At 33.2% G+C, this 239,426-nt stretch overlaps 2 protein-coding genes, 1 long non-coding RNA gene and 1 pseudogene across 3 annotated transcripts; 2 read left to right on the forward strand and 2 right to left on the reverse strand.

Moving 5' to 3' along the window:
• Window positions 1-8,813: 8,813 nt before the first annotated feature.
• Window positions 8,814-9,822, reverse strand: LOC126855703 (histone-lysine N-methyltransferase SETMAR-like). Its single transcript, XM_050603571.1, has 2 exons — window positions 9,761-9,822; window positions 8,814-9,645 (listed from the first exon to the last, which is right to left on the reverse strand). Exons 1-2 carry the CDS (start codon window positions 9,820-9,822, stop codon window positions 8,814-8,816), a joined length of 894 nt encoding a protein of 297 aa, XP_050459528.1.
• Window positions 9,823-10,916: 1,094 nt separating this feature from the next.
• Window positions 10,917-211,569, reverse strand: LOC126855578 (intraflagellar transport protein 80 homolog). Its single transcript, XM_050603381.1, has 16 exons — window positions 211,473-211,569; window positions 210,872-211,041; window positions 208,562-208,672; window positions 208,310-208,488; window positions 184,138-184,224; window positions 165,511-165,651; window positions 120,133-120,257; window positions 103,188-103,436; window positions 95,085-95,248; window positions 57,157-57,357; window positions 48,016-48,166; window positions 44,943-45,114; window positions 30,323-30,445; window positions 30,078-30,217; window positions 11,063-11,213; window positions 10,917-10,998 (listed from the first exon to the last, which is right to left on the reverse strand). The coding sequence occupies exons 1-16, from the start codon at window positions 211,565-211,567 to the stop codon at window positions 10,957-10,959; spliced, it is 2,301 nt and encodes a 766-aa protein (XP_050459338.1). The 5' UTR covers window positions 211,568-211,569; the 3' UTR covers window positions 10,917-10,956.
• A 13,990-nt stretch (window positions 211,570-225,559) lies between these two features.
• Window positions 225,560-226,707, forward strand: LOC126855633 (uncharacterized). Its single transcript, XR_007688275.1, has 3 exons — window positions 225,560-225,685; window positions 226,060-226,240; window positions 226,441-226,707. It is a non-coding gene; the product is annotated as an uncharacterized LOC126855633 (long non-coding RNA).
• A 7,026-nt stretch (window positions 226,708-233,733) lies between these two features.
• LOC126855704 (uncharacterized) lies at window positions 233,734-234,763 on the forward strand (annotated as a pseudogene).
• The last annotated feature ends 4,663 nt before the right edge of the window (window positions 234,764-239,426 follow it).

Consider the following 239,426-nt stretch of genomic DNA (forward strand, 5'->3'; position numbering starts at 1 on the left):
CGTGTATGCTTTGCGGATTGTAGAGTGAGAAAGTGAAGAGTGGAAGAGGAGTGAGTGTGATAGTGTGGAAGCGTGAGTGAAAGAGAGTGTGGAGAGGTGAAGGGTGAAAGTGGAGACAAGGCCTAAGAGCGAATATAAGGTTATAAAGGGAGGTGTGGGATAATGACAGTTAGACCATAAAGTATAGATAGCAGAGAGCGTTAGAACGGGTTAAGCGGGGAGCACACACTTTTGCATAAGCGCATAACAATAAGCATAAGGAAATTGATTGGTTCATTTTCTTATGCATACATTTGTGGACCAATCAATTTCTTTATGTTTATGGTTATGCGCTTATGCAAAAGTGTGTGCTCCCCGCTTTAGTGAATAGCGACAGGAGTCTTCATAGAGGGCGCGGGAGAACAAGATGGTGCAGTTCGCCATGAAAGAAGGGAAAAAAAGAAGAGGTAGTTACGGAAATGTGGAGGAGCTACTGAAAAGAAAAAGGGAGGAGCCGGGGTTGGGAAAGGGAGAAGAGGATATGTATAGAGGTAGGAAAAAATCGGGATTAATGAAAGATGCGGAGTTAGGACGGTTAGAGGGAGAAGGGGAGTTACAGCGTATGATAAAAAGCTGGAAATTAAAAATTGAGGAGTTAATGAATGAAATGAGAGGCATAAAGAGGTGATGGAGGGAAGAAATTAGAAAAATGAAAGAGGAGGTTAAGGAGGAAATCAAGGAGAAGGAAATGGAGATGGAAGAGAAGGAAGGAGAGAGGAAAGAAATGGAAGGAAGAAAGAGAAGAGAAGGATATAAGGAAGGAAGGAAGGAAGATGGAATGGAAGGGAGAAGGAAGGAGAGAGAATGGAATGGAATGGATAAAGGAAGGAATGGAAAGGAGGAGAAAGGAATGGAAGGAAGGAGGAGGAAGGATGGAAGGAATGGATGGAAGGTGGAGATGGAAAGAAGTGGAGGAATGGAGATGGAATAGGAAGAAACTGGAAAGGAAGGAAGGAAAGAATTGGAGAATTGGACATGGAAGGAAAGAAGAATGAGATAGAGATTGGAAGGTATAGCAAGGGAGGAGGAGAAGAAAGGAAGGAAAGTTTGGATAGGGTATGGAAGAATAAGAATAGATGAGAAATGGTGGAAGTGGGATGAGGAGAAAGAAGTGCTGAAGGATGGGAATGGAAACTGGAAAGAAGTGGTGGAAGGATGGAATGGAATAGAATGGAAGGAATGGAGGATGGATGGTGGATGGAATGGAAGGGATGGATGGAAGGAGGATGGATAGGATGGATGGAATGGAATGGAAGGAGGAAGAATAAGAAGGGGAAGGCAATGGGAAGATATTGATAGGAATAAGAAAGGAATTGGTAGAGGAAGTGAAGATAAAAAAGATGGAGGGATAGTGGAATGGAGGGATAGGAGAGAAATGGAGAGGGGATATGGAGGAGAATGGAATGGAATGGAATGGAATGGAGAAAAGGAAGGAATGGAGGAATGGAGGAAAGGAGGAGAGAAGGAAGAGGAGGGAGGGAAGAAGATCGAAGGACAAAGAATAAGGAGGGAAAGGAGATGGATAGAAAATGGATGGAAAATGGATGAATGAAGGAGATGAGGGGGAATGGATGGAATGGAGGGAATGGAATGGAATGGAATGGATGATGGATGGATGGAATGGATCTGGATCACCATCCAATCATATTTTGGATAAAAGGAGGGGGGGGGGAGAAGGTAGATGAGGTGTGGGAAAATATGAGAGATAAGATAAAGGAGGTGATGATAGGTAGGAATGAAGAAAGGAAGAGGAGAGGATGGAAGAAGGAAAGATGGAAGAGAAGGGAGAGAGAATGAGAAGAAGAGGGAAAGAAGGAAGAGGGGGAAGGAAGAGGAAAGATGGAATGGAGGAATGGATGGATGGAATGGAAGATAGGAATGGAGGGATGGAAGGAGAATGGATGGATGGAATGGAAGGAAGGATGGAGTGAAGAGCAGGAATGGAATGGAAATAACGATTGGAAGACAGAAGGATGATAAAGCGATAGAGATAGATGGAATTCCGGCGGAGGTGGAAGTACGGAAGGGAGAACTTGGAGGAATGGGTATGGAGAATATGTAATAATAGGGTTTGGAAAGGGGAGGGATGGATAGATGAGTGGAGGAAGGGTGATTGTACCGATATTAAAGAAGGGTGAGGGGATAGAAGAGTATAGGGGGGTGTCGCTGACACCGACGCTTTATAAGGTGTACGCTTTGGTGCTGGCAAGTAGATTAAGCGATGAGGTGGGGAAAAAGGGATTGGTGCCGCAGAATCAGACTGCATTCAGGAAGGGGTTAGGGACAATGGACATATTTGTACTGAATTATTTAGTGAATAGAGTTGGGTAAGAAGAAAAGAAAATTATTGGCGTTTTTTATAGATCTGAAAGCAGCGTTTGATTCGGTAGATCAGAGGAAATTGACGGAAGCAATGAGAGAGAGGGGGATGAGGGAAGGGCTGGTTAGAAGGAGTGAGGATATTTTGAGTGAAACTAGAAACAAGGTGAGCAGGGGGGAAAATTTGGGAGCAGCGTTTTGAACTAGAAGGGGAGTAAGGCAGGGGAACCCATTGAGTCCTCACTTATTTAATTTGGTGACGGCGAATATGGAGGAGGTAATGAGTAGAGGAGGATAGGGAGGAGTTAAATTAGGGGAGATGAGGATTTATACCTTGGAATACGCGGATGATGTGGTTTTGATTGCGGAGGAGGAGTATAGAATGAGGAGTATGATTGAAAGGGTAGAGGGCTATCTGGAAAAGAAGATGTTGGAGTTAAATGTGGAAGTCGAAAATCTTAAGGTTCAGGAAAAGAGGAGGAAAAGAAAGGAATGTAAGTTAGAGATTGAAAGGGAAGGTGATAAAGGAGATAAAAGGATTTACTTATTTGGGTTACGTAATGCAGAAGAACGGAAGACAGGAAGCACAGATAAGAGAGAGGGTAAGGAAAGGTGTTGGCTGTAATGGGTCAGGTGTGGGGAATTGGCAAAAGGAAATTTAAGAATGATTGGGGAAGAAGATTATGGCTCTTCGATAAACTGGTGTGGACGATGGTGGGGTATGGAGTGGAAATTTGGGGCTGGAGAGAGAGGAAGGAGCTGGAGAGGCTACAGGAAAGATATCTAAGATGGGGATTGGAATCGAGGAACGCCAGGCTATAAGTAGAAGGAGAAAGAGGAAAGGTGATCATGGAGAAGGGTGTGGGGTTCGAAAAGGATGGAAGAAAGTAGAGGTAAGGATGCAGATGTCGGAGATCAGAGAAGAGTCTCGAGTAAAGGCATGAAGTCGAGGCGAAGATCGTTGAAGATAGAATCGGACGTAGTGGAAGTAAAGGCAAAGGTCGGAAGGTACTGGAACCAGTTATTTGAAGAAGGATCCAGGCGTCGGAGATCGGAAAGATCAGAATCAAAGTCTGGAAATCAGGAATCGAGGTCGAATCAGTCGAAAGATGCAGTCGAGAAACGTCATCGTAGGTGAAATGAAAGAGACTCGGCGTCAGATCATCGGCGAAAGTAGGATATTCGGAGAGATGTCGGAATGGATGGAAGAAAGCGGCAAAGAGATGTTAGCAAAGATGAAGAGAGGGTGGGAATGAGAATCGGAGAGAAGTAAGGAAATGCGATCGAGAATGATAAAGATAAGATTCAGAGAAGAGATAGAAGGCAGAAAGAGAGAGAGATAGAGAGAGTGGGCAAGAGAGAGGAGATTGATGTGGGATGTGTGAATGAAGGTGTGTGAAAGGATGGAAACATGATAAGAGCCGGAAGCGGAGGTCCCAAGTTAGGGTAGGATTGTAAGAGATTGTAACCCTAAGGGGAATCAATAAATCGTATATCTATCTATCTATTAAGTATTATATTTCAGTTATATTGCTATCATAGTGTTATAACAAGTAATGTAATCAGTTAATAACAGCTATAAAACAGATTTAAAACACAGTTATATTATGGCTATAAAAGAAATTTATGTATTTTCAATGTAAACGTATTGTGTAACATACATTATATTATATGTTACTTTTATGGCATGTTTTTTCCATATTTTTTGTATAACAGTTATATTCTATTTCTTGATACTATATCGGTTTGTATAGAATTGAATTGTAAGAAAACATTAAATTAAAAATTAAATTATTTTCTCAAAATGTTAATGTATTAGACCAATTCGTTTAATAAGATAATTTTTTGTATTTCAAAAAATTTAAAAACCTTCAAAAAACATTCAAAATTTTTTTATAATTTATTGCATGGCCTTACTTCTTAAATTAAAAGCGATTTAATTCAAGTATTACCATTTTAATAATTATTTTATTATTATCATTTTTTAATAATTTTGCAGATTCTTAATCATTTTTCCTATCATTATTAATATATATTTTTTTAATTTTAAGAGATATTTTTAATTTTAAAAGATATTTTTATTCTAGAAAAATTGTTTTTAATATTATTCTCAGAAAAATTTAAAATTAATTCTATATAATTGTATATTAAATATTATATTGTATATTAAAATTGTATATTAAATATTATATAATAAATGTGTATTTCATATAAATTCCATATAAATTTAATATACAATTTTAATATACAATATAATATTTAATATAATTATGTAGAATTAATTCTAAATTTTCTGAGAAGAATATTAAAAACAATTCTAGAAGAACAAAAATATTATATATATATGTATATATATATATATATATATATATATATATATATATATATATATATATACAGGGTGTCCGATAATTCGCGGATTACCCTTTACGGGAAGGTAGAGGATGTTATTCTGAATAGAAAAGTCCTGTACCATTTTATGATTTTCTCAATATTTAAGAAAATATTAATTTTAAAGATCAGCCAACGAAGTGCCGCGAAAGCTCTTGGCGCAAAATGCCTCCCACTGTCAATTGATACTCGGTCCGCGGCGAAGCAATGGGAGGAGCAGTTTGCGAGCATGCTTCGCTATGGCAACCAAAAGAAATACACACATAATGCGCGCTCCGTTTTATGTATGTGATCTTTTCATTATGTGTGTATTTTTTTCAGTTGCCATAGCGAAGCATGCTCGCAAACTGCTCCTCCCATTGCTTCGCCGCGGACCGAGTATCAATTGACAGTGGGAGGCATTTTCGCGCCACGAGCTTTTCGCGGCACTTCGTTGGCTGATCTTTTAAAATTAATATTTTCTTAAATATTGAGAAAATCACAAAATGGTACAGGACTTTTCTATTCAGAATAACATCCTCTACCTTCCCTTAAAGGGTAATCCGCGAATTATCGGACACCCTGTATATATGATGAAAAAAATGTTTAAAGGGGAAACTTAATGGGGACAATGTTAAGCGCAGCATACGATCTTTTAAGTTTCATAACTCAAAAGTACTTCATAAAAAAATATTTTATTATAGTATTTTGAAAAGGTGACACCAGCTACAAGAATATGATATGAGAAATTGTTTCATTAAAAGAAATTAAATTGAAATAGATTTGATTCCAAGATCAGGGTCAAGGTCACTATTAGATGTCCCTCTCTGAACTCTACAACTTTTGTATAAAACATTTTTTTCCATTTTGCTTACTTTACGAGATATTTGCGTATATTGATTAAAATTACTCACCCTATATATATAGAGGATGTCCGACAAGTAAGAGACCAAACGAAAGATGCAAGTAGATTGGATAAAATTAACAAGGGGAAGATGTATGTCCCGGGAAACGGATTTTAATGAAACTTTATGATATAGTTATAGTACTTCCCTAAGACTTCAATTCTGTAAAGAAGTAGGGCACACTTCTCAAGCGTTTTTGGAAAAAAATGCATTTAAAAATTACAAGTGTATACCGGTAAGTTTTATGTTTATTCACTGAAGCCGGCGTGATCAAATGGACAGCGTGCCGAGCTTAGTAGGCTGGAGATCTAGATTCGGTCCCCGGCAATATGCATTAATTTTTTTAAATCTGATTGAATTAAAAAAATGTTATTTTTAGCAAAACCTGTTATTAATTATTTTATTTATTTATTTTAAAATTTTTGTCTAGAAAAATGATGGATTTTTTTCAAAGAAGAATTTATTATTTTTTAAATTAATATATTTGGCACTAATAATTATTGTATTTGATCCTAACATTTATTATCGAAAATTGTTTTATAATGTATATTAAAATAAAATCATATATAAAAATAATTTAACATTTTACAATACTTTTCATGCACATTCACTCTTTATTCATTATCATCATTGTCACTGTATTCTGACAATGAACTTTTTTTTACAATTTTTTATATAATAAAAATGTCATAGAAACATTTAAAACACAATTATACCTCACACCCAAGCACACTTTATGAAAGAAGCATGTTTACAGAGGCAATATACATTTACAAAACAATTTTTGATAATAAATGTTTGGATCAATTGTACCAAATATAATAATTTAAAAAATTGTAACGGGTCACCTTTCCCAGCGCCGCGAATCAGACTTGCCGGTTCCAGGATTCGGGAGAAGGGGAAAACTCAAATTCGCTCTTCCAATATATAGATAAATTTATTAAATACAGCGGGTACAAGAAATAAATCAAGCGCTGTGTATTATAAAGCGGACGTGATGGTAGCGCGAGATAGCGAGCATTAATAAGCGCGAAATGGTGCAAATCGTGCAAGCGTGATAAAGCCTTAAATACTAGTTAAGATATGATAATAAATCAAGCGCGGTATGTACAAGAGCGGTCAGTCGCTGTAATGAAATAACCCGGAGAAACGCGTATTTACAAGTAATGATAGTATAAATATAGTCTAGCTAAGCGCATATTTACAAATGGTCGGTACAATAACTCGGAAAAGCGCGTACTATTAAGGAGCGCGTATATTATAAGGAACAGTCGGTAAATCACAAAGCCGGAGAAGAACAATATTTACAAACGGTCGGTCGGAACAGTACAATAATCCGGAGAAACGCATCTACGGAGCGCGTCTCTATTACGAGAACGGTCAGTCGGTATATTAGATAAGCGAGTACATCCACGAGACATCCACGTTATCTTATAGCGCCGTCTCAGTAACCGCGGAATCCGGATAATCCATGGATAATCCATGGCCTGGTATAGCGATATCGCTGGAGATGCCGTTCCAGCAACTGGGTAGCCCGGCCTAACCATGAGTAGTCTGTGGCCTGGTTTAATGGAGTCACATGATGTGCCGTCCCAGCAACCAGGAAGCACGGCCTAACCATGGGTAACCCGTTGCCTGGTTTCTGCGAACTCGGTTTTGGATTTGGTGAGTTGTGCGAGACTCAAGATCAGGAACTGATGATGAAGCGCTCGCCGGGCTGCCTTATATACTCAGCGAAGCACCCCAACCAGTCTTCTACAGTTCTCACACAATTTGGCGCGTGATAGGGCGGCCCCCACGGTCGCATCATAAGTGTGGGCGTTTAATAGGTGCACCATAAGCCCCGAGCTTCTTAATGCGGGCGATTGTTCGTCCAAAATAATAAATGCTTCTTTGAAAAAAATCCCTTATTTTTTTCGACAAAAGTTTTAAATTAAATTAATTAAATATATATTAATTAAATATGTATTAATTAAAAAATTATTAACACAAATTAATAACAGGTTTCGCTGAAAATAATATTTTTTTAAATTTGTAATCAGATTTAAAAAAATAAATAAAAAAAAAGAAACAGCATCCTGTCAGAGATCGAACCTAGATTGCCAATCTACTAGGGCATGCTCGGCATGCTATTCACTTGAACATGCCGACTTCATTGAACGAGCGAAAACGTTACCCGTTACGCTTGTAATTTTCAAAAGCATGTTTTTCGAAAACGCTTGAGAAATGTGCCTTATGACTTTGCAGAACTGAAGTCTTAGGGGAATACTACAATGTCACATAGTTTCATATTAAAATCCGTTTCCCGGAACACGTGTCCCCCCCTTGTGAGTCGAAAAGTCCTGAACTATTTTTTTTGTATAACGTTTATACAAATAAAGAAATTATTATTGAGTAAAATTAAATTTTTGAATAAAATTATTGAGTAAAATTAAATCATCGCCGACCTTTAGCCAGACACACGTCGGTGAGCTATGTGCTTGGTAGGTTGCGTGAGTATTTATTGTCAGCTGTTGCAGCGGCGCACCACTAACAAATATAGGCTTTTAATGAGTAAATTAATCAAATAAATCAAGTTTATATCAATTTTGATATAAACTTGATTTGATTGCAATTACCTTACGTCAGATATCCTGTGTATACATATACCGCTATGAGAAGAGTACACGCGAGACCAAACTTTCCGTTGCGACACAGCGAAGCTCGCTGCTGGCACGCCTAGAACGTACGTCCCATGATCTAGCCACACGAAACGCATACTCATGCGTCAATCTTTTTTAATTAATATTTTAATAATTATTGAAAATTGCAAAGTAGTAAAGAATTTTTCTATTTAGTTTACTATGCTTGTAATCATGAACGTTGACACAATCTTTACCGGACAAGTTTGACATTTCGATTTTTCTCTTTCTACTTTTTAATTATAACTTTCACTTGATAAGGACCAAAACCATATGGTCGAAACGTCGTGATATATTAGGTTGTCCCATAAGTTTCTTCCCTTTTTTGATGCGAAATGAATACACGATATTTGTTGTTTGAGGTTGATTTATTGTGTTATATATGAACCGTTCTGTTCTATAACCTTCTTCCATCTCTCAGGAAGCCTCATTATGCCCTCTTTCCAAAATTGTTGAGGCTTACTTGCAAAATATTCATCTGTGTGCGTTTTTATTTCGCTTATGGATTTGAAAGATTTACCACGGAGAGAATTTTTAAGGAGAGGAACAAGTAATAATCGGAAGGAGCAAGGTCTGGGGAGTACGGAGGATGAGGTAGAACGTCCCAATCGAACTGTAATAATTTTTGTCTCACGACCATTGCAACATGCGGTCTTGCGTTGTCGTGATGGAAAACGACTCCTCGTCGGTTCACTAGTTCTGGCCGTTTCTCTGCTATGGCGGCTTTCAGTTGATCAAGTTGATTACAATATTTGTCAGCATTGATCGTTTCACCTTGAGGAAGGAGCTCGTAGTACACTACACCTTTCCAGTCCCACCAAATGGATAAAAGAACCTTCTTCGGATGAAGTCCAGGCTTCGCAACAGTTGAAGGTCTATTTTCCTTGGACCAAGTGCATTTTCGAGACACATTTTGATACAAAATCCAAGTCTCGTCTCCAGTGACAAGACTCTTTAAGAAAGGATTTCTTTCATGTCGCTGAAGAAGCAAATCGCACGTAGAGACGCGGTTCATAAGGCCGGTCTCCGTCAATAGGTGTGGAACCCAAACTTCATACCGATTTGCATATCCCATTTTGATCAAATGCTTATGTACCGTTGTCTTGGGAATGTTAGTGTCATCCACTATCTCGCGCACACTATATCGCGGATTTTCAGCGAGCACAGTCTTGATAAGGTCCGCATCCGTCGTTACTGGGCGGCCGCTGCGGTCTTCATCTTGCAAATCGAAATTGCCGGCTCTAAATTTCTTAAACCAATTGCGGACGGTCCTAATGGTCGTAGTACCACTCCCGTAAACGGTGCAAATCTCGTCTGCAGTGTCCTTTGCACTATTGCCTTTTTAAAGCAATGAAGCATAACATGCCGTAAATGCTTCTTTTGGTTCTCCATATTGAACAGGGCAGAAAAAATTTTAAAAGAGACTTTGTCACAAACGAAACGTACTTTGAAAGAGCTCTGGGACGACTGAAACCGATGCCATAAACGGCTAAGAGATAAGCCTGCATGTTTATATAAACATAGCCAGTCAGACTCATTCATAGCGTGGCGCGGAAGAAACTTATGGGACACCCTAATAATAATCAAACAATAAATTGCCAGTTTGGTCGTATAAACACTTGTTTATTAATTTATTTACTGGCGACATTTTTAAAATTAAACATAATATTACATAATTATATTTACACGTACCGATATTAGGCGTATCGATATCATCTTATTGATTTTTTGAGATAGTATCGATTTTTACTGCATGTTTACTAATGTTATCGTTTTCTATGTTCTATGTGTATAATAATAGTAATAATACCTATAATTATTTTTATTAATATTTGTATTAATAAGATAATATAATTTTGTTAATATTAATTAATATTTAATAATTAATATTATTATATAATAATTAATATTATTAATAGTTAATATTAATTAATTTTATTATTATTAATATATTTATTATTAATAATTAATAATTATTTAATTATTTAAATGTTTAATTAAATTATTCAGGAATAAAATGTTTTCTGTATAAGATTTATAATCTGTTAATATTAGCGTACCGCTATAATGTACGATGTAGGCGTAATACATAGAAAACGACAAAATAAAATCAACTATGCAATAAAAATCAATATCAATTGACTTGAAAAAATCAAAAACAGATGACAGATCGATGTGCATGTAAGTGCAGTTACAGGCCTGAACGTGCGTGTTTTACGTGATATTATTGATAAACATTGATCGTTTATAACTCAAAAACTATTCAGCTTCAAAATTTTTGTATTAAAATTTTTGATTTTATTTTTACTTTTAGAACACGCTAATAAAGTATTGTACAGAAGTTGTGAGACATCTCATATATAAATCTATATTATATCTATAATAGCTTATTATAGAGCAATAAAGAGCTTATAACTAAAACTGAAAACGTAATTAATCTATAAATTATATATAGCTGAGATAAAACTTTTTTAAATTAAAATAATTCCTGAAATATATTCTAATAAAATTTGTGCATTAATTAAGCTGTAAAATACGTTGTACATGATCAATATTATCTACAAATAATATTCTAAAATAATTATTTTTTTTTAATTTGAATTATATTCTTAAAGTTGCATTTTGTGATTTAATAGTGTAATTTATTCAACATCATTTTTAGCATAAATCTTCTTTTCATTTTCCTGAAATAAAAATATTCTTTAATAACATAAAATCATTAATAGATATTTTAATAAAATTACTTACTTTATTCGTCAATTGTGGCATTGAAATATTTTCTGCATGTGTAAGAAAACTTTGATTTGTTTCATTTTTGTTAATAGTGCGTAAATATTTTGCTCTTGCATTTAAAACCTCTTCAAGTTGCTTTTTATGTCTTAGTGCTAATTCCAAAGCCCTAATTAAAAATATAAACAATTATTAATAATTAATTTCTTATTAAATATAAAAATAAGTTAAAAATATAAACATTATTACTATACATAATAATCATAATATATGTAATAATCATAATACAAAAATTATAAAACTCTTAAATATTTTATTCTTATTTAAATTGTTGCTATATTATAGAGTAATACGTAAAGACCGCCCATTAAGTACATTCGTTATTCCTTACCAAAAAATGAGTCGAAAAATCCAACTATCTTTTTCTATAACGCTTAATAATGGAGTTATTATTGAGTAAAGTTGGGCCGTAAAGTCAGCACCAATCTAGCTGGATACATTAATGAACTACGCGCTTGATAGTGTGTGTGAGTGATCTGCCGCTACGGCGCTATGCCTTCGCGCACGCTTCTAAAATTATTATTATTAAATTAAATTATTATTATTACATGCAATATTCTTACGTATAACATGCTTTACGTTTTTTTAAGCATAAAATTGTTTAAATATATAATTGTTGTAAGAAATTCTTCTTAAGAAACTTATACTTTTAAGAAACTGGACAAAACCACTCGTAGGAAAATTCAATAAGTGATTCGTCTTAAGATTCAGATGCTCACATAAAGATTTTGCTAAAAAAGCAGATTGTTTAAAAAATAATTTTTGTAAAACACAGAGAAGAACTCTTCCTTGTATTTGTCAATATTTTCTTCTCTATGTTGAGAATGCTACGTCTTTGCAATTCTGTCCGTTATCAAAATTTTCTGTAAGATTTATTAAGAAACAGGTGGAATATGACTTTTAGTAAAAAATTATTTTTTTTATGATGCGTTAAGAATATTGCAGCCTCTAGCAAAGGCATAGTCCTACCACGCGGTCATAACGGCAGAGTGTTCACACACCAAGCGCCCAGCTCACTGACATGCTAAAGGTCGGCGTTAATTGGTATCGATTTTACTCAATAATAATTCCTTTATTAAGTATTATAGAAAAAATGGTTCAAAACTTTTCGACTCAGTTTTTGATAAAAAAAATAAAGCTACGTACTTAATGAGCAGTCTTTATGTATCACTTTGTATATGCACACATATATGTATATAAGATCAACAAATATGTCCCACCAAAAGTAGCTCTTTTATCTTTCAAAAGAGATAGCAAATATATATATCAAAATAAATAGTTTAAACCTATTTCAATTCTATTATGAACGTAGTAGTTGCTTACAAAAACTATCTGGGTAAATATTCACATTAGGTCAATCCTTTGAAAAGTCAATAACCTTGATATATGTTATTATGACTTTGTAACATTTAAGAAGTTTTAGTGTCGTTCGTTGTTTGTTGAAAAGTTAAATTATTCAATAAGAACAAGTGTTAAATGCGAAAATTTAAACCTATCCAATTAAAAAGAAAAACATGAATTGTATATTTAAGTATATATGTAAATGCGTATGCGGCTCTGTCCGTCTCTCTGCGCTTTGGCTTTCCAATAAACCAACTAAATCCAAACCTAATTTTTATCTTAAAAATCCGCCGCCTATGCATTCACTTTACAATGACTATACAGACAATAATTTGATATTAATATTTATCACGGATATGTATGTGTTATTGGTATAATTAAATATGACAAATATATATCAAAAAAGCAATGAATATAATATTATCATGGTTGTAAAAAGAATCAAAAAACCTTTACAATAATGTGCTATTTGTCTTTTATTGCGATTTAAGGGTTCTGAAGGAGTATTTACTCTGATGAAAAAGATAAAGCAATTCCATTGCATATCATACTTATACATTCCCCACGAAAACAAAATTAATCTCTTTTGATATTTTTCTCACAAATTAGTTGAGCACAAAATAGAGAAAACTTTTCAAATGAACATCTTTAATATACAAGATATTTCATTTTAATTAATATAATTAAATATCTAAAAATCAAAGGATTTCGGAAAAAAAATGTTTTAGACAAAAATTGTTTGATTTGAAGGAGGAAATGATAAGAATATTGGTTTTACTTAGGATATAGATACTAAAGTCATGTAAAAAAATAATTTAGTGTTTTTAAATAGAATTATCTCAATTTGTTTATACATAGGGTGTCCGGTAATTTTTGAGATAGCTGAAATGTGAAGGTAGAATAAATCAAACTGAAAAGAAAAGTCCTGTACTATTTTTTTTTTATAATGTTCATTAAGTTATTATTGAGTAAAGTCTGACCAATGAGCGCCGACTTTTAGCCGGACACATGTTAGTGAGCCGTGCGCCTGATAAATGCGCTGTCATAACGGCGGAGCCATAAACATCCTAGTATATCCTAGACCGAGCGTTTGCCTTTATTTAACGAGTGCGAGTAAAGATCACATAGAAGAAGATAAACTCTTTTTTTGCCCCTTGCGTTTTCTCTCGCTCACACGTAGCACAGCGCTTTTTTTTGCTATGTTACACGCGAGCGAAAGAAAACGCAAAGGGCACAAAAAAAGAGTTTATCCTTTTTTATGTGTACCTTTATTCTCACTCCTCAACACTCGGTCGATTTATTATGTTTATAGACGGAGCACTCTTGCACACTACCAAGCGCGCAGTTCATCAACATGCATCCAGCTAAAGATCGACGATGATTGGTTAGACTTTATTCCATAATAACATCTTTATTAAGCGTTATAGAAAAAAATAGGGCAGGACTTTTCTTTTCAGTTTGATCCAATCTACTTATATACTTCGAATGTGTCAAAAATTACTGGAACCTGTATAATTACTCTATATAATTCGATTTCTTGTAATGAAAAAGACTAATTCAATTAAACTATTCAATTTTTGACCTTCCTACATATGGAAGTGATGTTGTGCGCTATTTCAAAATTTCATTATATTGCGATGTCTCGGTATTTTTGGTTTTCAAAAACTATAAATGCTATTTTTGGTTTATAAAAATTATTAAAATAGGCTATCTTGTATAATGATAAAAAATGAAACTATAAAGATGTGATGACCTTCCCTTCGACATTTTGACTGACAAAAATTCGTTTCCCAGTGATTTCAATATGCTTATTAACATATAGTGAGGAGACTTTTGAATATTTTATAATATACAAAATGTTTTAAAACTATCGGATTTCCTCTTAATGGCAGAATTCCTTTCTTTGGCAGAATATTTCAAGACAAAAATCCTAATACAAAAATATCAAGGTTATTATCATTTTTAAACCGAAAGCGATATTTTACGAATGAAAGGACTGAAATTTCGTGCTCTCAGACACGGCGAAATAACAAGTGGAAAAAATGCTTTATGAATGGGGCGCTCTTTTCATGATTATCATATAAATTTATAATAGCATTGTCATTAAGTTTTCCCGCTTCTCTATGTATTGCATTACTACATTCTTTTTGCGAATAAAGAATACGAGAAAAGACATCTAAAAAATGATTCAAGTAAAAATTTGCGACATGTTTCAACTTCAGCTATCAAAGTAATCGATCAATATTGCCATAAAGGTGTCTACTATGATATCCTATGCGAGACAAATAAATTGTAATAGAATTATCTTTGACATTTATTTATTTTGCATTTTGCAATATTTTAAAATCTTTGTAATAAAAAACAAATTGTAACCGTTTTAGAAAATAATTAAATATTAAATAGGTAATTAAAAATCAATTATATTTAACAAATTTTAATTGTAAAATAAATCAACTAAATTACAATAAATATTCAAAATAACCATTATTGTGATAAACTTTTTGTTACATTGATGATCATTTTTGGCATTATTATAGAGATTGCTTCAATAATATTTTTTCCAATTCTTTACGATTATTAATTTATCGTTTGTAAACGTGTTTTTTTATATAATAAAAAATAATCTGGTGTCAAATATAAGAGACGTCATCTCTAAATAATTCTTCAGAGATTTCTTCGTTTCTATCATGTTTTGCAGAAAATCGCAGAAAAAGAAACAATTCTGGTACAACGTTATCCAAAAAGTTATTATAAGTGTTAGCATTAAATCTTATAGACATTTCAAACAATCTAATCTGTAATTTAATATTGAAGATATTACATCATTTGTTACATAAGCTATAATAAATACATACAGATAATAAACAAACCAGAGATATCCATAATGTATAACATTTATTTATCATTAAATTATTCCGCATATCGGCACAGATTTGTATTAAAACGGTATTGATAATTTCAAATATAGTATTCATGTGGATTCTCTTTGCTTCAGATGTGAAAAATCATACATATTGACTGAACATGAAATGCAAAATTCATCCGTAAATTAAGTTATTAGACTAAAACCCAGAATTAATTTTTGTATATTATTCTTGTGCCAATAACCATATACAAAATTGATAATTATTTACATTATCGGACACCTCGCTGATAACCTTGACCTTGCCATATGTTGTCAAGTACACGATCTTGAATAACTTTTCCTTATAACTTAATCAGCGGCCTCTTATAGATATTTAATGTTAAAATTTGATTTGAAACAAAAATAATATATAATGTTTAGGGGAGGTAGCCCTAATGACCTCGACTTTGACATATGATGTCAAGGTCATGATCCTGAGTAACCACCAGGAGGTTTTAGCCGTCGCTCGTTTTTTATTAAAAAGTTATTAACAATCAAATTATACGAAAAGAATAAGTACATGCATGGACAGGAAGCATGCGCACGCGCGCGCGCGCACACACACACACACACACACACGGGAGGGTGGGGGGTGCAAGGGGGATCTTCGACTCCTCTCCCGTACTCACCCCGCAGCTAGGCAGGATGGATCTTGCTTTACAATGTAGCATGTACTTTGTAAGTTGTAAAGCGAGGTCTACCTTGCCTACCGGCAGGGGTGGATGCAGAAGGGGGGCCAACCCCGTGTGTGTGTGTGTGTGTGTGCGCGCGCGTGCGTGCTTCCTGTCCATGCATGTGCTTTTATATATTTCAAACTTTTCTTGTTAATAACTTTTTTTTATCTCCTCTGATTAAAAATTGTTATTTACATTATTCTCTAAGTATAAAAATTATCAAAAAAATTTGCAGGTGGAGCCGTGACTCTGAAATTACCATAACTTTTTAATAAACAATGAACGACAGCTAAAACCTTACTTAGGATCATGATCTTAACAACATATGTCAAGATCAAGGTCATTGGGACCGTTTTCCCTAAATAGGATTTTACCCATTTTTGTTTCAAATCAATCTTTAACATTAAATATCTCAAAAACTATAAGAAACCGCTGATTAAGTTATAAGGAAAAGTTACTCAGAATCATGTACTTACTTGACAACATATACTTGATAACATATGTCAAGGTCAGGGTCATTGGCGGTGTCCGTTAATGTAAATAATTACCCAAAAATTAATTCTGCGTAAATAATCTTGTGGTAATAAATTGTGAACTTTTGTAAACTAATAAGCATGCATTTTGTTTTAAGATGAGTTTTATTATTGTGTACTCTTGCGCGGCAACAGTCGTATTTTCAACGCATTTGCAAAGTACAGCAAAGCACAAGCAAACTAAAAAAGAAAATAAATATTTTACACATTAACAAAATAGTTTTTCAACTTTCTTAGCTTTTTTATTTTTTTTTTGTTAATAGTAATTTTTAAAAAAATTACATTTCTCCTTAACTAGGAATTAATATTTTTTAACAAAATTAAAATGAAATATACTCCTAACAAATATATAAAGATTGTGATATGCTAATAATTTATGGTAAATGTTATGAAAATGAGACTGATGCGGAGCAAGAGTACGCAATATGTTTTCCAGAGTATAAAGCTCCAACTAAAAACGTAATTTCGCAGGTGATAAATGGAGTACGACAAACAGGATCTATATTATTCATACACAAAAATATAATGCCAAAAGTGAAAAATATGCTCGGACGAATGAAAATAAAGCAGCAGTTTTGTTAATGAAGAAGATTCATCCAAATATTCGTAAAATGAGTCAAAAATTACATATTTCTAAGAACTCAGTACAATACATCTTCAAAGATAACAAAACATGATTATTATTTTACAAAAGTTCACAATTTATTACTGCGGATTTAATTTTTGTACATTATTGATGCAAGAACCGGATTTTATTTGAACAATTTTATTTACGGATGAATCCTGTTTTACACGCAAAAGTTCATTCAATACACAGTTCCCATTTGGAGTAATGATAATCCACACAAATATCATCGAATTCGAAATTATCAACACCGTTTTAGTATAAATCTGTGAGGCGGTACATACAGAATAATTGGATGGATACTTCCTGAATGACTCCTGCTTCCGATCGATCTGAAATTTTAAATATTAAGTTGTTTTTAATGTGAAGAATGATCCCAACTTCGGGAAATAATTTTTTTTTATGACAGCATTTATCTGCTAAAATTGATTCTATATAATATATACAACATATACATATAATATACAGGGTGTCCCAAAAATTTTGATACACCTGAAGTGTGAAGGTAGGTTGGGCCAAACTGAGTCGAAAAGTCCTGTACCATTTTCCTCTATAATGCTTCAAAAAGAAGTTATTATTGAATAAAGTCTGGCTAATCAGCGCCGATCTTTAGCCGGATACACGTCAGTGAGCCGCTCGCCTGGTGGTGCGCCGCTGTAACAGCTGAACACTCACGCACACTATCAGGCATATGGCTCCCCAACGTGCGTTTGACTAAAGATCGGCGATGATTCGCCAGACTTTACTCAATAATAATAACTTCTTTCTGAAGCGTTATAGAGGAAAATAGTACAGAACTTTTCGATTCAGTTTGGCCCAATCTACACTTCGGATGTGTCAAAATTTTTGGGACACCCTATAAAATATATGTAGTAGTTCTGTCTAATGTAAGAAATCTGCAGTAGACATTGCTTTGAGCGGAAAGTTGCAAATTCACTTTTTACGCAAAGCAAGGTCTACTCTCTACAGCCTGACACAAAATTAAGTCTATAATTATATCGTTTCACATGTATTTGTGACATTCTGCGCAAAGGAAGGTTGAACCCAATATGTCTAGTTTTATGATAATGGAACTCTCCTGCAGGAGAGTGGAACATATTGCCTCTACGCATATACTTTTTAATGCAAAGTGAGGTACCATATGAGTTTACAACTTTCCACGCGAAGCGAGGTTTCATATGGGTACAATTTTTGTAAAGCGAGATTTAACTCAAATCTTTGTATAAGTGTTATCTTATATACATTTTTTTTTATTTCCCGAAATTGGAATCACGCGCAATTTATTTCTCACATTAAATAGAATTTATGTATAAAATTATAGGTTAATCAGAAGCAAGATTTACTTGGAAATATATCTTAGAATCGATTTTAGTCGATAAATGCTGTCTTAAAAAAAAAAATTTATTTCCTAAAATTGAGATCACGCGCTTTTTTCTCACATCAAAAACAACTTATATGTAAAATTTCAGGTCAATTGGAAGTAGGGATCAGTCGGAAGTAAATCTATGTTTTTGTATTCATAATAAAAGTCTTGATTATTTTGCTTGTATGAACATGTTTTTCCTTTCCTTAATTATTAATTAATTATCTAATAAATATTGCATTATTGAATTTTTTGAATATAGAAAATTACTTCAAAATATTTCTACATTGCAGTGCACGTGACACGTAAAAAATCGAAATGCAACGATATAAATCTATCGTGTTTTATATTTTGCGTTGTATATTTATATCACATATTATTTATTTATGCACAATTCTAATGCAAAATAGTTACGTTGTACTGCAACGTGATAATGTTTTGAAATAAGTTTCCTTATTTATAAAATAATTATATAAGGAAGATGCAAATAAAATAATATAAATAAAATTATAAGACTTTACATAAATCGAAAATATTGCGCGTAGTTTTAATATAAAGTGTGACCAATAAGTTTAATGATTCATTTAAACGTAAGATGGTCAGAATTTTAATTTTCGGAAAAAGTGTCTGTAGCTTTTTTTAAGCAAAATGTAAATTCTGCAAATGTTCTTAATATGTTTCATTCCAAATTTCAAATATTTCATAAACACAAGTAAATGATAAAGAAATCGAATTACATGATACTATAAAGGATATTATACAAAACTCAATGGGTATCATTTGCAATGCGCACTGATACTACAAGAATTATTGAGACTCAATTATTCAAAGAACAATTTGCAGCAATTGATGAAATAGAAGAACTTGAAGAAAATGATGAAAATGAGGGAAAAGTTAATTATACATTGAAAGAAAGCGAAATTATAATTATATTCAAAAAAATGCTCAATCCTGAGAAAGTAGAAAAAAGGGTCGCGTTATATTGTTAAATTATGATATCATACAATTTATATTTGAGAAATAATATCATCAAATTATAATCCTTAACACATATAAAACTATTCTCTCCACAATTCCATATTCTTTTCAAATACGCTTCTCAAATACGCTTTAAAATTGATTATCTCGAAGAATGGCCATCACATTTTAAAAACCCGGTGGATTTTTGTTTTTCTGGAAAAGATATAGAAGAAATTTCACGTTGTTTTATATGTGATGCATTTATATAATACTGCTCTAATACATTGCTCTTGGTGCACTTGCTATAATACGTTGCTCTTGATACAAGAAATATTTTGTATGCATTGAGGAATATCATAAATACTATAAAATATAAAGTAAATATCCATAAAAGGTCACATTTCATAGATTTAATCACCACTTATTATATAGGGTATCCACACCTCTTTTCTTTAAAAAACTAAGCATTTTAGAGAAAAACGTTTTGAACAAAAATTGTATGGTTTTGAGGGGAACATAAAATGGTGTCATTGTTTGACCTTGGATGGCATCGTTAAGGTCAAATCAAGGACACCTTTAATTTCTTAAACGGAAACCTCCATTTTTATTGCATATTCTTGTAGCTTATCTCGAGTGTTTTTCAAAACACTATAATAAAATATTTTTTATTAAGAATTATTTGATTTATTTTGTATCTTAATCTGACATATTTTAGTATAAAATGTAAAATATCTCGAAAATTATTTAGTGTTCGATAATTGTATCGTAATACTATAATATACAGAATAATAAAATGAATCAAATGGTGTACAGAAAATAATTGTTTTGTAAAAAAAGTATGCAATTATTTGCAATATTTTTTTATAGTAATTATTTATTTTTTCTTTACACCATTTGATTCATCTTATTATTCTGTACATAAAAGTACTATACGATACAAAAGTACATTACGATTAAAATGTTTAGTTTAGTGAAAGAAAAGCAGTGTACTAGGAGTGATCTAGGATACCCTGTATATACTAGACAAGAAGTGTCCTAAGTTATTACTCGCAAGAATCAAATGGCGATCGACATTAGTTTAGAAGATATAACAAATCAAAGTTTCAATTTTAATGCTTTTTTTATTATAAAATAAGGAAAAATAAAATTTGTTTACATTGTGTTTGCGTAGATCAGACGTGATCTGACGACGCGTAGGTCTGTTTACAGGGACGAAGCTCCTCTTATTTCTAATTTAAAATTAAAATTTTATTTGGGTTAGGTCATATCTTTGGAAAGTGAAGTCGGTAGGATTACAATTGAGAGTTCTAACTCCAGTCCTCTGAGGGGGGTGCGGGTTGAGGGGAAGCCGCGCGGGGAACTTTGTTGGCGCGGGGGAAATGTCGCGTGGGCAGGGGATGCTTATCGCGGGAGCAGACATATTTCAAAGACGAGAGCCGATGTCCGGCTGCTATATTTATTGTAAACAAATAACATCTATTACACGTACGGTATGAAGGGAACTTTTTTCTCCGAAGAGACGCTTATTGCGGGAGCGGACATATTTATAACCGGTGTGTATATACAAAGACGAACATGTTTAAACCGGTGCATATATACAAAGGCGAGGGCCGGTGTCCGGCTGCTTTATAAACATAAACAAATAGCGTATATTGCACCTGCGGTCTGAATGTTGAGAATTTTTTTCTAGGAATAACCGTTTATTGGCGCAGGTATAAAAGACGAGAAAAAGAAAGAAGGAGATGTAGAAATAATTAATACTTTTTTAATATTAATACAACTTTTCACATGCATGCAATCATTAGCGCTATCCCTCTTTAACACACCGTCTTACGAACGTCTCGCGCTATCCCTCTTTATCGCACTGCTTTACGAACGCCTCGCGCTAGTCTACCGGACGCGCCGCAGTTATATATCTATCTTATATGCAAGGAAGGGAAGCAAAAAAAAATAGATAAGTATTTTTAATATATAAATGTTTATTAATAAGTATATGTATATTTTTCATTTATTACAAATACATCGTAAAGTATATCATTTATAACGCACGTTAATAATTCACAATCTATGAGAGATTCGGTGTCAAATATATCATTTTCATGTATCGCTTTTACAGCATCGCTCGCATTATGAATATTATTACATTGTAAAACTCTATTATAACAAATTATTTAAATTTTTTGTTCACAATATGCGTATTTTCGCACAACCAATACTACATATGTTCTATACATTTTTCAAAGTCGACTAAATGTATTAGAGTGGATGGATTCATATATAAAGAATTATTATACAAAGTTATTTTTATAATATCCGAATCAGATATTTTAACAACTTTGATTGTCAAATCTCGAATCTGCAATGGAGGTTGAGACGTCTGTAGAAGCCGTTCAATGTCCGCACGTTTCTGCATCAGCAATTTCCACGTTTCAAAAGACAATAAAGAGAATTTGATTGCCTTGGTTATCGCCAAGAACTAATTGCACGTAAGACAGCCTCAACGCTTATTCCAATTTCCAGATATTTGTAAAATGTTGGGGTTAAGGCGTATCTTCTGCCAAGTATACGAACTGCGCGACAAAGCTCGAATGAAACACTATAAAAAAAACAATATTTTAATAAATTTATTTAAGAAAAATATAAAATGTTTTAAGTTAATCAAAATTTACTTGTCACATTTCTTCTTACACGGCGGAATTTTAACGCTCTCAATCGGAACAATAATTCATATTGCTTCCTTCAGTAGAGAGTACATTTCTCTAGGTTATGAGAAGTAGAGCGGTTGACACTGATCGTATAAAACAAAGAATACGTGACGCTTATTTTTTAAAAGTATGATGTGGTGGGGAGATTAATGCTTTGAAATTTAGGAAGGGAGAGGCAGCTAATTTAAAACAATTCTTACAAACGACTCGCAAGGAAAAGAGAGTGGGGAGAATAAGAGATAAAACATATTAATAATGTTTACATATTTTTATTTTTAAAAATATTGCAATTCCTTTTGACGTTGCGACCATCAGTTAAATATTTTTAATACATTCTGTAATGCGCAATTCTTAACATGTTTTCCACATTTTATCGTATTAGCAACATCTAGATTATTTAAAAAATTAATATCTTCATAATCAGCATCCAAAGTTTCGATAATCAGATTTTCTCTCGCATAATTTTCAAGCAAATCCACCAGTCATTCTAGTTTCTGACATCTTTTGACGTACACAAGAGTCGGCGTCTCGTCATCCTCTTCTGTACCAAAGCACAGCCGATGTAATCAAACATTTAGCCATGTTGTATGGTACGTTTCTGTCTTCCCATCGTAATCCATGATTCGCAATCAGCCAGGAAGCACATGATTTGTGAGAAGAATTCCATAGTATGGGGTATGTAAATATGTAATGAGCCAAAATGGTCCCCTTTCTCAACACCGCCACCTCCTTTACGACAAATTTCATCCCGACAAAGAATCCTTGCATGTCCACGAACGTTGGTACAGACATAACATTTTTATATCAGCATGTTGAGAAGAAAACTGCGATTGATCCTGATGCATTATAAGTTTTATATTGTCTCATCCCTCACTTAGATGATTTTGCACCACATTGGTCAACGGATTGTATTGAATCACGCGATCGTGTATGATGAGACAGTTCGCAATAGTATTCATCGACACGTTCTCCTTACATTCAAATTCCAATCTCACATCCACGGTTGCGCTCTTGATCGATTCGTTTTGTCGAGAGCAATCGATGATCACGGACCGTTGCGTAGAAACTGCGTGACGGTGAGACTCGGCTCGAGATACTTGTATCCGTAATAATTTTTGCAGAAACGCTGGTATGTGTCGTACAGAATCGACCATCTGTTTTTATCGAAATCCAAGTTCATATCGTCGTACGGATAACATTCCGAGTTCAGATAAAGTTTCATGTTATTCAATTTGCAGTCATCGAATCGACTTGTCCTCCTCGGACATGATGTCCTTCCGGCCTGTCTGCAGAGCGAAGACAACGTATCGCGGTTTCTCCAGCTGAGTCGCGACACCGCATAAATCATAATGATTGGATGCTCCACTGGATAAACCGCCGATAACCTCTACACCGTCCGCAACAACAAGTCCGCAACAATCGTACCTACGATGCCTGAATTACTTGCTCGCGAGTATGTTTTCGAAACTACAGACAACTCGCTCGTAACGTTCGTTCGAAATCAATTGCAAACGCCGGAAGGTCAAGAAATGTTGCGAGATCAGTTAGGTCCACTGGGCCAAAAGTACATCTGACCTGTCCTGAGCGGTGATCAAAATAGCGGTATAGGCAACGTGTTTGGTGTTTATCTCGGTCATGAAGGAATGATGTTCGGTAATAAACATTTTGACGTGGACAACGCGGATAACATAATTATTGACGGTGTACGCCGACACACCTGGTCTTTACGAGTTGATCTTCAAGAGAACCCCTGATGACGTCATCTATATAGATGATGAAAAGCAAACGTACAAGAGCATGCTGTTGACAACGAGAGCGCATAAAGACAATCACGATGCGCACGGTCGATACGATTGAATCGTTTGACGACCAATACGTTGGTCGTCAAACGATTCAATCGTATACTGAAAAACGATATGTGGAAGATGTTTACGCTCAACGGATCTTACAAATGGGTGGATGAGTTGCCGCGACTTGTGTCGGATTACAACGCGCGCAAGCACTGAACGATCGGTATGCGACGTTACTCCCGCGATCGCCGAAAAACTCTTGGCTACGGTATACAGCGCGATAAATATAGCGGGTCCAGCAAAGTTCAAAATAGGTGACTCGGTACGCGTTAGCAAATACAAAACGATTTTCGAGAAAGGTTATACACCGAATTGGACCACCGAGGTGTTTAAGATCGTTAAAGTGCAGCGTATTAATCCCGTAACCTATCTACTCGAGGACTATCGCGGAAAATCTATCGCTAGAGCAATCTACGACTACGAATTGCATCGCGCGAATTATCCGGATGTGTACCTCGTGAAGAAAGTACTGCGCTGGAGGGGTGATGAGGTTGTGAAATAGCTGGGATTCGATGGATCGCACAATTCTTGGATACATAAGGACAACGTCGTTTAATTAATACAAACTGTATTTATTTTTACATATGAAAAATATGAAATACATATAAAATATCTAAAATATATAAAAATATAATATAATATATCTATATGTAAGATGGCATATAAAATACAAAAGAGAAAAAATAGATATATATATTTCTTGTTTTCCTATCTTTAAGTTGATACATACACACATTCACACATACATACATGCATTATAATACGTTACATTACGCTACATTGTATTACATTTTATAAAAATATTCGATAATGTCTCCATGGTAACGTATCGGTCGTTTCGGGTACGATATACCGCTTGTCATCGTATGGACTCAGAGCAATTTTTGTGGCGGATGGTATACACTTCATGTAATTTTGACCTTATAAACGATTGTTGACGTGTCATTTCAATTTCTTCGTTCAAACATCGCGTGTACTCGTCAAACGTTATTATTCTCGCAACGACGTTACTCTTGATGCCTTTAACTTTTTTCGTATCCTTTTTACCATCTACTCGCAACGCGTACATTTTTGCTGTAAGTCCCACGAATTCGGTCATGATTGCGCCATTATTTTCATCTTTCATTAAACCCGGTACTTTCTTGTTCTTGAGCGATATATTGTACACGTTGTTAGCCGAATAATCGCTCGTATCGAATCTATCGATATTTTATATTCTCATATATATTATCGCATTTAATGTAATAAATTAAACTATCTGTATCGGTGTACATGACTTTAAAATTGTTGCGATATAACGGTAACATGTATTCATGGTGAAATTCGTACAAACACACTTTCGATATATCAAGTATGCACATACCGACGTAGATCGGTTTATTGAATTTTACCTCAAGTTTGCGCAGTTCAATTTTACCTCAGTTTGTATCGATCAGATTCTCAGAAAACACGCTTCTACTATGAAAATTTGGTTTTGCGATCATTGCCTCTGCACCGTATCGTCTCACTTTGTTAATAATTTTACATCAACGTGATTGCGCACGTTTTCCATAGTTTTACCGAATACCGCATTATTCATTATTTTGTACAAATTTTTTTCGAAATCATTTCTCGCGAGTGTTCGAAATTTTGTATTGAGTTCGATATAATCGCGAAGCCATGCGGATTGAGCAAATTGCAATACGCAACATATTTTTGTGACGCAAAGACCATGACACGTACACTGCTGCAGGTTGCGATAGTGTATCACATGATGCTTCTTATCGTATAATGTCGCAAGGAGCTTGTCTTCCCGCTTTATCGCGTATTGGGCAAAACGATAGGTCAGCATGCGCATCATGAAGATGTTGTGGATACTCCAGATCGACCTCAAGAATATAACCTGTAGGCGAATCCAAAGCGATCGCGCTAATGTTAAAATCAGAAATGTCATCGACCCATCGAAATTTGCCGTAAGGTAACGGTTGACATATTGCCCAACCGTATAAGTTGTTTACATTGAAATACATCAAATACGATGAAGATTTCGATAGATCGTACGACTGCATATACTTGTTATTAGCATGCGCGTATCTGCCGGAACATTGACTCAAACCGCCGCGTATCCCCCGTTCGATAAACATAACCATGTCGATATCAGTAAATTCGAACGTAATATTTGTATCAACATGGCATCCCACGTGTAACCGGGGAGAGTAAAGTAATACGCGAGATCGAGGCCATAACTTTTAATGCAACTTTCGCGGAAATTTTTAAAAATATTTGCTAATAATAAGACATCTGTTTTTAAATATAGATCGCTGTATTCGCCTAGCGTTCGAATGGAGAACCTCTTCCAGACAGTCTCGGCGTGCGCGTAATCGCTCTCGGATACAGGGTCACCGGTCAAAGAACTGTGAAATAAATCGCGCGGTGGTAAGCACGTATCTTCCAGCCTGTCGACGCAGTCAATATATTTGTACTGAAAGACGCCCTTCCGTTAATAAATTGAAATTGTCCTTTAGCACATTTTGAAATTTTGATTTTAAAATTTTGAGTTTGTCTTTATTTTAAAAAGATGCCAATTTGTTAACACTGGCTGAAAGAAAATTATATGAATTTATAAAACGCAATTTGATATGATTTTTTGATTCCTCTTCTGCAAGTTTAACATTTTTTGTTAAATATTAAAAGATAAATATTTTTCTTTCGTTATCGGTAATACGTTGATTCTCTCTTTGAACACTGTAGCTATATTCCTATAGCTATTTCCTTGTTAATAAAACATGAATCGTAACCGGATAAATTATGAAAAACTATTGGAATGTAAACAGAGTCCTTATAATTTAATATGCAATTTGAATGCGTGGGAAATCGGTACGGCCCGGTCAGATGACAATGATCGCGTACTTGTGTAACGTCTGGCGCGAATGGTTTCTCGCATGTGGCAATGCGTCGCGGTGCGAAATATCTCCCACTGTTCGTGCGAGAGAGTTACCATAGGGACATTCGTGGATATTATATTTTTTACGCGGTGCGCTAATTTTTCGAGTTCGTCGGCGAACCATGCGGTACAATCGGCGCCCCGATAAGAGCGATACGCAGATGTTTCGTTATACGAACAATGCATGTAGTATCCAACGCTAAATACCTCATGATGTTAAAATATGTACATAGATGTCGTCGGCTCACTGTTGGTCTTCTTTAGCACTCCAAATCAGCGTAAACAATGAATGGAAGCCGCTCCTTTCTGTTATAATTGCCGAAGCTGAGCCATTTATCCTTCTCGCTCGGTAAATAGATGGCGTACTCGTTCATTTCTCGACAGTACACCGTATCGCATCAATCGCAAATGTATTTTTGATCATTATGTTGCTTAATTGCGAGCTCACGAGCCGGGATAAATTCTTGATCCACGCAAAATGTCTGACGTTGTCGTCCCGTGGATCTTGCACGTAAAGTAATTTGACGTGTTTATCTCTCTTTAGCTCACTCAGTCAAATCGGGACAATGTTCTTTTCCTCGAGGCAATATACATTTATAGAGATATTGGCACGTTCAAATTTTTTAATTTGATTAACGGTCACTAGAAACTCAATGTTCTGGAGATTCAGTACTATCGTATAATGTGGATACGATGATTCTCGATCCACTTTCAATTTAGCTGATGTAGAGCAGCAACCACTGACCATGCGAAACACGCATTGTCATTAGACTGCACGTTTATCACCGTTCTCTTCTTCATTATTTCTTGGGGTAATTTTACATGACATCCTGCGCGCATTGGATTATACTTGTTTATGTTTATAGTTAAAGCAAGTATTCGCGACAAAGCCCACCCATTGTAGCGTTCTTGAAATTCTTTGAGCGATGCTAGAGTGAATTCGATAACGCGCCGCTCGTATCATTCGCATAAATCTGATGTGCGAAATAGTTCATAATTTTTCGTATTTATGCTTTTATTTGCGCGCTGTCACCTGTCATAAACTCGCCGTTGAACACATTATTTATTTTCACATTAAAGTGTTTTTTTTATCACGTTTGCACGTGTTCGAGCACAATGTCTTTGACGTCCTCGAGAACGCGGTTCGATATAGTTTGTGTTAACCGCACCGGTCAATACGCGGTTTTCGAACTTGGTATCGATCTCTCGCCAAACGAGTCTTTCCGCATTATTGTTACCACTATAATTACCACCACTAGGTATAAATTGTCTCTGTAATCGAGTCTTTACCTTCGAGTCGCGCGAATCTGGCCACTAAAGATTGTCGAACTCCGATCGAAAGTCGTGGACGCTTGATACGACTACTTTCTTCAAGTTGTTTGATAAATTCTTCGCACCGCTGCGCTCACGCGGAAAATTCACCTAAGGTAGCGACTTGGTGCGACAGCTCCAACAGGTCGCGTTCAGTTTGCTCTAGATGTTTCATGTCTATATTAAACACTTGGCGCACAACACAGTATCCGCTATACTTTTTTCGACCGATGTATACCGTCTCAAATCGTATACTGCGGTTTTGACGTCCTTCGTTCTTCGTTATATGTTCCATTCGGCTACAGATCATCTGTGAATGCGTCGTTCTTCTCCTTATCTTTTGTTTAGAAATTCCTAAGTCTGCTGTGTAGACCTTAGAGATCGAATATCCGATCTATCTGTTTATCTTCGCGTCCACGCGATTTTAGAAGTTTCTAACGTTCGAAAGTTCGTAAAGATGAAACGTTTATTTTGTTTATTTATAAATTATAGCAGCCGGACATCGGCGTTCGTCTTTGTATACATGCGCTGGTTTAAACTTATTTGTACGTCTCCTTCTTTCCTTTTCTCGTCTTTTGTTTATATCTGCGCCAATAAAGTTCTTTTTAGGAAAAAAATTTTCAACGTCCAGACCGCACGTGCAATATACGCTATTTGTTTATAATGCTTATAAAGCAGCCGGACATCGGCGCTCGCCTTTGTATATATGCGCCTGTTTAAACATGTCCCGCTCCCACGATAAGTGTCTCTTCGGCTCTTCCTAGAAAAAAATTCCCTTTATACCGCACGTGTAATAGATGCTATTTGTTTACAATAAATATAGCAGCTGGACATCGGCACTCGTCTTTGAAATATGTCCGCTCCTGCGATAAGCGCCTCTGCCCGCGATAAGTGTCCCCTGCCTGCGCGACGTCATATCCCTCGCGCCCACAAGTTCCCCGCGCGGTTTCCCTTCGACCCGCACCCCTCTCAGAGGACCATAGTTAGAACTCTCATAGTATTCCTACTACGTAGGTATCCTTGTAATTTAGATTGCAACTCGAATGCGCGGGACCTCTGTATCGCCCGGTTAGGATATATAGTATAATAATTTTATAATATTTAAAGAAAAACATAACACATTATGTGCGGAAATGTGTGTGTTTGCGTTTTAAATAATTGTACAATAAAATCTCGAAATAGTACTTTTTGATATAGGAAATAGCATTTTTTTATACGCACTAGGCCATTCCTGGGGTTAATGGATCCAAGCATATAGATCTATGGACGCAATGTTTTCTCTTGGCGACGTACTTAAAAAAAATGTATTTGTGCATGTTTCACGCGGTTTTGAATTTAACTTATGTGAAGTTAGCTCCGTACTTTTTAAATTTTGTATTTTTGTTAATTGTACTGCATTGTGCTACGTTTATAAATTCACAATTGTTTAAATAATTTGTTATTTCATAGTTTCAATAATTGAAACTATATTTAAAAAAAAAACGAGATTTGTATCAAGCCCGCATTTTTCGAGTTTTTAATTTATTGTGCTGTATTGTGCTATGTTTGTATGATAAGTTGCAGTTACTTAAAGCATATTTGAGAAGATTTAAGAAATACAATTTTTACTAGCTCCGCACTTTGTCGCAATCGAGCTTATCTTTTTTGAAAATTGACACAAATTTGCATGGATTTAACGATAATGAGGATTTAACTGCGCCGCAGTAGACCAGAGTCTTGTATAGTATATTATTTCAAGGTTCCATTGTAAATCGCATATTTTATTTTGCAGTCTTTAACATACCTATTCCAATTATAAACTTCAAGGTTAATATGTATAGCTTCTTTAATCAGGCTGCTCTGTAATAATATACCTTCTGCTGCCAACAAATCTCCTGCCAGTAGTGCCATTTCTGCATATCTTTCCGTAGTATTAGGCAAATTCTGCAAATTTCATGCAATTTAATTATTTGGAGTTCATTTTAATAAATTTGACAAAATAATGCAAATATAAAAGCGAATAATATAAAAACAGTTATTTTATTTTACCTTAATGTATTTGATATAATCTACTGTATCAAATCTACCTATCGCTGCGTAAGCTTCTTCCGCAGCATGAAGTTCTTTATTATCAATTGCCATGATAGCCATACAAGTCCACAATATTTCATTCTGATAACAATATATTATTTATAAAATTATTTTATGTAATTTGATTAGATAATTTTTAAATATATATTAAAATTTTATTAGGAAATATTAACGTGCACTAAATAAAAAAAAAATGATATGAAATCATATAAAACACAGACATACACAATTTTTCTTACTTTTACAAAAATTTTTTAAAGTAATAAAAAATATCAATTATTTATAAATATTAAAACTATATACAGTGTTATTAATTCATTACAATTCATTACTAATGGCACATAAAATATATATATATATATATATATATATATATATATATATATATATATATATATATATATTGTTACGTCCGTCTCTGTGTATTTTGTCCCTGCGAGTCATTTGTGGCAACTAATCTTGAAATTGTTGTATTCGTTTCTGGGAGATCATCCTCTAACACGCCGTTAAGAGATTTGTTTAGAAAACAGCCGACATCTTAATCTCGTGACGATCGTGATTCCGAGCAGACGTATTGATTATTTGTTATTAACAAAATAATCTGTTGTGTGTTCTGTGTTCTGTGCTGATATTATAATTTTTTGTTTTATTTTAATAAAATGTTCTTATATTACGACGCAGAGCGCGAGTGCCATTTGTGTTGTTCTTTTATTACAATGCAAATCACGAGTGCCGGTTGTGTCATGCGCGTTTTGATAAATATCGAAGTCATCACGTGAACGTAACATTTAGGAGGCTTGAATAGAATAAGCCGGGATAGAAAACGCACAACGAGCTATGGCTACATTTGAACAGCAAGATTTAGCTGGATTGTCAACACGCAAAAGATTTCGAGCTGCGACACCGCTCCGTATCGCAGGGCTAGAAATAGATGAGGATACCACAAGCTGCGGCATTAAGACCAACTTTGGAAACTGTAACTCTTCAGTTTGCGAAAGATGTGACAACTTCGCGAGAAGCGTCTGCAAGAGTGAGCTCAGTTTGAAACGCAACTGCAGCAGCGGAATGAGATACTTCGCAGAATGGAAGAGAGGATGCATCAGATGGATGCTAACATCCTAAGGAGCTAAGTCATTCCAATAAAAAAAGTAGTTCTAGAGAGACGCATTTAGATATTTGTCGTTTTGAGATCGAATAAGAAAGTTGTTTTTTTCAATAGAAGAGATTGGTTTACATCCGAAGCCCAATTTAAATTTAATTATTTCTTGTTATTTGTTTAAATTTTTATTTCTTAAAGAATTTAATGAAGAAGATGCCGTGTAAAATATGTAGAGTTTGATTGGAAGAAATTGGATGAAACATGTGGAATTTAGATCGATCTTATTTCTTTGAAAACTGCCTTACCCGCGATTTTTGAGCGATGGTTTTCCCATCAGGTCTTTGGGCGAATCGCATCATCGATCGTGTGCAGATAGAGCAGGTAAAACTGAAGAGAAAAGTCTCGTACCACTTTGCTATTTTTGCAATAATTTTCGAGAAATTAATTAAAAAAGATCAACCAATTCGCGTGATTATAAGCGCGTGGCGAGAAAAGACAGCCCAAAGACAACCCAAAAGTTTATGGTCGTTAGGCGCTCGACAAAATTTTGGGAGGAACTCTCTACAAATGACAACGGTTACATACGAGCGATATATAACAATGAATTCTCGCGTCCTAGTAACCACACATCAATAGATTGTGCCTTTTTATTGCGCGCTTATACTCACGCGAATTGGTCGATCTTTTTTAATTAATTTTTCGAAAATTATTGCAAAAATAGCAAAGTGGTACGGGACTTTTCTTTTCAGTTTTACCTGCTCTATCTGAACACTATCGGTGATGCGATTGACGCCGGACACTCTGTATATATATATATACAGGGTGTCCTGCAAAGATTGTGTCAAAGCTCGTGAGTGGGTAAAGCACAGTAAACTGGACAGAAAAGTCCTTAACCATTTTGTCCTATAACGTTTAATAAAGGAGTTATTATTGAGTAAAGTCTGGTCAATCATCGCCGATCTTTAGCCGGGCGCATGTCGGTGAGCCGCGCCGTGACAGCTGAACATTCACGCACACTACCAGGCGCGCGGCTCACTGACGTACGCCTGGCTAAAGATCGGCGATGATTGATCAGATTTTATTTAATAATAACTTTTTTATTAAGCGTTACAGGACAAAATGGTAAAGGACTTTTCTATTCAGTTTATTATGCTCCACCCGCTCACGAGCACAATCTTTGCAGGACATCCTGTATATATACATATATACAGGGTGTCTCATTGTCAGATTAATGGAGACAAAACTCGTGTGCAGATAGAGCGGATCAAACTGAATTGAAAAGTCCTTTACCATTTTATCCTATAACGCTTAATAAAAGAGATTATTATTGAAAAGAGATTATTATTGAATAAAATCTAGTCAATCATCGCCGCGATTTTTAGCCAGATGCATGTTGATGAGCCACACGCCTGATAGCACAGATTAATAGACAGATAACCAACGGCCCGGGTTAATGCGAGACCGGCATTTCTCACTGGTTTCAGCAGCATACCGTGGTTAGCGGCCAATACAGTAACTACGTTTTCAATCATTACTTAGCAAATTTGCAGCAAAGTATTTAATAATATTATATTTATTTAAAATATTTATTTAAAATACTTTATTTTAAATAAAGTATTTTTAGATATATTCGCATGTCAGATGTGCAATGGAATAAATTTTCTAAAATAAATTTTTCTTAGTCTTAATTGAATATAATGTAGAAAATATCTGCAATAAATTACTTTTACTTTTTTTCTTATTCTTAGAACAAAAATATCAAGTATTTAAACAATCATGCATTTTAATTAAATTATGCTTTTAATTTATAGCTTTTTATTATTAATTTATTTTTACTAATTATTAATTTAATTAATTTTTTAATTTATAAATTTGTTTGGATGCCCTAGTACGCACCTAAGCATATTAAAGACTGTTACATACAAATTTACATAAGTAATACAATAAAATAATTAATAATACTACAATAATACTATAAGTCTTTAGAAAATAAACATATATAACAATAGATGCGCTCTACTTGAGCTATTTACTCTACTACGCTATTTTCGTTTCGAAGACCAAGATTCTTCGCCCTGATTGCTCCATTAAACGTTTCGAAGTGCATTTTTTCTAAAAAAAAAAAAAAATGATGTGATTGCTCTTACTTCATCAAATTTTGAAATATCGGGCTAAACATTTTTACATTAATAAAGTATCATTATGTAATGGATATTTATGAAAATCATGCGAAACAAAAACAGCATACATTTTATTGGAGAGCTGTGATCTTAGAATCTCGCAAAAAATGTAATCCCGTAGAGACGTATTTGTATGATTATTTTTAATATTATCTGTTCAGTGTTTTATGTATAGTTTAGTTTTGTATTATAATTGTAATATAATTATTGATATTATCTGTTCAATGTTTTACGTATAGTTTAGTTTTGTGTTATTATTAAAGTTATTGTTGTTCCTTTTAAAAGAGTGTTTATTATTTACATGGTACACAAATGATAGTTGTGTTACATGCGTACGAGATATTTAAAGATAGACCCATGAACACAACATTTTATGTTGTGAAGCTGAAGGAAAATTTTAAGGCGAAGAAAAAGCTTAATTATTAAGTCAACGACAAGATCCTTTCCCTTTATAATCCGAAACATAAAAGAGAATAATTTTTTTTTAAATACGACGGACTGTATCTTGTTGGAAAACTATTTTAGAGTCTCGGAAAGTGATATCATTTCGATTTGTAATTACGATTACTGATATTATAAAAAAAAAGGAAATAAAATTATGAGGAAGCAATGTGCAAGTTTTTAATTTGCACAATTTTTTACTTGTTTCACATTTTATCCATTTAAAAAAAAATTTAATGGATTAACCAGATTTTTGCGATTAAAATAACATCAAACATGACATAAATCGGATAATTTTTAATTAAATATGTAATCAAAATTTTAATTATCTGTCTAATTATCCGATTTATGTGATGTTATTGTCATAACATGCTCTGTTATCTGAGTTGAAAAAGGGAATTAAAACTCCTAAATAGATAAATATGCAAAGGCGTAACTGCCGGGCTCGCAAGGCCCGCAATGCGGGGTGGCCCGCGATTTAGAGGGGCCTGCTGGCCGGGAAAAAAAAAATAAACACTATGTTTGCAGCTATTACAAAAAGTAACAAGTTTTGATAGTGTTATTTAGCATTCATATATAATTAAATTCAGATTAGATTGTTTAATTTATAAAGAACGCATTTTATAATTAGTTCTTAAATTATAATCTTGAAACATTATTCTTCTATTACATATAGCCGTCATTTGATAGTTTTACCTAGATAGTTTTCCGGGATTTTTGATATTTACCAGTTTTATAGATTTCGAGGTGCTCTTTTAGAATTTTAATTTTGCCACCTCGTATCTTCGCCGCTATATTGGAAAAATGGCGCTCAAAAATAGTTTTTCGACAACATCTCCTTTCCGGTTCATTTTCCGATAAAAATAATTATGTAATAAATTACTAAAAAACTAGAAGAAATTTCCTACAATTTGTCTGTATAATCAAATGATGTACAGAAAATAATAGTTTTAAAAAAAAAGTATACAGTTATTTGCAATATCTTTTTTTATAACAATTATTTATTTTTTCTTTACACCATTTGATTCATCTTATTATTCTGTAAAAGTATTACGATACAATTATCAAACATTAAATAATTTTTGAGATATTTTATATTTTATACTAAAATATATCAGATTAAGATACAAAATAACTCAAAAAATTATTAATGAAAAAATATTTTTTTATAGTGTTTTGAAAAGTACTCGAGATAAGCTACAAGAATATGCAATAAAAATGGGGGTTTCCGTTTAAGAAATTAAAGGTGTCCTTGACTTGATCTTAACGATGCCATCCAAGATCAAACCAATCTTATTTTTATTATTATATTATTATATTATTATAACCAATCTAAGTTCCCAAGAATACCATCTTATGTTCCCCTCAAAACCATACAATTTTTGTTCAAAATGTTTTTCTTTAAAATGCTTAGTTTTTGAAAGAAAAGAGGTGTACGGGTGGTCGAGGACACCCTGTATATATATACAGGGTATCCCAGATTTATACACACACACATATATATATATATATATATATATATATATATATATATATATTGAAATATATTATTAACATCAGGCAGTTCAACCGATTTATTATGCTTAACAGATAATGAAAATTTACTTAAGTGGTCCCCAGCATCAATTCAGAAAGCAGAATTATGCGCAGATCACTTTAATAAAGAAGATTTTATAAGTCGTACGAAGTTGCATATTGGAAGAAACCCTATACCATGGATCCTTAAGGATACTGAGATAATTTCTCCTATCGAAGATAATAATAATATTGCAGAAAAAGCCAGAACGATTGAAGAAGTTGTACAAGAAAATGTTGACTACTCAGATAATCAAGATTACACTCCGATGGAAATCGATACTTACACAGAGTTTCAAGTAGATGCGGAAGACATTGCGGAGATCAACAAGAACGACACAAATGAACGAAGAAGTCACAATGACGAAACGTAAGAAGTGTTATCCTTCTGGAAATGACCTTTTCTGCAATTTCGGAGATAACTTTGCAGAATGATGAAATGGTGAATGGCTCAATAAAAGAAATCCATTTCCACTATTTCTTGATAATTGCTCTCAGGCAGAAGTAGGAATGAAAGTGAACATGCTGAAAAAGCAAAAAGAAAACCAGCAAAAGAAGTCTGCCTCCAAAAAAATAATTAATAAAGATGAATTGTCCGAAATCGAAAAATTAAAGAAAGAAAATTTGAGAGTAAAAAAGCTTCTTATACAAAGAAAAAGGAAACAAAAAAATGCCATTGTTATGTTGCAACATCACTGAATACTGAAGATCGAAAAAAGAGCGTTTGCAAACACAGTGTGGATGAATTTTTGGATGGAAAGAATTGTTGAAAACCATTTGCGAGAACCATAGTAAAACTTCAACTACACAAGGGGACATTAGAATATACAAAAGAAGAAAAAATCTTGCAAAACACATGTTTTATTATTCCGCAAGTGAATATTCGCAAATGAGAAAGGTTGGATTAAATCTTCCATCAGAATCTTCTATCAGAAATTGAATTTCTGAAACAGAAATTCGACCAGAATTCTGCGAGAAAATATTTTCTAAAATTTAAGAAAATTTGTCCAAACCATCTTCTCAAACAGTTTGTTGTTTGAAATTTGATGAGATGTCAATAAAAAAATTTGAGGAATGTAGCCGAAAATATAATGTTATTGAAGAATTAGTAGATCTCGGATCCTTGAGACGAAGCAATGAACCAGCGGAACATGTTTTACTATTTTGCCTTGATAATATTAATGTGGAAAATCCTTGGCGGCAAATAGTGGCATACTTTTTGACCGGAAAACATTCAACGCATAATGAGATTGTTCAATTCACCGAAATATATTTAGAAAAACTAAAAAATGTAGGGGCAAATGTACAATTGATTACATGTGACTAAGATGGACCAAACAGAAAAGTTTTCAATAATTGGAAAATTTCACCACATGAGCCATTTTTCTCATTGAACAATAAAGCTTATTTTACTTCTTTTGATTAGCCTCATCTTATCAAGCGGTTGATTAGCCAATGAGATCGTAAAAGCATTGACGTGAATGGAGATGTAATTATGTCTTTTTACGACTTATTTGCAACGTGACAATTTGACAGAAAGGTAAGTACTTTAAATTTATTGGGTCACATTACTTATGCGCACTTTTATCCAAATAATTTTGAAGCCATGAATGTCAAAAGTGCCTTTCAAATGTTAAGTGCAAGATTTGCTGCACCAATATCGACAGCAGGCCAAAGTAATGTATTGAAAGGTACTTCATGGAAAGCATCTGTGGATTTTGTTTACAAAATGAATAAAATAATAGATACTATGAATGTATACTATTTGAATCATTGGAAAGGAGAAAAGAGACCATTATCAGATATTAACACAATGGCTGAAGAGTAACATCTTTTATTGAATGGTGTTCAAAGTGGAGTATTTCTTCCAATAAGACGTCGAGATCTCTGTGCTTTAATGGAATGATTACGACTGTGCAAGCAATTTTATCAATCATTTTTGTATCGTTCCATCAAACAATATTATCCAGACTTCAAGCTCGCCACTGCACTATGTAACCAGGATTCCGTAGAGCACACATTCGCAAAATTAGAGGACGAGGAGGATTCAACCGTAATCCCATCTCGAAAATGATACGGTTAACGTTGCGCCATATTTTATCAAGTGGAGTATTTACAGAAGCGGTAGAAGCAACGTAACTTGTCCAGAAGCGTCTTCGTTAACGGATAGGTCAGTTAAAGGATACATCGGTAGTCCGTGAAATGGAAACTAATAACAATGTTCCATTACAAGAAGAACTCACTTTTCCAATTGAAATGGATAATGACGACTGTGATGATGCTCTCATTGCGACAGCTTTTGAAAAAATGATTAGATATTCAGAACAGATCTATTCAGACAATTTAGTAATAAATATTACCAACAACAACAACTTCAATTCACTAGAGACATATGAAGGAAATGCTATTGCATATTTAGCAGGGTATATTGCTCACAACAGTTACGAAAGTATTAAATGCGACAGCTGCCGTGAAACAAATATGAAACCGATGGAAGGATCAAACGATAATGAGATTTATATTCAGTGATACGTGAATATGAACATGAAGACGAAGATGGACCTGAAGTTGAATGGCTATCAAAGCCAAGATATATTTTTGAATATTGTTGCTCTTGAATTTCAAGCATTGAACTTATGCTACAAGAATTGCATTTATTAACATTTTAAAGATGTGAAGAAAAAGTTTCTTGAGATTTGTGTGAAACACGTTCAGCATGCAGCTGAACATTGGTTTGACCAGAACAACGAGTGTTATCCACATAGAATCCAAATGTTGGACTTTATGTTAAGAGTGAAAATATATGCAATTAGAAAAAAATATAACAATGAAAGGAGAGAAGTATCTGGAGGATCAAGAGAAATAAAGACAAAATGAGGAATATATTGAGGAATATAAAACACATATAAAAAAAAGAAAGATAGAGATAGAAAACAGCAAGATATCTCAAAAGGTCAAAAGATAAGAGAAAAAAAAATTTTAATACAAAATACAGAATGCGCTAATGGAAAGAAGTAATGGAAAGAATAGGCAAGAAAGAAAAAGAAGAAAGAAGAATAAAAATAGAGGAGTCTAAATACAATGAAATATATAAAAACATAATGACGGAGGAATTACCAGCATATTTAAGAGGAAGAAGAGGAAAGAAAGAAGTCTGATAGCAAGATTTAGATGTGGTAACGAAATGAGGAGAAATCAACACTGGAGAGAGAAGGAAGAAAAGAAATGTAGAGTATGAAGAATAGGATGCAGAATATAAGAATATGTATACAGAATAGGAATAGAAAATATGATAGATGTGCTGAGAGAATGTGCACGAAAAATAAAATGCCAATAGAACAACTTTTGAAGGGAGATGGAAAAAGCTGTGTAATGAAAAAGATAGATAGAATTAGGAAGGAGAAGGAAAAAGAGAGGGAGAATGGAGAGAAGACCAACGTGGAAGAAAAAATAATATAAAGAAAGCAAAATATAAGGAAAATATATAAAGATAGTTAAAGTATACAAAAGTGAATGAATTGCTAAAGAAAGAATAAGAAAAGAAAGCCAAAAAGAAATGAAGTAACGATTAGTTAACATGAAGAATATATCAAACAATTTTGATAATTTCGATAATCTTGATAATCCCGATAGTTTGGAAAAATTAGATAAACTGAACATCTGTTACACAATCGGCACTAGTTAATTGTATTTTGTCAGTTTAGTTTTGTATTTGGTTAGTTTTTAGTTTCTTTAAACTGCAGGATATTAACAATTGAAAGTTATTTGTTATTTGTATTGTATATTTTATTTGATTTTATTTTATTTCATATTTTTTATTGTTTATTTTATGTCATATTTTATTTTCTTCTATTGTATCTCAATTTCAGTTTAATTTAATTCGAATTTCAATTTAAGGGTCAATTTAATTTAGAGTAATGTTTAATGACTTAATGAAAAATTTTAATTTATATTAAGCTGTATTAATTTTTGAATTTTGAATTTAGTTGAAATTTAATTGGAGTTTAATTGTACTTTTAAGTTTAAATTTAATTTTAATTTTAATTTTAATTTCGATGTTAATTTTAAATCTCAATTTATTGTTTATTGTGAAATCACAGAATAAAACACAACACAAAACAACATACATACATTCATATCATACAAAAACAAGTAATAATTGTAAAAACTGGAAGCCATCCAAAGCCGCAAGGCACGGATTAAATAAAAATAATAATAATAAAAATATAATAAATAATTATATAACATATAATAAATAATATTTATACTTTTATTTATTGGTTAATATTAATATCGATTTTAAATTGTACACGATAATAATGGATGACATATTTGGATGACACACACTTGTGCTTTATAGTAAATATATACTTGCAAATTTTTGATCTAGTCTATAAAAAAATGGCTGTTGTTGGTTTGTATACGATATGATCGTGAATTTAAAAAAACTGGTTTCTGATTTCTATAATATTGAGTTTGTCGTAAATTCCCCTTCACACTATCATTATATGCTACTTGTATGTATACATAATTTAATTTGATATAATAAATAGCATTAATTTTTATTTGTGCATATTTTTATTCAGGAATATTGAGTTTTATATATATATATATATATATATATATATATATATATATATATATATATATATCTTTATCATTGAGAAAAATTCTGAAGATTGTAATGGAATTTATATATTTTTGCTAATTTGTTTTAGTAATATCTTAATATGTTCGTGTAATTGATGTTACAAGAATGTATATTTATTGTTAATTATATACATATAATCAATCACTTTCATGCTTTGTGAACAAATATGCATGCGCAACGAAAATATATATTTTCTTCTCTGGAACTTGTTTAGACAATAATTTAAAACAATAAATTATATTACATATATATGTGTTTTGTCATCGTCTAAATTATCTAAAAAATTCAATCTTATTTTTTAAAGTATATATTTGTGTCACAAAGCAAACGTCAGAACTTTTTGAGACTCTTCTCATTTCATATATGATCCTTTAATAAAACAAGTAACATTTTTTTTTAACTTTCACCACATTTTTTGTTAAAATATGTTTAGAATTATGTTTAGTTTTGGAAAGATATAAAACAATTTTCCATTTCAATTTTTGTTATTTTTCCTGTTATTCGAATATATACAGGGTGTCTGATAATAGTCGCAGCCGCGCTGTGACAGTGAACGCACATTACCAAGCGCGCGTTTCACCGACGTGTGTCCGGCTAAAGATCAGCGATAATTGACTTTACTCAATAATAATTCTTTTATTAAGCGTTATACAAAAAAAATGGTAAATGACTTTCCTGCTCAATTTAATCCGCCCTATCTACACATTATGGGTGGGACAATTATTATCAGACACCCTATATATGTATATATAATATATTCCCGCACCCAGCCGCCAGTAGGCACGGTGGACCTTGCTTTGTGTGCAATGTAACATGTACTTTGTAAGTTGTAAAGCGAGATCCACCCTGCCTACTGGCGGAATGGGTGTGGGAGGAGGGCTGAAGAAGGCCCCCTTTGCACCACCCCGTGTGTGTGTGCGCGTGTACTTTCTGTCCATGCATGTACTTTTGTGTACTTCAAACTTTAAATAATTAATTAAAATTTAATTATAAACTAACATAAATAAATTCACTATAATCATCTACAAACGAAATACAATCGATTTCACATTTATTTTTGTAATTTTATAGTACATATCGGCTAGTTTCATGGTCTACAATTAAATAATTAATTAAAAATTAATTATGAACTAACAAACAAAAATAAATGCACTACAATCATCTACAAACAAAATACAATTTATTTCACACATAATTATTTAAAAAAAGTGTTAGACGTTGACTAACATCATACGAATTGTTAATTTTTGATAAAAAATGTAGTAAATCATAAAAATAATAATGGAGCAATATGAAGTAATTAAGGAGCAATCGTTTTATGCTTAATATAGTTGTAAAAAACTATTGAAAATATGTTTTTGAGTAAAAATGATTAAAATATTATAAAGAATTAATTATACAAGTGGAGTGATCTTGAATTTCATAATCGAGCAAGAAAGGAGCAATTATTTTATCAAAAAATCAATAAGAAATGTTGATTAAAGTTTTTGAGATGTTTGAATATTCTCGCCGTTGGCTGAGCCTTGTAGTTGAGATAGACAGCCGATAGGTGGTGGCGGCGTCGCTTCGGAAATGATTAATTTGTTAATTTTTGATAAAAAATGCAATAAATCATGAAAATAATGATGGAGCAATATGGAGAAATTAAGGAGCAATCGTTTTATGCTGGATGTAATTGCAAAAAACTATTGAAAATATATTTTTGAGTAAAAATAATTTATTTTACGTTTTTTGTAAATATTTAAAAAAATATTAATTTTAAAATGGGAGCAATTGTGAATTCTGACGGAGCAATTAGGGAGCAATCGTTTGAACTATTAATTATTAAAAAATATGAACTTCCAGCGCTAACTTATTTCCGGTCCGGACTTACCAATTTCTACGGTTAAGTTAACCGACGGTTAAAATCAGCAGGGTGGCAACTGAAATGATAAGAATGCTTGGTTTTCCTTCACCTCTATTTTCTGTTGCCACACTGCCGATTTTAACTGTTGGTTAACTTAACCAAAGGTGATGAAATTGGCCCTTAGGAACAAAGTCTGTCAATAAAATCGGATATATTAGTCTGAATTCGCACCTAAAGTTTGTCAATAAGGGGCAAAGTGTGTCGAGAATTAGAGCACGGAAATGTCGGTCTCGCCTTAACCCGGGTTCTTGGCTATTTGTCTATTAATCTGTACTGATAGTGTGCGTGAGCGTTCAACTGTTACAGCGCGGCTCACCGACATGCATCCGGCTAAAGATCGGCGATGATTGACTAAACTTTACTCAATAATAATTTCTTTATTAAGCGTTATAGGACAAAATAGTAAAGCATTATAGGACAAAATAGTAAAAAAACTTTTTTGTTCAATTTACTGTGCTCTACCCACTCACGAGCGTTGACACAATCTTTGCAGAACACCCTGCGACATTATACTACTTTCAAAAAATTTCGAGAAATTCTAATTTAAACTGCCGCTTTAACCTTATCGGCAAATTTTTTTTTATAGATTGATAGGACTGTCTCTGATATTTATTTCATGGCAAATTTCATGTTATTACGTTGAACCGTTCATAAATAAACGCTGTTTGTGTAGGTCAAAAAATATTTGTCTAGCGATTTTTAAAATGCCAACACATATTGAGCAAAGAATTTGCATTAAATTTTGTATTTGGAACAAATTTTCATGTGCCCAAACTGTGGAAATAATGCGGAAATGTTTTGGCGATGACTGCTTGTTATAAGCAAGAATTTACAATTGGTTTAAAATGTTCAAAAAAGGCAGAAAATCTGTTGAAGATGACCCACGTTCTGAAAGATCTTTCTTCGATTACCGTGGTATGGTGCATTATGAATTTCTTCTTACAGGCCAAACAAATGAATAAAGAATATTATTTGAATGTTATGCATCGTTTGCGTGAAGAAGTTCGTAAAAAACGACCAGAATTATGGAATAACAATTCATTTTGCACAACGATAATCATCACCATCTCATACGCGTTCTGAAGACTATTCCGGAAATAGACTACAACAGGTGTTATGACGATTGGAAAAAACGTTGGCATAAGTGTATTGCTGTAGAAGGGGACTATTTTGAAGAAGACACAATTTGGACAATTGAAAGATATCTTGTGTTTTATTTAAAATTTCTCGAAACTTTTTGAACATAGTAGTATATATATTATGTATTAACATATATATAATATATATTAATATATGTATTATATAAATATATAAATATATATATATATATATATATATATATATACATATATAAAATTATAAACTTTAAGGTTAATATATATAGCTTCTTTAATCAAGCCGCTTTGTAATAATATACCTTCTGCTGCCAACAAATCTCCTGCCAGTATTGACATTTCTGCACATCTTTCCATGTATATATAATATAATATATATATATATATATATATATATATATATATATATATATATAATGTGCCATTAGTAATGAATTAGAAATAATTATAAAAAATATTATACTTTTATTTTAAATCAGAAATTTAAAAACATCACAAACAATGTAAAATTATATAGAAATGTGTTTGCAATATATATAAGAATAGATTAAAAAGCATTATGCAAATTAATATATATATATATATATATATATACATATATAATGTGTATATATGTATAATGTACATATAATATATAATATATACAAATATATATATATATATATATATATATATATATATATATAAGTATATTATTTAAACTTGTTTTTTACAGAAGTAATGATATGAAAAAACTGGCAATTTAGAATAAAAAAAAAAACTTCATCAAGAGATATGATAGCATTCCGCGACGAGTATTAAGAGATACGATATGATTCAAATATATATGTAATTACTTATAATTCGCGACCATAATTTTAATAATATATTTTTGAGTTTATAAGATAAGAATTTTAAAAATAAAAATATCGATGTTATACTATTTCTAAATGGAAAGCATTTAGACTAATTAGGTAATCCAAAGATAAAAAGATTGTCAATAAAGAGACGATTCAAAGATAGATGTTCCCTTAGCTTCTTTTCTTAAGAGATATATAAAGTGAGAATTAAAATTTAATCTTATGAGAGTAAATAAGTTATTCCTACATAAAACCACGCTTAACCACGTTATGGATTACTGATAGCTCTAACCGCTCTTATGCCAAAAATTGTAATAATATATAAAAAAAATGACAATATCAATGACCATAACAAATCTTAAAAAAAAGATTCAACACACACACATTTTTACATCATAATATCTTTATTAGGACATACAGAAATAAAGACACTTTTATTATATAAGAAGTCTCAAGCTCTATGAATTAAGCTATTAAGAACTTTATCGATCTAGTCGTTATTAAAAGCTGATAATTTAAAATACTTTCAATTGAGTATCAGTTGAATGTACAATCCCCGTATACAACCCTCGTACAATCCCCGTATAAAACCCTTGTACAATCCCCTTTGCTGTTGCTATACATGATTTATTGTTAGCGAAAGATACAATTATGCCTCTTGATGAATTATTGTATATTTATTATGTTCTTCATTATAATATGTATAATATAAATGTATAATAAATACATAAATTAATATTATAATAATATTATATTATTTCGAGGATATTACCTGAGCTATACGACAAATAGAAAGCGCTTCTTTTAATCTTTTGTTTGATATATGTTCATATAAATTTTTAAATAAATTATAAAATGAAGTAGCCACTATAGCACCATCTCCACGTCTTACCATGACCATACCATTACGAACATTGACAATGCTGGGCTGTTTTCCAAATTCACTGCGTTACAAAAAGAATATATATTTATAAGAATATTTAAAATGCGGAAATAAAAACCGGAAATAAGATTGAATTAGAAGATAAAATTAAATGTAATGCATAAGATTTTATATGCTATACAAGAAGAACATAGATTGTCAGTCTTGGTTTGATAAAATAAATAACAGAAATTGTATATATCATATCATTACTATACTATTTTATAATATTTTTTCACTACGAGTTTTTTAAGCAACTTGAAATTAATTTTTTCTTAATAAAATTGTAGAAATATCTACAATTGTAGTTATAACAATTAATAATATAATGTAATTATAATAATTAATAATATAATTAATATAATAATAATATAATTTTGTATAAATTTAAATTTAGCAAAGAAAATATAAATCAACAGATAATATTTCATAAACAAAATTTTAAGTAAATCTATATTACATAATATAGAAAAAGATTTCAATTAAAAAATACAGTAGAATTTTAATTAAAAATATATACAGGATGAGTCATTTTAATCAATACGCAAATATCTCGTAAAGTAAGCAAGATGGAAAAAAATGTTTTATACAAAAATTGTAGGGTTCAGAGAGGAACACCTGATGATGACCTTGAGCCTGACCTTGGAATCAAATTTAGGGGTCATTTTAAGGTCAACTTGATTTTCTTAAATGGAATCACCAATTTCTCATATGTAACACGGTAACATTTTTAATTCTATTTCTACTTTTAACGCTACTCAGGAACAACGGCATGGACATAGTAGTTTTCTATTCATTTTAGCGTGCTTGATCCCGTTGCTGGCGCCTCACGTCTGCTGTTATTCGCAGTATATGATTTTTCAAGTCTCATAACTCAAAAAAATAACCAATGTTCTTTTAAGCATAAAGTCAACAAATGATTTCTTGATTAAAGAAACAGGGTCTTGCTAGTTTAACAGGTCAAAAAAATCAAATTTTTTTTTCTATTTTTTATACAATTTGATATCTCGAAAAACACAATCCCAAAGATAAATTCGAATATTTAGTAATTGGAAGTCTGTGAACGCATCCGTAAAAATCGAAGTATTCACACTTGCTTGAAGATCGAAACTAAGTTTTTCATTTATGTAAATGCTATTTTTCAGTTATAATTTTTTTACGAGAAAGAAAAAGGCTGACTCTGTGGCCCTGGAATAACTGATTAGCTGTAGATATTGTTACGTCCGCCCCTGTATATTTCGTCTCTGCGTATCGTCTATGGCAGTTTGCTGTATCTGTTTCTAGGAGATGATTTCCTAACATATCGCTAAGGGAATTGTTTTAGAAACAACAGTCCATCTTGTGCTTAGCCGCCATCTTAGTCTCGCGACAGATTTGATTCTGCGTGAACGTGTTCGCTATTTATTAAAAGCAATATTATCTGTTCTGTATTCTGTGTTATAGTAAAGTTCTTATTCTTTTATAATTATGTGTTATTATTTACGACGCGGAGCGTAAGTGCCAGTTATGTCGTGCGCGATTCGATTTATCTCGAAGTCGTCGCGCGGACGCAACAATATAATTTTTTGCTTCTGATATTCTCTAAAATAGTACCTTTAAATGTATTTTTCTTAAAATGGCATTTTTTTTAATTAGAAATATATTTTAGATGTTATTTAATAAACATATATAGTTTGTGGAAATATGTTATATTTAATACTTTTATATTTTTCTTTAAAAAAATTTCCAAAAATAGCATTATTTCAGAGTATCAAACTAGCAAGATTCCTTAATGACTCTAAAACTATTCTAGAATTATGTAAAAGGTTTTGCATGGTATGCATGGTAATTTGATGCATGGTAAAAATGCACAGAAGATCATAGCTCATCAATTTAATCGTAACTTATGTTGTAGGGAAGATTATTCTAACATAAGTAATTCAAATGGGAGCGGCATTGCCTTAGGAGATATAAAAAATTAAAATTTGACATTAAAGTTGGTGTATTGACATAATCTGTTATTTTTTGACTAAAAAAGTATGTTTACAACTGTCGCATATGAGCGGAGAAAAAATAGATTCCTTCTCTTACATTCCCAATCCAAAAAAATTTTAACCTGATTTTATCTTTTTCCAAGAAATGAAGCATTATTCGTAAGAGTAATAAGTCGATCTTTTTCAAACTTGTTTCCCAATTTTAGCTTCATCTATTTTTACTATATTTCTATTCTTAATTTCATTATTGTCTTATATTCAATCAAGACAAAGTTGAAAAAGAATTTTTAAATTTTAAAAACAAAACAAAAAGTTTACATTGCAAGTAGAAATATAATAAAAAATACTTTACGATAAAAATTTGATCAATTGACAATAGTGTGAACTTGAATATTAAGCTCCTGTTTGAAGAATGCATATCGAGGAATATCATTAAAAAATATTAAAAAGTAATTATATAAATATTTAAATCTACATTTTGTATGCTCAAATGAGAGTGCGAGAACCACCTATTATGAAGTGGACTTATTGTAAAATTATATAATATTTTTTGTCGTGTTTTATGTCTGCATTATTCGTATTTTACAGCGTGACACATGAAAATTATACGCTCACGATTTAAATCAACATGAACATTTAATTCTTTAAGTAATGTAAATTTTTTTAAGTAATGTAAGCTTTTTCTAGTTGAAATGTCAGTACCATGCATAAACTTCACTGTTTGTAATAAAAAAAACATTAAAATTGTCAAATTTTAATTTGTTACCTTGATTTGTTAATTTGATTTTTGTGTGAAATTTTTACTTAGAATGATCTTTCCTACAACATATCTAAGTAACGATTAAATCCGTAAGGTGTGACCTTTTATGTATTTTTACACTAGCAATACTCTAACAATAATCAATTTGTTATAAATGTTAAAATAATATATTATTTAAATCATGAAGTACCTGCTTTCTTTATCAATTCGCGTTCGCCGTATCACTTTGCGGTCACTATAATGAACACAATTAGGACATAGCCATACCGACAAATTAGTAGTTAACATTGCAGCTAATACATTTGCATCAGTTGCCCATACAATATTTTGCGCCATTGCAGCTGAAATACACATATGTGTTTTAATCTAAAATCTAAAATTTCTAAAATCTCTAAAATCATTAATAAACTATTATATCTTATTAATTTTATATTGATATTTGAAATTATATTAGTAATAATATACTTCAATATACACATAACATATATATATATATATATATATATATATATATATATATATATACATACATATGTATGTGTGTGTGTGTGTGTGTGTGTGTGTGTGTGTGTAATAACATATATATATATATATATATATATATATATATATTGTTACGTCCAGACCCTTAAGAGTCAGAGTCAGCGGGAGGGCGTAACCCACTTAACTCCGCTAGACAAACGCTAGACAACGAGTGTCTCGGAGTCGAACGAATTGACCTGGGCCTGTGACAGGTCAACGACCGGAAGGGTCGCTTTTACTCGGTCAGTAGGCCGTTCGTTCGATGGTCCCCTTTTCGGTAAAGGAACTAAATCCTTATTACCCGGACGAGACCTTGTGCGATCTCGGGATATGAGAGAGGAAAAGGGATTAAGCAAAGAAAAAGAGTATTATTGTTTACATATCAAATTTTGCATTTATTGCATAATAAAAGAAAAATTAGAGCAAATAAGTGAGCAAAGAATGAGAACAAATTATTAAGTTTATCTTGTTAAACATTTAGTATATATATATATATATCGCTTATTAACTATTATTTAATATTTATGTGTCTTTGTGTGTATATGTGTGTGTGTGTGTGTTACGAGATCTCCTCTAGGATACAGGGGAATTGTCTCCAGAGGACTTCTATGGGAACAGCGACAGGATAGTGAGACCCCGGGACGAACCACGGGATTACGGTGTCTGGTGGGGCCTTGGTCAGTGCAGTCAGGAATTCCTCGCGGTCCACCGGACCGGGCCCGATGCAAATGGCTCCGTCCGGAAGAGGGTCGTATATCGGGGAACTGGGCCAATGTCCGGAAGTAGAGGTAATCCTCAGAAAAGTCTGGCCAGTGAGATGACGGCTCCCGTTCGGACCGAGACGAGTCTTCGGTCTCTGTAGATACTATCTCTGGTTCGCTGTCAGTATCCCGTAGTTCGAGGGGGTCTTGTTGGTGAGGGGAATGATGAGGGGAAGAATAGGGGGAGTCACCTAAAATAATGATCGAGGGGGTGGGCGACTCCGATCTTGAATGGGTAGAGAGGGGTGGAGGAGAAGTAACGGGGTTGGGGAGCGAGGAGTGTCGGTAGTGACTACGTCTGTGTCGATATCAATGTTAACATTGCCTAAGGTACTAGTTTCCGCCTGAGCCCGAGCCAACCTCTTCCTAAGCCGTCTATTTCGACGGTTACGCGCACGCTTTACCGACGCACGGGAGGATCGTTTCCTATTTGCTCCTTCCACTGAAGGAGGATATAATAATAAATAAAAATAAAAAAACGGTTTGGGGATATATATATATATATATATATATATATATATATAACAAAAAAATAAATCCGCAATAATTCTTGGAGGTTTGCAACAAACTTGGTAGTTAATAGAAAGAGAGAGTGAGAGAGCGAGAGAGTCACGGGTAGCTCCGCAAAACGCGGACGACCCAGAGTAACTGAATAATGAGAGAGAGATATTATAAAAGAGTCACGGGTAGCTCCGCAAAACGCGGACGACCCTTGGTAACTAAATAATAAGAGAGAGATAATAAGAGAGTCACGGGTAGCTCCGCAAAACGCGGACGACCCTGAGTAACTGTATAAAAGAGAGTGAGAGGGAGAGAATCACGGGTAGCTCCGCAAAATGCGGACGACCCTTGGTGATGGATAAAGAGAGTGAGAGAGTCAGAGAGAGAAAGAGTGAGAGAATCACGGGTAGCTCCGCAAAACGCGGACGACCCTTAGTGATGGATAAAGAGAATGAGTGAGAGAGTAAGAGAATCACGGGTAGCTCCGCAAAATGCGGACGACCCTAGGTGACTTATAAAGAGAGTGAGAAAGTAAGAGAATCACGGGTAGCTCCGCAAAACGCGGACGACCCTTAGTGATGGATAAAGAGAATGAGTGAGAGAGTAAGAGAATCACGGGTAGCTCCGCAAAAAGCGGACGACCCTAGGTGACTTATAAAGAGTTTCGGAAGTATGGGAAGGAAATGTAATAACAATAATTTACTTTTAATAAATAATTCTAAATTGTTAATGGTAAATATAACAGGATTTTGAATAAAGTTTAGTCGGGTGGTTAACCAAGAATTATTTGGATTAATTAGTTGAAGAATTTAAGCACTTACTACTTGTTGAGTGCGATGATAAAATAACGTGATCGACCCTGTAGATTTTGGCTCTCGAGCTCGTCGGGTGGAGGTTGACTGCCTCAGTGTTCACAATAAGGTTGATTGGTTCGGACAGTCTTGGTAACACTAAACGCACTATAAGATCTTAACGCGAATTTCACTGAGGGCAGGAATCGGTTCACGATAAAGTCTTGAGTGCTTAAGGTACGTCACAAAGTCTTTTTCGCGAGGACACGGCACTCTTGGCGCTATATTCTCGACCGAGTATAAGGAGACTGCCCGAAAGACTGAACTTTTGGAACGTTAGAGAGAGCGTCCCGTGGTCTTGTCCGACGTTTATTAAACCCTTTTGCTCCTCCTCTCCATTGGTTTGTTAATCTATTTTAACGAATAGTTGTTTCTAATCACGCCCTCCGATTTTTCCTAGGGCGTTGCTCTAGATTCTTAGATCATAGGTATTGGTTGAGTTTGACCAATGGAGAGTAGTTGCTATCGGGCGAGGGTGAGGCTTTCGTTTTACGGATTGAGTCATGCTCAGTTCGCAGTAATCACCTAAGTTGACATTTTACTTGGAATTTATGATAAACATATAACATGAGCGGGTGGTCTGGCGATCGAGCTCGCGGCGTCGAGTGTCGCGAGTCTCAACTCCGGATCATCAATGGATCATTATTTTTGTGCTCTGTTTATTATTTTTTCAGTTTAAAATTCTTAGGTCTGATATCCGAACTCGAGCTCGAGTATCTCGCTGTCTGTTTGTCATGGTTTAAAATTTCTAGTGCTTGACTATCTGTATTTTTTGTTTAAAAATTCCGAGCCTTTAGAGTGAGTTATAATGTTTAAATTTATGGATCTGTTTTTATATTTGACTTTCGACAACGAGATTACACAGTCTCGCTTTTCAAACTTCGCCTGTTTATTCTTTCTGTCGGACGTAGATCATTTCTTAGAACGTAATTTATGTCACTAACAAATCTTATGTCATTAACGAATTTTCGATGAAAGAAAACAATCATGCAGTCTCTTGGACGCAATAATTTATATATTAGTATATATAAAAAAAGGAACATTCGTGAAGTCTACCGGACGTAACAATATATTAAGAATTAGATTTCCTATAATATATGTATATATATATATATTTTTTTTTTGAGCTCAACAATCTCTGAAATCATGATTATTTTACACATTTTTCCAAATATCATAGAAAATGTGCGTCTTTAAATAAAAAGTACCGAAACAAAAGTTGTAGAAAATTAAATTATCTTTTAAATGAGATTAAAATGATTGTAGTACGTTCCATAAATTTTGAAATAACCAGTTTCAAATGTACAAAAATAATTTTTTTTGCTGTCAACATAGCTTTTTGAAGATACTCTCTTTTTAAAAAATATTTCAGTGCTATTTTAATTTAAAGAAAAGAATTACTTTATTTTTATGAAAGAAAAAGATTTTTGTTTTTTATTTTTATTGATTTTTCTCCAAGAAATTTATTAAGTTTCATCTTCTTTTTATTTTATTTCTCAAAACTTATGGAACGTACTACAATCATTTTGATCTCATTTAAAAGATAATTTAATTCTCTACAAGTTTTGTTTCAATACTTTTTATTAATAAACGCATACTTTCCCTGATATTTGTAAAAACATAAAATAATCGTGATTTCGGAGGTTTTTGGGTGCTAACTGTTGGGAAGCATTTTTCGACCCATGTTTATAGGAAATTTTTTGTTCAGAATTAAATTTCCTATAAGATCTCAAAGTTTGGCTGGAACGTTCGGGGCCACCCTGTATATCAGGTTATTTCACCAAAATTGGCCCCTTTTATCTTCTAAATTAAAAGAAATAGATCATAATAAATATATATCAAATTAATTGGTTCAAACTGAACTCTATTGCGAACATAGTGGTTGCGTCTAAAAATTATCTATGTTAAAGAACGGAGATGAATTGATGCATAATTTTTTTATAATAATGCAATTTTTTTATAGGAAAAAAATTGTAGCACGGTTTAAAACGAATACAACGATGTATGATAAAATGTAAATATTTTACATATTATACGAGTTTTATCAACTTGAAATATCGGGGGCGATGTCTACCTTTTCATTTTTAGCCCTGTGGTATGGTTAACTTCGGATTGAATATTATGATTAAATAACAACATGATATATGTCAATTTTTAAAACACAAGTTAGAAGTTGGCCTTAGAACAAAAGTAAAAAGGTAGATATCGCCAGTGATATTTCAAGTCGATAAAACTTGTATAATTTGTAAAATATTTACATTAATTATATATTATTGTATTTGTTTCAAACAACGCCACAACTTTTATTATATCAAAATATTCACATTATTATAAAAAAATTACACATATCTCTTTGTTCGTTACAACACAGATAGCTTTTAGAAGCAACCACTATGCTCACGATAGAGTTCAGTTTGAACCATTTAATTTGATATATATTTGTAATAGTCTTTTCTTTAGTTTAAAAGAGGGGTGACCACTTTTGGTGGGACACCTTGTATTTGTATATACATGTACAAGATAAGGCATCTAAAACAGGCCACCCGAATAACTCCCAGAGTTATTTTGGAGATAGGAGAAAATGTTTGAAATAAAAGTGGTTTGGTATCGAGGGGAAAATTTTGCGGAGGTAAACATTTTTTTTAGGTGGAGGTCATCTTCATTTTTTTAATAGAACCACTCTAATTTTTTCAGACAAACCGATTTCTCGCAATATTTGGCACAAAAAGTTATAAGTAAGATGACCAAATAGTGTATAGTTTACGAAATATTTCGTACTTTATTTTGATATAATTTTACATAAACTATAAAATATTTCGTAAAATATTCACTTTTTGACCATTTTACCCTTATAACTTTTTGTGCCAAATATTGCGAGGAATTCTAATTATTGTATCAAACGTTTGATATAAAAGTTTCTTATTTTTTCACGTACAATTCGAATCTGTAATAAAAAGTACTATGTTCCTCTCAAAAAATTCAACTTCCGGCGTATTTCTGGTCAGAATCAAAAGTTGAAAATATCACCATTTGATAAAGCATACTCCATTTATTTAAAAAATGTACGCGATTTATGATAAAAGCCATTTATTTTCTTTTTAAAAGAGGTGTACGGTTTAAGAATGATGTGGGACACCCTGTATATATATATATACACATAAGATATAGCTCGGTGGTCTGGGCGGCGGAAGGAGGTTAATTATAAATGTGTTCGAGGATAAAAAGCTTGGAAGGCAGGTGCAAGGAGGAAGGCAAGGGATTAAAAGAGAGGAGAAGGAAGAGCGGAGAAGGGAGATCAGACGAGAATGAAGTAAGACGGACAGGAGATGAAGAAATTGGAAAGAGTGCAAGATACATTGGCAGTTGAAGGTTAGGATGGAAAGAAATGATGAGAGAGAGAGAGAGAGGAAAGATGTTGGCAAGAGAGAAGACGTTTGGAGTAAATAGAGCACAGCCTTGGGAAGGACAAATAAAGATGAGGCGGGAAATAGAGGTGACAACAAAGATAAGAGAGAAAATTGAGCCTAGAGATCGTGGAGATGGATCGCAGGATGGTGAACTGGATAGGAATCGAGCATCAGGAAATGGATGGGAATAGAGTGATTACGGAAGCGAGGTGAGCAAGTCGTAGTTGGACATGGAGGAAGGCAGATAGAGGGTGGTGAAGGAAGAGTGGAGTGGAGAGAAGAGGAGGTGGAGCGATAAAAGAGAGAGAGCAAAGCAAGTAGGAGAAGGAGTAGAATGAGAAGGAAGTGGCAAGGGAAGGAAAAGAGACGGGCAGAGGCGAACAGAAGGGATGGAGAGGAGAATATGGACGGAAGAGCTGGTGAAGGAGTTGAGGAGCATAAGAAAGAAGATGAAAGGGTTAAAAAGATAGATGAAAAGATGGAGGAGAGAAAACATAGGAGGGACAGCGAGAGGATAAAGGTGGACAGGAAGGAAGGAGGAATGAGGGAATGGAGAGTCATGGAGAGAGTGGATACAAGATGATCAAGAAAGGAGAGCGAGAAGGAAGCGAGGATGGGGAAGAAGGAGAGCGAAGAGGAAGGAGAAGGAAGATGAAGGGAGCGAAGGAGGAAGGAAGAGAGGAAAGAAGGGACAAGAAGATGGAAGGGAATGAGAAAGGAATGGAAAGGAATGGAGGGAGTAAGGAGGAAATGGAAGTGGAGTATGGAAGGAGAAATGGAGAAGATTTGCGGTGAGGAATAGGAAGAAAAGGATAGAAAGAAGCGAGATGGAGAAGAAAGAAGAGATAAGTAGGAAGGAAGGAGAAAGAGGAGATTTAGGGGAAAAGGAGAAAGGAAGAGGGGAAAAGGCGAATGCAAAAGAGGAGGAAGAGGAGAAACTAAGGGAGAAGGAGAGCAGTTGGTATGAAGAGATTGAGGAGCGCACGGGACAAGGAAAAGAGGAAGGAAAGGAGGAATTGAAAAGGATACCCGAGAAGAAAGCGGAGGAACCAAAGGAGAAGGGGAGTAGGAACATCAGAGAAGAGGGTAAGGGAGTGATGGACGACGTAAACTTGCGGAGATTGAGCATGGACAAAGGGAAAAAGGAGAGAGGGGAGAAAAAGAAGTATGAGGAAGAGGAGCGGAGCACAGAAGAAATGAGTGGAGAAGGAAAGGACGCGGAGAGAGAGGGAAGGGAAGGAAAAAAGTGAGAGTAAGTGAAGGGTCAGAGGAAGAATGGAGATTGGTGAAGAAGAGAAGGGAAAACGGTGAACGGGATAGAAAGGACAGGAGAAGGAGAATATGGAGAGGTGAGGATGAAGAAAGGAAGGAAGAATGGATGATGGACAGGAAGATGGACAGGATAATGGAAAGAGAGAGGAAATGGAGAGACAGAGGAAGAGAGGAAGGAGGAAATGGAGGGAATGGATGATGGAGGAATGGAAAGGAAGGGAAGAAAGGAGGAAAGGAAGGAGTATGCTGGTGGGTAACAGGAGGCTGTAGATCGACGGGAAGGAATGGAAGTGGGACGAGTAGAGGAAAGTGGTGGGAGAAGAAGGTTAAGCATTGAAAGAAGAAAGGAGCAGAAGGGAGAAGATAAAGAAAGGAGTAAAGAAGGGAGAAGGACGAGAGACAAAGAAGGGGAGGGGGAAATAGAATGCGAGGCCACGAGCCAGGTTGGGATGTGGAGGAAGGAGATATATAAAAGTATAGATGTTGTAACATTGAAACCCTTAAGGAAACAATAAAGATTCATACATATATATATATATATATATATATATATATAAAGGGTGAGTTTTTTAACTTGAGACTGCAAAATATCTGTTAAAATTTAACCGCCTACCGCCCTTCCTGGAGATGGGGCTGGAGGTAACTTTGAAATCTTAAATGGGAACCTCTACTTTTTATTGGAGATTCGGATTGTATGTCCAAAAACACGTAAATTTTGTCTAAATCTTTCTTTTTCTTCAAGTCTTGATAGATAGTGCTGCATTCGGCGAAAATTATAAATCTCTTTGGGGTGCTTGTTTATTGTGAGTCCCATTGTCTCTCACATTCCCCTTAAAGAAAACAAAGCTTAACCAATTTTCACCGAATGTAGCACCATTTATCAGGAATCGAAGAAAAAGGTTTAAACAAAATTTACATGTTTTTGAACGTATAATTCGAATCTGCAATAAAAAGTAGGGTTTCCAATTTACGATTTCAAAGTTACCGCCAGCTCCATCATCAGAGGGGGAAGGGGGACGATAGACGGCTAATTTTTACGGGATGAAATTGTCCCTTCGAAAATATTGAGTTTATTCTATATATATATATATATATATATATATTATATGTGTGGGTATGTGTGTGTGTGTGCGTGCGTGTACAAGTACATGTGCATACAGAAATAAAAACTTTGTTCATCTGGAATATCTCCGCTATTTTTAGAGATATGAAAATAAGTTATTTTATTAAGTAACGCACAATGTGAGAATGCCGCGGATTAAATGATGAAATGAAAATTTTTGGACAGTTGTAATGGAGGAAGAAGCGATACGTGGTTTAAAGTAACTTTCATAGTGCGTTTATTGTGAATTGACAAGTGTTAGAAATTGTTTCAGGTACTGTGACACATGAAGATCAGCGATCCTACATCAAGATTGATATTTTACATGTCAAAAAATCCAATAGACATTCACAATGCTTTGCGTGAAGTTTGTGATGATCGGACAGTATTCCGTATTTTGATGAACAATTTGCAGAAAAGAAAAATTTTGGCCCAATGGGTCTCTTACTATTTGACTATCACATAGAAACAGATTTGTTTAAACAATGCAACTTCGCTTTAAACTTCACGCAAAACACCATGAATGTCCGTTGGATTTTTGGTCATGTAAAGTTTCAATCTTGATATACAATTATTGATCTTTACGCGTCATAGTATCTGCGGCAGTCATTTTATAATACTCGTCAATTCACAATAAACACACACTATGAAAGTTTTTAAATCACGTATTGCTTTCTCAAATCCTCCACTGTCCAAAAATTTCGTTGGAATTACAACATCCAATTCGCGGCATTATCACATTGTGCATTATTCGAAATTACCCGTATTTTAATTAGAAAAGGTACGGCATCAATAGGATTACAATATATAATAATTTTTCTGCGCTTCGAAGATAATCAGATCACATATATATATATATATATATATATATATATATATATATATATATATATATGTCTATATATTTATTCATACCTATTTTGCAAACTCTCTCGAAACCTGTAGTCCTTATTGCAATTAAAAACAGATCTTTGTTGACATCTATTAATGCTAACTGTGCGTGTCGATCCTTTACGCTAATATAACTTAATGCCACTTGCATCACACCTTGCAGATGTGAATATGATTGACTTTCTACTATCGGCTTGTTATAAGATATCTCCATAATATGCAGTACTGAAAAAATAAATAAAAATCTTGTAAAAATTCTTATTTCTAAATAATATTTTTTAAATATTACTATGTGAACATCATAATTCTTCTTTTTTCGTTTCGACGCATATGCGGTTTTTAAAACATAAACGTCACAAATGCATTAACCAAAATATATGGGGCGATTTAGAAAATATCAGTTTAAATATTTGGACATCATAAAATAGTAAGATAAAATATTAAGATTTCGGATTGCAACATCCGGTTATATTTAATATTCATATTTGTTAATATTGACTAGGACAGCGGAGTTTAAGAAAGACAAAATTAATGTTTTTTACTACAAAGATCTTCATAAAATCTAAAAAAGACATCAATAAAATAAAAGACTATGGAGAAAAAACCAAAGTAGTCAGTGAAACGCGACGAAAGTCGCCCACATAAGCAACATATGCATTATCATAGTCTCAAGAAGATATTAAAAATCAAGCTCCTTATTTTTAGCAAATGCAGTAGTTAAAATATAACGTGTGCAAAAACGTTACCGCTGATGCTTAGAATCATAGGCCTTTCCATTTTTGAAAAATGCTCTTTTATTATTATATATTTGCAAACAAATAAATTTCAATAAAATCATTCGTTACATTTTTCTAATTATTCAATAAAGAAAGTAAGAAAGAGTCCTGACAAAATTTAACAAGAATTTTTATTTGTTGAATTTTTTTACGACTTAACGGAGGGCGTAAACTAAAATCGGGATATAAGCAAGAGTCTTTAGTGAAAAATCAGTCAAAAAGAAAAAAAAAGAAAAACAGCGCGAATACTTCCGCTCGAATGTTGTATTAGTATAGACTATATAGTAAAGAAAAATCGCGATTCAAGTCATGAAAACAACTTGCGTAGAGTAAAAAAACATTTGCAAAGATCGCAATTTGGAGCTTAAGGATTACCCGCCGAGATATCAATAAGAGCAACATCCACGTTATTGAAACCTTATGCATCCAAAGTCTAGTACATACATATTTGCGCATATTTAGCAAGTACTAAATCTAGTTATTCTTCTTCTTCTTCTTCCTGTTGAATTAGGCTTAGAGCCTGTTTTTTCCGATCATTTTGCCTCGCGAGGCACAATTATCGGTCCTGTGAGCGTCAAATGCTTTTTATCGGGGGTACGTTGCTGGCCTTGTCCCCGAACCCTTCTTTTTTAACCCGGGCTTGGGACCGGCTGCGTTAGATAGTGAATTAATTCATCCACCATCCGTTGCAGGCAAGATACTCTCAGTGGCGATCGTGGCGCAAAGAGATGTGTGTTTACTTTCCTCTATGCCAAAGATCTCAAGTTCAAATCCAGCCCGAGCTTAAAAATATCGTAGGATTTCACGATTGCCACCTCTCGGCAGGCAATGACAAAAACCTGCTGAGAGTATCTTGCCTGCAACGGATGGTGGATGAATTAATTCACTATCTAACGCAGCGGATCTAGTTATTATTATGTTTAATTTTAAAAATGTCGCCAGTAAATAAATTAATAAACAAGTGTTTATACGACCAAACTGGCAATTTATTGTTTGATTATTATATCACGACGTTTCGACCATATGGTTTTGGTCCTTATCAAGTGAAACTAAAATAACAATACAATAAATAATGATAGTATGTTACAATGGAATAAATAGAATTAAGCACTTACGTTATAATTAAAAAGTAGAAAGAGAAAAATCGAAATGTCAAACTGACATTGTGTCAACCACTATGTTTGGAATACTGAGATCAACTAAACCTTTATTAATTTATCGTATATGTTGTTTAAATTCTCTGTATCTTTTTGGGAATTAATAGTGTTGTCAAATTTTTTAATAAAAAACATTTCAGCTATTTCTCTCTTTCTTACATGTTTTTCGTTATGTAGAATATCAGGCGCTGACCAATCGAAGTCATGATCAAATTTTAATTTGTGTTTGCTAATTACGGATAGATTACTTTCGTGCATTTTTATATTATTACAATGTTCCTTGACGAAACGTCGTGATATAATAATCAAACAATAAATTGCCAGTTTGGTCGTATAAACACTTGTTTATAAATCTAGTTATATCTTCTTTTCTTTTTGCATTGATTTTTTCTTCAAAAGAAACAGTTTTAAATCTTTTCTTTACTATTAAATTTAATGTAAATTTATAAATATGTATTAACTTTAAATTTCTTAATTATACATCTTTCTCCTTTTTTTTTCATTATGAATTAGTAAGTGTGATTAGTATCAAAACCCTCATTTAATATGAGAGTTAGCAGTGATAGTTAGAACTTTAGATTCTATAATGTAAAACATAACATCTTATAGCTATGGCAGCTCCATGGATTAATAGAATGATCGGAAGAATTAACAAAATTCTGTAAAGTATATCTTCATACTATCATATACATTTTCCTATATTGCGCAGCAGTATCTCATTGCCTATTGGTAGTCAATTCAATAACAGCACTTTCATTTTAGGTTGATTTAGCAACCTAAGTTTATTTGTTCGTTGCCTTGCAACTGGTTATCAAAGGTGAGAATTACCAAACTTTACTCAATAATAACACCTTTATTATTAACTCCGTTATAGAAAAAAATAGTAAAGGACCTTTTACATACACACAATATATATATATATATATATATATATATATATATATATATATATATATATACAGGGTGTCCTAGACCACACGTACCCCCCTTTTCTTTCAAAAACTAAGCATTTTAGAAAAAAACGTTTTGGACAAAAATTGTATGATTTTGAGTACTTTTATGTACAGAATAATAAGATGAATCAAATGGTGTATAGAAAATAATTGTTTTAAAAAAAAAGTATGCAATTATTTGCAATATATTTTTTTATAAAAATTATTTATTTTTTTTTACACCATTTGATTCATCTTATTATTCTGTATATAAAAGTATTACGATACAATTATCGAACACTAAATAATTTTCAAGATATTTTATATTTTATACTAAAATGTCAGATTAAGATACAAAATATCTCAAAAAATTCCTCCTGAAAATATACTTTATTATAGTGTTTTGGAAAACTCTCGACATAAGCTATAAGAATATGTAATAAAATGTAGGGGCTTCCATTTAAAAAATTAAAGGTATCCTTGACTTGACCTTAATGATGCCATCCAAGGTCAAACCAATAACACCCTCTTATGTTCCCCTTAAAACCATATAAGTTTTGGTCAAAACGTTTTTCTCTAAAATGCTTAGTTTTTGAAAGAAAAGGGGTGTACGTGTTGTCTAGGACACCCTGTATATATATATATATATATATATATATATATATATATATATATATATGGTTGATTTTTTTAAATTAATTTCTCAATAATTATTACGAAAATTGCAAAATGATACAGAACTTTTTTATTCAATTTAATCCCTTTTATTTGCACGATGGGTGATGCGATTGATTCCCAACAACCTGTATATATATATATATATATATATATATATATATATATATATATATATATATATATTATTGAGAAATTAATTTAAAAAAATCAACCAATTCTCGTGTGAGTATAAGCGTGCAGTAAAAAAACAATCTATTAATGTGTAGTTACTAGGACGCGAGAATCCATCATTATGTATCGATCGTATGTAACCATTGTCATTTGTAAAGCACTTCTCCCAATGTTTCGTCGTCGAGCGATACTTTTGGGCCTTTCCCGTCGGGCGCTTATATTTACACGAATTGGTCCATCTTTTTTAATTAATTTTTCAATAATCATTGCAAAAATCGCAATGGTAAGGACTTTTTTACTTAGTTTAACCTGCTCTATCTGCAACGGGTAGTGCGATTAATTCCAGACATCCAGACCCTATATATATATATATATATTGTAGTCATGTATCGTGTATTAAATCTTAAGTATTACGTTCTCTTTAAGTTAGTGAGTTCATTCAATTAATTCCATATTATGTATTGTTTTATTTAATTATAAACATTATCCTTATCAAATATAATGCTATTTTATGTTCGTTTGAGTTAATTACATATTTTAAATAGTTTATACTTTCAAATAGTGAGCGAATTACGGGAGGAGTACAAAAGGTAAGCAGGGGCGGCGCAACTCACCATCCGATGCAGGCGCTTACGAAAGGCGCTCGCTATAGCTGATCGAGCGGTACAGCGTACTCGTAATTCGCTCACTATTTTCTTTTATAATTTAAAAACTAAGTTTTAGGCAAAATTTTTGTAAAAGAAAAATCGTCTTAGTCAAGTCATTTGATAGTTTTACCTGGAAAGTTTTCTGGGAGTTTTGATATTTATTAGTTTTATAGATATTGAGGTGCTCTTTTCGAATTTTCATTTTGGCTCGTATCTTCGCCGCCATATTGGAAAATTGGCACTCAAAAACGGTTTTTCGACTATATCTCTTTTTCGGTTTATTTTTCAATATAAATTATTATGTAATAAATTAAACTAGAAGAAATTTTCTACAATTTAGATTTGTATAATTTTTTTTGTAAAATAAATAGTTTTGGCGTACGAGCGCCGCAATGTCTACTCCAATACGTGTATTGGCAAAAAAACTCATTTCCACACCATTCTGTAGTATCCCTAATAGATCTAATTCACTAAAGCACTAATAATGTTTTACTGTATGCACTAATAATTTCTCGTACAATAAAATTATTTAAAATTTTGGAGAATCGGAAATTGATCTGTTTGCGTCAAAGGGAAAATACAAAACGTAAAATTTTTTTGTGCTTGGAACAAAGATCCAGAGGCGTTGCTATCGATGCTTTCATGATTTCATGAAAGAAATACTTTTTCTTTGTCTTTGCGCCATTCTCAGTAATACACAGAGTATTGAATAAAATTAGTTTAGAATAAGCCGAAGGAATTGTGGTGGTTCCATTATGGACTTCTCAACTATGGTTTCCTATATTTAATTCTCTATTAATAAGTAACCTTATAAAATTTAAACCTTCAAACCATTACTCTTATCTCCTTGCAGAACACAACAGCACGAATTATGTCACTTGCTTACCCTGGTTGCAAGTCTGCTATCAGAGAAGCATATCGAAGACGAAACTCGCGGAACAGACATTAAAAATTCTTATAGCTTCTTTGGCTAATGGAATTATTAAGCAATATAATGTCGCATTGAAGAATTGGTGGAAGCTCTACAACAAACGGAACTATAATCCGTATAAATCAAATACAAACATTGTTTTTTCAATTGTATGCCAATTGCTTCAAAATTTTAACACTGTTGAAATGTCCCAGATTTTATTATATTTAGGACGACAGGGTCGCGAAATTATTAATGCATACACTAAAACATTATTAGTGCATTAGTGGATTAGGCCTACTGCGGATACCAAAGAAAAAAAACGCGCTACATACTCTACCTCATGGTGATGTGGAAATGAGTTTTCTTGCCAATATATGTATTGGAGTAAACTTTGAGGCGCTCATACGCCAAACTATTTATTTTACAAAAAAATTATACAGACATAAATTGTAGGACATTTTTTCTAGTTTAATTTATTACATAACTATTTTTATCGAAAAATGAACCAAAAAAGAGATATTGTCGAAAAACCGTTTTTGAGTGCCATTTTTCCAATATGGCGACGCGAGCGGCAAAGATACAAGGTGGCAAAATGAAAATTCGAAAAGAGTACCTCAAAATCTATAAAATTGGTAAATATCAAAACTCCCGGAAAACTTTCCAGGTAAAGCTCTTTTTCGGTACCAAATGACTGGACTATAGAAATTATTCAGGAATGCGATTTATTAAGGACAAACGGTTGTTTTGAATCATTAGAGTGCTACAGTGCTCGATCAGCTGTTTGTTAATATACGTTCGCGGTCCGCGATCGGCAGTTGACAGTGCTAGTACCAACATAATCTGTTTCTTGTCGTCGCGCAATTTCCGCGTCAAGTCACATACGTTGTGTACTTAATGCGTTTCTTTAAATGATGAAATAATCGGTAATAATCAATTATGAATAATCGGTGCTGATCGATTGCGATCGTTATAATTGTTAATAATTGTCTAATTCATCGATTAAGTGCGTGAGTTTAAAAGTGTAAAAGTGTCGATACAAAATTGATACAAGTGTCAATAAAAAACATTTCGCGTGCTATCTACGACCGTGCAGCAATTATTTGTGTAAACATTTTGTTTATGAAGAATCGAATCTCTACAAACTTTTTAAATTAAAATCGTCTTAGAATTAATTTAGGAATATGACCTTTTAAGGTCACTATATTTGTTCTGAATCATTCTGTATATTCTATTTAACATTAATAATATGCTGGTTAACAAATATATCAAAAAATAGAATCCGTGAGATTCCCTCTATTTTTAATTATTAATAACACAACTTTTCAGAACTTTGAAATTTTCCGGGAAACTAAAAGCCAGACGAGGTGGTAGTGCATCAATTTCATAGAAAATAATTCTTGTATGGAACTGATTGTGCACAGGGCACGAAATTTTCTTTGTCCTATATCAAGAATAATTATATCTCAATTCAAGATTTATAATAATCTTTTTTTACCTACCTGAAAAGGCAAAGGCGAGAAAAATCATAAATAAATGTAACTTTTATCATTATAACCATTATGTCTACATTTTCAAATTTACTTTATTAATTTTTTATTTTATTTTCATTTGACTCATTTTCTATGTAAGCATTGGATGTATAAAGAATAATGTCCCGCTTGTCATAAAAGGCGATTAAAAAGGGGTGTACCCCACGTAACGGTTGGACACGTATTATTGGACACGTTTTATTGAACACTGCACGATTGGACACCGCACGATTGGATACCGCACGATTGCACACCGCACGATTGGACACCATACGTTTAGATACCGCACGATTGGACACCGTACGATTGAACATTGTACTTGTAGGTTAGGAAATGAGGTTTTAACATAGATTTTACAACTTTCCATGCGAAGTGAGATTTCACATAGGTTTACAATTTTCCACGCAAAGCGAGGTTCAAGGCAAACCTATGTGTCTAATTTTAATGGTAGTTGAGCTTCCCCCGTAAGGGAGGAACGTACTGTCTCTTCGCATATACTTTTCAATGCGAAATGAGGTTCCACATAGATTTACAACTTTATTCATTGTGCGGTGTCCAGTCGATATCCAAACGTGTAGTGTCCGATCGTGCCGTGTCCAATCGGGAAATATGTGTGTCCAATCGTGCGGTGTCCAATTGAGCGGTGTCCAATCAAGCAGTGTCCAATAAAACGTGTCCAATAATGTGTGTCCAATTGGGCGGTATCCAATCGTTACGTGTCCAAATGGAGGTCACCCTTAAAAAGACACTAAACAAGCAACAGTGATACGTAACTGTATATTGAGAATTAGTTAACCCATAATTATGTGGTTATGGGATCGTGGTCTTGTGGTCTTGTGGGATCCGAAATGTTAACTTGGCTATCCGAATTACGAGAAAGAAAATCTCTATAAAATAATGATCTTAATTCCAAACCGCGCTAAGGAGATGCATAGCTAGTGGATTAATCAATCAATAGCGACTGACCTTGATGGGCAATTTGTCGTACTCAGCCTTCTCATGAGAATGGGTGTCACCTCATGAGCGATCGATTATTCAATCTCACTTATGGGAACAATATGGAACCAAACAAGCTAATTACTAACCAACTTTTCATGAAACTATGTACATCACCATTCCGCGATGAAGAAGTAATTCATTGAATCAACACATCAATATCAATTTAAGAAGACAACTATTAGATTACGACTAGTTTAAGATGGGCTATCAAAGCAGAATCATCCATGCCGATGTATTCAATTCATCGTGAGTGACTTTTCATGATAGATTCACTTTAGAGACATATTGCAGATATCTTGATTATGTCATCCATAGCAATCGGCACTGCATCCATTGAGCGAAATTTCAACATCGCTTTGGAGTCGTATAAACTGTGTTAAAGTATCATAAGGTGTAAGGAGACTGAATAGCTTAGTGGTAAGAGCAATTGTCCGGGAAGCGAAAAACTCGATTCCTAATTCAACCACTCGTATCTTGCATATTTTTTTTTTAAATCATAAATATTATTTTTTAATGATTAGTTAGTGGCTAAAAAGATGTGTAAATGCTCTACATAGATACGACAGTGCCGCTGCCATGGAAGGGATGGTTACCCTATACGTGCCTCTGCCGCTTTAAATCCTTCCTATTTCAGTCTTCATTAACTAGCCAAACACTAGATTGCAACACAAGTATAAACAAAAAAAATTGATAAATATATTTGATAAACCTCAATATAAAAGAAAACGAAGCAAACACAATTCACAAAATATAAATAACCAAATCAAACAATCTAAACAAATCTCATATTAGTTATCAAAAAATTTCATTTTTCACAAAAAAATTGGTTAGTTTTGTAAGGTGCAAAATTTGAATTTTGCAAATATTGATTTAATTCTAGTTCACACAATAACAAGACATCTACTGAATATATCTAATCAAAGTTCAAATAAATCAGTTGATTGATTTTTGAGATATCATGTTCGCTAGTTGGAAAAATGTCATTTTGAGAAAAATGCGTTTAAAATTCCAGGTACTATTTTAGAGTATATAAAAAACAAGAAATTACACTGACAATTAATTACAATTATTAGAGAGCCATATAATTATTCGAGAGCCCCTTCCTCTTCTGCGTTAAAAAAATAATGAAGAAGTAAAGTTTACACAAATAAAAAGCTTACAATTAGTTTCGATTGCCAAGCGAGTTCGAATGCTCCGATTTCTGACTGGTGCGCAGCTACGTTCACAGGCTTCCAGTATTACCAAATATTTGAATTCATCTATAATATTTTGAAAATATGTTTTCGAAATATCAAACTGTATAAAAAAAAATTCAATTTTTTTGCCCCGTTAATTAACAAAACCTCTTAACGGCTCTCATTTGAATTTAAACAAAAATTGCTCGAATACTTGATATTCCTTACTATATCAGTACCAAATTTATTTACTTGAAAATTAATACAGTTTGAATGAAAATAGTAAAATATTGTTACGTCTGCTCTTGTATAATTCTCTGCGTGTCGTCTATGTCAGTTTGCTGTACCGTCTCTAAGAGATGATTCTCTAACACGTCGCTAAGGGAGTTGTGTTGATAAACAACGGCATCTTGTGTTTTGAACCGCCATCTTAGTCTTGTGACGGATGTCAATCCGCGCGAACGTATTTGTGATTTAAAGCTTTATTATTTGTTCTCTATTCCTGTTCTCAGTTTATATTGTTCTGTGTTGTATTAAAGTTTATTAAAGTCCTTTTGCTATAAATAATAAGTGTTATTATTTATCGACGCGGAGCGTGAGTGCCGGTTGTGCCGTGCGCGATTCGATTTATCGATTTTGACCCGCGGACGCAACATTTTGGGGGCTCGTCCGGGATTGAACTAGCAACGTAACATTGGATTTATAACAAACTATGCAGACGAGAACTGAGCAATGAGATCTTATATCTGGAGTTATGACGCGGCAAAGATTCCGAGCTGTACTTCAGATTCGGAAGTTGCAGCATCAGGGCCGACATTAAAGGCGATCACAGAATACGACAGCTGGATTATATCAATAACCAGCTAAATCATTCTTATAATAGAGAGAAGCATACTGAGCGCGGAAATTTTAATAGTGAAAATAATGCGTTCTGAGCGCGGAAATTTAAATTTTAATGAGTAATATTTAAATATTAGTATATGTGTCTTTATATGTGTTATTACATGTGTGTAATTATAATATTTTTGTTATGATGATAAGTATGTTATTTGGTTTTGTGTTTGTTTAATTGATTAAGATTGAATTTCATGAAAAATTTCGAGTTGAAAGGATTTGAACATCTTATTTTTGAAAACTGCCTCACCCGCAGTTTTTGAGCCGTGTTTTTCCCGTCTTAGGGCGAATGCCGAGGCAGGGGCTTAGGAAAATATCAGATCCACGGTAGATACTCCCACCCCCCTTTGTCCGAAGATTTTCTCCCTTATGAAGTGGCAGCTTCATGGGGTATTATGGGTATTATGGAGTACTATGGGATATTACCACAAGCCAGACGAGAAACAGAGGAAAAATTTTGGAGTAACAAGATTTATTGGAGTCGATTGGAACCTGAATATTGATGCTCAGTAACAGTAGCTCAGGGTAGAACAAGAAACCAGTTTGGTGTCCTGGAGTCGACGCTGGATGATATTCTTTTACGAAAATGAAGAGAGTTCGACGGCAGTATTCTGCGGATTCCTAGATGGCGTGGGGCCTGCAAATATGTGTTCGGTAACCTACAGCGACAGCTCAGGGTAGAGCAGTAAGCCTTTGGGGTACCTTGGAGTCTAGGCTTTGGAAGAAGAGGTCAACCCATGAACTGGTCTATTTTTGATTGTCGGGACAACAATCTTGAAGAAGGGGAGCAGTGTTACGTCCATTCCTGTATATTTCGTCTCTGAATGTCATCTATGGCAATTTTCTGTACCGTCTCGAGGAGATGATTCCCTAACACGTCGCTAAGGGAGTCGTGTTGATAAAAATCGGCAGACATCTTATATTTCGAGTTGCCATCTTAGTCTTGTGACGGATGTCAATCCGCGCGGATTTGTGATTTAAAGCTTTATTATTTGCTCTCTATTCCTGTTTTCAGTTTATATTGTTCTATGTTGTATTTAAGTTCTTTTTGCTATAAATAATAAGTGTTATTATTTTTCGACGCGGAGTGTGAGTGCCGGTTGCGATTCGATTTGTCGATTTCGATCGCGGACGCAACAACATAGCAAAAATTACGAGCCCCATCTAAGAATTTTCTTAACCCAATGAACACTCGCTTCAGAAGACTAAAGAGATCAAATATTCTCAACGTTGCTCACCGTTTCTGAACTCCGAAAGGAAACACGTAGAAGAAGGACTTAATGGAATTCTAACCATTAACAACCCACTTTAACAGAACAAAAGTTTAGACATCTATGCTGCTTATTGTCGAAGGACAGATGGCAGTTGTGCAAGTGAGAAAGAAAAAAAAGTTTGATCATGACTAAAAAATTAATCGGTTTAATCAACAGCTTGACTTTGTATTATAAAAAGTATTTTAAAAATAATAAAGTATAATTATTAATTGGCAATTGGAACCATATGTAGAGCAAATGAATCAATCAATATTGTAAAATAATATTGTAAAAATATATTTATAAAAGAAGTGTTTTTATTTCAACTCTACATGTTCTATAAACAATATATAGTTATTAATGTAATATTATAAAGTTTTAATCAACAAAAGCTCTGCTTTTGAATAGAATATATGATAAGAATATATGATAAATAAAAATCAAATATATTAAAATAAAGTGAGGATAAATTAGATGAAGATTAAGCGATGAAGAACCTGATTCGCAACAGTTCATATTTGATATCAAAAAGCAGAATGTGTGATTATAATCAATATAAACAATATGAAAATAAATATAATGAAAAATAAATATAATGCGTAAAAAAAAGGTTTTTATTTTCCAGTGCGTATTAAAATATTATTATAATTAAAATATTAATTTAATGTATAAGAAAACTGCATATAAGTAAAAGAGCATATAAGTAAAGAGCATATAAAGTAAAAATATGTTGCGTAGAAAAAAATTGGCATTAATAATCCAATATGTAGAAATTATTGTAAAATACCTTGGTGCATATGAAAATAACATATAGCTATTAATGCAAAATAGTACTCTAGTGCGTAAAAAAACATTTTAATTTAAAATATTCTAGTACGTTGAAAAAAACAGACATTATATTCAATATTTCAAATTTAATATAAAATACTCCACTACGTAAAAAAGACAGATTATAGAAAATAACATATTATATAAAATAACTCAATGTTAAAAAAAAAATTAAATCTTGTATTACATACTTTGGAAAACATATGTAATGCATATAAAATATTAAAAGCTTAATGAGAAAGAATATTACTTATACTATTAAAATATTAAAGCATGGTTGCACTAATGTTATTTTGATTTTAAGCAAGACGTTTTAAGCGCCGTAATTTATTGAAATTTTTACACCAATCCTCAAAGACATTCTACATAATGACACTAGTAAATTCTTATGTATTTCAATTTGTTCTCGATAATCATAATAATCTAATTTTGTCCAAACATTGATTAGAAGAAATTACTTTTTTACTATTCTGCGATACTCTTATCATCTTACCTTAATTATTTTATCACTTTTCTTTTTGTTGTATTATTCTGCGATACTCTTACAAAATGCGTTCCGCCGTTGCGGCGTGTGATTTTTGCTTCTCGTGACTTGACGCATAATACTATCATGTCTCTTGACATTCTTCCTTGCACTATCCCGCGATACTCTTATAAGTATCTCTTTTATGATTAAATAATGTACTTTTGCATTGCAAACTTATTTTAACCTATACTTGTCAAAAGCAATACAGATACCAGTAATAATATCACGAAGTGCCGTTAATGCAATCTTATAGCGAATACTCCATCCAACTTTTTGTACCAGTGCATTAAAGATTTGGAGCGACGATGATGACGTATTAAATAAAATTTTATACATTTCGACTTTTGCATCATATTATCTTCGTTCACAATACATGTAGAGAAAAATAAAGACATTTTCATTATATAATTCAAACTCAAGTTATCGATTAAGTCTATTAAAAATACAATTGGTTCAGCCGTTATTAATGTCCAATAATCTAAATAATCCAATAATCAATAATCTACTCGCAATTAGTCGACTCACGTATAGCTACCCGGAGTACCTCGCTGTTTCACATGAACTTGGGGCAAGACAATACCACAACTCTTGAATGATGTCACAAGCGTTTCAGACTTGGTTTCGAAAATTTCATCCATATATATGGAGACGATTTTTCGTACAATATTTGATTTGGTTCAACATTTTTTATCGAAATAGAAGTAACAACATTCGATAATTGTTTCATTTGCTTACGTTTCGATTGATTCAAAGTAGAAGTTATTAACGAATCATTTAATGATAATATATTCGACCGTGTTCGCTTTGTTCCATATTTTGACTCTTTTTTCTTATGCTTCTCTTCGGGCATACTCAATGGTTCAATTTTTGCTTCATTAGATTCCACATTGGTTGTATTTTCGACAAGTTGTTTTAGAGGTTTGATAATTTATTTATGTATTTTCAATGTGACGTCTTCCTCCATTTCATCAATTTTGAAAGAGTGATGATTTATAGATTAATTTATTCGTTTTCGCAATCTCTCTCGCAATCTTCTCACGATCATTACTGTCAATTGTCGTTGTCAAGTTGCGCTGCGCTCGAATTTTTAGATATTGCTCGATCGATGTATCAATGGTCACATTTACAGTATTGCAAAATCGTTAAAGCCTTTTCTATCGTTCATTAGTCTGTGAATGAACTGTTTTTATCTACTACAAATCCATACTTGTATTACTAAAATTTCTGACAGAATGTGCGAAAATCATCGTTAGACATGTCAGTATTTACATGATCGTTGTATATATGTTTCAAGTTTGTACTATCTTGTTTAAATAAAATCAATAAGTTTGCACTGTCTACAGTATAAGATGCTTGGGTATCTTGACTTACGTTTGACAAAAATAGAAATGACGACTCATTGCAAATTATTCTTTTATCGTATGCGCACAAGTGAACTATTGAAAAATTAAGGTGCCGGCATGTCTCTGGGCCTACCGCTCGTCACTCGGCGGACTGGCACGGAAAAAGGAGGCCCATCGTTATCCACGGGTACCAGAATTAAAACTGATAACCGGTAAGACAGACGTCGTAGTTTTAAAAAAACCGTCGATTTCGTGTCTTTCAAGGGGAGGATGCGTGCCCCGGAAAACGGATTTTCCAATTTTGTGACATTGTAGTACTCTCCTAAGACTACCATTCTGCAAAGCAACAGGGCACACTTCTCAAGCGTTTTCGAAAAAAACGCATTTGAAAATTACGTGACAAGCGTAACCTGTAACTTTTTTGTTTATTTACTGAAATCGGTGTGAATAGTGCTGGGCTAGTAGGTTGGAGGTCTAGATTCGGTCCACGGCAAGATGCTTTTCCTTTTTTTTTAGTTAATTTTACCATTTTGGTAAAAGTTACGTTTAGGGGAGGCAGCCCCGATGACCTTGACCTTGACATATGTTGTTAAGGTTATTTTTTAAAAATCTGATTGCAAATTTAGAAAAATATTATTTTTAGCAAAACTTGTTATTAATTAATTTGTGTTACTAATTAATTTAAAATTTTTGTTGAGAAAAAGGATTTTTTTCAAAGAAGCATTTATTATTTTGTAACGATTCCGTTATCAGACTCGTGGGCCGAACAACTATCCGCATTAAGAAGCTCGACGCTTATGGCGCCCCTAAACGCCCGCACCTATGATGCAATCCCCATCTACCCTACCACGCGTCGAACTGCGTGAATGGGAGATGGCCGAAGCGTTTCGCTGGGTATATAAGGCGGCTCGGCGAGCGCTTCGGCATTCCAAATCCTGAGCAGAGATGCCAATTCGACTCTGCCACCAGCCACAGCGTGTGGAGGGGATACGAGGACACGCACACGCGGAAAGAATCGTGTACGTGTGCTCTCGGCGTTCGACCAGCTTCGGACAGTAGAAGAGCGCAGACATATAATCCGCTATCTCTTTCTTTTCTGAGCTATAGCTAAGGCCTCGAAAATCATACATTTAGCGGCTTGACTCGTTTATTAGCTCTCGCATAAAAGAATATAATATACATATAACATACACATAATTAATAAAAACAAATTAATATTAAAATATAATAATTATTATAATTATTATATTATATTAATATTATATTAACTATTATATTAATTATTTATTATTATATTAATTATTTATTATTATATTAATTATTTATTATTATATTAATTATTTATTATTATATTAATTATTATTTATTATATTAACTATTTATACTATTATATTTAATAGATTTAATAAACATATATTATATTTACTATTATATTAATATATATTAATATGGAGGGAAGTAAATCAACAACCGAATTTCGAGGAGCGCATAACGCGCGAGGCGTGAAAGGACGAGGGGATCCTCGCGCCAGAATACAGGAACGTGCAGAGTTGTCTCCCCGAAGAATCAAGGAAGCTCCGTCGAAGAAAAGAGATCGGCGAAGGCTATAGCCCTGTTCCCGTTGAAGACACTCAATCGAGGCCTTCCGAGGATTCTTTATAACGGACCTAAAATAATCGATCGCGATTCCGGGGGTGCGTGCGCGCCCGGTACGATCATGAGCGTGCCGCCTGGCGACTATCTAGCATGTTATCATCGATTGGTCGCGATAACACGCACTCGGTTGCGCATCCCTGGCCCGGAGTTACCAATTCTAGATCGCGTAGATTCCGGAACAGAACTGGTGTGAACCAATCTGTGGTGGTCCAATCTAACCAGATGTATTTTTGTGAGAGATTATTGTGTCGAGCGTGAGCGAGCGAGCGAGTGGCGAGAGATCCCGGCGATCCACGAAGGAAGGAGGATTCTGTGTGGGCTCCGAGAACGAGAGCGGACGGCATCAACCCTCCCGGACGAGAGGCACGTTACCGGTGAAGATATCCCAGCATATTAGTTACGCGTGATCGCGATCGGAGTCGGCCGTTCTACCGTCGTGACTGTGCTTTTGGAGTCAATTAGCGTTCGAGCCGAGTTCGAAACTTTGGCATCTTTCGCGACGGAAATAAAGTAATTTCGGTTGCGTCCCAGTCATGTCGGCAAGCGATTCGAGCTCCGAAACGTCTCGAGTATTGGTTTCCGCTAATCGAATCGTATTGCATGTCTTATAAAGCATGTACCTCCTCTCTGGAGATTCTGGATTATAAATACAGCGCAATTCGGTGTTCGCGTAGTTTCTGTATATATATATGTAAATTAATAGAAATAAATCTTATTTTATAATTTATTTTGTACATAAAGAATATAAAAAATAATAAAAAATAAAAAATAGAAAAAATAATAGAAGCTCAATTTTAGTTAATATATAAGCTTTTTTCTCAAAGAATTATATTAATATTATTTAAAAAATATATATTATTTATTAGAAAAACTTTTATTGTTGGCACAAGAAACATAAAATAAAAAATTAAATTATATATTATTTTAAACAAATTATTTTAATAGTATAGTTTTTATATTTTGCTATGCTAATAATAAGTATAAATATTAAAATAGACAGAGAAAAAAATTAAGTAATTAAAAATAAGGTTGATTAAAGTCTGGACACTTTGATTTGATATTTAAAGCTTAAAAATTATGTTTTTATATTATTATATTATTATATTTTCTTATACCTATCTAAATAGGTATTACTATATTATAATATCAATAATATTATAACATCACATTGTTTTGGTTCACTCCGGATCCTTTTCAATGATGACAAAGAAAAAAATAAAAAATAAGAGAATAATAAGATAATAGAGAATCATTGTGAGATGAAATATAATAATATAATCGGTGGTAAATATAAAAACACAACGCAATAAAATTATAAATTATATTATAATGCATTCTTATCTTATTATATTTACTATCGATTGCTTCGTCTCACAATAATTTTCTATGTATTTACGTTATTTTGATTTTTTATCTTGTCATTATCAAGAAAAACCCGAAGTGAGCAAAAACGTTCGATACTTCAATATATATTATTAATGCCTATATTTAAAAAAATATAACATGGTTTTATGTCTGTGTGTGCATTCAAGTTCTAATTGGATTTCCTTTTTTCCATCATTTCATTTTTAACATTTGAATTGCACATTGTTGGACATTTTCAATTTATGCTTTATTTTAAAAGAAGAATTATTTTGCAATAAGATAAAGTATTTTAATATATATAATTTTTGTAAATGATCAACGTAAATATTGTTGCTTAATGGAAACCATGAAAAGATAGTGATCTTTTTTATAAAAAAAGTTCTTTTTAAAATAATATATCAGATATAATAATTATGTATAATAATATAATATTTATATAAAATAATTTTATATAATATTAAAGAAAACACACTTTTTACATTACAATATAGAATGTAGAAAAAATAAGAAATAGATAGAAAAGGTAGATATAAAATAAATACCACTAAAAAAAAGTCTCACAAAAGTAAAAAACATACGTCAAATACATAAAAAATATCTTAACTTGTACACAACAAAAAGTTTAAAAGATATTTACCTTTAAAAAATAGCTTATAAAAATATTTGGTAAATCTTCAGTATTGGGGCGACCACACAAAATATTTTTAAACTCACATATTTTATATATTTTGAGTAGGAAATGAATTCGTTGAAAAAAAATTGTCGTCCTTATTCCATTTTTTATTTCTTTATTAAACATAGTAATTTTATGCATGCGTGTACATTGTGCATTGTACATTGATATATAATTTTCGGAAGACATCGAGTACGAACGTGTTTTCGAGCGCTCTGGCTCCTACTTTTCCTGAGTTTTTCGTGAAATTCTGTTTTGCGAACTTTGTCGCGTGTAGCATTCTATAATTCTATCACGATCTGCGAGAGTGCAATTTTCTTATTTTCCCACGCCTCAGTCTCAGTGCAGTTTGCATGCATTTCCAATCTGCATTCTTCCATATATCTTCCGTATCTCTACATTCTCAACATTAGCAGTCTACTTTCAAATTTGCAACCGTCTCTCCTGTTTGTGCTTAATTACCTGTGCCTACCCTTGAAAACAAAATAAACACAATGAGTCAAGCAAAACAGGAGAAACGATGGCCTAAAGAGACAGAATGCCAGTTGACTTACGTAAAGTGTAAACGCTTTTTGCCGAAGAATCGGATTTGTACTTTCTGCAAAACCAACAACAATGCATCGCTGCCGCCTGCAGCCACTGCATTTCAGTTGACTTCTCTGCAAATATATATCACTTCAAAATTGAAGAAATTTGTATCGGTGATGCTTCACATAGGAGGGGCGACGCTTTCCCTCCGCACATGTCGCAGTTCATACCTCCTCTGCTTCCGCTCCATCACCAACTATCTTCTCGGATGTCACGAGTGTCCTTTCCGACCTTAAGAATATGCTTGCTCCAGTTTCATACAAGGTATCTGTGGTTGAATCCAGGCACAGTGACATGAACATCAAAATTCAGTCAGTCGAAACCTTAAGTAACAAGATTTCCTCGACGCTAGAATGCAGAATTTCGAAGTGGCCCTACAGCAGTGTTATGTTGTCTGCACCATTATCGACCAGCTGGCTACCACCATGGAAAATATCTCCACAAATCACTCTGTCATCACAATCAACTCTCTCCTCTCTAGACTCTCTGCCCTTGAAAGTCATTGCGCGGTCATCGAGAATTCTATTGCGTTAATGCTTTACCGCACTCCGTCGGGCCGAGCATCATACAAGGCTTTGAGAGCCGCATCAAGAACTTCGAGGCTTTTCAGTGTGACCATGAGCTGATTATTTTTGGCGTATTTCCGTCCACCGAGGCTATACACTTTATGGAGATCTTATCTGCGCTTGCTACTAAGCTCCAGATATCTATTTCTCTGTCGCAAACGCGATGCGTATTAGGGATAGCGCAGCCTCCTCCCGCCTTCTTGTTGTGAGGTTTGTTTCTGTTGCTAAGCGCAACGAATGGTTAGTGGCTGCTCGACGCAGACATGGCTTCACCGCGCGCGACTTAGATGCCTAGCCTCTAATTTTTATTAACATCTACGAGCATTCTACTCCGAACGACGCACATTGGCCGAAGCTAAAAGGCTTGCCAAGAACCACGACATAAAGCACGTCTGAATGCTCCGCGGCGTTACATATTTTAAACGAACAACTGACTTCTCACCACAGCGCTATACATCTCCTGACTCTTTCTTATCAGGCGAGGATCGAAATCTTCAGTCTTGCGATCCTCTATCCGCGTATAATTTACCGAGTCCCTCACTTAGAAGTTGACCGCGTCAAAATTTTTGTTCTCCTTCTCCAAATTTATACGTCAATACATCGCATTTTAATTTTAATCACATTTCATCCTCTAATCTTATTCCCCCGTACTACTCGCCTTTTTCTACTCTTTACTCATCATTTTCATCCACATCCCCAACCTCAACCTCAGCCCCTTCTTTCCAACCCTCTATTTCCTATTCACCAATCTCCCCCATCTCAAATCCTACTTATCCTCCGTCATTTATTTTGGTAATCAAAAACTCATTCTGTGTTGTGCATGCTAACGTTAGGTCATCCCGTATTTGGCGTCGATTAAAGATCTGATCTCATTTCCAAACATTCTTGAACTCAATGAAACGTGACTGCGCGAGAAGGACACCTCTAGCGGAATTTCCATTCTGGATTTCTATCTTGTTCGATCTGATCGGCGTACTGGTGCTCGAGGGAGAAGGGGGGAGGGACGTTATATGTAAATGAATCTCTATGCTTCTCAGTCATTGATCTCAGCATCCTTCTCGCACATCCATAAACATTGTTAGTATCACCGTCTTTCTAAAAAAAACCTTTTTTGCGATATATCGCCCGCTTCACTTTCCCATCTCCGAGATACACGCTAGGTATCGAGTTCTGTTTGTGTACTATTACTCACAGTGTTGATGCTATCGTTTGTCTCGGCAATTTAAATGTCAATATGTTAAATCCCAGCGATCCATACGTGCGTTCTATTCAAAATATTATGTCTTTCTTCTCTTTCAATTAATTATGACACCAACGCGTATCACTTCAATCTCTACATCACTGTTATATTTAATATTTCTTTCATCTAATATTAATATAATTGATTCCGGAGCTTGAAATGCCATCGATATCAGTGACTATCTTGCCGTACATGCACGTTTAGATATTGCGAGACCTTGTCGTCGAGTTTACTCGTCTCTCATGCGAAATCTTAGGACTATACCTGACGATATTTTCTCTTATGAAATTAACCAGATCGACTGGAAGCAATTCTATATTGACGCCTGATATCGACGACAAGGTCTCCTTCTTTACGTCATCACTTACTGCTTTATTCAACAGACACGCCCCGCTCACATACAAATGTGTAACGTACACTATCTCCGCCTTGACTCACAGCTCCAGTGCGTAAACTGATACAACAAAAAGATCGTGCTCTAAACAAGTTCAGCAATTCCCAATCCTCTAACGATTGGCGGCGCTACAAAAATTTGCGTAACATGATTGTCACTGCAATTCGACGTGAGAAACGATCTTTCATAAACTCTTCGTCCCGTAGGCACTTTTCCTGGCAGTTCTGGAGGCGTTTATCCTCTTTTGGCGGCCGATCTTTCTCTTCCTCCAATATACCCGACTATCTCATGAACCTCTTTTGAATGATCATTTTATTGATTCTCTCCCTCCCACTCCTTCCCTATCCTCCTCTATCTCTCAACTCCTTTCCTCCGCTCCTATGACTCCTAATACATTCAATTTTATTCCTATTAATCAAGCCGATTTCTATCATATTATGAAGCTCACTGCTTCAGGCCCTTTTGATCTATGATCTCTGGTCGTTTTGCTCACATTCTGCTTTTTTTGGTGCCTTGACTCTCTTATTCACATACTTAATATCTGTTTAGAAAGAGGCATCTTTCCTTTCGCGTGGAAACGATCAATTGTTTACCCTCTTCCAAAATCCTCAAATCCTTCCTCTCCCTCTTTCTTTCGATTTCTATTTCTTTTCCGCCATTTCTCTTTAAAATCCTTGAGCGCATATATTTCAATCAACTGAATCATTTTCTCTCCAACAATAACATAATTCCTAATTTTCAATCTGGTTTTCGTAAAAAATACAGTACTACTACCTCTCTTCTCCATATTTCAGACTCGATCTTGCGATCCTTTAATAAAGGATCCGTATTACTGTTAGTGACGCTTGATTTCTAAAATAATCGATACAGTCAATCATGATCTACTTCTAGCCAAACTATTCTACTATAGTATGTTCCTGTCAATTCTTTCATTGCTTCGCTCGTTCCTATCATCACGTTTCCAACAAATCCTTCACAAACCGTTCACAAACTGTTGAAGCAGATTAATAAATAGGGGTCAAGCAGGATAGATGTCCGAAAAAAGAATAATTTCTATCTTCTTGTAGCATAGACTATATACGTTTATTTCATTTTCTCTATACATCGACCAACCGATCTCGACTTGCTCAGAAAAGCGATTGACCGTTGAGTTGTTTGTCTTCGCGATATTTGCCTATGTCACGTGACTCGAGTGTGAACGGAACAAACCGATCCGTGGTTCGGCAAGATCGCGTGCTTATAGCTCGTCACTTACCATACAATTCGATCCATAAATAAATCGACGTACAGTCAACGCGATAAATATTCTCTTTCTCAACACAAACCCTTCCCTGTTTTTTCTTCCTCCCTCTGTCCCCTCTGGCGTTTCGCAGGATTTCATCCTCGGCCCTCTTCTGTTCAATGTCTTTGTTGCAGATTTACTATCTCTACAATTAAACGCTCACATATATGTATATGTATGCAGATGATGTTTTTCTCTTAAAATCCTTCAAGTCTTATGACACTCAATTTACTTCTTCCTCTATTAATTCTAATTTACAGCTGATTGCAGATTGGTCTATTATAAATGGTCTCCATCTTAAATCCTTCAAATTATTCTCGTTAATCGTCGGCTCACCTCTCATTGTATCACGCCTGTACTCTTTCAATATTCTTCTCCATAATGTTCCCATTACCTGTCAGAATAACATTAAAATTCTCGATGTGCATGTGGATTCGTCCTAATCTTTTGATCGTCATATCTCCGTAAAATGTCAAGCTACCTACTTTTGTCTTCTTATACTATATCCCCTTCGACATTCTTTCCCTACCTCAAAAACTTCTTACATTACGCAGTCTCTCTTCCTATCACTGTTCGACTACGTTAATATTGTTTTTGTTTCATGTCTCAACCAACGTCTACTCCACCGTGTACAGAAGGTACTAAACTCTTTTCTTCGTTTCTGCTACGGGACCAGAAAAATTGATCACATGACTCCTATATTCCGCCGTTCTGGATGGCTCACATCAGCGATTCATCTTACACTTGTGCTGTCTCTCTTACAACGTCATTCACTCTGGCACCCCATCCTACTTTTGCAATCTATTGCACTTCAATCTCGATTTTCATAGCGGGTCTGATTTAATCACTTGCTCTTAATCCCAACTCGTCTTCCCTTCTTATCGCACATTCAAATTTAAAAATTCTTTCTCCTACTTAACAGTGAAATATTTTAATTCTCTTGCTTCCTCCATCCGCTCCTCGCCCTCTCTTTCTTCCTTCAGGTCTGCTATGTCCATTTACATTAGCCAAAATCTCACATAACTCAGCGCGACTTTGATTTTGCAGGTTTTCAGTATCGAAACTTGATTTTTCTGCGGTCAATCCTCGTCCCATCTTTATATTTCAGCTGCTCTAATGTCATTGTTACATATTATCACTCACTCATTGTATATACTACCATGTACTTCATCAAATATATTATTTCTCATTTTTTGATGCATTAAATATTCATAAATTAACATAATTCGCACGCCTTACGCATTTATGCATCGGTTACACTTTACACATATTATGCTCACATCTCATATGTACACTTATTTTTGATCATATTTCTTGTTTATTTGTGAATATTTTCGGGTTGGACATAATTTGTCGGCTGTCGCTTCGCCCATTGTTGCAACAAACCTTTTCTTACATCTTATATTACTTTCTCTGTAAATTTGATCTTTTACTGTACAATAATGAATATAATAATATAATAATTGTTTGATTGATACATAAAAAATAACCTTTCTTATTATGATATTTATTATGTATTTTTGTATCAAACAGTTGATACAACTGTTTTTACTTTCACATTTGCTTTATTATTGCACTAACAAATACATGTACAAAGTAAACATTTAATATGAAATTGCTTGAATTTCTAGAAATAGTTAGTAAAAAAGAATGTTTAATAGAATTTAGTGAAATACAATGTTATAAATAATATAACATGTAATTTATATGGTAATAATATAAATCTAAATGTGAATTAATGTTCCGATGTTTAAACGTATAATATGTGAAACACCAACATAAAAAACGAAATTTACATGCAACTTTAAACAAAGTGCACATAAAGATACGATGATTTAACCGTAGCAAATTAACAATAGAAAAGATATGTAGATTTGTAGCATATTTTATCATATTGAAACTACAGCGACACGAATTTTTAAGGAACGAATTAGAAATGTCTCATTATACTATTGTTGATTGGCAAAGCTTTTGTAGAGAAGTATGCAAATATAATGTATAATAATTTATCCTACATTTCTATTATCTTTTAATTTAACAAAAAAATTATAATATAATGATAAAATAAATATACTAGGTATACATATATATTGGGTTGATAAACATTCGAAAAAGATTGGTGACGATGTAAGAGTAGAAATAGACGAGGCAAAAATTGGGAAAAGGGAATATAATAGAGGACGTTTAATAGATGGTAATTAGATTTTTGGACGAAAGAAACAGTCAAAGATTTTTTTATTGTACCTGTGCCTAATAGAACAAAAGAAACATTATTAGACGTGATAAAACAATAGATATTACCTGTAACTACAATAATAACAGATTGTTGGAAAGCATACAATTGTTTAGAAGAGGAAAAGCTACTGTGTCCACGCATATACTTTATAAAGCAAAGCGAGGTTCAATCCACAATTGTGGGCTGCAGGGATAGAGCTCCACCGTAGGAGGGAGGGGGCGGAACTCACTGCATCCACGCATATACTTTCCTACCTAAGATATGTCAAGGTCAAAGTCATCATGAAATTGCATACATTAACAAAAAAGGAATATCCACTATCCCCACATCGTCCTATTTTATCAATATAAAAAAAATAAGGGAACGAGAGCGACAATTTTTTCCAACGAATTCTATGCGTTTTCTATGCTTCAAAATACATAAAATATGTGAAAAAATTTTGTGAGGTCACTCCTATATCAAATATTGAGAAACCTTCACTTGCGCACAGTACAATTGGACACGCAATTGCACACTGTGTTATTAGAAAGAACAACGTGTCTAATTAAACAGTGCGCAAATGAAATGTGTCCAAACGAATTGTGCGCAATTGAAATGTGTCCAATCATACGGTGCGCAACTTTATGTGTCTAATATCACAGTGCGCAATTGCAACGTGTCCAATTGTACTGTGCGCAATTGAGCCGCTCCCCCGAAGATTTATTAAATATTTTTGCCTAAAGTATAAAAAAACCTAAAAAATTAAAAATTACAATTAAATATAAAATCAATAATTAACTAGCCAAATATTTAGAATTCTGTTTGTGACGATTTGTAATTTGAAATAATATTTGTTATAAAATTAGTCTTGCATTTATAAAAATATGATAGATTCTCTCGAGAAAGTTAAAATGCATTTTATTTTTATAAAAAAATTACACTTTTGTATTTTAATTAAATATTTTATATAATATATAAAATTGCACTATTACAAATTTTGTTACAAATCGTAAATCATACAACTACTTAATCTTTATTGTAATAACGTCGATCACATTGATCACCAATTTCGAATTTAAAAGTGCCATTGTGCCAAACTGATCGAATTTTAAAATTAATCATAAGATTTATCAAAGGCCTGAAACGAATAAGATTAAAATTAAACATGGCATACAAAAATTTGACATACATGAGTCGTATTATAAGTCATACATTTTTATAATATATTTATAATGATTTGTGATAATCTTTTGCAAATTTTTATTCCAGATCAGGTATACAAATTTTTGTATGTGATGTTTAATTTTAACCATTTTCGGGTCTCTGATAAAGCCCATAATTAATTTCAAAAATCGATCAGTTTGGCACGGAGCATTCTTAAATTTCAAATTGATGATCGACGTTCTTATAATAAAAGTTAAGTAATTTTATGATTTATTATTTGTAATAAAATCCGCAATATGGTAATGCTATTTTATATGTTATACAAAGTATTTATTTGAAACATAAAAGTTTTTAATAAAAATAAAATGCATTTTAATTTTCCTGTCTACAATATTTTTATAAATGCAAGATTGCTTTTATAACAAATATTATTTTATGGCAAATTATAAATCCACAAACTGAATTATTTCAAAATACTTAGTTAATTTTTAATTTCACATTTTAGTTCTGAGTTCTTATTTTTCAGGGATTTTCTATTTCTTAAAAATTTTTTATAAGCGAAAATTTATAAGCAAAAATATTTTTATAAGCTATTTTTTAGAGGTAAATATCTTTTAAACTTTTTATTACGTAATAAGATATTTTTATGTACACTGTTTTATGTATTACTGTTGTATGTATATTTTTTACCTTTAGGCTATTGTGTATGTGTTTTTAAAAGGAATTAATTCTTTAATAGAATTTTATTGATTCATACGATCATTTGACACTAAAAAAAGTTAAAAATGCTATTAAATAAAATATCAGCCTTCGGAGATAACAAAAAATGTCACTTTTCGTTGTTTTTGAAATATCTCGAAAACGACGCAAAATACGGAAATAGATACAAGAGATCTTTTTTGTAGAAAAGAAAATTTACCATCGAATAGGCGTGTAAAAAAAGTTTTTGCAATATTGGAAACCCAAGAAATAAGATAAAAAGGGAATGGAAAAATAGCGAAAATTTAGGGAAAAAATTTTTTTTTACATTTTTGCATATAACTTTTTTTTATAAGTCTAAGCGATTTTTTCGTTCTGAGATAAAAAAAATATATTCTAACAAACAAAATGTGGGATCGAAAAAATTTTTACGACCTATAGTGACCGAGATATTGTTTACATAAGTTGAATGATCTTAGTCGGTTTTTCAATGTGTTTTGCTTTTATTTTTATTTAATGTTATTTAAACTGTTCTTTTTACAATCATCAATAAAAATAAAAATATATAATTCAATGCAAGAACTGCAAGAAGAGGTGAAATACTGTGGGACGGGGAACAAGATAATAAAAGAGATTCGAAGGATAATATATCAAACAGACAGGGCTATGATCTGTTGAGGATGATGGACAAAATTGGCTTGGGCATGTTAAACGGAAACAAAGAAGGAAATGAAACAGATGAATGGACATTTATGGGCGCAGCAGGCAGTTCTATAATAGATTAAGCAATCCGCATCGCTGAATCCTGGGAGAAAGTAGAAAAATTTAAGATAAGAGAAAGAATAGAATCAGACCATCAGCCACTTGAAATATATCTCAAGAGACACATATTAGAGAAGGAAGCAAAAGTGGAAACAGAGAAAATGGTAAAGGTAGAAGACTGGACAGAAGCAGGAGTAAAAATATATCAAGAGAAATTAAAGGAATGGTAAGAAGAGAAAGAAAATCTGCAGGAGAAATGGAAAGAACTGGGAGAAGGTATCCGAAATTCAGTGTGCAAGAAGAGTATCAAGATAAAACAATGGTCGATAGAGAAAAAATCCTAGGGATAAAGAATACAGAATCAGTAAAGCCAAGCTAAATAAACTGCTCAGAAGATGGCGGAAAGCGAAGGAATTACATAAAAGAGAAACAGAAACACCATAAGTTATGCGGAAGGACGGCAAAAGAAGAAAGAGAAAAAAAACAACAGAAAATAGCGCAAATAAAAAATGAAACAGATATATGGAAATACATCAAGAAGGAAAAAGGGAGGCGCGTTAAGTCAGAAGAAGGCAATGAACAACAGTGGAAAAAACACTTTATGGACCTCCTGGAAGAGAAAAGGCAGCGACACCATCCAGATCGAAGAAGAAAGAGGCGTGCAGGACATAGAGAATTCAAAAGCGGAGATAGAAGATGAAGAAGAGGAAATTTTGAAAGAAGAACTGGAGCAGGCTATTAAGAAATTGAAGAAAAAAAAGACAGCGGGGGAAGATGGGCTCAAGAACAAAGTTACACGCAGAAAAAAAAAACAAAAGATAAATTGAAGAAAATCCTACAAAAAATCTGGGAGAGAGAAAAGATTTCAAAAGGATGGAAGGAGGGCGTTATATTTCCAATTTATAAAAAAGGAGACAGAAAAGAAGCCAGGAATTATAAAGGAATCACGCTACTGAACACAGCATACAAAATATACGCGACAATATTAGAGAAAAAGCTGAGGAAAGAGGTTGAAGAGGCTGAAGATTCTACCAAAGAACCAAGCAGGCTTTAGGAGAGATAGAAGCTGTATAAATAACATCTTCGCGCTGAAGGTAGCAGCAGAGATAGCATTAGAAAGGTACACTATATGTTTTCTTTGCGGATTTAAAGACGGCCTTCGACAAAGTTAACAGAAAGAAGCTATGGAGAATAATGGAAAAATACAGAATTAACAGTAGAATAATCAACAGACATCTACAAGGAAACTATAAGTAGAGTAATAATAGGAGATAAACATACGGATAGATTCTGGACAGAAAGAGAGCTGAGACAAGGATGCCCACTCTTGTTCATTGTCTTTATGGCAGAAGAATTTCTAAAGGAAAGACAGAACGGAGGGATGATGGGAGGGATGATAATAGAAACAAAAAGGATATACACCCTAAGCATACGCCGATGATCTAGCGATACTCTAGAAACAGAAAATGAAATGAAAAAAATGATGAAGACTACAGAGAGAGAGAGAGAGTGAGAGATGATGTAAATGTGAGAAATAAAATGTCATGTAGAGAGAGGCTCAAAGAACAAGCATGACAGTGGAAGAACAAATATATTGAAGAGGTGAGGGAGTTTAAATACCTTGGATTTACTTTTAAGAAGAACAATACAGACGAGGCACATATAAAGGACGTACTGAAAAGAGCAGCAGCAGCCATGGCTTAAATTTAGGGGATAGGAGAAAGGAAGTTTGGAGGAGACTTTGATAGAAGAGTGATGATGTTCAACATGGTTAAAAGCATTCTTTTATACGGTGTAGAGATATAAGGCTGGAAAGAATGGAAAGAAATAGAGGCGTTACAAGAAAGATACATGAGATGGATTCTAAGATTGGAGAGATGCACACCAGGCTGTATAGTCAGAGCGAAAACAAAAATAGACCAGATTAAGTATAAAGGCAGAAAACAGAGCGCTGAGATTCCAGAAAAAAAATTAAGAGAGTGACGGAAAATAAAATTTTGAAGGAATGCAGAAGAGAAATTGATAGCACGGAATGAACGAAAATGCAATGGAGCAAAAGGATTCAGAAGTTATATAAAGAAGGAGAATCTGACCAGTAGACTATGGAAATAAAGGACGACCAAGGAATAAACGTTATAGAAAAGTTAACGGACAAATATAGAGAACGGAAACTAAAAGAAAGGAAAAAGAAATTGGAAAAGTCAAAGTCTGCGACGGAATACAGAAGATGGGCAATAACAGAGAGGGCAAAGTACCTGGAAGAAAAAGGCAGGGACACCAAGATCAAAACCATAGCAAAATTTAAAACTATACAAAATTTAGATGTGGAAATGAATGGGAAGGAAACAGATATTGGGAGGAAGAAGACAGAAAGTTATGCAGATTATGCGGAGAGAAGGAAGAATCGTGGCAACACAATTCGAAAGAATGCAAAGAATCCAAGACAGAGAATATCAGCGAGGAAGTTCTGATGGCAGAAGATGGCAGAAGCTTTGAATGGATGTTAAAAGTCAATGAAAGAAGGAACGAGACGGACAAACAAGCAAAGCTGGAAGAAGAAAGCAAAAAGAAAATATGACATATATATTGTGAATACTGAGTTCGATTGTAGACAAAATTGAAATTATGCAAAGCAGAGCCTCATGTATCTCGAGAAAAGAAGCATTATCATAAAAAAAAATAAATAAATAAAAATAAATAACTTTTGTATTATAAATGGATATTTTACTGAATTATATTTTGATTAATTGTTTTTACTTAATTTTATCAACTTACTTTACTTTATTATAACAACAGCTGACATTTTGATGTTTTGAGCCGCCATCTTAGTCTCGCGGCGGATTTGATTCCGTTACTGATCCTGCTTTCTTTATAAACGAGATTATCGGTTTCGCGTTGTTATTCTGTGTATTGTGTTATGTTAAAGTTTCTTTTATTATTTATAATTAGTGTTGTTATTATTCACAACGCGAAGCGTGTGTACGGATTGTGTCGTGCGCGATTCGATAAAATTCGAAGTCGACGCGCGGACATAACATTTTGAGGATTCGTCCGGCAAACAACAAGTAATAAATCAAATTTAAATTGGGTCTCGGATGTATCACTGATTAACAGCAATTTGATTAGAATGCCTCGGCGAATTCCTCTCGATCGATTTTTTCGAATTACATATCCGACGGGGGAAAAAGTCGAATTTAAGATCATTGTAATGATTAGAATAGAGGAATGTTGTGTAGAGCTTCCAGTTTTTGTAGCTGAAATGGCAGAAGATTACTTGCTAGGGGCTGATTTTCTCTCGAAAGTGAATTTGGAAAATGTTTTTGGGTCGGTTTTTGGAAATCCTTTTTTAAGAAATTCAGGAAAGGAAAAAATGTTTGTTCGCGCATAGCAAATTATAAACATGAAATTCCTCAATTTCTTCGAGCATTTTGAAAGGGAAATAGGACTTACACAGAATCTGAAGGATCTTTTTACTCGTTTTCTAGTGGATTTTCAGGATGTATTTTCGGAGGAAGCATAGTTGGGAATTGTGACGTCGTAAAACATGCTATTAATGTTAATGATTCAAATCTTATTAAACATGCTTCCCGTCGAATTCCTTTAAAGATGCGAGGAGAGGTCGATAAAATCATTGAAAATATGAGACGTCAGGGAGTAATAGAAGAGTCACAAAGTCCATGAGTTTCACCCGCCGTTATGGTTAGGGAAAAAGACGGATCGATTAGATTCAGTGTTGATTACAGGAAGTTGAATGCGTTTACGGTAAAAAATTCCTATCCAATACCTTGGATTGATGATATTTTCAATTAAGTGGGAGCTCTTAATTCTCGACTTTGGACCTTAAAAGCGGTTATTGGCAAATAAAAATTCGTCAAGAGGACAAAGAGAAGACAGCATTCTCGATTGGGAATGGTTTGTGGCAGTGTTCACTGTTATGCCTTTTGGACTCTGCAATGCTCTCGCCACTTTCGAACGATTAATGGAGAAAGTTTTAAAGGAACTGTTAATTAATATTTGCTTGGTGTATTTGGACGATGTGATTATTTTCGGTAAAAGTTTTGAAGATATACTCAGTCGTTTAAAACAAGTCTTCTTTCGATTACTGTTAATTCAAGTTCTGTTAATTTGAAGTTAAATCCAAAGAAATTTTCCTTTTTTCAAACGGGAAATAAAGTATTTAGGACATGTGATTTCTCAGCAGGGTGTTACCACTGGGAGCGGCGCACTTGGACACAGTACAATTGGACACTGTGCAAATGGACACGTTACAAATGGACACGAGATTTTGCACACGGTTCAATTGAACACAATAATTTTGGACACAGTTTTTGTACACGTAGGAAAATACTCATCGTTTACTTGGATACCGCTCACTTAGACACTGTTCATTTGGACATCGTTTATTTGGACACCGTTTGTTTGGACACAGAAAAACGCGCACCGTTCATTTGGACACCGTTCATTTGCCCACTGTTTGTTTGGACACCGTTCATTTGGACACTGTTCATTTGCCCATCGTTCATTTGGACACTGTTCGCTTGCCCACCGTTCATTTGGACACCGTTAATTTGCCCACCGTTCGTTTAGACACCGTTTATTTGACACACACAATGTAGCATGTACTTTGTAAGTTGTTAAGGGATTCACCTTGCTTACTGGGGCGGGTGTAGCAGGGGGGCCGAAGGCCTCCCTTTCTCTCCCCCCCGTGTGTGTGTGTGTGTGTATGTGTGCGTGCGTACCTGCATAGGAGTGGTGTCCAAACGAACGGTGGACAAATGAACGGTAGGCAAATGAACGGTGTCCAAATGAACTGTGTCCAAGTAAACGATGCGCGTCTTTCTGTGTCCAAACGAACGGTGTTCAAATGAACTGTATCCAAGTAAGCGGTGTCCAAGTAAACGATGCGTATTTTTTTACGTGTCCAAAAACTACTGTGTCCAAAAGCACTGTGTCCAATTGAACCGTGTGCAAATTCCCGTGTCCATTTGAGACGTGTCCATTTGCACCGTGTCTAATTGTACTGTGTCCAAGTGAAGATCACTCTTACCACTGACCCTAAGAATTTTTCCACTGTTGAGGATTTGGTCCAGTTCCTCGGACCAAAAAGTAAGTTCGTAGTTTCCTAGGTTTTTTCTTATTATAGGAAATTCGTGAAGGGATTTTTGTTGATAGCGAAGCCATTGTTCGCGTTAACTGAAAATCTGACGAAATTTGTGTGGACTGTGCAGTGCGAGATAGCTTTTGTAGAATTGAAGAAGCGTTTAGTCATCTCTTATTTTATCATTTCCAAGGGATGAAGGACAATTTATTCTTGACACTGACGCATCTAATCATGGAATCGGTGCGATTTTATCTCAGGTTCAAGATGGAGTAGAGAGGGTGATAGCATATTATAGTCGTGTGTTAAATAAATCAGAAAGGAATTATTGTGTTACGCGTCGGAAATTGTTAGCCATAGTTAATTCGTTGAAATTGTTCCATCATTATTTGTATAGATGTAAATTCGTAATTAGGTCCGATCATATTTCTTTGATCGGCTGATGTCATTGGCTGATGTTGTTTAAGAATTTAGAAGGCCAGATGGCGCGTTGGCTGGAGCGGATTCAACAATATAATTTAAAAATCATTCATCGGAAAGCGAAGCTTCACAGTAACGCCGACGGTTTATCAAGGCGTCCTTGTGAAGAAACAAATTGTAATTATTGTAACAAATTATATACAAGGGAAAAAGAGTTAGTTGGAAGGATGATTTTCAGGGAAAATAATTGTGAGGGTTGGAAAAAAGATGATTTAGAGGATTCGGCAATCGTAAAGATTTTTTGTAGAAAGGAAAAAGGTTAGCGTCCTTCCTAGCAGAAAATTGTTTCGGAAAGTTCTTCCGCTAAAATTTATTGGTCACAATGAGATTCTCTGGAGTTGAGAGATGGTTTTCTGTTTAGGAAATGGGAATCTCCGAATTTGAAGAGTTGTGTTTTTCAGATCATAGTTCCGCAAAAGAGAGTTAAAGAAATCTTAGAAGAAGCTCATGATTCTCCTTCAAGTGGCCATTTCGGGGTAAATAAAACTCTTGAAAAAATTTGGAAGGAATTTTACTGGGCCACTTGTAAACAAGATGTGGAGAATTGATATAAATCCTGCCGGATTTTCATAGCTAAGAAGGAACCTTCTGATAAAGGAAGATCTGAAATGTAATTTTACAATGCCGGAGTTCCTTTTGAAAGGGTTCAGATAGATATTGTAGGTCCATTCCCTCGTCTTCTTCTGGGAATAAATATTTGCTGGTTATTACGGATTGTTTTACTAAGTGGGTAGAAGCATTTCCATTAAAAAATGTTAAAGCGAAAACTGTTGCGGAGACTTTTGTAAATCAGGTAATTTCTAGGAGTTCCGTCGGAAGTACATACAGATCAGGGAAGGAATTTTGATTCGCGGATGTTTGAGGAGTTGTCGCATTTCTTAGACATTAAGAAGACAAGAGCAATTCCGTTTCATCCTCAATCAAATGGTTTAGTCGAACGGCAACACCAGACAATAGTTAATTATTTAGCAAAGTTTGTTGCAGATAATCAATGAGATTGGGATAAATGAATAGATACGTGTTTATTAGCGTATAGATCTGCTAAACATGAGACCACAGGGATCTCTCCTGATGAGTCATGTTTCGGTCGAGATTTGAAGTTACCTTTGGATCTGCTTTGCGGTATTCCAGAGAATGAAGCTAATTTGTCGGAAAAAAGTTTTGTTTCAAAATTGAGAGAGAAATTGAAATTCATGATGGGTTTAGACAACGTTTGAATATGAAGTCTTTGAGATCGAAGGCTTTTTATGATCGAAAGGCTCGTCAATTGCGTTTTGAACCAAGAAACAAAGTTTGGTTGTACAATCCTCGACGAATTGTAGGAAGAACTCCCAAATTACAGAGTAATTGGAAAGGCCCTTATGAGATAGTTAAAAGATTAAACGACATGATATATTGTATTTAGAAGTCCAAGAAGCATAAGAATAAAATAGTTCATTTAGATAGACTAAGATAACCTTTCATCATGAGAGACATATTTAGATATTTCTTGTTACATCCGAGACCCAATTCGAATTTGATTTATTACTTGTTGTTTACATAAATTTCTTTTATTTCGAAGGGATTCAATGGTGAGGATGTGATATGAGACGTCGTACGCTGAAAGAGACTATGGTGTGAAAAGTGCAGAGGAGTGCATCATTTATTGTTGAAGACTGCCTCATCCGCGGTTTTTGAGCCGTGGTTTTTTCCGTCGGGTCTTAGGGCGAATGCCGGCAGGGATTTGGGGAGTCCTCTTTGAGAATGCCGGATCCACGGAAGATCCCCCCCCTCCCCTTGTCCGAAGATTTCTTTATGAAGCGACATAACAAGTTTTTATCACAAGCAAAGCGAGGAGCAGAGAACAAGAGAAAAAGGAGAGGGTTCGGCAGGACTCTTCACGTTCTTGGAAGGCGTATGATTGGAACCGGTGATGGTGCTCGGTAACCTGTTGCAGAAGCACAGGGTAGATCAGGGAGCCATTAAGGTATCCTGGAATCAACGTTTTGGAAGAAGAGAAGAACGGTAAACCTTTGAACCTATTTTAGATTATCGTCCCGACATTATAGAAGAGAGGGGCAGTGTTACGTCCGCCTTCTGTTCATACGTCCCTGCGTGTCATCTGTGCTGTACTGTCTTCAGGAGATGATTCCCTAACGTGTCGCTAAGGGAGATGTTATTATAACAACAGCTGACATTTTAATGTTTTGAGCCGCCATCTTAGTCTCGCGGCGGATTTGATTCCGCTACTGATCCTGCTTTCTTTATAAACGAGATTATCGGTTTCGCCTTGTTATTCTGTGTACTATATTATATTAAAGTTTCTTTTGTTATTTATAACTAGTATTGTTATTATTCATGACGCGGAGTGTGTGCGCGGATTGTGTCGTGCGCGATTCGATAAAACTCGAAGTCGACGTGCGGACGTAACAATATGTTATACCATAAAATTGATATTTTTGCTGTGTAAATACTAACAATAAAAATAAAAATAAAGAAAAATGATGAATCATAATGCAGTTTCTAATTTTGTTATAATTATAAAATAAAATTTGTGCAAGATCGTTTGCACTGAGAAAAAAGAAACGCCACGCTAAGCCAAACACTTCGGCTATTTTATTTTTAATTAATTATTCTTTTTATTTTTATTTTTATTCTATTTTATTTTATTTTACTTTTTAAAATTTTATTTTTAAAAGACTTTTTAGAAAATTAAATTTTAATTTCAATGTTTATTTAATTTCTAAAATATATTTTTTTTATGTAAAAATACATATTTTTTATGTAAAAATACATATGTTTTTATTGATGATTGTAAAAAAGTTTAAATAACATTAAATAAAAATAAAGCAAAGGTGAAGGACCGATTAAAACTATTCAACTTGCGTGAACGATATCTCGGTCACTATTGGTCGTAAAAATTTTTTCGAACCTGCATTTTGTTCGTTAGAATGTCTATTTTTTTATCTTACAACAAAAAAATTGTTTAGACTTATAAAAAAAGTTATACGCAAAAATGTCAAAAAATTTTTTTTTCCCAAATTTTTGCTACTTTTCCATTCCGTTTTTATTTTATTTTTTGGGTTTTCGATATTGCAAAAACTTTTTTTATACCTCTTTTATACCCCTATCTGATAGCAGATTTTCTTTCCTACAAAAAAGATCTCTTGTACTTTTTCCGTATTTTGCGTCGTTTTCGAGATATTTCAAAACAATGAAAAGTGACATTTTTGTTAATATCTCCGAAGGCCGACATTTTATTTAATAAAATTTTTAGTTTTATCTTAGTCAGCTTACACAACCGTTGCCATCCCGCACACCAAGAGTAAAAGAACGGCGCAAAGCGGATGAGGACCACGCTGACGTCCTACGAGATAGCAACAACAACAGTTGGAGGGTGCCACAGGTACTTCCCGTGGAAGCTGCAGCCAATAACACTCTCTCCTGCACGCTACACACGGCCTCCGAGGAGCTTCCTGGCCACATGGGACATCCGGCTCCGGCGCTACACTTCGCCGTCATTTCCGGGCGCTGTCCCCACGCTTCTATCACCGCTGGCACACACACCTCCTAGGAGGGATACGCAGAGGGAGCAACAGGAACAGGCCACGCGCAACCCTACATTCGCATACATCGAGGCATGCAACACCACGCTTCAGACAGAATAAAGCAGGCCATACCATCTTCCGACTCCGACTGGGAGAAAACTACCCGGAGCGCTGCAACTCAGACGGAGGCAACGAGCAAATTTCCGAAGGCAGAGAGGAGGAAACGAAAGACCACCAAGGCGAAATCTCCACGGCAGTGGACCAAAATCAGGCCTAGTATCTCGTGGCGGGAATCGGCCCGCCATTAGAGTAACTGCCAGGAACGGCGCAATCGGTCCTTCTCAGAGCCACATAAATCTTGTAGTTGTACAGATAATACTAGAATATATTTATTGTTGAACGTAGCTACTGTACAGTCATTTTGACATCCTTCCAACGAACACTTACAACCAAACATCCACAGTAACATTTATTATTTTCACTCAAAAACATATTTTCAATAGTTTTCTGCAACTGTATCCAGCATAAAACAATTGCTCCTTAATTACTTCATATATTTAAGATCGTCATAGTGTGGTCTTGGGTCGTCATTACTCATTCGTCGTTGTTCATTGCCATCCTAAAGACTCTCGCACAATGCGAAGCAATAAGGGAAAAGCGATAGCGATAGCCAACGCTACTTTTTCGTAAAAACAGATCTTTCATTGGATATCGTTTATCGCTATCGCTATTCTCTTATTCATATCGCTATCACCTTGCATTATGCAAAGGCCTTTACAAAAAAAATACGATTTTTTTTCCTTTTAAGGCCCATATTCATAGTCCGTTCTTATATGTAAGATCGTCTTAAATCTGGTCTTGGGTTGACTTAAGACTCCATTCAATCAAAAAAATGGCCGCATAGAATCTCAAAGGCCGTATTATACTATGAGTTGCGGGTTCGGTTGCGGTTGAAATTTGATATTAATATATCATTAAAAATTAATTATACAGGTGGAGCGATTACGATATCATAATAGAGCAAGCGAAGAGGAATTATTCTACCAAAAGATCAATTAGCCCCTATCAGATGCATTGAAGATTGAGATTGAAGATTGAAGATTGAAATTTAACCAATCAGGACAAAGAAATTTTAATTTTTTTTGTTATGATTTGTCAAATTCCAATCTCCAATCTTCAATTTTCTATGCGTAATAATATGGGCGGTAGAAAATGTTGATTAAATTCTTTGAGATGTTTGAATATCATCGTTGGCGAAATCACGTCGTTGGCTATTGAACCATGTAGTTCAGATAGGCGACCGATAAATGGCAGCGGCATCGCTTGGAAAATGATTTGATAATTTTCGATAAAAAATGTAATAAATCATGAAAATTATGATGGAGCAATATGAACCAATTAAGAAGCAATCGTTTTATATTGTATATACTTGTAGATTACAAAAAATACGTTTTTTTTTTCAAGAAAATAATAGGTTTTTATATATTTTTGCATCCCTTTGAATTATGCCCATCTTCGACAGATCGTCTCCAAGCGCGTTGCCAGGGAGTTTGTTGATAAACAACGGCAGACATCTTGTGTTTTGAGCCATCTTATTCTTGTGACGGATGTCAATCCGCGCGGACGTATTTGAGATTAAAGCAATATTCTCTGTTCTCAATTTATATAGTTCTGTTGATATTAAAGTTCTTGTTTGTTATAATTAAATGTTCTTTACTTTCGTGGAACGCGAGTGCCGGATGTGTCGTGCGCGATTTGATTTATCTCGAAATCGTCGCGCGGATGTAACAATATCATAAAAAATTAATTATACACGTATTTTTGTTTTATATTGAATATACAGTAGACTATGGAAAATATGTTTCTTCAAGAAAATGATTGATTTTTTACTAATATATCATAAAACAATAATTATACAAACGATTGCGAATATCATAATAGAGCAAGCGAGGAGCAATTTTATCAAAAAATCAGAAAGAAATGTTGCTTAAACTCTATGTTCGAATATTTTCGCCGTTGGCTGCTGAGCCATGTAGGTGACCGATAGGTGGCGGCGGCGTCACTTGGAAAATAATTAATTTATTAATTTTCGATAAAAAATGCAATAAATCATAAAAATAATGATGGAGCAATATGAACCAATTATGGAGTAATCGTTTTATATTGAATATTTACAGTAGACTATGGAAAATATGTTTTTCTCTGTACTATCTTTGTTAAAATACATTTTGTGAAAAATCACAAATCTTTTATTTAATGCATAGATTCTAATCTTTTAAATATAAACAAATTGTTTAAAAGCCTTGACATAATCGTACATATTGACAACACTAACTATTCCTGATAAATATTTAAATGTGAAGAGTAAGTTTAGTCGTGGAAAAAATTAGTTTAAAAACTGATTAATAAGAAAATAGCTTACATTTTTCATTACTTTGATTCCTTATGACCAAGGTATCTGCAGATAATGATAAACAAGGAGTATATAGTGGTTCTTCAGTAAATCCTTTCCATCTTGGAGTACCCAATAAACGGCCTTGGTAATTGTACAATGACATAGTATTAAATTCCACAATTAGAAAATGCCTAGAAAATTATATGTAATTAATGATGAGATAATTTATATATGTGTAATAGTATATTATAAATTGCATTATTTATCTATAATAATATAATTTATGTGTAATATGATATGTTATATAGCCTAAATATACATTATTATCAAAAGATAAAAAATAGTACTCTAAACACATAAAAAATATCTCAATTTGTACGCAACAAAAAGTTTAAAAAGATATTTATCTGAAATTTAACTTATAAAAATATAAAAAATCCCTAAAAATAAATACTAAATATGAAATTAATAGTTAATTAGTACATGAAATAAAACCTCGCGAACCCAAAAATTCTGATTTTGATAAAACTTTACAGATATTTAGGGGGAGGGGATCAATAGATGAAATTAGAAATTTTTAGTTGCTGCCCAAAAACGGTTTCTAAAAGTAATCCTCATAAATAGAATGGCTTTTTGCTTTTTTCGATATTTTCTCGAAAATTATTTGAAATATCGAAAAATGATTTATACAATAGTTTTATGGCAAAGCAGTTCTACTTTACAATTATAATAAAAATTTGAAAATAAAATTTTATTTTTAAATTTCTAAAAAATTTTTAAATTATTTTTTCAAATTTTTATTAATGCAATTAAATAGAGATGTTTTTACTATGAAATTTTTATGTGAAACATTTTTTAATATTTTAAATATTTTTTAATAGTTTTTGAAATATCTCAAGAAAAAGTCAAGAACACATAAGAAATGATTTCACTTTTCAAAATTTGATTTTGATCGGCAAGTGAAAGTTTTTGAATTTATACAGGATGTATCAGAACCGGTGAAAAATTTTTAATGAGAGATTCTTCATGAAATTCTGAGCCGAAAAGCTCTTTACAAAAAAGTGATTCGATGAATAGATTGAATGGTGAGGCATTGAAGTTGATGGGAGCGCATGAATTTGTCGGTCAAAATTCGCACGAACAAATTCGACTCATGATTCATGATTCGCGTACTGCAGCGATGTTTCTTATTACTCTACATTATTCTGCTATTAGTAATATGAATTAATTAGTAATTAATTTTATTAATAATGATATTAATAATGATATTAATTAATAATTATTTGTGCACTTTATTTCCGTACTAGGTGCATAGTCCTTAAACATAGGATATGTAAAATATTAATTAGATTAACTTAACAAAGGACAAATATAAAGTAAATAATTAATAAGTAACAAATTGATCATAATTTTATCAAACAATTGATTAATAATTATTCAAATAACTTAAATTAGTTTCTCATATTTTCCAGTGTTTAAGGATTAAACAACTAGTTCATAATAGAGAATAAATCAATAATGAATAAATAATGAATAATTAAGTAATTGTGTAAGTAACATAAAAATAAGATTTGAGTAGAATATGAAAAATTTCAAATACATATTTTTGATGAAATATCGGGTGTAATGTTTTTCGATTAATATGAATAGAATTACAATTGCTTTCTGCATGTTACAAAATAAACAAATTACAGCAAGTATTCAAAATGTCCACCACCCATTGCAAGGTATAAACAAATTAATAAATAAATAATTATCAGATAATCTCTGATATTACTAACTCATAAATTGCAGCTGAATTTGGTTTTAAAATCTCTTTTGCTAATTACGTGAAGATCTTTTTTCCCAAAAATGATAATTATAATAAATTTGATAAAAATGATAATTATATTGAATACTGAATATTTCTTCTTTTTTAAAATTTGATTCATCCGTGAATAGTATTTTATTTGGAAAATTATTGTTATTTTTTTTTTTTATTATTGAATAATTAGCCACGATGAAATTCGAAGTAGGCATATCATTAATCTTTTTTTTTATTTTAACCAATCACAACATCGATGTAAAACAATTAAAATATTATAAATTTCTTTGTTAATCTTCTCACAAGGCTTTACAAGAGCAAGATTTTCATAAAAAATGGTGTTCTCAAACGAAGAGTACTGTGACATATTATTAATGTACGGTGAATTAGGACAAAAAGCAAATGCTGCTGCTCTGGAATATGAAATTCGTTTTCTTCATCATAATCGGCCGATTGTAAATGTATTTTTAAGATGCTTAATCGAGCGAGACAAATGGTCAATTGTCATTGAATGGACAGAATTGATGGCATTGATCGTATTGCCCTAAACGAACGAAATGAGGAAATTATTCTTCAAGCATTTAAAGATAATCCTCTAAAAAGAATACAAATTGCAGCACATAAATTTAATTTATCTGCAAGTAGCATTAATAGAAGTTTGAAAAACAATAAAATGTATGCTTATCATTACACTCATGTGCAAGATCTTCTACCCAGAGACTACGTTGCTAGAATCGAATTTTGTACGTGGCTACTTGAACAAGGAGAAAATAATAACAATTTTGTAAATAAAATGCTATTCACGGATGAATCAAATTTTTGAAGAGAAGGAACATTCAACATTCATAATTATCATTTTTGGGATGAAGAAAATTCTCACGTCATTAGCAGAAGTGTTTCCAAACTAAATTCAGCCGCAATTTATGGTTTGGTATTACCGGAAACTCTCTGGTAATACCAAACCTCTGTAATTATTTATTTATTTATTTATTTATTCTTTTATTCATTTATCTATTTACTTATTTATATTAACGATTTACATTACACGACGTAAATAATTCGTAAATTTTAGCGAAACCTATGAAATTATTAAAATTAAATTATAAATTATTAAACTTCTGTTGTTTATAATTTTTATAAATTATTCATAATGGAGTAATAGAATAGAGTTCTAAATATTTTTAAAATTAAACCATTCGAGTTGCTTCCACGTTTAAAACGGGAAACTTATGTGAATTTTTTGAAGTGATTTACCCGAACTATTGGAAGATGTTCCATTAAGATGTTTGACGAGATATGCTTTTTCAGCATGATGGTGCTCCCGTGCACTCTTTTCTTTTAGAGTGAGACGGATTTTAAATGACAAATACTCAAATGCTTGGCTAGGTCGTGGTGGACCAATAAACCTAGCCAAGATTCGTCAGATTTGAATCCTTTAGATTTCTTTCTGTGCAGTCACATAAAAAAGCGCTTGTATAGCGTTAACCCATCGATAATGATGTAGAGCTGGAGGGAAAGATGTTGACATCTTTAGGTTACATCACGGCAGACATGATCGAAAAGGCGTGTCAAAATGTAATAAAACGTACATATTTATGCATTGCAGTAAGTAGTGAACATTTTAAACACTTGCTGTAATATGTTTATTTTGTAACGTGCATAAAGCAATTGTAATTTTTTCAGAGTAATTGAAAAACATAACACCCGATATTTTATCAAATATACGTATTTAAAATTTTTTATTCTTCTGAAACTTTATTTCTTATATTTCTTTATATTATTTACACAATTATTTAATTATTCAATACTTATTTAATATTAATTTATTTTCTATTACGTACTAGTTGCTTAATCCTTAAACATGGGAAAATATGGAAAATTAATTTAAGTTATTTGAGTAATTAATTAATTGATTGATAAAATTATGATCAATTTGTTATATATTAATTATTTATTTTACATTTGTCATTTGTTAACTTAATCTAATCAATATCCCGCATATCCCATGTTTAAGGACTATGCAACTAGTATGTAAATAAAGTACATAAATAACAGGACATACAATTTTTTCCGAATTGCGATAGTACGTTTCCTGAAATTTTTTTTGTACTGAACACAATGCCGTTATCTGAATTTACCTAGCACGTCAGGATTTAGAGTAAATTGGAATGAAAAAGACCAAAAATGGCGTTTTTTAACATTTATTTGCAGAAAAACTGATTTCTAAAACTTAATGACATCTGAAAGTATAATTCAAAAGCTTTCAAAAAAATTTTGGTTCATGAACGTACAACGTTTTTTCATCAAGTTATGGCTGTTTGAATTTTAAACATTCTGTAATTACATAATTTATAAGAAAGGTAAATATATACTTATGTATACAACAGTAAATAAAAAAGTAATTAAAATATAAATTTACTTGCAAAGAAAAAATCATGTATAAACTTTGAGTACTTAATTGTCAATTCAAAATGGCGGAATAACAATAAGGCACCAAGTATAAACTTTGAATACACATGCTATTACATTTAATTGTCAATTCAAAATGGAATTATACTTGATCTATTCTTTGCAAATAAATTTATAATACAATTACTTTTTTAATTTGTTGCTATAAATAAGTATGTATTGACCTTTCTTGTAAATTATATTGTAAGGATGGTCTGTTAATTGAAGCAGTTATCGCTGAAATTATCAGGAACTTGAGAGCACAAAGAAATTTGCTAGATTCTGGTCTTTGTTTTAATAAAATTGTATTTCAACAATATTCAATTGAATATTACACTTTTAATAACGGACTTCGAATACAAATACTCAAACAAGAGCTATTTGCGAAGAAGAACGTTCGGAGAATTGAGTAACCGGTCTTTACTCTGCGACGGCCCGAACACGAGTCATCTCTTGATTCCTTCTTTTGTAAAACGATCTTGCATTTTCGGTTACATGGCAACGATCAAATAAACCTGGATTGCTAGATCATAAAATGTGAGTGCTGTTATCGAGTAGACTATCGGTCGGTAATGAGATTACGGCTGCGCGCGCAATATGGCAAATACATATGGCGGCGTAAGTTATGCCTTACAATATAGAATATCTAAAATTCAAACAGCTATAATTTGATGAAAAAAAGTCGTACAAACATAACTTTGAATTCGTTTGAAAGCTCTCGATTATATTTTCAGATCCCATTAGGTTTATTAGAAATCAATTTTCTTTTTGCAGCAAAAAATTCTTAAAAATGGTTAAAAACTACATTTTTTATCCTTTTTATTTTAATTTACTCTAAATCCTGACGCGCTAGGTAAATTCGGATAATGGCATCATATTCAGCGCTGAAAAAATCTTCGGAAAACGTATACTATCGCACTTCGAAGAGAAAGAAAAAGTGATTTTTTGTCCTACTGTTTAATTATTAATTAATAAAAATAAATATTATTATTAATAAGATTAATTATTAATTAATTCATGTTACTAATAGCAGAATAATGTAGAGTGAGAAACACGCATCACCGCGGTATATACACGAGTCATGAGTCAAACTTGGTCGTGCTGATTCTAACCGCACGAATTTTATGCGCTCCCATATGTCAACTTTAATGCCTCCATTCAAATTTTATTCATCAGATCACTTTTTTGTGAAGTGCTTTTCGGCTTAGAATTTTATGAAGAATCTGTCATTAAAAACTTTTTCGCCAATTCTGATACACCCAGTATATTTACAACTTCTACATTTGTGTAAAGTCTCATAAAATTAAAGCATAAAGTGGGCAATCATGGATGATCTTGAGCTTGATATATTTCAAGATCATGATTCTGAGTAATCCAAGAGGTTTTAGCCGTAGATTATTAAAAACTAATTAACAATTAAGTTGTACAATAAAAATAAGTATCAAATGCGATAATCTGAACTTTTTAATTATACAGAAAAAGGGTAACCTCATATATGACCTTGACATTGTCAAGGTCATCAACCTGAGTGATCTTAACCTTGAAAAAAGTAACGGTCATGATCTGTTCAAAAGTTATAAAGCATTAATATATAAGCATATGTATATAAGCATAAACAAAAGCATAAATTTTAGTTTTCAATAAAAAATAAGTTTGAGTTAGGTTATATTTTTCGGAAGTGAAAACCCCTCAGGAAAGAACGGGGCGTCCACACATACACTTTCCCATTCACACAACAATTGTGGGATGGATCTCGCTTCGCGTTGTAATGTATATGTGTGAGCAGAATGGGTTATCCTACGGAGGGCACCACTTCCGAAAGATATAATCTAAGTCAAATCTATTTCTGATTTAAAACTAAAATTTATGCTTTTGCTTATGCTTATATTAATGCTTCATGACTTTTGAATAGGATCGTAACCGCCACTTTTTTTTAAAGTCAAGTTCAATCAGAACGATGATCTTGAACATATGTAATCCAGTAAACAAGAAATATTAAATCAATATTTTGAAAGATTAATTTTATGTAAATTTTTGCAACGTTTTGACATAATGTTCTATAAATATTTTAAATTATTATATTATAATATGATTTTTTGAATATCATAAAAACGTTTTCAAAATATTATTTTTAATATTATTTTTAATGTTATTTAAACACATTTATTAGCAGCAAGTTCAACATAGCTGCAATATTTATAACTTATTACAAATTTTGTTTGTAGAATAACGTTATAGCAATAAAGATTTTGCATTATTATAATGTTTTCTTTTTATGTTATTCTAAAAGTTATAAATTATAAGATAGAAATATACAGGGTGTTCCCGGGTTAAATGAAACCCCAAACTTGAAATATGAATTTAGGATCTTAAAACAAGAAAAAATTTTCCTCTAGAAGTATGCTCGCAAACGCTCCGTTCAAGAGATACTGACTTCTGAAGTTTAAAACTATAGGAACGAATAATTTTGAAATGTTTCTTTTTATTTTTGTTTTAAATTAATTTAAAAAATTAAATTCATTTATTAAACGCGGCAAGGATAGTTTGCCTATTAGCAATAGAACGGAGGTTGTTTACAAAATAAATTGTAAGAATTGTAGCGCTTCGTATATTGGCCAGACAAAAAGACACTTAAGCACCCGAGTCAAGGAACATTGTAATAATATAAAAATGCACGAAAGTAATTTATCCGTAATTAGCAAACACAAATTAAAATTTGATCATGACTTCGATTGGTCAGCGCCTGATATTCTACATAACGAAAAACATGTAAGAAAGAGAGAAATAGCTGAAATGTTTTTTATTAAAAAATTTGACAACACTATTAATTCCCAAAAAGATACAGAGAATTTAAACAATATATACGATAAATTAATAAAGGTCGTTTAGTTGATCTCAGTATTCCAAACATAGTGGTTGACACAATGTCAGTTTGACATTTCGATTTTTCTCTTTCTACTTTTTAATTATAACGTAAGTTGCTTAATCCTACTTTTTTTTTTCTTTGTAACATGACTATCATTATTTATTGTATTGTAATTTTAGTTTCACTTGATAAGGACCAAAACCATATGGTCGAAACGTCGTGATATAATAATCAAACAATAAATTGCCAGTTTGGTCGTATAAACACTTGTTTATTAAAAAGTTACCCTACTTAAATAAATATTTATACTACATATATACAGGGTGTCCGATAATAATCGCCCCACCGGAAATATGCAGGTAGAGTGAATTAAATTGAGTAGAAAAGTCCTGTACCATTTTGCGATTTTCGCAATAATTATTGAGAAATTAATTAAAAAAGATCGGCCAATGCACGCGAATATTTAGCGCGCTACGAGAAAAGACGGCCCTCGCATCATCGCGGTTACTATTTTGCGATGCTTGTATGTAGATATCCGCTCCTCTCGCCCCTCCTTCACGGCGCGATTAGTAACCGCGATATCGCGAGGGCCGTCCTTTCTCGCAACGTGCTAAATATTCGCGTGCATTGGTCGATCTTTTTTATTTAATTTCTCAATAATTATTGTGAAAATCTCAAAATGGTACAGGACTTTTCTACTCAGTTTAATTCACTCTACCTGCACATTTCCAGTGGGACGATTATTATCGGGCACCCTGTATATATCGCGAAAAGTCAAATTAAAATTTTAAATACTAGGATAACTTAAACAACCTAGAAAAGATATTAGATTATAAAATTTCTAAATGATTAAATCATTATGTTCGAGATTATACCATCGAGCAATAAATAAACATTTTACAATAATTATGGCTATCCGATTAAATCCGAGACACGAAAGATATTATAGAATATTTTTGCGAATGTCAATTTAGTACCTTTTTAAAAATGGATTACACATTTAATTACTTACTTTTCTACAAGAAGTACAGCAGAAATAATGCTTCTTTTCAAGTTAAATATTGCCGGTGTATTCCAATTCGTCACAGAATAAACGTGGCATTGTGCAGGCGTAATAACGACTAAATGATCAAAGCCAAATTCGAGGTGCACAACACGATCGGAGATTTCTAATATTTCATGAATTTCGTTGCCAACATCTTTAACTTCAATCACTTTTCTTCTTATCAACGTGGCTTCATAATTATCCCATTCCAATCTCCTATAAAATTTATTAATGTTAGTTTATATTATATAATTAAAAGACACAGAATATGCAGAACATAAAAAATGCAAATTTTACTCTGTATAATATTAACAAGGAACACTAATCAAATGTCTCTTTCTAATTTCGATAAGCTTTAAATTAATTGTAATTTAAGTTATAATAAGAGATATATTTCTTTATTTATTCTCTGATTCTCATTTTCTATGGTGCTTTACATTCCAGTCATCCCCGATTAATTTAAACATGTTCTCGCGTAATTTCTACGTAATCTCTACGAGATTATCTTAAAGGAGGAATCTGAATTACAAAGTCCAAAAAAATCGTTTTTTTATCAAGTATGATCTTCTTAGAACGTTTACAGTTTCAGGATTAGGCTAAGGTTAGTTGCATTGTTGTTGTTGGCATCTACAGCAGTTTCCGTGTCGTCGATATTCAAGAACTTTCTCATTAGCTTGATCTCTGTCAATAGTTCAGTGTATTTCATGATTTTTTCGCTGGTTGTCTTTTCATTGTTGGTATTTGCGATTGCAACGTCAATGTATATTGTCGATGTGTATCGTCTTTGCCCACTCAATCAGCATTATGTCTGTTGGCTGCAATTGTCTTGTTCGTCAGGATGGTTCTGTCGAAATACAGCTTGTGCTTTTAATTCTTCAGGACAGTTTTTGGAGTGTACTTATAATACGGCTGCGAGATGGATATTATACCGTGCTTTAGAGCCAATTTTTGGTGAATTATATTGGTGACTATGTTACGCCTATGGAAATAGTTCGACTGACAGAGCAGTCTGCATCCTAACGTGATATGTTGAATAGTGTCATATAGCACGGTCGATTTGTCATCCCGCACATTCAGATCTTTGATGATGTGTTTCCGATAATTTTTAGTGCCGATGACTTGGTTCTAAATAGATCATGAAACCTTCGGTCTTTAGGTACACATCACTTTGACTCAACCATTTGTTTGACGCTTCTTTGTCAACATAATCTTGATTAAGGTAGTGTCTCCCATAAAATTTTGTTCTGACCCATACCTGCAAATTACAGCGCTGTCTATCGTTCGTTATGGGATTCATCATTCCGTAGATTGAATGGTCTGGTTTTGATCAGCCAGCACGACAATTCTGTGCATTCCTAATATTTGTTGCTTCTAGTGGAAAAATCTCAGAATAAGATTACTTGTTTTGCGTGGAGGTTAAGACGTTGTCACTTAGCCCTCTTCCTCCTTCGGACCATGATAGGATCAATCTGTCTATAGCTGATTTCGGATGATGACAGTTATTCACCGTGAGATTGATCCTGATCAGACGTTGGAGGTTATCCAAATCAGTTGTCGTTCACCTTTACTTTGAAAGAATAATTTAGTAGATAGATATAAATTTATTGAATCCCCTTGAGGTTACAAACTCTTACATAAAAAAACTTACAACTATCTTACTCTATCTTACAACTAACTTAATTCTAACTTATCTTACTTAACCTCTAACTATCTCTAATCTACCTACACACACACACACAACGCTATTCGCCCTACTCTAACTTGGGACCTTCGCTTCCAGCTCATATCATTTTTCCAATCCTTTCACACATCCCATAACAAACATTTCTCTCTCGCCCACTTTCTCCCTCTCTCTCTCTCTCTCTCTCTCTCTCTCTTTCTCTCTCTCTCTCTCTCTCCTCCTCTTGAATCTTATCCTTTACCTAGATCCCTCTTTGACTATTTCTCCCCTCTTCATTCTCTCTCCCGCATCTTAATTCCTCTAATTCCCTCAGCCACCCCTCTCCCTCACCCTTTTTCCCCAACACCTTTCCCAACATCTCTTGCCAGTCCTTCTCCACCCCCCAATTCACACATCTTTCTCAAACATGCTCCCATGTTTCCTCCTCCCTTCCACATAACCTACAGCTTTTGCTCTCTTCATCCTTCCAGTACCAATTCCCCCTCATTCCGTTTCCCAACCTATATCTTGCCAACCTTTGCCATCTGCTTTCCCAGTCACTCTTCAGGTACTCTGGAATCCCAATCCAAGAATAATTTAGTATTGGGATGGCATAACCGTTGATAGCCTTGACAAAGTGTCTCGACGTCAACTTGCTCCTACAGATCCGGTTTAGCTGAGTTGTGAACTTGTTGGTCAATCCATTCTTGATTCGCGTTGATCGATCAATTTGGTCTGCAATATTCTAAGGTACTTATAAGCCTCATCCTCTTCCATGGCTCTGATAATTTCGTCGTAAGGGTAAAGTCATGGCCAAAAATTTTTCCTTTCTCGATGTGCATGTCTTGCATTTATCTAGTGAATTCCATCCGAATGTCCCGAGAGAGGGTAGTTGTAATTCCCAGGAGATATTGGAGTTGCGACTCACTCGCCGCATACAATTTAAGATCATCCATATACAGCAGATGCGATATGGTATATCCATTTTTTACGTCCAATTTGATGTTGAATCCAAACTTTGAGCTGTTCAGTTCGCGTGACAATGAGTTCAGAGCAAGGCAAAACCATAACCTCAGGGCATCTTCTTGAAAGATACCTCGTCAAATTTGGATCTCTTCTGTGGTTACTTGGTCTTCCTCCGTCAACAAATGTAATGTCGTGCGCCATTGCTGCATGACCTGTGTCTAGAAATGTATAATGGTTGGATGTATTTTGTACATTTGGAACATTTCAAACGTCCAGGAATGTAGGACGCTGTCGTAGGCTTTCTTATAGTCGATGTAAGCCATGTGTAGATTCCGATTGTGCATATGAGCTTGTCTCAGCACTGAGTCGATGAGCTGTTCTTTATACCCCATGTGCTCTTTCGATATCCTTTTTGTTGCTCTGCTAACACTTTATTGCTTTCAATGTGAGCGTAAATCTTGTTTGCTAGGCAGGTGATCAGAAGTTGGCAAACAGATAATAGATTGATACTGTGCTAGATCACGCGTGTTGTCACTTTTCGACAATATGTAAGTGATTCAGTTGTGAAGAATTTGGGGGTTTTTTCCGAGTGTCTCAAGAGATCTGTAAAATCCTGTGCTAAACTTCCATGCAGACAGCTGAACTATTTAAACCAAAAATTGTGAATGCTAACTACTCCGGACGCTTTCCAGTTGAGGGTGTTCTTGATGACGATTTTCAATACTTCTACTACCAATCCCCTCGTAAGTCATCAGCTGTATGCCAGTCGCGCATTCTCGTTCTTTTCGTATAAAACTGGCTTGGTTCTTATGCTAGCCTGGTGCTGCCCAGATTGCCGACCAGTAGCCTTTGAGTTTTTTTTTACTTGGGGTACCGTTTTTCTTGGTCTTTGGTCTCGATGTTCAGGTGTCAGTAGAATGCTTCTCGTTGTTAAAGAATATCACGTTCTGAAGTTTCCGTATCTGCAATGTTTTGTACCGCCGAAGTCGTTTCTTTTCAGTTCTTTTCTTCCTGCACTTGGCCCCGCCAACCTTTGCCGCAGTTATCGCAGTAGCGAAGATGATAATATGCAACTCCATACTATCGTGCGCGCACATGGTGCAAGCAACAAGACCATTAATTTCTGAACAATTAATTTTTTTTGTATTCAATACTTTGAGGACAAAACTTGTAACGATGCATTCCCCCCATCGTTCCCGATATGTCGCCCGTCGGAAGTCTACCGCCCGACGAACACCAGCCGGGCAGAGGCAGAGGCGCTAAGCGCCCTATTTTTAACAAAACGTGTATGCGACCGTTATACGGCAATACGACCGCCGAGAGTCACAAACTAAAAATCCCATCGTTTCCCCCTCCTCGAGGGACGTTAAACGATGCGGGTACCGTTACGCGACAGGTATAAAAAGCTCGACAAACTTTTACGTACATAGATGCTACACAAAGTTTGAGGCGCTTTTTCTTGAAATTGGCGGCCCGTGGGGTCCTAAAAAGCTTTAGCATGGTATGAATTTCGGGCACTACTATTACCACACGAAGTCTCATCCCGAACTTCATTTCCCAACCCGTGGGTTCCCCTTGTAAGTTTTGGACAAAACTTTGCAAGAGGAAAAATCGTCTTAAAATTCGCTAAAAAATATGACATTTGAAAGACATTAGGTTATTTTGAATCATCCTATTTATTCGATAGAATTCCCAAGGTTTATTTTGTTACAATAACATAAACACGCAACTCATTGCTTAGCTATTTGTAAGTCGTTCTGAAAATATTAATTATACATTAATTACGTTTATATATATAAATAAACAAATCACATCTCCAGAACCAAAAATTGCGAATAATTCCAGATCCGTAAAATATTTGTGGATACCAGTGGATGCAGAAGTGCTTCAATATGATTTTATAGTTTCATTATTGTATATAAAGCCAATTAACAAAAATGTGTATTCAATGCTATTGTTTTATAATATTTTTGCTAGAATTTTTATAAAGTTGTAGAATCAAGATAATCAAGACTACTAGTATTCGAAAGAGGATGGATTTATTTTTCACAAAAGAGTTATTTAATTAATATTTTTGATTAACGACTTTTACTTCTATATTTACGCGACACCGATAACTGACTTTCTTTTTTCTCTTGCTTTACTGTCCTTTGTCTCCTACTTCATTCTATCTCTCTCTTACACGTTACATTTTTTCTCTCACACACACGCCACGCTACTCTCTCTCTCTCTCTCTCTCTCTCCCTCTCTCCCTCTCTCCCTCTCTCCCTCTCTTCCTCTCTCCCTCTCTCTCTCAATCACCAAGGATCGTTTGCATTCCCCAAGAGAGATCCCCAATTTAATTTAATCTCTTTTTGGGCTCTAACTCACATAATTATTTATATAAAACCCAAATGCATATATAATAAATTAATATAGATCACTAATATTTTTACTATTTTTCCCATGTTTCTCATCAAAAATACCTTCAGAAATGACCCTTCAAATAGGCCTGTAGTTATTGTAACCGTGCCAAAGAATCATCTAAGTAATCATTTATGACAAATAATTTTGTTATATTTATAAAATTAATAAAAATTTAGTTTTTTGGGGGGAATATATTGATTCAAACTTCATATGTGATTAGATAGTAGTAACAGATGTGAATCATAATAAGGACATTTGCTTATGTTAATGTTGTAATTAATAAACCACAATATATAAATTTTCAATTTTACAATTGTATAAAAATTATGTAGTATTATTTAAGTATGTAAGTATGGAAATGTAGTACATATAATGTGAACTTTTAAAACGATGGCGAAGGACTGACTGCCTGCTCGCTGCTACTCGTCCTTTTATTGACAGGTTCAAAAACCGATTAAACCGGACAGGTTAAAACCGCCGAAGCGGTAGGCTTATCTCTTCGGTGGTAGTTTCCGTTTGATCAAGCCGTAATACGTCGCAATCGAAAGTACGCACGCAATAATGATCTCTCTAGGCGACGGTCCGCTAAAGGATTCGGCTTTTATGATTTAGAGTCAATACAACGTCGACGAAATACAATACAATTCAATATTATACAAGTCGGCACATCAAATGTGCTTTTAATACACACTTAAATCTTACATTTCGGCCGTTCTGTAAGACATTCGTCTTCAAATGTCAATTATGATTTTCGCTCTCTGTTTCTTCTTCATCTTCGCTTTCAAGCTCATCTGTATCAAAATGTAACCGAGGTTTCATATAATCAGCGGTGTAGAAGTTTTTTGCGGTCCTTCATGTTTACCTACTTTTGTAACTGTATATCGATTATTACGCATTGCTTTAGTTACGGTCTTAAAAATTTATTACGTAATTTAAATCCTGAACCATATTGGGTTCTCTTAATTGCGACAAGATCATCGTCTGTATATTTTAATGCTACTTTTCGCTTTTTGTTAAAAGTCTTTAAATTTTCTCTTTGGATTTTGGGTATTTTTTCTTTGGCATTCTGTTGAATATCATCGCGTTCTTCTTCGAACATTCGCGCCCATTTACTTTCGATCATTTCGCGTATTGGTGAGTTTTCTTTTAATTGCATGTGAATGCCAAACATTAATTGAAACGGTGTCCGGCCCGTGCTTCTGTTTGGTGTAGTATTTAAATATCTCTGAACAATATCGATAAATTTAAACCATTCTTCTGGTTTCGGGACCGACAATTTATTTAACAGCAGTGTAAGGGTATGATTTACCCTTTCGACTTGCTCGTTACCTCTAGGTACTCCCGTGATAATAAGAAGATGCTGGATTTTTTCCTCAGTATTCTCTCACAATATTCTTTAAACGCACTTGATGTAAATGCTGTTCCGCGATCTGATATAATTCTATGCGGGTTCCCGAATACAACAGATTGTTTACGTAAACGATCGATTACCTCGGCAGTATCGGTTGATTTCGTAGCATATAACCATACGAATTTACTAAACGCGTCGACTATAACGAAAATATGACGGTAATTCTTTTTTGTACTCGGCATTGGACCTAAGTGATCCACATGATATGTAACGGAACATCTTCTTTATCAATTACATTCAAGAATCCTTCTTGTTTACCCTGTTTTCGTTCTGCTAGAATACAATTTATACAGTTCGTTATAACCTTTTCGATTTTTGATCGCATATTTTTAAACCAATAATCTCTTCGTACAAGTATTTGCGTTTTATTAACGCCAAAATGACCTTGCTTGTGTGCTTGCCTAATTATTGAATTTTGTAACGTCTTAGGTATTACTAATAATAATTCGCCACCATTGTCTCGATACAGTAAATTATTTCTTACTATATAACCATTGATTTTATTAAGTGTCGCTAGTTTAAAGATTTTTTGCAGATCTTAATCAGTACTCTGAACTTTTCTGAATCTAGCAATTAAACTATCATTACTTTCATGAACATACAAAATTTCTGGAAGGAGATTTCGACTTAATGCGTCGACATGCATCATATTTTTTCCTGTGTTGAATTTCGTAGTCATATTCCTTTAATGCAAGAGCCCATCTCAAGGGCCACGCGGACGCATAAATCTCGTTTGTTCATTGTTAAAGTAAATGCCTTACAATCAGTAACAATTTTAAAATGAATACCTAATAAATATACTCTAAATTTTTTCAATGCTTTGACAATTGCAAGTACTTCCAATTCGTAACTAGTATATTTTTCTTTAGCTGGAGTAGTTTTTCCGCTTGCACAATAAACTGAATGAAAAGCGTTGTCTGAATAATCTTTTTGCAATAATATCGCATCGTAACCAAATTTTGAAGCATCTGTGTGTAATTCCGTTTCAGATCCGCTCTTGTATAATTTTAAAACAGGCTTATTGCTCAATGCAAGTTTTAGACTTCGAAATGCTTGCTCTTCGTCTTTTCCAAACCAAAATTTCACATTATTTTTTAAAAAATTAGTTAGCGATCGTGCTATCATCGAATATTGATAAATAAATTTACAGAAATAGTCTGTGAGGCCGATAAAACTTTGTCATCATCTTTGACGCATTTGAGAGCTGGAAATTTCATAATAGCTTTAGTTTTGTATTCCGCGGGTTTTATAATTCCGTTTGTTACAATATGTCCCAAATATATAATTTCTGTTTGAATAAATTTACATTTTTTCCAATTTATATGTAAACCAGCTTGACTTGACATTTGTAATACACGTTTCAAACTAACAATTACTTGCTCAATATTCTGCGAAGGAATAATTAAATCGTCGAGATAAATTAATACAATGCTCTCAGAAATTAAATCTTTAAATATAGCATTTATAAACTTTTGAAATATAGCTGGAGAATTGCAAAACCCGAATGGCATCCTTATAAATTCATATTGACCTGATTGGAATAATGAAAGAAGTATACTTACTACTTTCTTCAGCCACCTCGACATAGAAAAATCCATTTTTTAAGTCGATAGTACTAAAAATTTTCGCGCCTTGCAATCGATCTAACTGATCTTCAATTAGTGGTAACGTGTAATGATCTTTTATGATTTTCTTATTTAATTTTTGAAAGTCGACACAGATTCTTGTATCACCAGTCTTTTTTTTTAACAAGTACGATAGGACTTGTGTATTCGGGATTAGAAGGTCTTATAATACCGTCATCTATCCACATTTTTAATTGTTAATCGATTTCTTCTTTTTCCGACGGAGACAATCTGCGCGATCTTTGATAAACTGGGACATCATCTTTCAAAATTAACGTCATTTTAATAATATAAACACCAGTTTCACGTATTTTAGGTTCATAATTTCTTGCAATAACTTCTATTTCTCGTTGTACGTCTTTATTAGAAATATATGAAAAATCAAATGGATCTACATTTTCTATTACATCGATCTTTAACACCTCAGGTAACTCTGTATTATTTGCATGAATTAATTTTTCAGGAATTTTTCTTATAGCTACTTGACCTTTTATCGAATGTAATTCAATTAAATTCAGAAAGTCAGCACCAATCAAAATTGCATGTTTCATTATTTCATTATCAACAACATGAAATATAATTTTATATGTTTCGCCGTCAATAACAATATCTATTGTAAAAGAACCATAGGCACTATTATTTAATAATAGCCTAAACCGTCAAAATTTATTTTATTGTTTAATTTTGGACGACCTATCTTTTCGTAACAATCTCGATTCATTAGACTCAAATCGCTACCCGTATCTACAATACTAACAAAACATTGATTCGCAACTTCTACTTGCTTTATCTGTTTTTGTTGTATATTCTTAACAATTACGCACGCGGCTTCTTTTTGTACGCTTACTGTTCCCTTACACAATTTAGCTATATGTCCGTATTAATTACACTTGAAACACTTGGTTTTTCATCGGGCACACTTTATCCAAATGATCTCTGCTACCACAGTTGAAACATCTTTTAGTCGTCGTTGTATTCGTGTCTCCTGGAGTCATCTTCTTGTTTTCCTCTGGTTTCGATTGCTTCGTCTTTAATTTTCTTTCCTTTCTTATGGCTTCATATTGCGTGAATTTTTCTTTTAATTCACATATCATCTTTGCTCCGTGTAACACTGTTTTATTAACTGCATCATCTTATATGCCCTCGATAATATATCGAATTATTGATGGTGTATCGACGTCGGCTTGCGCAACAATGTCAAGCATTATATATATATATATATATGCTTGATATGATTCGTCAGGTAATTTCTTACATCGTAATAACTCTTGATGTAACGTATGACTATCTACGACATTAGCAAATTCTTCTTTTAATGCACGCCGTAACTTCTTCCATGTCTTCGCGCATTTTTCATATTTAACAAACAGTTTTGCTGATCCACGAAGAAGACGTTTTGCATATGCTACTTTTTGAATATCGGACCACTTGCACAAGGCAGCCATTTCCTCGAAATCTTTAATCCACACTTTTACGACTTTATCATCTCCGTTGAATGTCTCTAAGGATTCTTCAACATCTCTGAAGGTTAGCTAGTTTCCTCGGGTTTTTCCTGTGTTTTGTCTTCTTTCAGCAATTGCCACTTTATCTTCGTCGCTCAGATTTACGTCACTTTCGCTGTTGTCTTCTTGCTCTCTGCTTGCAACTTCATCATTTTTATGCCTGACTTCGTCATGCTATTCTGTTTCACGTTCCCGTTCGAGTTACATAAACGGTAGCAGTCTGTGAATGAGGTCCTTTTTCGGTCTTGTCGTCTTTAACTTTCATTTCTTCAGTTCTTGTTTTAATTGAATTATCGTCATGTCCGTCAGCTTTGCATTCAGATCATCATTTACTGCACTGACACTTGGTTCCGTCATTATATATTTAAATTAAAAAAACTCGTCTCAGAAAACTTCTTTGGCACTTCTTATAATTGTCTTCTAGCACTACACTCTAGACTATGATCCCGGCTGAGCCCTCAATTATTGTATTATTTAAGGATATAAGTATAGAAATGTAGTACATATAATGTGAACTCTTAAAACGATGGTGAAGGACTGACTGCCCGCTCGGTGCTGCTCGTCCTCTTATTGACAGGATCAAATAAACCGCCGAAGCGCTAAGCTTATATCTCTTCGGTGGTAGCTACCGTTTGATCAAGCCGCAATACGTCGCGATCGAAAGTACGCACGCAATAACAATCTCTCTAGGCGGTGGTCCGCTAAAGGATTCGGCTCTTATGATTTAGCGTCAATACATCGTCGACGAAATACAATACAATTCAATATTATACAAGTCGGCACATCAAATGTGCTTATAGTACGCACTTAAATCCTGCAATTATATGCAGTAAGATAATAACAAATAAGAAACAACATAAATAGCTCGCGCGCGATAATCTAATTCTTTTTTAAAAAAGGCATGCAAAGTCGAATCTCGAATATATCGCAGTCATTGTTGCCTCTTTTCTGCGATGCTTATTGATTGTCTCGTTCGTGCGCTTGCTTCACTCATTCGCGTGATTTACTTCACTTCATTCACGTCGTTTGACAGATTGACAGTTCATCATTTGACAGTTCATTAAAAAACTAAATTAAAGAAAATAAAGAAGAAACAAAGAGAAAGAAGTAATGATGAATAAAGAAAATTATATATATATTACATAGGTATATGTGTATTATATTGTATGAAAGTTCGGTACAAAAGATAGACTATTCTTTTTTATTCTATATAAATTTATATTTTAATGTATATTGCGTATGATTAACATAAATATAAATGTTTTATTTAAAGTCAGAGAAGAGACGAATAATTGGCGAGAAAGAGAAACAGAGAAAAAGAGGGAAAGAAAAAGAGAGAGAGAGAGAGAGACAGAGGGTGGAAAAGAAAAAAATAGAAGGTTGCTATTTAAAAAAAAAAAGGAAAAATAGCAAAAGAGAGAGAGAGAGAGAGAGAAACAAGAAAAGAAAGAGAGAGTAAAAGAAAAATAGAAGGAATATTAGATAATAATATTTTCGATATTATTAAATACTAGCTTTGACGCCTGCGCAGGGTTGTGTATGTGTGTGTGTGGTGGTGCAGGTGTGCGGGTGTGCGGTTGTGCGGGTGTGTGTGCGGGTGTGCGGGTGTGCGGGTGTGTGGGCATGCGGGCGTGCGGGTGTACGGGTGTGTGTGCGGTGTGCGGGTGCGCGGGTGTGCGGGTGGCGGGCGCGCGGGCGCGCGCGCGCGCTCCTGTGTGTGTGTGTGTGTGTGTGTATGTGTGTGTGATAGTCTATGTTCATTCACGATTGTGATAGTCTATTCATGTTCATTCACGATTGTGATAGTCTATTCATGTTCATTCACGATTGTGATAGTCTATTCATGTTCATTCACGATTGTGATAGTCTATTCATGTTCATTCACGATTGTGATAGTCTATTCATGTTCATTCACGATTGTGATAGTCTGTTCATGTCTATTCATGCCACAACTAAGAGAGAGATTTAAAAAAATGCGTGTGCGTGCTCGGAAATGTTGTGTGTGTTTGTATGTATTTGTGTGTGTGTTCGGAAGTATTTGTGTATTTATGTGTGTATTTGGATATGTTCAGTGTTTTCGGATGTGTTCGGGTATATTTGGATGTATTCGGATGCCTATATATGTGTTTGTGTGTGCATGGGTCCGTGTTTAAGTACGTGAGTAGTGATGTAAAATTAAAAAAAACCACATAATAATCATCTTCGAAAAATTAGCAAAATTTTGGTAATTTAAAGAAAATCGATCCATAAATGTGGAAGTAATTCACGGTCCAACAGACAGACAGACAGATAGACAGGTACTTATATTTAGTATAGATAGTATTATAACCTAAAAAATAGCTATAATCGAAATATTATTTTTATTTCAAATATTAAAGTAAATATTTTAAAGAAATAATTTTTACATCTTTCGACTATAAAGCGATATCGCAAAAGGCGTATGTTACAAGCGCGAAATGCTGACGAAGCGAGCCATGCGCCGAGGTTATGCGATTGCGAAAAGGAACGAAATATCGGAAATGCAAGGAATTTCGATCGAACCATCTTAGCTTGTATTATGGCCTAATTATTTGAAATGAGCGACACAACCATATATGATCATGTCGCTAAAAAATCCCCTCCAGAAACCAATCGATAAGGACGTTGTTCGAAGCGACGCGAAACGAGCGCGACGACACACAGAACTCGCACAAGGGAGACAGCACACGAAAAAAGATCATGCACGTATAATAACAAAAAATAACTTTAATTATAATAAACAGTTATCACAATTGATTTTACACTGTTCAATTAGTTAAGCAAAGCATAGTCCGAAAAGGAAAGCGTTCGTGTTATAATCGAATGTACAGAAAGAAAGCGGTCGTTGTTTGCGGTTTTAGAACAAAGTATAGCAGTCGTATAATGCGGTAGTAAACAAGGAAAGAAAAAGGCCTGACAAGGAGGAAGCATTAATATGAGCATTTTTGTAAGATAGGAAAATAAGAGTCGTCAAGGAGAGTGATATCCTCCTGTAAATTGATGTCGTTGTTTTTTTGTTGTTTGGTGTGTAGCATTTCAGAAATGCATCTTTTCGCATAGGAGGGTTCTTTGTTCAAAATACGAATGTTGTTCCAATCAAATTCATGTCCCGAAAACCGGTGTGGGAAGTTGTCGTTCTGTTGATATTAGAACGATGCTCTTTTATTCACGTAGATAATTGTCTACCCATTTGACCCCCATACAAAGCACCGTAATTTTGGCAGTAAATTTTACAGACATTGCAATAATTCTCCGAAGGAAGAGGGTCTTTGTGTGTTTTGATATATCTGATAAGCTTGTTGGGACAAACATAGGCCATGGACTTAATCCCTCTAATTGGGGACAATTTTTCCGTGACGCCTCTTATGAAAGGAATAGTGATATATGAGAGAAAGGAAGGAGGAGGACCGGGAAAGGAAAAGGAGGGAATGTTATTTGAAGGAGTGATTTTGAAATTAGAAACTTTATTCTATTATGTATCAAAGTGTATTATTCTATTAGGTATCGAAAATAAACCTCAAAGGGTATTCGTTATTTAAAAGGATGCTGATAATTAGGTTCAGGTTTTTTTCATGATAGGTGGGGTGCAATAATCTAAAAACCCAGTCAACAAGTCCAATAATAACCCCCCTCTTGTGATAAATGGGGTGTTGGGAGTAATAATTGAGGAACCAACCCGAAAATGTTTTTTGATACCAATCGCAAACAATTTTCCCTTTGATTAAATTAATGGAAAGATCTAAGTAGTTGATGTTATTATTATTACTCGCTTCTAATGTAAACTGTAGTCTCTTGTAAAGAGAATTAAATAAGGATAGGATGGTAGGAAAAAAAGAGGTAAGAACGGTAAAAAGGACATTATCCACGTATCTGAAATATAGAGGCACTTTTATGGGGAGCATAGAGATGGCCTTCTCCTCCAAATCCTGAAGGACAATGTCCGCCAAGACCGAAGACAGGGGAGAACCCCTGGAGAGTAGAGAGGCCATAGGAGAGCCAAACGTTTGCCTATAAATTCTTCCATTGAATTTAAAAAAAGTTGAGTTAAGAACCAACCGAACGCCCGCCAAAAATTCTTTGTAAAAGATAGAGATATTTTTTCGATGAAATGCCACCTCTTTCCAATGTCCCTGATTGCCAGGTTATTTGGAACGTTTGTGAAAAGAGAAATTACATCATTCATTTTCAATGGAAGAATTTATAGGCAAACGTTTGGCTCTCCTATGGGTTTTCCTCTGTCTCCGATCTTGACGGACATTGTCCTTCAAGATTTGGAAGAGAATGTCATCTCTATGCTCCCCATAAAAGTGTCTGTATATTTTAGATATGTGGATGATATCCTTTTTGCCGCTCCTACCTCCTTTTTTTCTACCATCCTATCCTCATTTAATTCTCTTTACAAAAGATTACAGTTTACATTAGAAGCTAGTAATAATAACATCAACTTAGATCTTTTCATTAATTTAATCAAAGGGAAAATTATTTGCGATTGGTATCGAAAACCGACATTTTTGGGGAGGTTCCTCAATTATTACTCCCAACACCCCATTTGTCACAAGAGGGGGGTTATTATTGGTCTTGTTGACCGGGTTTTTGGATTATCGCACCCCACCTATCATGAAAAAAACCTGAATCTAATTATCAGCATCCTTTTAAATAATGATTATCCCCTGAGGTTTATTTTCGATACTATACATAATAGAATAAAGTTTCTAATTTCAAAACCAAAAAAAACTCCTTCAAATAACATTCCTTCCTTTTCCTCTCCCGGCCCTCCTCCTTCCTCTCTCTCATATTTCACTATTCCTTTTATAATAGTCACGGAAAAATTGTCCCCATTAATTAGAAGGATTAATAAGTCCATGGCTTATGTTTGTCCCATCAAGCTTATCTGATATATCAAAACACACAAAGACCCTCTCCTTCGGAGAATTATTGCAATGTCTATAAAATTTACTGCCAAAATTACGATGCTTCGTATGGGGGACAAACGGGTAGACAATTATCTACGCGAATAAAAGAGCATCGTTCTAATATCAACAAAACGACAACTTCCCACTCAGTCATTACTGACCACCGGTTTTCGGGACATGAATTTGATTGGAACAACATTCGTATTTTGGACAAAGAACCCTCCTATGCGAAAAAATGCATTTCTGAAATGCTACACATCAAACAACAAAAAAACGGCATCAATTTACAGGAGGATACCACTCTCCTTGACAGCTCTTATTTTCCTATCTTACAAAAATGCTCGCATTAATGCTTCCTCCTTGTCAGGCCTTTTTCTTTTCTTGTTTACAATCCCCAGTTTATCTATATCTGCTCTCCTTGTTCCCCTCTAATTTTTGCTCCTCTCCTGCCGTTGTTTTTGTCTTGTTATTCCATCCATATTTGTCTCTTTGTTTTCCTTGCTCCTCTCCTAATTTTTGTTTGTCTCATTTGCCATCGGATCGACTTATCGATACAACAACCTTCCGTGCACTTAAAATTTTAAAAGAAATTTTTTCATAACAGATTTTATCTTTTGATTATTTAATAGTTTATTTAACTGTCTTTTATTTCTTTTAACGGTGATATGTTCGATTTAATTTATTTTATTCCAGTGTTTTATCCTCTTATGTAAATATTCCACATCTCCATCCTTTGCTTTCATGTGTTTACGTTATTTGCTCTTGACATAATTTCCTCTTATTCTCTTTGATAGACGGACTTTACGCTCGATCGGACTCTCGGTTTTCTAATTCTTTGAGTACGATTCCAGAGTTTCACCATCCCAAATGCGACATGCACTCATACGGATGCTTCAATTTACAAAAATCATTGAGGATTCCTTCTCTCACGTGTGGAATTCGCTTACCTTTGACACAGATGTTGCGGTTTGTCATCCTCGCATACATATCTTAGCGTATTATGTAAATGAAATAACTTTGTAGCGCCGAGTTATTCATCCATTTTGCGTTGCGACGGTTGACTTAAATTGTCATTGCGAATTTCATTTTCATTACTATTATAATTTTTGCGTCCACTGAAGGGGACCCTAAGAGGGTCGAAACGTTACTATTTAATATGTTACCATTAAATTTGCAATGTAATTGAATTGTAATATTTAATTTTTTTAATTTTTTTAAATTTAAATTTAATTTTTCTACGCACTAATTACCGTGTCTGGGCTCCAATTGCCTCCTTTTATTCAAAGTGATATTATCTTTAGAGTCTTTCCATACTCCATCTCTTAGTTATTTTTTCTTATTATTATTCTCTAGTTTTCTATTTTTTATGAAAAAAATCATTTTTCAAAGAAAATTTTTTTAAAAGTTATTTTTTATTTTTATTTTTTTAAGGATAAATGTTAAACTTTTCGTTGCGTACAAGATGGGATTCTTTATATACTTAGCGTGTTTTTTTTTACCTTTGCGAGGTTTTTTTTGAGATGGATATTTCATATATGGAAAACACACATATAATAATGTGAAAAACACTACCAGTTGGCTTACGAGTCCCGATTACATACATTACAGATCGGACACAACAATATTTTCCAATCAGACACAGGTCTAATCGGACACAGACCCGATCGGATACAGGCTCGATCGGACACAGGCCCAGTCGTTTTGGATGTGAGAAATAAATTGCGCATGAACCCAACTTCGGGAAATAAAAAAAAAGTTCATATAACACAGCACTTATCAATACATAAATTTGAATTGAACCTCGCTGCGTGGAAAGGTGTAAACCCATGTGAAACCTCGCTTCGTGTGAAAAATTGTAAACCTATGTTAAAATCTCCCTTCGCATTAAAGTATTTGTGGAGGTAGTGTGTTCCGCTCCTGCTTGCAGAGGGACTCCACTAGACATAGAAAACTAGATAGGTTTGAGTTCAACCATTGGCCTGAGTCCGATCAGGTCGGTGTCCAATTGCAATCATATGTGTCCAATCGAAACTCTGTTCGATCAGGACTGTGTCTGATCGGGTCTGTGTCCAATCTGTAATGTACGCAAACGGGACAATCCTACGACTTACTGACGTGCGCCTCGTTAAAGATTGGCACTGATTGGTCTGTTTTTATTCAATAATTACTCCTTTATTAAATGTTATAGAAAAAATTATTCAGGACTTTTCGACTCATTTTTTGATGAAGAATAACGCTATGTACTTAGTGGGAGATCTTTAAGTGACACTTTGTATAAATAAAATTCACAAAATAAAATTCAATTACTTTATTATAACAATAGAAAAATAAAGAAAAAGAAACGAACACTTACCAGTTTTATATATCAGTACTTAAATTCTTACACGAACAATTTATTTATTAAAACTTACCTGTCTATAATGTGTCCAGTCAAAAGTTTTCCATTACCGCATGCCATAGCCACTTGTGTACTATCGTTAGACCAAGCAATACTGTAAATGCTTCCGGTGTTCACTTTTTCCATAGAATGCAGCCACTAAAATATAAAGATAGTATATCGTTAATTATATAGGCAAACAAATTTTACCTTCTTCTCGTTATCTCGGGTTGGACAGGATGGCTTAGAAAGATTTTTGACGCTTTAAAACAAAATCCATTAATAAAATTGTTCCATCACGTCAGATTCTTGAAATAGACTGACAGAGATGAGCAGCGAAAGGTATAAAAAAAATCGCATTTTTTGTATTTTTCAATCAGCTATATTTTTGGAACATTAATGAGGTCACGAACTTTAAAGAAGTTCCAAATTGAAGCTTGAGATGCTTTTAATCTATGTACAAAATTTTTGAAGTCCCAAACCAAAAATATTTGTTCTGATAAAACCATCCAAAAGTGCAAAAAAAAAATATTTTTCTCAATTATTGATCAGTTATATTTCTAATTAAAAGCGGATTGCAGTGACTGTGCAAATTGAAGCTCAAGATTTCGAATTTTTATCTCCATTGAAAATGGATAAGTTCTGTAAAGAAATGGTACCTCCACGTGATACAGAATGGCTAAAACCATTTCAAAAGTAAAAATTGTATATATAATAAATGTTGCTTCATTTCAGTTATGCTCAATTAAACATCTTCAAAGTTTCAATGAATTTGTAATCCATTTCTATCCAGAGAATCAACTAACGAAATGCGAAATATGGGTTTTTAAAATTTTTTTCAGACTTATGACAGAATTTACTGTGAAAAATATTTTTGGTTTGAGACTTTTAAGATTTTCTACATAGAATAGAAGTCTCAAGCAATTTGAGACCTTATTAAAGTTTATGACACGTTCTTATCTAGAGATATAGCCGATCAAAAAGTAAAAAATGCGATTTAACTTTTACTGCATCTATCTCAAGTACGTGACGTAATGGATTAAATTTTTCAACGGATTTGGTTTTAGGAGCGCGGAAAATTCTTCGGGATCATCCTATCCAGTCTGAGATAGAGAGAATGTGTCGGCTTATGTTAATAAATGAATCTATAGTATGATGAAAGAAAGGTAATATAAAAAGATAAAATATTCATCACTCACGATTAATATAAAATATTAGGCACAAATATGCTACTTAATACATAAAATACATCTCTCATAATAATATCTACTTGATCATCATAAGGAAATTAGTTTTGACTTTAATTTGAATTTTTTAATCAAAAATTTTTATATCTTTTCCGCCATATAATAAATTTACTTACTAATGTGATTGACACATAAAATAACAAATTTTTGTAACACTACAAAATACGTATTTTAAGTATTGTACACAAGTACACAAGTACACTTATCCTAAATGTTCACATTATTCTGAGCCTCTAGAAAAAAAAAAGATTTAATATTTATCTTTTTATCTTATCTTCATAAAATTCCAGTTTTTATTTTAAAATATGTTAACAATATTAAATAAAACAAATATTAATACAAACATTAATAGAACTATAAATTGGAAATCTTGAAATAGCGCACAAAATCCCTTCCATATATATTAGATGCATTTGAGTAACGTGAATGGGGGTAGTGGTATATCCGCGCAACAATGTGTATCTAATTTTTACAATGTTTGCTTGTTAAATTTTTCATACATATGCAATGGATGCAACGTCAATAAAGTATTCAATATTCGTAGAAAATGATACGTCACTGGTAGCTCATAAAAAATTGTATCAGATTTTTATTCCAAACACAAAAAATTAAAAGATGTCTTTTATAAATTGTCTTTTCGGCAAAGCGAAAAGACGACAAAAAAATATCTTTTCAGCTGAAAGTTCATTTACTTACCGCTATGCAACGCGCTATGCGGATCTATCTCGTATTTGTTTGTCATGAAAATTATATAAAACCTGCAAAGCGTGGTTAATAAAATCGTATTAACTATTTTTATCAGTTTAATATCTGACAAAGTTTTCATACAGATATTGATTTGATTTTTGCAAAATCGGACAAGTAAATGCCCAATTTTTATTTATTCGGACAGAAATTGTCTAAATAAGTGAAAATCATTTGTTATTATCTACTTCAGTATAAAATATAAAATTAATTTTTATATAAATAAAATCTTTAGTTTTATAAATTAAATTGTAATGATCCATCCCATCGTTACCCAGCTGTCGTTCGCTGGAAGGCCGTTGACCCTCTATCGGACGGCAGTAGCGCTTTGCGCTCTTTTAAACAAACAAAACAAACCGAGAAGCGATTAACGGCTGTCAATATTTTCTCGCACCGAAATTCCGAAGACACCTGAGAAACGCTGAACGCCGATCTTCTCGACTGCACTATCGAACTAATTAAACGGGAAACAATTGGCACAGGATATAAAAATTTGTTGCTTCATTAGAATTCGAGAAAGATTCATCTATCTGCTTTCCTAGCAACTAGAGCTAGTACAGCCTAGCAGTCCGAATTCTTGAAACCGATTGTATACGCTCCATTTTGTCGACGATTAGGTATTACTACCGCATGATAAAGATGAATATATGACCAGGAAACTGAAAGAAGAGTACGAAAGATGAGGTCAGGAGGTAAATAAAAATAAAACTAAATATGTGTTGGAGGAGATGCGAAAGATCTCATATTAGAAAATAATAAATTTATAGAAGGTTGTGAAAAATACAAATATTTTGAGATAAAAATAGTCAACAACGGAAGATCCGAAAGAGAGGTAGAGGATAGGAAAAAGAAAGGCAGAATAAAGATTGAAGCCTTAAATCCCCGATCCTTTGGTCCAGAAATATCTCCAAAAATTGAGAACACTTAATCTACAACTCTATAATGAAAAGTATAATGTTCTATGGCTCTGAAAAGTGGCAATTGAGCGAACAAGAGAAAGAGAAATTAAGGGCCACGAAAATGGACTTCTGGAGAAGATCAGCCAGAATTTTGAGAAGAGATAAGGAATAGAATAATGAATGAGATAATTTGAAAAACCATGAACATACAAATGGATATTATAGAGGAAATACAACAAAAACAACTATGCTGGTATGGAGACGTAAAATGGATGAGTGGAGAAAGCAAGTAATGGAGTAGACATCTTCGGACAGACGTAGACGGGATAGACGAAAATGTACTTGGGGGCAAGGAATCAAAAAAGCCATGTCTGAAAAAAATCTCCCGGGAGACTGGAACGATAAAAGAAGGTGCCGTTTGAGAGCTGGAGGGAGCATCGAAGAATGCTTTGAAATCGGACAGATAGATAGATATTATAGATGTTATTGATAGAAAATACTTGTACTATTTAAATGAAAATATTTAATATATAATAATATAATATAAATATATAATTATAAATGAAAATATGCAAATAAAATTATAAATTTCCAAAAAACGAATATCTCTCCTAAAGGGTAAAACCTCATAAAGGTAAAAAAATATGCCAAATACATAAAAAAATCCAATTTGTACGCAACAAAAAATCTAATATATATCTTTAAAAATAAAAATATTTTTTAAAAATATTTATCCTTGAAAAATATTTTTTTAATAAAAAATAAAGTAAAAAATAATTTTTTTATAAAAAAAAACTCTAAAAAATAAAAAACCCCAAAACAAAAAATTTGAACTAAATATAAAATGAATACTTAACTACCAAAATACATAGACAGTTCAGTTTGTAAGGATTTATAATTTAATTTAAAATTATATTTGACTATACTGAATCAGGTTTCTGTTAATAAAAATGAAATAGATTTTAATTTCACGTAGAGAATCTGTCTATAACATTTCTATACATACAATATTGGTTTAATGACAAATACCTTCAAATTATAAATCCTTACAAACTGAATTGCTTCTAAATATTTGGCTAGTTAACTATTGATTTTATATTTAATTTTTATACTTTTTATATCTTAGGGGTTTAAAATACATTGTAATTTTCTCGAGAGAGTCTATAATATTTCTATAAATATAAGAATGATTTTATGACAAATACTATTTTAAATTCTACAAATCCTTATAAATTGAACTGTCTATGTATTTGGGTAGTTAACTATTGATTTCATATTTAGTTTTGATTTTTTGTTTTAGAGTTTTTTATTTTTTAAAGTTATTTTTTATGAGAAAATTTTTATATTTTTTTATTTTTTATAAAAAAATTATTTTTCAAGGGAAAATATTTTTCAAAGTTATTCTTTAGGAATAAATATTTAACTTTTTGTTGTGTACAAATTGGTTTTTGGTTTTCTATAAAAATTATTATATTTTTTTTGCAAAATTTAAATAATTTTTTTGGGATAAATATTAAACATTTTGTTAGATATAAATTGGGATTTTTTTATAAACTTGGCTTATTCTTTTTATCTTTGTAAGGATTTTGGAGGGATAATAGTATATTAATATATCACACGAAATTAATATGACCAAAATTATTATCTGCTTCGATAAATAGCATTTGCTTATGAATCGTTAAGTATTAATTGTAATAAAGATTAAAATGTAGACATCTTTTAAAAACTTTTGTGATCGTAATGAGGTATATAGTACATACTATGACGAGAACTTTGCCTACTCGCTCTCACTGTATGAATGATAACAAAGTGAGACATTCTATATAAACAATAGCGCTATATATAAACAATAGCTGCATACCGACACACAAATTTGTTTATACATTTGGCGGTATCTCAATGCGGCGTAGTAGGATATACATGTACTCTCTCTCCTGCTCTCGCTTTTTCTCTTTCTCTCTCTCTCTCTCTCTCTCTCTCTCTCTCTCTCTCTCTCTTATTTCTCTGTAAATGCGTCATGAGAGATAAAATCGCTTTGCGTATGTGCGTGCGAGCATACGTACGTGAGTCTGAAAGTTGGAAAAAATAATGTCGCAATTTTGGTATTTCGCTCGATATATTATCATATTTCAGGATTGACTGCATCACTCTTATTCAAATTGATAGCAATCGAAAGCTTGCATCCACATTATATTATAAAAATTAGATTTTTGATTACGGCTTTAGTTCATGAGGTATTTTAATCGAAAGTTTATTAAGAGTAAAAACTCCGGATAAGCTACTTGGTAGCGTCGCAGCTCCTGTACATAGGCAAACCGTTGACAAGTCAGTAAGAATTTTTCTCATGTACTTGGCGTCTTTTTTTATGAACTTAGCGTCGCGACGCTACCGCGTCACTTGATATCCGACAAGAATGGATTAAGGCAACGGGCAAACAAATTTTTGTTTCTACTGCAACTAGTGTTTTATGCAGCCAGCATTTTAAAAGTGACTGTTTACATTATTCTGTTGGAAGACCTCTGAAAAACAACTACTCGTGGAAGAGTTGCGTGCTCCTGCGAGAAAAAATTTTCCACGAAGCGTGTATAGTACGCGGATACGACGATCTATGGCAGGCCGATGTAGTCGAGATGCGTCCATGCACGATTCAACAAAGGCTACAATTATATACTCACAGTTATCGATGTGTGGCGATCGTGGCGCAAAGAGATGTGTGTTTACTTTCTTCTATGCCAAAGATCTCAAGTTCAAATCCAGCCCGAGCTTAAAAATATCGTAGGATTTTTCACGGTCGCCACCTCTCGGCAGGCAATGACAAAAACCTGCTGAGAGTATCTTGCCTGCAACGGATGGTGGATGAATTAATTCACTATCTAACGCAGCCGGTCCCAAGCCCGGGCTAAAAAAGAAGGGTTCGGGGACAAGGCCAGCAACCTACCCCCGATAAAAAGCATTTGACGCTCACAGGACCGATAATTGCGCCTCGCAAGGCGAAATGATCGGAAAAAACAGGCTCTAAGCCTAATTCAAGAGGAAGAAGTAGAAGAAGAAGTTATCGATGTGTTGAGCAAGTATGCGTGGGCTGTATCGCTCAAGAGTAAGAGTGGAAACGAAATGTCGAAAACGATCTCAAAGATAATTCGAGATGATGGAAGATGTCCGAAAAATTTCCAAAACAATAGAGGAAAAGAATTTTACAATGCAAATGTGCAAAAAGTTATGATGAAACATAATATTAATCATTATTCGACGTATTCTGTTATGAAAGCCTCAGTCGTGGAACGATTCAATCGAACGTCAAAGAACAATATGTGGAAAATGTTTACGCTTAATAGAAGTTACAAATGGATCGACGCATTATCATAGCTCGTTGGAGAATACAATGCGCGAAAACATCGCACTATCAGTATGAAACCTATCGATATAACTCCCGCGATCGCCGATAAACTTTTAAATACAGTAATATAGCAATGTAAAGATTGCGGTTCCTGCAAGATTTAAAATAGGCAATTTAGTACGTGAGTAAATTCAAGATCGTCTTTGACAAACGTTACACACCAAATTGGATCATCGAAGTGTTTAAGATTGTCAAAGTACAGAAAACTAATCCAGTAACTTATATTCTCAAAGATTCGCGGAAATTCCGTCGCTGGAGGATTTTATGAATACGAGTTACATCGCGTTGCTAATCTCGACGTACATTTCGTGGCAAAGGTGATACGCAAAAAAGATGATGAGATTTATGTGAAATGGTTGGGATTTGATGCGACACACAACTCTTGGATACATAAATATAATATATTATAAACATATTTATAATAATATTATAGATATTTTATACAAATAATATTAGGTAAAAATATTCTAATTCTAAATATACAATGTATACTTAACAAAAAATATAAATTTTATTTACAATAAATATAATTTTATTTACAATAAATATACATAATTTTTATTTACAATGGTTTTTTTGTAATGTTCCCACGGACATTGCAAAATAGCGTATCGGTGATTTCGGGTATGATATATCGCTTGTCATCGTACGAACTTAGAGCAATTTTTGTCTCGTGAATAGTGTATACTTTGTGCAAATACAATAGATCTTATACAAGACTGCTGACGCGTCATTTCAATCTCTTCGTTCAAACACCGCGTGTAATCGTCGAATGTTATCGTCCTCGCGACGACGTTACTCTTGACGCCTTTCATCTTTTTCGTGTCCTTCTTGCCACGCGTACATTTTTGCCCTAAGCCCGACGAATTCGTCATGATGGCTCTATTATTTCCATCCTTCATTAACCCGGTACCTTTTTATTCACGAGCGGTATACCGTACGCATTGTCCACTGCATAATCGCTCGTATCGAATTTGTCGATTTTATATTCTCATATACATCTTCACACTCTATGTGATATATGAGACTATCGGTGTCGGTATACATGGCTTTACATTTCTCTCGATAAAATGATACCATGTAATCGTGGTGAAACTCGTACAAACATATCTAGAATATATCGAGGATGCACATGCCGATGTAGATTGGTTTATTAAATTTCACCTTGAGATTGCGCAATTCAACGACGACCAAATTTTCCGAAAACACGCTTCTACTGTGAAAATGTGGTTTTGCGATCATTGCCTCCGCGCCATTTTTCGTCCCAATGTGTCACGAGCTTAATATTAATATGATTGCGCACATTTTTCATCGTTTTGCCAAATACCGCGTCATTAATTTGTATAAATTTTTTTCAAAATTATTTTTTGCGAGTGTTCGGAATTGTATATTAAGTTCGATATAACTGCGAAGCCATGGAGATTGTGAAAACTGTAATATTCGATGTATTTTTGTAAAGTGAAGTCCGTGTCGCGTACATTGCTGCAAGTTGCGGTAATGTATTATGTAACGCTTCTTATCGTATAAGGTAGCGAGCAGCTTATCCTGGCGCTTATCAAGTAGTCTGTCGCGTGTCGGCAAAACGGTAGGTCAGTGTGCGCATCGTGAACATGTTGCGGATACTCGAGATCAACTTCGAAGATATAGCCTATAGGTGAATCGAGCGCGATCGATGATGTATCAAAACTGGATATGTCGTCGACCCATCGAAAATCTGCATGGGGCAAAAGTTGACACATTGCCCATCCGTATAAATTATTTACATCAAAGTACATTAGATACGATGAAGCTTTCGATGAAGTGACTGTATCTACTTGTTATTAGCATGCGCGTATCTGTTGGAACATTAACTCAAACCGCCGCGTATTCCTCGTTCGATAAATAAAACCATGTCGATATCTGTAAGTAATTCGAATGTAATATTTATATGTTTCAACATGGCGTTCCACGTGTATCCGGGAAGAATATAGTAATACGCGGGGTCGAGCCCATAACTTTTGATACAACTTTCACGGAAATTTTCAAAAATATCTGCTAATAACAAGACATCCGTTTTTATATACAGATCGCTGTATTCGCCCAGCGTTTGAATGGAGAACCGCCTCCAGAAGTTCTCGGCGTGCGCGTAATCGCTCTCGGATACTGTGTCACCGGTCAAGGAACTGTAAAATGAATCGCACAGTGGTAAACACGTATCTTCTAACTTGTTGATGCAGTCAATATATTCGTACGGAAAGACACCCTTCCGTGTTAATTGAAATCATGATAGGATAATGTAAAAAATTTGGAACGTAAAATTTTGAGTTTGTCTTTATTCAAAAAAGATGCCAATTTGTTGAAACTGGTTGTAAGAAATTTATATAAATCGATAAAACGCAATTTAATATGATTTTTCTCTTCTGCATGTTTAACATTTCGTAAATGATATATATTTTTCTTTTGTTATCGGAAATATTTTAATTTCACCTTTGAATGCTGTAGCTATTTCCTTGATAATGAAATGTGAGTCGTAACCAGATAAATTATGAAAAACTATTGGAATGCAAAAAGAGTTTGTAAGGCATGTGTTAGATATAAGAGTTAGTTATTAAGATATTTATGTTTATTGTTCGAGAAGATTAGTTTCTTATCTTATATGTGTTCATATCTTTTGTTTGCGTTTATCTAAAGTGATATAGATTTAAGTTAATACTAAGTTTATATTCGCGCGCATAAGTACTGCTACTGTTATTTTTGAATGTTGCGCGTGCGTGAAAAGCGATCTTGGGCGCTGGAGACAGAACAATGGAATGGAAAATGACTACGCCTCGTATAATAAAGCAAGACATTGTTTTTCACCCTAATTGAGTGTTTTCTTAATTCTTTTAGTTAAGTTGCTCGTGACTATCCTTACAGATTCAGAAGTGGGATTCGGGCGAACTGTGAAAATATTATAACGTGTCTTCTAGAAAACGTTTTCAATTGAAAAAGAGACGGTCCTAACCTATAAACCGGCTACATGGATCTTAACGATTTCACCGTCGTGCAATTAAAGGTGGCTTTGCGTTACTTCAAATTATCAGTCTCCGGAAGCAAAGCAGAAATGATCACTAGATTGCGATTGAGAGATCCTGAAGGAGAACAAACGAGGAAAATTATTGAAGAAGAAGAAGATACGACCACCGTATCTGAAGAAGAATTCAACAAAGAATCGGGGGAACAGAATATGCCTCAAAATTTAATAAATGAAGAATTATTGCGGAGAGAAAGAGAATTAGATAAAAAGGAGCTTGAATTAATACGACGAGAAAATGAAATTCTTAAAAATATGTCCTTTGCTACAACAATAGCACCTGAACAACCTAGTATGCTTGTCAAAATAATAAGTGATTTGCTTGATGAATTTGATGGAACTAATAATACTTATCCTATATGGGAAAAACAAATTAGATTGCTACGTAATACTTATAATCTAAACGATAATTCAATGCGAATTCTTATTGGGACAAAATTAAAAGGCCGAGCGTTACGATGGTTCCATTCAAGGGCCGAACATATTGAAATGCATTGTGAGGAACTATTACATGAGTTAAAAAATATGTTTGATCATCGCTCAAGTCGACTATCTTTAAGAAAAGCATTTGAAAACAGGACATGGAAAGCAGGAGAAACATTCAGTGATTACTATCATGAAAAAGTTATAATGGCTAATCAGGTACCTATTATAAAAGAAGAATTAATTGATTACTTGCTAGAAGGAATACCTGATGTCAGATTACGTGATCAAGCCAGAATGCAACAATTTGAATCAGTCTCATCATTATTAGAAGCTTTTAGAAATATTAATTTGAAATCCGATACAAAGAAAATTACGAATACTCAAACTAAAACCGAAATGCCAGTTAGTACAACACTCAAGCCAATTCGATGCTACAACTGTAATTTAGAAGGACACATATCTTCTGCTTGCCCTAACCCAAAAAGAGAGAAGGGTTCCTGTTTTACTTGCGGATCTTTGGACCATTTGTATCAAAACTGCCCACATAAACAATCTGTCATTCCGAAAACTATTAATAACCAGTCAAAATCAGTTAATGAAACAACAACAGCTTTAATAGAATCACCAGAAAAAAAATTGACATCCAAAATACGAACCAGCAATTCCAGTAATGAACAGCTTATTCCTACGGACTTTAAACCATTGGACAAAACTATTAAAGACAATTGCGTTTTAGTAACAAAAGCAAGTGAAAATCAGTATTATGTCGAAGCTCTCATAGATTCAGGTAGCGCAATTAATCTTATGACTGAGGGTACGTATCTTAAATTTTTTAATAATTGTAATCTTTTAAAAGAAGCAGGTAACACTAATTATGGCGGAATTAATAAATCTCCTTTAATTATTTATGGTTATATCACTCCTAACATACGATTGAAACTATTACCTAATCACATATTTATTACTAGATTTGCTGTAGTATCTAATAGCACAATGACTTATGATATGTTACTGGGCCGTGAATTTATAAACCAACCTGGGATGACTGTTGTGTTAAATAAAACGATTGAATTAAAGTATGATGAAATAACCATGAACAACATTCTGCATATAGAACCTATGGAAAACGATCATTTAGATATGGTACGTGATAGTTTGGACGCATCAATTCCTTTTGAAATTAGAAACAACTTACTCACATTATTGAACAATTATATTAATGCTGAGAATGAAAGTCATGACATCGATTATAAATTTAATATTCAATTAATAGAAGGTAGTAAACCATTTTATTATACGCCTAAACGATTATCATGGTCTGAGAAAGGTGAAGTTCGACGAATTATTAATGATTTGCTAGAAAGAAAAATCATCAAACCAAGTGCTTCAAATTTTAGTAGTCCTATAATTCTAACAAAAAAGAAAAATGGTACTTTTAGATTATGCGTTGACTATAGATCTTTAAATAAAATTACTATAAAAGATAGATATCCTTTACCTTTAATAGATGATCAAATTGATCGACTAGCAAACAGTTGTTATTTCACTAGCCTAGATCTCCGAGATGGATTTCATCAAATAACAGTTGACGAAAATTCAACTAAATTTACTTCTTTTGTCACACCGGAAGGACAATACGAATATTTAAAGATGCCATTCGGATTAGCTAATGCCCCAGCAGCTTTTCAACGATATATAAATACCATATTTCAACCATTAGAAGAAGAAAAAATTCTAATCTATCTGGATGATATCCTAATAGCCACCAAGACAATTGAAGACAATTTAAAAATTCTTACAGAAGTGCTACAGTTATTAGCAAAATATAAATTAGAACTTAAATTCAGTAAATGTTATTTTTTAAAAGAAAAAATAGAATATTTAGGCTACATTATCTCATCGAAAGGTATCACTCTTAATAAAACTAACGTAGAAGCTATATATAATTTTCTACAACCTAAAACAGTTAAACAAGTACAAAGTTTTTTAGGCTTAACAAGCTATTTTAGAAAATTTGTGCCGAACTTTGCCCTAATTGCCAGACCACTATATGAACTAATAAAAAAGGATAAACTTTTTATATTTGGTGAAAAGGAATTGCAAGCGTTTGAATCTTTACGTGATAAACTAATAAATAAACCAGTGCTAGCGTTTTATAATCCGTCAGCGATTACTGAATTGCACACAGATGCAAGTTCATATGGTTACGGTGCTATATTATTGCAAAAACAATCAGATAATAAAATGCATCCTATTATGTATTTCAGTAAACGTACTACAGAAACTGAAAGTAGATACCACAGTTATGAGTTAGAAACTATAGCCATTATATATGCTATTGAACGCTTTAAAGTATATTTACAAGGAATAGAATTTACTATTGTAACTGACTGCAATGCAGTGAAACTTGCTTTTGCTAAAAAAGATATTAATCCACGAATTAGTAGATGGTGCTTAATATTGCAAAACTATAATTATCATATTGAACATCGAACCGCTAATCATATGCAACATGTAGATGCTTTAAGTCGTAATATATTAGTTATTGAACCTCTTTCTTTTGAAGAAATTTTAGTTTATAAACAGCTAAAGGATCCAGCGATAATAAAAGTACATAAAGATTTAGAAAAACAAGAAAGTAACCAATACGAATTACGAAACGGTATTGTTTATAAAAAATACAATCAAGGACTATTATTTTATGTACCGGAAATAATGGTTCGCAGTGTAATTCAGGCTAGTCATGATGATGTAGGACATGTAGGATTAGAAAAAAACGATAAATTTAATTATGAAAACTTATTGGTTTCCTCTTATGCGCACACAAGTAAAAGAATATATAGATAATTGTCTAAAATGCTTATCTTATTCAGCACCGTCAGGTAAAATAGAAGGAGAATTATATATCTATGATAAAGGTACTAAGCCTTTTAACACCTTACATATTGATCATTATGGGCCACTCAAAAAAGAAAAAAATAGTTACACTCATATTTTTATTGTCATTGATGCATTTACCAAATTTGTTGTTTTATATCCAGTAAAATCCACTGCAACTAAGGAAACAATTATAGCTTCAAAACAATACTTCCATCATTTTGGAACCTGTAACCGAATTGTATCAGATAGAGGTACTTCTTTTACTTCAGAAGCATTCTCATCTTTAATGACTGAACTTAATATTAAACATATTAAAACAGCCACAGCTACACCAAGAAGCAACGGACAAGTTAAACGCGTCAACCGTTTTTTAAGATCCGTATTAGCTAAATTATCAGTAGAAGACTCATGGGTCAATGTTTTAACAAAAGCTCAATTCTCATTAAATAATACATACCATAAATCTATTGATACTTCTCCAAGTTTACTTTTGTTTGGATACGAACAACATGGATTTATTGATGATAATTTAAGAACTTATTTGCAAGAGTATAATAACTTGATTAACGATAGAACCCAACTCAGAAACACTGCCGTTATTAAAAATCGTGAATTACAGGAATATAATAAACACATATACGACAAAAGACATAAAAAACCACATCAATATAAAATAAGTGATTATGTAATGATAAAAAATGTTATAACTACTCCAGGTTTAAATACTAAACTACTACCAAAATATAAAGGACCCTATGTTATAGACAGCGTATTAGATAATGATCGATATATAATCAAAGATATTGAAGGATTTCAAAGAAGTCAAAGACCCTTTTCCGGAGTTTTTAGTCCCGATCGCATGAAACCTTGGGTCAAAATTCCTGAACCTGATATCGAATTTAACTATAATAATAATAAGGAAAACGAAAAAACAAACATGGTTGAGGGCGACCATGAGGTCAGAATGACCGAGCTGTAAGGCATGTGTTAGATATAAGAGTTAGTTATTAAGATATTTATGTTTATTGTTCGAGAAGATTAGTTTCTTATCTTATGTGTGTTCATATCTTTTGTTTGCGTTTATCTAAAGTGATATAGATTTAAGTTAATACTAAGTTTATATTCGCGCGCATAAGTACTGCTACTGTTATTTTTGAATGTTGCGCGTGCGTGAAAAGCGATCTTGGGCGCTGGAGACAGAACAATGGAATGGAAAATGACTACGCCTCGTATAATAAAGCAAGACATTGTTTTTCACCCTAATTGAGTGTTTTCTTAATTCTTTTAGTTAAGTTGCTCGTGACTATCCTTACAAGTTCTTATAATTTAAACTGCAATTTGAATGCGCGGGATCTTGAATCGCCCGGATAGATGGCAATGATCGCGTACGCGTGTATCATCTTGCACGAATGGTTTTTCGCATATGTGGCAATGCGTCGCACTGTTCAATTTTTCCTATTATTCACGCGTTAAATTTATCATGGGAACATTAGTGGTTAGAATAGTCTTTACACGCAATGCTAAATTTTTAAGTTCTTCGACGAACCACGCGATACAATCGGTACTGCGACGAGAATGATACGCGGATAACGCATCGTACGCACAATGTACATAATAAGCGATACTAAATACTTGATGATGTTGATAATTTTTTTCTTCCTCCATCTTCTCCAAAACACACTCTAAGTCGGCGTACACGATGAAAGGAAGCCGCTCTTTCCTGTTGTAATAGTTGAACGTGAGTCACTTGTCCTTATCGCTCAGTAATCGGATAGCGTAGTCATTCATCTCTCGACAGACCACCGTATGTGATTGCAATTTATTCTCTGATCCAAAGTAATGTAAACATCTGTAAAGGAAATAATTAATTTTTCTTTCTTTATATTTAATAAAAAACAATATATAAAATATACGTACCGATCGCAAATATATTTTCTGTTATCTTTCTTGCTCAATTGCGAGCTCACGAGTCTGGATAGATTTTTAATCCATGCGAAATGTCCAATGTTATTGTTATCTTCCACGTACAGCAAATTGATGTGTTTATCTCTCTTTAGGTTATTGAGATGTAGCGGGACAATGTTTTTTTTTTTCGATACTATATACATTTATAGAGATATCGTTAGCAAGCTCGAATTTTTTAATTTGATTCATAATCACTGGAAACTCAATGTTCTGGAAGTTCAGTATTCTATCGTATAATGTGGATACGACGATTCTCGATCCACTTTCAATTTAGCTGGATGTAGAGCGGCGATCACTGACCACGCGAAACATGCATTGTTTTTAGATTGCACGTTGATCACCGCTCTCTTCATCATTATCTCTCGTAGTAATTTTATGTGATATCTCGCGCGCATAAGATTATATTTATTTATATTTACAGTCAGATCGAGTATTCGCGATAATGCCCACCCGCTGTCACTTTCTTGAAATTCTTTGAGCGATGCTAGAGTGGGCTCGACAACGCGCTGCTCGTACCACTCGTGTAAATCGGACGTGCGGAAGAGTTTATAGTTTCTCGTATTGATACTCTTATTTGCGCGTTTATCACTTGCCACAAATTCATCAATGAATATAGTGTTCACTTTTACACTAAAATGTTTTTTCATCACATTTTGCACATGTTCGAGCATAATGTTTTTGACATCCTCGAAAAATAGACGAATGATTATGATTTATAATCGCACCAGTCAATATGCGACTCTCAAATGCCGTACCGATCTCCCGCCAAATCAATCCATGTTGTCGTGTACTGCATCCCGCACCCCTGTGCACAAAACGTGTGTAACGAGTTCTTCAATCCCTCGAGTCGTGCGATTGGGCAATCAGTGATTGTCGAATCCCAATCGATAATCGTGGATGCGTGGATCGCTTGATACGACTTTGCTCCTCCAATAATTCGATATATGCGTCGCATCATTGCTCCCACGCAATGTATGCTCCTCTATGGAATTCACCCATGCAGATTGCTCATGCAGATTTTCCACATTGTTTTCTACTATATTTCCAAATTTATGCAAAAATGTTTGCTAATAAGATGCGCTTATTAACAGCTGTTGTCTCGGAACTTGTAACGAAAATACTGACAGGGTGCGCCTCTTTATCATGATTTTATATTAATTATATTCTATCTTGATGTCTCTTTCCATCATGTATATCATATTTCAACTAAATCTGTATTTCGCGATTTGTCACGTACATTTTAAGTAGTGATGATTATTGCATTTTTGTAGTCTTCAACCTTGACGAGTATTCTTACGTTTCACGGTTTGTCAAGTACATTTTGACGAATATTGCATTTTCTAGAGATGATGTCAAATCCCGATTGCAAGTAACTGTTCTATCATATTACCCTTTTATTAAATAATTTCGCGGTTTGTCACATACATTTTGGATCTATGAATGGTCTATGAATGATATCATCGTGAAGCAGCCGCATATTGGCGCTTGAAAGATGTATATTCAACTAAATCTCACACGTGGAAAGTGATGCCATCCTTGGTGCAGAAATTACTTGTATGTTAACACGATTTAACTTTGACGATTGTTCTTATGTTTCACGATTTTGACACGATCGTGCAAGATCTGAAATGATACCAAAGCGAAGCAGTCGCACATCGGCGTTTGAAAATTTATATTACATTGCATTGTATTTGGCTAAATCTCACACCTGGAGATGATGTCATCGCGAATAGCGGCCGTACATCGGCGCTTGATAAATTGAAAAAATATCGCGTTGGCAATAATCCCCACCACATTGCAATTTTGCAACTCTAATACATATTTTAAATATGTTCAATACGTTCAGTATTGCATTGACCGCTTGTGTGAAAAGTTCATAATGTATTCCGCTGGAGGAAACCACATGAATTATTATATTCCAATTCAAGACGTTCCACCATATAAGAAGAAGAAATGTGACAAGTAAGTTTCGCTTAACTTAAACCATTTTATATTTTTTCTTTAAATTTATTAAAATTTTCTTTTTATAGCGTTTCATCCGAGCCTTGTCACGCAGTTCGCATACTTGGCAGAAGATATGTCTTAACCCCAACATCATACAAATATTTGGAAATTGGAATAAGCATTGGGACTGTGTCTTGCGTGCAATTGGTTCTTAGTAATAACCGGGGCAATCAAATAGTATTGCCTTTTGAAACGTGGAAATCATTGATGCAGCAACGTGTGGACATCGAACGACTTCTACAGTCATCTCAACTTCCATTGCGAATTCGAGATTTAATAATCAAAATGGTTAAAATATCTGATTCGGATATTATAAAAATGACAATGTATAATAATTCTTTATACATGAAACTGCAAACTGTATTATATTTATTTGATTTTGAAAAATGTTTCGATCATATGTATTACTGGCTGTGTGAAAATACACATATAATTAACAAAAAATTTAAACAATTTGTTAAAGTTTTACAACATAATAATATAACTAATGTGGGTGATGCTGCAAAAGCGATACTTGAAAATGATATATTTGACAGCGAATCACTTATTGATTGTGAATTATTAGCATGCGCTGTAAATGACATTCTTTGTGATACTTGTAATAAATAAGTTATTTTATTATTTATTTTCCTGATTTTAAATATTTCTTCCATCCTTTATAACATGTGCAAAGTCGACAAAACTTAAATCTTTTCCTCAACACGCTCTGCTAAAGATGTAGAAAAATGATGATGTAGATGAGACGTGATACTCTAATTAGAAGGAAACAAAGATATAGAATTAAAATATATAATCGAGAAGAGTGTTCAACATTATGCAGTCAACCCTCTTACGACATTCTTGTCAAATCGTGTACGTTTTTTTTTTTTATAATGATTTTTTGCGCTAGGTGACCATGAAGTTATTGTGACTGATGACGACGATGAAGTGATGTTCATTGAAGAAAATAATTTAGACACTAACGATGCTGATGGGGACGATCAATTAATGGACAATGAAAATATTTTGGACGAAGACCGCATACTGTCTGAAGATTCAGACTAGATAGTGACGGTAGTGATATTGCAGACATTAAAGAACAAATTATAAACAGAGTGGAAATAAACGGTTTAGGTGGAACTAAAATATGTTGTATATATTTATATTATACAGAAAAACATGTTAAATTTTGCACGTCATATTTTTTAAACATTTTGGACTTGTTTTCCTACATTCATGTTGTGCGAGAACATCAAAGCACACTCTACGAATTGATACTGGATTAATATTGCAGACAGTGTCGTTGCATCAAATATTGCCGTGCAACATGTGTCCCATTTGCACAAATTAAAATAAATGTATGTATTTTTCCAAATTTATAATACATTAATATTATTATTATTTAATTAATAAACCCTGTTTTTATCTGTTTCAGATGGCACCTACATTTATATATTATTATTATTATATCATTATATTTTATAAATTTTTTATATTATAATTTTTTATATTTTACACACGCACACACACACACGCGCGCGCGCGCGCGCGCACACACACACATGCACACACATACATTTATAACATTCATATTTGTATAATATCCATACATACATTTTATAATAACATTAAAATAACATTAAAAAAATTAAATAATGTTAATAAAAAAATATTAATAATGTATTTAATAATATTTATTAATAATATTTAATAACAGTAGTATAGCTAGGCCGGTTTCAATCCAAGTCTTCTGAGAGGGGATGAGGGGCGAAGGAAAATTGCGCGGGGATATGACGTCACGCGGGGCGGGGGAGTTACGTCACGAGGGAGGGTATGACGCGGGGTATGACGTCATGCAGAGTAATTTGAGGCGTGATCGGTTGGTGTGGAGTAGAGGGCGACCGCGGCGCCACAGATCGACGAGGGGTTCGCGGGGAAGAGGGAGAACGCGGCGCATCGGTAGGCGAAGGATCCGCGGGAAAGAGAGGGATCCGTGGCGCGACCGGTAGGTGCGGGGTCCGCGGTGAAGAGAGGAAAAGTATGCAATTATTTGCAATATATTTTTTAATAACAATTATTTATTTTTTCTTTATACCATCTGATTTATCTTATTATTCTGTACATAAAAATATTACGATAAATAACAACAAAATAACGGCATCAATTTACAGGAGGATACCACTCTCCTTGACGGCTCTTATTTTCCCATTTTACAAAAATGCTCGCATTAATGCTCCCTCCTTGTCAGACCTTTCTTTTTCCATGTTTACAATCCCGAATTTATTTATATCTGCTCTCCTTGTTCTCTTCTAATTCCTTCTCCCTTTCTCAGTTGTTTTTGTTTAGTTATCCTATTCATATTTGTCTCTTTACTTTTCTTGCTTCTCTCCTAATTTGTTTTTGTCTCATTCGTCATCGGATCGACTTACCGACACAACAACCTTCCGTACACTTAAAATATTTTAAAATATTTTAAAAGAAACAGATTTTCTCTCTTGATTATCTAACAGTATAATAGTTTTTATTTAATTTGACGGTGATTTGTTCGATTCAATTTATTTTATTCCAATGTTTCATCCTCTTATGTAAGTATTCCACATCTCCATCCTTTGCTTTCATGTATTTATTCATATTATTTGCTCTTAACATAGTTTCTTCTTGTTCATTTGATAGACAGACCTTGCATTCGATCGGACTCTTCGTTTTCTAATTCTTTGAGTGCGATACCGGAGATTCATCATCCCAAATGCGACATGCACTCATACGGACGCTCCTGTTTCCAAAATCATCGAGGATTCCTTCTCTCACGTGCGGAATTCGTCTATCTTTGGTACAGAGGTTACGGTTTGTCATCCTCGCATACATATCTTAACGTATTATAAAAATGTAATAACTTTGTAGTGCCGAATTATTCATTTATATTCGTTTGCGTTTGCGACGGCTGACTTGATTTGCCATTGTGAATTTTACTTTCATTATTATTATATTCTTACGTTTCATTATTATTATCTTCTATGTTCACTGAAGAGGATTCGAAGAGGATCGAAATGTATGTTAACATTAAATTTGCAATGAATTGAATTGTAATTTTTAATTTAAATTGAATTTCTCCATGCACTAATTACCGCGTCTGGGCTCCAATTGGCCTCTTTCCATTCAAAGCGATATATAAAAAAATATCCCTTGTATGCAGCAAAAAATTTTATCTCTAAAAAATAATCAATAATAAAATTTTCCTCCAAAAAATAAAAACTAATGAAATCAATAATTAACTAACCATGTATTTAAAAATGATTCAGTTTGTGAAAATTTGTAATTTGAAATAGTATTTGTCATAAAAACGACCTTGCATTTATAGAAATATTATAAATGCTCTCGAAAAAATTAAAATGCATTTAATTTTTAACAATTACACTATATTTCAAATAATTATTTTGTATAATATATAAAGTAGCTATTATATTGCGGTTTTTTATTACAAAATAAATTATAAAATTATTACTTCTAATTATTAATTCTTACTGCAATAACGTCGATCACCAATTTCAAATTTAAAAATGTAACGATCTATCTTCCCTGACATCTCGGATCGGCTCGTCGTTTCCAGGATTCGGGAGAAGGGAGAGACTTGGGCTCGCAAATTACATATTCGATTTGGCCAAATAATAATAATTTATTAATCTGAATATATAATACAACACGTTTTCTAAAAAAACAGGATCGGCCAATGAATAGAAAATAACAGAATCCGCGAATACAACTTAAGAGGACGGACTGCCGCTAATAATAGACTCGGAGAATACAAGTAAGAGAACGAAATCGGTTAATAGTAATAATAAAATCGGAGGCTACAGAATCAGATCCGAATATTTACAATGAAGGGCAGAGGACAATCGTGCCAGAGCGTGACGTTCGGTGCTGAGGATTTGTACTGCTCGGCGGCCTATCCTGAAAAGGATACTGATATCTAAAGACCAGCCGGCGTGCTTTGCGACTTATCCTGAGAAGGACTAGGCGCTGGAGATGTTGTTTCTGGTGTCACGAGCGGGCATGAGACTCTCTACGAGGTATATGTCCGGCTTACGAACTAGACGCGGTATTTACAAGGAACGCGGACGCGATATGTACAATGGTTTCGGCTTGAGCCTGGGGTTCTCGGTCGCGGACCGGTGGTCGTCGCACGGCGAAATTTGCTGGTATCGCAAGGAGGCGATGAAGAGAGCACTCTTCATCACGGACAGAGCCGGCCATTGAAAGCACTCGACAGGGCACGAGAGCACTCGTCTCCCAGAGGTGGTTGATAAAAAAGAGCACTCCTTTACACCGACAGGACCGGACGCCGAGAGAGCTCGACCGAGGACGAGAGTATTCGTCTTCTAGATCAGGTAGAAGGAGCGGTATCAGGATCGGTTGACCAGAGACTCAAAAAGCGCTCTGAGGTTTCGAACGTTCCGAGAATCGGGACCGACAATGCCGTGCACAGATGCCAATTTTGAGACGCGCTACACGGCAAATCGTAGTGGAAGGGATACATACACAAGCATAATTGTGTAAGCAGAACGGTTTGTGTATGTACACATTATGCTTGTGTATGTATCCCTTCCACTACGATTTGCCATGTGGCGCGTCTTAAAATTGGCATCTCTGGTGCCGTGAGCTGTGCCAAGTGCCAAGCCGGCTTATATATCTGGTCAGCTTCCCTTACTTAAGCTCGCGTCACCTTAGTGGAAGATCACTCAGCGGCGGCTCGCACGGTGGGCTCGCCGCTACGCAGTGGCGCAGGTATGATTAATTATTATGGGGCGCCTAGCGCCGGCCTGTCTTGCGGACGGGTGGAAGGTCCGCGAGGCTTTAGTAACGACACTGGTCGTGCCCAACTGATCGACTTGTTTTGAAATTAATCATAAGTTTTATCAGAGGCCCGGAACGAAAAGGATTAAAACATGAACATACAAAAATCGCGTGCCCAGATCGCATTATAAGTCATACATTTTTATATATTGATAATGATTTTTGATAATCTTTTGCAAATTTTTATTTCAGATTTTATTTTTTAGAGATAAACATTTTTTTCAACTTTTTGCTGCGTACAAGGGATATTTTTTTATATACTTGGCGTACTTTTTTTACCTTTTTTTTTTAGTGGGACATCACTGCTTTTTGTAAAAATTTATATTTTTTGTGAAAAATATAAAGTGTTATACATGGATGTGATTTTTTTAAAGATTGATTCAATAGAAAAGAGTTTTTTTAAAAGGAGTTATATAAACAGTATATATATTTGCAAGACATATATATATATATATATATATATATATATATATATATATATATAACATATTAAATTTGAATGAATCACAATGTATTTTTATGTTCAATCTCTTATTGTCAATTACTTACCAAATTTTAAAATACGATTTATAATTTTAATAAGATATAATTTTATTTTTATAGATATAATTTTAACAGAAGTTAAATTGTATAGGTATTTTATAAATATAATTGTAATAAAGAAGTTAAACTGTTTACAAACTGTAATATCAATAATAGTAGCAATATCAATAATAATATCAATAATAATAAAATAAATCGCGTAAATGAATAAATATCAAAATATAAAAAGTAATACAGAAAAAATTCTTTTTATTACAAATCAGATAGACTTGTTTCATATTAATATATTTAACATGAATATAGAACAAGTTCATTCTATTGAATAAATGCATACACATACACAATATATCTCTAATCCTTGTGCCTCTTGAGAAGCGTGGTGACCCCTCAACATATATCTACAGTGTGCGTCCCGCAGACATATGGGACCTACAATTCAACGTCGGTTCCGAACGGCCTTAGCTTTTAAAGGGGTGTTCAAAAATACTCTCGGTGGCCTGTCGCTGCCTTCCGAGAGGTGGCGATCGCGAATCATTTAATATTTCTGGGTCGAGCTAAATTTGAACCTGAGATCTTCGGCGCAGAAAGCAGACGCATAGCTCTCTGCGCCACGATCGCACACACAATATATAATTCCTTCTAAAATGAATTATAATAGGAGGCATAAACAGAAAAAATCAAAGATATTTTGCATTTATTAATTTTTTTAATTTGCTTATTTATCGCAAAATAATGCAACACAAGAAGAACAAAGGGACAAAATAATTAACGGTTAGGTTATTAAGATTATCGTGGAATAATTACAGGTAGAGAAGTGATTTCTTCTAATCGAAGTATATATATTAAGCAAAGTTAGATTACATTAGCGAAACTGAGCAAATGCTTATACTTGAGTCAGTACATTATCAATTAACATATTTATAATGAATACATTGTCGGAAAATAATATGAAAATAATTATGAAAGCATTGAAGGAATATTTGAAGAGTTAGACTCCTCCTCCTTTTTTCGATATCGATAAACTAGTAATTATATGAGCGAACGCATATTTATATATATTTATATTTTATATATAAATGTAATTAATATATTACAGATTAATTTAAAAATTAATAAGTAATGAGTTTATATTAATGTAGCAAAATAAGTCTTGTGGGAATTTTACCAAAAATATCAAAATCACATTGGATACACATTTTTATTAATTAATTTCATATAAAATAGATAATAAAATATTAAAATTATATTAAAGCATTTCTATAGCATCTACATATAATACAAACGTTTTGTGTATTTGTAATTATTCGCAACTTTTGATTCTGAAAATGTAAATGTTTATTTATATTTTATATATAAATTTAATTAATGCATAATTAATATTAATGCATAATTAATATTTTTAAATCACTTACAAATAGCTAAGCAATGAATTATATGTTCATATTATTATAACAAAACATATTTTATAAGAATTTTATCAAAATTATTTTATATACAGTTAAATTAAAAGCATCAAAATTAGAGCCCGAAATAGAAATGTTAAACATTAGTCAAAGAAAAGAAATAAGGTACTATTCTTTTATAAATTAGTTTATAAATTATATAATAAAAGCTATTTTCTTGAACTAAATATTTTAAAAACAAGATTTAACTTATTTAACTTTTTTGATACAATAGTTGAGCTTATCTTTTTAATGCAATGAAAAATGTGAACATGGAATTAATAATTTATTCATAAAGCCTTTTGCAATATAATGTTATCGGTGAGCTAAAATATCTGTGATTGACAAAAAGAATTCAAATTTGAATCAAAATGAGGAGAAAAAGTCGATGAGTGATACTGAATTACAGATTTTATTAGATTAGAAGATATAAAAGTTTAATTAATTAATTTAACATCTCCATTGATTAAAACAGAAGTCTACGATGCAGCTTTAAATAATGCGAAACATATTTTGAGATGTCAACAAAATATTAAAATATTTCTTAGGAAAGATGTTGCAAAGATCCTAATCTTCTTTATTTTTACTCTATTTAATAATTTTTAAAATGAGTTTTATATATTCTTGATTTGTATTTTACATATTAAAAATTCAAATATGTGTATATATTGTGCGTATCATAGGAAAAATATTGAGATACAAAGGAAGATATGCGAAAACTTATATAATCTCTCTCTCTCTTTCTCTCCATTGAATTCAAAACTTAAATCGAGAAATAAAGATATCTACTATAAAATTAATGATTTCAAAGCATAAAATTGCTAAAATGTAAAAAGAAAAGCACCTATATCTTTTATTTAATTGCTTACACATCTACTTTTATGTCCTTTGATGGATTTCTAGTATTTTCAATCACATCTAACATTTTATATAAATTCGGTATTCGAAATATAATATTTCCCCTTCCGCCACTGAATTCTTTCCCTAACTTTCCCTGGATCCTGACAAAATATTTCATATCTTTCATAATTGTCCTTGTAAACCTGACAAGCTTCGTCGGGAATCCTAGATTCAGCATTATGGAGACAAGCCTTTCTCTATCAATGCTATTGCACGCTTGTTTAAAGTCCACGAATAACTGGTAAACATCAATCCCAACATTTCTTCAGTGTTTGTCAAACGGAAAAGAGTTGATCTATCGTTGATCTATTCCGACGGAAGCCAGCTTGGTACTCAGCAATGACTTTTTCTGCGTATGGCTCCATTCGTTTCTTGATGGCCAATGTGAGTATTTTATATGCAATGTTCAATAGAGAAATTCCTCGATAATTATCACAAGCAAACTTGTCTCCTTTTTTATGGATCAGGCAGGTGACACCTTCCTCCCACTCGTCTGGCGACTTCCTCTTCCCAGACTTGTTTTATTATCTTGTATATAGCTTGGGACGCTGCCATGCCCCGTATTTGAGTAACTCTGCCGGTATCTTTCATTGGGACTTTGTTATTTTTTAGTGAGCCTATCAGCTCACTTATCTCTTCTAGCGTGAGGGGAGGTCCTCCACATCCGAGTCATTATTATAGAGACGTGGTTCTAGTGGCTGTACATCATTTGACTGTTCTTGTGATGTCTTCCCATTTAGTAATTGTTGAAAGAATTCCCTCTATCTATTGTTTATGTCTTCCCACTATGGTCCTTTCGGCATTTTTGCATATATTAGCGGTTGGTTTAAAGCCTTTGCTGAAGAAATTTAATTTTCTGTAGGCCTTGCTAACATTGCGTGCTCTGAAATTCTCTTGCATTCTCAGTATGTGTTCATTGATGTGGCTACGCTTTTTCCTTCTACGTATCTTTTTGGCCTCCCTTCTTGCCTCCTTGTATTCTGAGTCTCAACTTCTCGTTGGTCTGAATAATTCTCGCAATCTAAGGGCGTTTCTTTTTTCAACCACACTTCTACACTCATCATCAAACCAATCGTTACCTTTTGTCTCTCTTTTAAAACCCATTGTTTCTGCTACTGTTTCCTTTATGGCGTTTTGTATCTTTTTCTAATTATTCTCAATTGTTTCTCCCTCACATATGATGTCACTCAGGTTTTCATTTAGTTTCGCTTGGTATACTTCAAGACTTTTTTTATTCTTCAGTCCTTCCATATTGAATTTCTGGCATCTGGTATGCGCTGTGAGTGGTCTATTCAATAATCTGTTTCGGTATTTAATCCCGACTAAGAAATGATCCGATTCTATTTGGCTTGCAATATGATACGTTTAGTACGATTGAGAAACCTTCTTTTTAGGAGCACATGGTCTATTTGGTTAAATGTAGTGCCGTCCGGTGATTTCCATGTTTGCTTATGGATGTCCATGCTAGGGAAGCACGATCATCATATTCTTACTTGCGGCGAAGTCTATCACTCGCATTCCATTGTTAGATTCCGCATGTAGACTCTCTTTCCCAATAGTTGGTTTATATGTCAGTTCTTTGCCAATTTTAGCATTTAAGTCTCCCAGGATAATTTTAATATTATTTGAGGATATAGTATCGTATATCCTTTCCAACGTGTCATAGAAGATCTTTTGTGTGATAGTCCTTTTCTTTCGTTTCCGCATGTACATTAATTAGGCTCAGATTGGAGAATTTAGTTTTAATTTTGATAAGACACATCTTATCATTCACTGGGCGGAATTCAATGATGTTATCGTGCAGCATTTTATGCATTGCGAAACCCACTCCCAACATGTATCTTTGGCCTCCATTGCAGAAGAAATAATAGTCTCCTATCTTTATTCGATTACTGCTTGTCTACCGAGTTTCTTGTAAGGCTAAAATCTGAATTCCACACTGCGTTAATATTTCTACGAGGCATTTTGTTGGTGCGATTTCATAGAGGCTTTTAACGTTCCAGGTTCCCATCTTCAATTCCATGTTACGTTTGCCTAGTCGTTGCCATTGCATCCGATACATCCGAGGCTTTCCTTCTGGTTTCTTAATAATTGATTTCACGGGGCAGGTTGTTAACCTAGCGTCCAACTCTCTTTTCGGAGGGCTATTTCTCCCATTCTCCTCTGCCCTGACCCTGTTTTCCACTGGGGTTGGTTATCCGATCTTCCACAGAGTTGCTCAGGTTAGCAGGTTCACCACTAGGAGGTGAAAATCGGAATTGGATATGCAATGCTAACTGGAAGCGGTGTCGTGTCGTGCTCATGCACTACCTCGTTTGAACCCCCATCATCGACATCATCGATATATATAATATAATACAATATAAAACGTCAAGTTCGTTTGCTGCTTTCGACGAAAGATTGCGCTAACATTGCTCTGAGTTATATTAGCAACGCTTTGTAGTTAGCGATTGATTGATTGAAAAATTACGATGGTCGCATGGAACCGCATCTGAACTAAAGACTTATATTTGTGCGTCTGAATTGAATCTGGCCATAATGCGTTCCTTTTTATTGGTCAAAACGAAGTTTGGAAAAAAAAGGCGGAACCAATAGAAATTGTTCGGAAAAGTATAATAATTTTAAAAAATTAAAATAAGAAAATTACCAACAATTTATATTTATTTAAATAAAAAAATTACGAACAGCTGTACTTTTTTTAAATTAAAGAATAAAAACAATTAACGTAAATACAAGAATATAACTATATTCAATATAATATAATAATGTAACGATATTATAAAAAATATAAACTATAATAAATATATAATATAAGTGGGGTTTTGCAGATTGCTTGATCATAAATGATAGGTGTGTGAGTAATGAATGAGATATCTTTTGTCTGAGAGTATGGCCGAGTGTCTCTTAGAAACGTGTTGTTATTTTTGGGTTGGTATGTAACAGTTGAGTTAATGTGAACATCTTGAAATACATCATTCTCAATATCTCAATCTTATTTCCTACAAATTTGATTGGGAGCTTAGCCGGGATAAGAAAGAAGGAAAATAAGCAAGATATTGATAAGAAGTCGGAACTGAGAAAGAAGATATTTTGTGAAAATTAAAACGTGTACTTTGTGCAAAAGATTGGATATGTGCGCCCTTTAGTTACATGTGTGAAGCGGAGTAAATTAAACGGTAATAAATTAAACGAAATAAGTGTCAAAGTGATTTAGTGTGAAATAACAGCAGACGAAAAAACATATATTTTTATGCTAATAAGTGACGTGCTTTAGAAGCATAATCACGGATCCGAATAGCTTTACGATTGCGGAGCTAAAAGCAAAATTAAAAGAGCGTGGCTTGCATACAACGGGGGCCAAGAACTGATTAGTCGGTTAATGCAAGAGGACCCGACTGGCAGTTGGATGCAGTCATGTGAAGGTGAAGACAACGAAAGTAACCGCCATGATGACGATACAAGTGCTCCAGTGATAAAAAATGCAATATATGGATACGAGCGTTATTATAAAGGGAGTGCACACGCAATAACAGTTGACGAACGAGAAAGGCAGAACACATACGCTCGATCACGATTGTAACCGTCGTAAGATGCCGTTCCGCAAACAAGAAACGCATTATCCTCCGCGAAATTCATCCTCTGCCATCGACGTATGTCAATATAATGCATCGATGGAATTTGAAATTTTCTGGAGCTCGCAGTAGTGATGAGGAAGCTTTTTTAACGTGAATTGAGGAAGGTCACGCGTTAGTCGTCGATGATGAGGGGATTTTTAAATGTATTCCTTTCTTTTTATCGGGAAGAGCTTTCTATTGATATCTCAATGAACGCAATCGATAGCGAACATGACGGAACTTTGAGTCAGCATGGCATGCATGTTTTGATTCGGATTTCTAGTTTACGGGATGGAATCAACGCGACAAACGCAAGGTGAGAGATAATCTATTGCGGATTTTTTGACATCTATTTGAGCGCTATGAACTACTTTGAACGTTTAAGATCGCCGTGGAATTTAGAGGCAACTAAATCATGCTCATTGTAATATGTTGCAGATCTCCATTCATCGTGATTTTTATGATTTGGTATCGTTAAAAGATTTAGTCACGAGAGTAGAACAAAGTTATGATGCCATCAATCAATATCGCACATCGCCACCAGCGAAACAATCAATTTTTCCTGATTTAGCTTATAGATCTCCGCGTAATAACCAATGTAAAGATTGCTCCGGCTATCGCTATTGCTGGAATAACGAAAGCAAAGCCGTTCAGTAATAAGGAGGCTGAAACGATCACGAAAGGTGACAATAATTTAACAACTCCCGCGGATGGTGCCGCTTCGCAAAACGCGATATCCGTTTTCTCCTCCGCTATAGTTGCTACACCGGCCGCCGCTGCTTTCACTGCGTTCAACCGGCAAGTAAAATGCTGAAATTGCGAGAAGATGGGTCATATTGTGCGGAAATGTCAGAAGGCAAGCGACATATATTGTTATCGATAAGACTATTTTATGCGATAAACTAGCGTTACCATCTGAACATGCCCGTTGTGTTCGGGAAATACAGAAGAGAGTCGATAGGGTGGACCTTGGCGACTCGGAATATTAAGGGACTAGAAAGGTTTCAATGGTCAAAAGTTGGGCAAAATTCGAATGATGATTGTGGGCGAACAAATAGAGATGCACAAATTTTTTATGCATTCTTAATAAACAAATCAAAGTTGTAATTTTTAAAGATATTAATAATTAAGGAAGATATTTATATCTGAAGGCAACCGCGCGACTTGCGCACTGCTATTTTCTTGCTGCGATTCCGGGTGAACGAATTGGAATTTTGATGTTTTTGGCATCATTTTGTTCGTAAGATCTTTTTCTATAAACTGAATCTAAATATTGTAAGAAATCATCAAAATTAGAACAATGACAGCCAAAAAACCAAAAAACCAAAAAACTTTAAAAAATTCAAGTTATTTATTGTTAAAAAGATATCAAAAATTGAATTTTTATATGCAGACATTGATTTAGTTTATGTAATACATCTTTAATTAAAAAAAAATGAACTCGATATCTTGCCGTTCTTGAATTATCGCGAAACTAACGGAAACTGCTATTTTGAGAAAAACACGGTTAAAGTTTAAGATCAAAATGGCTAAAATATTGATATTTAAAAATTGATATTGATATATTTATTACATTTTATGTAGTGTCCTATGCATTTTGATTAATTCCTCATCAGACAAAGCTTCATACACAGATTTTATCGCTTTTTGGACTTCGGGATGTAGTGCAGATGTAGTGTTTATTTATAATATTTTAGCGCGCCGCTAAACCGTTTACCCTTACACTTTTGGCTCTCCTGAACTCAATATTGAGAATATCGAAGTTTTTCTTACGCCAAAATATTAAAAAAAAATTATATTAACTGATTATGTAAAAAACCAAAAATTGATTTTTTCGAAATTTTAAACCTTTCTAATTCCCTTAATGAATTCAACTTTTATCAGCATAATTTTGTTAGCAATGCGACAGGAAATACACTGGATTTGATTTTCTCGAATATATCTGGGACTTTTATGTCGGTGGTATCTGATCCACTATTAGATTGTGATAAATATTATGTGGCTTAAAGAACTGTATTGTCCCTGTTGACTAAATTACCTGTGCAAAAGTTTTGTGCGTAAATCTGTTCATCCTAACTGATTCTATAGTGAACTGATTTCTCTCATAAAAGCTAAGAAGAAAGTTTATCTTAGATATAAAAGGTCTGATTTATTTTCTGATTACCTTGTTTTTACTAATCTCAGATCATAAGGTAAGACCCTGTCTAAAAAGGTCTGGGATAATTATTTGCGGAGCACTGAGTCTGCTATTTCTAATAATGTGAAAATTTTTTGGAGTTTCATCAATGACATCAATAAAAAAAATTCTTCTCCTTGTATTTCTCAACAATAACTAGAGGACAATTCAATAATAGCTAATTGCTTTGCAGACTATTTTGAATCCGTTTACGTTGACAATAATTCGATTAGTGTTGATTTAGAATACGAGCAAAATTTAAATATTACAAGCATTGACATAAGCATTGGGGAGGTTTTGGCATTTATCAATAAATTGGATCTCAATTCGAGTTCGGGAAATGTCATCAAACTGATGACATTCCCCCATTGCTTGTTAAATCATGTAGTTATATACTGTTTAGAATACTCTGGCAAATTTTTAATAAATCCTTTTCTAGCGGCATATTTCATTGAAGGACGTATATTGTAACAACGATTTTTAAAGAGAGCGATACAGCCATGATATCCAATTATCGACTTAGTAGTAAACAGTGCATTATGCCTAAGCTTTTTGAAATTATCATCACGTATAAAATGTTACTGTTGCTAAAAAACATTATCATTAATGAGCAGCATGGTTTTATAGCTGAGCGATCGGTTTCCACAAATCTTCTACTGTATCACGATTACATTATTACGGCCTTAGAGGAGTGGCCTCAAGTAGATGCGATTTATACTGACTTCAAAAAAGTTTCTGATAGTGTTGATCATATGATTCTGATTGGTAAGTTGCATGCTCTCGAAATTGGTAATTATTTATTTTTAGAAGAGCACCTCAGAATGATTTTGACCTTGATATATGTTGTCAAGGTCATGATCCTGAATAACATAAAAAAAAATTTAGTCGGTCACTCATCATTAAAAAGTTATTAACAATGAAAAAAGTGGCGATTATGATCCGTTTAAAAGTTGTAAAGCATTAATATAAGCATGAACAGAAACATAAATTTTAATTTTAAATCAGAAATAGATTTGAATTAGGTTATATTTTCCGTAAAGTAGAGCCCCCCCATAGGGAGGAGGGCGGAACATACTGCTTCTACGCATATATTAACTTTTTAATGCGAAGTGAGGTTTACAACTTTCCACACAAGGCAAGGTTCAAAGCAAACCTATGTCACAGTATATCCAGTAGCGATTCTCTCGATTTTTTGTTGGCCAAAATTTTTTGTTGAAGTGCGCATGCGCGAAATAAATAAGTTGCCCAGTAGCGCTATCTGAACTTTTCTCTCACTCTTCCTTGTTTTGTAATCTCACTTTTTTTCTCTAATTCATTGCTACATTAGAAGAATATAATTTAATAAGATTTATGTAAAAATATAGATTATTAATAATATGATGTATGTTAAAAAATGGAAAAAATAAATAAAAAATAAAAAATATTATAAATATTAATTAAATATTAATATTAAATATTAATTATGTTATATATAGCATATATATTAAACATAATATTAAAACAAAATGTCAAAAGAAAGCAAAATATAATGCATAAAATATTAATTATATATTGAGTTCAAGAAAAAATTACAAATTATATTATTAAACATTTAATTTTATTTGAAATATACATAACATATATATTAATAAACAAGTGTTTATACGACCAAACTGGCAATTTATTGTTTGATTATTATATCATAAAAAAGATCGTATTGACATTGTACTTGGGACTGTAAAAAATTTAGAAGCGAACCACCGCCTTATTTCGAATGAATTAATCGAAACAACTAGAATCTCAATTGCAAATTCCCTCGAGAGATTTTTATGTAAAAATAAACATATTAACCATATAGACAGATGTATTCTCAAAGGATTCTCTCTTTGTAAGGAATTTTTGCGTAATAACGACGATATTTTTGTCACTAGAGCGGATAAAGGTCACGTTACAGTAGTCATGGATAAAAAAGATTACTTGGAAAAAATGGAATATATGTTGAATGACCGATCTACATACAAAAAATTGAACAAAGATCCAAGTAGACAGTTAACTTGCAGAATTAATTTGCTTATCAAATCTTGGCGGGACAATGGCTTAATAGATGAGACCACATACAAACATTTAAACATCACGAACGGGAATTTGCCACGATGTTACGGATTGCCAAAGATCCATAAAACTGGTTTTCCACTACGTATCATAGTATCGTCACTAGGCAGTCCGTTGTATAATATATCGAAGTACATACACGATATTTTACATAATTCAAAATTGCAACCGAAATCTCACATAAAAGACGGTTGGTCTTTTGCTGCTGACATGAAAGAGAAACTTATTAATGATGACGAAATAATGATATCACTAGACGTTACTGCATTATTTACAAACATTCCTAAAGAGTTAGTTTTGCGCGCTATCGAAAAACGTTGGAATGACATCGCTCCAAACACAAAATTTAATTTGCCTCAATTTTTATATGTAGTGGAAGTTATTCTAGATTCGACTAGTTTTTCTTTTAATGTAAAGTTTTATGAACAGATCTTTGGCAGCCCTATGGGTTCTCCGTTATCACCTATTTTAGCAGATATTGTGATGGATGATTTGGAGACACATTGTTTGAGTCTACTTGGGTTTGCGGTTTCTGTATATTATAGATACGTGGATGATATTTTTGCTATTGTTCCACGTGCAAATGTTGACGAGATTAATTTGATTTTCAATAGTTATCATCCACGTTTAAAATTCACACATGAAATAGAGTCGGATTCATGTATCAATTTTTTAAACACCAGTGTTATCCGTTCCAACGGAAAAATTTTAACAAACTGGTATAGAAAAGCTACGTGTTCCGATAGATACATAAATTTTTATTCGAGCCATCCTTTTAAATATAAGTTGAACACCATTTTTAATCTTGTTGATCATGCTATTTTACTATCTGACGACCAGTTTCATGGAAAAAACATTGATGTCGTGAAGCAGATCTTACTTAATAATTGTTTTCCGACACACATTGTAAATCGTTATATTTGTAAGAGACTGAATATTTTGAAACACCGGAGCAGTAGCATTCTAGGTGATGGGGAAATTGATACAGACAAACCCTCCTACATCGCACTACCGTTTGTCGAAGGCTTGAGTGACGATGTTGGTCGGTTGCTTAAAAATATGGGACTGACAGTGGTTTACAATATACCTAAAAAATTAAATTCACTGATTAAACGCGGCAAGGATAGTTTGCCTATTAGCAATAGAACGGAGGTTGTTTACAAAATAAATTGTAAGAATTGTAGCGCTTCGTATATTGGCCAGACAAAAAGACACTTAAGCACCCGAGTCAAGGAACATTGTAATAATATAAAAATGCACGAAAGTAATTAGCAAACACAAATTAAAATTTGATCATGACTTCGATTGGTCAGCGCCTGATATTCTACATAACGAAAAACATGTAAGAAAGAGAGAAATAGCTGAAATGTTTTTATTAAAAATTTGACAACACTATTAATTCCCAAAAAGATACAGAGAATTTAAACAACATATACGATAAATTAATAAAGGTCGTTTAGTTGATCTCAGTATTCCAAACATAGTGGTTGACACAATGTCAGTTTGACATTTCGATTTTTCTCTTTCTACTTTTTAATTATAACGTAAGTTGCTTAATCCTATTTTTTCTTTTGTAACATGACTATCATTATTTATTGTATTGTAATTTTAGTTTCACTTGATAAGGACCAAAACCATATGGTCGAAACGTCGTGATATAATAATCAAACAATAAATTGCCAGTTTGGTCGTATAAACACTTGTTTATTAATTTATTTACTGGCGACATTTTTAAAATTAAACATAATATATATATTAATGTACATTTTACCTAAAATGTATAGTTATATTATTATTTTGATAAATGTTTAATAATATAATAATTTGTAATGTTTTCTTGAGTACAATATGTAATTAATATTTTCTGCATTATATTTTGCTTTCTTTTGACTTTGTATGTATGTATGTATGTATGTATATATATATATATATATATATATATATATATATATATATATATGTATATGTATATGTATATGTATATATGTAATATAAATATAAATATATGTTAATATTACATAACATAACAAATTAATAACAAATATTTATAATATTTTATATTTTTTGTTTTATTCTATTTTTTACATACATTACATTATTACATACATTACGTTATAACATACATTATGTTATTAATAACTTATATTTCTATATAATTCTTCTATTAATAAATTATATTATTCTGATGTAAGCAAGTAGAGATAAGTTAGAAAGAGATAACAAAACAAGAAAGAGAGAAAAGTTTAGATGGCATTACTGGTCAACTTATTTATTTCGCGCATGCAAAAAGCCATGAATTACGGATTTGTAGTCTATAATCCTGCGGCATAAGTAAAGAAAAAATCGTTGAGACTATCCTTGAACTTCCTAGTTCTCAATCGGCTAACAGTCTCAAAATTATCTGCGCTTTTCCAAAGGACATAACACCGCAATCAAAAATGTAAGGAACAAGCTATAGATATAAGAGATAAGGACTGACTTGACTTTTGTTAAAGTAACTTTCTTTTCAATTTTCCAAATTATGTGATGTGTACATAGTTTGTACAAGTTATGTACATACCAAAACTGTATGTACATAATTTGTAATAAAAATGTAGGTCAAATATAATCATATTCCAGGTCCTCATTATAACGTCATTTGTTATTCATTGTTATGTCAAATTTACCTTTAGAACGATATAAAAATGACAGTTCTAAATCATAAATCGCTGACTTCACATTTATAACGATAAATTGACGATATTTCTGGAATATAAGATGATGTATATATGACAGTTGCTCTTTGCAAGCTTTATATAATGCTCATGATTAAAATTCAAACAAGATAGACTCATTGCGCGTCGCATAACGGTAAACAAAGAATTAACAGCTGTATATTATTTTTTTGTAAAATTTTGAAATAGAGCGCATAGTAATATTTTTTATGAAATATAAAATAAATATTAAATAAATAAATAATAAAATATAATAATATATTAAATAAATAATAATTTTGGATATATGAAAACATGAACAACAAATTTAATTATTAATATTAAATATTTCATAATTTTGTAATATTTTTGTTGAACATGACACTTTGTTGACTTATGCTTAAAAGAAACTCCCTAGAGTTTTGCATTCTATATCCTCCTCATTTTTTTGTTCTGTTCTATTCGTCAGTCACGTTACGATGTGTAAAAATTATTCTCTCTGTACTCCCGTTTTTTCAGTCTTATTCTTATTCTTTTCTCGTCACATTCTTATTCTTGATTCATTTATATTGAGTAATTATATGTTACGTCCAGCGGACTCCACAATTCTTTTCTTTTATCATGAATAGAGATTAGAAAGAGATTAGAAGTATCTTGAATAGAGATTAGAAAGAGATTAGAAGTATCTTAAGAACGCACTATGTCTAAAAATAAATAAATTGAAACTGAAAGGCGAATTTTTCGAAAACAAAAATTGAAAGAATATATGATATAAAATGGAAACTGAAACATATCTGATTCAAGAAGATAAGGATATTAACCAATAAATATTAACCACTAGAATCTTGGAACAAATTCTCTTACGTATCTAAACTATGCTTGACAGCTTTTGTAACAAACAAATTCGGTACTAAGAATTCAAATGAAAAACGATACGGACGATAAAAATGATACCATGTGTGCTCGCTTGACAGATTTCCGTTACGCGATATCTACGTTGATATAAGCTCAAGTAGATAAAGAAAGGCACTCTTACTCAATTGGAACAACTCTCCATTGGGCAAAACCTAATTCTATAAACAAAGGGCTTCACCAATACCTAAGGCTTTAACATTTTCTGTGGTAAAAGCAACGCCCCCAGCAACTTCGGCGTAATTAGAAAATTCAATTCGTGAAAAAATATTAACAAAGCCAATGAGAGGAAGAGCGAAAGAGTTAATATACTCTGGACCATTCCTCGCGGATCATTACAGTTCATTACAATTCACGCTTCAATTAATTTGTCTGCTTTTGCTAGTTCTCCATAATTACTCCGACTTCATTTTCAGTTTTAAATTTTCATTTTACGCAAACTCTAAAGTATTTTGAAACCGCGTTGTTTGGTGCAAGTTAAGAAAAATTAAAACATTTAGTGCAAATTCGAAAAAACTTGTGCCAAGTGACTGCAACCACCGCATTCCAACTAACCAGCCCGAGCTCTAGCCGATTTATCGGAACTCGTCTCATCCTTCGGAGCTCTTCTATTGTTTGATTTTTATTTGTTACCAACGTACTCGATAAATAGTAAATGACTTGAATGTTTTCAACTCTGTTTTGTTTTTCTTTTACATCTGCGTATTTGAAATAATTTTCGTATTAATTATAATAAATCAATAATTTAAATTGGTAACTTCAATCATTTATGTTTCCATCTTATCTTAGTTTCCTATTCGACTTTCTCTCCTTCTAATCCCTTTTCTGGAATATTACCTTGGATCTCCTCTTTTCTTATATCATCTTTTCTTATATCCTTCGTCATCAGGGATCACCTGCATTTCGCAGAGCGACTCATGACTTTCCTTATTGTTAAAGATCACTTGTATTTTACAGAGCAATTTCCCACCCGTCACCAAGGATCACCTGCATTTAGTACAGCGACTCGTGATTTTCTTGCTTGTCGCCAAGGGCTATCTGTATTTTACAGAGCAACTCGCGATTTTTTGTCTGTTGCTAAGGGTCACCTGTATTTTACAGAGCGACTCGCGATTTCTTATTTGTTGTTAAGGGTCATCTGTGTTTTACAGAGTGATTCGCAACTCCTTGTCTGTCACTGGGGATCACCTGCATTCAGCAGAGCGATTCGTGACTTCATTTGTTATATCTTCCGTCTTCTATGTCATTCCGTAAAAATTTCCGTATGTAAAACATATATATATATATATATATATATATATATATATATATATGAGAGTTATTATTGAGTAAAGTCTGGCCAATCATCGCCGATCTTTAGCCGGGCGCACGTGAGGCACTGTGACAGCTGAGCGCTCACGCACGCATGCCAAGCGCGCGGCTTATTGCAGACGTGCGTCCAGCTAAAAATCGGCGCTGAATTGCTAGACTTCACTCAATAATAATTCTTTTATTAAGTGTTATCGAAAAAAATGATACAGAACTTTTCTTCTCAGTTTTATTTGCTCTATCTGCACACGACGGGTGATGCGATTGACGCCGGACACCCTGTATATATATTATAAGAATATATATAAATAATAATACCTTCCTTTTTCTTTTCCCTCCTTCTGGATTTAAAATCCTTTCGCATAATCAAATAAAGAAAAACCTCCAAAAATTGTTTTTCAAATTAAAGATTTCTCGCGATTTTTGCATTATTATTTATTATTACTTTTTCCTTAATGGAAAGACCAAAACGATCTTTGCGAGCGGCTATCGAATGTTCGTGGAATCGTTGGAATAGACAGTTACGGAAAGAATTGGTTCGGGCTCAAGCGGAAGCTATTAATATTACTGTTAAAAGTGTAGAAAAAACTAATATTACTGTTAAGAGCGTAGAAAAAAATATTAACAGAAGAGTGACACACAATACACGCACACTAGACAGTTCTCCACATGTTCCAGACTGGGAAGCCAAAATCAGATCCCGCGGCTCACGGCTCGCGACGCGCACACAAGCACAAACAGCATGTGCGGCCTGCTCTTCAACTAGTTTCGGAAAATAGAGAAGAACAGATGCTAGGCTTTTTGTCTCCTTCTCGCTTTCATCAAGCTTATAACTGAAGGCGACGATGAGCGTGAGCCGATGAGTGCCTAGTTTATTACGACAGTATTAAATGTTTTTCTGACTCGCGGACTTTTTATTATATATATAATATTTTTTATATATATAATATTATATATATAATAATATTTTATATATATTTATTATATATATAATATTATATATATATAATATTTACTATATTAAATTGTTATCATATATATTAAATTTTATTAACATATGATAAAAGATATATTTATGTGTAAGGATTTAAAGAAGCTTGTTTAATTATTTTATGTTACTTTAATAATTACTTTATTAATTAATTACACAAATATATGTATTAAATTATAAATAATATGAAAACCAATGGTGAGTGAACTTCCATACCACACATAGCACATTTGAAATTATATTTATACATTTTGTTCGGCCCATACTCATATCTTTCAAAACATTATAATCTTTTCCTATTTCTTGGAAAAAAGTAAGAATATCTTTTGCCGATGCGAAATATTTTTATCAGCAATTAACGCGATATAGCGAATTTTGCTGATTCCTTTCGCTCTTCAAATGGCAAAAATAATTCATTTATATCGTCACTGGATTTACTTGTTTCATTTTCTTTACATTTTATAATATGTTTTTTGGATTCTGCATGACGATAGATTTGAGACAAACCATCAACAACAAGTATATTACAAAACGTGCAGAAAAATGAACTGGCATCATGTGATACTTCGCATAGTCACGGCTTAACGAAATCAATCTCTAACTATTGTTGTTTAAAACTGTTTTTTGTGACATTTTTGGTACTGCTGTATTGTTATTATTTGATAACACATTTTCTTTATGACTTGCAGAATCCGCATGTCTTAAAACATGCGATAAACTGCACGTAAAATTTTTATCGCATACAATGAAGAAGGCTATCATCAAATGATACTTTATGTATCCAAGCTTATATGCTCAGTATATAATGTGATCAGCTTTATAAACTAATTTGGGCATATGGAGACGAGCGAACATGACGGACTTTGCGTCTATTTGTAAACACAAGCAGAAATCTGACGAAAACATAGTCAGTTACCTCTACCATAAAATAATTAATTTTATGAATTTTTCAAAATCCATATACAAGTTCCCTTTTAAAGAATATATTGATTACACAATTCCAGACAAAAATCCGCGAACCTTGTTCACAAGAGATATAATATCTATAAAATATATATCTATAAAATATATAAATAAAATGTAGTATAATGGGCTCTAGGCGAAAGTCCACGTAAAACCTCACGCGCCATTAGTGGAACTTCATGGATGGTGTGGAAGTCCACTCACCATTGGTTTTCATATTATTTATAATTTAATACACATATTTGTGTAATTAATTAATAAAGTAATTATTAAAGTAACATAAAATAATTAAAAAATCTTTAAATCCTTACACATAAATATATCTTTTATCATATGATAATAAAATTTAATATATATGATAATAATAATTTAATATAGTAAAAAGATATTATATATATATAATAAAAAGTCCGCGAGTCGGAAAAGCATTTAATGCTGTCGTACGTAATAAACTAGCCACTTATCGGCTCACGCTCATCATCGCCCGTCGCCTTCAGTTATCAGCTTGATGAAAGCGAGAAGGAGTTAGAAAGCGTAGCATCTGTTCCTCTCTATTCTTCGAAATTAGCCGAAGCGCAGGCCGCACATATACGCGGTTTGTGCTTGTGTGCGCTTCGCGAGCCGTGAGCTGCAGGACCTGATTCTGGCATCCATATTAGATCACACTGTGATCTAATATGTATATTACCATCTTCAATTTTACTAACAGCATTTTACAAGTTTTATATAATTTTTATGTGAATTAAAACTTAAATAAGATAGCATATAAAGCGTCGCATAGCAGTAAGTAAATAAACTTTTCATGTAGCCAAAAAAATGTTGTAATCTTTTTGCTTTATTAGAAAAATAATCATAAAAAGATAACAAAATGATATATCTTTTTTAAGAAATTTTTTCAGCAAAGTGAAAAAATGTATTATAAACATCTTTTAGACATGTATTCGTTTTGACGAATGGATAATCTAAAAAAGATATCATTTCATCATGTTTCAGTTTTTTGCTGTCTGAATAATTATATATCTAAAATTTTACCGCATTTTAATGACAAATTATTGTGATTTTGATATATAAGAATTACATTCATAAATGCTGTTCATGTTTTAAACTTTATATGTATTTGTCAATTATACAGAGTATCTCACATAAAGTATTGCAATAATTCTAAAAATATTTATCAAATCATAAAATTATTTATGAAAAAGTTTCATGTATTTGAGGTGTTTTTCTAATTATGTAAACATAAAATCGCCCTGACATGTCCTTCAATAAAGGCGAAAGCTTAATAATTTCAAATGACATTGTCTATATAAAATGTACATAATTGGATTCTACGGGAAGAACAAGGAGTACATTTCCGAAAACGATAAACCTCCGATTGCGCTGAAATTTTAACCAAAGCTTGTCTTTGACTTGCATATAAAGCACCTTAAGGGTTTTTTCCCGACGAGGCTCCATTTGCCCCCTATGCCCTCTTAAAATTCCAAACATTTTTGCTGTATATCTTCAAATAATGATTTTAGAAAAACACGTTTCAAACAAAAAAATAAAGCTATTAAAAAAATTGAACAAAAAAGGGTACATGTTTTACGTAAACCCATTATTTTAGGAGTTACGCGATAAAATAATAATTTTATGCTATCGTGTTAATACACACTGTTTCCACGCATACCCTTTTTAATGTGAAGTGAGGATCCACATGGGCTTATAAGTTTTCACGCGAAGCGAAGTTCAAACCAAACCAATGTGTCTAATTTTAATAATAGTGGAGCCCCCCCCTCCCCGTAGGGGAAGCGGAAGACATTGTTTCCACGCATGTTTTAATGCGAAGTGAGATTCCACATGGGTTTACAAGAAGAAATTGATTTGGAAATCTACAACTGAAGAAAATCTATTAATATATATTTGTGAGAACAAAATGTTATACCGTTAAATATTATGTCGTTCATCATTAATATTATATCATTAAAATTAGTATTATATCGTTGGTCATATTTGACTTTGTATTTTAAACATATTTACAAATAGCACTTATTTATTGACGATCGCGAGGTTAAAACGAGACCGTTAGGATAAGCGAGACACGGGTCTTTTAAAATAATAACCGATACACGATTATACGTGACTTTGTAACTAAAAATCGAAGTTTCGAGAGACGGTTTGCGAAAATATAAATAAGTCTAACGAGCCCGAGAGAAGGGCAGTTCTCTTTCGTTCGCCGAGCAATCGACATAACTTTCGTTGTATTGCTTTTATTTATTGAAATAAAGACTATTATATTCGATATTCATATTAAAATCTATCTTCTCACGTATTTCTTTATGAATCTGGTCTGATACATTGTATTAACACGATATCGTTAAAATTATTATTTTATCACGTAACTTTTAAAATAATAAGTTTATGTGAAAAATGTATATAACTTTATTTGTAGAGTTTTTTAAAGGCTTCATTTTTAGTCTAACTTTTTTCAGTAAATTTGAATAAAAGGGGACCCTCCTCGTACGACTTTGACCTTGACATATGTTATCAAGGTCATGACCCTGAACAACATACAAAAGATTTTAGCTGTCGGTCATTATTAATTAAAAAGTTAACAAAAAAGGCATGAAAAATATAGCAGTTATTTTGAGTATTGAGTATTGAGAGGCATAAACAATTAATGTATATGTGAAAAGAATATATGTATGAACGAAGAAAATCATTAGCAGTGAATCGTTAATATATTGAACAGTTTTTTTGTTAAAGCAGAAAATAATTGATTGATTTAATGGTAAAATTGCGCACATTTTCGCATGACACGCGCGCCCACATACCACACACACACACACACACACACGCACGCACGCATACCCACACATACACACACAGGGGGGAGGGGGTTAAGAGGGGCCTTCGGCCCTCCCTCTCACATCCACCCTGCCGATAGGCAGAGTGGATCTCGCTTTACAACTTACAAATTACATGCTACATTGATGACAGACTGAAGCATCTGAAGCAGACTAAGCAATGAAAATGTATAAATACGAAATATATTGAAGGTGATTCTTGTAATAATAATTCTGCAATAATAATTCTGTTTATATATAAAGCGCTTGCTTGTAAAGCAGAAGTAAGCGGTATTATTATGGCTGTTCACATGCGATTCTACTTGCGATTCTATCTATATGGTGTCAAAAATGTAAATTGTATTTTTAATACTTATTTTGTTAATAACTTTTTAACGGATCGTGACCGCCACTTATTTCAAAATCAAGATGATTCAGAACGATGACCTCGACAACATATGTCAAATACAAAGTCGAGGGGAGTCCCCTTTTATGCAGGGTTACCAAAATAGCTGCTATATTTTTCATACCTTTTTTGTTAATAACTTTTTAATTAATAATGACCGACGGTTAAAACCTTTTGTATGTTGTTCAGGGTCATGACCTTGATAACATATGTCAAGGTCAAAGTCATACGAGGAGGGCCCCCTTTTATGCAGGTTTACCCTTTTTTCTCTAAAATCAATATTTTCGGAGATATACAGTAAAAAATGTTTGGAACTTTGAGGGGGCATAGGGAGCAAATGGGGCCTTATCGGCAAAAAACCTTCACTTTATTCAAATCAAGGACAAGCTTTAGTTAAAATTTCAGTTTAATCAAAGGTTTATAATTTTTGAAATTTTATTCAAAACAAATAAATTTTATCTGAAACACCTGTGTGAAAAATACTTCTTTCAAAAGATATAAGCATTTAGACTTTAAAGTAGAGTCCCTAACATCACATATATTTCAAAGACGTCCAGAGGACATCCAGAGAATGTTAAACATCCGAATGCATCGTTTGTGCATTCAAATTAATAATAAAATCATAAATAAAATGAAAGATTTTATAATTATTTTATTTTTTATTTTGTTAAATGTTCGAACTGATGTCTTTTCTCATCTAAACACTTATTGAAGTTATGAAGTTACCTCCTGCAGCCTTGCAGAGGAAGCGAGGGCGATTTATGTTAGTGTAGCTAGTAAGACCTTTCAAATATATTTTCTCATGAACAACTTTTTGATTCGACAAATATTTTTAGAACTATTGCTTGTAACACTTTACATCGGATATTTCATTTGAAGATGCAATTTACACAAAATATTTCAAGTCTTATGAGACAAACTTTATGGAATAATGGTCTCACAAAAAATATCAATTTTTATCGAAGAACCTGTATCTTTCAACGCATTCTTAAATAGTTATATACATCGTCAGTCTGAAAAAAAAGACTGATTTTCTGTATGTCGTGCAGGTGTTGCTATTTGTTTAACTACTATGGAATCTTAATGTTATTTCTCAGAAGTACGCCTATTTTTTCTTAAATTGTTAATAGCCAATTTGAAGTATAATAGATTAGTATGCAATCAAAATTTGTTACTTTTTTTATCGTATCAATGAAACAACAAACAGTAATTAAACACTCCAAACTTGGCAAAACTCCTACAGAAACATTTACAATTATGAAAAGTGTTTATAATGATTCGTGTTTAAGTCGTGCAAAGATGTTTATGTGATATAAATAATTTCATGAAGGCCGAGAGTCGTTGAGAGACGATAAGAGACCTGGATGCCCCATAAGTTAAACGACGCGATTGAAACGATTTGCAAACTTCTCTTTACTAACCGTCGTGTTTCGTGCAAAATAATCGCAGATGAGATTTACATTAGTACAACAATAGTACACGAGATTTTTCGATGATTGGTGAAAAAAAGGTTGTGAATCGTTTCGATGTTAACATCGTTTAAACTTGTGGCAGAGCGTCCCGGTTTCTTAGCATCTCCGAGCGGTTCTCAGTCTTCACAAAATTGTTATCATTTAAACATCTTTGTACCGATTTGAACACGAATCGCTGTACATAATTTTTTCAATTTTCATAATTTTAAATGTTTTTGTAGGCGTTTTGCCAAGTTTAATTGCATGAAATTTAATTACTGCTTATTGTTCTATTGACACGATAAAAAATGTAACTAACTGAGTGACTTCAAATCGGCTATTTGAATGATTTAAAAAAAAATTGGCGCATTTCTGAAAAATGATACTAAAAGGTTCCATAACAGTCAAATGAATAGCGGCATCTATACGACATACAAAAAATCAGTTTCCTTTTTTCCGAACTGACAGTGTATGTTCCTATTTGGATCGCCTGATATAGGTAATCAATCATGCAACAACATTGCACATGACAAAGTTCACATCTTTTGATTTTATTCCCTTTAAAGTTCCTGAGTAATCACCGCGGCTATATTGGAATCGTGATATTTGTTGTGTAAAAAAAGTCGTGCATATATAGACATAAATGAAAGAAAGAGGACTAAAACGCAAGCGATGTGGACACACCATGTCGAGCCGCGGTCTCCTCTTTTTTATGTGGACAGCTTTGTCGCATCCGCGGATGGCCGGATCTAAAGCCCACCAGTAAGATGATTTTCGGTTTCTCAAAGCGTTCGTGGATTGTCACGATCGGCGGGCCTCAATCTGCCTGTTTGTTCTAAGCAATCAACAAGCATTGTTCCTGTGCAATATTTTTAAAAGAATCAAACGATTTTGAGATGTTATCGCGATCTGAATTATCTCGAGGCGTTATTGCGATCCAGAGATGATCTCGAGGTATTGGAATATCAAGCGAAATTTATGTGAAATTGTGAACATTTAATAAACTGAAACCATAGAGTGAATATGAATAGTGTTGAGTCTGACTACAGAATAACGTCAGAAGCGAGAATGACACGTTAAGAATTCTTACGTGCCATTATTAAATGAAAAGATTTTTTGATGAAACAACAAAATAACAATTTTATAAGTGTGTTAAAGCGATTTGTAGTGTTGTCTTATCAAAATATTTTTTTATTTAAAAATGGTATGCAAAAATTTTTAGCGTGTTATTCTCATCTCTGATGTTATGATTCCAATATGGCTGTGGTGACTACTCAAAAGCTTTAAGATTTCTTTAAAGAAAGTGGACTCTATCATTATCAAATATTACGCAATGATGTCGCGTGACGGATTGCCTTCTTCACAGATGGTCCGTACAAAGACGTGTAGTTCCTTAAAGATATATCGAAAGATATGGATTTCTTGATAAAAATTGATTCTCCTGGTGAAAGATACCATCCCTTGAAGTTTGTTTCGTGGATTCTGAAATATCCTGTACAATTTGAAAATTTGCATTTTTTCTGGAAACAAATATTAACTTAAGTTTTCATAGTTCTATTTTATTTTTATAAAGTTTTTATATATTTTCTATGCATTATTATATAAAATAATAAAACATTAGTACATATAATAGTAGAAATTAATAAATCTCACCCCATTTTTATCACATAGCTTGATTGTATTGAAAGATCCAACAGCAAAATAGTTACCCGAGGAACACCAACTGATTGCTGTTACAGGATAATCACCAATACCACTGCTGTATAATAACTGATTATTATTGGCGTCCCATACCTAAAAAATATTGTTAAAAAATATTATTATATGTTTTTCATAGAAAACATAGAATATTATTATATGTACAGGATATTTCCTAATAAGTGCGAAATATTACAAGCGTGGATCCAGGATACAAAAATAAAGAAAAAATAGTTCATATAAACATATATGTTCGATATGACTTTGTTTCTGAATTTCAACCTTTTTTATTTTCTAACGAAGTTAAGACAGTATACTTGATTATCAGTTTGCTGTTTATCTGCCGGTTATCTAAGATCTGAAAGATTTGAGATCTTACTAATCTATAAACATAAATTCGTGGTATTTATATCGTGATGCGGTTCATACTTTGTGCTCAGTGAAAGTAAAGTATTCGTATCATACGTTAGCGTTATTAACTCAATAGTCTACGTTTAAAATAAAAATAATAGCTTAGTGAAACAATAAAATAGCAGACATACATTTTATATATGGATTTTTTGATAATAATGCAGTCAGAATTAGATTTTCGTCTTTCCATATTTTGCGTCAATAAGAAATTTCGATTCGAAATTTACATTCTTGCGCATAGCGAGACTTGGTTCATTGTGATACTTCTATTTAACTGAATTTTTATCTGAAAACCTAAAAAATTTTAGTTCTCCAATAATAATTTTAAATTCTTTACTTTAATGCACGAAGCAAGTTGTTAGCGATTTCATTGTCCTTTATCGCAATTAGTCGATCATCCACATAAATTGCCAGTATGATTATTGTATCTCCTCCTCCTGTGAAGACATATGAATCGGCTTGAGATGATTTTAAGTCATGATGATCAAAAAACTTAGTGAGACGTTGGTTACAGCAACATGATGCTTGTTTTAAATCGTAGAGACTCTTTTTTAGTTTGCAGATACGTTAGATCCGCCCTCATACCCCTCTGGCTGCTTCATGTAGACAGTTTCCAAAAGTTTTCCGTTAAGAAATGCGATCTTGAAATCAAATTGTTTTAGCGTTAAATTCTTTATAACTGCCAAAGCAAGGATCATCCTTATAGATTCGTATCTTACTACCGGACTGAAGGTTTCATATAATTAACACCATACTTTTGTGTGTAGCCCTTCGCTACCAATCTTGCCTTATATTTACCTATACTGTCATTTTTCTTTTATTTTGTAAATCCATCGGTTTTTAATTATTTTTTCATTAACTGGTAAATCAGTGAGGATCCAAGTTTGATTTTCTTCCAACGAATGGATTTTTTCATTCATTGCTTTTTTCCATTCCCCGACATTCTGCCCAGATATAGCTTCATCATATGTCCTTTGCTCCTTTCTTATGGCGGATAATAAACTATCTGGGTCCACATATTGGTAATATCTTGACGGACGTTTCAAATTGTCTATGTTTTTTAATTTTCGCAAAGATTCTGGTTGCTGAATTTCTTCAATTTCCTCTTCTTGACCATCTTCGTGACCTTCATTGTCTCTCCCTCAGATTAAATTTCCAGTGCTTCAACTGCATGCTCCCCTTGTTAATTATCCTCTGGTTCTTCTTGATCTATTTCATCCTCTGAGTTCTCTAAAATATCTATGTGTTGTTCTAACTCGATTTCTTTTTCTGTTTCAGATGATTGTATTACCTTATCAACACACACATTTGATTTTCTTTCATGGAAGATTACGTCCCTCACATACTCAACTTTATTTGTTTCAGGATACCAGATTCTGAAGCCTTTGACATTTTTACCGTATCCATCAAAAACTCCTACCCTAGCTTTGAAATTCAATTTTTTTTAGTGCACTCCTGGTATGTGCACGTATGCCTTAGCAAAAACAACTAATTTGTTGAAATTCTGTTTTTTATCGTACCACATCTCAAAAGGTGTTCTTCCTACGTTGATCCGTTCTGTGCGATTAATTACATAAATTTCCATGTTTGCTGCTTCTGCCCACAATTTTTTAGGAAGATTTCTCTCATGTAGTATTTTTCTAACCGTTTCCATTACTGTCCGGTTCTCACGATCCGCTGAACCATTTTGTTCCGATGCCTAGGCCACAGTACGTTGGTCTTATTCCATATTTTGACATCCTTAATATATCTGTTTACAAATTCGAGTCCATTATCTGTTCTTAAGATCTTTATTTTTATTTCTGCATGTGATATCTTTTTTATAAAATCTTTCAGACATTCGTATATGCCATTCTTATGAGTAACAAAATATGCTGTAACAAACTTTAAATAATCATCCTTGAATAATAGCATATATGAACCATTTATAGAAGGCTCCTGCATCGATCCACAGAAATCCACATGAATAATCTCTCCTGGTTTTGTTGTCCTCTCATTCCTTTCGTTCCTTTTGTTGCGCCTCGCAGGGAGGCACTGGATTTAAGGGATTAATCACTAAGGCTTGGAAGCCGAAGACCAGGTTTGGGCCGATTTACTGTGGTGTGTTATTTCTTTTTGAATAAAAACTTTATTTTTATTTATTAATTTTGAGTCGCTTTTCCTTGCCTTTCGTCCTCCTTCACAGCTGTGCGTATCGCAGTATAGAGTTACGTTGGCGCGCGCCTGATATCTTGGTTATCGTCGCGAGATCAGCTGTTGCGTCTTACTATATATATTACTCCACTTTGCGATAAGACGACGACTAACTGCTCGATTTAGATCGCTATTAACGACTGTCCGATATAAATTAATAATAATGACTGCCCGCCGTGCTACCTTTTATTGCTTCCTGTTTGATTGATTTTTAGAGGGGATCCCTTAGCGATATGACCATATATGGTTGCGTTGCTCGTTTCGACTCGTTAGGCCAAAATGCAAGCTAAGATTGTTCGATCGAAATTCCTTGCATTTCCGATGGTTCGTGCCTTCTCGCTATTGCTTAGCCTCAGTGCGTGGCTCGCTTCGTCAGCGTTTGGCGCTGGTAACATTATATGCCTTTCGCGATAACTCGCTAAGTCGGAAGGCGAATTAAAAAATATTTCTTTAAAATATATAATATTATAAATAGAAATAATAATCTGGTTATAGCTATTTTGGCTATAACACTTTTTAGAAATGGCTGTCTGTGTATTTTTTCTTTGATGCATCCTTCACATACTAACTTATGTTCCTTTTGAGTTTAATGCCTCTTATCTCGAGAAAATTCTTCACTTTGTAAATATTTTTATAAGCTAACCTCTCATGCCAAATATGTAAATCTTCTTTTATAGCTACATTAGCAAAATTAATCTGAACTATGCCTTGTAAACATCATTTTTTACTTGTCCGCAACTTGTCGAAGGCCCTTATCCATGACTGCTCACTCTGAGAACAAATTATATTTATATCTACAGTATATGTACAGTATATGTTATAGTACATGTTATAATAAGTTATAACATCTAGTACATATAGAATATTTGCTAACTGCTTCGGTTTCTATTCTCAACCATTATATGCCTTGATATTAATAGTTCTTATTCCTTTTGCACATATAACTCGGCCGTTTCCAATTTTAATAGATTTCGGATCATTCAGGGATTTATATTCATTGAACTACTCCTTGTTACTAGTCATATGATCTGTGGTTCCTGAGTCTACGTATTTCCAGTAGCCTTTCTGTTTGCAATAATGACGTTCCAGGTTTTTCCTCTTGCTTTTTATCTTTGCGAAAGCCCTTTTTTCTTATTCTACTTTCATCTTGATGCTTCACTGCAGTGAGAGCTTCATTTTCTGTCTGTTCTTTACCTTTGATTCTATTTCTTCCACTAACAGTCTTTCGACCAAATTTCCTAGCTTTCTCTGTTCCATATTTGTGGATTCCCATGCTGTAATAAAATAACTATAGCATGAGTAAAGTTATTAGTATTTTAACCATAATCATAGAGTCTGAAACGATCTGACCCAGTATTTTTAATTTGCACGCCAAATCCTCAATTTTTGCTATATGTGTGGATCTCTTATCCTCTTATCAAGGTCCTTGGACACTTGAAACCATCGTTGTTGAAGCTTATGCACTACAATTTCCGACTTCTGTTCGTACACGTGGTGCAGGCTGTCCAACATCTCTTTTGCAGTCTTACAATTCATAATGTGAATTAATTGGCTGTCTTCAACACTAGTGGCTAGATGACTTTTTATGCATTTACATCCATTTTAGTCCATTTAGCATGCTCGATAACGTTTGTCTATCAACGAAATCTCCATCTATAACCGAGAAGTTCCTGAGCCCTCAAAACCTCGGTTTTATTGTTGACATTTCCATGTTGAGCAATTTTAAGCGCCTTTTAGCTTTGTGAATTTTACAGTATCGTTCTCCATGGCCGATGCCTCTCTTGCACGTGGCTAGGCACTCTTCTCTGGCCGATTTACAACAAAACGTCGACTAACTCATGAAATACTAACAAAAACTCAAAAATATTAACTTAACGAGCACTCCTGGGCCCATAACCTGTTAAGGATGTAAAAGTAAAAACTGTGTTCTTGGATTATAATACGATTTATTCGGATAGCACGTGCACGCATGCACCTGGCCGGTTTGAAAAGAAGAAGAAAGACCGAAAAACGGAAACATAAAAATGTACTGCATAGTTTTGCCATAAGTGTCGCACGAGTATTACTTAGTATAAAATGCTTATACCTTATGTTCTAGCGCGGCACAATTCAAATATGACTTTTCTACAGTTTCTCAATGCTAATAATACACTAAAAATAAATACTTATTTTTAACATACTCCGTTCATATATTTTCATATATACACTTATACTCAGGTTGGTATTATATCAGCCTGCTGATCGCTCTGCCTCTTGTTGCAGTTTAATATATTTTGTATTATTTTTCTATTGTTTTCTATCTAAATTAATTTTTTTTGCTGCACAATAAAGATTATTTTTTTGTATGTAGAAAAATTGGAAATATTTAGAAATAAAATAGGCTGTAACTCGGAAATAAGGTCATATCAAATATATGTTTATATAAACTGTTTTCTTATATAGAGGATGTCAAACATGTAACTGACCAAACGAAAAGCGGTATTGGCAGGCATGTATGACGGATTTACTTGTGTACATCTCTTAGTAACGAAAGCATTATCTAAGCGAGAGGTGGAGTCATGCAGTCACTTCTTGCTTAGATGATGTTTTCGTTTTTAAAAAATTTACACACGTAATCGTCGTACATGCCCGTACGATACCAGTCTATCGCTTTCCAAATCGCGCTCACATATTTTAATTAATAACGCAATAACTATTGCAAATTTTAAAATGATACAGGATTTTTTGACTTGCTTTTAGCCCAATCTACCTCCACTTTTTGTTTGGTTAGTTACATATCGAATACTCTGTACATATATATATATATATATATATTGTGACGTTGTCGTTCTGCGCGCGTCCACCGGATCTCTCCCCGATCGCTGAGCCCGGGATACGCGCCCGCGCCAGTCGAAAATCGCGAAAGCCGTACCGAAATCTCCAGAGGGGCATTAATGGTTTGACGTAATTTCGTTATTTTAATTCGATATTTTTTTTCGCTTGTCGTTATGATTGGGAGTCTTATTGGAGGAGCGAGGAGGCGGTCAGGAAGAAAACAATCCCAGATAGCTCGAAAGACGAGGGGCGACCATCGGGAGAACATCAGACGGGAGAAAGAAAATCAACAATCGAATTTTGAGGAGCGTGTACAGCGTGAAGCGCGAGAGGACGAGGAGATTCTCGCGCCAGCGTGCAGGATCGTACGGAATTGGCTTTCCGAAAAGTCAAGGAAGTTCCGTCGCCGCGAGGCATGAAGAAAAGAGGTCATTAGCGTAATTTCAATTGCGGCACGGCCACGTCGGCAAGCGATTCGAGCCCCGAAACATCTTAAGTATTGGTCTCGTGGATTAAAACATTATTGCGCGTTTAATACCGCATGTGTCATCTCTCTTGGAGCTCGCGGATCGGAAATATAGGGTAGTACATTAGTCGCGTCATTTTTCATCCGTCTAGCGTCTAAGTCGTATACGTGTGCGTAGTCTGTCATTGAATGTGAGTTTGATGAGTTATATGTTTCATGATTATGTATTTCTTGTTAATATGTTGGCCGTCGAGTGTGAGTGTGTTTCGTGCGGATATATTACTTTTTATTCTTTTCGGTACTGTTGAATTATATGCTTTTGGGATGAATGAGCGATAGCGTGATCTTGCGGTTTGTACGAAATATTGTATAAGGTATTGCGAGCTTATATTACTCTTGTATGTTTCGGGGTTGTACTGGATGCATGTGGTTGGCGTTCCTTCTAGATTAAGGAGCGAAATATTATCGATCAGAACGGATCCGATGCTCGACCCTGCGTAATTCCGCACAGGCATAAGCCCGACCAATCTTGAATGCACGACGTTATATTTTCCGCGGCGCAAAGTTGCCTCTGCTATTCAATCTCACTTCCGCGAATTTACCGTCGCCGATTACCCGCGCGATTCATCGCATATTTTGGTCTATCCATCCAGACACTATTCTTCAAAATTATAAATCTATTATTTTCTAGTTGTATTTAACGACTTTATTTTCATTTTGCGTGTATTTGTCGCTCTGTCACTCTTTATCGCTTCTTGCCTCAGTATCGCGTTCGTTCAACATGATTGCCCTGTCCCTCTACCGTTAGGTAAGCTAATCCACCCGCGACGAAATCTACACCTTTCTATCGCATCTTTTTCGCGCCTATCTCGTGTATTTAGCAAATTGATGAAAGACCGTATTTGGCGCCCAATTAACTGTTTCACAAATTATTAAAGATTTCGTCATGGCACGCGAGGAACACCTTCCACCCCGTTCCTTCCCATTGCATATATCTTTTCCTTCTGCCTCGCGTTTTTGACAACGATCCTTTTTCCCGCATCTCCTATCCGGCGAGTCTTACTCCAGTTCCTCGGCGCAACCTAACATTCGCGCGACGGCGGGCGCGCGCCGCGTTCGACGATCCGCGAAGGGAAAAGTCATCGCAATATATATATATATATATATATATATATATATATATATATATATATATACGAGTGGCAATAAAGTGTTCTATTTTATAAGTTAAGACTTCTTGCCTTTTTAATCCCGAAAGTCATCAGGTTATGGGCCCAGGCCGTTCTTGAGTTCGGTGAACAACTAACATTATTGAAGAACATTTATTGTGGAATAAGTTTCGTGTCGGCATTCACACAACGTTAATATGACGGATGTGGGAAAATATAAAATTTCTCTTTTATCGAAAAGAGCATCTTTTATCGAACCATCGGGTTCTAACTTCGAAAACTGGAAATTCAGGATGGAGACTCTGTTGAACGAACTCGATTTGTTGGACTTCGTTAGAAATCCGTATTATAGCATGATCGAACTTTCGGAAAGTGACTTGGCTGCGATAAATGCGCAAAAACAATTGGAACAGAAAAATTTGGAAAAACGTTATCGGAAGTGCCGTTCTCATATAATCCAACGTGTCGTGAATAGTCATCTAGAATACATAAAAGGCTGTGACAATGCACATGGAATTTGAACGCTATTAATAGAGAAGGAATTCGAGCGGAAAAGCATAGCGAATCAATTGCTATTGTGGAAGAAACTTTTACCTGATGAAATTTCACCCAAATCGTGAAACAATGGCAAATCATCTCTTAACGTTCGATAAAGTAATTCGGGAATTGCGAGCGACAGACGCCAAACTTAAAGAGACAGACCTGATCTGCCATCTTCTTATTACGCCAACCGAGTTTAATCAGGTGGTCACAATGATAGAGACGCTCTTGGCGGAAAACTTAACTATTGACTTTGTTAAGAATCGTCTAACGAAGAGGCTAAGCGATTGGTTGTCGACAAGAAAAAGCAAGTCGAACCAACAAATCCTTTTTCAGTACAATCGAACAAATTTAACTTGACTGAATATACTTCAAAAGCTGGAGGAAACAAATTCAAGATACAGTGCCATAAATATAGTGGTTTTGAACATAAACAAGCTGATTGCAAAAAGAAAGAGAACAGTCAAAACAATCGATTGAAGTCAGCGAATGTGGCTGTGAATGCTCAAAAAAGGGATATAACTAATACTCAAAATTATAACAAAATTAATAACTTAAAATTTTGTTTTTCAGCTCATATAAATGAATGCCAAGTTTTTAATTGGGTTCTGGATTTTGGTACTACGGAACATTTTGGTAACGAAAATACACCAATAAAAAAATATAAGGTCACGTAAATATCCTGTTAAAATTAGAGTAGCAAAATCTGATGTTATATTACAGGCGGACAAGTTTGGTGATATTAAAGTATGTTGTTTAGTGAATGGAAAGAAAAACTATATAACTATAAAAGAGGTATTATTGGTTCCCGATCTGGATCATAATTTACTGTCTGTGAAAAAATTAGAGAAGAATGGTTTTCGTCACATTTGAGAATGGAAAAGGTGTAATTGAGAAAAACGGAATTGTAGCTGTGATCACTAATAAATAACTCTACGTGCTAAATCTACACGAAGAAGAAAACGCACTTCTTTCAGATGTATCGAAACATGGCATATGAGATTGGGACACTTGAGGTACGACAGTATTAAGAAATTACCGAGTCTCGTGGAAGGAATGAATGTGAACACCGATTCACAGATATGAATGTGTATAAGGGATGTGTCTAGGGAAAACAGACAAAGTTACCTTACAATCAACCTAGAAAACATGCCACACGGGCATTAGAACTTGAACATAGATTTGATGGGGCCTATTATTTATTAGTCCAACCTCGTATGATGGATGCAATTACATAATTACTTTTCTCATGATGATGATTACACACACTTTACTGCTGCTTACGTGTTGAAATCAAGAAGTATTCCATTATTTTAAAATATATGAAGCAATGGCCACAACGCATTTTAATTGCAAGTTGAGTAGATTCCATTGTGATAATGGAAGAGAATATCTGTCAAATAAAATGAAACATTATTTCGAGGAAAAGGTATCGCATTTGAGTTCACAATAAGATATACGCCGGAACAAAATGGCATGGCTGAAAGGCTTAATCGCACAATCTGCGAAAAGGCACATGTTTACTTTTGAATTCCGAATTAAGCAAAAGCTTTTGGTCGGATGCAGTAAGGACAGTAGTGTCTACCTATTGAATCGGAGTCCGACGAGTGCGGTAAACGGAGAAGTTTCTGCTATCTTGTGATATAGTGTAAAACCGAATCTTAAATAATTGAAAGTCTTTGGTTGTTTAGCATACCTGCATCTCCCAAAACAACCGGTTGTTGGAAAATTTTACTCAAGGACTTTACCATGTTTAATGATTGACTACATTACAAACGGATACAAACTGTAGAATCCGGAGAAAAATAAAGTATCTTACAGAAGAGACATTAAATTCGATGAAACAAAGTTCAGGACAACTGGCTTGGAGACTGAACTTTGGCTTTCCTCGGAAGAAATTCGTAAAGAAGATATAAATATTGATGTCGAATCTCAATGGATGCTTGTGATGATTCTTCAGAAGATGAATTCTATAGTGCGGAAAATGAAGGTATCATACCTTCAACTCAAAATGCAGAAAAAGTTTAATAACGGATCCCATCGTAGCACGCGCAAAATTTCTAAGCCCAAATTTTTAGATGACTACGCTGTGATTGTTTATAGTGCGGAAACTTACCTCGCAGAAACTTTCGAAGAAATTAACTCTCGTGAAGATAAAGAGGCATAGATGCAAGCAGTTAATGAAGATATAAATGCCTTAAAGAAGAATAATATTTTGACTCTTTGTGAGTTATCGAAAGAAAAGAAAGCTATTAACAATAGATGGATTTTTAGATGCGATGATTTGGGTAACATTAAGCGTAGGAAAGCAAGATTAGTAATTAAAGATTGCTCTCAACGAGTGGCCTTCACTTGGACACAGTACAATTGGACACGGTGCAAATGGACATGAGACTTTGCACACAGTTCAATTGGACACAGTAATTTTGGATACAGTAGCTTTTGGACCCGTAAGAAAATACGCATTGTTTACTTGGACACCACTCACTTAGACACTGTTAATTTGGACACCGTTTATTTGGACACTGTTCATTTGGACACTGAAAAACGCGCATCGTTCATTTGAACACCGTTCATTTGCCCACCGTTCATTTAGACACCGTTCATTTGCCCACCGTACGTTTGGACACCATTCATTTGTACACAGAAACATGCGCACTGTTTGTTTGAATATGTACTAGATGAAGAGAAATAAAAATCATTTTGAAAAAATAAAATCAGAACATTTTATACTAGTAAATCTATGTAAAATATGAACTCGTGCACGCGCACGCGCACACGGGAGGGGGAGGAGTGCAAAAGGGGCCTTCGGCCCTCTTCCCGCACCCTGCCGGTAGGCAAAATGGACTCCGCTATACAACTTACAAGGTACATGCTACATTGTGTGTGTGTGTGTGTGTGTGTGTGTGTGTGTGTGTGTGTGTGTGTGTGTGTGTGTGTGTGTGTGTGTGTGCGTGTGTGTGTATGTGTGTGTGTGTGTGATTCCTGTCCATGCATGTACAAATGAATGGTGTCCAAACGAACGGTGGACAAATGAATGGTGTCCAAACGAACGGTGGACAAATGAATGGTGTCCAAATAAGTGGTGGGCAAATAAACGGTGGGCAAATGAACGGCGTCCAAACGAACGGTAAGCAAATGAACGGTGTCCAAATGGACGATGCACGTCTTTCTGTGTCTAAACGAACGGTGTCCAAATAAACAGTGTCCAAATGAACAATGTCTAAATGAGCGGTGTCCAAGTGAATGATGCGTATTTTCTTACGTGTCCAAAAGCTACTGTACCCAAAATTACTGTGTCCAAATACACTATGTCCAGTTGAACCGTGTGCAAAATCTCGTGTCTATTTGTAACATGTCCAATTGTACTGTGTCTAAGTGCACCGCTCCCGCTCTCAACGATTTGGCTTTGATTATAACGAAACAGACGCTCCTGTAGTGCATCTAACAACCTTGAAAGTTGTATTAGCAGTCATTAATGAAAGGAATTTACTCGTTTATCAGATAGACGTGAAGAATGCGTTCTTGCACAGCGATCTTGAGGAAGAAGTTTTTATGAAGATATCCGAAGGCGTCGATGCAGGTGGTACTCAAGTCTGCAAATTAAACAAAACATTGTACGGTCTTAAACGGGCACCTCATGCCTGGAATAGTACTTTTAATACCTTCATGAAAATTTTGAAAATGAAAAAACTCACAAACTGATCGATGTCTGTATATAGGCGAATTCCGGGATGCAAATATCTATTTGTTATTGTATGTCGATGACATAATTATCGCAGAAAATAATGATATAGAAACATCCAAAAAATAAAAATGGCATTGAAAAATAAATTTTTCATGAAAGATTTAGGAAAACTTAGCACTTTTTGGAATTAAAATATCGAACACAAGTATAGGCCTTTTTCTTAGTTAAGAGTTATCTAAAAAAATTGTTATCTAAATTTAACATGAGCGATTGTAAATCGGTTAGAACACCGATAGAAAGAAATTTTGTTAATGACCGTCAAGACAAATTAAGCGTTGACAAATCGTATCGTGAATTGGTAGGATTTAAAGTATTTGACGCAAACAATTAGACCTGATTTCAATTTTTCAATTAACTTCTATAAATTTCAGAGCGAACTAAAGGAAATCCATTGGAAAGGTCTATAAAGAATGCTGCGAATATATAAACGAAATATATACGAGGAACACTAAACTATGGACTGATCTATTATAAATCGAAAAAGAGAATTAGAGAGCCCTTGACTGGATTTGCGGATGCTAACTGGGGAAGTGCAAAAAATAGAAAATCTACATCAGGCTTTGTTTATCTGTTGTTTGTAAACACTATCTGTTGAGCCACGCGAAAGCAAAATACGGTTGCTCAGTTCTCAACTGAAGCTGAATTTGTTGCTTTAGCAACATGCGCGACAGAATATCTCTGCTTGAATAATCTTAAAAATAATTTTGATGTAACTGAAGATAACCCTGTAATAATATATGAAGATAATCAATATATTCATTCGTTAAAGAAATGGGAGGATAAACGTTTATATAAAAGCATGAGTTTGTCGCGTTCATTTACATTATGTTTCCCGCGTATTAATGTCCGTGACGAGTCTCGGTCCAATCTTTTCCGCGAGGAAGCAAATGTTCAGTCGAACAGTCTAGAATGTACGGTCTGTCGGCACAGTCTAGTCAACCGTTTCTTCAAGCGCGGACATTATAAGAGCACGAGAAATAAAAGTATATATTTTTCTTTCCCAAAGATCTCTTTTCTTTTTTTTCGTTTAAAACATGTCGATATTTTGTAAAAAAAAAAAAAACGATATAATTTTGTAAAGAATTAAGTGATAAACAAACAAATCGAAGTCAAATATATTAGAACGGATGAACAAACGGCTGATATAATGACTAAATCTTTGATTGCAGCTAAATTTGTGATACTACAAGATAAGTTAGGTCTTAAGATTACTAGCTTATAAGCAAAGTACATCTTTGTGTTCTATCTCTTGCGTTTAGTTAAATACCATTGAATGCGAAATTGAGACGGAGTGTTGAGTGTAAGACAATTTGGCATTCTTTTTATTCAAACAGCGTACCTTTAGTCTAAGGCTTTATTCGTTCTTAAGTTTGCGCGCCGGAGTGTAGAAGAGAGTGGTGTGCGTCATAGTCAGTCAGTCGACATTAAATTTTGACTCCCTGTAGTCGTTAATTCGAGTGGCAATAAAGTGTTCTATTTCATAAGCTGAGACTTCTTGACTTTTTAATCCCGAAAGTCATCAAACCCAAAAGAAGAGCTTTTTACTATTTGCGATAATTATTGAGAAATTAATTTAAAATATCGGCCAATTCGCATGAGTATAAGCAGCCGGTAAGAAAGAACGGTCCAGAGACAGCCCAAAAGTTTGCAGTCGCTAGGCGCGCAATGAAGTTTTGGGAGAAGCGTTCTACAAATGACAACGGTTACAAGTGATACATAACGATAGATTCTCGTGTCCTAGTAACCACACATCTATAAATTGTTTCTACTGCTCTTATACTTACACGGATTGGTCAATCTTTTTTAATTGATTTTTCAATAATCATTACAGAAATCATAAAATAATGAAGAATTTTTCTTCTCAATTTCATCTGCTCTATCGGCACACGAGAGATGATACGGTTATAGGACACCCTATATATTTATCTATATGCACATGTGTATGTATGTGTGTGTGTATATATGTATATGTATATACATAATAAATATGATAAATCTTGACATATTAGCGGCGATCTCATTAATTTTGACCTTGATATATGATTGTAAACTGATCTTGATGTATGTGATTGTAATAAAGATATAGCTCTGATTATGTAACTTGCTAAAAATTTTAGCTGTTGCCATTGTCATTGTTTGTTACAAATTTATTAACAATTGAAGATAGTGACCAATCGATGTTTGCAACATAAAACTGCATATATTTCGACATAAACTACCACGTATACACTTTTCCATCCATACAAAAATTGTGGGATAAATTTTGCTTCACGTTGTAAAGTATATGCGTGAATGCAATATTTCACACATACCCCTTGGCGAGCTTCATTTGTAAAAAATATAATCTAACCTAAACCTATTTCTAATTTAAAACTAAAATTTTGGTTTAATCCTAAAGCCCCTCTCCTGCAATTACTTAAATAAACAATTAATAACTTTAATATTAATAACTCTATTAATTAATAAATACACAACAAAATACTTAAATATATAATGCTCATGCATGGAGAAGATCAGATTACTGCATTTAATACGTGCTTTTATCATTTAATTGTTAAACTTTGTAATAAACAACGAGCAATGGTTAAAATTTTTTGCAAAGTTACTTAGAATCATGTCCTTGATAGGTGAAGATCATTGAAATTGAAGAGGCTAATATCAAAGTTTACATAAACATTTGCTATGATTAATAGGCGAGACAAATTAAATGCAAAAAACAGAAAATCTAGTTTTATAATCCTTAACGAATGAAAGAAAATGTTTCGAAATTAGAGAAAAAGAATTAAGAAGGATCATACAAAAAAATCAAAAGTTGAGTGATGTATAATGCATTCAATAGATAAATACCCATTCAATATATAAGAATAAAATTGTTAATTGTTAATTTGGATAGATTTAGTCTCTTATTATAAAATATAAATAAAACATAAAATTCCCTAAAAAGATTGGTAAATTGAAATTAGATTAAAAGAAATAGAAGAGATTATTGACTGGATAGAAGGGTTTAAAAAGAGCCAATATTATAAGAGCCAAATGATTTTATAAGATTTTGGATCGGGGGTTTGTGTTAGATTCAGTCAGGCCAAGTCAATTTTTTTAAAGAGAAACCGTCGTATTTTATTGCATATTCGTGTAGCTTATCTTAAGAGCTTTTTAAAACACTGTAATAAAGTATTTTTTAAGTTATTTTATATCTTAATCTTAATTTAACATATTTTGATGTAAAATATAAAATATCTCGTAAAATATTGTTTTTGATAATATTACTGTAATACTTTTATGTACAGTATATGAGATGAATAAATTTACATACAGAAAATAATTGTTTTTGAAAAAATATATGTAATTATTTATAAGTATTTTTTAACAATTATTTTTTTTTACATCAATTAATTCATCTCATTTTTATGTATATAAAAATATTACGGTAAGATTCTCGAGAACTAAATATTTTAGAAGATATTTTATATTTTATATCAAAAAAAGTCAGGTTAAAATAACTCAAAAAATACTTGCTGAAAAAATATTTTATTATATATTATATAGTGTTTTGAAAAGGTCTCAAGAAAAACAATGAGAATACAATAAAAAAATAGGAGGTTCCATTTAAGAGACTTGAGATAACCTTCAAAAGTTTTTTAAGCCTCTACCTAAATAAATACTAAAATTACAAAAATGTAGCCCTTTCAACATAATTTCATTTTTGTTTTAAACCTTTGTATTTAAAATCAATATTTATAAAGATATCTTAGAAGGCAATTTCTACTGACTCCTATATACAGGGTGTTTCCTAATAAGTTTGAAATATTGCAATGATGGATTCAGGACACAAAAATAAAAAAAAGTTCATATAAACATATGTCCTTGTTTTCGAATTACAGTCTATTTTATTTTCCAATAAAATTAAGATAGCATTCTTGGATATTGGTTTCTATCTATAAGATTTAAGACTTAAGATCTTGCTAATCTGTAAACATAAACATATGTTAGCTGTGTTACGTGGAAAGATTCGTATTTTGTGTTCAGTGAAGGTAACATATTCGTATTGTACGTTAGTTTTATTAGAAGCAATACGTTTAAATCAAAATCATGTATGGATCTCATGTATGGATTAAACTCTCGAAGTTGAGTCTATACATTCAGTCCTTGATCTTGACATACGTTGTTAAGGAGGTTTTTCTGAGTAATTCTCCATAAGAATAAAGTGAATCGTATTAGTTTAGAAGATATAGCAAATTAAAGTTTCATATGTGGAACACCACCCCTGCTTACAATGCGGAAGGAGATACATAATTAAATCAGAAATAGGTTTGGATTAGATTATATTTTCCGAAAGTGGAGCCTCCCCATAGGGGGGAGGGAAGAACAGAACTCACTGCGCCCACTCATATACTTTACAATAGAAAGCGAGTTCTACTTTGTTGTACGAATGGAAAAATATAACCTAACCCAAATTTTAGTTTTAAATAAGAAATAATTTTGATTAGGTTATATCTTTTGAAAGCGGAACCTCTCCATAAGAGGGACGGAATTCTGTGTCCGCGCATGTACTTTGCAAGACGAAGTGAAGTTTACTCTTTAATGCTTTATAACTTTTTAACGGATCGTGACCTCTACTATTTTCAAGATCAGAGTCGTTTAGGACGATAATCTAGATGTTTCAAAGTCAAAATCACACTTGAGGTTGCCCTCTTTCTGTATAATTACCTTTCTGTATAATTATATCTTCTAGTGCCGTCCGCCAATTCTTGGGGAGAATTACTCTTTGTCAAAAGAACTTCCTTGACAATGTATATCAAAGTCAAGATCATCGGCATATAAGCCCAATTTCGAGAGTTTTACCCAAATGCATTACATTTGCATAACTTAATGTTATATAACATATTTATGAAATATTTTTCCGGGAAAAAAAGACCATATATAAATATATAAGAAATATGTATTTTTAAATATATATGAAATAGACTTTTTTTCCTGCGTTACATATATGTAAAATGTTTGTATAACGATAAAATATATATATTTAAGATAATTATATATATTTAAAAAAAATAGAAGCCTATAAATTAATAGAGAAGAAATTATTAACTTTTGACTATCGTAATGTTTAAATGATTATCATTTAACATTTTAAATTATACATACGTATAATTGTATATAATTTTATACAATTATAATTCATTCGCTTACCGTTATGTGCGTTGCTCATTATCCATATCCGTATTCAAGTTCTTGTCATGAGCATACATAAAGCTTGCAAAATACGGCTAATAACATATATTATTATTTCTATCAATTCAATTTTTTATACAATTTCCATAGAGAGAATTCAGATATTGAACTGATTTTTGGAAAATCGGGCAGATAAATGTCCGATTTCACTTATTTGGATTTCTGTATATATTATACGTGATAAATTATGTATGATATACGATCGTATATAATCATTTATAATTTATATATAAATATTTGTATATGAGCATATTTCATATATATTTATATGGGCTTTTTTCCCGGGTATATTTAATAACAAAGATACATAACAGTTTTATAACTCAATTCTAAAACTTATATTACTATTATATGACTTTTTATTAATTTTTTATACATGTTATATAAGTATTCAATAATTTTTTTAAAAGTTATATAACATTACTTACCCGTTACATTAATGTTATATTATATAATTATAATTTATATGAATATTATAGGAAATTACTATTAACGTGTATATAACCTGTATAATACATTCGTGTTATATTGCATGTTACATTTCGTTTATTATGACAATATAACAGTTATATATTCATGTTTGCTGGGTACCTTGTAGAGATTCGATTCTTCATAAATGTTTACACAAATAATTGCTGCACGTGGATAAAACGAGAAATGTTTTTTATCAACACTTACATCGATGTTGTATCAATACTTTTGCACTTTTATATTTACGTACTTAATCGATAAATTGGACAATTATTAACAATCATAACGATCACAATCGATCACTTAACGGTTTCATTTACTGATTCACTTAATCACTTTAAAAAACGAGTTAAATACGCAACTTACTTGACGCGGGATCGCACGACGACAACAAGCAGATTATGTCGGTACTAGTGCTGCCGATTGCCAATCGCGAATCAGTGATGAATATCCATTTTTGCAACGAGCAGCCGTAGTGAAAGGGATGACACAAGCACAAACCGCGTACGTATGAGCTCGGGTAGCTTCAGGTAGCAGAAGAGGACAGATATATTGTTTTTTGTGTTTCTCCTTCTTATCGAGCCGGCAACGAAGACCGGTGGCGGCCCGCCGCAGTGCGAATGTGTGTAGCAAACAGCTGATCGAGCTGGGTGATTCAGAACAACCGTTCGTTCTTAACAGATCGTATTCTTGAATGATTTCTAAGATGATTTTTCCTTTACAAAAATTTCATCTGAAACTTAATTTTTAAATTATAAAAGGAAATAGTGAGCAAATTACAGGACGAGTACACTGTAATACTCGATCAGCTGTAGCGAGCGCCTCGCGCCAAGCGTCTGGGCGAACGGTGAATTGCGCCGCTCCTGCCTACCTTCTGTACTCGTCCCGACTATTTCTTTTTATAATTTAAAAATCTCTTCGCTTCAGATGAAGTTTTTGTAAAGGAAAAATCATTTTAGAATTCATTCAAGAATACAATCTTTTAAGGACACTATACTTGTTTTGGATTATCTTGTATATGCGCTTTGCGCGCGCCATTTATTTTTTTTTTTTTCATTATACATTTTTAATGCACTATTAATCCCTTGATACACTGTCAAAATATACAATAACGTTCACAAAGTAAGCGCAATGACAGAACCAATTAACACCGCGGAAAAGAGTAACAATGATTGCGATATATTCGAAATTTGATTCGCACGTCTTTTTTAGAAAAAGGGATCTTATATAATAACATAAAATCCATTTTTTCTCGGGCGAATTCATGTGAAATATCAAATTCACGAAAATCAGGGATTGACAGATAATTAATACTGAAGAAGAAGACAAAGAAAGATCGATTCTTTAGATGATGAATCAACAAAAATCGCCATTTTCGGAGTTTTTCACCATTGTATTGCTCAGACATGTCACTAGTTGTCTGTCTTTATACTTATTGTTCATCTTTACAACTTATTATACAAATTTTTTATTATCTGTTTATTTATTATCTGTTTATTTTGTATTTTAGAATTATGTAATAATTAAGAATTACATACCTTATATCTACAGTCTTCGCCACCAGAAAGTATGAGATTATTTTTACTCCAGGACACTATAAGTACGAGACCATCATGCGCATGCCACTGAAAAAAATTTAAATTAAATATATGTATGTATATGTATATATTCTGTGTTCTCATAAAATAAAATCATTAAATTATAAACTTTCAACCGATTTATTTATTTTATAGTGAAATTCATTGTTTAAAAAGCTATATATATATCTACATATCTACAGGGTGTCTCACAACCTCCATATAATACTTTATTAGCATGTTCTAAAGGTTAAATAGATATATATATATATATATATATATATATATATATATATATATATATATATATATATAAATAGATTAAAATGCCTATTCATGATTATCCTTAATTTTAAAAATAATGTGATCGTATTTACAAATATCGAAAAATTGAAAAAAATAAACAATTAAAAAAAATTGAAATTAAAAACAAAAAAATAAGAAATGAAAATTTAAAAAATTAAAATTTAAAATTAAAAAAAAATTTAATAAAGAAGTTCAATAGTGAGGCTAATGGGAGCTCTGCCGCGGTACTTATTGCGTAAAAGATTATTTATTTGACAGTATTAATATAAAATCTACATACGTTTCAACTCAATTCGAGTCTTACTCATGTGTTATATATAAAAACAGTTATCGCTTAGAGAGATGGATCGAACAGTGGTATCTAAAAAGATCGCACAAAATGATAGACGTTTCCGCAGAAAGCTAACACAAAATATATAAATAATACATTTAAAACTATAAAGAACCATCAAATATCGGATGGACCTCAAAAATTACTTCGGACCTGTTCCCTCCACCATTTTTATCCAGCAGCCCACTTTGTAAACGGAAAAGGAGATATCACCGGGAAACGTCCGCCGGCCGCTTGGTTTCATCCTACCATATGACACCTCGCGCGGAGGAAATATGCGTTGCGATTAAGTGCGTTCCAAAAAATTTCTTTGAGCTTCAATGATTAATATTATTTTAAAAAATGTATTATTTTGCGTTAGCCTTCTGCGGAAATGTCTATCATTTTGCGTGATCTTTTTCGATACCGTTCGATCCATCTCTCTAAGCGATAACGGTTTTTATATATAATACATTGAGAAAGACTCGAATTGAGTTGAAACGTATATAGATTTTATATTAATAATGTCAAATAAATAATTTTTTACGCAATAAGTATGCATACATGCATACATGCATGTACAGAAAAATATAAGTTCCATAGCTTAAAAAGCAATTACTCAATTTACTTTTTTTCTTTTAGTAACGATTATCTTTAACAAAAAATATTTTCTTGATAATAGTCTTAAAATGTACTCATCATAAATTTTAGAAAAAATCATTATTATGTAGTAGAATAAAGAATTTTTATTCCTTCAAAAAATATTATAAAATTTTATATAAAGAAAAGTTAAAATAATAAGCAAATCGAATTTTTGTTTTAATTTTATATTCTTAATTGAAGAATTAAATAACTAAGATTTAGAATATATTTTGAATAAAATTTGAGTAAATGTTCCGAATATTTTTGGCCATTTGCATTGAATTTCTCGCTATGTTTGGATTAAAGTTTAATATTCCAAAAAATTCGTTCTCTCCATGCACATCCAATTTATATTTTATATTTCTATTTCGATCTTCTTTATCAGCAAAACATGGTGGAAAGTGAAAAGTATCTTCTTTGTGCAAGCTGAAGCTCATTATCCACAATTGTGCAAAACATAATATTGTACAATATTTTATACAATTTCAAGAGGTATGATTATTGGTTTTCTGAAAATACGCATTCTGGATGCCATTATTCCAAACGTATTTTCAATACATTCTAGCTCTGCTTAATCTATAATTAAAAATTATTTTACTGGGTATTAAATTAATATCGGGATGGCCGAATTGAATTTTCCAATAATGGAAATGCATGTCACCGACAAATATGAAAGAAACTCTAGTATTTGATTCATGAAGAACAATTGGTGGAGGCAAAGGTAACTTTTTCAATAATATCTCTTCTAACATTTGATGATTGAAAAATACCACTATCGTTCTCTTTTTTGGCTGATCTAATGTTTACACATGTAAATCTATATTGCGTATCGTAGGCTGCGAGGAATACTAAATTAAATGTTTCTTTACAATTATAAAAAAGAGCCTGTATTCTTGAAACACTGTACAATTATATGTTTTCCGTCGATAATTCCAACATCATTTTTGAAATTCCAAATATCTCTGAAGTTTTGAGCTATGTTAATTCATTTTTCTTTTTTTAATATAGGTAATACTTCTGCTTGTAAAATATCCCTTTTGTAGTTTTCGCAATAATTTTTAATATAGTGGTTCGCCCAATTTGATACTAATAATATGAGCTAGCCATACTGTCTTCAGAAACGAGGGTTCCGTGTCTGAGCGGCGGAGGGAGGGTTATAAATGTGCTCGAGGAAAAAAGCGTGGAATGCAAGAGCAAGGAGGAAGACAAGGAATTGGAAGGAAGGAGAAGAAAGAGCGGAGAGAGGAGAGCAGATGAGAATAAAGGGAAATAAGATGGACAGAAAATGAAGAAATTAGAAGGAGTTAAGGATATATTGGCAGTTGGAGGTTAGGACAGAAAGAAATAGTGAGAGGGAGAGAGGAAGAGTCATATGGAAAGAAGAAGAGGCGAAAAAAAGACAGAGGAACAGAAGATGTTGATAAGAGAGAGGACACAGGGATCAACACAGGGGGCGAATTGGCGGGAGAGAGTGAGAAAGAAACATATGGTTGGATAGAGAGACGAAATGAAGAGAGAGAAGAGATGTTGTCAAGAGGAAGAATATACAAAGTAAAACAGGGAACATCTTCTGTAGAGAACAAATAATGTTGAGGAGAGAATACCAAGAGATGGCGACAGAGGTACGGATCGGAGAGTACAAGGATCGAGCAATCGTTGGGGAATATACGCAGCACGGAACGAGGAAATAGTACGCAGTAGCACGTTGCAGATAGTGACCAAAAATAAGATTAGAAGCTGTAAACGTGAGAAGAAAGTGGAGGACAGCGGAGGATATAAAGAAGGGGAAAGAGAGAGTGGAGTGAAGAGACTGGAGGAGACGAATGAAGACGTGAGAGGAGGAAGAGTGGAGGGAGTGGAAGGAAGTAGGAAGGGAAGTTAGGAGGAAGACGGAGACGGGTAAAAGAGGATGGAGGGGACAAAGTGGACGGAGGATCTGGTGGAGAAGCTGAGGAGTATAAGAAAGGAATTGAGTAAACTGAAGGAGGAGATGAGAAGTTGGAGGAGAGAAGTGGAAGAGAGGACAGTGGTGATGCAAGATATGAGAGGGTCAGAGAAAGGCGAGAAAGTGGAGGAGATTGGAGGATAAGATGAAGGAATGGGGATAGAAGAGATAGAAAATGAAGAAGGAAGGGGGGAAAAAGCAGGAACAAGAGAGAAGGAAAAAGAGGAGAAGCTAAGAGGAAGGATGAACAGAAGATGTGAAGAGGAACATTCGGAAAAAAGAGATAAAGAGATTTTGAAAGGGATATCCACGGAGGAAGCAGAGGGATCAAAGGAGAGGAGCTACAGGAGCGACAGAGAAGAGGATGAGAGTGATGTGATAAGGATGGAAGAGTGGAGATGAGGAGATGAAGGGGAAAGAGAGAATGGAAAGAGGAGTAGAGTGAAGAGAGAGGGAATGGAGAGAGATGGAAGGAAATGGAAGAAGAGACTGGAGGAAGGAAGAAGGATGGAGGAATGAAAGAAAGAAGGAGAAAGGAAGATGGGGTGAGAAGGAGGAATGGAAGGAGGAAGAATGGATATGGAGAGAGTGAGGAATGAGAGGAAGGAAAGGAAGGAAATGGAAAGAATGGATGGAAATGGAATGGATGGATGAAGACAATGGAGGAAAGGAAGCTGAGATGGAGGAGATAGGAAAGAGGAGAAAAGAGAGGAAAGGAGGAAATGGTAATGGATAATAGAAGATTGTGGGTAGACGGAAAAGAGTGGAAATGAGATGAGGAGAGGAAGGTATAGTGGGAGAAGAAGTAAGAAGCTGAAGCAAGAAGTGATTGAGAGAACGTAAGATGTATGGAAGCGGAAGAAAATTGCAGGATGGAAAGCAAGGAGTGGTGAGAAGAAGGGGAGACGCAGGAGGTTAGCAACGGCCACTGGAGGAATGAAAAGGAGAGAGGAGATACAAGAGGAGGACGGGAAAACGAGGAAGGGGAGGGAGTTACCAAATATGTAAGCCTTATAGGCTAAGTCGAGATAGAAGAGTGGCGGAGAATGGCAATGTAAGAGACTGTAATCCTAAGGGGATCAATAAATATTACATACATACATACATACTGTCTTCAGAAACAATACAATGCATTCAAAAAGTTCCGGGACTGATTTTTTTCTGGACATACAACTGCGTTATCTCTTTGTCTATACTAGGTTTAGTTACTATGATGTCTCTTGAATCTGCCATATTTTCTTTGCTATTGAGCCAATACTTTAAAGTTTGCATGCGTTTAAAATTTTTTAAAATTTTTACGTTGTCACAATTTTCAAAATAGAATCATGAAGTTTTGTTTTAAATGCAATAAAAAATTGCAATAGAAATATATTAAATCATGCAAGATGCATTGAAAAAGATTGTCTAAAGGTAGTAAAGTGTTCTTGTAGTATGCACTGTTCAAGAGTTGTCTATGAAACGCTTGAGGATGGTACGAGAAAAAGAACGCTTTCTATGTCAAATGTGTGCGCGCGCTTCTCGCAAAATCGCTGATCGAAATGTTGTACAAATTGAACATTAATATATGGGAAATATTATATTCATACTATCGTGCATGATCTGTTCGGCAAAAGAAAAATGTATGCAAGATTTATTCTGCTCTTTGACATCGCAACAGAGATAGCAGAGCGTTACAGAGGTGCAGAATTTTGTTGAATGAGTCGATATCAACCTGAACATTTTACTACGCGTTAGACAATCTTTCTCAAATGCATCTTGCATTATTTAATATGTTTCTGTTGCAATTTCTCCATATTTAGAATAAAACATTTCCATTTTAAAAATCGTGACATTTAAAATTTTTTAAAAATTTTAAACGCATGCAAACTTTAAACTACTGATTCAATGGCAAAAAATATATGGCAGACTCAAGAGGCATCATAGGCTGCATTTCGGTATTCACTAGCAGTACTGGCAGCACTGTTAAATCCGTTCCGACATTCGCGGCAGTAAGCTTTCAAAGCGTGTTTATATGATGTCATAGATGTTGTCGTCACTTCCTATTTTCATTACTGCGGTTTACGAAGTGAGACAGTCACAGTAAAAACATAGCTTTTATCATCTGAACTACGATTATCTTTAACTTTACAATACACAGTACATTCAAAAAATTCCAGGATTGATTTTTTTTTTTTGGGGAAATACTAACTGCGTTATCTCTTGGTCTATACTGGATCTAATTAGACTTTCATGAAAGAACATCTTGCAAACTGAGATGTTATTACAATTTTTAGATCTATTTCAATATATGAAATAGATTATTTCTATATATCTATATATTTTTATATATCTTTTTATGCAACCACAATCATAGTACTATGGAAATCATTCCGTTATTGCAACGTAATATACGGTAAAAATAATAGCAGTAATTACGGAACGATCTTGCAGCTCGGAACGACGTCACATCGTCAGTACTGACAGTGAATATCGAAAGCCATAATAACTAGATTCAGTATAGACCAAGAGATAACGCAGTTAGTATTTCAAAAAAAAAAAAATCAATTCCGAAATTTTTTGAATGCACTGTGTATTGTAAAGTTAAAGATAATCGTAGTCCAGATGATAAAAGTTCTCTAGTTAAATACAATTTTGAAATTTGAGGTTTTATTCTATGTAAAGTTGGTGTCATTCTGTGGTAATTAAAGAAGAGCTCAGTATCATTGCAATAAGATCAGCAATAAGATTATTGTAAGCTACCTGTTCAAACCTATTAATTAAAACAGGTCCGAATCCATCAATTTGGAGCTAATCTTTGTCTTCGTATTTTTTGTTATTGTCTTCTTCGCAACCATAATAAAAATAATTCAAATTCTTCATGATCATCCGACTATTATATAGAAATTAATTTCATACGTAATATATGAAATAAATAATAAATATTTTACATTTTTTTAATTAAGTAATATTTTTAAGTAATAAAATAATTTATACTTTAATTCTCCTAAGAAAGTGTAAAATATTTTTTAAAGAAGACTGTGTATCATATTTTTTGGTTAATAATTAGTTAAGCTTACAAGAAACTCTTACAAACTCGAAAATTTTAATTTCGATGAACTTTACAGACATGTAGAGGAGAGTCAATAAATAAATTTATAAATTTTTAGTTATTCAAAAACGATTCTAAGAGGGAGAGACTCACTTGCGCACAGTACAATTGGACACGTTGCAATTGCACACTGTGATATTAGACACATAAAGTTGCGCACTGTTCGATTGAACACATTTCATTTGCGCACAATTCGTTTGGACACATTTCATTGGCGCACCGTTCAATTGGACACATTATTTTTGGACACATTATTTTTGGACACAACACATGTTTTTGTATAATTTGGAATACATAAAATTATACACGCATGTATAATTTTAAAATTTTTTGACATTTATTATTATCTTCATTTGGTAAATAAACGTTTGTTACATTTCGTTTACACACAGTTCTTTTGCGCACATTTCTTAAGTACGCGCACACACACACACGCGGGTGGGTGCAAGGGGAGGGCCATCGGCTACCCTCTCGCACCCCCCCCTCCGGCAGGCAGGGGGGACCTCGCTTCAAAATTTACAAAGTACATGCTACAGTGTCCGATCGGACCCGTGTCCGAAATGTGTGCAAAAGAAATGTGCGCAAAAGAACTGTGCGCAAAATAAACGTTTATTTATCAAATAAAGTTAATAATAAATGTCAAAAAATTTCAAAATTATGCATGCATAATATTTAATAATAATATTTATATTATAATAATATTTTATATTAATGAAATTTAAAACATTAAAGAAAAAATTTTAATTTCGAGAATTTTCATGGTGTTTTCAGATAAATATTATCTTATTATATTTAGGCATTCTTACGGACGCTCCTGAGACATAGCGTCGCGCTTCTTACACGTATAGTAGCTACACGTACCAAGCGACTCGTTGCTAACGCGCGAGCGAGGAGTGGGGGGCAAAAGGCGTGAGCCACAAAATCGGACCGAAATGTGCAAGTAAATCCTAGCACTGGCGTATGCAATGACGCGTTTCCCCTCCTCGAAATTTTGTGTCAGCACCGCGCCGAGTCCGGTTGCGCTGGCGTTTGCAGGACGAATTGTCGGGTAAAGTCTGGACATGCGAGCACTGGGGCCAATATAAGCGTATTTTTAAGTTTGCGGAACGCTGTTGCGTTCTTCGGTTCCTCATTTCCACTTCATGTTTTTTTGTGAGGTTTGTTAATGTGGCGGCAACGGTTGAGAAGTTCGCGATGAATCGCCGGTACCACAACGACCCATCCCGAGAAATTGTCTAATTTGTTTGATCATTCTTGGTTTGGACCAGTTCGCGACGGCGCTTACTTTCTCGGGGTCTGTTCGTATTCCCTCGTAATTTACTACATGCCCGAGATATTTTAGTTGGTCGACGCAGAATTTACATTTTTCCGGGTTTAGGCAAAATCGCGCGTTGCGGAACCGGAAGACCTTAGACAATAGTCGGACGTTATCTTTGAACGTTTTGCTGATGTCGTCTAAGTATACGAAGACATTTGGTTCTAGAGATCGGCCGATGGTGTGGTCCAGCAGTCGTTGTAATGTGGCCGATGCGGAATGTAGTCCGAAAGGCATCACTTTGAACTGATATAGGCCCGGTATTGTGAATGCGGTGGTCGGTCGGCTTTCTAGTTCGAGGGGTACTTGCCAGTATCCCTGTTTCAAGTCTAGCGTTGTTAGGTATTCTTCTTCTTAACGAGCACTACGGGCGAACTCCAGCTGCTTGTGGACAGTTCGATTATTTCTGCGGCTTCCATGTCTTCTACTTCTTTATCGATAATAGCTTGCATTGCTGGATTTCGAGGCCGTTATCGTTGTTTGATCGGCGTATCGTTTTTTAGTATCATATTCGGTGTTTTATTTTGTCCGTTGGTCTTTGCACTTCCTCAAATTTCTTGAACTTTTTTTCTAAGAATTCCTGTAATCTTTTTTCTTCGCTAGCCGTTCGGGTGGCCAGTCCCCCGGACGTTATGCATAGCGGTGTATTGTTTGCTGGTTGGTTTGTTTGTTCGGGGGGACTCGAGTCGAATTTTTGTCCATGCCCATAGGTCTACTCCCATAAGCACCGGACTTTCTAAAGCGGGGAGCACACACTTTTGCATAAGCGCATAATCATAAACATAAAGAAATTGATTGGTCCACAAATATATGCATAAGAAAATGAACCAATCAATTTCTTTATGCTTATAATTATGCGCTTATGCAAAAGTGTGTGCTCCCGCTTAACATTGGTAGTATGGCGAATGTATATCGGATGGTTTTCCCCTTGATTCGTACAGTCTCGGTGACGAATCCTGTTGTTTGAGTGATGTCCCCGTTTGCCATTTGTATGTTCTTCTCGTGTGCTTGTATTTCATGTCCGTACCGTTGCAATTGTTTGGCGATTTTTCCGTTGATGAATGACATTTCTGACCCGATGTCTATTAATGTCCGGAAACGGGCGTGGCCTATTTTTATTCTTATGTGCGGTCTCGGATCATATTTTATGCGGGGCTCGGGGTGCTTGTTTGATCGCTGGCGACCCGACCCGCTCGACGTTTTCCTGCGCGGGGTGACAACCTTTCGCGAATACGCCGTCTCGTCCGTACTGTGAGCAAAATTTCCGCGGGAGTCGTTTACACGTTCGGCGCGTGTGTCCCCATTGTTTGCATCTCCAGCAGCATTCTTGTTTGTTATACGCGGTGGCTACGCTTGGTTTCGCGCTTTCTGCGCGTTCGGCCTTTGTTTTCTGTCTGCACAGTTCTTCGATTTCCTCCTGTTCTGTTACTCGGCTCTGTAGTTCGTCGATGCCCTCAGTTGCGTCGTACCGGACGTAACGCTTCATCTCTGCCCGCATGTTCTCGTATACTTTTTCGTACGTTTCTTCCGGGGAGAATCCGCCGGCTCGGCGCATTAGCATCAGTATGTCGCCGATATATTTTTTAAAATTCTCGCCCGGTCGTTGTCGGCGGTCGGATATTTCGCGTCTCAGTCCGGCTTGGTATCGTCGCAGTAAGAATTGTATTCGAAAGACACGATCAAATTGCCCCCAATTTTCCCACCGGTGTTTATTATTTTGATACCATTGTAATTCCCTCGTGATCTACTACATGCCCGAGATATTTTAGTTGGTCGACGCAGAATTTACATTTTTCCGGGTTTAGGTGAAGTCGCGCGTTGCGGAGCCGGAAGACTCGGATAATAGTCGGAAGTGATCTTTGAACGTTTTGCTGATGACAATAATGTCGTCTAAGTATACGAAGACATTTGGTTCTATGCGTCCCCGCGTAGCAATTCCGGGAGTCCCAGTAACATCGCGGTTTCCGGGAAGCAGCATCCGGTTTTTAATTCTTCCAGTCGTTCTAAGAATGCGAACGGATCGCGGCCGTCAAAATATACTCCCCATTTCCGCATTTGTTTTAAGACGCTTGCTACGTTGATCGTGTTTTGTGCTGTTTCGTGGTCTGATGCACTCATGCTACCCGACGCGTATTTCTCGGGGTGGGCGTCGACGTCAACGGCCATTCGGCGTCGAATTTCGTCTATCGTGACGGTCGTGTCCAGACTTCGTTCGTCAGCGATCTTTATTAATTGCGCTTTTGACAATTTATAAATCCACCCTTTCATTGTGCGGTTTAGTTCTCTGTCGCATTTTTTATATCCTCCTCCAGGGATGTTTGTTCCGGATAGGATCTGTTCGGGCGCCAATGTAACGGTCGGTTTTTCCCGTCGACCGTCATGGGATAACTCGGTCGGGATCAAGGTCCCAAGGAGCGGAGAACAAGCAACGAAATACATGGGGTTAGATAAATAAATAATGGTTTATTGTTTGTCCAAATATAATTTAAAATGTATGTATGGGTGTGTGTGTGTGTGTGTATGTGTGGGTGTGTGTGCGCGGGACATACGGGTGTACACTTGCGGTGCAGGCGGATGCCCGTGCGGGATACAGATCATAGCTGGTGTGGTATACGTGGTGTGCGCGTGTACGGGCGTGCGTGCGCGCGTGCGTGTGCAGCACGTTTGTCGTTAGGCACATGTACAGTGAACTCGGGTGCACGCCTAGGATGCACCTGAGAACGGCACGGTTAAGCGTTGTGTCGGAACGCGGTGCGCGAGATTCGATATTCGTGATACGGGCGATCGATAGGTGGTGTCGGATCGACGGTTTGATGGCACTCGGCAGTCGCAAGGGGACCTTTCGGCTGGCGAATCACGTGCTTCCTAATTCAGCGCGTAGAACGGCCCTCAGTGCGCGGTTTCGGCCGCCGTAAAAATGACGAGTCTCGGTCGGCTTGTGAAGACTCGCGAAATACTTCGCGATAATCCGGGATCGGCGAGAGCGGTTTGCAGTTAGATAGGAGCGTCCGGCAGATGGGAATATCCGTCGATGGCAGGCAAATTTTCACCGCTAGAAATATTGCCGGATGATCGGAGATTCGGTCAGAAATGCTTTGCTTGCGGGATGCTGAGAAAACCCAGCAGAGGCGGGAGTACTCACTTGGGAGTACTCCCAAGCTTGATCTCGCTTTTCAAGCGTGTAGTTTCTTCAAGAGCTCTGAGAGTCTTATCGACTTCAGAGACGGCGGAGAAGATTCTGTCTTTTTAACGTGTTAAGAGCGCTTATTTATACCCGGTGTCGGCGATTTCGCGTCCGCTCAATAATTGTTTATTAACAATTCGGTTGAACCCGTTCGCAACTCGGAAATATTCGAAAACGGTCGGAGCGATTTCCCGAGCGCACGACTCGTGCTCCGGTACGGTATGCCTAGCCGGTGGCATAAATACAAACATAAATAAATACAAATGTTCGCTCAGCGGTTTTTACACAATGGGGCGCATAGCACCTTCATTCTATGGTCCCATGACTGTTGGACGTGGATCGGCGGTACTTTACGCGCGCTTCGGCCCGACTGATGGTCGTCGGACGGCGGTGTCCGGCGGGTGGACGGCCGAGTAACGATGTACGCATCATTACAAATGAGAAAAATTATTTTAAAATATTCACTCGTTGCGATTCAATGTAACTACTTTATATTAGAGTTTGTATTAGAATGTGTGTAAATAAATGATATATATATATATGATATAGGGTATATCAAAACAAGTATAGTGTCCTTAAAGGGTTGTATTCCTGAATAAATTCTAAGACGATTTTTCCTTTACGAAAATTTGATTTGAAGCTTAGTTTTTTAATTATAAAAGGAAATAGTGAGCGAATTACGGGATGGGTACATAGGCAGGAGCGCAAATCACCGTCCAAAGTGCTGGCGCTTACACGAAGCGCTCGCTATAGCTGATCGAACGTTATAACATAACCGTCCCGTAATTCGATCACTATTTCCATTTATAACTTACAAACTAAGCTTCAGACGAAATTTTCGTAAAGAAAAAATGATCTTAGAAATCATTCAAGAATACGATCCTTTAAAGACAAACGATTATTCTAAATCATCCCGCTACAACGCTCGATCAACTGTTTGCTATACGCGATGAGTGTGTGTGTGTGTGTGTGTGTGTGTGTGTGAGAACGTGTACGCGTATTACATACATACATACACGTTTACACACACATACACACACAAACACTCACTCTCTCTCTCTTTCTCTCTCTTTCTCTTACTCACTCACTCAGTCACCCTCTCACTCGTTCACTCACTCATTTATTCTTACCTTGTAAAGATTCTTCATAAATAAAATAATTAAACAAATAATTGCTGCACGGCCGCGGATAGCATGAGTTTTTTATCGATTATTTTGTATCGATACTTTTACACTTTTATACTCACGCACTGAATCTATAAATTGATTAATGATTATAACGATTATAACGATCGCGTTTATTCACAATAGATCACTACCGATTCATTTAATCACTTGAAAAAACGCGTTATACATGTACGTATTATTTGACACGGAGAGCGCGCGACGACAACAAGCAGGTTATGTCGATACTAGCGCTGCTCGCTGCCGATTGCAAACACCGCTAGTATCGAAATAATCTGCTTGTGTCGTCGCGCGCTCTCTGTGTTAAATAATACGTACACGAATAACGAGTTTTTTCAAGTGATTAAGTGAATCAAAGTGATACATTGTGAATAATCGCGATCGTCATAATCGTTATAATCGTTAATCAATTTATCGATTCAGTGCGTGAGTGTGAAAATGTAAAAGTATCGATACAAAATAATCGATAAAAAACTCGTGCTATATGCGGCCGTGCAATAATTATTTGTTTAATTATTTTATTTATGATCTCTACAAGGTAAGAATAAGTGTGGGAGTGAACGAGTGGGAGGGCGAGCGAGCAAGCAAACAGCATTAGAGAGCGAGAAAGTGAGTAAGAGAGAGAGAGAGAGAGAGAGAGAGAGAGAGAGTGTTGTATGTGTATGTATGTAATACGCGTACACGTTCTCATACATAGACACACACACACACACACGCACGCACGCACGCACGCACGCACGCACGCACGCACGCACGCACGCACGCACGCACGCACGCACACGCACACGCACACGCACATACACACACACACACTCATCGCGTATAGCAAACAACTGATCGAATGCTGTAACGGGGTGATTTAGAACAATCGTTCGTTTTTAAAGAATCGTATTCTTGAATGATTTCTAAGATCATTTTTTCTTTACGAAAATTTCGTCTAAAGCTTAGTTTTTAAATTATAAAAGGAAATAGTGAGCGATTTACGGGATGAGTACACTGTAGCGCTCGAGTCAGTTATAGCGAGCGCCTCGCGTAAGCGCCTGTATCGAATGGTAAGTTGCGCCCCCCCCCCTGCCTACCCTATGTACCCATCCCGTAATTCGCTCACTATTTCCTTTTATAATTTAAAAACTAAACTTCAGATCAAATATTATTTAAAATTACAATTCTATACAAACTAAACTTTCTACTGAACAAGTTTCTATGTACTTGACTAGTTAACTATTGATTTCATATTAGATTTTTATTTTTTAAATAGAAATTATTTTCCAAAGAAAAATTCTTTTAAAAGTTTATCTTTTAGAGAAAAAATTAAAAGTTTTGTTATTTTTTGAGTTAGAATTTTTTTTATACTTGGCGTATTGTTGTTACTTTTGTAAGATTTATTTAAAGGGATATAAATATTCAATACGAAATGTAAAACGCGGTATATTTATATCATCTATTGCATATCATGGAATTTGGTTTTTCACGTTACACTGTAATGCAGAAATATTCCAAACTAATTTTTTTCCACATTCAAAAAATTTGATAATACAGTCATTCATAAATTAAAAAATGGATAAACATGTTCAATCAAGCAAAATAATCAAGACTTCTATTACGATATAAAAACAAAAATAAATGATAAAACAAAACAGAATAATGTATATAAAATTATAATGTATATAATGTATATAATGTATGTAAAACATATAATAATAAAGATGTCCTTATCATAAAATTTTATGCATAAATAAGCGAGAAAATAAATAAATTTTTCTCGCAGTTTTATCGGACGTTGTCATTTATATATATATATCTCTATTATCAAGCTGTAAATTGCAAGAGTCATTTACTATTAAATGCAACTTCGCGAACCCGAAAATTTTAATTTTGATAATATTTAAATTTTGATAAATTTTACATATATGTAAAGAGGACTAATATATAAATTTAGAAATTTTCAGTTACCGCCGAAAAACGATTTTAAAAAGTGAAATCATCCTTTGTGCTTAACGGCTTTTTTTATATATATTTCAAAAACTAGTCAAGATATTGAAAAGAATGTTTTACGCAAAAGTTTTATGGTAAAAACAATTCTATTTAATTGCGTTAATAAAAATTTGAAAAAATACTTTTTGAATAAAATATTTCAGAAATTTCTGGAAAAAATAACTTTTTTAAATTTTTATTAACGCAGTTAAATAGAGTTGTTTTTATCATAAAACTTTTATATAAAATATGTAACGGGCCGCTTCGCGAGCGATTCGGTGCGCGGACAGCGCAATCGGGATCAGGATTCGTGAAGGGTGAGACACGACGAAGATAATTAGATCGTACGTAGTCGTTTATCTCTATCGGCAATGGTTAGTTTTATAACAACCATTCAAATATCGCGGTATTCTAGAGCACGAGTTAGGCGGGTGCGCGAAAGTATTATTACGCGCTGCGTGGTTCGTTGGCGCGGGGCGCGCGGTAGTGCGGGCGGCGAAGCCGCTATGATAATCGAGGGCGTGAGAATCAATATTTGATGTGCGGCGGATGTTCGGCATGAGATGGGATAAGGGCGAGCGAGTGGGCTCTCCGTACAAGATGTTTTTTTTATTTATACAATAGATAGATGCCAGATTTTTTATGCGGATTTCGAGAGCGTGGACAGCGTAATTGCAGCCGATGTAGGGCGTCAGTAAAAGTGACGCGTCGCGTTCCCAAATATTTTTGGTGGGATGCGTCTATACGCGGAGTTTGACCGGCCAGTCGGTATCATAAGTGTTCGGTAGGATCGCAATTCCCTTAGCCGGCAGCCGGGATAGTTGGATGTTGGACCGTAATGCTCGAGAATACTCGAGAAGAGCAGCAAACTCTCCGCTCTTTTTCGATTTTCAGCGGGATCGGTAGGATTCGTAGTCGGAGCAAATGTCGAGAATGCTCGATGGAGAATGCGAACTCGTCATCTTTTTTTTTGTCTTTCTATGAATAAGGATTCTGGTGGGTTTTCGTACAGCAGCGAGCAGAGTGTTTGGTCTGGTACCGGTCTGGTGTTGAGACTGAGATGAGAGCTGTCAGCCTTTTTATACTTGCCAATTAATGGTACTCATGTCGTTTACTATTATTGTCTTGATGGGAGAAACGACAAGCGCTTTTGCCCCTGCCCGGCTGGTGTTCACTGGGCGGCAGACTTACAGTTGGTCAACGTGCCAAGTAACGAAGATTTGCGTTATCATTACATCCATTTTTTAATAGCTTGACTAATTTTTGAAATATATCAAGAAAAACAAAAAGCCGTTAAACACAAAGGGTGATTTCACCTCTTAGAATCGTTTTTGGGCAGCAACTGAAAATTTCTAAATTCATCTATTGACCCCTTCTATTGTTTATAAAGTTTCGAATCAGTTTTCAAAATCAGAATTTTTCGGTTTGCGAGGTTTCCTTGTTAGATTAAATATATTTACTTTTTCTATATTTAATCTTCTTTTCTTTCTTATCTTTAATATGTTATATGTTTTGTATATACATACATATAATTGACAGCTGTCACATTTGTGTAACACACGTATGAAAATATTATCGTGCGCAAATGCAAATGTGTTTGACGCGCGCTATAACGCGTGGCAACGCATAGAAAGTAAGGATTACATGAATCCCAATCTGTTATCTGTTATTGATTTTTTCAAGTCAGGATATTGATTTTTGTTGTACAGTTGATTTTATCGTTTCCTTTATATGTATGTATTGCACCTATCGTACGTTATAGCGATAGACAAATATTAACAAATTATAAATCTTATACGGAAAACATTTAAGGTAAATATGCATAAAAGGTTACACCTCACCAATGACTTTGACATATGTAAAGAACATGACCTTGAGTAACTTTTCCTTATAACTTAATCGGGGGTCTCTTATAGTTTCCGAGATATGCGATTTTAAAGTTTTACAGTTTTAATGTATTTTCTGTTATAAAATAAGAAAAAATAAAGTTTGTTTATGTAAATTGTATTTGCGTACATCAGACGTGGAAAAAGTGTTTGTTTACATTTTTTGGGACGGAACTTCTTGAATTTTTCCACTTTCCACGCAGAGCGAGGTTCAACGCGAACCTATATGTCTAATTTTTTGATAGTGAAGCCTCTCTGCAGGAGGGACGGGGGGGCGGAAGATACTGTTTCCACGCATATACTTTTTAATGCGTAAATATAAAGTGAAAAGTTATAAACTCATGTGAAACCTTACTTCGCATTAAAATGTGTGGAGGCAGTACGTTCCGCCCTCCTACGGAGGGGCTCCACTATTAAAAAATTAGACACATAGATTTTGCGTTGAACCTCGCTTTGTGTGGAAAGTGGAAAAACCCAAGAAGTTTTGTCTCTGAAAATGTAAACAAACAGTTCCACGTCTGATCTACGCAAATACAACGTAAACAAACTTTATTTTTCCTTATTTTATAACAGAAAATACATTAAAACTGTGAAACTTTAACATTAAATATCAAAAACTGTAAGAGATCCACGATTAAATTATAAGGAAAAGTTACTCAGAGACATGTTCTTGACAACATATATCAAGGTCAAAGTCATCGGTGAGATGTAACCTTTTATGCATATTTACCACATTTAATTCTTGAATAATTTAATTAAATAATTAAATATTATTATTAATTATTAATAATATTTATATTATTAATTATTAATAATAATATTAATATTTATTATCAATAGAAATATTAATAAAAATGTTACAATAAAAATAATAATAATAATAATAATAATAATAATAATAATGATGATGATGATGATGATGATGATAAAAATAATAATAATAATGATATAATAATAATTGGTATTAATCATTGGTGTAAATTATTTCGTTTTTTCAAAACATAAAAGTTTTAAGAATAATATGCGTATCACGTTCATGAATTTCAGTGAACAAATTACAACAATTGCTTGATGATTAGCAAATTAAATATGATTTCCAAAATGAAAAAGAGCATAATCTTATCATTGAAAGGCAATGTTCATAAAAGAATTGATAACACAATATGGTCGCAATTTTAACGAATTAACAGTCTTAATGTCTTAGCATAAATGCATATAAATAGGACACTTCAAGCATCTCCTTTGAATAACGAAAAAAAAATAATAAGTATTTTTGTTTTTAGTAAACTAATTTAACTAATCTTATAGTAAACTTTATTTATTACTATTATTATTAGTATTTTCCACGCTTCAAAAAAAATTGAATGATTTATTAAAACCACATAAAGGTAATACACGCGTAATACGTACATAAAAAACGACAAAATAAAATCAATCGTACAATAAAAATCATTATTACCATCTTGAAAAAAATCAATAACAGATGACGTACGCATGTAAGTATAATTACGAGCCTGAGCGTGCAAGTTATATCATTGGCATACTTTGTTTGTTTATAACTTAAAAACTTGCAGCCTCCAAATTTTTGTAATAGAATTTTTGACTCTATTTTACCTTTAGAACACGCTAATAAAGTATTATACAGATGTTGTAAGACACCATGTATAGTTATACAGGGTGTCTGTTAATAATCGCCCCACCGTAATGTGCAGATAGAGCGGAATAAACTAAGCAGGAAAGTCCTTTACCATTTTTTTGTATAACGCTTAATAAAAGAATTATTATTGTGTAAAATTTGGCAATCATCGCTGATCTTTAGCCGGAAGCACGTCGGTGAATCGCGCGCCTGGTAGTGTGCGTAAGCATTGAACTGTCACAGCGCGATTCACCGACGTGCGCCTGGCTAAAGATTAGCGATGTTTGGCCAACTTTACTCAATAATAATTCTTTTATTAAGCCTTATAAAAAAAATGATAAAGGACTTTCCTGCTTGAATTAATCCGCTCTCATTGCACATTTCGAGTGGAGCGATTATTATCAGACACCCTGTATATGTAGATACGTATGTACAATATACATCTATAGTTTTAATTAAAACTTATTGTAATAAAATGCAAACACACGAGTAAGCGTATGTTTCGCTAATTTTTTTTAAGATCAGATATCATGTAAATATACAGGATGTCCCATAATAACCGTATTATCTCTGTGTGCAGATAAAGCAGATAAAACCAAGGAGAAAAGTCTTTTACCGTTTTGCGATTTTCGTAACAATTATTAAGAAATTAATTAAAAGAGATCGACCAATTTGTGCGAATATAAGTGCGCAGCGAGAAGAGACACATCAAAAATTTGCGATCGTTCAATTAAAAATATTGGTCAAGCCGAGCGACAAAGTTTTAAGAGGAGCGTAACCATTACTAAATAATGGTTACGATGAGCAGAATGAAAGCTAAATTCTTATTTCTATAGCAAGCATATATCAATGAAGCCTTTTTCGCGCGCGCACATTGATCGATTTTTTAATTAATTTTTCAATAATTATTGCGAAAATCGTAAAATGGTAAAGTATTTTTCTCTTTCAAGTAAAGGATTTTACTTGCTCTACCTGCACGAGAGGTGATACAGTTATTATGAGAAATTCTGTATAAGATATTTCAAAAGATGTTAAAAAAGTTTAAGGGGTTATGAGTAGTATAGGGGCAACTATAGCGAGACAGGAATGTCCCCCCTTTTCCCCCTTGGCGCCAGCCCCCCGCTGTGATCCCTTCCCCCCTGTCCCCCTGGGCAGGTACCTGAGAAAAAAAGAGTGGGGACTCGTGGACGTCCACGAGGCGATTTTTTAATTTTAAAATTTTTTTAAAAGTGGGGGGAGTCGTGGACGTGCACGAGGCAGTTTTTTTATTTTTTATTTTTTCCTGGGCTGGAAATACTCGGGCTGGAACCTGGGTCTTCTGCTTTTCTGGTCGGGGTCCTAGTGCGGTGGGCTAACTGAAATCTTACAAGAGTGAGAGTTAGATGGGGCATTTAAGCGAAGAGTAGGTCTCTCCGGCCCGGCGACCGAGCGCTCCGATTGGATTGTCCTATAGTTGCCGGCTGTTTGATTGGTTCCGACGAGCTGGAAAAACGAGAGAGAAAATAGAGTGAGAGAGAGAGAAAGTGGACAAGATGTCCGAGGTGTCAGAAGCCGGTAAAATATCGGCCGCCGAAGACAGCAGAGATGTCCCATTGCATTCCCCTCCTCCTCCTCCTCCTCCTTCTCCCCCAGCCCTGTGGAAAATCGAAAAATATCGCATGACATACGGTATCTCTCGCCTTCGAGCGTCCTTACGGAAAAACTTCGAACTGCAGCAGGAATGTCCCCCCTTTTCCCCCTTGGCACCAACCCCCCGCTGTGATCCCTTCCCCCCCTGTCTCCCTGGGCAGGTACCTGAAAAAAAAAGAGTGGGGACTCGTGGACGTCCACGAGGCGATTTTTTAATTTTAAAATTTTTTTAAGAGTGGGGGGAGTCATGGACGTGCACGAGGCACTTTTTTTATTTTTTATTTTTTCCTGGGCTGGAAATACTCGGGCTGGAACCTGGGTCCTCTGCTTTTCTGGTCGGGGTCCTAGTGCGGTGGGCTAACTGAAATCTTATAAGAGTGAGAGTTAAATGTGGCATTTAAGCGAAGAGTAGATCTCTCCGGCCCGGTGACCGAGCGCTCCTTTGGTTTCTCCTATAGTTGCCGGCTGTTTGATTGGTTCCGACGAGCTGGAAAAACGAGAGAGAAAATAGAGTGAGAGAGAAAGTCGACAAGATGTCCGAGGTGTCAGCAGCCGGTAAAATATCGGGCGCCGAAGATAGCAGAGATGTCCCATTGCATTCCCCTCCTCCTCCTCCTCCTCCTCCTTCTCCCCAGACCTGTGGAAAATCGAAAAATATCGCATGACATACGGCATCTCTCGCCTTCGACCGTCCTTACGGAAAAACTTCGAACTGCAGCGAGCGCGTCGCCCGTGTCTCTCCTTCTTGCTGAAAAAGAAAAATCGTCTAGTGCGGAATTATCAGATATCAAGGTATACAAACGAAATACGAAGCGTTCATGATCGGACATGATTGTCCGCGCCGGTCGAGTCATGCAACGCAGGTAGACGCGATGTCGTCATCGGAGGCGATACGCTATCGGAGATTGAAAGAGCTATGGCGCCGCAGAGTCTAGGAAGGAAGGAAGGAAGAGGATCCCTTAAGGATCCCCTTAATAGGCCACCTTGACCTTGACCTAAGGAAATCAAACTTTGGAGTTATAATGATCATGATAAGCAATTCAGCCAATCAAGGCAAGATCAACGAACAATCTAGTTTTTTTTTAATCCTACGACTTTTGAATATTTATTTAACATTTTTTTCTAAAACGTTTTCCTTAAAAATTTTTCATCCAAAAATTAATTTGACCTTTAAATTTTTTTTTCTTAGGAAAAAATTTTTCTCTTCTCATGACCATATAGCTGGATGTAAAATTTTCCGTTCTTTTCATTTCCGGAATAAAAATATGGGTTTCCATTTAAAAATTTCAAGTTGACCTTGAAATGATCTGTAAATTTGACCTCTAAGGTCAAAGTCAAGGTCACCATTAAATGCCCCACTTTAAGCCATACAACTTTTGTGTGATTTTTTTCAACCTCTCACTCCTTCCTAAATATTTCAAGAGTCCGAGATTTTTCCTCACCCTGTATATAAAGGTGTCTCAGCTAACTTGACCACCTTGAATATTTCGCTTATTTTTAATGATAGAAAGAAATGTTAATCAATTGTTAGACAAGAATTATTTTTTGTCAGGGAGAGAATAATGTCGCGTACAAAAAATTTTTTTTAAGGTTACACTTTTTGAGATTTCAAGATCATCGATATTTTTTTGCTAATTTATTTACTAACATTATTTACTAACATTGAAGTTGACGTATGGGAGCGCATGAAATTTGCGCGGTCAGGACCAAGTTTGACTCATGTATCACGGATATGCATCATATTACTCTACATTATTCGGCTATTAATAATATGAATTAAATAGTAATTAATCTTATTACAATTATTATTTATCTTTATTAATTAATAATTATTTGTGTACTTTGTTTATGTAGTAGTTGCATAGTCCTTAAAGATGGGATTAAACTAAAATATTTTGCTAACAAAATGCATTTTTTTTAATTTTGCTACAATTTTTTTTAACCGAGTTACATGAGTTTGAAGCTAAACCTATATTTCTTAAAAATGATGTTGATACTCGGCACAAAAACCATCGTAGATAAAAAATTATAAAAGCATTTTAAAGCTTAAAATCTCAACCTTGACGCGCTATCGATGATTTTTAAAAAATTTTTAATCTTCTTTATTTTGTGCTTTGAAAAAGAATATATTGCTTTGTTCTTAAAATTATGTATTTTTGACACACTACAACTCGATGAAAAAATTTCTTTTGAAAAATTCAACTCAAATTGCACAAACGACAACATTTTACTTATAAAATGCTGTTTTTTAAATTTTCCTACAATTTTTTCTTTTTTTTTTACCAAGTTATACGATTTTGAAACTGAACCGTTTTTTTTTTAGAAATAATGTCAATACTCGGCGAAAAATCATCGTAGACAAAAATTAAAAATTTTGAAGCTTGAAATTTCAACTTTAAAGTGCTATTAGTAATTTTACAAAATTTTATTTTTATTTCATTTTTAAAAAATACAGTTTAAGCTTGAAACTCATGTAACTCGGTTAAAAAAAATCGTAGGAAAATTTAAAAAAAGCATTTTGTAAGCAAAATGTTGTAGCTTATGAAATTTAAATCGATTTTTTCAAAAAAAATTTTTTTTTTTATTGAGCTGCAGATCAATCAAAGGAACATAATTTTAAGGGACAAACAACGTTCTTTTTTAAAATATAAAACAAGAAAATCAAAAATATTTTAAAAAATTACCGTGTTAAAGTTGAAACTTCAAGCTTTAAAATACTTTTTTAAGTAATTTTGTGTCTACGATGATTTGTCGTTGAGTTTCAGCAGTTTGAAAATAGCCCAATTTTTAGGATATGAAAAGTGTTCCCTATTTTCTTTTGAGTAATATATATATGTGTATATATATATATATATATATATATATATATATATATATATTGGCAATTGAAGCTGTCGGCAAAACGTTGTAGGCAAACGAAGCTGTAGGCAATCGGGAATGTAGGCAAACGAAGACTCCTTTATATATATATATATATATATATATATATATATATATATATATATATTTTCTATTTTAATCTGACATATTTGATATAAAAATAAAATATCTCGTAAAATGTTTAGTTTTTGATAATCTTACCATAATACTTTTATGTTCAGAATAATGAAACAAATTGATATAACAAACACAAATAATTGTTAAAAAATGCATTGTAAATTATATTTTATATTATGTATTTTTTCTTAAAACTATTATTTTCTTTATGTCAATTGATTGATTGTCCATTTCCAACTGGAACTAAAAATTGAAAATATCATTCGATAACGTATATCCGATTTATAAAATAGATATTTTTTTCTATTTCAAACTAAACATTTCCCTAGATCTTAAATGGGTGGCACGGATGGTCTCGTACATTCTATATATATAATATATATATATATATATATATATATATATTTATTTATTTATTTATTTATTTATTTATTTACTTATTTACTTTGTCCTAGCACGAGACTCACTTCACAATTTATACAATAAATATCATTTATTGTAAGATTATATGCCTTAATTTATGTAGAAATTGATATTTATTAATAAAGTATTGCAATAAAAACAGTAATATTTCCAGCAATATTTATTGTGAGGTTGTGATGTAAATCTCGTAACGCGTTACATCGTCTTTGACTGCCCGTTGTACCAGTCATAAGTACAAGTCATAAGTAAGTATAAGTAGTTATTTTCAATTATAACTCAAAAACTAAGTTTTGGACAAAATTTTGTAAATGGAAAAATCGCCTCAGAATTTGCTCAAGAATATGACAATTCAAAGACATCAAATTGTTTTGAATCACCCTATATATCAAATATATCAGATATATAGCAAATTAAGTGATTCAAACTGAACTGTATTGTGCGCATAGTAGTGCTTACAAAAGCTATCAGTGTTAATGAATGGAGAGGTATGCATAATCTTTTTATAACAATATTATATTCTACACAATAAAAATTGTAGCGCTCTTTGAAGCAAATATAACGATGTATGATTTAATGTATACAGGGTGTCCTGCAAAGATTGTGCCAACGCTCGTAGCGGGTAGAGGACAGTAAACTGAGCAGAAAAGTCCTTTACCATTTTGCAATTTTTGCAATAATTATTGAAATATTAATTAAAAAGTATTGGCGAATGAGCACGCGTTTCGCGCGGCTATCGCGCGACTGGATCATGAGACATACGCTTTAGATGTGACAGCGGCGGGTTTCATAGTGTCGCACGGCAAAAAGTTTGGCCTCGCGACGAGAGGGATACGCATGAGACCAAACACTTTTCATTGCCATGAGACACTATGAAGCTCGCCGTTAGCATGCTTAGAGCGTACGTCCCATGGTCTAGCTGGGCGATAGCCACGCGAAACGTGTGCTCATTCACCAATACTTTTTAATTAATATTTCAATAATTATTACGAAAATTGCAAAATGGTAAAGGACTTTTCTGTTCAGTTTACTGTCCTCTACTCGTTCACGAGCGTTGGCACAATCTGCAGGATACTATGTATATTTTTTATATATTATACGAATTTTTATCGGCTTAAAATATTGCAGGCAATGTCTATTTTTTCATTTTTGAACCTGCGATATGGCTAACTTTTGACTCGTGCGTTAGAAATTGATGAATGTCATTTGATAATATTAATTGGAATAACTTATAATATTAAATCATAATAATAATTGTTGAGGCACACGTGTCTCACTTACTGCACATTGTAAAAGTTGTTAATCAAATACACTCAAGTCAGAGTAAAATCATTGCGTTTTTTCTCACTTTTGTTAAAAAAAATCAACCCAATAGAAATAAAAAAAAATTTTATCTAAAATTAAAAAAAATTTAAAAATTTAAAAAATTTTTTAAATGCCATCTATATATTAAAGCAGTATATTATTATTGAATATAATTGTTATTTTGTGTTATTTTCTTACAATTAAATTAATTTCATATAATCTTTAATAATAAGCAATATTGTGAAGAAAGAAAAGAAAAATATAAATTATTGAATATTACAAACTCTAAGCGAAAAAATAAAAATCACTTACCTTATGTGAATTGGAATTAGAATTAAATGATTGCAAGATCAAGTTTGCACTTTGGGAGTACAATATAGTTGAACAGTCAGGACTCCAGCTTGATGTTAATATAGGAAGATTTGCTTTAATTAATGTAGATCGAAGCATACCACTACGAGACCAGATTTTGATTAATCCGTCCTCACCAGCTGAAATCAAGGCCATCTTGTTAAACAATGAATTTTCAAAAACAATATGATAACATACCAGTTGATAACGTACCAGTCAACAATGCAGAACCGTCGTTACTCCATCTTCCTACTGTTGTTGCGCCATTATGAGCATTGACACTTTTTTCAATGCGACCATTTTTATTGACCAGATGATATTTTCCTAAAAAGATTAACATTATTCTAAAAATAATGTTTTAACAATTTATTTGTTTATATTATTTTTATAATAAGTCAAAACTTCTAGTCAAATTAAAAGAGAATTTTTTCTATCACTAATCTTATATAAATTTGTATTTTTTATATTATTATTATTTTTTATATTTTTAATTCATGCGCGCAAATTTTTTTTAAACTTAAGATTTTATACTTATTTAATATTTAATAGTTTTAATAAACTATTGGGGAGATCCCGTTTGTCTACATTCCCGATTGCCTACAGCTTCGTTTGCCTACAACGTTTTGCCGACAGCTTCAATTGCCGACATTCCCGATCGCCTACAGAGCGATTGCCTACAAGCATTATTGTAAACATATAAAAATTAAAAATACGAACGTACGTTTGTACACATGTCGTTATTGTGCACATACACATTGTACACATTATTGTGCACATACACATTGGACACATGACATTATTGTGCACATACACATTATACACATGACATTATTGTGTACATAATATAAGAAATTCATATTAACATTTTGTACACATGACATTATTGCGCACATACACATTGTACACAAACATTGATTTTAGCCGACGACTAATACTTTTTTTAAATACTTATGTGTGAAATCAAATGTATTTCGTTTGTAGATGAGTGTAGTGCATTTATTTTTGTTTGTTAGTTCATAATTAATTTTTAATTAATTATTTAATTGTAGACCATGAAACTTGCCGACAGGTACTATAAAAATACAAAAATAAATGTGAAATCGATTGTATTTCGTTTGTAGATGATTGTAGTGCATTTATTTTTGTTTCTTAGTTTATAATTAATTTTTAATTATTTAATTAAAGTTTGAAATATACCAAAGTACATGCATGGACAGGAAACACGCGCGCGAGAGCATGTGTGCGTACACACTCGGGAAAGGGGGTGCAAGGGGTGCCTTCGGCCCCCCTCCCGCACCGATAGGCTGAGTGGACCTTGCTTTATATTGTATTGATTTCACACATAATTATTTAAAAAAAATGTTAGTCGTCGGCCAACATCTTGCAAATGTGTACAACGTGTATGTGCGCAATAATGTCATGTGTAAAATGTGTATGCGTACAATAATGTCATGTGTACAATGTGTATGTGCACAATAATAACATGTATACAAACGTACGTTTGTACTTTTAATTTTTATATGTGTAAAATAATGCTTGTAGGCAATCGCTCTGTAGACAATCGGAAATGTCGGCAATTGAAGCTGTCGGCAAAACATTATAGGCAAACGAAGCTGTAGGCAATCGGGAATGTAGACAAACGGAACCTCCCCAAAGAAGAAATACTTTTTCAAACTGTTTTTTTTTTCTATTAGAAAAAAATAATGTTTTTTTTACAATGTCTTTATTCATAGTAATTTTATTTCAATTTAAAAATTTTCATATTCTAAAAGCAACTAATTTATTTATTTTAGGAGAAGTACAAAATAATTTCGTTTATAATATATAACTTCTAATCGCTTATTGACACAATAATAATAAAATGAATCATATATTTATACCAATATACGTATTTATAATAAAACATATATATTTCATATTATTAAAAATTCTTTCAATAAAAAATATTCGGATCAAAAAAGTTTTTAAGAATTGAATCATTACTTCATTTAAAATTTTATAATTGTCCTTTTTTACCTCTTACATCAATTTTGTTCCTATATAATATAAAAAGTTCTTTATACAAAACAAAATTTTAAAAAATTATCTTGCTATTTTCAATAATTTGAAAAAATTATGCGTAATGCAGTAAAACAGCCTGTGTATATATAATTGTTTAATTTACAAAGAGAGAACAAATTTTAATTTATAAACTGTATAATATAGTAATATTTTTTAAATTAATATAATTTTAACATGTGATGATTGAGAAGAGAGAATTATTAATGTTATTTACGAAAATATGATATTTTTTATATCAACTATTAATGTTATCTTTAAATATAATATGTATTAATGTAATTTTTATTATTGAATTCAAAGAAGGTTCTCTCTTTTACATTACAAAGAATAACTTACAATAATTAATACATGTGAAAATAAAATTTTAGAGCTATAACATAAATAGTAAGAGAGAATCGACTTGCATCAAATAATATTATACATTCTAAAATAAATAATATAGATCACACACAAATTACATACCATCCGCAGTAGTGATTAAAAGTACATCCAAAGACGATTTCTTAGCGACAGAAGTAGGATGTGGATTCCATTGCATATCCGTAGGATAAAAATCATTTGGAAATTCAGTCACAATAGTAGAATGTGCAGTACCACCTTCTAAATGCCAACACACTAGTAAATGATCTTCTCTGCAACAAATAATTAAATGTCAATTTTATTTCATACTCATGCAAAATACAAAAAAATTCAAGAAAAGGTAAAAACCAAATTATTTACTTTATTCTAAAAATACTAAATTGGATAGATTATAAATATATATATAAATATGTGTGTGTGTGTGTGTGTGTGTGTGTGTGTGTGTGTGTGTGTGTGTGTGTGCGCGTGTGTGTGCGTGTGTGTGTGTTTCATACATACATATACATGAATAAAATAAAATACATACATATACATGAAAAATTTAACTCTATTCATTCCAGGGATTGAATTTATGAAATTTAATTTAAATCTTTAAGTTAAATCTTACAAATAAAATTTGTATGGATGTATATTGTAAAATATATATGTTATTCTTTCTGTAATGCAACATAAAATATAATTATAATAGATTGTTTAGACTTACCCACACGAATATATTTCTTCTGCCAAGTTCCATGCGACACAAGCAACCAAGCGTTTATGTATATTATTGTCTTGTAAAGATATCTTGAATCTCATTGTAATACGTTTAAGAATAAGTTTTATGAGAGACGTTTAAGAATAATTTTTATGATTTCTTTATTTTTATGATGTCTTTATTTTTATGATGTCTTTAATAAAATTAAAATATACAGTCCACACGTATATACTTCTTCATTTTAAACTATAAAGAGGTTGTAAAAAAGTTAAAGTTGATTTGGAAACCACAAATAAAAGCAAGTACTGTTGATATATAACTTTTTCTTACTGCGAAGTAACGTTGGTGGCGATAGAAATCATGTAGGTTATGTTGTAACTGATTCAGATGTATTTTGTGTTTACTGTTTAATTTCTATGGTAACCACACATGACAGCGATGAATGACTTTTTATCAATACTATAGACTATAGAACATTACAAGCAGCGCGCGCGCTTTTATTTCCTCTTCTATTATAATAAATACATATAAATAAATCAAAATTTAAAAAAATTTAAAAATTAAATAAATCATCTATATTACTATTATTAACATAACATTTCTAATTGTTATTTTAGAAAAAATTTCAGAAAAAAATTATATGTAAATTTTTTGTACATTTATTCATCAATATAATACATATAATATATACATATAATATATTACACATTTATAAACATACAGACACATTACATAGATTTGCTAACAATAATATTGCCATAAAATATATTATTATTTTCAAAATATAATATTTATATATTTTCACACAAAATATAATATTATTTTTAAAATATATATTATATTATTTATAAATATTAATTTACTTTTAAATATCAATATAAATTTTTACTATTATTGATATTAAAATTGCGCTTTTATATTGTATACATATACATAGGTGAAAGTAGGGTAAAACTGAGTATTTTTTTTTTTTTTATTTGTCTTCCTACAAAAAATTAGAAAATAAAAAGAATTTTGCTGACTGTTAGTAGTCTTTAATGAACCTTAAAGTATGAGAAAATAAGGCTACTTGCTGAAAAAACTTTGGTTACCAAATCTAACAAGATTTTTTTAGAAAAATCAAAATACCCGGTTTTGCCCTATCGATAGGGTAACCGGATAATCCATTTGAAACACTGAAGAGTAGCATTTTTTCCTGCATCAAAGTTTCGACAAGTAGACATTAAAAATAATTGTGGAAAAGGTCTGATGTTGAAATAGAAACAAAAGTAGCTGGGTGATATTAACGATTTTTCAGTGAAATATGACAGGTCGGAATAAAAGCTATTAGATGGCTATGTCAGTTATGGTTGAAATTAGTATCTAGATAAACCATTTTTTAACTAATCGAAAATGTTTTTCTATTGATTGTATAAACCTAAATTTGTAACTTGTATCATAATATAAATAATATAAAACAGTTAAAAAATAAAAAACAATTAAATGTGGTAGTTAATATAATATTTATCAAATAAAGTCCTGTGCACAACACACAGTAAATATTGGGAATAAAAATAAATATTACATATTAGAAAGAACAATTTTGAATTATTTTACTCCATAAAAAAAGGGAACAGAATGAATTAATGTATAATAAATTAAAAATTAGAAATAGAAATAATTAATTTATTCTGTTTCCTTATTGTTTGAAGTAAAATAATTTGAAATTGCATTTCTTAATATTTATTATTTATACCTATTTCTAATATTTTTTTTATTATGCGTAAGACTTATTAGTTAATTATATTTGTATTATTATATATCATTATAGGAAATTCAATATAGTAAATAGCAATAAATAGCAATAAATAGCAATAAATCAATATAGCAAATATAATTAAAAATAAGATAATTAATAATAATATATTGGTTGGGGAGATCCCGTTTGTCTACAGCTTCGTTTGCCTACAACGTTTTGCCGACAGCTTCAGTTGCCGATATTCCCGATTGTCTACAGAGCGATTGCCTACAAGCATATTGTACACATATAAAAATTAAAAATACAAACGTACGTTTGTGCACATGTCATTATTGTGCACATACACATTGTACACATGACATTATTGTGCACATACACATTGGACACATGACATTATTGTGACATACACATTGTACACATGACATTATTGTGCACATAAGAAATTCATATTAACGTTTTGTACACATGACGTTATTGCGCACATACACGTTGTACACATTGGCAAGATGTTGGCCGACAACTAACACTTTTTTTAAATAATTATGTGTGAAATCAATATTGTAATACAAAAATTGTATTACAATGTAAAGCAAGGTCCACCCAGCTTACCGGCGGGGTGAGTACGAGAGGGAGGCCTAAGGCCCCTCCCCCTTGTGTGTGTATGTGTGTGTGTGTGTGTGTGTGTGTGTGTGTGTGTGTGCGCGCGCGCGCGCGTGCTTCCTGTTCATGCATGTACTTTGGTATATTTCAAACTTTAAATAATTAATTAAAAATTAATTATGAACTAACAAACAAAAATAAATGCACTACAATCATCTACACACAAAATACAATTGATTTCACATAATTATTTAAAAAAGTGTTAGTCGTCGGCTAACATCATACGAATGTGTACAATGTGAATGTGCGCAATAATGTCGTGTACGAAACGTTAATATGAATTTCTTATATTATGTGCACAATAATGTCATGTGTACAATGTGTATGTACACAATAATGTCATGTATACAATGTGTATGTGAACAATAATGTCATGTATCCAATGTGTATGTGCACAATAATGTCATATGTACAATGTGTATGTGCACAATATGTCATCTGTACAATGTGTATGTGCACAATAATGACATGTGTACAAACGTACATTCGTATTTTTAATTTTTATATGTGTATAATAATGCTTGTAGGTATTCGCTCTGTAGGCAATCGAGAATGTAGACAAACGAAGCCTCCCCTATTGGTTAATATAAAAATATAACAATATTATAAAATATAGCAATACCATAAAAATAAAAAAATAAATAAAAAAAAGTAAAAAAATAAAATAGAAAATAAAAAAAACAAAAAACATAAAAAATATAAAAATAAAAAAAACAAAATATAAAAAATAAAAAATAAAGAATAAAAATAAAATTAAAATATAATAATATTATATTAAATAAAATTATTATGTAAAATAAAAGACGTATATAGATATAATAAAAATAAAATACTGTATTTCATTTGTAAGCAAAAAGAATCAGAACAAAGAATTTTTTTTTCCATCCTGATTTATCAATTATATACGATCCGAAATTTTTGTTGTATCGAGTATACTAACTTCTATACAGAATGATTCAAAAGTGATGTTACAAAATATAATGATGAAATGTACACAATAGAAGCAAAAAAATCTCAGTAAATATGCGTCCGCAATTGAATCGTTTACGAGATACGGACGAATGTTAAGTTTGAACAGATTCGTGCAGTTAATCCTGAGGTATGATTAATTTAAAAAAAGGCGCCATGTACACGAGCTAGGTAAAAAAATATTATATTAAAAAAAAACATTTTAAATAAAATTTAAATATTTTTGTATAAAATAATTATTTAAATTTGCTACAAAAATAATGATATTAAAAAATTGCGCTAAAAGAATAAAAATTTATGCTATAAAATTTATTTTTTTTATTATTATTTAAATAAAAATAATTTAATCATATATTTTTGTATAAAATAGTTATTTAAATTTCCTACAAAAAATAATGATATTGAAAATTGCACTAACTGAATGAAAATGTATGTTTTAAAATATTTTTATTTTATTATTTCCAATATTAAGAAAAATTATATTTAATAAACTTCATTATATATTAAAGTAATAGTATAGCTAAAATAAAAAGTTATTTTATAAATAACTAAATGCACAATATACATACATCTAAGACTTTAAAATATAATTTATTGAAGGAAAATTTCTCCCAAAGTTTAAATCTCGTAAGAGAAACTTACACCAAAACAAGGTATAAAAACTTGGCGTGTCCGGATCGCATAAAAACGTATTCATTTTATAAATATATACATTATTTTGATTATTTTGATGTAATATATGTGATTTGATGTAATAAATGTGATTTTGATGTAATAATACATGTAGATAATATATAAATGTAAATGTTGTTAGGGAAAACGCTTCCCTGCTTAAAAAGTTCAATAGGAAACGAAAAAAAATTCTTTTTCTTCTTAATCGTGTTTGTGATTTCTGATTTTCGTAAATAGGTTAATATATCAGCAATAGAAATTTAATATAATATTATTAAATATCTCACATATCATATAAATAAAAACCTATAAGATTGTTATGAATAATTATACATTATATGTTTAAGAATTTTCTGAATAATAAGATATTATGTTTTATAATGTTCAAATAGAACTCTATGCAATGCTATCCGCAATTCACAAAATATTGGCGCTGTAAAATAAGGTAAACAAGTGCAGTGAATATCAATCATATTTTATCAACTTCAGTACACTTCCAATGTACAATATACTTTTATCATTTCCTATCCAAAATTTCTTTCAATATAGTGATTAACTGAACGAAAAAATGTCATTTTATCATGTTCCATCGTGAGTCAACACTATCGTTTTTTATCTATCCTGCCAATATATTCTATCATTTCCTATGCAAAATTTCTTTCGTTCTCAATATAGTAATTAACCAAACAAAAAAATTTCATTCTATCACATTCTATCGTGAGTCAACATTATCGTTTTCTATCCGGAAACGATGCTAAAAATCCTATACAAAATTGCAAAATTTGCAATAGCTGTTGAATTATTAATTAAACCGTTTGAGCGAATAAGCATATGGGAAGCGGTAGGCTAGACTTAGTAGGCATGTGAAATGGTCATTTTAAATATTAATTTTTTTTTTTAATATTAGAACAAAATTGCTTCTAGAACTATATTTCCTTTCAGAAAATTACAAATCTGGTTATAAGATATAAACAAAGATTATTTATTATACAGGATGTCCTGCAAAGATTGTGCCAACGCTCGTGAGCGGGTAGAGGACAGTAAACTGAACAGAAAAGTTCTTTACTATTTTGCAATTTTCGTAATAATTATTGAAATATTGGCGAATGAGCACGCATTTCGCGGCTATTGCACGGCTATATTATAGGATGTACGCTCTAGGCGTGCCAGCGGCGAGCTTCATAGTATCGCACGGCAATGAAAAATATTTGGTTTCACGCGTGTCCTTTTCGTCGCGAGGCCAAACTTTTTGCCGTGCGACACTATGAAACCCGCCGCTGTCACGTCTAAAGCGTACGTCTCATGATCCAGTCGCGCGATAGCCGCGCGAAACGCGTGCTCATTCGCCAATACTTTTTAATTAATATTTTAATAATTATTGCAAAAATTGCAAAATGATAAAGGACTTTTCTGTTCAGTTTATTGTCCTTTACCCGCTCACGAGCATTGGCACAATCTTTGCAGGAGACCCTATATATAAAGAAAATAACTTTAAGACTTATTTTATGAACTGAATACAATCTCTTTGTTTTACTGTGGCAAGAACTACTATACGCTACAACGTTCACATATCAAAAGAAAAGAGCAAAGGAACATAACCAATATATATATATAACAAAGCATAACGCCGCGATCTAATAACAAAAACGTCTGTGAAAACCACGAAAACTTAATTTTTATTATATCTCTAAACATTAAATTATTTACATTTATGTATATAATTAATAACTGTTGTGTAGAACAAACTCGTAGAAAATATTGACGTGACAAAAAAGGATACAAGAGAAGTAAATAAAAAGATTGTGACAAAAAGCAACGTAATTTGAAGGTATACATAAAGTAATTTTTGATCTTTAAAACAATTTATGCTGAGTTTTCAAGATATTAAAACACATCATTCAAATTGTTAGTTTCAAAATTTATTATCAACTGCTAAGAAAGTTATGTTACAAATTTCAATGAATTTTATTAAACATATATATAATATAAAATTTTCTAAATCTTTATGTCTACGATATTAAAAATCCCTGAGATAAAGATCGGACCAAGATCGAATTGACTAATCGCATTTGAATTCTTCAAATATGATTTGTTAATCTTTAACTATATCTGTCAACTACAATATATCAACAATTTTATTTATTAATTCGTAGTGGCGATTGAACTTCCTTAAACTGTTACAAGTCATTTATGGATTACTATATAAAAAATCTTCCAATTGCAACTACCGCCAAATTTTTTAATACTATTGAGCTGTAATTTATTGTTTGCTTTTGAAGCTAACATTTTGCCATATTTTTGTCATATGTTTGAACTTATATTTTGGTATATTGTATAAAATTTGTTTGGAGCCTATTTCTATCGCGTTAAATGGTTTTTGAAAGTAAATGGTGTTTGAAAGTAGATGTATGCATCAGTGTTGATAGGCACGCTGACACTTGAAAAGTTTTAAAAAATTTTAAACTTAATACTAAAATTTAAGATAATTGTATGAAATGTCCACAATGACGTGTGCATATACTACACATAGAATGTATACGATGTTACTAAATGTATACGATGAATTGCAAATCAAAATCCACAGATGTCAAAAGAGTTTTTGATATATTCTACTATAGGCAGATTTTGAGAAGAATTTTTGAAAATCATTATAGAGCAAAATGTATAATAGACAATAATAATTATAGTTAAATGTACATTTTTTATTGGCAATCGCCATATGATAGTTTCTAAGGGATCATTAATAATCAAATATTTTTGTAATAATTACAATAATTTTGTATTTATTTATAGACAAATAATAATCATAATATCTTGTAAAAGGATATATACAATACATATATATATATATATATATATATATATATATATATATATATATTGTATATATTGTGACGTGACGTTTTTGAGACGTCCGTCACAAAGGCCGAATGGCCCGATTGCGGGCGGTTTCTCGGAACCTGCGTCCTCCCGAATTAGGGATAGAGCGACCCGATCGCAGCGGATCTGTTCTTTCTGTGTTGTTTTTTCTTTATGTGTTGTCCCACGAGAACGTAAGCTGTATTGAGTCCGCAGAGTAGTTGACGGCAGGAAAGACGGCGAGATCCCATCCAACGGAAGGAGGAGCAAAGGAGAAAAAGCTGCCGAGAGCGATCGTCCGGGAACGATAAGGAGAGCAAGAACCGTAAGATCGTAATTGCTTCTTAATATGTTAAGAATTAACGGCAGATAAACGCCTCTGCATTCAATATTTATTTTCGACAGGGAAAAAGGCGCGGAAAGCCGGAGAGATCCGGTAAGAAGGGATGGTCATTCCACTCGCACGGAGCGAGATTCCCTGCGCCGGATGGACATCGCGCCGGGGGACATTGAGGAGCTCAATCCCGGGATCTATCCTGCTAGATAGAGACGAGAGCCGCACAGACGTAGCCAAAAATCCCGCCGAATCAAAATTTAAATACGGGGCGATACATCCACCCGTACAGCAATGGAAGGATCCCGAGGTTCAAAGGACGGCCCTGTGGAACGCGGAAGCACCACAGGTGGCCTATTTTGCGATTTATCGCGCCGGCATGTCTTCCGCAGGACGATCGCTCGGCACTGTTCGGCGTGATACCGGCGAAGACGCAGGCCTTGGAAGGATTGAGCGACAGTGGGCGAGAAGGACGAGAAGGATGAGAAAATTCAGCCGGTGGACGACGAACGTTGTCGATCCATAGTTTGCCGTTTGTGAATAGGTTAATCAATTCGAATGAGCGGCGCCCGAATTAGTTGTCGTGCCACGCGTTTGTGATTATTTTGTATAAATTCGTGAGATTTGCGTAATGGCCGACGGGCTTACGCTGCTCATTCGGATCATCTTATTAATACTCTCTCTCTCTTATACTTTGCCGCCGCCGACAGTCACGTAGAACATCGTATTTTAGTATCTATATATTAGTTATTATATATTAGTTTTTAATGTTTCTTATTGTCACGCGTAAAGTAATAGTTATCGGGATATTGTTAGACAGTCGATTTCGCGGATCGAGATTGCGTATTGCACCACGATTCATACACCACATTCGCGTCTAACACGTTTGAATATTGAGAGTCGTAATTGTTACAGAATTATATGTTACATTCGCGAAAATATACGGATATAGAGCGGTTCATTATAATCATCGGAAATATTGTTTGAAATCTCTTGTATTATCTACGACATACAAAGTGACAGAAGAATCTCTTCCAGAATATCATAATCCCGCTGCAAAATATTCTCGTACGAATCTTTATATTGCTCGCGCTAAGATAGATTACATGATTCAAGATAATTGCCGCAATCGTGCGCAAAAGTAGTTACCGTGGGCAGGAGGAATTTTATTAGTTGTCGCGACCTAATCATGTCGCACCCGGCAAAGAATCCTCGCTGTAGAAAAATCGAGTATAATTCACGCACATGGTAGTCAGATACTCTTGCGCCTGATCGCGCCGATCTCCGACGTTGTTGTTATTATCTAACATATACAACCGCCTCTTAAAATCGAAGGCGACAATTATCGATTTGTACATTTCACACTATTTACCATTTTAATATATTATTGTTACTTGTTAATTTATTGATCGAATTTTTCCTTGTGGCTTCCGCCCTCTCGAGTCTCGCATTTTCCTGTCACCCGAACTATCCCCTCTATCATCTCTATCATCTCAAGACTGAGTAGCCGCGTTTTGTTCCGTCGCGTTAATTAATCGATTCCGTGATCTTTTCGCGTTTGTTAAATTTGTTTGTGCGGTGCGGCCTGCTGTACCTGGCGCCCAATAATCGATTTTGTGTTAAATTATCGGAAATTGTCGGGATTGCGAGATCGATGTTTCAAAAACGTGCCAAAGATGTACCGTGGGCTCCGAAGAATCGCCTCCAAAAATCGCTTGATTTAGATAATCCTATCTAATTTCCTCCATTTGGAAAACGGTTACAATATGTATTTAAAATGAGCGTACATGTATTATATTCTTATGTACATATGTTTTTTGTCACATACAAAAGAAGTGTAACGAAATGAGACTACGAAAATGACGGGATCTAAAGTAGTCAACAAAAATAATACAATAAAAGAAAATGAATCGCATGTTGCAGTTTTAAAAAAACAGGTAAATTATAGATATTTCATTTATGACTTAAACATGATTATGGCAAAGTCGATCATTGACTAATACAAAATATTTTTGGATACATGATTTCAAATTCCAAAATGATTTATTGCGCTCAGAAAATAATAATAATTATTATTATTTTATACAAAAATATTTTTATTTAAAATGTTTTTATTTAAATATAATATTTTTTCATATAATGCGTGTACTTGAATAATCAAATCAATATACAATAGCAAAACAATGGTCATGCATTCTATAATTAAATAATATTAAAAAATTAAAAAGTTTTAATATTTATTATATATTTATATTTTTTATAATATCATATATTATTATTTTAAAATATTATATTAAATATAGTTGTATTATTGTTATTTAAGTTAATTTTTTTTATTTTTTAATTTAAGAATTTATAGAAAAGTAGTTGTTCGTAATTTTCTTATTTAAATAAATATATAAATTCATAAAAAAGTACAAGCTGTTTGTAATTTTTTTATTTAAATAAATATAAATTGTTTGTAACTTTTTTATTTCATTTTTTTTAAATTATTATGTTTTCTCTAACAATTTTTATTGGTTCTATCATGTTTTTCTAAATTTTGTTTCGACCAATAAAAAGGAACACGCACTATGGCCAGACTCAATTCAGACAAATGTAGGCCTTTAGTTTAGATGCGGTTACCATGGTAATTTTTTAATTAATCAATTGCTAACTGCAGAGCGTTGCTAATATAACTCAAAACAATACTAGCGCAATCTTTCGTCGAAAAATAAAAGGACTTGAAGTTTTATTTTATATTATAATATATCGTTGATGATGACGTCAACGTTTCTTAAACAAAATTTTCATCAATTTTGAACTTTGCATCGTAATATCTCTGATCGTAGATCATGTAGAGCAAAAATAGACATTTTCCTTATAAAATTAAGACCCAAACTATCCAAATCTATTAAAAATTCGATCGACCCAGCCGTTACTGAGAACTGTAATTATGAGGTACTTGCAACTGATCGACTCGCGTATAGATAGACAGTGTGCCTCGCTAAATTTAACGCGAGACACTACCGTGTCTCTTGATGACATTTTTCATTCATCTTTGGTTTCAGACGTACGTATGCTCGCACGCACACATGCAAAGCGATTTTGTTTCTCAAGACGCGTTTGCAGCACTCACGTATGATTATTCGCTTGAGTGTAAACATGCCTTCAGAGACAATGTTGTATATGTGTGTGCATGCGTATATGATGCATAATAAGATTATAATTGCGGAAAAAAAATAGAGAACACAATTGAAAATATATCCATTTATCATTATATTATAACTACTATCATATATGTCAGAAAATATATTTGTGCTATCAAGTAAGTAAATTATATATTAGTTTTATATCTCATTTGATGCGATCTCAAACAATTGATTTTATATTTAGTTTTTATGTTTTATTTTTTAAAGTTATTTTGTAGGAGTAAGTTATTTTTCGAGGAAAAATTATTTTAAAAGATTTTTTTTAGGGATAAATATTAAACTTTATGTTGAAAATATTATATATATATATATATATATATATATATATATATATATATATATATTATAGATATTTTCAACAAAAAGGAAAATGTCTTTATCTTTGCTCTACATGATCTACGATCAGAGATATTACGATGCATTTTATTTTTATTAATAGAATGATTTCCAAAATAAGTTCAATTTCGAAGTAGGAGTGATTATAATAACTACCAGCTCTCTATTACGAAAGGTCACTTCTGAAGGCATTTTTGACGAAAAACACGAGAAAAGTAGTAAAAAAAAATTTTGACCAATAGTTTCTGAGATATGATTTTAAAATTTGACAGTTTTAATGCATTTTCTGTTATAAAATAAGAAAAAATAAAGTTTATTTACGTTGTATTTGTGTAAAGCAAATGTGGAAAAAGTGATGGTTTCCTATTCCAGAGACAAAACTTCTTGGGTTTTTCCACTTTTCACGCAAAGAAAGATTCAACTCAAATCTATGTGTCTAATAATTTGAGTGGAGCCCCCCCGTAGGGGGAAGGGGGGGCGAAACATACTGTCTCCACGGCCTCATTAACTTTTTAATGCGAAATGAGATTCCATATGGGTTTCATAACTTTCCACTTTATATTTATCAAAAAATTATATAAACAACACTTATCAATACAAATAAGATTTGAACCTCGATTTGTGTGGAAAGTGAAAAAGCTTAAGGAATTTCATCCTTGAAAATATAAACTGACACTTTTTTTACATCTGTTTTACACAAATGCAATATAAACAAACTTTATTTTTCCTTATTTTATAATAGAAAAAGCATTAAAACTGTAAAACTTTAAAATCGCATATTTTAGAAATTATTGGTCAAAAATTTTTTTTACTATTTTTCCTCTGTTCTTCGTCAAAAATGCCTTCACAAACGACTCTTCAAATAGGGGATCGTAGTTATCGTAATCATGCCGAATAGTAAATCACAAATTACTATAGAGTTATTTTATTAGAGTTTATTATTAGAATTTATTACTATAATTATCATAAAGTATTAAAAGTGTTATATATTGTAATATCAAATCATTTTGTGAATGTTAAGTGCAATTAGAATTATGTTGATTTACAAAGTATATTTTACAGAATATATAATTCAAAAGAAAATTTTTCGTAAATTCTACGTCGGGACGCCCGCATAAAACAAACTTACAAAGCAAAATATAAAAATTGGCATGCCCGGGTAGTAAACATATACAATTAATTCATATTGTACAATATTTCATATTATATAAAAATTATTTGCATCATTTATCATTATTAATGCACTTACGGAAATAAATCTTACAAAATATTCGCAATTTGCAAAATATATCTTATAAAATATATATAATTATATTAGAATTTCTGTGATTTGCAAAATATATAAATTATTATTAAAACAAAATCGCTTCTAGAACTATATTTCGTTTTGGGAAATTACAAATCTGGTTATAAGATATAAACAAAGATTCTTTATTATATATAAAAAAAAAATTATTATTAAGACTTATTTTATGAACTGTATATCTCTTTGTTTTACTATGGCAAGAATTACTATACGTTTACAACGTTCGTACAAAGAAAAAAGGAAAGAGCAAAGGAACATAACCAACATATATAACAAAGCATAACGTCGCGATCTAACAAAAACGCATAAATACATAACACATAAATTATTCAAAATTGAACTTATTTTGGAAATCATTCTGTTAATAAAAATAAAATGCGTTTTAATTTTAAGGAGTGAATCTGTTTAAAATACTTTTATAAAGATAGATTTTATAATAAATATTCCAAATTACAAATCCTCACAAACCGAATTGGTTCTAAGTACTTGGCCAGTTAATTATTGATTTCATATTTAGTTTTGATTTTTTATTCTATATAGGTTTTTTTATTTTTTAGAGTTATTTTTCAAGAAAAAAATTTTTAAGGATAAATATTAAACTTTTTGTTAAAATTTTTTTTTATATACTTGGCGTACTTTATTCATCTTTGTAAGTTTTTTAAAGGTAAATCTTTTACAAAGTTTATATTCTGTAGCGAAAAATCATAATTAGATTAATCGGTCTTAAATCACAAATCAAAATCGCAGAAATAATTCTTTATTGATTTTAATTTTGAAAAACTTTTTAACTAGATGCAAGTTATTAGCAAAAAAATTTTTGAAATTATAAACAAATTAAAAAATAATGATTGTAAGTTATTCTTAACAATATAATCCGAATTTTGTAACAAATCCGATAAACTTTTTCGTATTATTTTATATGTAATTATTATATATAATAAATTATTTGTAATTTGTTAAATAATTTCTGGCCATTTATATCTTTAGATATTGAATTTTCTGTGTCAATTTACAAAGTTAAGTCAAAATCGAAAAACAAACTAGTTTTAATTTCTTTTCTAACAAATTATGTAATCCACAAAAATTAAAATAAATTATTGCATTCACTCAAGATTTGAAACTTTTCTTAAATTGTTGTTAAGGCATTATCTATTACGAAATAAAATTCAATCTTCAAAATTTTTTTGAGTATTAATGTTTCATTTGTACATTCATAATTAAAATATCTTATTTTTGTTTTATTATGAACAATTGCAAATTTGGTAATATATTTATTTCAGCAGCCAAAACTAAATCATCACTAATATAAAGTTATTATAGTAATTAAATACTTCACTACATCTTAAATCATTAAAAAATTTTATTACTTAATTCAATACTTTTGTAGATTCATTTATGTAAGTTCATTTATAATTAGATCTAGATCTTTGCAACATTTTACTTGCTATGTCTATTTGATAATATATCATGTCACATAATAAAAACATATAAATTTAAAATTTATTGAATAAATTAATAATAATTTTGGCTATATGTTTTGTTTTTACATCTCAAAAATTATCTTTTATCAAAATATTTAAATTTTTAATGATTCATGTCATTTAAGATAACATCGTTAAATCACAACCTGAGAAGGCGTATCGCTTTTAATATCAATTTTAAAATTAGTCTAAAAACATTATTTTTTAGTACATCCCATTTATATAATTTAATATAATCATTCGATATATCATTCGATTGCAACTTAAGAGAGCGTATCGCGCTTATTCTACTCTCTCATCTAATATTGATTATTAATTTTAAAGTTAGCCTAGAAACATTGGTTTTTTTATCTATTCCATTTATAGATCGATGTAGAAACTGTGTATAATTTAAGAATTATACACAGTTTCTACATCGATCTATAAATGAAATATATCCCTCTCTAAAAAAGGCATGTTATTGACATTGTTGTCGTTTTTCCACGATCTTGTTTGGTTGTCTCGTTCTCGCATTGCTACACTCGTTCGTGTGACTTGCTTCACCCGTGTCGTTTGACAGTTTGACATATGTCATTTGATAATTTGACAATTAAAAAAAGAAATATTAAATACAGTTAAATATATTTAATAAATATAGAAAGAAAGAGGAAAAGGAAAGACGAATAAAAGAAAGGTATGTATATTATATATGTATATTTTTTATACTTTATAAATATATATTTTAATGTATATTATTTATAAACGATATATTAATATAAATGATTGATTTAATATTAATATAAAACGTTCCTTATATATATATATATATATATATATATATATATATATATATATATATATACTTATAAATGATACATTAATATAAACGATTCATTTAATATTAATATAAATGTTTCATTTAAAGTTAAAGGAAAAACGAAGAATAAACGAGAAAGAGAGAGAAAGAAAGAGACATTTTTAATGTTTTATTTAAGAGATTTTAACGTATTATTTAAGATTATTTTTAATGTTTTAATTAAAGAAATATTTTAAATGTTTTATTTAAAGCTAAAGAAGAGAGGAAGAATAAGAAAAAGAAAATTACAGAGAGAGGGAGAGAAAGAGAAAAAAGAAAAAAGAAAAACGTGTTATTTAAAATTAAAAGAGAGGTAATATAAGCAAAAGAGAGGGAGAAAGAGAGAGAGAGAAAGAGAGGAGGAAAATAAAAGAAGAAGGCATAGAATATCAGGTAATGATATTGTTCAATATTATTAAATTTATTGTTGAATATTATTAATAAATATTATTTAATATTATTAATATTATTTAATATTATTAAAGTTATTTATAATATTAGATATTATTAAATTATTTATCAATATATTAATCAATTTTTTTAATGACTGAATATTATTATAATAAATAATCTTTTAAATGTTTTATTTAAAGTTAAAAAAGGGACAAAGAATAGAAAAGAGAAAGAGATATAGAAAGGGAGAAGAAAAGAGAGAGAAGATAGAAAAAGAAGGAATAATTTTATTTAAAATTAAAGAAGCTACTGAAACATATCAAGGTTTAAAAGATTATATACAAACTATGGCGAATAACTTATAAATGGACTTGGTATTGGAAAAATGATTGTACTTCCTTCTACGATTACTGGATCGCCGCGTAACATGTTACAAAATTATCAAGACGCAATGGCAATTGTTAGTAAACCAGATCTTTTTAATACCATTTGTAATCCAAAATGGCGTGAAATTGAGAAAAATCTCTTGCTCGATCAACAAGCTTTTGACAGACCTAATATTTGTGCTCGTATTTTTAATATTAAAAAAAATATTTAATTGATTTAATCGTTAAACAAAAATTTTTTGATGAAGTAGTAGCGTTTGTGTACGTTATTGAATTTAAAAAACGCGGTTTACCACATGTTCATATGTTGATTACTTTAAAATACAATTTTACAAATAACAACTCCAACAGATTATTGATAAATATATTTTTGCTGAAATGATCCATGTAAAAATGGTATTTTACATGATAGTTATGAAATATATTATTCATGGATTCTGTGGCGATTGGTGTTTGATAGATGGACGTTGTTCAAGACATTATCCTAAACCTTTTCTAGAAGAATCTAGAATGGATGGAGATGCTTATCCTTATTATCGTCGTTGAGATAATGGTAAAAATTTTGAACATCCTGATGGACATATAGTTGATAATCGTTATGTTGTTTCATACTGTCCTATTTTATCGATTATATTTAATTGTCATATTAATGTTGAAGTAGTTTCAAGTATTAAATCAGTTAAATATCTATTTAAATATATTTATAAAGATCATGATGTTGCTGCTATAACCATTGAACCCCCCACAGAAAATGTAATTATTGATCATGTTACGTCCAGACTTTTTAAATTCTGAGCCAGCGGGAGAACATAACCTATCTAACTCCAGACAAATGTTAGACAACGTGTACCTCGGAGACGAACGAATTGACCAGAGCCTAAGACAGGTCAACGACCGGAAGGATCACTTTTACTCGGTCAGTAGGCGGTAGTTTGTTCGATGGTCCCCTTTTCGATAAAGGAACTAAATACCCAGGACGGGACCTTGTGCGATCTCGGGATGAAGGATAGAAAACGGGTTACGTGGAAAAAAAAGCTATTTAGAATTTTTAAAACATCAAAATTTTACATTTATTAAAAAAAAAGGGAAAGATAAAAAGAAACTGAATTTGATATATTATCTAGATTAACATTATTAAGTAATTATAATTATTTATTACAAATTTACTTAGTATATTTATTTAATATATTTTACTTATTGTATTTATTCCTTATCTTTTGAGTGTGTGGTGTTTGAATGAAAAAGCAAAAAGAGAGAGAGAAAGAGAGAGAGTGTGTGTTATGGAATTTCCTCTATGATACACGTAGAAGGGAGAAATTGTCTCCAAAGAACCTTGATAGGGACGGCGACAGGATATTTACACCTCGGGACGAACCACGGGATTACGCTGTCGGGAAGGGCCTCCGATAATGCGCTCCGCAATTCCTTGTGGTCCACCGGGCCTGGCCCTATGCAGAGGACTCCGTCGGGAAGTGGATCGTAGATCGGAGGAAACTAGCCCAATATCCAAAGCCGAAACTGGTCCTCGGACAACCTTTGTTGGTAGGGTTGCGGTTCCGGTTCGGATTGAGATGTGTTCTCGGTCTCTAAGGATAATTCCTCCGGATTGAATAGGGGAGCCGGGAAGAGAAATGATTCGTCTTCGTTGTTGGTATCCTGTAGTTCTTCGAGAGGATCTTCTTGGTTAAGGGAATGATGGAGGGAAGAATAGGGAGAGTCGCTTAAAATGATAATAGAGAGAGTGGGCGATTCTAATCTTAAACGGGTAGAGGAAGCTGGAGAAGAAGTAGCAAAAATCGGGGGGAGAGAAGTGTCAGGTGTATGTATATTGACGTTAGTGTTAACGTTACTGTTTCTGATGCTAATTTCAATTGCTTCTGTAGGGGAAGCGGGAAGAGAAGTAGCAGATATCGGGGGGAGAGAAGTGTCAGGTGTATGTATATTGACGTTAGTGTTAACGTTACTTTCTTGTGACGTTAATTTCGATTGGTTCCGCCTGAGCCCGAGCCAATTTCTTCCTAAGCCGACTATTCCGATGGTTACGCGCGCGTTTTATTGACGCACGGGAGGATCGTTTTCGGATTACTCCTTCCACTAAGGGAGGATATAATAATAATAATAATAAAAAGAAACAAAAAAAAAGGTTTGGCGATATAAGGAAATCCGAAATAATTCTTAGGATTTGTTTAAAGAGAAAATAATTTTAGTCTTGAATAGTAATATTCACTATTTTAATCATTAGATTTTAGAATAAATGCTCAATTTTGTATTTTTTTTCTAATAGATTTTTATTCAATGTAATATTTATTAATTTAATTTATATTAATTTATTATATATGTATTTGGATTTTATACAAATAATTATGTGAGATAGAAGTCACGAAAGATTAAATTAAATTGCGGGTCGCTTTGGGGAATGCGTAAGATCTTTGGCGACGGAGAGAAAAATCACGGGTAGCGTCGCAAAATGCGACCCTCAGTGACTGATAGAAAGTCATGGGTAGCTCTGCGAAATGCGAATGACCCTTAGTGACTGATAGAAAGTCACGGGTAGCTTTGCGAAATACGAACGACCTTAAGTGACTGATAGAAAGTCACGGATAGCTCTGCGAAATGCGAACAACCCTAAGTGACTGATAGAAAATCACGGGTAGCTCTGCAAAATGCGAACGACTCTTAGTGACTGACAGAAGAAGAGGAATGTAGTATCGGAAGTATGGGAAGTAGAAAAGAAATATAGTAATAATTTAATTTTGTTAATAATTCTAAATCGTTAATAATCGTAGTATTTCAAAAACATACGGTAAAAGTGGTTAGATTGTTATACCCAAGAATTATTTTGAACTAATTAATCGAAGAATTTAAGCATATTACTATACACTTACTATACACTTACTATTTATAGAGTGCGATGATATTTGTCCTATAAAATATGGTTTGGCAGTAGACCTTGGCTCACAAGCTCGTCGGATGGAGGTTGATTCTCTCAGCACAATCTTTCGCTATAAAATTCTTAGTTCTTTCACTGGATAGTTCTCACAACGTAAAGTCTTTGTAAAAATTAAAACATAAGATGCACTATGATAAAATTTAAGGAAATATAACTCGGAGTGCAGTCAGGAGATGGGTAATTTTTAACGAAGGAAGAACGTCAGAGAATATATCGCGTTGTCTTGTCCGGCATTTATGAAGCCTTTTGCTCCTCCTCTCTATTGGTTTGTTAATTTATTTTAATGAATAGTTTTTTCTAATCACGCCCTCTGGTTTTTCCTAGGGCGTTCCTTTAAGTTTTTAAATCGTAAGTATTGGTGAAGATCTTTGTTTATAAGACTGAGTTTCAACCAATGGAGAGTAGTTGCTATCAAGTAAGGGTGAGGCATTCGTTTTACGGATTGAGTCATGCCCAGTTCGCTATAATCGGCTAAGTTGACATTTTATTTAAAATTTATGTTAAACAGATAACATAAGAGAGTGGTCTGGCAGGCTAGCACGCAGTGTCAAATGTCGCGAGTTTTCAAGATCATCTGTGGATCATTGTTTCGAGCCCTGCTTATTTTTTGTTTAGAATTCTTGGGTCTGATACCCAAGCTTGAGCTTGAATATCTCGCTGTTTGTTATTTGCATTCATATGGTTTAAAATTTCTAGTGCTTGATTGTCTGTTATCTTTTGTTTAAAAATTCTCGAGTCTTCAGAGTGAGTTATAACGTTTAAATTTATTGATCCGTTGTATAGTTAACTTTCGACAGCGAGATTAGCCTTGCTTCCCAGATTTCGCCTGCTTAGGCCCGGTTCCACAAATTCGAGTTTAAACTGAGTTTAAATAAACGGTCGTTAAGTTTAACACCACAGTTAAACTAGTATTGCGTTCTACAATGTGTTTTTAACTGTAGGTTACATAAACTTATATTCTGTATGAAAAAAGTCTTAAAAATTTTACTTTCTTCTCAAACACGGAATGTGATTGGTTAATAATTAATGAAAGGCGGGAAGATGAAACAAGCACACTGTAATCTCATGTACAGGTTATGTGCATAAGATCACAGTGTGCTTGTTTTCATCTTCCCGCCTTTCATCAGTGAAATACAGTAAAATGTCGAAAGTGCAATCTAATAAAAAAAGATTATCCAATTTTTCAAATGTAGAAAAAATAAAACTAATCGAATTAGTAGAGCAAGAAAAAAATATCATTGAAAATAAAAAGATAACGTAAGTGTAAAAGACAAAGAGAAATGTTGGATAAACATCACAAAGAAATTTAACAGTGGTTGTATCTCAGGACATCGAGATATGGGTTGTCTAAAAAATTGTTGGGACTACTTGAAAAAAAAAACTTGTAAACATTATGCTGAAATTCATAGTGAACTTTTCAAAACAGGTAATATATCTTATTAAATATTTATTTTATTTATTTTATTTAGATTTTAAAAATATTAATATAAATCGTTGTATACACGTGTAACATAAATTCAATAAATCGTACACAGGTGGTGGAAAAATGAATATCATCGGAGATGACCCTATTGCTGAAATGGTCAAAAATATTATTCAGCTATCGGTTGAAGGTTTACAAAATAGATTTGACAGCGATTATATGCCAGGCTATGCTATAAAATAATTTTATATTTATCTTAGAACATTTCTAAAGTCAATAGATTTAAAACTTTGTAATTGAAATAAAAGAATATAAAGATTTAATAATATGTGATGTATCGTAGACACAGATGATCTACAGTACAGCAAAGAATTGGAAAATGAAGACTGTTATCAAGTTGAGGTATACATATATATTTCAAATATTTATTTATTTCATATATATTTGAAATTAAAAAACTCTTGTTTTAAAATACTTGTATTTATTTTAGATGCTAGAAGAAGAAAATTTAAATGCAATAACTTGGGCTGAATGGACACCAGCTAAGCTGAGTTCTGAAAAAAGCAAAGAATTGCAATTTTCAAACAACAATGAAAATAACGATAAAACTGACAACTCATTGTCATTTGAAGATATCGAAACATTCTGTACACAATCTTCTAGTAAGAGAAACTGTGATCCTCCAACAAATAATTCATCACAACCAAATTTGAAACGTAAGAAATCAAAACAGCTTGAAGTAACTTCTTCCAAACAAAATGAACAGTTTTATGATCTTGCTCAATCTAAATTAGAGTTAGTGGAATTAATGAAAGAAAATTTTCGTAAAATATAGTCAATACAAATATCAATTTACGAAAAACAATTAGAAAAAGAAAAACTTTATGTTGAAATGTTTAAAAAACGATTGAAATTTTATGAAAAATAAATTTGTTTCTTTTTTCCTTATGTCTACAGTTTCAATTTGAATCATATTGAGCATGTTCTTATGTTAAAAGTTTTTATATTTATTGAAATTATTATTTTATTTTATACTTAATACCAAAGAAACTGTAAATTTTTATTTTAAAGTTTATTTCAAAGAAACTATAAGTTTTTATTTTCAAGTACCAAAGAAGATTCTTTATTAATTTTTATTGATAGGTATCAGTAAGCAAAATATATAATGAAATAATTTATTTTCTGTTAATTAGATATGGTAATTATATAGATTCTATTAATTCTAATTTAGATCATATTTAGATCATTTAACGTACGTTAAAAAATTTCGATATTTATAATATGCATTCATTAAAATAGTCTTGTTACTTTACTTTAGATTAAGTATCTATACTAAATATTTTGTACCAAATTATCTTACATTACATACCAAAACAAAACTAAATTGTTAAATTTTGAAGTATTAAAAGAAACTAATATACACAATATGTAAAAATAAGTATTTATTTTGTTATTATACATACATATTGTTATATATACATAAATAAAAGTTTTATATTTGATAAAATTTTTGTTTATTTTTTCTATGATATCCAGATAATTCAACTTTGTTAAGATACTTTTTGCAATAGCCTATATATTTTATAATTGGATCATTCAAAATGTAACATTTCTTATATCTAATGTCAGTGGATGTTTTGTGACATTTAATAAAGTCATGATCCGTTTTTATAAAAATGACCTATTCTCGTCAATTTTGTGTAAAAGCTATATTTGTTTTTAACACCAAAACTGATTACTCTATAATAAACTGAAAAAATTCAATATGTTAAAATAATAATAAATTTTTAAACTATTTTTTAGGTAAATTAATAATAAAGTAATAATTTAAAAAAACTGATAATTTAAATTTAAACGTTTAAAAACGTTGAGGATGCAACGACTTCTGCTTTAAATAAGCAGATTACTATGTTAATAGATTATTTTTCATTAAATTTACGCGATGAAGAAGCAAAACAGTATTTATATATTGAAATTCCACACTATTATACATTTAAAAAAGAGAAAATTAATGATAGAAATGCATCACGGTGGATTAAACGTAAAAATCATTATAATTGTGTAAGACGAATATATTCTGTTAGTCCAGCACAAACAGAATTATATCATTTACGTTTATTATTACTCACAGTAAAAGGGGCTACAAATTTTAATGATTTGAGAAGTGTAAATAGAGAATTTTATCAATCATTTTCAGCGATGTTTAGTATTAGGTTTAATAGAAGATGATGATGAATAGAAACGAGCTATGAATGAAACTGTTGGATGGATGATGCTTCGACAACTTCGTAGATTATTTGTACGTATATTATTACATTGTCAGCCACTACATCCTGAAGAATAGTTGTGGGAGAATTTTAAAATAGTAATGTCTGAGGATTACATTCGACATTTTGGTATGTTACAAGGACAAAATAAAGCGTATGCGCAAATTAATAGTATGTTATGTGCTGAAGGCAAAAGTTTTGCTGATTTTTCACAAATGGAACAATTAATAGATAATAGCAGAGAAGAAGATCTACTTGAACAAGCTATAGAAATAAACACCAAACAATACAAACAATTAAATTGCAAGCAAAAAGAAATAGTAAATCTTTTATTAAGTAAATTAGATAATATTTATAATCATAATATTTATTATTTTTATATTGATGGTCCGGGTGGATCAGGTAAAACCTTTATATACACTACTATATATTATCTAGCTAGAATTAAAAATAAACGCGCATGTACAATGGCTTTTACGGGTATTGCAGCGACATTGCTACCTACTGGGAAAACAGTTCATAAAACATTTGGATTACCGGTTCCATTATTTGCTGATTCATCATCTGTTATTAAAATCCAGTCAAAAGAAGCTCAATATGTGAAAGAAACTGATATTTTTATTTGGGATGAAGTATCAATGGCACCACGATATGCTTTAGAAATTATGGACAGGGTATTGCGTGATATTATAAATAGTAATTTTTTTTTTTGGTGGAAAAATTGTTTTATTAGGAGATGATTTCAGATAACTTTTATCTATTAAAGTACATGCCACTCGAAAAGAAATTTAAATCTTTCTATTAAATTTAGTTCTACTTGGAGACATTTTGTAAAATTCTCTTTAACGCAAAATATGCGAGTTCTTCCAGAAGAAATTGATTTTGCAAAGTTTTTATTTGATATTGGAGATGGTATATTAAACGATTCAAATGATAATATGCAAATTCCTGAATGTTGTGTAGCATCTATTAATGCTGATATCGTGGAAGATATTTGGTGATATGGTGAAGATATGGTGATTTAATACAAAAAAAAGAGTTAAGAGTTTTTGTTAAAGTAGCTAAATGTGCGATACTTTCTGCAAAAAATGTAGACGTTGATGAAATAAATAAAAAAGTTGTTGAGTTATTAGATGTAATTGATGAACGAATTTATACAAGTATAGATAGCGCAATAAATAGTGACAATGGTGACATTGATGAAGCTTTGTTATCAGAATAATTAAATAGTTTATCTCCACCATCTCTTCCTCCTCATGAATTGCGTTTAAGACCAAATTGTATCATTATGTTGATTTGAAATTTTAGTATCAATGAAGGTCTTTGCAATGGTACTAGATTAATGGTTATAGAGCTTGCAGATCATATATTGAAGTGTAAGATTTTAACAAGTGACAAAACGGAAGACATTGTTTTTTTGAATCGTATAACATTATATTGCGAAAATATGTATTCTTTTACTTTTTCCAGAAGACAATTTTATATATAGTTTTTGCTATGATAGCGATAAAATTAGCTTTTGTTATGATAATAAACAAATCACAAGGACAAACATTTGATAGAATCGGTGTAGATCTTCGTAAAAACGTTTTAATCTTGGACAACTTTATGTTGCTTTTTCGCGAGTTCGTTCTTGGCAAGCATTAAAGTTTACCTTGGTGAATAACGAAATAATAGATACGTTAAAAATTATGTATATAAGGAAGTGTATGTTTAACTTTCTTCATTTTAAATTATTCTCTTTTTGCTTCCTCATAGAGGAAGTTTTGTTTTCGTCGGAAAATTTTTTTTCTAATTTTATCATATTATTCTATATTATATTTTTAAAAATATCAGTGTATGTGTGTGTATGTATGTATGTATGTATGTGCACAAAAGGACGTGGTTACTCTAACTGCCATAAATTTTAAAATAACGAGCTAAATTTTTTTATATGAATAAAGTATCATTAAAGATTAGTTGGTATTGTACTTGGCTTAGAGATTTATTTTTTATAAAATTTTGACTTATTCAAGAAAAAAGTGTTGTTGCTCTATTTTTCGTAAATTTTAAGATATCGGTCTAAATATTTTTATTTGAATAAATTATCATTAAAGGATAGTTGGTATTGAATTTGAAGAGAATTGATAAAAAGGTTAATTTTTTATAAAATTTTGAATTTTTCAATAAATGTTTATTCATGCTATAACTTTCACAAATTTTGAGATATCAATCTAAATATTTTTATGTGAATAGAATATCATTAATTTACTTTATATCAGGAATAATAAAATGATTTCTAGAAATATTTGTTTTTTTATAAAAATGTGCCTTACTCTCTCTTTCATTTTCTTAAATATAACATAAACTTCTTTAATAATATATATATATATATATATATATATATATATATATATATATATATGTTATTGTTAAATGTATCACTTATATATCTTATTCATAAAATTAATACTTATTCATAACATTAATAAAAATAGAAATACATAATTTTAATTTAGAACCTGTTTCAATTAAATAAATTTCAAAATTTACAAGTCAATTTGATCGAATTATTTTGTTGCTAAAGTTATCATTATTAAATCAAATAATAAATTAATAATGTAAATAATGTGTATATAAATAAATATATATATATATATATATATATATATATAGAGAGAGAGAGAGAGAGAGAGAGAGAAGCTTCCGCTTCCGAGAATTGGGTAGACGGAAGATGAAAACATGTGCTTGAGGAAAAAGGTAATTTAGTTGGTGTGGAGATGGAGAAAGAAGAGTGGGAAGAAGGAGCAGAAAGGGCAACGAGGAAAGAATAAGGGAGATTGGGAGAACTCATGCGAAGACAGGAGAATCAGCTAGAAGAAGACATCAAAGAGATCGAGGTTAGGAAGGCTCGAAGTGAGATCAGGGAGAGATCGACAGGATAGAAGATCGGCTCGAAGGATCAAGCAGAGAAGGATCGGCTCGAAGGATCAAAGAATCATCAAGATCAGAATCGAGATCGACGTCATGCGATCAGATCGGCGATCATCATCAGGAATCGGCAGTCAAGATCAAGATCGCATGGCATCAGAAAGATCAGCGATCGGACAGATGAAATAGGATCGAGATCGAGTCAGGAATGTCAGGATCGGATCGGAGAAGCATGGTCGAGGAAGAATGTAAGACGATGAAACAAGAGTGATCGGAACAGAGGCGTATGGAGATGGGAGAAGAATGCAAGACGGTGAAGCAAGGAGTGGTGAGAAGAAAGAGAGGGTGACAGCAACGGGCACTGTGAGAAACGAGAAGGAGCAAAATTAGCAAATCACGCGTCGAGTACAGAAGGCAGGCAGTCGCGGCACGCCGCAAGCGCCCGACGCGGCTGACGGTCTGACGGGTGATTACCACTGCATGAGTAGCTAACTATTTTATCTTATAACATAAAATAATGCTTTAAATAAAATTTTGGTAAAGAAGAAAATAGCCGCACCGCGCCGCGACTGCCTGCCTTCTGTACTCGACGCGTGATTTGCTAACTATTTTTGCTTGTAACTCAAAAATTACACTTCAATTCAAATTTTGGTAAAGGAAAAATCGTCTTAAAATTGTATCAGGAATACGTCATTTTACGGATGGAAGGTTGTTCCGGAACACCCTGTATATATTCATTTTTAATAATGGATGATTTATTAACGGATGATTAAATTTTTTCAAACATTTATTTGAGGAATGTCTCCTTCACAGAATCGAACATTGCAGTAAGAGATTATACGGAAATTACAAACATATACATTTTAATGGTCATATATAACTGATCATATATAACATACTGTTATATACTACTTTATAATAAAATTTTATTTTATAATATTGTCGGAAGATTAATAAAACCTTATTTTAATATTTTAGTAATATTACACGCAATTATTTCACTTTCCGCGTATGCTAAAAATATTACAAAATAAAAAAAATTGTTTAATATTAATAATTGAATTTGATGTTTTCATATATTCAAAATATTATTTATTTAATTTTTTACAAGAAATGTTATTACGCGCAGTATTCCAAAAACTTTACAAACAATATATATTATTCAACCGCTAGTTCGTTTACCACTATATGACGCGCGATGCATCTATCTCGCATTTGAGATTCAATTATGAGAATTATATAAAGCTTGCAAAGAACTGGAATAAGATTAAAAATATAACTTTAATGTAATTTTTAGTGGAAACTATTAAAAATGGAACTATCAGTCTAATTTCTGATACAATCCTAACAATAGGGAATTCAGATATTGGACTGATTTTTTCTTAGAAATCGGGCAGATAAATGTCCGAAAAAGTTAAAATCATCGTTTATTTTTTATTAAAGATGTAAAATTTTATATATATATATATAATTTTACATACAAATAAATAAATAAATATATATATATATATATATATATACAGGGTGTCCGATAATTCGCGGATTACCTTTTAAGGGAAGGTAGAGGATGTTATTCTGAATAGAAAAGTCCTGTACCATTTTGTGATTTTCTCAATATTTAAGAAAATATTAATTTTAAAGATCAGCCAACGAAGTGCCGCGAAAGCTCGTGGCGCGAAAATGCCTCCCACTGTCAATTGATACTCGGTCCGCGGCGAAGCAATGGGAGGAGCAGTTTGCGAGCATGCTTCGCTATGGCAACTGAAAAATACACACATAATGAAAAGATCACATACATAAAACGGGCGCGCATTATGTGTGTATTTCTTTGGTTGCCATAGCGAAGCATGCTGCAAACTGCTCTCCCATTGCTTTGCCGCGACCGAGTATCAATGCAGTGGAGGCATTTCGCGCCACAGCTTTGGCACTCGTTGGCTGATCTTTTAAAATTAATATTTTCTTAAATATTGAGAAAATCACAAAATGGTACAGGACTTTTCTATTCTAGCCTTGTAATCTTTATTATTTATTTATATCACATTATTATTTACATCTTCCTAACAACTTTATTTAACAACCTAAATAAAAATTTTTTAAAAATATTTCTTTTCTAATATTTTAAAAATTTAAAAATAATTAAAAAAATTTTTTTTTTAATGTAATTAAATAAAGCTGTTTTTACCATAAAACTTTTGTATAAAACATTTTTTGATATCTTGAATAGTTTTCAAGTTATATCGAGAAAAACATAGAGATGTTTTCACCTCTTAGAACCGTTTTTAGGCAGCAACTGAAAATTTTTTAATTTATCTATTGATCTCTCTTACATGTCTGTAAAGTTTCATCAAAATCAAAATTTCCTGGTTTGCGAGGTTCCCTTGTTAGTTGCATTTCTCACTAAGCATTTATAGTGAAATATATACTTACTTGCAAATCTAAGTGAATAAAGATACGTATTTGAAACCTAAAAGAATTTCCTATCTGATATAGATTTATAACAAATACAACTAAAAAAAATCGGACTCCAATATTTCATTTAGTTATCGAGATATTCGCCCTGTTACGTTTGAAACTTAGCACCTTACTTAAAGAATTAATTAAATAAATAAATTTAAATAAATAATTTACTTATTAATAATTTATAAATCTCAAAATTTATATGGAAATTAAATTTTTACTTTTTACTTCAAGCAGTCAACTATTTTCTATTGATTTACTCAGTTTTACGAACATCCACAGGACGTCCGTTATTCATAACTTCGAATGTCCGTATAATATCCGAAGAAGGATATAAAATGGACATCATTTCTAATACGCTATTATTCATAATTACTGCTGAGATAAATATTTAGAAATTCATAAAGGAGAAATTTATAAGCAAAAACAAATTTTAAATGCAGAATTTTAATTTATATATATATATATATATATATATATATATATATATATGTTACAAAATATCAATACTTTAAATTAAAATTTAATTGTAATTACAGTTTGGACTTTTGCATTATATTTATTTAAATAAATATTATATATTTTATAAATATAATTAACTGTAAATAATTTAATATAAAAAATTAAACATTTTATTTATATAGAAGTTAATTTTTCTTTTATTCTTAAGCAGATAATAAACCATTTTTACTCTTTCGGACAGAAGTCCGAATAAGATGAAAGTCGGACATTTATCTGCTATCTTCCCGATTTTTAAAAGATCAGTTTAATATCTTGAATTCCTCTGTATGGG

Source organism: Cataglyphis hispanica, chromosome 16 (assembly GCF_021464435.1).
Source record: "Cataglyphis hispanica isolate Lineage 1 chromosome 16, ULB_Chis1_1.0, whole genome shotgun sequence".
Classification (NCBI taxonomy): Eukaryota; Metazoa; Arthropoda; class Insecta; order Hymenoptera; family Formicidae; genus Cataglyphis; species Cataglyphis hispanica.

What these genes read in the sequence shown, in the direction of transcription:
- LOC126855703 (XM_050603571.1), bottom strand. Translation starts at nt 9,822, where the DNA reads ATGCAGGCTTATCTCTTAGCCGTTTATGGCATCGGTTTCAGTCGTCCC. An exon ending in CGTCCCAGAGCTCTTTCAAA is followed by an intron (nt 9,646 to 9,760) that starts GTACGTTTCGTT and finishes AAAAGGCAATAG; the next exon opens with TGCAAAGGACACTGCAGACG.
- LOC126855578 (XM_050603381.1), bottom strand. Translation starts at nt 211,567, where the DNA reads ATGAGATTCAAGATATCTTTACAAGACAATAATATACATAAACGCTTG. An exon ending in GAATCAAAGTAATGAAAAAT is followed by an intron (nt 57,358 to 95,084) that starts GTAAGCTATTTT and finishes TTATTTTTTCAG; the next exon opens with TACTGCATATTATGGAGATA. An exon ending in CGAGAGAGTTTGCAAAATAG is followed by an intron (nt 48,167 to 57,156) that starts GTATGAATAAAT and finishes TGTGTATTTCAG; the next exon opens with CTGCAATGGCGCAAAATATT.